At 40.1% G+C, this 288358-nt stretch overlaps 3 protein-coding genes and 4 long non-coding RNA genes across 19 annotated transcripts; 1 reads left to right on the top strand and 6 right to left on the bottom strand.

The window, feature by feature from the left end:
• Positions 1-2703: 2703 nt before the first annotated feature.
• GSC (goosecoid homeobox) lies at positions 2704-4239 on the bottom strand. Of its 2 annotated transcripts, none has more exons than XM_027459131.3 (3): positions 3842-4239; positions 3379-3638; positions 2704-3009 (listed from the first exon to the last, which is right to left on the bottom strand). In XM_027459131.3, exons 1-3 carry the CDS (start codon positions 4167-4169, stop codon positions 2857-2859), a joined length of 741 nt encoding a protein of 246 aa, XP_027314932.1. In that variant the 5' UTR covers positions 4170-4239; the 3' UTR covers positions 2704-2856. The 2 variants fall into 2 exon arrangements, with proteins under 2 accessions (XP_027314932.1, XP_027314933.1); XM_027459132.3 differs by having other exon boundaries at positions 2874-3009; positions 3300-3638.
• On the top strand, positions 3991-6074 carry LOC119717183 (uncharacterized). Of its 2 annotated transcripts, none has more exons than XR_005266323.2 (3): positions 3991-4123; positions 5214-5305; positions 5541-6074. It is a non-coding gene; the product is annotated as an uncharacterized lncRNA (long non-coding RNA). The 2 variants fall into 2 exon arrangements; XR_005266322.2 differs by lacking the exon at positions 3991-4123 and adding an exon at positions 4503-5064.
• An 8240-nt stretch (positions 6075-14314) lies between these two features.
• LOC106017691 (uncharacterized) lies at positions 14315-32593 on the bottom strand. 2 transcript variants are annotated; one of them, XR_011809521.1, is made up of 6 exons: positions 32470-32593; positions 31841-31978; positions 30371-30406; positions 17195-17258; positions 15170-15254; positions 14315-14902 (listed from the first exon to the last, which is right to left on the bottom strand). It is a non-coding gene; the product is annotated as an uncharacterized lncRNA (long non-coding RNA). The 2 variants fall into 2 exon arrangements; XR_001191303.5 differs by lacking the exons at positions 14315-14902; positions 15170-15254; positions 17195-17258 and having other exon boundaries at positions 29083-30406.
• Positions 32594-72830: 40237 nt separating this feature from the next.
• Positions 72831-79327, bottom strand: LOC106017692 (uncharacterized). 2 transcript variants are annotated; one of them, XR_011809520.1, is made up of 4 exons: positions 79176-79327; positions 78544-78650; positions 77679-77885; positions 72831-74182 (listed from the first exon to the last, which is right to left on the bottom strand). It is a non-coding gene; the product is annotated as an uncharacterized lncRNA (long non-coding RNA). The 2 variants fall into 2 exon arrangements; XR_001191306.5 differs by lacking the exon at positions 72831-74182 and adding an exon at positions 77419-77678 and having other exon boundaries at positions 77814-77885.
• Positions 79328-85741: 6414 nt separating this feature from the next.
• Positions 85742-89250, bottom strand: LOC119717217 (uncharacterized). Its single transcript, XR_005266411.2, has 2 exons — positions 88988-89250; positions 85742-88823 (listed from the first exon to the last, which is right to left on the bottom strand). It is a non-coding gene; the product is annotated as an uncharacterized lncRNA (long non-coding RNA).
• A 16656-nt stretch (positions 89251-105906) lies between these two features.
• DICER1 (dicer 1, ribonuclease III) lies at positions 105907-188259 on the bottom strand. 9 transcript variants are annotated; one of them, XM_072038339.1, is made up of 29 exons: positions 188148-188259; positions 170239-170304; positions 169263-169363; positions 161809-162001; positions 160774-160936; positions 160219-160349; positions 158422-158556; positions 157388-157548; positions 155945-156113; positions 153420-153892; positions 149241-149373; positions 147395-147637; positions 147143-147297; positions 145658-145790; positions 145075-145150; positions 143912-144051; positions 141377-141556; positions 138805-139018; positions 138264-138417; positions 136703-136885; positions 136285-136390; positions 136004-136179; positions 134950-135733; positions 133414-133569; positions 128718-129600; positions 126502-126770; positions 124109-124271; positions 123943-124018; positions 105907-106120 (listed from the first exon to the last, which is right to left on the bottom strand). In XM_072038339.1, the coding sequence occupies exons 4-29, from the start codon at positions 161950-161952 to the stop codon at positions 105922-105924; spliced, it is 5799 nt and encodes a 1932-aa protein (XP_071894440.1). In that variant the 5' UTR covers positions 161953-162001; positions 169263-169363; positions 170239-170304; positions 188148-188259; the 3' UTR covers positions 105907-105921. The 9 variants fall into 9 exon arrangements, with proteins under 9 accessions (XP_071894440.1, XP_071894439.1, XP_071894438.1 ...); XM_072038338.1 differs by lacking the exon at positions 188148-188259 and adding an exon at positions 188004-188141; XM_072038337.1 differs by lacking the exon at positions 188148-188259 and adding an exon at positions 187778-187949.
• A 9216-nt stretch (positions 188260-197475) lies between these two features.
• Positions 197476-273589, bottom strand: CLMN (calmin). The gene is made up of 13 exons (XM_027459404.3): positions 273287-273589; positions 220621-220682; positions 217941-218036; positions 216298-216381; positions 213350-213442; positions 211923-212113; positions 209981-210174; positions 208889-208971; positions 206159-207469; positions 204944-205128; positions 203937-203997; positions 202803-202864; positions 197476-201694 (listed from the first exon to the last, which is right to left on the bottom strand). Exons 1-13 carry the CDS (start codon positions 273366-273368, stop codon positions 201541-201543), a joined length of 2658 nt encoding a protein of 885 aa, XP_027315205.1. The 5' UTR covers positions 273369-273589; the 3' UTR covers positions 197476-201540.
• Positions 273590-288358: the final 14769 nt, after the last annotated feature.

The following is a 288358-nucleotide window of genomic DNA, read 5'->3' as shown; positions in this document are numbered from 1 at the left end:
TTACATTTTAAGGGAATATTATCAACTCTAGTAGATTTACATCTACATGTAATATTAAGAACAGACACCAGAGACCGCAACATCAGGTTTTGGTAATCAAGATTTCATACGAAACTCAGATATTAACTCAGATTAAGGTACAGTATGATTTTAAAGCAATCACTGATGATTTCATCACAGCCTCATGCATAGAAAACTAGTTTTGGTACTTAAGATTTTTGTTCTAATGTAACATAATTTGCTTCCACAGAACAAAAAGTTGAAAATAAGTCCACAAATGGGCAAGTTCTGTGACCTGGAACTCCCACAGCTCTTGAGCACCTTGATCCCCTGGAAAAATCTAAACATCTCTGAAGATATGAACTACAATTTTAAATAACTCATACTAGTTATCAGAAATGTATTTAAATACCATCCCTTACAAGTCCAGATCCAGTTTAACTCTCACATTGAACTAAGTAGGCTGAAGTCCTTAACAGTGACTTCCAAAATTACCATCCTCCTGTATTTGCACAGAAAAAAAGCAAAACAAAACTCTGCCAAGCTCTCAGTGTGGCAGTGAGGCTATTTATACATGGGAAATAAAGGAAATATTTAAGCATTTGCAAAATCCTGGTGAATGCTCTCCTTAGACTTGGCTTTTTGTTGGCCAATTCACCACTTTAAAAATCTAACAATGACTAAATACATAGGAAATGGTGGATTAAAAACCCTCTCAAGTGAGACTTCTTGCATATAACATAACAAAACACTTGTTTTGAAAACTGTTTTTAGTAAATTGGACTAATTTTCAGTGCTGATTGACTGCAGTTCAATACAGTTTATGGAGATCAGATATGCATCTGATGCATGTATGCAATAGGGTAGCATCTCCAAAATGCAACAGTTCTGTAGAACCAGACTTTGATATGTATCAAAGCAGAAGAATCCATTGAGAAGTTTGCTCTTCACCTTCCTTCTCTGCTGTGCTAAGCAACAAAAGAGGCTAAAGTTCTTCTTTTCTTCAAGAGACTAGTAGCTATGAAACTGTAAGCCCCCTAAAGGACTGACTTGTACAAAACCAGAGTTAATTTCTTCCACACAAATATACCTACATCTCGGTACACTGAGAGCTTGCTCAGAGTTACTACATTTGTGGAGAAACACAAGTATGCTAGGAAATGTTACCTGAGCAGATAGCCACTGAGATCCTCCCCATTGCACTAGCACCTACTCTACATACTGTGATACAGTACCCATGAAAAAAAAAAAAAAAGAGAGAGAGAGAGAGAGAGAGAAAATTAAAATATATATATATATCATGCAAGGGGGAAAATGCATGAGGACAAGCAACACAGCTGTATAGAACATTTCTGGTGCCACCAGAAGCAGTGATGAGAGCATTTGTATAAACCAATATCTTGGCTAACCCGGACAAGCAGAATGGATACAGGTGAGGCGTTGGCTGTAGTTAAAGAAAATCATCTCACTTATTGCTAAGTAATCTTAACTTCTGAAGGAAAGACACAACATGCAGATTTCTAGCTGGAAGTTATCTGCATTGGCTTCACATTGAATTGTTTTCAATTTATAGTCTTCATTGACAAGGAGAGGGAAAGGCCTTTCTCAACAAAACAATCTAGGGAAACGGCTGTCTTGGAGAGGTAGCTCAGCTCTGGGGGAACGAGTGCTCAGAGTTTGAGAATCATAGGAAAAAATGCATAAAACAAACAGACATGAATTTTACAAGGACAATAGGTGTCTCTACTACAAGGGCCTCCCAAAGGGAAGAGTAAAGCGAGACCTGCTTTCCTAATATTAAAGGTGCTGTCTCAAAGGGGACAAAACTTCTGATTGAACATCCCTGAGAGCAACATGCAAGTGCTCATACCGTCCTTCTGAAATTTATTAACAGCAGATCTGAACACCGCCATGTGCTCGTGTGATAGCTTTTCAGGATGGACATCGGAGACAAACTCTTCAGAAACTCAGCAGGGCATAGGTCCAGAAAGCAGGAAAGAGGGAGAGAAAAGTGCAAGGAAATACAACAGAGTAACAAGTGGGAGGCTGGTTTGCTTTGCCTGCAAATAATTTTGAAGAGCATCGCTTCCAGCTTGACTCAGGTTTGCGAGCTGGGAGCACAAAGGAGGTGAGGGAGCAGCAACGGGGGCGGGGGATTACCCACCAGGGCTGTTAGGGGGAGAAAAGAAGAAAATAAAACTAGAAGAGAGCCAGGCGTGCTGCCGCGGGCCCAACAAATCCCCAGATCGATATGATTACAGGCGGATGGAGCGAAGAAGGACGAGAGAAGGAGCAAAGTTTGCAGCCGCCCGCGGCCCACGGCCCGCAGCCTCGGCCCCCAAGGGTCCCTGCGAGAAACCGGGGCGGACCGGGCCGGGCCGAACCGAGCTGGGCCAAGCAGGGCCGAGCCGTGCCAAGCCGGGCCAAGCCTCAGCGCTCCGCCGGAGCCCTCCAGGCGGCACCTGCCAGCCTCCTCGCCGGGGGCGACCGCTCTCTCGGGCCCTGGCAGGGGACAGGCGGCCGGCCCCAGCCCCGGCCCCCCGCCCCGGCTCCCCCCGGCTCCCCGGGGTCCCGTTGGGCCCCGTTGGGCCCCATTGCGCCGGCTTCCACGGCGCGAACCCGCCTGCAGCAGCCGCCCCTCGCCCCTGTCCGCCGCGCTCGCCGCCGGCCCGCAGACGCGCCGCCGTCTACCTGTGCAACACCTCCGCACCACATTTTATTTACACGCAATCAACTCGGGGTATTGTACATTATATACAGATAGTTTCCCCCTCCGACAAGGCAGAGCCTGTGCAAGATAGTAGCATCCTCCGGAGCGTATCCTACAGTCCACGGGAAGCGGCCCCCCGCGAGGCATCAGCTGTCGGAGTCCAAGTCGCTTTTGCCGTCTTCTTGCCTCTTCTCCGGAGACGTTTTGGACACTTTATTCCATTTTTGCGCGTTTTCCGACTCCTCCGAAGACGACCTCTTTTGCCTCCTCCATTTCGCCCGGCGGTTTTTGAACCAAACCTGTCGGGCGAGGAAGCCGGGTGGTTACGTTAGGGGGACAGTTAGGGGACAGGCAGATGGTTAGGGGACACGCAGCCCCCGCCTCCCCCCTTCTTCCCCCCTCGGGCCCTGCCCTGTCCCACCCGCAGCCCCTCGCAGGCGGCGGCCGTGCTCCGACGGGCGCTCTCCCGCCGGGGTTCCATGGGAGAACGGCTGCCGCCGGCCGCCCCCACAAGGACACCCTGGGAAAATGGGAAAAAATAAAATAAAATGCCCCCCAACCTATCTCAACCCCTTTCCCCTCGGCAAACCTGTTGCTCTGGAGGAGCCGTAGAGAGGCGCCTCCGCCCCGCGCGTTTAAAGGCAAAGGGAGAGGGCGGCCCGAAATACCTCCACTTTTTCCTCTCTTAAATGCACCCTCCTGGCCAGCTGTTCCCTGGTGCCCACGTCTGGGTATTTGGTTTCCTGGAAGAGGTTTTCCAGCGCTTCTAGCTGCTCGTCAGTGAAGATAGTCCGGTGCCGTCTTTTTCGCCTGCAGTGCAGCTGGTTGAGTAACTGCAGCTCCGTCCGGGACAAAGTGCCCACGTTCATGTAGGGCAACATCTGATGGGGAACAGGGGACATCAGCACTGAGCCAGTGCCCTCGTAACCTACGGACAGACAGACGAGACGACGACAGGCTTTCGCATGAGACTGCTGCTCCCCCCGGAGAAACCCCCGCTCCCCGCCACCCCCTCCTAACCCCGCGGCTCCGGGAACAAAGAAAGCCCGTCCGGTCCTGTCCGGTCCCGTCCCAGCCCATCCCGTCCCGATCCCGTCCCAAACCCGTCCACATCCCCGCCGTGCCCCTTACCTGCGGGGGGGACGCAGGAGCACTGCTGAGCTCCCAGGGCCGGCACGGCCCCACAACACGAGGGGCCCACGGGGGACGCGGGCACATGCAGCTGCCCGTAGTAGTAGTTGTTGTAGCCGAGCCGGGACCCGCCGACCGCCGGCAGCGCCGAGGCCGGTGCCACCGCCCGGGAGTAAAATCCGCCGTAGTCGGAGGCGCTGCCGTAGAGCGAGTCCCCGTGGAGGCTGGGGAAGACGACGGGCGCGGCGCTCGGGGGCAGCAGCACCGAGTCCTTGCAGCGAGGTCTGGCCGCCAGGATGTTGTCGATGCTGAACATGCTCACAGGCATGCCCCAAACCGTGCCGGGGCAGGGCAGCGGGGACCGGCCGCGGGGGGGAGGGAGGGTGGTTGCGGTGGAGGGCGGGGGAGGCCGGAGGAGACGGGGAATCGAAACTTTTCGGAGGAATTTTGGAAAGAAGAAAAAAAAAAAAAAAAAAGAGGGGGCTCGGAGAGAAAAGAGCGGAGCTTTTTCCGAGGGCAGCTGGCGGGCAGAGTGTGCGTGTGTGTCTGCGCGCCGCTGTGCGTGTGAACGCGCGTGTGTGTGTGCGCTGGATCCACCCCTGGAACTTTCCCCCCTCAACTCTCGCCTGTTTACTGATCTCAACCCAGAGGGCTGCACGGAGTATAATCCATCTGAACCTCTTCCCTTTTTTATACCCAGGCGACGTCATCCTGGATTTAGTTCCTGGTAATATGCAGATGACAAACAAAACCAGATTTGATTTTGCACCCCCCCCCTTCCTTTCGGTGGGGAAGAGGTGGGGGGTTACACAAAGGAGTGAAAGGAGCCTGGGTCTGTGTATTGAGAATTAATGAAATTAACGTAATCCTTTCCATTAGTGGGCTTTTTTGAAAGGCCCCAGATTTAGGCTTGATCTCTGCTGCACCGGCTAATTGCCCAGGTTAATCTTATTAATGCCATTGTGCAGAAGTGGTTAGCAGCTCCTAGCCTCGTCTATTATGCACCTACTTTGCTCGTGTTAGTTCACATTAGTGGGTGCGATTTCCTCCGTCTGAAGCTCAGATTCGTTATTTATGCTTCGAATTGGTTAAGAAGCAAGTTTAAAAAAAAAATAATAAACTTCGGTATAAGCATGCAATCCCCCCTCCCCCCAAGTGTTTCTGTTAGCTGGGTTTGAGTCCTGCGTCCCCCGGCTCGGAGAACTGAAGCGGCATTGAGGAGTGTACGTTGCTCTGATTTAAGCTTTATGCACTGATGTAACAACGTCTTCTGCTGAGTAAACGAACTATTTTTTTCCTCTTTTCATAGATCACCTGGCGGAACTGAGACACGTGAATGTTGTAAACAATTTTATTGTGTTCTATTCTGCAGATTCAGATCCAGACAGCTATCACTTTCTATTTTTAAACAAGCCAGAAGGTGGAAATGTTAATGACCACTGCCATCTCAAATCCCCGGGTCTGGTAGGTGTTCCGATTCGCTTTTGATCTCCATTCCGGTGCTTCTTTCTTTTCTTTTTCTAAGGAAAAATAAATTCTTTCCTAGCTTAGAAAACGAAGCTTATAGAGTTGCGGTGTTACGGCGAACTTTATATTTTGCATGCTCTGAGAATTTAAAATGGAGCAGTTTAAAAAGTCCCTAAAACTCTTCCTGTTAAGACGTTTGGCTCTCTTGGTAGCTGGCTCTTGTGATTTGCAGAATACTTCGTCTGTCACGACTGTCACTGGGAATCCACAGGAGGTGAACTGAATAAGATTAGACTATTTACCCCATCAGCCCTCCATCAAAGAAGGTAGGAAATTGTACGCATGAAATGAAAATAACCCATTAAGGTCCGTTTACGAGGAACACATTATTTTGCCTCAACAAAAAAAAATATCTTCGTTAGCGCTTACTCGCACTTTTATCCTTCCTTTCCTCGAAATTCTGGGATTTATAACTGCATCTGAGAACGATCTCAACCAAAAACCTATTTCTAGTAAAAGACTCGTATGAACGTGGAGGAAAAAGAACCCCAGGACTTAATTCTCACTTTATTAATACACCGCGATGAGACAAATTATTAGCGTCGTTTGCTTTGCTTCATTTATTTCCTGATCAATTTCTTTCCGCCTTCGGTATTTAGGAGCTGACCTTCGTGCGGATTTTGCAAATTTGATGTAAAGTGAAACTATTTGACGTGGAGTTTTCTTTTTTTTATTTTTTTTTTCCTTTTTGTTAGTTTGGTGTGAATTCAAGGTTGTTGTTTTTTTTTTTTTTTTTTTTTTTTTTTTTTTTTTTTTGTGATCTTGTTTTGGGTTGTAGGTGGTTGTGTTTTTTTTTTTTGTGGGGGGGGTTGGGGGTAAGTAATATTCGGGGTCTGTCTCGGCCACGCCGCACACAGAGCAACGCAGGGCTTAATTCTTCCATCGGGATGCTCGTCCACGTCCCCAGCGGCCCTGCTGCAGCGCTCGGTAGCATCTCCTCGGCGGCCCCTGCAGCTCCCGGCGGAGACGGGGGCTTCGGGCGAGCCGTGACCCCAGCCCGAGGAGAGCCGCAGGGGCACCGGCGGCTTCCCTGGACTCTGCCTCCTCCGCGGGTGCCCTGGGGGCCTCCTCGGAGCCACCCCACTGGGCCGGGCCGGGCCGGGCCGGGCCAAGCCCCAGGCGGCGGGGACACCGCGCTGTCGGGGACCCCCCCGGCGCCCCGAATTGTTGCCCCTCCCGGTGACCCCAGGCCCGCGGTGGGGTTCCCTGGGTGCTGCGCTCCCCTCCCATCGGGGCGTCCCCGTCGCTCCCGTCCTGCTTCGCCCTGGTGGAAGCAGCTCCGCGGGGCCGGGTCGGGCATCGCGGGACCTCTCCACCTCCCCCCCGAGGGGCAGCCGGGGGTTGGCAGGGCACACACCGCCTGTGCTGCGAGAGAACTCAGCTTCTGAGCTTCCCGAGCAGTTTTTCGATCTATGAGGCTCTACTGAACGATGGTCTGCCACGCTGCAATGCTCACCTTTCTTCCCAATTTACATTTTTTTTTTTTTTTCAAAGACCTTGTCACCCCCGTTGGGAAAGTTCTCGTTTTGTTTTGTTTTAATCTGGGAAGTCTTGCCGTGCAAACCCCGGTTTTGCTACCCACTTCGCAAAACCTGCTCTAGGAGTTTCTCATTTCACATCCGCTCCTCGCTAACTTTGCAAACGTAAAATTGCGTTAAACAAACAATCAGTTGTCACACAATGTCGGGATGAAATTGTAATAACAAATGAAACGCAAGCAAATTGTGCTGCATAGTGTTGCTAAGCAATTGTTTGTTACCGGAGGACAGTCACAGCATGGGCTGAAAGGGAGATCTAAAGAGGAGGATAGCACCGCGCAGAACAAGCTGTTAGGTATGAAATAAAGTAAACACTGCACTGATTTTCAATATTATTACCTCAACACGATTTCATACAAAGCAATCACCATGCACAAGTCTATGAAAATGCGCTCGTTCAGAAATCGACCGGCTTTTTTTATTTTAAGGCATTAAGGACTAAATGCTGGGGATGCGAAGCGCACCGCCTGCCCGGCGCGGCTGCCGCGGGCACGGGGGCTCCGCAGCCGCGCATCCCCAGCGGGGCCCCGCGCAGCCGCGGCGGCACAGACCGGGGCCTCGCGGAGAAAGAGACCGGGGAGCCTCAGCCGCTGCTGCACGGGGGGATGCTAAGACCGAGTGGAGGGTTTGGAGCATCGTCCTCCCCGAAAAACCTCTCGGAAAGAGCGCTTCGCAGCACCTCTCTCACGTGCAGATGCCATCGCCCTTCGGCGTTCCCCAAGTTTGTTTCAAATTGATTGCATCATTACTTCACCGAAAAGAAAAAAAAAATCATACAATGCGAAATTACGGTAATTTGTTCCCAGAATAAACTTATCTTGAACTGATTAGGAAAGTCAGTCATTTGAAAACGAGGCAGAAACGCGTTTTTTTCTAAAGCTTCCCTCTAACAATATCAGCTTCTAAAGTTTTCATTCATATAAACTTTATTAATGAAGATCTTTTATTTAAACGTCAAGGGGATTTGAAATTTAGAGTAAATTATGAAGCATGCATGTCTTGCCAAGTCATGGGTCAAATGCATTTGTGAAAAACTGCTAAAAGAGCATATGGTTTTGAATTTTTCTACAATGACTAGTGTTTAAATAAATTGCTTGTACTGCTTAACTTCATGTATAATTTTGACAGAAATTGGCCTATAGCCTTTTGATATGTAAACATTTCAGGCTTTTATGCGGTATAAAGAGACACTTGCTTTTCGGGATCAGCTAAAGCAGTCACCCTGTAATTCAGAAAACTGGCACCTAACATTACATTCTTGCTACATTTCAACTTTCAAGTGGCAGCATAAGGGGGGAAAAGCGAAGGGACATTTCAAAAGCAATGTCCAATTGGAATTAAAAACTGCAAATGAGGTGAGAATGTGCCACTCACTATCTGATTGAATTGGTTGAACTATAGCATTAAAGTGAATTCTCTGTCTTGTTTTCCAAAAAACAACAGCCGAATCAGTGAAAACAGCCTTCGATGCAGCACAGACCTGACATGCAATTCAAATGCATGCCTTAGAAAAAAATCTGCCTGTAGTACAAATAGGTGTGAGAAAGGAAACCCAAACATCCCTTTTGAATGTATTTCTATGATTTTTTTCTCTTTTACAAACTATCTGGGTCTGTAAAAATCAAAACGGACCCTTAGGTATGGAACATTGCCTACAATGGATACTAATACACCATAATCCTTGGATTCGCCATTTAGCAAACTGCATGCCCGCTTGCATTTCACCAGTTCCCAAGTCTTTTGCAGGTATTCCTCCAGCAAACATCCCACTGACTTTTTTTTTTTTTTTTTTTTTTCCTTGGTGAGGAGCAGGGTAGACCTTCTATAAGGGCTTCAGCCTGCAGTGCATACAAATAGTGGGTCACTCAGTTTTAAGTCTCCCTAAACTTAAATGATTTTGTACATGTATAAATCCAGCAAGCTACTGAATAAATCCATTTATTACTAATATATCTGCCTCACATAAATAAACTTCCTAATGTTGATTGGATGGATAAGCCTAGCCCAGTGCTAGACAGCACAGGACCTGGATAGTTGCCTGGTGCTAGACAGCTCAACATGTTTATTTCCTGTGTGCTTTAGCTGGGACTAAGCTGAAGTTGGAAAAAGGTTCAAATGAACTATATAATTTCAATCTGTTTCTGTAGTAAAATTCGTATTTATTGTATATGTCAGTTTGTCATACACAGAGTTCTCAAGATACACTGCCCCTTTTGTTAGTGTACAGAGGTGATTTTTTTCAGAATTGTAATGAGTCAACAATCTGTTGTAGACAATGCGGATGCCATAGCAGTTTAAAAACTGAGATGGATTCAATCTGATGTGAGGTAATCTAGTGAAGAAAGTAGAATCTCTTAAAAGGTGTCCATGAATGTGCACAAAGGCAAAAGACTTTTTTCTATTTTTTTTCCTTTTTTTTTTTTCTTCCCAGCATACAACAAACTTAGCAAATGAAGATGTGTAACACCACTGATATAACAGGAAAAAAATATATAGTTTTTCCCCCTCTAAACAAAGGAAATATGCTACATATAATCTGTGCAGATCATTGCAAAGAAGACTCAAAGTATTTTTTCAAGGGGACAGTGGTAAAATATTTCTGGTCCTTGACTGCACCCACAGGAGTCAATGAGCAGATGTCCTGATATTTCGTAATTTTGCTTTTTTTTTTTTTTTTTCCTTTCAATTTTGCTTTCCATTAGATGCAGTTTGGGTCAAATACTTTACTCATTGATATTGTGATCAAATGTGTATAAGATCAGTAAAGTGGGATGATGTGGACAACAACGTTATGAAAGTTTCATGCCTAGGCATGTGCTGTAGAGGCTAACACAGCACAAGTCTCCTGCAGAGACATCACTGACCCACAATTAGGAAGAGGCTCTCTATCATAGTACAGCCAACAGCCAAGATTTCTACTGAAAATTGAACTGTACTCTAACAGTACAGTTACAAGCTTCAAAGAAAAGGTGGCTTCACTCTAACATTTTAGTATTTAGTACCTCGGTTTTCTCTGCAAGGATAATTCTAATTTTACCTGTGTTGTACATACAGTCACATATAGCCATGCATAGGTAGATATTTATTCATGTATCTAATCCCTACATATAATGTGCCTAAACTGTGATCATTTTAAGCATCATTATGTTATTTAATCTCTTTCTATGCTAGGGTTTATACTAGTATAAATATAGCGTTTGAAAAAAAAATACACAAAAAAAATAAGCCAAAAGACTTATTTTCTGATTGACAAACATGAACCAAACTAAGACCTCTGTTGTTGATTTGCCTTTTTCCAGTGACTGAACTAAGTTTTTGGATCATCATGTAGCACACTGGATTTTAAACCACAAGAGATCCTGAGCACACACAGCTACAAATCAAGTCAACAGAAATTGTGTGTGGTCAGCACTTATCATTCTGCACAAGCATTATTAGATTGGCTAAAGCTCTTCTTTGTAGTATAAACTGTACATACTTAATGTCTCCTCTCTCCAAAAAGGCCCTGGGAGATTACACCCAAAGTAGTCATTTATTTGTAATGCAAAGAGACTCAAAAGGCTTTTATAGGGAGTTAGAGAAACAAAGTCAGCTTTAAAAATAAATAAGTGAACCATGCAAAAGACAGCTATTGCATTGTTTTCTTTAATGTATACATGATGTCTTTTTGAAACTTCTACTTTTTTAGGAGCTTCAGAGTTTATGAGTATCACTCTAGCATAATCTAACAGTTTTTACTCTAGTAGGACTAAAACTGGAGCCCAATCTCACATCTACGGAAGTCTGCTTGTTAATTGTCATGGATTTTGAACCACAACTTAAAGAGAGATTGATCTTCCAACTAAATGTTGTATTATCATTGCCAAACACCATGTAACTAAAACTAAATAGACTTCCATGACTGCTTTGTTTCTTTCTTTCTTCTTCTTTTTTTTTTTTTGACTGAATCGTGCCAGATATATATCATGAAGGTTTACAATATTTAAAGAACACAGGAAATTATATTAAAAATGAATGCTTGCAGAGGTCAAAAGTAAAAAAAACTGGATAATTATAGTAGAGAAATATATAATGAAGGATAATGGATTTAAGGCAAGTAATGCAAATATTCCAAAAGGAATTACAAAATTGTTACCTTGGTTAGAATTATTTTGAATTAATGAAATAAATAATACCTCTATAATTGTTTTCAGTGACCACTGGTTACACTAGACAGATAAAATAGGATCATCCAGTGAAACAACTCAGGTAGAAGAACTATTGTACTTACATTCTAATGCTCCCAACCTTAATCCATGTCTCTAGATTAAATCACACGACTGTCAGTCAACTATTTGAGTTCTAATTTATGCACTATGGGGAAAAACAGTCTGTTTACAGCAAAGGTCATTTGTGGAATTGAATACAAGACTCAAACCACTAGAGGACAGAAGTAAAAAGCTATGTTTATATGACATTATGAAGCTTGGGTTTGTTCCGTACTATTTCTAAATCTGTTTGAATTTGTAATAGTAGTACATATAAGAGTTTTGATACCTTTCTGAAAGTTAACAGAAAAATTTAAAATTAAATAGGATTATCTTGAAGTCTAGATTAATTGATGGCTTTCCTCTTCCTACTCAACCATCCCCAGTCCAGGACTAGAGTTTAGAATTCCTGCAGTATATATTTAAATACTTGCAGCTAACACTTATACTTCCAATCTGATCAAATGAGATAAGACATTTTATAATTTGGAATAATATCATGATCAGGGGCAACAACTGTGTCAGCTACTCCCATGGATCAAGAATGTTATACCAGTATCTACACATTTGTAGCTGTCTTCAGGACAAGACAATTTGTCCTTTGATTTCATCTTTCTTTCTTTCTAATTCTTATGCATAGCTTCCATGCAGTCTGGTCTTCAACCTTTTGGTTTGGAAGGAAAGTCTGTTCTTTTATCATAACTCTGAGTTTTCTTGATGGATTTGTTCCAAAGTTACAGTAAGATATGCAAGAACATGGTTTGGGCCTGTTGCCTGTTTTAGGAGGTTGGTGTGGTGTGTAGCTAGATATAATTCTGGACCATGAACTTAGCTGAGAACTTGGTACAGCAGCCAAAAGTCAAGAATAGTTCATATTTCAGAAGTTTTATCAAGGACATCTTCTTTGTTTATGTCCCAACATGATATAACATATGTTTTTGAGAGTAAAGATGAATGGTTACATGATTTTTGCCATTGGTAAAGTATTTTCAGAGAGGGAATACCGACTCCTTCCCACTCTGATTCTTGCAGAGGATACATCAGCAACTCATTTGAGAATTAAATATGCTCAAAACCCTGGCAGTTTGATATCAACATTTCTTAGGCTACTTCTTTAATAAGCTTTAACCTCAGGGTAGTATATATGCACTAGCCACCACGTTGAGAAAATCCAAGGGGCACAAAGCATGCAGGGGCAGATCTAATCAAGAAAGTTAGTGTACATAGAATGTGAATTTATAGAGCTCTCTCAGTCTACACTATATATGCACATGGAAAAGTTTTTTCCTACTGAGAATACCTTGAACCTTTCAGCCATCACATTTCATGTGTGCCAGGAGCACCTGCAGAGCCAGCATGAAGAAGACAATGAGCTGCAAACTTATACCCAAATCTTACTGTGTGCTCCTAAAGGAAGTCCACAGTTCCATTGAAGGTGGGAAGACCTACATTAAGGTAAAGCTGTGGCCTTCTGGATTACTTGACTATCAGAAATCACCTGAAGATAAGGAAAGGCATTTCAGTAGCAGTGATCTTACTGAGGTGACCCTTCAGAATTCAGTGACGGCTGTCACAGTCTCTGTCTGTGCCTTCATTTTGTTGCTCCAGACCTTGAAACTTGATGTTGGTTACAAAATTTGCTGTTTTGAACAGGGCATGAAGATGGATTTGAAACAGCAGTTGGTAGCAGCAATGTCTGTTTGTTTTCATTGCTATTTTGTATATCTATCTGAAATCTTATCTGTCTGAGTATCTTAAAGCATTGCAAAACCTATGTTGGATGTGATGTGAAGTTCCAGAATGTATATATTTTGTAATATACATTGGAAAAAATGATAAAAAGGAAAACTTTCAGAATATTTGCAGAATGGTAGGGAAACTTTCAGAATATTTGCAACCCCTAAAGTTTCCCCATTAAATATATGCTCCATTCATCCAAAGCAGGTAGCAAAGTATTCTGGTTTCTTTCGATTGTAAAATATTTTCTTTACAAAGACTTCTAAAGTCATTGGTCACCAGATAACTAATGCTGTAGTCTAGCAATCAGAGTTTAAATCCCACTAATTTTAGGTTCTCTTAACCTCAGCCTGCCCTAATTCAGCAAAAGATGTCTGGCCTGTGTTGAAACATTAGCAGAATCTAGGGAAACCAGAGCATAACTCCAAATATTTTTCTACAAATATTCCCCAGCCTATACTCTGGCCCCAACAACTGGATTCTAAATACAAAGACAATTTCAACATGACCATCAGGCTCTTTAAAGAGCTATGTTAAAAGAAATTGACTATCCTGTGCACAGAGTATCTCGACTTCAAAACTGACTATGGTTAATGTAAATGTTGGCTTAGCATGACATTTGCTTGCTCTATACTCAAAGAGAGAGTGATATATAGACAGCCTTTGGATTGTGTCTTAAAAGTTTCTGGACTGTAAAACAAACTTTGCTGTGTTGTGTATTCTGAGGTCCCAAAGAAGAAAACTGAAACATTCACTCTTCCAAGGTAACCCAGGAGTCAGTCTACACACAGCAATTCTACTGAGTAACGTATTCCTTGATTGAACTGGTGATATTTCTCTGTGAAAATCCAGAAGAGAAACTCTAGCAATTACAAATTTAACACCAGTAATTCTGAATCTGCAGTTGGGTTTTCTGCTTATTTATAGAATACAGAAGGATTCTGTGCTGAGTGTTCATGAACTGTGGGATAGAATAGTCCGTTTTTTTCAATGACCAAAGTTACAGCAAACCACACTATTGTGCTCTGAGGGTTTCTGCAATATTAAAGATGCTAGTCATTATTTAAATACTATGTCCAATTATGGCATAAAGTCACATAATTTTGGCATTTGTTCAAGTCATATTAACCCCCCTCAGCCTACACAACACCCCGCTTACCCTACTGCTGCTCTTCCAGCCTGGATGCTATCTGCCAGTCATTTGAAACTGAGGGCTGATTTCAAACATTCTCAGGCCTGACTGGTAAAACCTGTGCTTTTCTCTGATGTGTTATTTGCAGTGTTCATTCAGTGTGATTTAAATGGAACCTTGATCTTTCAGCTTGAAGGAAAATAAAAATAGAGGGAAAGCTTATTGTTTTGGCAATTGGCTATGCATTGTATAGCAATGCATAAATGGAAAAGAAAAAATACTTACTACCAGAAACAACTCCGAGGTTTTTCTATTAAAAGCACTCTTTGCTATGTAGCACTATATAAATAGGGTAGAGTAAGGGTCAGTAAAAGTTGTTCAGGTTGGAGAAAGAAAAAAAAAAAAATCACATTTAACATTCATGCCTCCAAGACAAGGCTGTAATACATGAACATGTACAAATATACATACAGAAGAGATCATTACATTTCAGGCAAGACGCAAGTGTCAGTGCATTCGAATTTATAGCACTAAAAATCAGCTCAAACAGCCATTGCCACAGATTTTTTCCCTCGGATGATTTGGACTTTGTGTAAGCATGCTGTGTCCATAATGCACCCCTTGAATTAAGTAATTCAGAATGCCAACCAGAGGAACTTTCAGCTGCAGTCAGTAATCCTCAAGGGCTACAACGAGCGACGTGTCTCCAGCTAAGATCACTTTCATATTGTTGGTCTATAAATTCCACATGCTTTGCCAGATTAAGATATGATTCAGTGTTCCCAGAGGCAGCTGGGAAAGTCTGTGCCATTGTCTAGCAAAGGTGAGAGCTGAGCTCGTCCCTTCTCAGTTTGCTGTCACTTTGTTTTCTGGGACTGCTCTGGAACAGGACAGACAAGCCCACTGTGACAGGTCAGCTGTGCATGGGAGAAGCTCAAGCCCCCAAAAAAGCTATGCTGGCACCGAACTGACAGCAAGAGAATTTCAACAAATCTTCAGAACCTTTGATTTTAACAGGTGTTGGTTCAGGTTTTAATTCAGATTACATTACAAATACCTTCCCGCGTGATAACAGGTTAATTGCAGGAATAGATGAAAACCACAGGACCTCTGGGGGAATTAGAACTCTCAAGAAATCCATACTTACTCTTAGGCAAATTATCTTGTTGTTGACACTGGGGGTAAACCACAGGTCCTCCTATTCCTCCTTGTTCAACAGGGCAGTAAATAGGCTGGCAAACATAAAAAGAGCCAAACACTTTAATACCATTACAGAAAGCTCTGCTAGACATCCTGCTGTGCAGGGTCCAAAGAGTCACTTTTGTTACTGAATCCTTGTTCTGTATTGACCCTTTACACTACAGTTGAAGCTGTGGCAGTTGAACACATTTTCAAGTACTGTGTTCTACCTCAAGCAAATTGCAGATTATCAATATAAAGTCAGCATGATTTATTTTAAAATGTTATTTTGAGATAGCTTTTACACTAGTTGAGCACTATGAAACACTGATGGCTGTTTTAACATTTTAGCTGAGTTCAACCCGTTTAAGAAAGATTCAAATTAAATGAAAACAAGATATTCTAGAACAGAGAAAAAGGTTTTGGTCTATATAATGATTTGCATTAAAAATCAATCAATTTTATTGATTCAAATTAGAGAAAAACTAAGAACATTTTAGCTGTCAGGCAGATTGAAAAAAAAAAAAAAAGGTATTTCTGAAACATTTTAGAGAAAAGCTTTTGGGGATTACTTTCTGCTAATGTATCAGAGGATTATTTCTAAATGTTGAAAGTATCAGAGCTACCTTTTATGAGAAGTGGGCCAAAATTGCAAGAACAGATCTGAACTCTTGAATTTGTGGGTTGGAATGTAATTCTCACACCTATTTATCCAGCCTTGCCAGACTTATTACCACTATTTGAGCCCTAGGAGTGAACCTACTTTTACAACTTAGTTTCCTGATCAGATGCAAAATTGCAATACGTGTATTTTATGGTTTGGGAGTAGGCAGAGCCAAAACCGTGTTCAGCATCATTCCACTCAAAACCAAGTATTCTCATCAAGATCACCTAATAGCTGAGGTCTTCCATTTGGAACTTGATTTTGTTGAAGACACTTGTGGGAATTTAACATGATGTAAGTGAAGCACGGCTTAATGCAGATCCAACACCAGCGTCTTCAAACTCTGTCTCTGCCTATTCCTCCCAGTAGCTACAACTAGTCTGGAAAACCAGTTGATCTCATGCCAGTTGTTCAGACAAACAAGTGGTGTTAGCAGAATTGGGTTTCTGAGCAATCTTTTAAAGCAAGCTATTCATCCCTTACATATTCTAGGAGGCTAATTTCTAAGGCCACCAAATATTTCTTTCTAAAGTATATGCACATAAACAAAAGTAATCCTTACAGTATTAAAAACATGGAAATTACAGAATTTCAGACTTCAAACTGTTCCTACTTGAGACACATTTGGGAAAACAGAATACACATTCACTATGAATAAAAGCCAGTTGTTAACCAGTACAAACAACTGTAATCTAATTTGTTTTTCTTTTCAAGAACACTGGCATCCTATTGAACACCTTTGCCTCCTATTATATAATTCTGCTGTAGCAATAAAATCAACTGTCTGCAACAGTTCTAGTTCGTTGTATGGTTAATACCAATAATGTACTCAAAATTGATGTTTAACAGAGTGAACTGATTTGTTAGAGTGTTAACAGCCACAGACTTTAACTAATAAACAGATCATTAACTGCTGGTAATAAACAACTTGCCAGGATCATTTATTATTTAAGAACATACTTTGTCTTAAGAAAAGATGGCCCCATTTACATCTATGTATGACACCTTTCTGGCTACCATTCAAAGTGTGAGGCAAAGGCAAAGCTACAGAGAAACCATTCCACACACACTAGATCAAAATACTTTAAAAAACATTTTTTCATCAGAGAGTAATCAGAGAGAAAAATACTACTTTTTTTCCCAATGTTCAATATTATTGTCAGCATATTTTCAAAGCTCTTCCTAATAATACCTCTAACTGCAATGTGAAAAATCTAATTTCCATCTCTGATTAAACATCATAACTTCTTCATCCTTCTTATTATATGGGATGCAACTACTACAAACATTTCCTTCTGGAATTAGTTCTATGTGGGAGATACTACTTACATGTGAAGAGCTTTCATAAAGGAGAGGAAGGGATGTTGAGTAGAAAAGCCACATGGATTTTGTTCTGGGAGAGACAAGAAAAAAGTAGCTTGAAATGGTTCTTTCTCAATAAACGGGAACAAAAAAACCAATAACAAACAAAAATTAGAAAGAGATTTTTCTTGTAAGGAGAACTTCTTGCCCAGAGAGGTTGTGGAGTCTCCTTTTCTGTAAATATTCAAAAGCCATGGTTCTGAACAGCCTGCTTAAGTTGGCCCTCCTTGTGCTAGGAGAGGGTGGAAAAGATGACCTCCAGAGGTCCCTTCCAACCTCAGCCATTCTGTGATTCTAAGCTAAGAATTTCCAAATATGTAATTATTTTATATGGTGACTGGAGATTTGCAAGGGACAAAAGCAAGCCCTTGTCTTCCTATCGTCTCGAAGCATTTGTAATGAAATGAAGTCTTTCATGAATAAGATGGACTTTGTATGTTGGAATATTCTAATTTTGTCAGTTTTTCAAGCTGAATGAAACAGTACCGTTCCAGATTCCTTTTGGCCCTCACCCATGAAAGGGGTAATGTGGCACTATTCTGCAGAATACCACAATACTTTGCTGAAAAGCAAAGATGCCTTCTAAGACTTACTGTTGCCATTAAATTTAAGCTACCAAAACAATCAGATGAAGGTGCCCTAACCTGTTCTCTTCATTACACCAAAGACCCCATTACTCAGCCCCATAAATATTCAACCTCATGTTCTGAATAAAAGTGACAAGTAAGAGCATCTCAATAAGTTTACTGATACCCATATCTTAGATTAAGAATTATATAGTATTAATTTATTTTCCAGTATCTCCTTAGAGACATTGGAAAAAAAAATGTGGTTGTCTTGCAAGAAGCTGTGTAAATAAACTGCAGAGATGCCCCAAAGAAGTTACAGGCTGACTGCAAACAGTCTCAAGGCTAGAATAGCAACCCTTAACAATTAACTCTAGATTCCTGCTGAGACTTACATATAACACTTTAATCGCAGACAGCCTATACAGTTGAAGGATGCCTTCTTTATGCCAGATCCTTTAAAAGTGAAGAAATGTCCTTTCAAGAAAACTTTTCGCTTTTTTTTTTTTTTTAATCATCCCCACGCAAGCTGGGGAGAAGGTATTTTAATATCATCATTAAAATAATTCTGACCTTAAACTAATATCACAAATTGGCTATTACTTGCAGTAAGAAACAAAAACTGTATTTGCATGCTGGTTGGAAAAATGCTTCAATTTAATTGCTTGTGGAAGAAGCACTTTATTTATAGACATACTGTGCAGGAGGAAATTTGGCTCTCCTACTATATAATAAGATGCATGGCTCCCTGCCAGGATGCTGGCTATCCCAGGACATTTGGTGTTCCATATACCAAGAATGTGGAACTGTGCTGCCTATAAACAGAAGAGGCTTTTTTTTTTTTTTTTTTTTTTTCTCCAAGGATACTTTGACATGCTTTTTCTTGGATGCAAAAGTGAAGAATTAGTGCAGCAGTTATGTGGTTGCAAGAGAAGGAATGTTATTTAATATATTTATCACCAGATGCTTTAATTAGCTAAGGAATTACTAAAATATTACTTGCCACTCTTCCTTTTACCATTTATGGAAACTGCTGAAAAAAATCCTCCTGGATTTTATGGGTTTTGAATATAATTCTCAAAAACCAGGGTTTTATTTACACAAGTATTTCCACTCAGCAGGATGACTCACATAAATAAGGATTGCAAGACTGGGATTTGCTAATCTGTGAGAGACAGAGCATCCAATTAATTAATCTGTTTATTTAGGTAGGAGTTTCTTGCTCTTTATTATCTTCAGTGTCTCTGACCACAGCAGAGAGAAGGCAGGGCGGGAGGGGGTAGGGGAGTTAAAGACGGATTTTTGAAGGGGAGCCATAATTAGCTCAATCCTTGGATTGAACTCAGGAATGTTGTTGCTGCTAAATAGTTCCTTAAATGGAATATTTATAAACTAGAGGCAAAGCTGTAATATTAGAAGGGAAGAAAAACCCAAAATAAAATAAATTTAGATGCAAAAAACTCAGAGGTTAATGCCCTGGCACAATGACATAATCCAACCCAGAGGACAGGGAAGGAAGAAACGTGTGACTGACAGTAAATCAGTGCGTAGTGCACAGCCCTGTTGGAGGCCAGAGGGGATCGTGAGATTTCAGAATTTGGATCACCCCTGAAGATCCCCAAAACAGTGCCTGGCTCCCACACGTGGGCCACACAGCCTTGATGCTTCTCACCTCCCCCTGTCCTGCCCTGAAGCCAAGGTGCCTTAGGGTTTTCACTTGGTCACCCCTCTCCTCCCTCCTGCCCTCCCCAGCAGCCACCCCATGCGGGATTCCTGCCCAAACAGATGGAAACAAGAAGCTTTGCCTGGGAGCTGCCAGGCTGTTTTTTGCCTGGTCTTGCAGCCCTCCCACAGCAGGCATGGGGCTGGGGTCTACCTCAAGGCATGTTGCAGCTGCTCTGAAAATAAAAATATATTTTACATCCATGCCTGCCCAGCCATGCCCAACCATGTCCTGGACCCAGCATAGTTTATTCAAAGCAGATTTCATTTTTTAATCACACAATCTATAAGGCCTAATCCAGCTACCATGGAAGTCATTTGGACTTAAACAGGGACAAGTTCAGGACCACAGTTACTTTCCAAGCAAAATAAATCAGTAAGTTATGATGCAAAGGATTTGTGCCAGGCCTCCACACAAGACTGAATTTAATCATTGCAGATCAGGGTATTTGGGGACAACATCTATTTTGTAACTTCATAAAAAAAAAAAAAAATCAAATAAGTGAACCACAGCTTGTCCAAAATTTAAAATTATTTTCCACATTTAAGATTTTTTCATAGACGAACTTTACTTGCACTGTAATATCCCAAGGAAGCTTGTTAAATGGCTTTCCAAGGCTATATGATCTTTATTAAAAAATTATAGCATTGTCTCCTAGACACAAGGAGAAAAAGGAATAATCTATTTTTCAGATCAAGCTCTTGAAGGCTGCAGTAGTGGAAAATAAATCTTACAAATTCTCTCTCAATTTCCATTTAACATTTCCTGTTCCAAATGCAGAGACAGTTGTCTCCTAAATGCACTGCAGTGCATTCATAAATTGCAGCAATACTCTTTCCTTGACAAATCCATTTCAAATCCAATAAAAAAAAAATGGGATTAACTACTTGGAAATTTAGTCAAATAGTTTATTTTAATACAGCAAACCCTAGTATGTTAATATATTAAGAGCACAAAACAAAGTTAGTAAGGGGAAATGGAAAGCAGAGTAGAGAAGCAATGGGATTTTCTTGCACCTGGGTGTAAGTGGTTGTGTAGAAATTTGATCCTGAAATGTGATTTCCCCTGAGTGGTAACTGCAAGTGATGCTTCACACAGAGCCCAGAGGTAACCCCATGAGGGAGAGAAAGGAGGGAGTATGAGGCTGTATGGTCAAATCACAGCATGGGGAAGAGCTTCCTCCTGGTTGCACCATACAGAAAATATTATAAGCTTTTTGTCTGCTGTCACTACAGATGTTTGACCTAACCAGTGTACAAAGAGCTGTGGTGGCAGCCCATCATCTTCATCAGCACCAGTGAGCAACGGTGCTGGGAGAACTCTGCCACATCTGACAATGCCTTTCTGTACAGGAGAGAGTAGTTACACAGAAGTGTAACATAACTTCTCTGAAATACATGTACACATACATATACACACATGCACACACACACATATATATGCATGCATATATAAGAAAGTTTTCTTCTACATTTTTTCCCTTGACCACTTATTTAAGATGCAAAACTCACGAGGGGAAGAGGTAAAGAGGTAGCAGGGAGTGAAGGTCTGCTTCTTAATTGATGTTTGTGAAACAAAATGAGTTACATGGTGAACACAACATTTCTGACCAGCCCTGGGGAGCTCTTGTAATAAATACAGTAGATAGGCTTTTGTGTGGGCCAGAGAAAATGATCAAAACACTGTAGCCAGCTCTGTTTGGTTTGGCATTGCCTAAACTACAAGTCCATTTTTAAAAACAAGCTATGGTTATATTGGTAGAAAAAACCTAGAAAAGATGAAATGCATTTTATTTGGAGCCAATTCTATTGAGATATTTGAATGTGTCATTTTCTAGCAAGAAATTATTTTTAAACTTTTTTCTGTTCATCTGTTTCAGTTCCTTGGTTCTTCAAGGAAATCACACACACACACCAATAAATAAATAAACAAACAAACAAACAAACTGCATGACTAGAATTTAGCACATAGCTCTAAAAGCTTTATCTGATTCAGATACATAAGTATAAATAAAATGTGGTGGGAGCGTAAGCTGAGTTAAATATTGATTGGTAAACTATAAACATGGATGGATGAGTAAATGATAAAATGTTAAAATAGTAACACACTGTTGTAACTTATGAATTTTCTGATCAAAGTTACTTCCAAAGTATTTTTATATTTGAAGACAAATACACTCCTAAGTGTTTATCATTTGCAAGCTGTTTGTTCTGTATTTCTTGCTGGTTGCTGTTCATGCCTCATAACAAAACACCTCAGGCACATGGAACTGGTTTTGTTCTCTTCTTGGAGGCCAAAAAACGAGTCCTTCAGGAACTGAGCATCATATTTGTGATGTTTTTTGTTTGTTTGTTTGTTTTTTGTAAGCCCTCTAATTAGCACAAAGTATTCCAATCACTTTTCACAGAAAAGGAATTGAAACATTTCAAAATATCTTGCAAATAGATCTGTTATGCTTATCACTCTCTTTATCACTCTCTCCCCACCCATTCCTTTGCTATTCCTATGCAGCTGTGAATACATGGCCAAAATTAAAGGATTCTCCTATCATAACATATGACACCAGAAAGTGCTACAAACACATACTATGTTCAAAATAAGCTTATGAAATATCCTGGTAATGTTTTCATATGTTATATTCATAGATAGAGAAATACTCCAGGGCAGAAATCTCTACTGGTCACATGAATACCCTACTTACCCAGCTCATCCATGGTTGCATCGTGAAGGCTCAGCACCTTTCAAGTCAGTCTTACAAGCCTTCGATCTTGAATAGCAAGCATAAAGATTATAAAATCTGTCTTTTATAGTTACAAATAGGTATGAAATTTATTTAAAAAATAATAACCCATGAACTTAATAGATCTACTGCCAGCCTCAAAAACCCAGAATTCCTGTGTCAGACCCAAAGACTGTAACATTAATTTAAAAACTGGAATTTTAAGAATTTTTGTCCTTTGCCTTCTATTTTTTAAGTCTTTGGGGCTCAGACTTGCATGTTTTTCTCTGTAACCACAAGAGCTAAAAGCATCCCTTTTCAATGAAAGCTGAGAATCACAGGTAATGAGATGTCTCTAGGAGCCGGCGTTCGAAGGAAAAACACCAAACGTCATGAGACTTGTAATAATATCAGAAGTGTTGGAAGCACTGTTATAGTCTTGCTTTCAGAATACAACAATTCTCGTAAAGTACAAAATAGTGCATGCAAAACCATTTTGTTTTCATATTAATACCTCTACGTTTTGTACTTACAATGGTAGGCTGAGGGTCATATGGCTGCTTTTTTCATACCACAACAATTTACGGGGCCATGACAACAAACTTCAGTTGCTAAAAAACAATATAATTCAAAGACCAAGGAAAGGAAACAGACTACTAAATCAAATATGATTCTCGTTCCTACTTACTATGGACATGATCTGACTTTTTGTCTCAAAGCTTTACCTTACATGACCCTCTCATGGGAGGGACCACAGAACTTCTTCTAAATGGAGAAAAGTGCTTTGTGGGTGGCAATATTTTCCCAGAAAGGGAAAAAGTTGCAAGAATCATGTCAGGAAAGTGAAGGAAAAGACATCACACATTTGGAGTGCTGCAAGCAATAAATTTATTGTCAATAGTCATCTTTAAATAACATCATCTGGGGAAAAAATCCCTATAGAAGCACAGTGTGGATGAGAAGAAAATTTTGATCACTTGAGTTCTGACATTTTTATGAATTTAATTTAAGGTGGCAAGAAGTGGCCTAGTAAAAATGGTTGAACGGCTACCAAAGGGGGAAATAAATAAATAAATAACCCTAAAGAAAATGAAACACTTTTTTTTTTTTTTTTTTTCAGAAGAAAGTCTTTCATAGCTGTTGATGTGTTTTTAGGTTTCAAGCTAAAAGTATTTGGAGCAATGTTTCAGAAGTGGGACAATAAGAAAAAACAGTTGCAGAAACATTTCAAATACTCCGATCTCAATTGCTTTTAAATGAAGGGTGACTTTGTAGCATAAAATGAAAACTGAAGCAGGTAATTGGGGCTCTTGATTTGATTAATTTCTTTTGTGACTTCGGGCAAGTCAAGAGATTTAGTATTCACTGGTTTTTAATGCCCATATTTACAAACAGAGATGCCATATTTCTGTGAAGAAAAGAGATCCAGTGCTTTCAGAGGTCCACCCAGCACAGCCTTTTTGACCTTTAGAGGAAACCATATTTTAAAAAAATCTTGTATTTCCCTGTCCCTCCTTCTTCTGCCCCCTCCCACTCACACATATTTAATGGCACGTTACAGAAAGGAAAAGATTTAAAGTGATGATGCTTTTGATATAAAGAGCACTCTTTGGGCAGTGAATGATAACTGTATGCGCTTCCTAGATGTGCACAGAAAAGGACAAGAGGCAACAAACACAAGTTGCAGTAAAGGAAACTTCAGTTAGATACAAGAAAAAAAAATCACAAAACACTGAAATGTATTGACCAGAAAGATAATAGCTTCTCCATACCTGTTGATCTTCAGAACTTGACAAAGAAGTGAAAATAGGTCCCACTTTGAGAGGGAAGTTAGATCAGCTGGGATTGTGGTGAGTCAAGTCTCCTTTTCACACCAAAGATAGAAGTTTGTGAGGTCTCTGAGTTGATGAGGCTTTTGTCTTAATTCTGTGCCATTAGAGCAATCTAATTTCTACATTTTTTCTACTTTACAAGCATGATGGTTTTCATTCTAAGTGCTACTGCTGAATTTAATTTAAAAAAAAAATGAATTAAAAAAAATAAAAATAGGAACAATAAGCAAGCTTTGACTACCATCTTCAAGACCTGATAGCTGAACAGTTGTAACAGCATGGAACTATTTACAAATTTCTTGAAATATTTGATATCATTTTTGATGCAAGATTTTGAAAATGTTTTGCATTGCACACTACCACAACCAAGTGTAATATCTAAGTTGTTTTGGATATACATCCATAAGCTGTAATCATGTGTCTGACTGAAAGGTGCTAATAAAATTGGTACTAGCCTGAATAAAGACGTCTTATGTAGAGTACCTAGTAGATGAGGTCCCCATGTCTTTATCCAGAAGCAGACCCTTAAAAACTAGGAACAAGTATATTAGTGCTATTTTTGTAAAGTGTCTTTCCATGTAGCCTTCAGTTTTGCTTGTTATTTGCAGTGGCATCTTGGGTATTTATCTAATAGTTGCTGTCTTGTTGCTCTGCTGTTCTGCCTTCTCTGAGTTATAAAAGGAATCAAAAAAAAATAAACAATAATAAAAAAGAATCAAAAAAGCTATGAAAAGCTTTAGGAAGCCCAGGAGCTGTGGGTGAAGACTCAATATCCACTGAGGAACATTCTGCTGTTGAGTTTTTGACATGACAATCAGGGAGCACATCTTTAAAAATAAAAAGAAATAAATAAAAAAAAATATGGGGAACTTGAGATATACTCACTAAGCACCTGAGATCATTTCAGGAAGGTTTTGGGGACCTTGTTCTTTACTAGATAACCTAACAAATTGCTATTATTGTTATTGAAATAATACATAGCCTCTAGATACGCCAGACCTTGGATTTCCACTGGATGGAGCATTGGATTTACATTGGGACAACAACTGAAGCAAGTGAAGTCTGCACTGTTTTTGAGATCCTGTGTAAGCAATCATGTCATCACATGTATGAGGATGTTGACCTTCCTGTGCTTTCCACACCATTTTGTGAGGGACTGCACCATAAAATGTGACAGCACTGCTCCAGTTGCAACACAACCATTATCAAATGATGTGCAGCTCCCCAGCTAGAAAGAGGCTCTTGTCATCCCTATGAACAAACCCACAAGTCATGCTGTTATGTCAAAGGCACTTGTATATCTAAATTAATTGCTACAGATGCCAAATAGAATTCCCATTTACCTATTTCATGCACGAAAATAACTATCAGAAATCTTGAGCTATTGCAGAGTTGGGTTCAGAAAATTGTCAGACAAACCAAATAAAAATGTCTGTTGTATGGGAAATACTTGCATCACTAGATGCTATTGTGATCCCAGATGAACTGAAGTTGGATCTGTGAGGAGTTACTAGCTCCATGGAAGACCACATTCCAGCTTGCATAATTTCACACTAGTCTTACCAAATGTGGTTGTGAATTCATGTATTCAGCTGGGGGCCAGTTTTGGGCAAGGACTTGAAATGTATTATAAGTTTATGAAACAGACCAAGCTGTGGTTAGGGCACCAAGTTTGTTCAAGTTGTAGGCAAAACCTGAGTTACTCTTGATCAGACCAGATTTTTTTTTTATTTTTATTTTTTCTGACTAGCTGTCTAGAATTTCCTGAGTGAATGAATAGACAGCCCTTTTCTCAAGTGAATAAGTCAAAGAAAATTCTAAGATGCTCCACTTTAGAAATTACTATGATCACTGGATATAAAAAACACTTTCCTTGGTAAATAGTGGCTTTTCTTAAAGGCATAATTCTGAGTATCATTTTACTCTTGGTGATGATTAAATTTTCAGATTGCGACACCTTAACAATTGACCTTGATCAAGGTTTTGAATTGCCCGTCATATGAAAAGAGCTTTAGACACCAAGCAATTATTTAGCGATAGCCATCAGGATAAATATTCACCGAAAAGAAAAATAGAATGAGTGCACATCTCAAATAGCAAGTGCAAAAAAATATAATCAAAGTCAAAACTTAATTTGCATGTGTCCACAACTCGGCACTATAACTTTTCCCTCCTCAATTTCCATCTATTGGAACATACCAAAGGTAAAATTTAAGTCTTCAAAATAAAATTACATCTTTTCAATAGCTATCATAAAAGATGAAGAGCAGAAATCTAATGTCAAATCAAATTAAAGCACATTATGGTGCAAATTCTATTTGCATTTTTCACATTTTAATATCTTGACTACTTGCAAGTTAGAGACATTTTATGTAGACACAGCTACTTCTGAAATCAGAGAAAAAGCACAAACAACTTGCTTTGTTTCAAAGCAACTATGATGCATTCAATTAGAATCAAGCTACTTGCTAAATTTATTACATTAGAAGAGTGTTTATTACAAACAGATTCCCTATCCATTCTTTTATAAGGAAAGGAGTATCATATTCCAAGGAGAAACTATTCAAGGTGAATCAAAAATTTTGAAAAAAAAAAAAAAAAAAAAAAAAAAAAAACTTGGAAAGAATTCATACACTGAAGTCCTGCCCACATGTTAGAGTGTTTTATTTATTTCTCATGACTACAGGGGGAAAAAAAGCAAATATTGCTTACTGGACACCAAAAATCAGCACAATATCTCTCTATAGACAAGTGAAGAGTATCACCCTCTTTCCAGCAAGAATATATGGAGTTAGTCGGGATCTTTGCTACGTCCTCTACATATGCTTTATTCTAAAATATAAGAAAGGCTGTCCTCATATGCCTTGTTGCATTTCAGTTTAGAAGAGCTAAATCTCTGCGTAGTTGTTTCATTGAGCAGAAAATTTGAGTCTGTCCCCATATGAGTTGTCATTTGCAAGGTGAAAAATTAAATACCACTTAGTTAAACATTTATAATTCTTGTGGCTGTGAGGAAAAGATCAAGGGCATAAATAAAATAGTTGGTATGGGGACACATTAACATAAACTGACACGTCCAAGGAACAGACTGGGACACTGTCAACCAACAGGAGTTTTTGTGCATTGTGAGTGGAGGGCACGAGGTTGCCTTAATCCCACTTCACCTGCAAGAGATCACAGGCATGCAACAAAAGAGCAGTTATATAATTTTATGCTATGGAGTTATCTATATTGACATAACAGTATGCAGTTTCCCTTAAAGTCCAACCTTGAAAGTCAGAAAAGTGCAGAACTGGAAAACATACCCATCGTGTGTGTGTGTGTGTGTAAGTACACACTGAAGACTTCTGAGAACTCAGGATAGGCCTCTGGGAGAACACGAGGCCTGAGCTCAGAACTGAGGTATTGGCCACTTGGATTCAAGGAGCATCCATGATCAAGCCACTGAGTGCTCCTGGCAGTGCCAAGGACATCTGTCCCTCTCAGCCCACCAACCCTGAACCATTAGCAGACAGTATATGAAATCTCACAGCTATCAAGGCCTTTGGCACCTCACTTCAGACCACAAAGCCAGACCTGTGTAAGAAGAGGGCTTTCTGTGGAGATGCAGACACATCATCTTAAAAAGTCTCGTATCAACATCATCCCCCCTTTCTTACCACCCTCCACCTAAGATTTAAGTACCTGTACAGATTTGGGCCTAACTGCTTCATTTGGGAAACCTGCTGTAAACCAGCATGGCCATGAAAGTCCATTATTTTAACTTCCATTTTCTTGAAGATCTCTCTCTATGTGTTGTGACAACAATAAAACACTCCTTCAAAGGCTTACCTCCATTTCAAATTTTTACATTAAACCTTTTTGATTTGACATTAATTTTAGTTAATCTAAGGCATTTCACAAAAATACATAGACCCACCATTTGTCAGGGACTCTCAAAATGCCTTTTCAAGTTTTCTAATTATTTTTTTTTTTTTTTAAATCATCTCCTTGTCTAAAGACCAGGTCAGGGTGCCCATATCCCTTTGTGAAATTGCAATACCTTTACTACAGCCTATCATCTTAGCATTGCTGTGTCCCAGAGTTGAGCTGTTCAGCAAATATATTTGTAAGTACTACATGAACTAATGCTTTGCTGAGTTACTCTTTCTCCTCACAGCAGAGATGGACTACTACTGTACTTTTCTAATCCTGAAAAAATGTCTTACTGTTCCAAACTGCTAAGAACTTTTTCAAGCATTTCTGTGGTAATTTGTAATAATTTTGGCTGGAGTTTTGGCTAGAGTTAATTTTCTTCATAGTGGTTTACACAATGTTGTGTTTGGGATTTTTGATGAAAATAAATTGTTTTTAGTTGTTGCAGAGCAATGCTTACACAGAACCAAGGACTTTATTTTTCTTCTCATGCTGCCCTGCCAGCAAGGAGGCTGAGGGTACCAAAGAAGCTGGGAGGGAACACAGCCTGGACAGGTGACCTAAACTGGCCAGAGAGATATTCTATACCACATGGTGTCATGCTCAGCAATAAAAACTGGCATAAAGAAGAAGGAAGAGATGGACATTCAGAGTGATGGTGTTTGTCTTTCCAAGACACCATTATGCAGATGAGCCATGCTTTCCTGGATGCATCTACCAATGGGAAATAGCAAAGGAATTCCTTGGTTTGGTTTGCTTGTGTGCACAGCTTTTGCTTTACCTAACAAATTGTTCTTATCTCAGCACGAGTTCTCTCACTTTTACGTTTCCAGTTCTTTCCCCCAGAAAGGGTTAGGCTTTGAAATTTCAAAGCAGTCCCAAGATGTATGGATAGCCATCAGTAAAGGATACAGCAGTGGACATGGCCAGGCCTGCTGTGTTAGGAATAGTGAGGTGCAGGGTCAGGAGCTCTGAGGCACGGCACTGATACTCTAAGGGAGAGAGAGAATTCCACCAAGGTGAAAAATCCACAAATATTTTTCCCCTTCTTCTCCCCTGGTGTTCAAATGATCTGACAAAGAAAAAGTCTTATTTTGAAATGAAGGATGAGAAGGCTTGACATCAATATTTATTTTTTTCTGAAGTCTCAACCATAATGGGCCACGTAATAAACATAACTCATGGTTGTTAGATCCCACCCAAGTTCTCCTCTTTAATAATGTTTCACTTGTTGTCAACTGAACTGTCCTTTGCAACAGGCCATCTCACTTACAGGTTCCAAGCAAAGAATAAAAATTTAGCAAAGGCTGTGTGTAGGACAGTATACAGACACAAAATATACAAACTGGTATTTATACTCTGCATACTATTAAGACTTCTCATCCAGCTATCCTTAATCTTATTTTTCCCTTTTGATTAGTTGGATTGATAGGTTTATTCCACTTAATCTCCATCCACCTCGGTTTGTGACTATAAAATAAGATAATGGGGGAAGTATAACATATACAGTCTATAATACTTATAGCCAGTTCTTAATATTAGTGGGAATTTTGCCACAGAAAGAAAATGGCAAGATCTACTTACAATGTTTAGCTAGATCATCCACTCAGGTAGAACTCTGTAAAATTACACCATTGCAGGAAACACTCAAGAATTTGTCCTCCTAAACTGATTTGTTAGGGGTTGTTTTTGTTCATTTTCACCAGTCATAAGAATTGTTTCTAAACATTAAGAAGTATATAAAACAACATTTAATTTAAAACACTCCTGCAGAAAAAGTGCACAGAGAAAACAGCTGTTCTATGCACAATAGTGACACAGTGACTTACAATGACTAATTAATGAGAACACCTGGAGTATCTTTCAGAGCTAAACTGGAAACAAAATACTGGAGATTAGGTTTTCAAGCTACTGGTGGTCCCCACTAATCTCTTTCAGGTGTAAACCGCAGTGTACGTGGAAAGCAAAATCTGACTCATTCCTGCGAGACAGGAGGTCTTCGGGCTAATAATTGCAGCATGTAGTTTCCATAAAATTTACAAGGTTGGCTTTAAATTTTAGTAGTGGCAGGCCTGCAATAAATGCCAATGAGGTCCATCAAAATGAGTATTTGTGTGTGTCCTCATAAAAATAGATCAATCTTTTTAACAGACTCCATGCAGAGGAATTTGTATAATTACAACACATATCTACAGCTTTAGAGTCCTTTCCACACCAAAAACAACATGCAAAGTCATAAATACAGCAGAAAAATAAACACAGGAACATAATAAAAGAGATTTGGTTGGGTTAAGTTGTTCTCTCTCAGCTGCCATGTTGTAGCTAGCAGAGTTTCCACTAGGGGTGGGCAAAGGGATTATTTTCCTTGTTTGTCAGCTTTCCTCTCACCTTTGCCTCTTGCACTCTTGGGGATGGCGAACGAGTCTGTTCACATAAAGGAAAGGAAAGGGAGAATCAGAAGGGAGGAAGGGTTCCACCACATTCATTCCCAGACCTTGCATTAACTCTTACCATGCTGGTCTTGATGGAGACACTCAACAAGGAATGAAAGACACAAAGCAGCCCAAAAGAAAGGACAACTTAAGTTCACATCTTCTGTGTTATGCCTATAACTTGCCAGTAACACAGTCACAGCTGAATTGTCAACTCCAAGTAATAAAATATGGTTTATGTACAAGATTCTCTACCATGCCAAGTTTCCACACAGTTCAGCTGAAGAGGAGGGGAGGTTATGATTCACTGATTCTCTCCCCAGCCCTGCCACAGCTCTCATCCTCATGAATTATCCACCAGCAGGGGAGAGCTGGAGTGTTATGTGTCACATATGCTCCTCATCCAAGCTTACCTCTGCTGCCAGGGGCAAGAGCTGTGGAGCATGGAAGCAGGAGCAGCCAGGGGCACAGAAACAGGGGAATATGGCATTTGGAGACTTGTATATATTTTAGTATAGTGCTCTCCCTAATAATACTAGAGACAGGGTTTTTATAGGTTTTAAGGTGTTTTATAGGTTTATATACTTCAAACACAGATAGGCATTTAGTGAGATCTTCAATCATTTATCTCCTAATTCCTATAGGTCATAGGAGTTTTAAAATCTTAGGAGGCATCTTTCTACACCTTTAGACTCCTAAGTGTCTTTAAAAGGTCTGGTCTAAAAATTATTCAGTCCTTTCTAGATTGGGATTGGTCTTATTTTTATCCCCTCCCCACCCCCCACCCCTTTATTTTTGGGGGGTAATTTGAATAACTACATCGTATTGCATTGTTTTAATGGATTTAATGGATTCCCTTTTTTGTGTTACAGCCAGAAAATAGAGAGTAAGTGTGAGATTCAATATGACTTATTTTATGCATCAGAAAATAAGGTGTATGAATCTCAGCTAGTTGCCTGATCTTCCTGTAATCACTGGATAGAGCAGACACTTCTGAAAGGGATGAATCATCTCCTGGAGTTGCCTGTCTCCCTCCATTGACCACAGAGGGAGCATAGACAAACTCAGATTATATGCCTAATTCATAACAGCTGAATCCAGATGAGATGAATTCCTCCTCCTTCAGTGATTTAGCCAAAGGCATATAGAAAACAATGGGAGAGCAAAACACTAGATTCAGTCTCCCAGATCTCCAGCTAGTGTTTAACCACTGAAGTGAACTTCCCACTTGAGAGGAGGTGTCAAAGGCTCTTGCCAAAACAATTCCAATTTGTACATGACATAAAACAATGAAAGTTGTGCTGACTAATAAGTACAGAGTTGGAAACTTGTGGGAAGCAAAGGGGTACATTCAAACTTGAAGCCTTTTCCCAAAAACTAACTAGTTCATAAGAGAAGTGGTAATGTATGTAAAGTCTATACCCACCCAAAAGAAGAGTGTTGCTAATGGAGGAGCAGGATGCTGCCCAGCCATAGGTCCCAACAACAAGAATGACACATCCAAAGGCAAAACCAGTTCCAGGTGACCATCTCTGCTATCTTGCCCCATAATGCACCTATCACACTACCCCATCAAGGTTAAAAAGCACACATTTTTACCTTAAAAATATAACCATAATTAATATTGTAAGTAATAATTGTTTTCAACTACTTCAAAACCCTAATTCTGAAGTCCTGCAACAATGCACAATGCTAGCTCACTGAGACACAAGAATGAAGAGCTCTTATAAAAGAGTGAGGTCAAATATGATTTGCATTAAAACTTCCTATTTCATCTGAAGTTTCTTTCTTTTTATCATTTTTCATGACATCTTATGTTTGTTTCTCATTCTGATCAGCAAATTGTTCTACCACCAATGAATCCTGTGGGAAAAGGGTTTCAAACAAACTTAAGAGGCAAGTCTCCTTTCTTAATTTTTTTTCCTCCTTACATTGTCTATGAGATTTTAAGTAACAAAAAGCACAAAAAAAATTGGTACCAAAAATTACAACTTTTCATTACAAACCCAATTGATTCAAAAAGCAATTGCTTCAAAAGTTAAAACAGAAAGGTACCTGTAATGGTTGCTAAAGGCAAAAGAAACCTTTCAAAATAAGTCCCCTAACTGTTCACTGTCTCCTGTCCTCAGCACACTGCAGAACTTCTTACTGTAACACTCCTCATTCCCCCTCTTCTCTTCCCTTATGGCTTTTAAATGATGTTCAAGAATGCAAAACACCTGAGCATATACAGTGGATGGGCAACTCACTAGCAAACCCTTTGTTGTTGTCAGTCAGGGCAGGCTTTCTCTCCAGCCGTGTCTTGCAAGGCACTGGGCAGAGCACAGGCACAAATGGACCACAGACTTGTCTTTCAGCACTGGGGTCTGGCAGCAGCTAGTCGACATAGCCAATAAACTTTTTATCATCTTCTAAACACTTATTGTGGTCACACTATGATCTCAGAAGTTCAGTACGACATGCAATTACTCTTATTGCAATCAGAAAAACATCAACCAGTAATTTTGTGTTATTCACATTTTACTTGTGTTTCTGCATGACTTTGAGCTTCTTAACACTGTCAGTCACTGCAGTGCCTGAACAACTCTCATTCAAGGTGCACTTGTAACCCACCATCTCCAGCCCATCCTGTCAAACAACTGGAAGATGTATTCACCTTTAAATTTTCTGTTGGAGAGTTTGCTACATAAAAAAATCAAGCAGAAGTTTTGCTAACTATGGTCAATACATAGAGAAACAGGCAACACCCCAGAGGGTTTACCAAAAATAATAATAATAATAATAATAATAATAATAATAATAATAATAATAATAATAATAATAATAATAATAATAATAATAATAATAAGCATCCTCCCTCCTCCACAGGGTCTTTGTCCAAGCCTTGTTTTGGTATCTTTCATCCATAGTTAGGGGGAAGTTCTTGCTACTCCAACCATTCATTTCCAAAGGGAGTTTAGCTTAGTTCATCAAAGAACAGGATTTTAACCTCAGTGTCTGTTACTCACAAGACAATACTCTGACACTTGCCTTTAGCCTGGCAGATTGGTATGGGAGAGTGATTTCTCACTAATTTTACTCTCTTTTCTTTTCCTACCATTTCATGTTTTACAGCAGAAATAACAATGGGTCAGTGGGGCATGTCTTAGGTGTGAGTAAAGAATGAATTTTTTTTAATGGCTTTGGACTGGAGCAGATTTGACTTAATTAAATATCTGTATTTAAACTTTCATTTAGCTGTACCAGTCTACCCATTTGCAAGCTGCACTGATTGCTGTACATGCAAAATCATCATGCTCCAGCACAGTTGCATCTTTGAGGTAAATGAGGTTCGCTTTCCAACACATTCTGACGCTTCTTTATAGTCCAATAAAACAGCTCCTTCTCTACCCACACTCTAAACTTTTTATGTTAGATATGGAAGCTTTTGAAAGGTGTCTATGACATGTTTGATAAACAAGTGATTTCTCTCCGGAGAGCAATGCAGTGAGGGACACCCATCAGAAGTATGGGACAAGGCAGGGTGAGAAGACGACTGCCCACACCCCAGTAGTGGATTTCCCCTACAACTGCCAATGCAATACCTAGAGGTATGGTCCTTTTTAGTCACACAGGCTTTGAACATGAAATGTTGTAATGGAGGAAGGAGGAGACCCGGTGTCATGTCAAACAAGTTGTACACACAAAGCCATCAGCATTGATCTCTCGCAGCCTGGGCTGCATTTTAACAAGTGAGCTGAAGATGAAAGGATTTCAGTTTCCATTGTAAATCCTCAGAGCCATCCATTCACCCTATCATATGTTCACTATCAGAAACTGTTCTTCAAAGCTGAACAAAAACTACTGTGCTGCATAAAATTGACAAAGTTAATCGTATGCAGCATGTTTCCTCTACCATAAATATTCCCAAACACCATTTGTTTCTGGATTTCACTGTTCTCTTAACTAAAGAACAGCTACATTATTGTTTCATCTGTAGCCCAACTGTTTTCTTTACATTTTTACCACTAAATTGAATCTACTGCCAGTAATCTAATTTACATTTAAAATGCACAATATGCCAACATGACCAGACTTCAATAAAATTTTTACTAAAACTCATAAATGCCTTGATTCTGGTGTTTATAGAAATTTTAGACTGTTCATTCCCTGAATGTTATGTCGCTAGCATCCTGAAATCATTCCCATATGAAATAAGAAACATTCTTAGATTCATGCTGCGTCAGGAAATAAAAAATATATTGTCACTAGCCATCGCTCTCAAAATCAAAGATTTGTCAGCTCTCAACAAAATAATTTGGATGGTGTGTCCAGACTGCAGTAGCATGGGATATTCGTTTTACTCACCTGCTATGGTTACTGCCTGCTAGGCATCTCGACTCCTGCATTTCAGATTACAAATGTTTCTTACCACCTTTGCTTCATTTACTTTTATTCCTGTGCACACAACTGCTTGGTTTCAAAATATTACAGAATTCTTTAGGACCCTTGTGAGCACTCCCTGTCACGACAGGATCTACACAAAGATATCTTTCCTGCAGAGCTACTTGACAATACTAGGAAAATCATTCACTAGATGTTTGGATTACATTTGTCCGCTGGATACTGATTACCAAATTTGTAATTTTGGTGAAACAAAAACTAAAACTTTCAGGTAAAATTGGGAATGAGGTTTCATGTCTTTTTTTTTTTTTCTTTTTTTCTTTTTTTCCCCTTTCTTTCTTTCTTACTTTTTTTTCTTTACTTTTTTTTAAAAGTGGAAATGGATTACTTTGTAGACATGTTATTGTAGATAAAAAGATTGTAGATAAAGATTTTGACTTAATTTTTAAAAACAATGTTTTCAGAGAGTATTAGCTAAATAGAGGGGTATTTTTTTTAATTAAAAAGGATACGTTTGCCCCCTATTAAATTACTTTTTATCTTACTTTGAAATAAAGTTGATAGGATGTGTGCAGAGACCCTGAGAATTAAAAAAGGGTTGGTCTCTCTGAGTCAAACCCTCGATTACTTTGATTACTTTTCTGTTTGTTTGTTTATACTCCTGACATACTCATAGATATTATTATACTCTCTATATCCTCATATCCTCCAAATACTCTTTGATTGTGAAGAAACTTTTTTTTTTTTCCCCTACTCATATCAGAATGCACACAAACTGTATCAGTAGCAGGATTGATAACCAACTTGTCAGCATAGTCACCGTTGCAGTTAGTATCCACATGCTGTTCTACAGTGTGAATACTTTGATTCAATAAATAGCTACTGATCCAAAGATACTTGCTTATCTACCGCTATTTATGCAAAGGTTTGGTTTGCAATTAGGATCAAAAAGTGATATGTGCCTCTTGATCCAAGTGGATGAGAGAGAATACTGGGCCATATTTTACTTTACATCACATTTTAAAAACTAAAGCTTTATATGCTGACATTGCTCTACGGATGGGAAAAATATTAATCTAGATTTTGTTGTAAGTTTTTTTCTTTAGAGTTGCAAAATGCTGGAAAGATGAATTAAGACAGAGGTTCCTTCTTGCCTACATATTTGATCACAATTTCTTTAGGTAGAAGACTAGGTTGCAGCTGTTTCTTTCAAAGATGAACAAAATACCTTTGGGTATATTTTTTATGTCACCTCTAAATAATCAGCCTCCAAAAAATGCAGAAGTGCATTATATTGCTTTGAAATATTAGCAGTTCAATTACAAAAGTGCTTTCTTATACTGGAGCCTAGGACTGAATTCTAAGGGATCAGTGCTGTTTTTGGGTGTACGCATCTAAAGACATGATTTGGCTCTGAATGAAGAAAGGAGTGAGAAGTTCTGGTTTCATGCATAACAGACCATTGCTCAAACCAGGAAAGTTCTTCTCTCAGGAAATTTTAATAGGATTTTTGTGTACAATAGGATTGTTGTACTCCAGGGTGCAACTATTTATGTAAATATAATCATGCTATTTATGTAAGAAATTGAAAGGTTTACAATAAGAATCAAGAACAATTTCATCCTGAAGGAGTAATCATTTAATTGAGAATGCAGAGTTAAGGTTTAACATTTCCTTTTTTCCTTTTCCAAGTGGTTTTTGCTAGCATTCTTATTACACTCAAAGCTACATAAAGTAAATATACATCTTAGCCAAGCCAAAATTGCTGTGCCAACAGAAAGCAATACCCTGCACCTGCTGAGAAAATCTTCCTTCCCAGGGCCTGATTTCTGCAAAAGTCCTTGCTGGGACATGGAAGCTCTAAGCTCTCTGGCCTGATCAGCAACCACCACAACCCTGCTGAAACCAAAGCACGCTGCATGCTGCTGGGAGAGCAGCACCAGATACTTGAAATCATGTACAGAACTACCCAGGAGATAATGAGTTGGGTTTTTTTTTGGTCACTTATTTAAATGTCAAGAGTCTGCTCCTATACATTTAGTCTATGTGACATGATAAACCAGACCTGTATCAACATGCAGTGTCAATGTGAACATGACTCCAAGTGTGTGGTTCATTCACTCAAAACTCCTCCATTCACCTATGAGGGTCCAAGCTGCTCTGGTGCAGCTTTTATCCTCCCTGCAGGGAATGTCAACAGAGATTTTGTGGTGTCTTGAAGTGGTAACCTGAAGAGCAGAGTGATAATGTGGCACAGTTAGCTATAATACTGGACACCCTCTGGTGCCTGGGGAGAATAATCAAGGAAAAAAAACTTAGAGAGTGTTAAGCCTAATAAAAAGTTCCTTCCTACCCATCTGGAGATTTCAGTCTTGGTGTAAGTTTTCCAAACAGGGTATTAAGGAAAAGTTACATTAAAAGTTTTAAGAAGAAATGTGATAACCCCACCAAGGCACAGAATGAGTCAGCTCCTGGAAATAGAGAATTAAACTTACAGCAGAGCTCTCTGGATGTCCAGTTACAAAGGGGGCATGGGGGGGGAGGAGGGGGTGGTGCTGAACAGTAGTAGATACTTAATGCATTTATGCATTTATATAATACTGAACCAATATTTCTGGACTTTCACTGATTACTTGGGAGACCAGGAAACCTTTTTTTTTTTTCCCTCCACTTTTCAGTTGAACAAGTTGTTTCTGGGTTGTGGTTTTCCCTACCCTTGAAGCACTGAATAAACTGATGGCGAGGAACAAGATATAGTCAAAGAGTCTTAGTGTTCACACTAGCATTAGACCAACAGACCATTATTTCCTGGGACCAATATTGTAGGAAAAGTGGAAAATTGATTTTGCTCAATAGCAAAAGCTACTGAAGCTTGAAACATCGGTCCACCCAGCTGAAGCTTAGACTACTTCCCAGGAGCATCCAGGAGCTTCAGTTCTGTTACGACATTCTTTGTTGTCATAGGGACCAAAGCTATTGGAGGTGGTCTTTTCTTTAGCTATGATTTCCATTCCTCCTGTATTATAGATCTCCAGTTTTTCACACAGTGATGAAGTTTGCTGCTTTGAGGATCACATGGAGCAGAAGCTTGGTAGACCAGGGAGCTGGCTGTAGTTGAGGGTTTTAACTCAATGACCCAAAGAGTGCTGTGCATGTCTCTAGACCAAAGACACTGGATTAACATGCTAATAGAAGAGAACTCTCTTTTGAATAGGATCTCCACTCCTGCTTGGAATTAGCATCAGTAACTCAGGATGACTCCAGCCATAATAAACTATTGGTTGAAGGACAGCATGTGACAAAAATGTACAAAAAGATTGTTTTGGAACTCCTTGCTCAGGCTGTAAAATCTAAGACAAACATATCTTAAAAGAACATAGATCAGCAGTCTAAATTTCTTGTTAAATTTAGCCTAAATGACACGTTTCGGTGCAATCAACTTTAAAAGTCAGACATCTAAGCACAAAATACGTAGGTTTCATTTATGAGTCTGGGAAATGGTATCTCTGAAGGGACTTGGGGATCTTTGTGGATATTCAGATGAACATCAGCTCCACCACTGTCTCTGAAGTGCTAGTCCTTCTCTGGAATGGGCACTGATGGGACAACTGAATGAGAGGTTGTAAAATCCTACGTCTGGGCACTCAGACAGCTACACAGCTGTCCAAGCTGCTTCACATCAAGTACCCATACAGGCCACACACATATGATGACTGGCTTTGTCAGTTTTGGAGAGAAAAAATGTACAAGATACAGTGGATGAAAGAGGAATCTGGGTATTTAAATCTTCAAATGAGACTCATCTGCCATGTGAGGGGATGTAAACTGTACAAGGGGACTCTGGCATGAGAATGTCACCGTGCTGTGGGAGGCCTTCTGACACTGGAAACTGGAAACCAAGATTAGAAGGTTGGGTTTGTTTGTTTTTCCTAAAATATATGCTCTAGTTCAACTAGTGTTGTTACTGGTCTTGGAACTGCAGTCAAGCATTCAAAGTGCATTGTCACAGCGGTCTCTTTTGGTTATCAAAAACCTACAAAAAGAAACAAAGCACAAACAACACTTCAGAGGTTTATATTGTTAAAAAAAAAAAAAAAATCCAGCAAACAAACAAAACACACAATTTTCAAAATGTAAATTCAATAATTAATTAGACTTCTTATGCAGTACACCTCCTTGCCCTGCTCTCAGCCTACCTTAGGGCCAGGGGCATGGAGACTGGGACTTATTTGACCCAAGGACTTTATATTGTTGTGAGTTTCTGTGACTCCTGATTAACCTGAAGACTGAAAAATTCACCATGAGTGTCAGAAGAAGATTCAGACTTAACTCTGCCCTGAAAATCCAGTTTCTCCATTATCAAGGTGGTGGTAGACTATGGTGGCTGTTAATGAGACTGACACAAAGCTAAGCACTACTGGCTCTATCCAGCAGAGGGAAGCAGCAAAAAAGAGAGCTATATTTGTTGGTTTATCATTTTAACAATTACTAAACAGAATAACTAGTTACTGCCTAAAGAAATATATTCATAAACGGCAGCCAAAGTCATACTCCTGACAGGCAGACTTTCATTTCTACCCATTTACATTTACCCATGTAAACAGTGGGACATTTTATTACACATAGATGTTTCCTCAAATCCCTGCAAGTAAAAAAATAATCACCACAGATGATCCTAAACCTACACTTTTACCTGCCCCTGTAAAATTAAATCAAAAAGTAACAGTACTACTATTGTGATTCACACATAATTGAGTGTGCCAACTAATAATCTTTAATATCCACTGCTGACAGAATGGAATTAACTGCATTTTTCCCTGTCCAACTTTCATTTTTTTCCTGTGGTGTAAGCCAGTATCTAATCCCACCCTTATATCATTTTGGCTATATTAACTCAATTGAGGAGAAAGTACTTAGCCTAAAGCAGGTTAGGGTGAGACCTTCAAACAACAATGTTTACACAAGCTAAAGATGTCTTTTGTTGAAGCTCTCGGATGATGCTTGCCAATAAAAGCTTTTCATGCACAAAAGAGTCAATACTGAATTATAGTTAAGCCATGTAATAATTATCCTCATTAGATGTAACCAGAGCATGGATAGGATGAATTCAGATACAAACTCTGCTAATACTCAGGAAGCATATTCTATATGTAATTTAATAATCTTGGAAATAAATACACAATTCTTTCTGTCTTTTAGCACAAAGTCTACTAATGCAGACAAGCAGTTCACTCCACACAAGAACATGGATGTTTTTATTGTTTGTTTTTAACTTATTTAGGTGAGATCTTTTGAATACTGTATTTAGGCGAGGGCTTTCTGAGAGGAAGAGAGCTGAGACCCACTGACCACCCCACCTTAGGCTTATCATTTTGGTATGGAGATGGACATAGGTAGGAACTTCTGGGAGCAGGGAATGTAGACAAGGGTATACTTTCTCCAAAACTGGTGCAAAGGGAGATTGCTACCTGTAGAAACATCCCCTGGGCTGACCAAGGTTTCCAGTTCTTCTTTCCCTGGCTCATGATCTCTGCACTCCCTGATCCACCTCCTATCAATTTTTTGGAGATCTTTTGGCTGTTTTTAACATCTGAAGTGGTGTTATCATGAGGAACTACCATTCGGATCCTGGCTAGAGGCTGTCAAACCACTCCCCAGAAAAATCCTGCTTGGTACGTCAGAGGCAGGTTATAGGACAACATGGGAGTGTTGCTGGCAATGCTGGCATAAATATCTCCTTGCATCCTGCATCAGAAGTAACGTGACCAGCAGGACTAGGGAAATGATTGTTTCCCTGTGCTTGGTTCTCTTGAAGCTGCACCTTGAATACTGTGTTCAGTTTTGGGCCCAACACTACATTGAGTTGCTCAAAACTGTGCAGAGAAGAGCACCAAAGATGGTGAAGAGACTAGAAAACAGGAATTATGAGGAGTGGTTGTGGAAACTTGGGCTGTTGAGTCGGGAGAAAAGGAGTCTGAAGGAAAATCTCATCACTCTACATGAAAGGAAGTTGAAGTGAGGAGGGTGTCTGTCTCTTTTCTCAAGTGAGAAGTGGTAGGACATGAGGAAATGATCTCAAGATGCACCAGGAGAGGTTTAGATTGGATATTAGGATGATTTTTTTCATGGAGTTTTTGGCCAAGCATTAGAAAGAGCTGCCAAGGTAAGTGGCGGAGTCTCCATTCCTGGAGGTATTTAAGAGATGTGTGGACATAGCACTTAGGGACATGGCTTAGTGAGGGGACTCTGTAAGTAAGGTTGATGGTTGGACTCAGTGATCTTGAAGGTCTTTTCCAACCTAAATGGTTGTATGATTCTATCCCAGTTCTAAACCAGTTGCTCTCCCTTGCTTTTTCCAATTTTTGACTGCATGTTTTTCAGGTGGTACTGTAGGTATGTCATCTTAAAAACCTCATTGAAAAAAAAATATAAGGGAAGAGGATGGTGGAGGAGAAGGTTAAAAAAACAATAGCCTTTTCCTTGATCACGTTTACATCATCTGTTCACAACAATGGACGGTACTGTTTCAAATATGCACATATTGACGAATGGTGGCAACTCTGGACATCTCACAGCATTGCATACCCTGTGTATGCACAGGTAACATGACTGCTCTTTTCCCTGAACTTCTCTTCCCCTAGGGGAGGATGCCTGTCTCGGCCGCCTGAATACAGCATCAAACCCCTAGATGGTCTGGAGTCTCAGAGTCATCTGGGGCTGTTTGTCACTGAGCATCTCATGTGTAACTCCTCTGACTTTGCTTCTTCTTCCAATGCAGGGGATAATGTTACCTCCTATCACAGAATTAACCAGCTGTGTCAAAGTGCTCTGAAAGCATGAAAATGTAATGTTTTTCCTGTTCACCATTTAAACCTGATGCCAGTTTGTGAATGAAATTTTCCAGAAAATTAGCTCTTGGAGTTTAAGAAACTACAAGTGACAGGAGACCATTTCAATGTTGCTCTGGTTAAACCTCAAGAGATTCTAGCAGACAAGGAAAGCAGAGTGAATTTTGTCATTTCCCATCCTTACCTGCTTGCTCCAGCATTGAAATTGCTGAGCACAGGGCAATGGGTATGTCAGTAAGATCTCAGTGGCAATGATTGTGAGACTATACATGAGCAAATATCTTTAAATAAATCAAAGAAAAACAGTGCTCATGCACCACATCACTAACAGCTACAGTATTCATCTCAGAGATGGCATGGCCTGTGGGTCAAGACCTGCTGTTTTTTATAAGTGCATCCACTTCATCCGAAGTTAGTGGCATAAATCCCATAATTATAATGGGATAAAACTCTGTCCTTTCTAGTGGTGTAACTCTGACGTAGTTATCAAAGTTGGTGGTAGTAATCTGGTGTGGCAATAATACAATTCTGAGACTACTGAGGTTAGGAAAGCAAACTGAATGTGGAAAAATCACTTAATAGATGTATTTTTTTTCCCATTGTTATTTATTTACTTTTGGCAAAGTGCAAAGTTATTCACAGAAGACTGATTTTTCAAGTATTTTCATGTTTTTAGTCTTCACATGCTTTACAGTGATAAAGTGATCAGCAGTTCTCAGATTGTCGTGAAAAAAGCCCATGTTTCATGGAAAAATCATCTGCAAAATAACTGGTGTAAGTATGTGTTTGTGTAGTCTGAACATTTTTAAGCAGTGAGGCCAGGGCACTAAATTAAATATCCCATATTTTAAGTTTTCATTGCAGAAATATTTTGTAGTTACATTTAAAGTTATCAACATTTGAAGAATGATATAAATAAGATCTAGCCTCCATGCTATTAAATTAAGCTGCTGCCAGCATTATTATTGGCAGTAAAATTACTTTGATTGCTATCAGCTATAATCAAATATAGGAAAGGCCTGGAATGCTGATATCTTCCACAGTAGTATATTCTTCAACAGTCATGTAAAAAAAAATAAAAACAATAAAAAGGCTCTGACATGACATATCCATTTAAAATTCTGTTCTACAGTAGCAGATAACATAATAAATTCTTGAGTTGCTGCAGCCTACATGTTTAAGCTCAAGTTATTATTTTATTTCCATTTGTCTGTTTCAACAGTTTAATGTTGTAAGCAAGCCATGGCTCTGTATACTGAATTATTCACAAGCCTGTTGCGTGCAGATGCCTAATGCCACAGCTCTGGAGAAACCTCTCCTAGTGCTCACCAGGATGTGCATGCAGAAACAGAGAGGGCATTTCTCCAGCACTGAGATCCCCGGCCCCTCAGAGCCCTTCCCAGGGACAAGCTGAACCTCTGCTTCACCAGCACTGAAGTGCAGGAGCATTTCAGAATGCAGCGAAATGATGTATAGCCCGAAGAGGGGCAACTGCACTTGAGCAGACCTCTGAGGCAGCTTCTCAATCAGTCCACAGCTAGGACCGATGCAAAAAAAAGCACACAGTTCCTGGGCTGAGCCTGGAGGTTTTCTCCACTTGTGGTTTTCATAGAAGCCAAGGGAACATAGGACAAGGCTGTAAACACAGCTGGATACCAGGCATTTGTCCTTCTCCAGCTAGAGCACCACAGCGTTAGTCTTCCCTCAGCCCCAAGATACCCTCCTCCTCTCCTTACAGGGACATTTCCCCCAAAGACATCTAAATGTAGACAGCAGAGGGCAGGACATGCTGGGCGATGTCTCCACAGGTCCCCTTGGGGTCCTGGGGATGTTCATGTTCATCCTGGACTCACTCTGAAAAAATCAGAAATCTCAGAAACTGGGCAACTTCCAAACTCCATGAAGCCACACCACCAGGGGAAAAAAAAAATTCTTCACAAAACAAATAGTACAGGATTTCCTTGCAGTAATCCTCTGCCCAGGGTACCTGCATTGGTTTAGCCACCTGCTGCTATGAGGAGTGTAACTGCTGGAAAAGTAGCTCTTTCCTGCCTGCTCAGCTCTTTTTCCCCCACACATTCTGAAAAAAAAAAAAAAAAACCAAAAAAAAAAAAACCAAAAAAAACAGAGAGAGAGAGAAAGAGAAAGAAGGAAAGTGCCTCCAGATGCCCTGCCTCAGGACAAGGACAGCTATATTTCTCACTGAGGTTCATCACTTGTTGCTGAATTCCACAAAGAACTGGAGTTACTGATGACTGCATTTGGTCTACGCCACACAGAGCTTCTTGCCTCCATAAAAGTGGTTGAACTGACAGCTGGGATTTTCAGAGGGTCTGCACAAGATAGTGTGACTGAGTGCCTTTGAAAATCTCAGTCAAAATGCAAACCAAAACAGCATCCTTCCAACTAATTTAACATTCTGCTTGTGACCCTGCTATGGATACTAATTCAGGAACAAACAAAGCTCTCCTTTACAAGATATGCTTGTGCCAATTATGCAATGCACCTCCAGAGGTAAACTAACTTTCCTCTCCTATCTGATGTTCAGTGTGTGCCACACAAAAAAGACACCAGATATCCAATATCCTATGAGACAACAGACACCAGAGAGGCCAAATTCAGCCCACAATAGTGCTACAGTGGTTGTTAGAATTAATCTTAGAATGAGAAAGGGCAGGTATTTTTAATAGTTTATTATTTTTATTAGGTGCAATTAGCAGTGTTGAAAGAACAAGTGCTATTCTATATAAGTGGCAGGGGAAGTGCCAGATACCATATTACTACCAAATGAATTATAACAGCTGATTCTTTTCTTTGAAACTCTGCAAGGCTGAAACACAAAGTCACACTTTACAAAAACCCAGAGGGTTGCAGGTACAAGGTGCAGAGGAGCAGCACCTGCAGCACTCATGCCCATGCATCCTGGGCACCTCCACAGGCAGTGCAAGCTAAGAGAGGGCTCCAAAAGGGGCTGCTCAGTCAGCTACAGCCAGGCACATACTTCTGCCCCTGCCCATCCCAGCTGGGCCCAGCTGATCATCTCATGCTTTATGTAAAACCAGCACCCAGGCATCCCTTCCTGCCACTCTTCAAAGTGGGCAGGCATGGTGAAGAGGTCAATAGCAGCACGCTCTCGGCACTGATTCACGCTAAAAGTTTTACATTTTGAAAAGGATGTTTATATCTGATCTCATTGCACGAAAGATAAAATTTGCTGCTCTCAGTTATGTCACTGCATGCTACGTAGGAAAGCATGGACATTAGTAAAGAGCCACAGCAAGGCATCGAGTGCATCTGAATTCCTTGTCTGCAGCCCAGGCTTTTCCTGCCTCACAGTGACAGGATCAGGGAAGAATTTTCTGTGACTAATTAGGTTTTAACTTGCCAGGGAGAACATGGACATTGGCAGTCTATTGTATAATAGTGAAGCAAAGTTTGAACTAGATTGAACTTAATTTCCTTTTCACTGAAAGGAAAGAAAGATTAATGAAATATCCCCAAATCCATCCTGTTAGCTTTTATTAAATCAGCAAATGAAATTTAACCTCCAATTCTGTTATAAAATCTTTTCCTGTAGATTAAGTTTCTACAAACATAAATGAAATAGACATACTCTCTTCTGCAACATTTTAGATATGAAAATTACATTACTTCAATCAACATCAATGTTACTTTAGGCAAATGCCATATTAAGAAACAATTATTTTTTTTCACAATGTTACTTAGATTTTATTAAATGCCAGAACTTCACTAGTAATTTCTGAAGACCATTTGCTGATATTCCAACATCTCCTTGCTCCTGTTGCCAACAGTACAGAGTGAACCCTCAAGGAATACAGGGCTCTCTTTTATTAATGTTATACCTTTCATCTGACAGAATCTAAGTATTGTTTCAACTTCGCTATTGCTCCTCAGTTCTAGTTATTGCATTAACACCCTGCCTTTCTCCTCTTCTAAGCAACTCCCTGAAGTCAACACAGTTACATCAGGGAAAAAATAAATAAATAAATAAATAAAAACCAGCCTCAGTAGATGAAGACAGGTACTCCCATTGGGTGAATACAGTTCTGAAGCATCCTTTATGAAGAATCATTCTGTCAAGCTTGGTGCCTTAACTTGTTTCCAGACATAACACTGATGAATCAATAGAGGTTAGATCTGACTGGAACATCCATAACTGTATGGTGACATCTACACCTTAGGAGTTATTTATCTGCAAATGTTGAAACAAAGAGGTTGGGGAGGGGGGTTCACTCTTTCTCACCTGGTGAGTAAAGCAGAGCTGCAAACAAAAATGTAATGAGCACATCCTGCATGGGGACTGCTCCAGCCCTACTGCCCACAGACAAGGCCTTCATCCTGCTGGGAGGTGAGAATGAGGGGCTCTGAGGGCTTGGTGGAGTCACACAGTGCCTGGTCTCTGAGGAGGGGCCCCTGCTGCTCCTTGCAGGTGAGCACTCCTACCATGCTCAGTGTGCCTCTTCACCTCCCAGCCTTCACAAAGCTCAGGGCATGAAGGGAGAATAGCATTGCTGCCACAGAAGTTAAAACATTAACACTGTTTACATCAAACTGCCAATGCTCAGTGCTTCACCAGACAGTATGAAACTGTATAAAATATTTGGAATGATTGCCAAGAAAGTAGACGCTGCCAGTACTCCAGAGCACATCCTCTGGAACTGATTACTTCTAATCCTTTCGAAAATGTATAAATAAAATGATGCCAAGACTGATGGACAAGCCAGGGCACCTACTCATGTTTCTAATATATTGCTTTTCCTCCACCCCCTTCCCTTCTCCATAGAAAATACTCTCCTTTTTTAGTAACTTAAGTTGACAATCATCAAAAGAAATCAAACTGTATATAAATGAACATTCTGAAGCATGTCACAGTATGTCAGAAGCTATTGAAATCTACTACAAGTCTCCAAAACAAGTATTTAAATCTTTTAGTAATGCTTTAGTAGAGTGATTATTTAACTTACTAGCAAGAATGCATTTAACAGGAACACCAGAGGCGTTTACCCTTAGTATTAGCTACTCAATCACAGCCTAATCCCAGAAGCCTAATCTGCGTGCTAGTGGGAACACAGCAATTACCTACATTCATTAGAAATTAGAAAGGGGTAAGGTGGAGGAGAAAGACTCAATGGATAGATAATTAGTTTCACATACTCCCATTGTTTGCACAGGGCCAAATCCTTCAGTCGGCATCCCTGAATCCGTATTGCTATTGAAGTCAAAGGAGCTTTGATGAGACTGTCCTGCCCTTTCTTGCCATCCAGACCACCAGCTATGATCCTCAGGCTGCTAGTCTTAGCTGAGGAGACACAACCTTGTTCTAGCCTTAAATGTGTTAGAATGGTCTTTCTTTCCCATAAGTGTCTAGTAAGCTAGAGCAAGTAGATTTCAATAGCCTGCTTGTTGGTACTGCAGCTGGTGCCTGCTTTGGGTTCTTTATTTTGTGCTTAACACAATACTGCTTTAGAACAGATGGATTTAGAAAAGTCTTCTAAGATACTAAATAGGAATAGGGTGTTCTAAAAGCAGCTGGACACAAATTGGGTAAGCATATAATGGAAGACCGTTTCTCTCATTCTCCATTTCCTAATAAACATGTAATGATTTATCATATAGCCAAAGAACTGACATTCCTCTCCATGAAAAGATAGTGTTATGCCTCTGTGTGAGTCCTCTTATACCCCAGCATGACCTCTCTCAACTATTTTTCAACGGTCTTGGGAATCTGGAGAGGTCCCAGTTGACTGGAAGCTGGTAAACATTGTTCCAATTTTCAGGAAGAGCAAGGAAGAAGACCCTGGTAATTACAGACCTGTCAGTCTCACTTGGGTGCCTGGTAAAAATATAGAGAAGCTTATTCTGAGAGTCACTGAAAAACACCTGAAAGACAGTGCAGTCATTGGTCACAGCCAACATGTGTTCACGGGAGGAAAGTCCTGTTTAATGAACTTAATTTCCTTTTACAACTATATTACCCACCTATTTGTCCAAGGGAAACCAATTGATGTAATCTTCTTGACTTTCAACAAGGATTTTGATACTGTTCCTCACAGTATCCTTCTGGACAAAACGTCCAGAACACAACTAGACAAAAACAAAATGTGATGGGTGAACAGTCATCTGACTGCTTAGGCTCAAAGGACTATAGTAAATGGGGTTATATCAGGCTGGCAGCCAGACACTAGTGAATTTTCTCAGGGCTCCATTTTAGGGCCAGTTCTCTTCAATACTTTCATAAATGACTTGATGCAGGACTTGAAGGTGTACTGAGTAAGTTTGTGGATGATTAAATTGGGAGGAGCTGTTGACTCCATCAAAGGTAGACAGGCATTTACAGGGAGATCTTGACAAATCAGACAGCTAGGCAGTCACCAACCCTATGAAATTTAACAAGAGCAAGTGCCATATTCTGCACCTGGGGAGGGGCACCCCTGGATATTTGTAAAGACTGAGGGACAAGAAACTGGACAGCAGCCCCACAGGAAGGGATCTGGGAGGTTTGGTTGACAGCAAAATGAGTATGGGTCAGCAGTGTACCCTTGGCAGCTGGGAGGGCAAGCCATACCCTGGGGTGCATCAAGCATGGTATTGCTAGCTGGTTAAGGGAAGAGATTGTCCTGCTCTGCTCTGCTCTGGTGCAGCCTCACCTTGAGTACCATGTGCAGTTTTTGGCTCCACAATATAAGAAGGACATAAAAGTATTAGAGAGCGTCCAAAGGAAGGCAACTGAGACGGTGAAGGGCCTAGAGAGGAAGATATATGGGGAAGGCTGAGGTCCCTTGATTTGCTTAGCCCAGAGCAGAGTGGGCTGACAGGAGGCCTCATGGCGGCCTGCAGCTCCCTCACGAGGGGAGCGGAGGGGCAGCTGCTGAGCTCTGCTCTCTGGGGATAGCGACAGGACCCGAGGGAACGGCATGGAGCTGGGACAGGGGAGGGTCAGGGTGGGGGTTAGGGGCAGGTTCTGTACCCAGAGGGTGGTCGGGCACTGGGACAGGCTGCCCAGGGCGGTGGTCACAGCACTGAGCTCAAGAAGCATTTGGATAATGGTCTCAGACAAATCATCTGATTTTTGGGTGGTCCAGTCAGGAAGCAGAAGCTGGACCCCATGATCCTTGTGGGTCCCTTCCAACTCAGGGTACTCTATGATTCTATGACTAATTCCAGGCAGAAGATGAGAACATGCTACTGTTGCAGCATTATTTCTATAAACTCGTTATAATTACAGCTGTTTTCAAGCTGAACAATTCAGACATATTCCATGTCTCCAATTTTTACTGTGGCTCTTTTTAGCAGCAGATCCATGTTCATTTTCAGTCAATGCCGTGGTAGTAATAAGATGTTCTGCAGTATACTGTACGATTATATACAGATTTTTTTTTTTTTCCTTACTGAAAGAAATTGCTGAAATTAATGTTACTAAATGTGTTTGAATTCTTTTCTTGAGTGACCAGGAATCTGTGCAACATCCTTTCACAAATACCTATCCAAAGCTAAGTGTTCTTAATGTTCCAGAGACTGTTATTTAGAGATGTCCTGTCTTCAGCGTTAACACACCATAAATTTAAATATTAGATACTTTCTAGTATGAAGAACTTTTGAAATGTTAGTAATTCCTTTTCCTCAGAGAACATGTGCTGAAGTAAGTCTTCCTCCTAGGTCAACTGATAAAATCTACATTTAAACAGCAAAATGCGTGAACCTATCTTGAGCGCAACTGCTCGCTGAGATATAAAACATGGATTGCTCCACATATGTGATTTACATTCTTTTCTCAGCAAAATTCTGATCTTTGCAAGGGCTCTGCTAAGGAAAAGTGCAGGGATGAGAGCAGTTTAGGACCAAGCAGGATGTGATTGATCTACCCAACATTATATTCAAGGAAATGTTTGATGCCAGCTGCATAGTGACTGCAGAAATGACTTGAAAATTTCTCTAGACACAGTAAGGGATTTTTGTGACAGTGAAAGGTCTTCAGTTTGTGAATCCAACAACAAAAGAGTTCTCAGCTGTGGCAAAGATCATTTACTTCAATTTTGCTGTAAGTGAGAGTAGAGAGAAGTGGAAGGAAATAATGCTCACAGAATGTTAGAGTGCTGCACAGATGCTAATGGACCACATCTACTTGCACACCCAGATACTATAATGCCCAGCATGGCCCTCTGCAATGTGAAACTTTGGCTGGCATTTCATCTGCAAATGTTCAATGAAGAAAAATATCAAATGAAAACTAGAAAAAAATATAGCCTTTAATTCATTTTCAGCAAGAGGGAAGGGAGAATTTTTTTCAAATTCATGTAGGATCATAGAATAATTCAGGCTGGAAGAGACCTCAGGAGACATCTAACCCAGCCTCCAAGGAACATCCATACTACACAGACATATATATCCTCTTCTACCCAAAGAAACCCCTTGTAATGGGGAAACATGGTAAAAATACAGTGTTGCTCAAGTATTACCTTTTGCTAGAGTGTTTTTTCTACAGTTAAAACAGGCAGTGAAAGACAGTCTATTGTGACAAAAAGTTGCAATGGTGCTAGAGTCAAGTACTGAAACAAGAATTTAGTGGTGTGAATGATTAATTAATTTATGATGAAAACTATGACTGATGTTACCTCAGAAACTCTGTACAATTAAGTTAAAAGAAACAGGTTCCAAAAGCAAGAAGACAGACACCTTCCATGCTGCCCAAAAGCAGATAACCTTTGCAGAGCAGAAAACAGAACTTGAAGATGCTTTCAAAAAAAATGTGAAGTGCTCACTGAGAGTTTCTTTCCAAGATGTGTGTTGTTGTTTCCCTGCTTTCTGGGTGGTGGTGGTGGTTCTGCTTTCTCATGTATCAACTCAGCCTCAGACACAAACTCATTATTATGTAAAGTACAACATGCAAAGTCAGAATCTAAAACCCTATAATCTTAAAATCCAGCATATGGAAAATGTAAATAAGTGGTATGAAGCGAGAAGCTTTTTTCATCTACTTCTGCCAGCAGCTGATGCCCAGAAGAAAAAGAAACACTTTGTTTATGTGCCATCCTTACACCAAAACAATTTTCAAAGAGTCATCATCTGTCCCAAATGAAGCCACTGATTGTTTCATTCACAAACATCTGAAAGTACAACTTCAGCTGTGTGAATAAATGAATTTAAAGAATTTTACTGAAATAATTTTTTTTTTTCTTTCTGTGGGCATGGAAACAAAACCACAGACACTCGTCTTGTGACTACCACTTACTCAGTACGTAAGGCAGAAGTGACAGAGGGGTGGTCTCCGTTCCTGCTCCTGGTGGAAGCATGTCTTTGGGCAAAGGCAGCAGGGGAGGAGATGGCAACACTGAATTTCATAAAACCACAGATCTGGACAGGACATGGAGGTCACTGCCCAAAGAGCTATGGAGATTCAGCTAAACAGTGGCTGGGGAGCTGTTCTACATGTGGTGCAGGTGGTTCTGCTCTGTGGACACACTATGGCCAGATGGCACAGAGGGACAGCAGCCTGTGGCAGCCAGCAGTGGGGTGGAGAGGAGCAGCTGGTGGGGCCAGGGACTGGCAGCTCGGGCAGGAGGAAGGGATTTTGCAGTACAACTGCAGGGAGAACTCAGTCGAGAGACAACAAAGGTTTTCAAAGTTAAGGTACAAGCCAGGCCTCTCTACACCAGGAACCTCAGTCTCTGTTTTACAAAGCTGCCCTAAACAGTAATGCTGCAGGACAAGTATTGTTTTGAGAGGTTTTAAAATGCAGCTGCTCAACACATCTACCCAAATTCAGTTGTAAGCACGCAAAGCAATGTACTCCAGACCTTATATATTTCCACCAATAGCCTGGGCCCAAGCAGTAAAGGCATCTTTATAAGAACCAGTTAAAAGTATCCTGCAAAATAACAACTGTACAGGCCTCCAGAGTTATGTCAAAAGACCGATACAGTAAAAAAGGACACAGCCCAAGATTACAAATAGCATTGCAACAGCTATGACCACATTTGATAAACAATCTCATTTTGTCTTTAAAAATCTCTCATAGGTTTTTAATTAAATTTTAGAGGATCCAAGTGATGGTTTTGCTGTTGCACAGTATATGTTTACCATGAGATTAGTTCCGGTTGATTGATGTGCATGCACTCGAGACAGTTCGGAATATTCTGATTACCAGGCACGCAAAGTCTCCTTGTGCTGCAGCATACCTCAACCACAATTAGCTGCCATGCATTTATTTCCAGGGAAGGACTACTTATTTTAATTATCTTTATGTTAAATGCCAGGTGAGCTGGTTTAGCAATTATTATATTTCACTCAAATCTTTGTTCATTTTTTAGAAATGAACTAAGGCAGATATTAGACTTCTTACCTAAGAAAATCAGACTTTTGCAGTCAGTCAGGTTGTTTCCATGTGTATCTCTGCCTACTCATCCACGTGTCCTGGCCTTGGACCATTTGAACTCCTTAACAAAGTTCAACTGAATTTGACAGAAGGGGAAGTTCTCTAAGACACTGTTTCCAAGTGTTTAAAGAAAACAGGCAATCTTTTGGAGAATTGAAACTCTGTGAGAAAATCTGCATTATTAGATTAGCATTACTAGCATTATCAGCATTATAATTAGCATTATTTTCTATCTGCATCATTATAAAAGAGTCTTCCCACACTGCTGAGAAGAGCCTGGCCCCATCTTCTCCATACCTCTTTTTGGGTACTGGGGGGCTGCTGTGTGGTCCCCCTGAAGCTGTCTCTTCTCAGCCAAACCATCCCTGGTCCTACAGCCCCTCCTCAGTGGGTCTTTGCTCTGCCTTCCTGGAGCAACACTTCAAATATGCCCTTGAAATTACAGAAAGCTTATGAAAAGCAACCTACTGGCCACCCAGCTGCTAGTGTCAGAGCCTGGCCCTCAGGGATAGTCCAGCTGTGCTAAGTGGCAGCCATAGCTGAGTGGCTTTCCAGCACACCAAGAGTGATACAGGACATCTGCTCCCAGACAGCATGCTAACCAGGCTGGCTCTCATCTCTGTGGTCAGAGATACAGCATAAGTCTATTTTAATGCTTACTTATTTTAAACATATTTTGAAGGAAAAATTTTGCCCTCAGCACTTGGCAATGGTGAGGAAAGTGACTGTCACATACTGACCTGCCATCCTGCAGGACTGGACACACACTGAGATGCTGTCCATCTGGAGCAGCACCCATTTCCCAGAGGTGTAGATCTGGGGGACCAGGAAAGGAGACAAGTGGGTTCCAGGTCCAGAGCAAAACAAAGCAAATAACCTTCTTATAACCTATGGGTAAGGAGTTGCAAAATGCTGATTCAAGTTCAAAGAGCATTTGGATAAAAAAAAAAAAATCTGCAGCTAGGGTTAAAGCACCTTTCCCATCCATACAGTGAAGATCCCAGAAATTGCCAATTTCAAACTGGACCAGAAGCCTGTCTGTACAGTGGGGCTATTTCTCACTCTATCAATGCTTTCTTAAAGTACACGTAGTAATGACTTGCTGAAAAACTAGGCTATTTGACATTGTTTTGAAGTTCAGGCTGTCTTCAAGGTCCTTACCTTCAATTCACATGTTGTAAGCCTTTCGAGTCTGGTATTAATAATAAATATTATTGCCATGCATCCTTATTTTTTGCTTAATTTAATTACAGAAAATGTAATAGCCTTATGAAAACAATATATGAGTTTTCAAACCTAATTAACATGATACAAGTGCACAGGTCACTAAAACAGTTGTTTTATCTGGAAGCCTTCCATGCAAACAGATAAAAACAAAACTACATTTAATACAGCAACTTCAGTTGAAAGTTAAATCAAAGATGACTAGTTCTAGCCTAGGGGTGCAGCCGTCCTGGTAATAAATACTTTCCTCTTGTCATGATTTTAGAAAAAGAGAAAGAGATATGAGAACCCTATCAAAGAGTTTAAAGTATGTCCAAGTCAGCCATGACCAAGGCTTAGCTGTTAGACCAACTCTCTATCACCAAGGAGAAAATCAACCCAGATGTATCATATCGATTTATTAGCCTAACAGCAAGTTTTATTTTTAAGGTAAACTCATTTCCCCCTAACCCTGCCCTAGTATACCTACATTACCACCCTTTAATACTCACAATCTGATCCCACAATTGTTTTAGGGATATAATGTGAGTCAGCGGGGGTTCTGTGTCTGGTCCAATAAAAACTGAGACTTATGCTTTCACTCTCATTTTACATTTTCTTTAATGTTCTTCAAGTGTTGTCCTAAAGGAAAAAAAGAAAAAAGAAAAAAAAAAAAAAGAAAAAAAAAAGAAAAAAAAAAAAAAAGAAAAAGCTTGATAGTGGTAGAAGAGTCACTTGTAATTCAGGCCTGGAGACCTGCATTCTGCAAGTGGTTTATTGCTCCCAGTACAAAGAGAGGCAATTCCCTCATTTCTTGGAAGAGGGGAAAAAATGGGTCTGGTATCCAGGATGTCACATGTCTGCCTGCCCACAGGCATTTGTCTGTCCATCCGCCAAGGAGAAAAACTGCCCGCTGATGAAAAGACAACACTGTTTGACAGGCACTAAGGCTGATTCATCAGAGGGCTAAAGCAGATAATTTTGCTCTCTATGGCAATTGAAGGAGCTCCTGCCTTTTGCAACCTTGGCTGCTGTTCCTGCTCCTGTACAGCTGCTCGGTGACCCTGCAGTGTCCTCCCCATGTCTGCATGCACAGCCACCCTGCCCCCTGCACTGTGGGAGAAGCCTCACACCCAGAAGGCATCCCCTTGGGTTCTCCATGGGCTGTGTCAGAACACAGGGGTGAGAGTAGGGGCAGGGGAAAAACCACTCAAAGACCCTTGGGTGCAATTTGGGAATCCAACCAGTACTGCTCAGAATGACACACCAGCTGCTGGGTGTCTTGGGGCTTGAAGAAACCTTCATCCTCACCACAGTTCTCAGGAAAACAAAGCTCTCCAATAAGCCCAGATGCACATCTACTGGGGCTAAGTGGAATTTTAGCACCTGTATTTTCTTTGGAGAGGCAAACCCACTTGGGATTAAGAACTTAGATGTTCCCTCACTGAGAGATGCCTCCGGTCAGCAGGTTGAGCACACACTGGCAGCACTGACACAAGTGCACAGCAGCTGTTGGCTACTCTCAGTCCAAAACAGCTGGGACCAGGTTTCCCAAAATGCCTCCGTGGCTACAAAATCCACTCATGAAATGGGAGACCTGCTCTGTAGTCCCTCTCGAGCTGAAGGATTTAATCCTTCTCTCCTCTAACAACACAGCACTTTGGAATGAGCCCCAGTGAGACAGGAGACCTGGCTTCTAGCACCCACCTGCGTATTTGTTCGTTTCCAAATACAATTGAAAAAGCTGCACAGGTAGAGCAACAGGAGATGCAGAACTGCAGGTGTTTTCCCACCCCTGCCAGTGCCATCCTCCTGCTCATGGTGCCTGCAGCTCCCCAGCTCCCCAAAATGCAGCAGAGCTGTAAATGATGAGAGCATGCAGCTTCCCCCACTTCTCCAGGAGCTTCAGAAGATACCAAAGAGGTGCATGAAGACATAAAAATGCCCATATCTCCATATTCTCTGTATTTCCATAACACCCATATTCCAGTAACAGTCTGTGTAACAATCCCTTAGGAAATTCTTAGAAATGGGCCCAAAACTTTGTGATTACAGAGCTAAAGTCACATCCCAAAGCCTGTATTTCTCTTTACACTAAAACATATCCCATTTTCACTGGGGTTCAAAGTTTAATGCTGTTTTTTTTTTTTGATTAGCTCAAACTCTTAAAGTACTGAAAGATGCTACCCACTAAAACCATTACCTCTACAATCTAGTCCGTAAAAAACAGATTTTTTTAATTTTTTTTTAAGATCTTGATGTCAGGACCTTCTTTATTTTTAAACTTCTCTACAACATCTACACCTAATTCATAACAAAAATGTCCATTTTACAAGAGACCATAACAGCAGAAGGGCAGGCTTTGGATGAGTGCAGATTTACACAGTGAAACCAAACAGGGTTTCCCCAAAGAACGGCTGGTCATATGGCCAGCAGCTGTGACTGAGTAGTATCCTTATGTAATGTGAAAAGTAGTAATAATTACCATTTCTAGTGCTCCCCATTTCAACAACGAGTAAATGATAGCTTAGAAGAAGAAAAAAAAAAAAAAAAAAAGAGGTAATGTTTCTTCGTAAAGTTTTTTTGTTTTGTTTTGTTTTGTTTTGTTTTAAGTGAAGATTGTAAAGGGGGTGGAGGAAAGAGAGATGAAGAATGAATGAAAGGAAAAATTCTTCAGATAGAAAAAGGAAGCTTTTGTACATGCTTTCCCAGACACATAGGGCAGATTTCAGTCTAGAATTACTGGGGACAATAAAAATGAAATAATAACAAATGTGCAATCCAAGGGAGAGGCGATCCCCTTTCTTCCCATGGTCCCTCTCAGCCTGCATCTGATGCAGAGGGGACATGGAGGTTTGTCCCCTGCAGGCAGCTAAAGTCACAAAGCACAGGAGAGAAAGGTATCATATGGTGACACCAAAATGTATATCAGTGCAGTTTTCCCAGCGAGCCCAGCAGGGATCCTGTGGTCAAAGCCAACATTACCACATACAGGTATTTCTTCTATCTCCCCTCTTGCGATACTCTCCTCTTCAGATATCAGAGAAAAAGTAGCAACCCATCCAGGTCACACATAGGAGGAAGGGTAGAAGCTGTGAGGACTGATCAAATAATTAGAAGCACGAAGGAATAGCTACGAACACCCAGAAATTCTTCTGGAACAAGCAAAGAAAGACGTGACAAGAGCTACCATCTGGGAGAGGAGAGAGAGTGAGTGATGACAGGACCTAAAATGGCTTACAGTTGCTTCTGGGCTGCAGCAGCTACTTTTTGCTATATTTAAAGAGCCAATGGCCAGAACAGCATTTTGGGAAAACACTCCTTTTGCCAACGTGCTCCTGTGTTAGAGAATGTCACTATTCATCAGGGGAAGGAGACCTTGGGAATCTATTTGGAGAGAGAGGGCTGATGCTATATAATAATGATGAACCCCAGCAGATTTAGCTTGTCAAACTTTTTGAAAAACCTCCTCCAAGCAACACAGTCTGAAGGAACAGCTCCTAAATTCTGGATGCAGAGAGCTGCAGAGATTATCCTGTCATATATCGCCATGGCACTCTCTCTCTCTCCCCTCCCTCATCCTGTGCCAGCCCCAGGAGGTTAATACCATAGTTCGGCACCTTTCTGTGCTCCACAAATACTCTGGCAAGATCCTGGTTTCCACCCAGGACCCCAGACTGCTACCACTGCTCCAGGGGTGCTCCATAAAGTTTTGTGCTCTGGAGACCCTGAATCAGTCCCTCCCAACAGGTGCTATCACATAGACACCAAGCAGGACTTCCCAACAGTGGCTGAGGTTGTTTGCCTGTTTACCATTATAAACAAAACCCAAATATGCCATGGAAGCATGCATTCTGCAGCCTAGGCCACATCCCTGTTTCTGTGGGGGAGATGTGGGGCAAAAAATATGAACGTAATAGGGCTACAACTTCTCTTCTCTTGTCCCATTTTGGTTAGGATATGCCTCAGCGCAGCTTGCTTTTGTCAGTTTCCTATTCCCTCCAGTCATTTTGATGGCATTTCTATTTCTCTTTCTAATCAAGATCTCCAAGGCCAGAACAGCAGGAAGAAATGAGAACTGCAGCAGTCTCGGATCTCAAATAGTGATGAGGAAGTGATGTGCAGGGAGAACGCTGTTTGATATAATCCTGGCTTGCCCCAAATCCACAGAAGTTCAAAGATTCAGGCTGTGATCTCTTACACTTAGATTTTAACCTGGGATGTCATGCTGAAGCAGCGTGAAGGGCTTCAATTTGACAGCAACAACATTTCAGGAGCATTTATTATGAAACTTGTGATCAAGATGGCAGAAACCTCAATATTTTGGCTCTGTTCCTAAGAGGAACTGGATAAATTAAGGCCTGTTTCAGTTGTGGATATAACCCTTAACCAAAACCACAGGGATCTGACTCAAAACCTGCCTGCCTGAAACTTAGGCAGCTGGAATTCAAAGATGGAATTCAAAGACTTTCAAAGGGAAGGTCCGGGAGGCTCACAAAGGAAACGCTAAATTTGTCAAACCCAAACAAACACACCTCAGCAACAAGCTCTGAGCCCAACCTTTACTGTCGAAAAGCCCTGTGCTGCTCACTTCCCTCTGAAAATGGGGTGGTATCCCATTATCCAAGCAGCTGCTTTCATGGAGCCTCAGCAGGGTGGAAAGAAGTGGTAGAAGTGACTGTGGGCATCATTTTGCTTTTCAGAGCCAGCACTGCCCAGGCTGCAGTGACAGGAGGAGTGTGCACTGCAATGGGGATGCACCTACTCGTCGTGCTCAGGCACCATCAGTGACCAGCCACTGCTCAGAGATCTTCATGGTGGAGCTCAGCTACTAAGCTACTCCCTGAAGCCCAGAGTCTGTAGCATAGACAAGACATATCCTCATTACCCTGAACTCCATAAATCAGCTGTGAGTTTGACCTGGTTTTCTCAGAGGCTTATTCATCAGGCATAGCAGGACTGAAAAAAAAAAAAAAGGAAAAAAGGAAAAAAAAAAAAAAAAAAAAAAAAAAAGCTCTCTGCAGCTTTGTTAAAAATGTACTTTGGAAGCAGTTTAGAAGAGGGCATGTGGCTGCCCTTACAGCCCTCTCGGGATCTTGTGCTTGTGGGAAGTGCAGCAATGCTGGAAGACGTCTGCACAGCTCTAAACCTGCTGCAAACACCCTGCTGGTTCATGGCCATGTGAGAGCAAGGACTGAGGTACAGAGCTGGAGGCTGCCTCTGTATGTCCGTGCAGCAGGGCATGGAGTCCTCTCTCATTTAATCTCAAACAGATGGCCTTGCCATCAAGTGCACTGCACTCTTCTGATGACAACGCCTAAACCAAGTGGCTCAGATCCTGGAAGGCTGGAAGCATGGATCTCAGCTGCAAGTCATAATTTTGCCCTGTGGGGGCCATTGCTAGCTGCACCAAGAGATGTGCCTGCCCCAGACCTAGTGCGTGCATTTCAAACACACCCCATGCTTTCTTTTCAGAGCTGCAGATGTAAGCAGGGTGAAAATATGGGTCCAGCCTGCATATTTTGACTTGGACTCATTCTGCCTATTTCCACTTGGATCTATTTCTAGTTTTAACTACATCCATAATAATGCTTAGGGTTTGTTTTCCTTTTTTAAAATAGCAGGGCTCTGAGCTCCACAGACACCCTCAGCTGTGTTTGAGTTAATGTGCAAGCGCACAAGTGTATTTATGTCTTGGCAGACATGGGTGAAAAGGCCAAATGCAACTGGCTGAAATTTTCACCCAAAGTGAAAACATTTTGTGACGTTTCAGTGACACAGTGACACAGGGCTGGCAGTCAAACAGCCCATTGCTTTTTTTTTTTTAAGGCTGTCATCCTGCCAAAGTTTGATCAGAGAGGAGTACCCAGGGCTGCAGCAATTCCTTAAGGGAACAACAAAATTTGAGTAAGCTGAGATCTGTGTGGCCAACTGACAGTATCACTAAACACACAAGCATGAGAGAACATCCCTTCTGGGGACAGGATTATGATAGCTCTCCCACACAAAACCCCGAAGGCTACAGGCTTGGACCTACAGTGACTGGCTGGTTATGAAGCCTGTCTCTTTGGCCTGGTCTAAATACAAACCTGGAAGAGAAGCTCTTCACATTACTGTACACATGCACAAGAAGGTACAAGGAAATCCAAGTTCCTCTTATTGGCCTGTGCAGACTTACAGAGCCTTTGTTAGGACAAATCCCAGCAATTTTATTTATAAATGAGCTAAAATATTTGTAAAAAAATATATCCCAATCCTCAATAAGAAACTTGATCCATTTCTATGCAGACCAGCATTAACTAAATGTAGAGTGAATTTACTAATGTACTGTCCAACCACCACACAGACTAATTTGGCCTGTCTGATCTCCTAAATTTTCCCACATCTGTCATCTCTTGTCTTCTAGGATCCATGTCTTTAGGGCATGGAATGTGTCTTCACTCAGCATTTTTGCAGCACCCTGTAGTTCATGTCCACACCTGTGATACCTAAGTGCCGCAGTACTGCTATTGCACAATTTTGAACTGTTGAACTACAAAATTGTTGCTGAACCACACAAACACAAATAGTTACCTAGCTCGAAAAGCATGCATCAGCACCACCCAGCCTGAAAACGATTCTAACTCTGCCCCAACTGAAATCCTGAAAGTGGCCTCAGTTTCCTGTAAGACTGCCCTGTTGTCTCTCTGCAACCTGGCCAGTTTGAAGTTCTCATGTTTTAAACCTACATGTTTTGCCCACAGTGAATGGCTTCCCCTTTACTCCCAGGGGTTTCAGGTCTCACATAGGATAACTACTGAGTCAGGAAATTAGTTTTCTTGCCAAGTTTATAATATTCTAGACAAACTGAGAGTGGTCATGGGTTAAGATCTGGTGCACTTCCACACTTGGAAAATTCAGTCTTGTGTCTTGAGATGTGGTACTTCCATATTTACACGTTGTGTAGTATTTACACTTAAGATTAAGGCTACATCAAATTCTCTAGGTGCTATATGAGCTCCTGCTAATGTTTGACACAAACTATGCACTGATCTCAGTCCGAGCCAACAGGCACTATCCGTCATATAGACTGGCCTGTAGCTCATCTAGAGCTTATATTCCTTAGCCAAAAAAACAAATGTTGTACATAACAAATGGTATATATATAACAATCTATATATATATTTAAAGGAAATGATAGGAACACAATCAGTGTTTTAAATGAGACCTTCCTCTCTAATATGCCTATCAGAGAGCTAGTTGTAGATGTCATTGTTTTCCTTGTTTCATTAGAGGACATCATGAGGCCATGGTAAGCGATCCACGGCTGGACTGCATTAAGCAGGGGATTTAATCATGTTTCAGATTAAAGTTTTACTGGAATTATGGGCTGTGAGCAGTGTTGACGATTGATAGGGTCTGCTGATCCAAAAGTTTTGGAAAGGAAGTGGGCCAAGACCAATCTAATGTAAAGAGCAACCATGCCTTAAGCTAGAGCTCTAACTTCTGGTGGGACTGGGGCCACCTTTCCATTTTACGTCTCTGTTGTGCCCAGCACCACAGAGCCAATTGATGGCTGCTTCTTCAGTGCAAATTAACAGCAATAACAGCTAGCTGATCTGTGTGAGTGCATTCAGCACAAAATCTTCACAGAAGCATTTACCATGCAGTCAACAGGACCATGACGTTGTATCCTCTTCATTCATCTGTGGAATATATAACTGCATCATATAAGGGAGTTTCCAAGCCATTCCCAGAAGTTAAATATGCATTCAAGTTCTTTTATGTTCCAGAAAAAATAACTGTCATGGGAACAAAGTCTTATCCCAGGAAAAAGATAGAAGCACCGCATTTAAAGGGATGGATTTCTTCTTTACAAACCTGGACAATGACGTTGCACCCTTCCTGAAGGGGAATTACAAAACCTCCACAGTGGCTTTTACACTACACTGCCGCTTTTAGGCTGCACCTACTGCTAACACAGGAAGGTGGAGGAGATCAGAAACCAACTACATCAACATTTAAATTAGCATTATAAAAGGTTTCCAAACTGGAAGTTTGGTATTTTGGGAGATAGACTCTGATCTTATTTACATGGGTATTAATCACAATAAGCAACAGAGGCTGCCTAGAGGATAATAATGTTACTGCAGGATTTAAACTGCTGTAATAGGGATCCAAGTTTGAACTACTGGAGTTACTCCAGTTTCATACCAGTGGAACTAAGCAAATAATCTGGGTCTTCCATATCCTACCATAGAGACTAGGAGTGTAATGCTGAGCCTAAGGATTCCTATGAATTCTGTAATCCAGGAGATCGCCAAGTAACTACACTAACACTTTTGTTTCTTACTCCAGCCACTTCTGTTTTCATGGTTATTTGGTTTATATGCTGATCCTGTCTTATATGAAACAAAGGTTAACAAGAAATACATTTATAAATGTGAATTAATAAAAATAAATACAACCAAAATATTCTCTCTTAAAAAAAAAAAAAAAAATAGAAAAACGATAATTTCTTAATCTGGGAACTATTTTCACCACAATGTCAAAATACTTAAACACATTTCCAATACCCCCACTTATACTGTCTCCTTTCCCCACTGAATAAACTAAGGCTTTGTGAACAAGTGAGAAGTTACTAGACTCTAGTAAAACAACAGAAATTAGCCTAAAGGAAGCAAGCATTTTCAGGTGGAAGTAGGTTTCAGACCTATTAGAGGCCCCAGTTCTGTGATCAGCAGATAGAGGATTTACTTCTGGGGGCTGCTGAAAAGAAGAAATGGGCACAGTGAGGCCACTGACCCTACGGGTAAGGAGGCACCCACTGGTGATGTACATGTGGTCTCAGGGGTGCTCAGGTTGCTGTGGCTGCATATTGGGCCTAGGCAGTGAGCAGAGCGCTGAAAACCCAACTGCGGGGCATGGAGCCGCCCCCATGCCACCTGGCCAAGCACCTCCTTGTCTGCTGCAGAGCTCCACTTCAGAAGATGGAAGAATGCAAACTAGGAAAAAGTTTCCTAGTAGCGGCAAATGGTCAGAAAGGGAATAAATCCAGCAGCCTGTCTTCTGCTTGTGACACAGGCCCTGGTTCAGCAGAGTCCCGTGGCACTTGTTAAAGCCCGTGGCTGAACAGAGACTGTAGGTAGGTTTCAAGCTAATCTTGTTCCCTCTGAAACAGATGGATAAAAACCTTACTGAATTTCAAGAGGTGAAGGATCAATGCATTAAACCCTTTGCCCTGTAGTGGTTCTGCTTTACAAAAGACAAGAAAGTATCAATGCTTGCCCAAAGCATGGGCAAATCAGCTTGTGCAAGCTGTAGCTAATTTTCTTGGGTACGTAGAAGTACTTCATGTCACTCTCCCCATTTGCCTTCTAGCTCCCCCTTAAAATCTTAAAGTGAATTCACTCCACTGTGCCAAGTTTTTGCAGGAAACAGTACAGCTAGTAAAAAATAAATAATTTGCACTGTTCCCAGCTTCCCATTAGAGCAGGCTTCTCCTTTCCTCCTCCCTGTGAAGACAGCCTGGTCCAGTGGGGATCTCAGAGCTGATGCCTTGGTAAAATCAACCCTCTCAGCTTCCCTTGGGTTGTCCCCATTTCGCAGGGCCAAAGAGGAAAGCTGGGACAAAACAGGTTCCAATTTTTTCAGGCCATGCTGTTCATCAGTATGAAAATGGGGCAGAAGCCAAAACTATCATCTCACTGTTTTCTATCCCACCAATGTAAACACCAGGTCACCCAATAATTTTTTTTTTTTTTTTTTTTCACTATTAATAGAGTCTTTTTTTTTGAAGAATATTGGAAATACTTGCTAGATAATCCATTTCCATTAGAAGGTAGTGGAATTTTGTAATACTCCATGCATCGGTTGGTATCTTTAACCCAAGGATTTTCTGGCTTTGGCATCACTAGCACTCTTATTTTTGAGACCTTATTTTTGAGACCTTATTTCATGATATTTGGGAAAGCTTATTTATGAGACTTTCCTTGAACATATTGTCTTAAGTCTCTATTTGGTTACAGTCCCAGTGGATAGCATTTTCCAGGGGCTACCAAAGCATACAGAAGGGGCCAAAATGACAGTTAATTCGATAAGCTTAAAAAAACACATATATTCCACTGAAGAGTAAAATCCCATAAATTATGTTTGTATTTTCAATGTATTCTGAAATATATATCTCTATATATATCTTTTTTATTTTATATTTAAAAGTTCTGGGTTGATCGAATTGTTACATATTTCTTTCTGGGTAAGTGGTAGTGAGTAGAGATTTCTGACAGTTGTATATTAAATGCAGGTGGCTCTGGGAATGCTATTCCTGTCTGATACACTACATTAACCATAACCTGCAATTTCTTCCAAAAGAACTGGAATGAATTAAATTGTTTAATAAAATGTTACTTACCTGGATAAACTCATTTCTAGTTTGCATTTAGGTTCCCCTAATGCATCTTTCCAGACTGTTATTTGTAACATAAAAACTAGAAGTGTTTACTTAGAAAACCAAACATCTAGTGTAATCCTGGTAATTGTCCAAAATTTTCCTTTTTAATACCGAACTTTCTTATATATCTTGCCTTGCCATATTCTGAATTGCTAAATATTTCATTTAACATGAACTGATAACTCCAGTCCCACTCCACAGCTAAATTCAAAGCTCAGACCAGACACATATCCTTCTGCATAATTTACAGTTCAATAACTTCTTTTGAGCCTGCCTATATACATGGAATCAAACACTAAAGATGTGAAGACATTTGGGGGTGGGTGTATTTGGATTTGAGTTTTTTGCTTACTGCTGTCGTTCAGTTTAATCTGCAGGGTAGAGTAAAATGCAGTATCAAGGATCTATATCTTAACAAGATCGTTTCTCATTGAAAGAAAGATTTTTAACACAGAAGCAACACAAAGCAGTTAAATTTTATTAGCAGAACAAATAAAAATATTATTTCACTTTGTGTGTGTTGAATACAATGAACTTTAAAAAGTTTGCTGTTTTAAAACTTGTTTTAAATGCCAGAAGAAAGCACGCTGGGGAGAAGATAACAGCTTTATCTCATTTTCATGGTTAAAGCAAGCCATAAAGTTCTTCATAACTGAGAGTGGCTGAGATACAGAATGCAGCTCTGCAATTCTGAGTGCAGCATCATTTATATCCGTAAGCAGATTAAATTTTAAAAGTTCTCTCAGTACCACTGACCAGAGGAGCAATGTCATTGTTAGAAAACACACGCACTGGTTACCTTATAATCAAATTTTCACTGCCCTTTCTGACAGGTTTTTAAGTTACTTAAGGGATCTATTTATATGTGGAAGCATCAACATCATGCAGTAAATCCAACCACAACTCAGTCACATATTTTATTAAGTTTAAGTTCAGTGAAAGTGCAGAGTAAACTAGGGCCCTATGTCTCTCAGTTACATCTGATTTGCGGTTGCTATAAAAAGGCCCACATGCCGCTCTTTCAGATGTGTTTTGGATTGAAAATAGGATTAATGTGCTAAAGTGTGATTAGAATGGTTAAACACGATTAATTGGAACAGACTTGTATTGCCAAGGGAGCTCCGCTGTTACTGGCCGGCCTCCAGTTTACCAAGTGAACAAAGCAGGCCAACTGTCCAAGTTTTTCCATGTCTTTGCTTATGTGCCTTTTCCTTTGCATTTTCTCATAGCCAGCTTGTCTCAGAGCAGATTAAATACAGCTGAGAATGTTGGTCTAGGTCTGCAGCGAGCATCCTCGGGGAATAAGCAGGAACCTCAGGCCCAGACTTGGCTTCTCCAGCGCTGGTTGAAAACTGCCATGCACCTAGGGCAAGGGTCCAGGTGGATCGACTGGGGAGTGGGAGTAATTTGGGGTTTTTAAAATGATCTATTAAACCCCTGAACTTTAATCAAGCTGCTACCACACTGACAGCTGTGATTTACTCACGCATGGCTGCGAGGGGTAAAAGGGGCAAGGACTAAGGAGGGCAGGCACTTGTCCTGAGTTTTATCCATCACGCACACACCACACGTGCATGTATCCACCAAATTTGCATGCTGATATGTTTTTGCGGTGGGCAACTTTGCATGCATCTGTGCTGCAAAAAAAATCTATTGTTTTTGTTATTAGATATTCACCGCTCTCCACTAGCTGCCCTCCCCCTCCTGTTCCAAGCACAGATTAAGGATTTAAAGCTTAGGTAATCAAAGCTTTAAACTGATCCTGCCTGGAGAAGTCAGAATAGTTTAGTATATTGTTCTAAAAACAGAAATACCTCAGTGGTTTGTTGCATGCAGATATTAAAGTTTGCACAAATTAAACTCAGGAGTGCAGACATTTTGAGCTAAATTCCTGGCTATAAGCAACTCAAACCTTCATAGCAATTAAAACCATGTTTGATATTTTTTTTTAATAACGCCAGGCGCAATTCAAATCACAATGGAATTGTCTTTCCCAATAACTAAGTCATTGAAGGGCTTGCAGAGTAATGCTTTTCTCTCTGGGAACAGGCTTGGAAAATGCACAAGCATACACATCTCCAAGACTGCATGCACATGTGTACACAGCAATCTTTCAATATTTAGTAGCCTTCTTTAAAAACTGTCTAACCACTGGGGACAAAAGGGTAATCACACATTTATCTGTTGGAGCTTGAGATCCTGAAGCAATTATTACTGTTAGAGAAGAAATGGAAGATAAATTCGGGAACATTTCTTGCTGCACTCTAGTTCATTTACGTGACTGTACATAAATTCCTCTGAACAATGGGGAGACAAGCAGCATGCACTATCCTTGCTCATAATTTACAAACTTGCCTTGGAGTCAGTTCAGTGTCGCTTCCCCTCAGGGAGGCAGTGACAACCCTTTCACTTGTTTCTGCTGACTTTCCCTGCTCTGCCTTCCCATCTCCCACACTCTCTGTCTCACATACAGCTTCCCAAAACAGCCATGTAGCTCTGCTGTTTTCAGTCAAGGAACAGCTCAGCTCAGGCAGCTCGGTTTCCAGTCACTCTTTGCTATGAAGTCCATTGCATCGGGTAGATGATACTGCTTTGGGTGCACAATGATTGTCCTCCCACTCTCCTTCAGGAAAGGTGTTTAGCACACCATGGTACACCAGAATGAAGAGGGAGAATATTCACAAGCCTCTTCAGGAACTCTCTACCCACCCTTAGATATATGCAGCAACCTCCATCAGTGGTATGCAGTAAGCGCCATTGGCAGCAACCACTTGCAGAGATGCATCCCATCAAAACTGCCTCTTGAAAGTGAGTTTCCAATGCTTCACATATGGGTAGTCCTTTGGAGTACTCTGGTTTCTCACAAAAACAATGAAGTAACCATCCAGATGCTTGGAAAACCTCTCATAAGGACTTCCCTTAACACAAGCACGCTCAGTACGCGACACTGCTCTCTTTGAAACAAAGTTTTAAAATGCACTTGCAGACACTCAGAGGCCATTTCTCCAACCAGTGCACCCATGTCAATGAGATATGGTTCCACTGGAGGAGCAATCTGTGGTTCACAGCTTGGGATGGATAGAGAAGTTTCTGCTCCCCACCTGGCCAGACCATCTACCCAGGTTATGGCACCTGCATGAAGATGAGATAACCAGGCTGTCTACCTGCTCAGAAGCCTTTAAAGTTCTCAGCCTGGCATACAAACAAACCCATACATACCTATTTCAATTTACACTGCTGTGCAGGTCTGTAGACTAATTCAAAGTCTCCATTAGGTGCAGGTGGTCTGGCTGAGAAAGTGTCACCAACTAACTTCTTCAGTCAACACAGCTTGACCCAACAGTGTTTGTGAATGAGAGCCCTGGAAGGGAATTTTGTCAAACCTGTTTAAGTTTTAAGGGAGCAAACCCCATTGTCAGATAGGTCAGATAGTCCCTCATCATGGTCATGTGTTTAATGTGACAATTACGAAGTCATCAGACCATAAAAGTATCTGTACCGTGTCCAAAGGTCCAAGACGACCCATGTATGTTTTCATCAGCAGACAGTTACTTTTTTCATACCCAAAAATGTTGAATAGTCACTTTTTAATTGAAAACTGATTTTTCAGTTTGTTGTGGAGCACACTAAGAAAGCGTGAGGTACAACCCACCTCGCCTACACCAGCACCACATATTGGAAGCCGTCAGTGCTGAGAAGGAGAAAACTGCATGTGTGTCCCACAGCACCGGGTGTATGCAATGCAACCATCCGCACACTCAGCGCCTTAATTATGCATTGGGGATCCTGCCTTAGGGGAGGTTTCCATTTTGCTTTTTTGTCAGATATGATCAGTGCATAATGCATATGCAGACAAATATGAGACCACTTCCAGATCTGAGTAAAACACAACTGTAAACCTATGCGAGAGGGCTGTTTACTTTGGTATACCTAACTGAGCTCTAGCCATCCAATCTATCATCTCCTTATCACATGTGAGGTATGGCAGCAGAGAACTTGAAGCTGAAGAGTAAGCTTTCCTACAGGAGACATACAGCAGTGACAAGTACACGGGTCACAGCTACAGCAGCATGGGTGAGTGAGAGCAGAATGGGACCCAGGCTTTATTTATTTATTTATTTATGTTTCTATTTATTTATAGCTCAGCAGCATGGTGTGAAGGCAATTCAGATGGTGCAGCATGAGTAGAGAACCTGAGTCTTTGCATGGCCATGGATTTTTTGTGACCTGTGGAAGTCACGTAGCTTCCCTTAGCTGTATATCGATGAATCAGGGGATATTAGTGTGACCTTGCATGGGGCAGTAAGAATAAATGCACAGAAGATGTAGTATTGTGATAAATGCTATTGTTCAGATAAACTGAATATGTCACATTTTTTCCTACATTTCCCTAAAATAATACACTGACATTTAATAACCTACCTTCCTTTTTCTTTGACATAAACATAACCAAACAAAATCTTTGCAAGCTGAGCATCATTACTAGAGTTTTTACAGACAGTGAGGGAAACTGAGAGTTTCAACAGCCTCATCAAGGACTGGATCTGATGAGGTACCAAGTGCTTCATTCCTCTTCCAGAAAAGCACAAGCAGCGGTTGCACTGAAGCCAGTGATTCCCTCCTCTGATTTACTTAGCATGCTCACATGCTGCTTGGAAGGGCTGCTCGCAGGGCTGTGCACTGCCTGCACTGCCCAAAGCCACATGGTGAGGCAGCAGCAGAGCTGCTGTGTCATGGGAATATTACCCCTGAGCAGGACAGCTGAGAAATTAAAGGGTAAGAGTCTGCTCCACGTTTTACACAAAGCCCTGGGCATGCTGGGGGAAGAATTTGGAGAGCTTAGTGACTGCTGCCTAAATACATATTCCGAGCAAAATTCTTTTTCTGCATGCACCTGGTTTGCATGAATGCCACGCTTGTGCGTGCAAGGGAGACATGTGCGGGTCTGAAAGGAGGCGTCTGAATAAAAATGACCCCTAATTATATATGGCACAGTGGGGGGAAAAGTCCAGCTTTACACATACAGGTGTATATAACTTTCTGTAGCTCCAAAGTCTGCCAGATGTAGGACAACGATGTCTGAATACAATCCCCCCGTTAACTGGAGCGAACATTTATGAGGCCTTTCAACTTGAGAGCAACGCTCATCCCTTTAAGCAGTGCAGAAGAAATATATTATATTAATCCATTAATGTTCCTGCATGGTCCTGCTAAATCCTCCCACTTTGGCTGCATCACACCTGGTGGGAGGGGGAGGCCTGTCGTTACGTGTGTGGAAAGCACACAGCAGAGCTGGGGAGGAGACGCATTGACCCCGTGCTGGCACAGAGCAGGATTGGGCCCTTGAGCAGGGGCCGAACGTAATATGCAGGCGCTCAGCAGCTCTTATACATCTTTATCTCTTCTGCCGTGAGCTGCAGGATTGTGCACAGATTTATGGGAATTCTTTCCATGTTCACAACTTATAAGTATTAATAGCCAGTCCAAGTTGGAAAATAATACACCATTCCTAACTCTATTAACTGCAGAAAATCTGGCTTTGGTTAAAATAAAATCCCCTTTAGCAATGCCCAATATACTATAAATATTATATATAAAATAAACCAGGCCGCATCTTATCTGAGGTACAGTAACAGTAATGTTTTTGCCTGAGGCACCGCAAACTTCAGGCTTAAGAAGTCAGAATGACAGGGTGCAGATGATCATTGGAAAGTTATCGTTTTTAGCCTAAGTAGTTCTTTTAAAGTCTTCTTTATCTCGTAATGATTATGGACAGGCAAATTCAGCATGCCCACAAATCTACACAGAGATATTAAAGTTGCAGAGAGCCTTTTCAAAAAAAAAAAAAACAAAAAAAAACAACAAAAAAAACTTTTTTATACTTGTCACTGGTTTGCAAGAAAAAAAAAAGGCATTAGAATTTCTGCTTCTGTCATACAAAAGCTGCTGTGAGTTTCTTAAACAGGCAGTCTCTTCCTGTTACCAGTAGTTTTAAAACTGCTTGCCTTCTAATTGGAAAACTAAACCCTGCACTCTCCACGCTGATAAGCCTCCTGTTGCATTCAGTGGAAGGTCTTTGGTTGAATTAAGACTTCAAGACTCAGACTAAGATCTTCTAAGATATCTAAGTGCCAAATGTGCAAGTTTTCAGCAGAGATTTGGTAACTGAATACCTAGGTCTGGGCCATATTGGTACTCAAAAAACTACTTCAATGTGTTATGGTATCTCAGTATCTTTCAGGGTTGAATAAAGACAGATGTCCTCTGGGTTACTCAGTGAATCTTTGGGTTGGAAATGCTTTGGATCAGTCCAGCCTCACTGGAGCTGTAATAGTGTGACTGTCAGTCACCCTGCCTTGAGCTGGCAGAAGTGGCTTGCTGCATATTCTGCCCTAACAGGGGTCGCTTACAGAGTCAGCTGCCAAATCTGTGCCACTGCAACCCACTGGAGAACGTAAATCCATCAAATCATTTACTGATAGCAGCTTCTGGCCTCAGTTAACCTGATATCCACTTAATCAAAGCTTAAAATGAGCCATCGTCTCAGGGGCTGCTCAGATCTCCTCAACCAATGCCTGTGCCTTTAGCACATTTTGCCCTTTCCTCTTCCCCATTGCTCTCCCAGAGACCCATAAACCCACCCAGTATGGTCCCTGAGGGCAGAATTGGGATGGTGGTTGGCCAGGAGCCATGCCACAGACCACATATACAATCCAGCTCTCTAGAGCAGCATTAGCCTACCTTGCTGAGTGCTGGGGCAGCGCTGAGCATGGACATCTATGGCATGAACCAGCACAGGGTCACAAGGCCACCTGGGGGAACAGATGGATGTGGCCTATGCCCACAGAACGTGGCAGAGGGACACATCATGGGCCACCTGGGGCTTTTTGTTATTTGTTATTTCTAGTGATCACCCTGAATACAAGTCTCCATCAGTGTCCAAACCTCATCATCTGTGAAATGGGGATGAGGAAATTTAGGTATTAGATGTCATATGAGAGCCACAGGTGAAAAAAATCTAGTTAAAACCACTGCAGCAGTACCCGGTGGGAAAATCTGTAAAGTTAGTAATTATTCCATCTTTAGCTATGATTGCCATTTGCTCCATTTGCTCCTTGGAAATTCATGGTTATCTTTCATTAAAATCCCCACTTTCTTGAATTATCTCTGGCTTAGTGTTATCCTATAGGCTACATGCCCATTTGAAGAGTTCAGAACCCAAACTACCCAGAATTTGCTTTTATTTGAAGGTGTGGATGAAACATTCAAAGAAAGCAAGTTAATGATGCGATTGACAGCAGCTCGTGAACCCTCCTGCACCTACAGAAGATAAATCCAGAGTTTTAATTTGGTTACATTTTTGTTAAATGCATTGTCATACAGGCTGGCTCAGTATTGCTTTTTTCTAACAGTTTTTGTTTGAGCAGAGATAGTCTGAAAATTATCTCTTTGGCAAACAAGCACTTTTATTCATTTATTTACTTACTTAACATCTTTGTCTGAGTTACCAGTCCAACAAGCTTAGAACAACTGAAAATTACAGTCAATGGAGAAATTGAAAGGTTTCACATGCATACCAGAAAGCAAGCTCATGTTCAGAATGAGATTTGGACACAGTTATCTCACTCTGAACATGACCTCATGAATCTGGCAGCTCTGTTGGCTTCCACCCTTCAGTGGAGTTTGAACTCTTCGGTGGATCAGTGGCTTAATCCCTGACTTGTTCTTTATTGTAGCAGAGGGGAAAACCTCAATAATTTTGCAGGATTTTGCAAGTAAGTGTCAAATCACTTATTCATCAGACTTATGAAGAGTCTGCAACTGCTGTTTTTTTTTTTTTTTTTTTCCAGAGAGGGTCTGTTCTTTATCTAGTGAGCTTCTGATCTTTATATATATATGTGTATATATATATATATATATATATATATATATATATTCTTTTTTTTCCTCTCTCTCTTTTGATTGTGAATGGGGTGAAGGATTGCCTAGTATCCCTGTGGATTCTGTAAAAATGGCACTTTCACCCCAGAAGTGTAATTTCAACCAGATTTCAAGAGCACTGACATCCGCAGAGCCAGCACTTTCAGCTGAATGATGCCCATTTTAAACACAACTCATGTCACTGGCTCTGGAAGGAAGAATTCAGATTTCCACAGGTTTGGACAGGGAAGTAGGCATTCGAAGTTCCTACACACACCACTCCTCCGGAGATGCCAGGCTTTGATGTTGGTCAAAACCTTCCAGACTTAACCAGAAGCAAGCATGACACTTCCTAGAGTGCATTAAGATACACTTTGCTTTTCTGATGTGAAGTCTGGTAAAGAGAAAGTCCTCACGATGCTTGATTTCCTTCCTATTATTGCATTTGATTTGTATGTTAGGGCAAAATAAATTTGAGCTGAAGCTCAAGCTCTGGTGGGGGAAGTTTCCTTAGCATGTTACATGGCCCCAGTTCCTTTGTCCTTCTCTCCAAGACCCCTTCCTCTTGCTCTCATTCTGTCCCTTTCAGCCGTGGCTGCCAAAAATAGTGGCTTGGAAAACATAGCATTTTTCTGGAAGATGAATGCCAGCTTTCTGGTGAACATCCTAAAATTTTGATTGGTGTTGCTTCTTGGGCACATGCCAGTCAGGAAAGCCAAGCTAGCCTTTCCCAGCACTGGTGCTGCATGGGGACAGTGCGATCCCCCCTGTTGCCGCACCACACCAGCCCCTTATACCCTTGAGGGGCTTCAGGGCATCACAGATGCACAGCCTGCCCTCCACAATCAGCATTTTAACCAAGCCAGAATGGAGATCTCATGTAAAGATGCTTCCACCACAAATTAGATGTTCAGTGGTGTCTTGGGAAACAACCCGATGCTGAGTTGCAGAAAGTGCCTGTGCAGGCTGGTCTGGATACAGGCCCTTCTGCTTTTAAAGTATTTTGAGAAAGAAACAAAGGGCTAAATAATGGGAATCCATCTGGGTGTGGGAAGCTCTTAGTTTTATTACCCATTACAGTTTTCATCTATTAAAGAGGTTTGGCCAAACTCACTGCTTTCTGAGCAACAGCAGTCATATTTAGCGGAAAGATATTGTGAAAACTCTGGGAAAAAAAATGAAAAATACATTCTTTCATAACAAAATATGAACTAAATGGTTTGCCTGAGTTTCAGTATAATTGACAGAAATTTGTGAAACACATGAAAAACAGAAAAGGAGGGAATTTGCTTTGATCATCTGCATGGGAGAAAAGAGGTCTTCAGAAGTTTGAATTTCTGAGTTATCCTAGACAGTTACAGCAGGTTTTGAAAACCATTAAAGACTCTTTGCACAAAAAGGGTTTGGATTGGCATTTCCTCCAAACAGCAAAAGCTTCCTTTCTCAACCAAATTAAGTTTTAAAGAGTGTCTTTAATTATGAGCTATTGTTGTTATGGAGGCCTGACGCATTTCCCGTTAAAAATTGCAGGAAAGCTTTGATTGATTTCAGTCTGGGCCCAATGGCTGTATCTGCAGAGTGTTTAGGAGGGGATCAGACCTAGGGCTAAGTCCAGGGCCTGCCTGGAGGGAGGCAGCAGAGAGAGATCCTCCAGCACAGCCGTGCCCAGGGCTCTGTGCTCAGGGAACATCACCTGCTCAGAGGAAGATACATTTTGTAGACAACGTGAGTTAAAGATGACTTCCTTCAGCCTTGCTCAGTCTGGTTTTTCCCTTGGCAGCACAGATGTTCACTGGCTGCAATAACTGTTACATTAATTTTAGGGTCTGAACTAATAACACCTATCCCACATACTAGTGCTGCTGCAGTGAACTGGAATTATTCATTTGAACAGAGATTAAATCTCTTGAGGAACTGTTGAAAAAAAGTCATGCTCTAAATAAATAGTAGAAACATCCAATCTCCTTAAGCGCAGCTGGTTTTAGTAATTAATTCACCATAGATGTAGTTAGCTGATTTAAAGAGTCAGATTTACTCTGATTAAAGCATTTACTTCAGTATCAGCAGAAGGAAAATTTACTGCCTCAGGAAAGCATAAATGTCAAACGTGTACTTGGATATACAGAGTATGGTAGATATAAAGAAGATGATGTTTTCACAGGCCATGTGCTTAAAGGTCAGGCAGGTTAAAGAGGACTTCGTTGGTATTTTAAACCTGCCATACTTAGAGAAGGAGCAGTGCAGCTGAAGGGAAAACAGAAAGAGGGAATGTGCTCCCGTGTCTGTGGGAAGAACACCAGCCACTGAATGCAGCGCATGCATGTAAACAATAGCTGAATTTGGCACAAGACCCACAGAGAAGAATTTTATATAATAATGTTTTAGTGCCAGAACTACTGCTCTTTTGCCATGCACGTTGTCTAAAAACAAAACTGCCAATGACAATAAGCATGGGTGCTCTTTTCTTCATTGAGTTGCAGTCTTCGTGACCCATTAGGCTTGTGTTAAAAGTTGCTGTATATCACTATGTACAAACCAGCTCTCATCCAGGGAGGGTTCCAGCTCCAGGGCTCTAAGCCAGCAACATTTCACCTGCATAAATGCAGTGGAGACATTGGAGAGGAATCATTAAAACAAAATAAAATAAAACCTACCTCATCCATCCAGATATCCCTATTGGAACAAAGGGAGCAGTGGTGGTGCCTAGCCACAGACATTTAGTGCCATCTGGACCTCTGAGGACACCTATGACATCTGTACAAGGGCAGCAGAGGTGACTGGGGTCCCCTACAAGCAATTCATGCCCTTATGGAGTGGCAGCTGGAAGCCACCTGACATAAGCACCTGAATGCATCCCTAAGTAACTGTAAGAATGGGAGCTTTTAATGCAGAAATTCGTAATGAAGCCCATGAAGCTCAAGCTGTGCTGGACAGAAACTTGAAGGGGCTGACGACTCCTGGAGTTGTGTGTCCCAAAGACCAGATCCTATGCTTTTTTTGTTGTTGTTGTTCCCAGGAAGGTCAGGTCTCATCCCCAAAAAAGTCTAGGCTTCTTCTGGCTGCTGTCAGTGTTGAGGCTGGTCACTCAGCACCTCTGAAGAGGTGTTGCAGGATGAGGCCATTAGCCTGTATTTACATTGCCTGGTAATGCCATCAAATGTACTACTTGTAGTCATTAGCAATCCATCCCTCCTGCTTTTCCTCTCCCTGAGGAAGTGCTCTACGAAACCTGTCTCATGAATTTCTGTTTTTTCATTATTGTCGTAGTCTCCCCAGTTTATCTTGCTCTTTCATTAAACAGCAAACCACAGATACAGTTTCAATCTAACAGCCTGTTTGCAAGAAACTAACCATTCAGGAACATATCCCCTGCACGTTCTTTAAAAATTCATTTAACATGATTCATTGCTTTATTCTTTGCTTGAAGCATGTTTCACTTACATTAATAATATTTTACCTTTCACTTATAAATTCAAACACAAAAGCAGTTGCAGCTCTCCAAATGTTTATATTCATAAAATATTACATTATCACTTTCCAAAGGTCGTCTTTTCTTCTTCCCCTTAATTAGGATTCAAGATTTCCAACAATAACTTGTTGCAGCAGATGTATAGCTCTTATATGTTTACTAATTCACATCTCTGTTTTTTCACTTTGCAAAGAGGAAAAAGGAAATGGTTTTAAGTGGGATAAGTACTTTTTTTTTTTTTTTTCTAAACAAAATAAAAAGAGGAAGTTCCAAATATGGAGGAAGCAGAAGTAATTTGTGGTCTGATTCAGAAAGAATTTATACACAAGCTTAAGTCCATTACCTTACTACAGGTTTATTGGTCAGTTCCTGGATGAGCATCCATGCACTGTATCTTGTGTGCCTGGATATGAATGTCTGAGTTCCTTATTAATGGAGCTCCAGTTGTGAAACAGGTTTTCTCACACGTAAAATGACAACATAATGTCAATATCTTGACCTTTAAGTCATTTATGTGTGTGTGTGTGTGTGTGTTCTTGCAGGAGTAAATTTCATTTTCCAACTGATTAAAATAAGGAATATGATTTTAATAAGGAAATATATCCTGATTTGTCAGGATATTATTTCCTGAATGGAAATAATTCATGCTTGAAGGGAAACAGTTCTGTTAGATCAACCAACCTGTCCAAAAATAAACACAGTATGTGATTTTGCCTCCTGTGCAGTATTTTGGTTTGGATATGTCCCTGGACCTCAAGGCCTGGCTGGATCCATGGCTCTGTCAGACGCTGTCTGTGTGACCATGAGTACATAACACCTCACCTGCATCTCGCTGAGACATTTGCAGGGCAGTTGTACTTCCTCCTGCTGTTGCTTCACCACGGCCTCAATTTGCCTCCTTAAGCAAGCTGCAGAGGGGACCAGTGCTGATGCAAGTCAAAGCCCTGAGTCACCTCTTCCTTAGACATGGGTTTAGGTGTTTTAATCCTTCCTCATAACACAGTTCCACTGGATTTCCCATCACTTCAAAGCCTCCTCCTTGAAGCCCTACCAGTTTGTCTAGATACTTTTCAGTAATTGAGTGCCCAGCAGTGAATGTAATTTTGTTTCCCTATATATTTTCTAAATCCTAGCTCTTAAAGCATTATGGTTTTATGTATTATGTATTATAGTCTTATCATATATAATGTGAAGATTTTGCCTTCGTATCAGTGATAGCAATTTTATTGGGAGAGAAATATTAGCAGGATTTGTTTTTGAGTCACCAGCTGTTTTTTCTTTAAGGATATTTCTTTCTTACTGGTGTACCAGTGAGCGACTAAAATGTAAACTAAGTTAAGACTTAACAAAACACTGAGATGATTTATGCGAGCATAAAATTATATTGGTATAAATTTTTCTGAAGCATCTCCAGAATGGTTTGAATTTACTGGACACATTTCAGAGTGCTATCACAAAAATCCAAAATGGGACTAAACTTTCTCAAGGCTCAGATATCAGCCATCTCAGAGCAGCCAGTGTCTGTTGTTTCTATCAAAATCCACTTGCTGCTGAGTTTGGGCAGAGGACATACAGCAGCAATGGTCATTGAACAGCCTAAATTATCTCATGCCCACTCAAATACTTTCACTCCAGATCTCAGGCAAAGCCCAGTGCTATTATTAAGAGACTTTTAATCTATTTCAGTGAGCATTGTCCCTTTTATATATCATAAAAATTATATATCATATAATTATATATCAGCAGATGTTCATCTACATCCAACACACATCAGCCCAGTGGTGGAAAGGCTAGATTAAAAAAAAAAAAAAAAAAAAAAAAAGAAGCGAGTTATGAACTTTTAGTTCAATTCTGAACTGTACCACAGACGCCTTGGTGATGCTTCCTGACTTCTGACTTCTTCCAAGGGGAACAGCCATAGGGCCCAGTCCTTGCCTACTACAACCATCCTGATGGCAGAAATTGACATCAGTTACTTGGTTTCTGGTATTATTTCTTAGCTTTTTGTACTTGTTTGGACAGAAAACTTTACAGGAACCAGACTGCCTTTTACCAGGTGAGATGACAATAAGGTCATCCTCTCTCAGAGGCTACCACCACATGGAAGACAGGGGTTCTGCACCTCCTGCCATGGGCAAAAACCAGCAGGCAAGGCCCTACAGGGCATTTTGTTTGCTGAGGAGTGGCTGAAAAAGAAATACTGTCCCTGGGCTCTGTTTGGAGACAGGGTCAAGTCAAGAACCTAAACTGGTCTCAGGCCACTCTCACTCAGGCCATCATGCACCTGGGGACCTGGAGCTGTTATTACCATGTGTTGGGGGCACCCTGCAGCAAAAAATTAATCCAAACCATTCACCACTGAGTAGATCCACACTTTAGTTGGGTTGTCCAACACAAGAGCAACTTGCTATAAACTGGTTATATGAACCTGGAAAATGACTTTGGAAACTTAATGATGTGTTTTATTTCATTTTCCAATTAGCTGGGGGAAAAAAAAAAATAAATTTTGCTATCCTGCATCTTGTGAAACAGCCCAGCTAAAGGCTGGGAGGTAGCAGTTGATGCTGATTTTGCACTGGTGGAAACGGCATCAGAGAGTAATAGAAAATCACAATGTACCTGTAAAATAGACAAAATTCCACTAAGGCATTAAACAGCCATGACTGTAGAAGGGGATTCACATCACCTCCCCAGCCGAATCAAGTGCTGCATGGAGTAAGTACTGTGATTTAGGCTGAAAATCTTCATCTTTACCAGAGACAACAGATGCTGCTGATAACTTCCAGGAGATGAATCAGTGCTGGGTATGTTTTTTGAATGTAGGCTCTGAAAGATTTAAGTAATTACATTTTTATAAAAACTGCCTCTTTCCTTTGTAAGCTACACAGGTACATACTGTTGCAACCCACTCTGAAACTATTAAGCTAAAGGCAAGAAATAGGAAAACATGAGGGCTTTTGAATAGTGAGAATTTGCACAGGGAATCAAAGAGGTTTCAAGTTCACTTAGTGCAGATGTTTCTATAATTGAGACACACTAGAAAAATGCAGTAATGCACAAATCAGTCTTGCCTACAGTTATCTGAACCATAAAAAAATGTCCATAGTCAGGATATAATTCCCTACTAAATCCTACAGGATAGCTAAAATATAAAATAAAAGGTTCTTTTTTCGTATTAAACTCTCTAAGACTTTTTTCAGTAGGGGAGTCCACAGGGACCACAAACAAACCTCAAATCTGCTGACCAATTCACCCCATAACCCTCTTTCATACACTCACCCACAGATATTAAGGACCTAAACTTTAACAAGGCCAGCTAAATGCAGCTGGTGACCTGAAAGACTTATTCTGGTCCTAATCTCACTCCTATTTAAACCAGTAAGACTTCCTCTGGAACGGCTCGAGCTCCCTTTACTACATGTGCCCAGTTAACCACCCAACCCAAGTGCAAACTCCTGCATGCAAGGGTAGGAATTGCACCTACTTATTACAGTGCCGATCCAAAATTCACGGCTTCCACAGACAGAAGGAAAACAAGACATCCCCTTGGCTTTTCCCTTCTCAAAGCTGTAACATTTGAAGCATGGATACCTTTCAAAGGAAAGAAAAAGTCTTGAGCAAGCGCGAGGCAACCTGAAAAGAATAATTGAGTCCTCATCTTTCTAAATGCGACATAATTCCCCACTTTTATAGTCCCATATATAAAAAGAGAATTGGCATGTTCTTCTCAGCTATAGAGTGTTAACTCCCTGCCTACAACCAGCAGAGCCCAGCTGTGTCCTGCTGTAACATTCTTCAAGAAAGATGCCTCTGCTGGAAGCCCAAAGCACCCAGCAGTCCCTCCTACCCACAAGTGGTGCATCTTTTGGCTTCCCAAAAATCCCTCAGGCACACAGCCTCCTGCTGCTACACAAAATTTTAACAAGGATCTCCCAACACCATATCCAGAGATCACTTAAGACTATCAGGTGCTAGTTCCCAAATATATCCATTTACCCTGCATTGCTCCTCTAAAAGAGCAACAAACACTACTATTTTTTTTCTCCCTAAGTCCATGATTGCCTTGATAGGTCAAAATAATTACACAAACAAGAAGGAAATTACATCTCTCCATACCTTTATCTCAGCCCAGCAGGAGGTGAATGGATAAGTATGAATAACAAATTATCTTGCAGTGGATTCCACTAATCAGCCCCAGGGCTGGGCTAGTTCAGCATGAAGCAATTCTTAGCTCTTTGCATTGCTGGTTTAGAACTTGGGCAGAGGACCCTACCCCCTAATTAAGAACCTGAAACAAATTGAAAACAGCTGTGAATAATTAGACAATTTAAGTGCTGTTAAGAAGGAATAATTTTTGTAGCCATCGTAATAAATCTTATGCTGTCTGAACCCATACGCTTTATGTGAACTTTTTTCTGCTGGTAGGTTAGTACATTACTCATAAAAGAAACAGTATCCCTTTTGTTTTGATTGGGCCTGTTTAATAACAAAAGAGCATATCGCTATAAGTGGAAGTGTGATGACAAAGAGAATAGCCTTTACTTTTCTTAATTTTCAATCGTTGCGGTTCAGATCTTATGTCAGATTCCTGGCATGTGGATTTGGTGGAAGAAAAAGAAAAAAAAAATCTTGATTTGCACTGTAAATAATACCTGAGTCCAAGCTACTTAACATTTTTCAGATTTCTCTGGAAAAATACATGTCAGGAAAATACTTAAAAATTTAACAACTGACCCTTTAGCCTTATGTAACAGATAAGTTCTTGACATATTAACTAAGACTTCAGGAAATCTATTTTTCTCTGAAAATTTCCACCTTTTTTTAATCTTCCCACTTGTCTGGAACTCAGTTAAAGTGTTTCACAGAAAGTAATTTACAGAAGGAAAGCTTTCATCATGCACTACCACACTATTCAGGGCCTGAGTCTGTGAGCCATAACTGGCTTTGTTAGAAATTAGTTCTGCAAGCACCTAAAAATATATTTAATTTGTACATTATATATGACTTTTTTTTTTTGAAGGCAATGTATCTGCTCACACACTTAATGGTAATGACATTTTCACATCCTTGTAGGATACAGACTTTGCTTGGATAATGGCATTACCTGAAAACAGGATATTCAATGAAGTTGATTGTTTATAAGCATGGTTTGGCTTTACCACTCTCTTTGAACAAACACTACAGCCCTCTGTCATTTTGCTGGTATTATGCCACATTATTCAAATCTGGACACAGATTCTGAATACCCAGGTTTTAGAGGATTCACGAGATGATGTTTCATTTTGCTTCCATTCCCAGAGAAAACAGACCTCATCATGCCAGCCTTGTGTTGGCAGTATTTGCAGATAAGCCTGCAGAAATGCAGCTGCAAGGAAATACCTGAAGATGCAAAATACCCGGTTCTGCACTCCAGTGGTTGAGATTAAAAAAAAAAAAAAAAAAAAAAAGAAAAGAAAATGAGCCTTATCTGCTGTAGGCCTTATGACACCACTCACTTTTCTGCATCCGCCTGCAGATGAGATCTATGCCAGTTACTCCTGTACCTGAAGCTTTCCCCATTCTTGACAACATTTAGCCAATGCCTTGTGGCCCATTTCAAGTCTGAATTACCCTTTCTAAGACTTATCCCCAAGGCACCTAATGTATGTGACCACATCTAGACACTGCTATGTGGTGGCTTCTCTTCTTTTATTTCCAAGCACTCTGTATAACTCTACTTCTGTCCTCACATGGACATTTGGGTTTTGTTCATGTGGAACCGGCGGCCCATTTGGGACCAAGAGGAGATAAGATTTATGTTTCACATGTTGTAGCACCTAGGAGCCTGAAGACTATGTTCACTAATTAAGAGTCTACTTTCTACTAAAATATATTTCAGTTGTAGCAAAGGATGACACACAAGCAAAAAACTCAGTTCTTTGCTACACTTACTGCACAGAACAGAGGCAAACATCACTGAAGTTATTTACAATGCTCAAATTCATTTAGAGATATAAATAAATAAGTAAAAAACAATGATTTGGGTCCCATTTATACTTTAAAAAGCAGTGGCAATATAAATACGCTATCCCTACTTTTTCACCCTTCATTTTTCATTGATGTGCATGAATGAATTTGTTTTCCTGAGAACAAAGATTAAATGTCATCTCCAGAAAAGAAATGAACTCCAGTTATGCAGGATTCATGAACAATTCTACTAGGGCAAGTTTATGGGCATGTGATTTGAGAAATGCTGTTCAGCAGAGAAACTGATCCCAGTTTCCAATTTTTTGAGGAGTAGGACAAGGAAAAGGGGCAGGAGAGAAAGACTCTGAATATTACAAGGATGCCTTTGCAGCTTCTATTAAAATAAATAAAAATAGAATTAATAATAATCTAATATTATTGAGACTTTGTCACAATCCCTCTGTCACATAAAATTTAGTAGGCAAGTGTGGGGACAAGTCACAGCACTAGTGACTTCAGACCCCGAGAGCCAGGAGGGAATTGTTATATCATTTCTTCAGCAGGCAGGAACAGAGGAAATGTCAACAGAGACATATCAGTCTGCTCATACACAGTTCTCTTTTCTCTCTCTCCGCTCCAGAGGTTTTTTAATTGGGTCTAGAACACAGCTGGAAGTTACAGTGGCAAAAAGACAGTTCAATGTTATAATCATACATCTTTTGGCAACCAGCTTAGGAACAAGCCATGAGTTTTGTTTGCATCCATGCCCAGGGCTTGCTATCAACCCAAGGAACAAGTTCTGGGTGAGTTAATGCAAGCTCTTAGGATCCAAGGGGTATATAAAAGAGAGAGCAGATCCAAATCAGCACCGGCTCCTTTGGCTCAGCCTTGATGGAGTTGTGTTAGGGGAAGGAGTGGGTTTGGCCACCAAAGGAAATGCCCAAGTGTATGCTCACCAGTAGCCACCACTGGCCCTCAGCTTCTCTTTCCATTAAATGGGTTAATGGTTCCTTCCCCTGTATTTGGCTGCAAGGCTTAATTGATGAAGGTTTATAAGGCACCTTAGGAGCCTTGACTGCAAGTTGCTACAGACTTGCTAACTACATTATTCCAAAATAAAATAAACACGTTTTATACAAGTGAAAGGAAAAAAAAAAAAAAAAAAAGGAAAAAATCACTGCCCCCTTCTACCCTAGAAGTTAGCTTCTCAGGGCTTCTCCAGCATGCATTACACCGTGCTCCATGCATGAGGTTTCACAAATAGACATAGCTGGTTGGCCATGAGCTTTTTTTACTCTGGTGTTTATAATTCCAATTGGTGTAAAATTTCCTGATGGTTAACACATCCCGTTACAGACACTTTTGAATGAATGACTCATTCCCAAATAATTGACTAGCTTTGTAATTTGGGAAGTAAAAATCACATTTATGAGTCCCCAGGGAGAGGGCCTATAATGTTGTGCATAAAAAGTAGATAAATCATAAAACCTTATTTTTTTTTTCTTTTGTAAAAGCTTCCATTAGCCTTTGTGCGCACATTAAAGCAATGGCCTCTAAATGTGTGCAGCTGCTTTAAATCACTGGTGCACTTTAAAATCAAGTCTTTTTATATCTTGATGTTAAAATTACATGTTGGTTACTGTAATTCTGTCTTGTTTTTTGTGGGACATCCTTGGATCAGATCTGCTTCTGGAGAGACCTCTCCCTTTGCACTAAGTTTTCTAATCCATGTAAGCAGAACCATAGAATCACAGAATGGTTTGGGTTGGAAAGAACCTTAAAGCCCACCCAGTTCCAACCCCCTGCCATGGGCAGAGACATTTCCACCACACCAGGTTGCCCAAAGCCCCATCCAGCCTAGCCTTGGACACCGCCAAGGATGGGGCATCCACAGCTTCTCTGGGCAACCTGTGCCAGTGCCCTGGCAGAAGAAGCCAAGGCATTTTGCAGCCAGGCTGAGTGGTGTTTAGTATATAAACAAGACAGACAAACAAAAAGGACCAGTCACTGCCGGTGCAATTAGGACCCCATCCTCACTTAGCAAATGGGTGCATTTCAGATTGAGGTTTCAAACAAGCGTGCAACGTGATTCTAATGGGATTTGACAAGAGTATTTGATGGCTTCAAGGCAAATCTATTATTATCTAGAAAATATCTAGTTACAAATCTACCCCCCCCCAAAAAAAAAAAAAAAAAAAAAAAAAAGAAAGAAAAGGTGGTACTGAAACTGCATAATACTGAAACTCTTGAGTGAAATGGCCTTGTCACTTGCCTTGCCTTTGCAGTCTGAAAGTCCCATATACCTTTTAGGCTAGCAAGGCCTTTTCCCACATTTTCAGAGTACTGTAAATTAGTTTAGTATGCTTGAAAGAACCTGTAATTGTAACTGCTCTTGTTGACACATCAGCTTGATGCCACACAGAGCACGACTGGGACCATATCCCTTGGTTTTGCAGCTACAGTGCATTTCAAGTGCTTGACAGGTCCAGCGCTAAGATGTTCTGAATTAGATTTGAATTACAACCGCTAAATGCCCTTGTCAAAGCTTGTTATCCCTGAAACTAGCCATATACATTTAACTGACTATTCCTATGGAAGGTATACTGCTTAAACAAAGACATACTCCAAAGTTTCATACAGAATTGTCAAAATATAATTGAGTTAAAAAAACAACTAAAGCATAAGAAGAGCAATCTTTACTGCCTTTTCCCCCTTCTCCTTCTTTGAAATAAATCCAAGGGACAATTTAGTGGAATCTTAGTATAAAATAAAAAGAGCATATGCAGTTCCCACAGAGACATTGAAATCTATACGAATACCAGATTCAGCTATACAAGTTGATCCTAGTGTCATGAAAGGGCATAGCAAATCTTCAGGATCTTGCCCTGTGAAAAAGGTTTAGTATCACATTGCTCACATTGGAGAGTATCTGTTGCCGCAGGAATACAGTGCACTAAAGCTAATGCATACAGAAGAATCAGGATCAGGCCTGGAATTTTAGAGGAGTCCAAATTTTTGCTTCGTCAAATAAGGAAAGCATAATATTTATACACACACACACACATATACCTCTATGCCCATGTGTGATATATAAGGCATGTATGCAATGTTTACACAGTTTAGCCACACATAACAGAAACTTCTTGCTAACTTGCAGATTTCTTCACTTTCACATACTGGTTGTGCAAGGCCATAATCATACATTTTTAAGCCAGAAAATAGTAACAAAAGAGAACTAAACAGATTTAGACAGTGTCTATCAAGCCTTGGTGGGGAGATCTCAGTAGCTCACTGGGGTGCATTGGGCTAACATTTGGGGTCTCGTTGCTGAACCCTGGGCTGCTGACACTGCTGCAGAGCTGCTGGAGCAGTCTGCTGATGCTGTCTTGGCTCAAAAAGAAAATGTTGGCTGTAAGCACTGTTTTGTGCAAAGAAACTAGCACAAAGCAGAATGATAAGAGAAAGAAAAAAAAAAAGAAAAAGAAAAACTGAGGATATGCAAACTAGCTAGCTATCTTAAAATATCTTTGAACAAACAAGGGACATTTCCTTAATGAAAACCCACAAAAGCTCCCACGGTGCAGAAGAGGAGAAGCAGGCTACTGTACCCCTTGAAAACAAGACAAACTTGAGCATATTTGTGTATATGGTACTGCATCATGGGCTTCCCCTCCCACCCCTACTTTGTGCATGAGTGAAACTAAACATCTCAGGCAAAGAAGTTGCTTCACTACAGATTTCCCAGTTGAGTTCAAACATTAACATAATGTTGGAAGTTGCCTAGACTGAAGGGCAGGTATATGCTATGATGCTATCCTAGATTTGCATTCCTCTGCTGAATTAAGGGGGCTATGGCCCTTGGTTTCTTCCTTTCCTGCCCCTCCCTCCTTTATGATGGGAATGGTGGGCACAGGAGGTTTTAGGGGGCATTAGAGACCTTCCTTGGTAGGGAGCCAAACATGGCAGAAGGGTGCCATATCTACCCATCTGGAAGTAGCCTTAATATCAGCCCTCACTTTCCAAAATAAGGATAATGATGCTTCCTCTTTTTGCCTTGGCTTGTGCGTGTAGATTGGAGTTTCTTTGGGGAAAAGACCTTCCCTCCTTTGGAGGGGCATGCAACACTCAGTACAGTGGCACACTGCCTCATCTGGGGCCTCTAGAAGGTACCGTAAGACAAACAGAGAACAGCCCTACTCTACAGAAGGACAAATGCTAGACAAAGACCAGGGCAGCTGCAGCAAGGCTATGTTCCTATCTCCAGTGGTGTGACGGTATAAACAGATTGGAAGTGTGCAAGTAAGATTTCTCCCATCTGAAGCTGTCCTAGGCATTACCTCAAAAGATTAATTCTCCAACAAAAACAACAACAAAAAAACACATTTCTAACCCCATTCCAAGAGCGAAATGTGGCCTGAACTGGTCAAAACCTGCTGACAGCCTTAAACAGCATGAGAAACCTGTTTCATGATGGCAGTTGGTTATTTTAAAACTGAGCTGAAAGATTAATGGTGAGATTTTCAAAAAATGTAGGCTCCCAATGACAGGAACCGACAATTTGCTCATGCAATTTCCCATCGCTGTGTGTGCAATAGGGAGAAACGGGTGGGCAAAATGACACACGGCTATTCTGTGCCTTTACTTTTTCTGGAAACCTTAGCCCTAAAAAGTCAATAAGCAAATAAGCAGAACATTTAAATGAAAGGCAGAAATACTGAGGCTGAGAGATACATTGATAGTCTTTGTTAATTTTTTTATTCAATTAAGAGACACATGATGATTATTTTTAGCAGTGTCCCCCTGATACAATTCAGATGTAAATCACATTTCTGTAGTCAGCTGCTGCTGTTTAAGCAGAAATATTTTGACACAATAATTATAGGGTTGAAACTATGCTTTACATTAGTGTATAAAACACTCATTAAATTAAAATTCTTCCATGAAATCATGAAAATAAACAGTCTGTCTGAACTAGCATCAACAAATTCACAGGATGCTTCTGCGTTTTCTCAGGGCTGGCCTTCAAGTGACTGTATTACAAGGTCCTTATTTAACTGTGAAGTGTTAAAGGTTCACATTCTTTTGAAGGTCCCATTCTGCTTATTTTTAAAATTATTGCTTTAATTGTTTTTACAACTTGTAAGATTTTAAAGCTATTAAGCCTCAAAGTTGTGGGAAAAATTAAAATGGTGATTATTATAACTTGCATAAGTCTGTGAGATGGCGGTGGCACTGCATTTTTTTTTTTTTTCCAAGGGTGGGTTAAATAAAAGAGGTCCATGGCACCATATGTGGCATGTCACATTGCTCTATTATGGCTGAGAAGCAGGATACACAATGTATACACAGTGCCTTTGGGGACAGAAAAGAAACCAAAAGCTCAAGGTAGTAATGGTGTTCGGGGATCACTCTTGTGCTCTCTGCCACGTTCCTGCATTTCCACCCAGCTCCCATCCATCACAGTGCTGACAGTCCCATAGACGACAGGGCAGACTGTCTGTGCCCCAGTGCTAGCACAAGTTTTCAGCAGGAGAACAAGAGCATCCCAGTGAGGTCTATCCGTTTTGCAGAAGAGGGAGAGAGAGCACAGGTCCTAGAGCTGCCCTGCTAACACAAGGTCTCATTTCTCCAGTCTCTTCTCATTTACTGCATTCCCCAGCTATAAGAAGTCACTTCTGGCAAATCTTTCAGGCGACCCACACGAAGGTCTCCACCACTAGCAGCCCCAGTGAGGTGTTTATAGACTGTCCATATAAGAGGCAGTCTCCTCTGGCCCTATATTTTCATCAGAGGGACACAGAGATGGGCAGTGGTTCCTCCACCACCCACCCTTGGCCTGAACAAAGCCTGTGAGGTGGGATCACAGCCAAGACCCCCAGGCCTCACCCTCTGCTCTCCAGGCACGCAAGCAAACCTGTGTATGTTGGCACACTAATCCCTATAAGCCCTAATTGGGGTTTGTTTGTTTTTTCTTCATCTGTACAGTATCACTGATCTTTACAGCATACCGAGAGAGCTGTGGCTGTGCTGGGCTCAGGAGTGAACAGCACAGGATCTTCAAGATGCAGATGATGTAATCACAGTGGTCTGAAACATTTTTGCTACATCTATATTCCATTGAAATCCACAATTATGGTTGACTTTTCTTAGACTGAAGACATTCCAAAGATGGACTGCGATGGTAATTGCACTGTTTTATCTTAAGATACGAATCTGAGACTGATCCCTCTGGTCTTATGAAATTACAGTCAACATGTTATTTTCTCCATTTGTGCATGAAACGTATATACAACGGTGGTTGCAGCAATGTATATTTAGTCTTAACTTGTCAGAACCATCAGCTAAAAAATATTCAAACCTTCCAACCATTTTATTAACCAGGATTATGCACAAGAAAGTCTGTTTCAGAGTGTAAGTCCTAGTACACATTGTAATTTAATAGTAAAGATTTTTTAATGCCACAGTTGTCTTCCTTCAGCAGCCACATAGACGGTTTTTTGTCAAGAATTACTGGTATTATGGTTATCCCTCCTCTCCCACAGGATGAGATTTTCCACACTGGATAGCAATAACCTTCTTTTCAGAGCCTAGAATCTATAGTCCAGTGAATTCAATTAAAGTTTTCCTTGAGATCAAAATCAATAAGAATATTATATCATTGAATTATTTTTTTTTTTAATTAATTCACATTAATATGCAAACCTGTGGGGAACACTGAGTGTGCTTTTGACAAATCCCACTAATTACTGAACAGAAGTTACCCTTTTATTTTTGTTCCAGATCATTCCACAACATACTTTTAGTTCTGAAATTAGATAATTGGCAGATGATTTTTTTTCACTTAATATGCTTAATCAGATTAATTATCATAATTCTTGATGAATAGTTTTTCAGATTCTACTCAGAATCTCATGAGAATTCATTCAGATTTTTAAGCGCTTTACACAAAAAGTTTGGTTGTTGAAATAGCAACAAAAGGCCAGGAACGAGAAGCATTTTTTGGTCAATATACATGTAGGCTTCTTCAGGAGAAGAAAAATTAAAAGCACAATAAATGTATTTTCTCTAGGAAAAAATGTGTTGTTTTTTTTTGTTGTTGTTGTTTTTTTCCCCAATCACAGAAGTGATTCCAATGAACAATTACAAATATCCGGTATTAAATTTATTGAACACATTACAGATTATCTTCTGCTTGTATTAACGCAAGGTAAGTGTTACGGCACACTCTTACTTCATTATAATTTATGTTCCATGCATAGTCTCTAGTATCTGCTTGGCAGTCATTTTTCCTGAAGACATCACTGTTAGCAAAGTTGCTCTCTTCAGCATTCAGAGATTACAAACACAGCTGAAGTGAACTCAGGATTTAGCTTAAAAAATATATTTTGCTAGAAACTATTTGCTGGGCCCATCTCTTATTAAAGAGGTTATACATTTAAAATGTAATTTAGTGACAAGTAAGTGGTGACACATTAGTGGAAGAGTGAATGTGAACTCTGAGGACAGAGCAACTTCAAATGGTGGCAACATAAATAGCCATTATTAAACACTTTCAGTGACCAATGCCCAAGTAAACAAGATGGCTCTAAAGTACAGTTGCTCACACAAATTAATGCTTTTGGTGAATTTGCTATATGACCTATATATGGAGCTATATGACCTCCCATCTTTGGTAGAGGATTTAACTGCCTGGTCCTACCTCTCCCGGTAGAGCTTCTGGAATAGTTCTGAAGTAAATGAAGGCCACAGATACTCTTCATTTTCCACCAGCCATTCTGCCTCCCAGTTTCCTCCTCTGTGTCTGGAGAATCTCTGAGACTACTCAGAAAACAAAGAGTTACTCAGGGTTAATGGAGACCAGTCATTGACAACCAGAAACAAATACCCAGCCCCATACATTTCAAGAAAGGCAGATCAACACCCTTCCTCATTCAGGTTCAGCTATCTCCATAAATACATTCCCCTCCTTCAGCAACTCCTACCTTGTGGTAGGCCAGTTCTTTTTTTTGGCCCCTTCAGTCATCAGTGATGAAAACAACTGAATTTCTCAGTGTTTAGAATCAACAGGTGACACCACCATCACCACAGACTTCATGTTTTTGTCCACATTTGCCTTATTTATGGAAGTTAAAGGCCTTGTGGCTCCCTCAGCTTCCCCAAAGCCAGGAGGTATTAAAGCTTCCCCTGCCTCTTGTACGTCCTTCCACAACCATCATTTCCTTTTCAGGAAGAAATTTTCTCTCCATTTTCTTCTCACCAAGAAGTTGAAAGAGTCAAAGGAGGACTATTTCATCCTCCTTGTTAACATCCTAACTTACTACAGCTGCTACAGAGAGGCTCAGGTGTGTGGGTCATCACCATTAGCTGCTTTGCAGCTAGCCCAAGAGACTCATAGCCAAGGTAGGCAGGATGAGGAACTATTTAGCAACCAGCTGCTCATCCTTTCAGCAAAGCAGCTTTCCACATTGAATGGAGTTCTGCATTTTGGGTCTTGAGGAAGCTGCAGCCTTGGACTTGCAGCAGTACAGCCTCCAGCACTGGGCCTAGTAGGACACACAAACAGAAGTGGCCAAGCAGACAACTGGTCTCTGGAAAGCACAAACCAATGGCAGTCACCACCATGGTGAAGAAGACTGCTAATGGATGATCAGATCATTGATTATCCCTATTACAAATGGTAGCAGACCTAAATGTAACTGATATTTTTCCTGAAAACAGAAGAGGTGCACATCTGGGGAGCACCCAGCCCCCCCAGCCAAAGTGGGATCTGGCCATTGCTAGGTCTCTTGGCAGCTATCCAGAGCCCCTTCTCTTCACCATCTCCATCTCACTCTCACACATCCCCAGGCACACTTGAAGCCTCTGATCACTTTATTGCTTCCAGGGGGAAAACGTTAGTTGGTTTTGCACAGCTCTCTCTGCTTTCCCTTACATCTCTCTTTCTTCTCATTCCCGACTTCTGAATACGTTAGGAGTACTAAGCAAGCAACACTTCAAACGTTTTTGAAGCTTCCTTTGGCAAAACCATAAAATCTGTACTGGTAAAATATATATATATTTCTGTCCCAGATTCCCAATCTGTTTCCTTTAAATCCAATAAAATTTATATCATAGGGCTTAAGGGCAGAGGGATTCATACAATTGAAAGTGATTCAGTAAATGCAAAACATAAAAATAAAGTATTGGTATTTGATATTCCTATATTTCAATATTGCTTTGATATTCCACTATGAAACCTAAACTGTTGGGGTTTTATGCATTCTTCCCCCTCCATCCCCCTCCCTCTTTGATTTCCCCCACTTCTTCCTTTGAATTTGGTCTCTTTAATCACTGGACCATGGATCAGAAATTCTTGCAACTTGTTTGTGGAAGGCCAGAGTCTAAAGCAGCAGCTTGTTTAGAGAGTTATTTCACCATCTGTTCTCTCTTTTTCCATTAGATGACTGGTTTTAAATAGAGATCCATTTTATCGAGCTGTCATGCTCTCTGTAGTGCATCATCTTGTTTCATTCTCATGCTCACTCAAAAGCTCACCTGTCTTTCTCTTTGTGCACTATACCTATTTGTACAACAACATACTGAGAGTACACGTACCTCTACAGGCAGCATTCTCCACTGAATTTCACTCATACCATATGTAACTCATTGGAGCCAGGGTAGGATTTTTCTAAAATTGTATAATAGCTCCAAAGACCTGACAGCTGAAAGGAGCTGTTATGATCATCTAGTCTGACTTTTGACATAACAACAGCTGTGAAATAACAAAGGCCATGAAGTGATTCCTGAACTGAACTGATACCTTCTGGCTGCCCTGGAAGTTAACAGAGATCTCCAGTTTGGGCAATCCATTACAGCTTTGGAGAAATTGTTCCAGCAATCAGAGATGACTGATCTTTTTTTTTTTGAGGGAAACATCACTGCCGTGTAAAGGTTACCTTTCCAACTGCTGATTTTTATACCCTTTGTACTGATAAAATTGAGAGCTATCTGATATCCAAAATCTCCTCCCAGTGAGGGATTTTGAATATGTAGGTGGCCCTTGGAGACTATAGCATGAAGCTGGGCCATCCCTTTTTGCAGCAGTGAGCTGTTAGAGTGGCTCCTACGTCACCTGGAACCATGGTCCCAGTTTCTGTGTGACAAAATAAATAGGTTACATTTCTTTCAATTTTTTACTCTAAAAAGGTTTTGAAGCTCTTATCAGCCCACACTTAATTTCTAGCCATGGTATTCCAACGGAGTGATAAGAAATGATGTAAAACACTCTCCACGCTGTGTTGAGGCAGCTCCAGCCTATATGATGCTAATAACACAAGTTCTGCTGTCTGAAAGCAATGCAGATGGCTATCTGCACGGATCTCTCACTTCTGATCATGTAAAATGCCTCACCTAGCTCAGAAGATGTAGATTATACCCCATACAATAGATAAGTTGATCCCTCCTCAGTGGAGACTAGTTAACTTCTAGAATTTCTTTCCAGCCCAATTTTCCTTGAGCAAAGAAGGCATAAAATTAACAAAGCTGTGCAATTAATGCTTATTTATGCTTATTAATGCTTATATAATGCTTACCATCACCTGCATTCAGTGAGTTAGACATCTTCTTACTGATTTCCCAATTTCTAAATAACTTCAAATAGCCATTTTTAATACATATACACCTACACCTACTATATGAGAAAAAAATCCTTTCTTTCTTTCCTCCAAAATCTGGAATTCTACACCAATGTCATTTCTTGACATCTAATCCTGTCAACTTTTAATGTGAGTTAGTGACAACGTTTCTATATGTAAAACTGCCATTACCTGAAAGCCTGACAGCTCATAGGCCTGTAGGGGAAGATGTTGGAGCTGCATACTGCTGGAAGGATCGATGGAGCTGGAGCATGCCAGGATGAGCTAGTACTTGTCCCAGCCCTGGAACCATCCAAGGGATTAGACCTTAGAGTTAATGGTTTTAGCTTTAGAAAAGCTAATTTTGTTAGAGATGTTTGTTGTATTTATTACTTAGCATAATTTTCCACACAAAAAGCATTATTTGTCATTTTTCAGAACATCCATCTTTAGCTTCTCAAGGAGCTATTCATAATGGGAAGATATGTATACTGTCCACTGCTAAAAGAGGGAAAAAGAAAAAAGAAAAAAAAAATAAAAAAGAGAGAGAGAAAAAAAAATCAGGAAACATTCTTCTCCAGGCTTTTTCTGTGTTTTGTTTTGTTTTGTTTTGTTTTCTGTTGTTGTTTTGTGTGTGTGTATGTGTTTTTCTTTTTGACTAATTCTTATTTCAGGATAATCCCCTTACATCCCTGGTTTGTTTAATGTTACTGATTATTGTTAATGTTACTAAGAATACCACTTGTACTATGATTTCCTCTTCTGTGAAGGTGAAAGGATGTGTGTCACCCTCCTTATTCTGCTTGGTGGCTGTCAGAATCTTTAAGGGTTTTATCTGATATACAGTTAATCTCAGAAAATCATTTTTCATGTATACACAGACATTGCACTATGGGGGTTTGAAAGGGACAGAACTCATTTAAAGTATCATGAATTCTGAAACATCCTTTTAACAGCCAAATAGCTGACATCTGATTATTGGGAAGATGCTCTAGATAATTCGGCCCGTTCAGTGGTCCCACTGTCATTTTTAAGTCATATCATGCCTGTTTCTTAGCACAAATTGCTTAACATATCCACCCATTTTAAGACAGCAAAAAAAAATCAGCTTGACAAGCATTCATTATTCTGAAATCACATATTAAGCAGAGCAATATTTTCAAAAGTACCACAACTATTAAGGGAGAAGAAGAACTTACAGGAGGTATAACCTCACTGTGCAGTGGGTAACAGGAGCATTAATAGGCAAAACCTAAGTGGAAACAGTTGACAAAATAAATTAAAGCACAGTTCTCCCCTGAAAAGTGACTAAAAATGGCATCCTAGGGTCCCATGTTTATTATGTGTTACCGACTCCAGATCAGATTTGTTCAGTATACAAATAAGGGGTGAAATTCTAGATGGGTTGAATTCAACTGGAGCTTTGCAGATGACTTTAGTGGGGCCAGGATTTCATTTTAAGAGGCTCTTTCTTCCTTTTTGAGCAGCCTTTGGAGATTTGACTTGGAGGATCACAAGGCTGGTTGAAATGCAAAACAGAAAAATCCTAAAAAATTTCAAAATTGTTTCCACTTTGTGGAATTGAAAATAGGCCAGTTTTTCACTTCTGTGTTTTATCACTAAAAGTTTTGTATATGATGTTTCTAATCACTGTTCTTATCAAGGATATCACTGACATGTTTATTAGCATTCTTTTCTGCCAAAAACACAGCATTTGGAAAAATGGAAAATAGAAGCGAATCATATTGGCATTGATCTTGATAACACTTGTCAATAAAAATGTCAACAGAACAAAAGAAGCCAAATCAGGAAATGTGAAAAAGTCCAGTTTTCTCTAACAATCTTCACCCTAAGAAGAAGTTGGCTTTTCGAAGAGAGGAGGAGAGAAAGGTTCTCCCTGGTGCTTTGCTCACCTGGACCGGCTTTACGGGTGCCCCGGGCAACTTCTTGCCTTAATGCTGGAGGGGGCAATGGCTGCAGCTCGAGGTGTTTCCAGCGGGGAAGGGCAATGTGCCGTGCTTCCCTCCTCCTCTGCACTGATGGGGTTTGGGAGCAGGGCTGGGGAAGGAAGTTTGTTTTGCCATTTCCCGTGCTGTACTCTTTCTGCGGTTAAAAAGAGACTCCAGACTCCAGAGCTGTCAATCTGGCACTTTTCACTAGCACTTAAAAACAATTTCAAAATCTATTAAAAAAATTAGATCCCAACCCTGCTATATGTGAACAGACAACAGCAAAGACGTATCAAGGGCTTTGATTGTAGGCAAGGCTGGCTGGAGAGAGTCACTGCAGTGCGGATATTACATTTTATTTTTGATAGCGCAGGACCTCTGTGCTTCTGTCATGTCTAAGCTGTCTGTTTCCATCAGGAAAAGGTCTTATGAGCACAAAACACATGGGCAGCCTTTCGGCCCTGTTTCAAATTTCTGCAACACAATAAATCCGTTTGTTTTTATTTCTTCTTTCTGTAAACATTTCTCCATCTAACATAGTAACTGCTGTTTATACAGCGCAGTAAAAACACAGGTCAGAGCACAATAAGATTATAGTCTTACTTCAATATGTCCAATCCATAATAAAATAAAACCTTACAAAATATCCAGAGGAACAGTTTGGGGTTCTCTTCATATTAATGTATGTCGTATGGGAGGGTTGTATTGGGGCATAATATTTTCCACAGCTGTCAGGACTTATTTAAAAGGCAATATCCTTTTTCTGGGATTTTATTTAGGTTCTGTTTATACCATGTGTAGGATTGTTAATCCCATGATGTATGACTCAGTGGTGTATGATTACTTGAAGGCAATATGTACAAAATGAGCTAAATATTTGGGGACAGATCCTGGGGATCTGACACGCTGGGCTCACCACAACAAAGAGGGGTGTGATAGGGAGGAAACAGAAAGGTGCCTGCAGACCATTTTTCTGTGGTGTGCTTAACCCAAAGGCAAACCACATCCATGGCTCGTATGCTCCCTTCCACAGGGAGGCAATGGACAGAAGGCCAGATGCTTTGGTCCTGAATCCTCTTTCACATCTCTCCATGTTACAACCCTTCATGCAGGGGCAGGAAGGGGGCATTTATCCCTCTGCCCTGGTTCTACTCCACTGGGGAATCCCTAAAGATGCAAAAATCCCTGAAAGGACAGTTATTTTCACTTCCTTGTGCAGATTGCATCACAAAGGACTTAAGCAGGCTGAAATAGTTTTCCAAGGGTTATGTGATGTGAAATATGACACACAGCACATCTTCAGATTTAAAAGACATGAAACATGGGTTCTTTTCATGGACTGTGGGAATGTGCCAAGGTATGCTTCCTATCAGCTGTGAGTCCTTTCACATGGAAAACAGAGACATACCTAAATCCACTGAGCTGAATTTGTCCCAAGAGCAACCCCACTGGCCAATCATCAGGAAAGCATTTGGCCCGGTGACTCTATATGTATTCATTTTTGCCATTTAGTAGGGTTCTTTCCAAGTGAATAGAAATCACACAGAATCACACAGAATTTCACAGTTGGAAGAGACCTCAAGATCATCGAGTCTAACCTCTGACCTAACACTAACATGTCCTCCACTAAACCATATCCCTAAGCTCTACATCTAAACGTCTTTTAAAGACCTCCAGGGATGGTGACTCCACCACCTCCCTGGGCAGCCCGTTCCAGTGTCTAACAACCCTTTCAGTAAAGAAGTTCTTCCTAACATCCAACCTAAAATAAAATAAAAGGAAACCATTAAGAAGCTGTAAAGAAGCCATACTATTATTGTTAACTTTCTCTTAATTATTCATTATGTTTGGTAACTAGTTTATCTGATTAGAGAATCTGCAGGGATACCACCTACTTCTCTGCTTGTCAGCTCTGGGTGCTCCTGGAAACAGATCAAGTATGGAGAGATGAAACTTGCTAAGGTGCCAACAGGCCAGAGCTTCATAAGCATTTACATTTCTGGAGAAACAGACAATCTCCTAAGGGGATTTTTAAATGTGCCCAGGTTCCTGACTCTCCCAAGTCATGGCAGTTCAAGTGAGGAGGGGAGGAAGAGGAGTAAGATGCCAAGCCAGGAAGATTTAACAGCTGAGATCCATTTAATGAGGTGCCATTTTAATGTATAATATAGCCAGTTTTTGAAGGATATGAAGGAGGGTAAGTGTGTCTTGAAGCACAGGACCTGAAAAAGTCTTATTGCTGGGTGCATCACCAGGAGGCAACAAAAGTGAAACCCTGAAACCTCTGAAACCTGGGCTTATCTAGGCCTGCAGCTACCTCAAAACACTTTTTTCAGCCCTGGATGTGCTGCTTTTCTTACACAGTTTACAATGGCATGAAACTGTTAGGAAAAAAAATGCATTGCCATACAGTGTTCAAGTTCTCCTATGAACAACCATGTGGCAAGAGATGCCCCACCAACACCAGGAAGCAGACAGGCATCCCTCACCCCTTGCTCAGGCAGGCGTGGGACAAAGAAACAACAGTAAAGAGGGAGAGAATGGGAGAAAGAACAGATGAGAAGAACCCATGAACCTTGTGAAGTACTGGTGAGGTGTCTTTGTGGGATGGTGTAGGACCAGGCTGTCTTACCTCAGCGTGGAGAAGCTGGGAGGAATATATCGTGTTTCAGAGCCAATAGATGGCATGGAAGCACCTTAGTCACCCAGAGTCAGATTCGGAAATATTTACATCTCCCTAGGTAGAGATGTGAGACATGACCAGAAGGGAAGATTGGAAGATGCCCAACTTTGCACAGATGGGGTAGGCTGTATGTATTTGTACACACACTGGATGAAAATTAATGTTCAAACTTTGATCTTATGCACACCAGCTAAACCTGCTGAAGCCTGAAGCAGCACCTACAGCCTTGGCAGCATACTTGAGGGCAGAAACTGTGTGACATGGGAGAGATGAAGAAAATACTTCCTAGGCTGAATTTTAGTGACATGGACAGCCGTTCTGCTGCAACATAACTGCATACATTTACAGTGAATGCTTCACCAGCAATGCAAGCAGCAGCTTCAGTTACATACTAAGCATTGATGGTTTGGATGGAAAATGGTTCTTAATGGGGTGAATTGGATAACTGCAATTTTCCTGGACACTCCAAGTATGAAACTTACTCAGCAGGCAAATAGCTCTTTAGGAGAGCAGTAGATCATTTCTCACACATGATGTTTACCACTCCAGTATGCTACACAGGATGGTGTTGACCCCTCTGCAGGTGAGAACCCACCCAGACTGCATGGCACTGGCCATTGGCCACCCAGGGGGCATCTGCTGGCTGCAGGCTCAAGCTGCCTTCTTCCCTTTCTCACAGTTGTTATGTTGCATTAAAAGAAATAAACAAAAAGCAAAACATCACTTTTCTCACATCAAAGTGTTTGATGGAAAACCACAGGGAGGCAATGTGATTCCAGAAAGAGGGCAACAGGCAATGGGATTCATCCTCTCTGCACAAGATCAGCAGTGCAGCCCCTCTAAATCAGGAGAACGACTTAAAAATTACCCGTAAGATTGATTTACTTAAAAGTGCAGGGCAACTGCTGCCTGTTCTCCTGCTCTTCAATCCTGAATAGTGAGCTTGCTTCCAGTTTTTAAGCTTTCTTTGTCACCATGACAGCTAAAAATGTACGTTTCTTGATTCGGAGAAGAAGGAATATTGTTTGTTTAGCTTTACTTTTTTTTTTTCTTCCTGCCCACAAAGTGGGGTATTATGCAATGTAGTGAATATCACGATACTGGGTAATTTTTGGCACAGTGTCTCCACTAATGTGCAGCCACAGTTAGAAAAAAAAATTGAGAAATCGTAGGTACACCTCATAATCTGACAGACCTATCCCATTTATCATTTCTATGGGCCAAATCTTGAAGATATTTATTAGCTATGGATACAATCCTTGTTTATTTTTCAGCGCAGATAAAAGACCTTGTCACAGAGCAGGACATTCTGCTGGATGCTGTACAAACCTCCCTTTTAATTCAGGGGAAAGAACATTTACACAGTGTTCTCCAGGCAAACTCCAGCTCACTCTGCACATGCTTAGAGCAGGCTAAAACCAATGGGGTTGTATTAGCACGGTATTGTATCTGTGCTAATCTACTTCCAATAATTATTAGAGTTGCGCTAACCATAACTTCAGGTCAAGACAGGCCAAAGCAGAGAAAGCCTGCATTTGTTCACAGCAAAGTTAAATACTTCAGAGAACAAGTAGACCAGGCTGAAGTTAGGAAAGTCTCTGGTGAAATCCATAGAAGTCTGTAGAAGTTTTGGCTAAGCTTTCTGTAATTGCTCTTTGACAATGAAGGGAATGCCACAATACTGTCTAGTGTGGATTTTAACATGAGTCCTTACAACTCCTGGGAGTTCCTCCCAGCCCCCAAACTCCATGGTTTCTACAAAAAAAAAAAAAAATCATCATAATTAAAAAAAAAAAAAAATATCTCATATTCCCCTTCCCACTTTTCTCTTGAGCTGATTTACCTCTGAAAAGGAACTTGCTTGGAGAGCTGGTAGTTGGAGACTGACACTATGACCATGCTTTAGGCCCAGCCAGAAGTCTTAGTTTTTGATTTTCTGCACTGTGTGACACAGAAAGTAGATTAAACTCCCATGCTTGCATTTTTGAGGCCAAGAGGATCCATGGTGAGTGTAGCGTGCAGGGCCAGGGGCTTTCCTCTAATTCTCATTATTTGTGACAAGCTCTGGTTGCATGTAAATAACTCCTGCACACCATAACGCTATTATCCAGTAGTGTCTTTTTCTTGCCTTTCTATATCGTTGTCAAGTTTAGTTACACGCTCCCTTGCTCCTCAGTTAACACCCTTCCAGACATACTATTTTCCTGCTCTATAATTATCAAGCCATTGTAAAGCTAAATTGGCAGACACTATATTGTAATTCTGGCACTTTTAGCCTAATTGGGGATAACCACATCAAGAGAAGATGGTCAGTGACAAATGAACATTATTTTTTTTCTCTGAAAGATAATAGGTAGCTGCTTCAATCACTTTTTTGGCAGCTCAACATTTCTCTATCTTTTTGAATATACATTTCTACAAGGAGAAAGCTATTATGAATACACCACACAAGCATCCCCTATCCATAAATCTGTCTTTATTATGAGCAAGCTTTACAACTCAAGACACTGCAGGCATCTTTGATATCAGTAGCACATCAGGCAGGGCCTGAAGCCTCTGCACCCCGTGAAGCAGGACTGAGCCCTCCTAGACAGCCTGTGGGATGCTAATGGGCTCACCAAAGAGCGTAATGGACAAACCAGAGAAACTAAAGATGACTCCTGGGATCAGGAGGAACATTTGATAGAAGCAGTGTAAAAATCCAGAGCTGCTGTGCCTACCTTTAAATGGCTTTTTCACACTTTGAAAGATATTTCCTCTCACTCATAACTTGCTAGTCTTGAAAGTCATACAAGGCTAGTGAGGTACTAAATGTGTGTGAATGCCCCACACCAGGACTGCCCTGACACTGTGTGATCTGGGTGGTGTCCCAGGAGGGGCTGTCCCCATACAGCCTGCCCTCACCACACTGCCCCACCAACAGTGGGGCTTCCTGGGAGTGCTGGGAGATGCTGATGCACACGCAATGTGACCTATGCAGCAGCCAAGCCACCAGAGATACCCACAGGCCTGTCAGGAGAGAATTCAGATCTTCCAGAAACTGCCCCTGACACCACAATGGCCAACAGCAACTATGGGATCATCTGCTCCTCCCAGGCTTCCCTTTTTCCTCAGGCCAGCTTAGAAACCTTTCTTCACTGTGAGAAGTTTCTCCAGGAGCCCAAAGTGCTCTTGATGAGCTCTTTTTTTATTTCACTGTTGTGTTGGTATCTAGGGCAGGACAGCAATGAAAGGGCTCAAATCTTTCATAAACTTTTAAACCAAGGGCTTCAATCTACAAATTTGTACCTCTCTTAAATATATTGCTTACTCCACCTCCAAATTTCTGCATAATCCATCTGTCCATTACACCCAATACCAAATGTTTTGCCTTGTCATCTCCTTGTAAATAGAGGGTGTCAAATACATGGCTAGCTCACTGGATACAGCTAGGGAAATAGTTTAATCTTCCCAGTGGAATAATTAAAGAAATCATCCCAACTAGCCAGTTGACTCTAGCCACACACCTAATCAGCACGGCTGGAAGCAGGACCCTCATGATACACGTGCACTGGGAAGGGAAAGGACATGCAGGACACGTGGTCTTACGTGGAGAATTCATGTCTGTAGCAGCTGTGTTCCCAAGGATCCAACTGTGGACTTGGTCTGAGAAAAGTGGTCCTAAATACTGGAAAGATGAAAAAAAGCTTGTGATGGGCTCTCCTAGTAAGTGCCTCAGGAAAAGAAAATCCTTGAGTTCAGCTGGGGTTGTGTTCCTTTTGTCCTCAGCTGACAGAACTGCAAGTGTTTTTGGGGCAGTAATCCTACAGCTACCATCACAAGCAAGGAGCCTTGCCTACCTAAATGAAACAAAACACAACAAAACATGAAAGCATGAACTACATTTTTATATATTTGTTTTTCTAGTATTGTTCAAGAAATACAATACTTCACTATATCCTACCATGTGCCTGTTACAAACACTAAACAAAAGGGATCCAATAACCCAGAGACAGGATTCTTCTTTTCCCGACTTTCTTGAAGAAGTCTCTTTTTGGTCTAATTAGTTTTGTGGTGTATATTATCACTTTAATCATTCCTAAAGTAAAGTATCTCCAAAGCAAAATTGTCTGTTGTGACGATACACTAACTAGATAACAAGTCTGGAATTTAATTAAAAACTCTGTTCTAGTCCTTCAGTGCAATCCTTGAACTTTTCATGAACTAAAAGCTTTTTTTTGAGAAGCCTGGTAATTTGGTAGTGGAAAGAATGGAGATCAGTAAAGCTGAGAAGTGCACTGGTATTGCAATTCTTGTTGCTGTCTTCAGTCCTTTAAGGGGAGACAGAAAAATGAATTTTACCAAAGTTAGAGACAATATAATTTTTTCCTGTGTCCCTGATGACAAAGCAGGAATTGTTTATTTTCTGGTCTTTTTTTTTTTTTTAGTCCTAGGATTTTAATGGCCTTCCCTATTTTTCTTGTTCATCTCCATAGGGAGGAGTATTTCTTTTCCTTACTGTTTTATTTCCACTTGCCTCACAAAAGCAACCCTTCTTAGAAATGGAAACTACAAACAAAACTGTTCTTCGAGCATGGTTCCAGATATACAGATGAGACTTTACGGTGTTTCTGTTCTGTGCTTTATTTAAGCCAAAACGCAAAGCCCCACCATATCCAATAGACAACTTTGGCTTGGAAGCATGACAGAAGCCATCAAGGGAAACAAGGAATTCAGCACAACTGGGCACTTATTTCACTAATTAGTGTCCAACAGCTCAAGGAACAGCATCAAGGGTTCAAAAGGTTAATGAGCATGCAGCTGAAATTACATGAGATGTGTCTTCCTTCATCAGACACGTGTACCTGTGTTCACAGTGGTACTTGAGAGGCTGAGGTCAATTGGACGAGGGAGTTGATCTGGCTGACAACTAATCCTAAGGGAAGGCCAGAAAAATCCAACACAAGGAGCAGGTCTCTGCAATGATGATGAGTAGCTGGCTGGTTGTAAAACTACACCTAGGTATATGGAAAATAACATTTAATACATTTGATCTATGATTATTTAATGCCATGCATCAGCAGAATATCCTGTTAGCAGAGAATAAATTCACTCCAGAGTTCTTCTGTCTCAGTCCACCAGAAATTTTGTATTTTTAAGTTCCCGAAGACCTAACATAAATGTGTTTCTTCGAAGGGTGAAGTCTGCCTGGAATTCATAATACATGTTCTTGTATTCTGTGTTCTGATATTTATTTTAACTTTCTGGAGCACCGGAAGAAAAAGGTTCATTTATCAAATGATTTGGTGCATTTCAGCAGGAGAAAGCTGCTTCCATAGGCGTGTCTGTCTGCTGCTGTTAGGAGGAGAAGGGCAACAGGTCTCAAAACCCAGGGAGTTTTGTCTGTTTATATTAGAGGTCTCAATTAGGTCAGTGTACCTCATTTGCCAAAACAGGCTGCAATGAGATTTCCAAGCTGACATTACTAAAATGCTGTAACAGAAAGAAAAATTATCTGACTTGTGAACTGAAATGAGGCTTTTGATAGCTGCAGAACTAGAATACATCCTATTCATCAGTGACGTTCAGATAGGCCACGTGATGGGCCACTGTGTAAAACACATGTCAACATCACTGATTAGACATCTGCCAGAGAAAGGCCAGCAAACCTCATAGGAGAAGACATTCTTCAATCAGCAGGGCTCATAACACTCCCCATGGAAGCTGCTCCATTACAAACAGCACTGTTTCCTATACCAAAGGTGTGGTAGAAACATCTCATTTCTATTTAGCTAATCAGACAACCATTTCTTTGCGAACTGGAGTGTCGTATAAAATATTCAGAATAAGGTCTCTAAGAAGTTATAAGTTTTCTTGGACAGTTTTTAATTTTAGACCTCTGAGTCTTGTTACTGTCCAGCCAGAGCTTACTAGCACTTTGGGAGTGCCAGTTTTCTTAGTGTTTGAAGTGACAGCTACATGAACTGTGACATTTTAAAAGCATGATGTCTGCTAGACATGTCTCAAAAGTTGTGTGTGTTTGTTAAGCCCATAAATCCTGCATGTTCACTTGTTGCATTACAGTTTTAAATTCAGATTCCAACTTTTGCTTCTTTTCGCCAAAAAAATTGTATACGCCAGTGTTTAATATTTCACTGTAAATTTATTATAACTGGAAGAACTCATGTGGCGTAACACCCTCAGACAGAGGGGGTGTCTATACTGCAGCCTGAAGGTGTGACTGCAACTTGAGCAGACAGCTGAACTAGCTTTCATCTGGCTTGCTGGTTACTGATAACAGTGCAGCCATGGCAGCAGAAGGCTGAATAACCCCAACAAGAGCCGTGCACCTTGCCATGGTCTCCAGGTGCTCTGAGGCAGCTAGCTTCAAACCAGGTTGGAGGGCTTTCAAAAGCTGCAGTACTCTTGGGATTCTGACATGGACAGACAAATGGAGAAGGAGAGCATATAAGAAAAAGATATTTTTCAGTGAAATCATGCCAATAGCTATCTTGACTATCATATGAATGAGTCAGAATTTTCCACCAAGGGTCATAAACCAGGAGCTCCAGACCTAGGCTCTTCCAGGATAACAGTACGTTCCTCTCATAGGTTAATAAATGGCTGAAAAAAAGGGCATTCAAAATTTCATGAGAAAATGAGGAGAGGAAAGGTCCCTCAAGGACCGAAAATAGAGATGCAGCTTCCTGGACAAGAAATTTCCAAGCCACAGGTTGGCATAATCTTGAAAGTGTATACAGAAAATATCACAGTGTATAACCTGGTTCCTTCCATTAGCATCCAAGACAAGCCGCTCTCAGAGAGACTTGAATTTGGGCAAGATACAATTCTGGTCTGGTTCAATGTGGCCTTAGTTTCATTCTTGTGAAAACAATAGAACCATTTTTCATTTCTCAATTGGAAAGAAAGTGCCCACAATGAGTTGTCCTGGAGCTGTTTCCTTTTCCTAAACAAAAACTATTTAGGAAAGAGATTCTGGTCTCATTGCAGTTTGTTCTCTGAAAGTATCAGTTCTGGGATTCACAGTGGTCCAAGAGACATGGTTTTAGAGTTACAAGAACACCACCACAGCACTTGCTGCACTACTGTGTAAAAGCATGGTGACCCCTCCTTGTGAATCCCTGTGCTGTTCTTGCTGCCCAGTTTCTACCACGATGTGGCAGAACTACAGAAAGGAAAGACAATGAGGGTATTGGAGGAAAGTCCACAGAGAGCAATAAAAAACAAGGATGTATTGAACTCTCGTATGTGGAAGCAGTTAGTGGGAAAGGTGCCTTGACTGAAAAGAAATGACAAGGTGTACTAGGTATGAAGACAGCAAGGAAATGTGGTAGAAGTGTTTAAAATTACAAATGCTGCAGAGAAAGTAAAGAGTAAAAGCTCAGATCTTTAACAAGGCCAAGGAGAAAAGGGAGTCAAACCTACTGCTTTGGAGGACAGGGTGCAAAGCAGAGAGAAATATTCCCCAGCACAAATGTCTCTAGCTGAGCCCATGGGGGACGAGGTGCCTCTTCTTTGGAAAGGAGCACCCTAAGGCTCTGAGATGTCCCAGGATCTGCTGGGTATTAAGCTGGGAGGAGGCAGAAGATATACGTGAGAAGCCCCTGTCCATAGCAGCTTGTAGGAATGGCCATTCACTCTTGCCCATCCCATGGCAGCTGAGAGAGCAGACAGACCATGCTCAGGAAACCAAAAGGAGACACCTTCCCACTCAGGGAGCAAATACAACGCGGGAAGTCACTGCCACGGCACACGGTGGAGGCCAAAATGTAAAAAGGGATCAAAAAGGAATTAAACTCTTCAGTGACTATTAAGTCCTGTGTTTGGGATGCAGCCTAAAGCTCCAGGAGTCCACAGACTAGCAAGTGCCAGAATCAGATGGTTTACAAAGGATAACTCCATGCTTACTCCATTGCTTATACTCCTACCTCAGACTTCTTCAGACCACGTAAATATGCAGTTTGGCTTTCAGTCTGACCTGTTCTGACAGTTTAATGTCACACCTGTACATAGTTCACTCCTAGCTGACTGGCTACCTTCATACAAACTTCTTCATTTCTAACGAACAACTTCCCACTGAGATGAAGCGACAGTGAATCAGTCAAACAATGACAATCTACAAGAGTGACAGATCTGGGATCAAATAAGATCTTTTGTTTAATCAGTTGAACAAGCAATTATTTCCTGGAACACAGTAGGAACCAGGGTGAGCACAGCTCTATTAGCTTTAGAGCACATCTGCAAGACTGAATATTTAATAGGAAACACGTTTGCCAGAGCGGATCAGACCAGTGCTCTATCCCTGCCTAGTATCCTGTCTTCATCAGTAGCTATTCCCAGAGGCTTCAGCGGAAGGCGCAAGATATCCCGTAATAGACCACTAGGAAATAATTTATCCATAAGAAAACCATCTCCTTAACTCATTTTGGTTAATGATGTCCACCCTACTTTGAAGGCTGATACCTTTTCCACTTTGGACCTCTTATTATTCATATAAATTCCTAACCCTGCAGAGCGGTTGGCCTCGGTAATACTTCCTGGCAGAAAGTTCCACAGGTTAATTATGTGTTAATTATTTCCCAAGTTCCCCTTAAAAAAACCTGCATCCAAGTAAAAGAAAATCCTTGCCTCCCTTTGGTTTCAGTAGACTCAGGGGCTCTCCGACCTTGGCAGTTGGGGGTGGCATTGACAAGGTGGTAAAGAATCCAGCTACGCATGTAGTTTGTGTTAAATGGAGCATACTCCAGCTGCCCCCGTGTTCGATAGAGATCTGAGAGCTGCAGAGATTTAAAGTTCCCCGCAGTGATCCATCACGATTCGAGACGCAAACAGAGCTGCTTTCTGGGATGTGCAGCTCCCCGTGGAGCATTTTTCCACGGCAACAAAGAAGTCATTGTGCCTGTGGGTGGGTGGGTGGGTGTAATGGATGGGGAATGAGGTGAGCAGGAGCGAACCGCAGCACAGGGTTATATTCTCCAGAAATATTAAGTAAACTTCTATCTCACCACCAAAGTAAATTGCTAAATGCTTTCTGTATCTGACGTGAACACTCTGAGACAGTGCTTTGATCCGTGCCTCTGCACGGGCTAGGTTTCACACCACACTTAGGCTGATCCAGCCACCAACTGCTCCTGAGATCTGTGGCTGGCTCTCTGTCTCCGGCCCATCGCCATCCCTTTCTGCCATTTTCATTGTGCTGGGACCACGTGGCTGCACACAGGCACATCAGCTCATTAAGCAATCAGAGCATCAGGACAGGAGCTGACCCTGTCTCACACAGCTGACACGACGGGAGACATGGGGTGTGAGCACAGGAGTGATGCTCTTGCAGCCAGGGGAAGCAGAGACCAGGGTCAGCCTGTGCTTGCCCTGTCTCCAGCAGCCCTGCTTTCCCCAACGGGCTGATGCTGGTGCTCCTGAAGCTATGCAGCAGGTCAGAGCGACCTGATCCAGCAGAAATCTAACGTGACCACAAAACAGAAAACAAAACAAAAAAATACACTCTGATGGGAATGGTTCTCTCACTGGTCTCAGTATGCAGTCTGCAAACACCACTGCTGGTGCCAGGGAACATGCAGGAACACAGTGCTGGAGAAGCAAAGGGGAGAGCAGGAAAGCAAAGTATGGTGTCAGATTTTATCCTATAGGGATTGAAAAATCAACATTTTTTTTCAACTTTTGGTCCTTACATTTGGAAAACTGTAAACATCCTTCCAGCATAGCCAGCAGCCTTGGGTTTGCACAGCACACTGCTCACAGATGCCGGTCCATAGGCAAAGCTCAGCGCTCCCCTGAGTTGCTCCCACAGGCGCTCTCCGGCTGGATGTGAGGGGGAAAGTGAGTTCCAGCAGCAGTCCAGATAAAGGGAGCCTTACAAAGAAAATGAAAACAGCACAAGGGGTTTCAGAGACATGAAATCATAAGAGTGTAAGACAAAGTAGAAGCAGGTCTGCCTTCCAGGGTACACAGGCTTTATCTCAAGAGCTCTGAAACATCACAGGTTTGCTGGGTACCTCTCTCAGGGGGCAGTAGTCTCAAGTACGTGGGGGGAGGTGGCACTTTAAGGACTAGAGTCTCTCACATGGGTCTGAGAGACCAGACAGACATATTGTCCCTGCTAGACAGGATGGACATTGTTTTGCAGAACGCCAAAGCTATTAGCAGTGCTTAATGTCACCAGCATTTCAGTCTTATCTTAATGGATAGGAGGGCTCTATTTTTAGAAGGAATCAAGAATCTCGGAAGATCAGCTCATACAACAGTCTCCTGTAACATTCAGATTACGTTGTTCTGGTTTTGAGGAAAGAGAATAAATCCAGTGAACATCCAGATTTCTATTTCAAAATAGAAACAAACAAAGAGGGATGTTTTAGGATATAATTTTCACAGGTCATGGCATGTTTGATGGATGTGGCTGAACAAGTGCTAGCATCAGAACCACTGGTTCCTGACCCAGTAGTCATTTCCTTCCATAGTTCCAGATGCAGAATCTTTTTTCCATAGTCTTAGTGCTAAAGTAAGGAGAGCAGCATCCAAAGGAAAGAAGCAAAGACCAATTCACCCATTCCAGCTTCAAAGACAATGGGACAAAGTCTGAAAGCCTGTCTTTTGTTCTTGCTCTCTGTACATGTGGAAATGTGGGAGAGAATAGTCATGAAATATATTGTAATCACTTCTCTTACACCTTGGTATTAGTGGTGACCGCATTTCTATCTTCAGAAACTTCTGAGTGACAGAAAAATTGATATAAAAATGAAGAAATAGCCAGAAATTGTATTCAAGCAGACTGTAATAAAATTAAATACCATTTTAAAGCCCCTAAACTACTTTAAAACAACAAAAAAGGGACTGATTTACAACCTGCTTCACAGTTGAAGGGTGGAGTCCAGTAGGAGTATTTGCCTTTGGATATGCTAGTGAAATAACAAACCTATATTAATCCAGCCTTTAACATAACTGCCAACATTTTGAGTGTATCTGTCTGTTAACAGTATAGCAAAGCAGTCAAAACAGACTTTGTTTTAAAAAGGAATAAAAAGATGAAGGCACCACTGTGACAGAAGTCAGTTACTCATTGTAATGCTTTTTGCAGCAGTACATTGCATCAGAAGCTGAGGAGCTGGTTGTTTTCTGTGCTTTGTCATCAGATGGCTCGACGTGTAAATCATAGATGGACAGCCACACTTATGATTAAATCAGTAAACCCTTTTACTTTGAGAGAGGAGAATGAGGTATAGATGCATATTCCAATCCACAGAAAAATATATTTTGGTCGCAATTCATGGGCACATTGGTAGAAAAAGGTAAATTCAAAACTGTATTTGAACAGCTTGCACCCACATCATTAGCTAATGTGTATTAAGCAGGGAAGCAACTATCTTCGAAGTCATTAAAATTAGTAAGCCTGTTTGAATTGAAATACCACATGCTGGAGCACAATTGTCACTGGGCAGCAAGATGAAAAGGGTGAAGAGTTACCTCATGTCAGCAGCTCCCGAGTTTTGCTGCCCCGCAGGAAGACGTGAAGTGCAAGAGCAATGCAGCTGTGAGCGACAGAGCAGCTCAGTGAAGTCTCTCTGCAAAACTCAGATGATCAGACCATGGTGCTAACAGGCTTGCTCAAAATTGCTAACAGCTTGGCAGACTATTCACACCCAACAGACTATTATAGGGGCTGAGCTGAGATATCTCTTATGGAAACCATTATAGAGTAAACTGTTGGGTTCAACAGACAGCAGAGGTTCCCCTTTTTACAAGAGTGAAGAATATGCCCCTCTTTGAACCCTTAAACCGTGCCAAAACTGTCACCTTTGAGGGCTGAATATTCAAGGCTTAGTCTTTGCATCCAGAATGACTCTTTCTGCAAGTCCTTGAGTACAGGTAAGTTAAAATATAATAATGGAAACAATCCAATCCATACTTAAAGGAAAAATAAATAAGAATAATAAAACAAAAAGACAGACTTAAGGCAAGAAAAAGGATTGCACTTGATTCTTGGTGCCAAAATCTTCCTCAATGAGAAGTTCAACTTTTTCTGGTTTGACACATTAGCTGCAGTCAGTGTGGTTGAGACTTAGGTCTGCCCCAACACCAACCCATTCCAGCTCACACAAGACATGAGATAGGAGGGAAACAGCCCTCCACCACAGCACCATTCTTCCACTCACATTTCAGCTGGTACATCCACATGCAAACCAGTGTGATGTGGGCACCCCCCCTAACTAGCTCAGACAGCAGTGACAAAAGTCTCAGCGTGGGGGCTTCAAGAAAGTCTGTGAGCTGCATGCTTGACTTTTTTGTCCTTGCCTCCATGGGTTTTTAGAGACCCAGACCAGGTTTAGACTCAGCATCACTGCTCCCTCCTTGGGAGGGAGGGTATTTTTACAGAGCACAATAGGTCCCACAGAACTCAGACGGATTATAAGATAGCTCCTGTATCCAAAGCTCAGATATATGCCCCTAGACATGTTAGTTTCCTCCCTGTTTGCCATGGTTTTTAATGATCTCTTTGGTTTCCTGAAATGTTACAAGAGTTTCTATTGCAAAGCCTCCCTCAGTTCTGAATGTCCCAGAATGGGACCCACATGCTGGTGAGCAAGGACATCACACTCCAGCCAAATCCTACATCAGCAGAGCCAGTCCACAAAGTGTGCTAAAGCTCTGAACTTTTTTGAGAAAAAGTGTGCTTTGGTAGATGCTTACACCATTTTCTGAATGAGGGCTTGGATAAGCTCCAAATTCTCTCATCTTAATGAGGAAATCTTACAATTATGTGGTAACTCATCTGTGACTTGGCTGCTGAGTCACGTAAAGCAAAAAACATGCCAGTGAGCTCCCAACAAGTTTGAAGCCCATGGAAATCTCACCATCAGCATGAAAGAATCACGATTTCAGTCATGCTCATAGAACAGTCTATATCCCTGTCTAGGCAAAACATTTAATGATCATTTAACACGGCATCATTTAACACCTTACTGTTCTTGGTATAGGTTCTTCTCTCTCTCTGCCTTTGTTTTCTCCTTTGACAGGGGTAACAATTAGAGCTTGATAGCATAATTAGCAAGTTTCAAAATTATTTGAGATCCTGAGATAACAGCACACAGCAGGTGCACAGGGTATTATTTATTTTTAATACTTTGGGCCAGGGGTCCCTGACCTAGGCACTGTGAAACCAAACCTTACAGAGATGGGTTGTGAGTCGAGAGGAAATGCAAATGGCAAATTAGTGCCCACAAGTAGAAACCATGACACGAGCCCAGCAGCGTTACTGGAAGTGAGGTCATGAACCTGGTAGTGAAACCAGAAGACAGGTCCATCAGCATTTCTAGTTCCAGAATGGTTTGAAAAGCACATTTTATACTGATAAATATGTTTCCACTCAAGGCTAAAATGCAGTCTTCCAGACCTGCTTTTCTTTTGAGGTCTCCCTCAAGAACAACAACAGAAAGTTCCGCCTACGCCAGCAATCTACTCAATTAGGTTTTACTTCAAGATGTGTTAAGAGATTGGAACATGATTTTAAACAAATGTTTACCCGCCAAAAAAAGCCTTAACAGACACAAACCTATATTCAAGATAGGTATACATAATCTGAATAATAATAATAATAAACTTCTGGGACATACTGCGAACATCAGATTGGCTACAAACTTTGCTGAGTGGAAAACTTCCCAGCAGGTGGTTGTAATCTTTCCAGAAAGGATCAGGGCTGGATCAGAAGTGCCTTGGGAAGTTGGGTGCCCATCACTTATTGGATTTACACTGTGATAATCTAAACACAAAACTGTTGCTTTTTGGGTCACTTCATTAAAAAGACAGACTTTTGGTTTGGGACACTTTGTCTACCTAAGTACTTTTCCTGCAGTCCATTTATTTTCTGGTTTTATCAATAGTAAAAACTATTGCCTTCAACGTTTGTAAAACTTACTATTTCTTCCTGGGCACAGGACCCTTTCTTTGCCTGAAGAAGTGTATTTAATTTTTCAGGAACATTATGTGTTCTGGAAAATGTTTTTCATAGTACTGTATCAAAAAAAAAAAAAAAGAAAAAAAAAAGAAAAAAAAGAAATCCACCCCCAGAAGGGTTTTTTATTTGTCAAATATAATTTATGCCCACATAAGATTCATTCCTTAAAATAAATACTGAAACTTCAGAGAAAGCCCCTGTGTAGGATTCGTGAGGGGAAAAAGTGCCCCGTGAATGGGAGCGGTGGTTTGCTTCAGCCCCGGCCCCGCCGGTATCCTCGGCGAGTAGAGGAACAGACCAGGGTTTTTACTGGCCTCTATTGTGTCTGTTGAACTGTTGCTCTGTCTTTAGCAAAATCTCAAGCAACAGAAATCTTCTATTAAAACCACCTGCGCGGCTTTGTCAGCTGAGCGCCGTGCTGTCAAGCGGCTGAGCTTCTTAAGCCAATACAAGTCATTAAGGAGAAGGTGAATTAGAGATTTAGACGTTGCCGATAGTAACTAACCATGATCAATTGATATCTTCCTCCGATAAAGCGGCGCTCGGCGGCCGCCCCCTCCTCTGCCTCGTCCGCCCAGACCGCGACCACTGGATCTAATTACGGGTGAGGAACACCAGGCCCTCGTCAGCGCTGAAAGGCCATCAGTAGGCCTATCCATTAATAACTCTCCTGTGCGCTGTACATTGTAATTGTCAGACTGCAATTTACAGTAATCCTCCAATGCAAAAACTTAAATAGCTGCAGCTGATTTGAAATTCATACAACCAGTTGAAAGAGAGAAAAACAAGATGCACGGGTTAAAAGGCCAAATTGTGCAAGTGTGTGCGCTGAGTGACAGACATTTTAGTACTAGCCTGGGACCATATTTTAAAAGGTCACTGAAAACTTTTGGCTTGGGCCCTCTGACAAACAATGAACTTTCCATATATTTATTTGCCATCTCTTTGTTTTTACAGCAAGCAGAATAAATGAGTTAAATGACGTTGTGCGGGTCTGCACATTGTCAGCACAGGTTATAAGTCATTATTAAACTCCATCAAATCAGACCAAACCCGGTCTAGGCAATGAGACTAAAAGTTATTTGCATTCCTTCTGTCATAAAAAATCATATCCCCTTACCCAAGACTTTCGTTTCTTTATTAAATGCAGCCACAAGAGTATTTCAGGTCTGGCAATGTGAGCTCAGGAAAACCTACTCTGTATAACTCAGTGTAACAGCTTAGAACCGATTCCACTAAAATGTCCCAGTTGAGTGTATCTGGGCACTCAATCAAGACACACATATTACTTTTAAATAAGATTAGCCTTTATATTTTGCTGCTTAAGTTAAAACTTTTCATGTCATTCTCTCATTTTATGTAAACTCCAACATAATTCTGTTTTAGAGAATACTTCAAACAAATTAAAACCCTCGACTCGAACGTGTCTAGCAAAACTTGCCTAATGGCATAGCAAGCTGTTTGGTGACACTAAAACACTTTTAAATAAGATGAATTTTCCCTGCGTTGCCCTGGCTTTGTAATTACTGCTGCCGAATAGCATACGCCTTTGGTTACAATGGCAAAAGCAGCGGCTTGCGCTCTGAAACTTATTTGACAAATAACTTACAAGTGACCTGCAACATCTGTTTAAAAAATCGTCCTTCGGTATCTGCCTTGAGTCGAGTTCAGCATTAATTATGAAATGCAAACATATCATCTGGGGCCAAGGGCGGCTTTTGCACATATGCAAGTCACGGTGCAGGGACTGTGAGTGTGCCCCTTGCACGAGCCAGCAGGGAACAGAACGCGCCGGTGAGCCCCCAGCCCAGCTACCAGCTCGGCAGAGAGGGGCGGTGATGCCCAGTGACTCCAGACACCCCAAGGACATCTGCAGCAGCGGTGGGACTGCAGCGCCTCCAAAACGCAGCCCTGAGCCTCATTCATCTGGAAGGTGACAGCAGCAGGCAGGGATGTCTGTAAGTGACCCCAGGAGCTGTGAGCACCTATGCTAGTGTGAGAAGGTCTCCCCCCCTGCCCCCCCAAGAAAACCCAGCGATGAGCATTAATAAATCTAGTTGTGACCGAACTCACGCCCAAAAAATCCTATAATGATTGAGAAGACATGTTCTTCACCCACTAGGCTTTAAAACCTCCACCCGGCCGTACCTCTAGTTAGTTTAGTGCAGTAAAGTCTGCTTGGTGTGAAGTCAGCTCAGGATGAGATTCAGGTTGTAGCACAAAAGCAGATGGAATGGTGAATTGGAGCGCTTCTCTCTTCCGCAGAAAAGGGGAATATTTTTTCAAGGTCTTGTAAGTCTTTTTTATGTGCAAGTCAGTAAAAAATAAAAATAAGAAATTCCGACCCTATGTAATCCTGAATTACATTATTTTGGATCTGATTTAAAAGCTATCCAGGAAGGTTTGATTCAAATAACATGTGCAGTACAGATATCCCTTCACATCGATAAATATTAATAGTATAACTATTGAACATAAACTTTTAGAGAACTATTCCATTATTGCAACTGCTTTTAACCAATATGGAAGCACATGTAAAATGCAGTTGGATGAAACTGAAACTATTGATTTCTTCAGCTCTAAAAGATATTTGCTCATAAGAGATCAAAGTCAGATCTAAAAGTTTACTTCTGCAGATCTCCATTCTCTGCACTGCTTTTTCATTTACCTTGTTATATATGGACTTAATCAGCAACCAAGCTAGGGCATTCAGTGATAACATTTCTGCAGCTAATTGTAGCATATTGGAATCCAGCAAGGAATATTATTAAACTGTCCTATAATTCACATTTTGTGTGAAAACCTGGGACTTGAAAAACACCTGCCCAAACAATTCATAAACACACTGCACAGCAAATGCCTATGGTAATTCACTGGATTTACAACCGTCATATTATATTAAACATACAGTATCAAAATTTATCACCCATTACGCAGATTCCTGTTTTAATAATATCTTGTACTCGTACAATAGCACCTTCTCTCCCCCAGGATCCTGAAGCACTTTAAAACCCTGCGTACAGGAATTGCTTCATGCACTGTGGAAATACAGCTGCCTCTGGGGTGGAGCAGGGCTTAGCAGAGGAGAGACCTTGTACACAGCAGTTATAAACACTGACAGCCTAGAGGGATGGTTGGGGACGGGGAGTGGAGAAAATTATACCTAGGTCTCAGGAGCCTAATATAAAAAGCCAAAGCAGGTGAGGGAGGTGCGTAGGCAGCTGTGCAGGGATGTATGCTGAAGCAGGGCATCCTTGCCATGGCCATGCAAGGCCCATGCTCCAGCCTTTGTCTCAAAGACAGCTTCAGCTCTCACACTGCCTTTGCCCCCAGGTCTCTCGTACCCATCCTAGCTCATGGGCTACTCACCTCCAGCATCATCATGTTGAATCCCCTTATTCCCAAAAGATAACCCCAGACTCACTTCCAGGAAAGGAAGGAGTCCTCTGTGGTGGACAGCTGAGTGAAACTGTCCAAAAGTAATGCAACCTTAGAGAAAAATCAGGCAGATGCATGTATGTATGGCTAGGCCATTTGCACTGTTAGAATACAGCCATCAAAGACTGTGTTATCTGTACTGCTGAAAAATGTTTGTGTTCTTCAGTTGATTATATTTGCAGCTTCATCTCCTTCTTCACATTTGCTATCATTGCCAAAGTAATCTCTTGTGGTTTCAAGTCAGCCCCAGATCCCTCTGGCCTGATCTCACTCAAGATCTCCTCAGAATCTCTTTGATCACAGTGAGGAATCAACTTCTGAGCATTAGCTTAGGTTTAGCTTTACAAGACAATCGGTCACCAATTAAAATGCTTAAAGCTGTCCCCTGAAAGCCACCACCGAAGGACATAGTCATAGCTGCAGGACTTTAGCCAGACAACTAAAACCCTAAGCTCCAATTGCTTCTCTCTAGTTTGAGACATATTATCTTGGGGAAGGCTCAGGGCAGAGGTTCTCCTTCAAAAAATGCAGATTGTGCCAAAGCAGGGGATCAGGAAATGAAGCTCCCCATGTGAGCAGTCACAAGGTGAAGAACAGCAGGGGATTTTATGCTGAGTGGTGCCAGAAGGCTGCAACCAGACTGCCTCTAACAGCAAAAATAGTTTCCCACCCTTCAAACACATACCTGCTGACCATGCCGGGGCTGGCACTTCTCAGATGTAGAAACAGCCACTCAAACTGTCCCTCTGCTCCTGACACAGCAGATTGACCACAATTCTTCTCACCCCAAGGCTGTTTTGGCTGCAGGGTATTTTCACTCCTCTAGTTAAGGCACGGGGTCTGCACAGGGGTGAGGTGCAAACCAGCACAAACTCTGAATTGCTTCAGGAAGGGGCAACATTCATGGCAAGATGGCCCCTGGCCCCAGGACTTCTCTTGTACCCCGGAGGACTAAGTTCAGGGATACTTGAGACTTAAAAATGTTAGAAGTGGCCAAAACTAAGTGACTTCTAGAGTTCCTGGTGGCTGAGCCACTGCGTTTTGCAAGGCTCTACTTCACTCAGCCTATTTTATTCGGCCTACTTCTACTTCACTCCTTTCCCAGTCCCTCCTGTGTGTCCTGCTCTCACCTGAAAACTTAATCCTGGAATAAGCAAACTCTGCCCATTTCCACCACTCTCCAGTCCCCTTCCGCTATGCTTACCCCTTTCTGGGGAGCTGATTTATGAGCTAAGTTACCCAGGCCCGTCCCCTTTCCTCTGTGTATGTAAGCTCTCTCTGAATTGTGGCATTTCTTCCATATCATCTCTAGCCCTAAGCTTTCTCCATTTGCTGAAACAACTCAGGCTTTTCTGCAGGTCCTCACCACTCCTTGTCTCGGTTATTGCAGTTTCTGGGATTCCCTGATGTGCATCAACATGCCATATCCTACACAAAATGCAGCTGTTATATATATAGCACAGATTACACACTAACATTTAGTTCCCGCAGCCATGTGCCATGTATTTAGCTGCTGCTTTAAATAAGGCCTTTGGCCCAGGAAAGAAGGGTTACTGCATCTTCCAAGTGTCACAGATTCCTCTCCGTCTCCAGTACTAGCAACTTCCACACTGCTGTTGAGGCAGAGTCCTGAGAACTTCTGCCCTTGTTTTCAGGGAGTTTTTTTGGAGGCCCTGCCTTGCAGCAGCCAGTTGTACAGGCAGTGAACGCAGCTGCCTGTGCCACACTCATCTGTCTAATGAGGTCCCTCTTGCCTGGAGCACATGCACTATGGAAAGCTGGGAGGAAGGTGACGAGTGTTGCTGGCAGGAACGTAATTCCCTGCTATTCCAGTTAGAATCACACTGAAAACAAAAACTGCAAAACAGAATTTGTTCTGCAAAATATTATCAATTACCGTAAGCGTGTGAAAGCACGGCAGATCTCAGCTATCAAGATCCTGAGGCTCTACTGAATTCAGGGAGAGTTTTGTTCTGAAATCAGGATCTTGGCTTAATTTAGATGACTGGACAATGCACAGCATGGAAGCAAAAATGACTGGTGTAGGTAGTTGTGGTATGAGAATGTGAAAGTAGATGTCTGTACTTATTGATGTCTTCGCTAATGCTTGTGCTAATGCTGGTAGTTGTGAAACAGGCAACTCATACAGGTAGAGATGCTCCTTTGTCTATGTTTAGACCTTCATTTGTAAAACAAAGTTGAAAATGTTAAAGTTGATGTCAAAGCATCACTGAAACACTTCTCTGAAAACTGCTTTCTGAGAAGAATAGTTGAGGACCGGACTGATGATCCCACAGTCCCCTCATGTAGCTCAGTGCTTCAGTTCAGTAAGCGAAGCATGTGGACATTGCATCCCGCCATTACAAATGCTGAAACAGCCACAACGGCTCATGCTCACCCCAAGTAAATAAGGGGATCATCCTCAGCTTGGCAAGAGATGAGGGTGAACCTGGAGTTACTAGTGACTCACAGGACATGCTACACTAGAAGAAATCTCTTCTTCCCGTTGCCTGTCATTTTCCCCTAAGGGAACACTTCCAGCTATTAGCTACAGCACGGGATCCATCTATATCACAGCTGAGCGCTAGCCCTGGGTAGGGAGGAAGGGGCTTTTCTCTCATTCAAGTCACCTCATTTTGACAGGGCCACCTCAGGGCAGAACTGAACGTTGCCCCATGGTTGTGGGCATGCCGTCGCTGACAGGGGAAGCTGGTCACAGGCAGCCCAAATGTCGCTGTCTACAGAGAAAGTGCCTGAAGTAAGCTGACGAGTCCTGGCAAAAGAATAATGGAACAAGAGGTTGGATATTCACAAGAGGTGGGTTATCTCACAGGTAGCTGGCTGTCCTGACACCCTTTTTACTTCAGAGCCTGAAAAAAATAAAAAAAGCAAACCAGAAGAGGTTGACTTTTTATATTGCTGCATTTCTCAACTCTTTATTTTATCTGAAAGACGTCTGTGTTAAGTTCAAATGCACGCCAATTACAGAGCCCAGGTGGTTGTCTTCCCTATGACTTCAGTTGGAGCTGGACAGGAACCCCAAACTACAGGAAATTTTCAAGTTAACAGAAGAAAATTACTTCAATTTAAGAGTTAGCATGGGGCTTCCAATAAAATATATAAAAAAAGTAAAGTAATATTAAAAGAAGAGTATAAGCCAGGTAAGTGGAAGATGATTAAGCTGCAAATTAAATGATACTGTTTTCATAACATATGGAAGGTCCTTGGTTATTTTACTCAGCAAAATGAAAGCATTGTTCACATTCTACAATAAGGAAGGACATAATGATAGTTATGAGAAAAATAAAACACACTTACATGTCAGTACTGGCTCCATCCGCTGACATGGAGATTTCCTCTAAGGAGCAGATTCTGCACCTGGACTCCAGTAGAAGTGTTAGGGGAAGCCCAGCCAAGCACCAGATCTGCTCCTCCATGTTTCTGGACTCAAAGCCATGATTAGCTTTGTTACTACTTCTTTTCAGGGCAAGCATATTCAAAAACTTATTCCCCTCAGTTTTCACTCAAATTCCTTTCCTGTATGGTTTTACTTAGGAAGAACAGCAGCTAACCAAATACATCTTAGCCTCATTGATGTTATTATGAAACATTTATTCCTGTAATACACAGTATGAGAAATCAGTACTTGTAAATACTTCTTTGGGTAGATGCAGAGACATTCTTTTTGCAGTTCCTCTAGACTGGTCACTGAGTTTTGTCAGGATGGCAAAGGATAAATATCCCAAAAATCATAGAATGGTTTGGGTTGGAAGGGACCTTAAAATGACCCAGTTCCAGCCCCCTGCCATGGGCAGGGACACCTCCCACCAGACCAGGCTGCCCAAAGCCCCATCCAGCCTGGCCTCGAACACCTCCGGGGATGGGGCATCCACAGCTTCTCTGGGCAACCTGTGCCAGTGCCTCATCACCCTCTGAGTGAAGAATTTTTTCCTTGCGTCTAACCTAAACCTCCCCACTTTTAGTTTAAAACAATACTCCCTTGTCCTATGATTATATGACAAAGTAAAATAAAATGTGAAGCTTGATGTTAGCTTTACTGAAATTATTAGTTTTTTTCATTACTTTTATTGTTGCTTTGCAGATCAAGAAAACAGGCTTATCACTAAGTCAGGTGTGGGTATGTGGGAAGAACCCAGTCACTGCTGCTTTCTGCGTAGCTTAAATTTAATTTCATCAGCCATCAGCAGCAGGAATACTTTATTGATTTCAGCCTTTGACTTTCTGGACAACTCCAGATGCTTCACATTACTAACCGGCATGGGATGGATCACTTCCTCTAAGACAAGTTTAGATGGCCACCCCACATCTTATTCCTCCACAATGAAAAAGGTGACAACTTTTTTCTTTTTATTTTTATTTTCTTTCTTTCAATTTATTTTCAGGCCCATTTTCCTGTTGAAAAAAATTGGGGAAAGAAAGTGTTCTGATTTGAGTTGCTTGCTAGAACTTGGGGGCAAGGGCTGTGCTTATGTAGCCAACATATTTGAGCTTAAAGGACTTATAACTATCAGTGCCAGGTGAGGACGAGAAGCTGGAAAGCCGTAAAAGAAAGGTGCACGTTACCCACTGCAGGTGCCAAGAAACTGATTGCACTGGGAAACTTTCAAAAAGGAAAAGCCCTGGTCTTATATTGGTAGGTCTACCTCATCTCTGTGATACACTGACATACAACACTGGTGCACCCACCACATTACTACAAAAATGTTTTCAATATTCAGGATATGTGAAATATTTAACGGAAAACAAATGGGAAAAAGCAATTAAAACCAATTTGATTAATTTGGGGACTATTAGCACAGATTAACATGGTACTCTTAAACATGCTGAACTGTGCAAAGCTGTGTTTCTGAACCCTTGTACTCTGGGGCCTCCCAGCTCCAGCAGGAATTTTGGAGGTATAATGGTCAACACAGATCAAATTGTAGCATGTACCCCATCATTTTTAACCTGAGCGTCCCTTAAGAGTCGTCACATAACTATGAAGACAGTTCATTCATCAGAGGAAGAAGACATGCAGACTTGTATTTAAACTAGGTCAAGAAATAATGTTTTCACTTTTTTAGTTGTTTTTTTTTTTTTTTTTTCAGATTGAGAGTGAGTTTTTGTAAACTCTAGAAGATTTATAAAAATATTAATAGGAACTAAAAACAAAAGCAAAAAGACAATACAAGGTGAACAGACCATAACTTTATTGGAGATATACTCAGCTACAATTATTACAAAAAACTATTAAAGGTAATTGTGATCCATAAGGTGCAGATTGCAAACTTCTGCAGCATGATTACAGTATGAATGAATTACATTTTATGTCCCTTAAAGACAGCTGCAGCATGTGATGGTAAATATTTTATTGTCCATCAAATTATATTTGTTATTCACTCTACTTGATTTCAACCATCTTTTCAGTCAAACTATTTACAATAAAAATGCCTGCAATTTCCAATTCTTGTTTTCAAACATTTTTCTCTCTAACTTGCTGCTGCAGTAAATTCTGAGTGCATCTACAAAGCAATTAAAGTAGTCTGTGGTTGCCATTCAAATAAATGAGGGAAATAAAAACAAGGAGTTTATTGGATAAAATTTATTTTTAAGAAATGTAGTTAGCTTTGACAGAAGTTAATTTTAACTGCTAGTGGAGTATACTACAATGACCTCTAGATATTTGCTAGCATAATTCAGATTGAATTACAATTGATATTTAGATTACATTTCATGGTCATGAACTGTAGTGTTTTAAGTTTTAAACCTAATATGAAAGTAAAGAAATTAACTTCTTGAAAATTAGAGCAGTTGGGAAAAGATCAATGTCAGTAATTAAGTACCAAAAAATCAAAATCCTTCTTGTTTTACTCATATAAAAAATACAGAGATTTCCAGGAGAATGTTTTTGTAGGGATCCCCACCAAAGGCATACAAACCCAGAATACTGTCAGACAGAAGCAAGTGTAGCATCACAGCAGATCTCAACACTATTTGTCATTGTCAGATTATGTGTAATGCTGTGACTGGGATACAACAATTTCATTTTCTATACAAATAAATGCATGTAGCATAGTTATCTCATACGCAGCAACATAAAACCCCCATTTTCCAGTTTATAGTTCTGTATTTACTTACAAGGAGAAGAATCCAAACTATATATATAAAAGCACAGGATCTTCAGGTTGTAAAAGAACGCAGTTCCATTAATTAAAATACTACTACATCAATTTGCACTAGCTGAGGATCTGGCATCTCATCCCTGGGCCAACACTGTGTTTCTCCCCAGCACTGAAACTAGTCTGAATTCTTCCCTAAATTCTGTACTCTGCAGTCACAACATACTATTGTGTAACAAGGCTAAAAAATAATAGGCTTTTTCTGTATGGACTTTAGCAGCATCAAGCTGAACAAACACTTCAGAAGTCACTACTGGACACTCGATATTCAGACAGAGCAGAGATCTAGTTGTGGCTGACCAAATTCTAGGGACTGTCATCTTGCAGAAACTACATTATACATATATGTCGGTTTGTTCAGAGATAATTACTGGAGTGTCAGAGGTCATTCTAATTTTAATTACTTCACATAACAGTAAAATGATGTAGTAAAAAAAAAAACAATAGCTTTAAAATACAACCAAGAGTTGTTACACACGTTCGTTGTATTTTTCCACATACAGTAAAAATGCCACAGACATTGCAAATGACCTATTTAAGTTGTGCAAGTAAATGACACATTGCAGGCATTATAATTATCTTTTTCAAATTCAGTAAATCAGAACAGCAGCAAGGCCAAACCACATTTTTCCTCTCTGTTAAGCATTTTTTCCTTGAAATGAGGTAAAGCATGGTACCAAGTGCAATGCTTATTTGTGCTACATGAACAGAACAGCGCAAAAAAAAAAGCCATAAAAATAAAAACGCAGCATAGTTAGGAGGACTGTTTAAAGTACAGTATAACAGGACTTAGATTAAAAAAACAACAAGGTTCATGCCAACTAACCCCCACACTATTTATGATGAGCCTGTGTGGTTGCTTTTGAAGATGGGTTGCAACAGTCTGCTTACACTTGTGCTCACAGCATGGCAAGTGATCTCTATCCCAACCTTCAAATGATCAGATTTAGGTCTTTAATAGCATACACTGTCCAATATCAAAACCATATCAACTGAAGGGTAAAACACACAGATGTACAACATGGAAACTAATATGATTTTTCTATCTCAAAGGATACAAAATATTTCAATGAGGTCACACTGGAAAAAATTACGGCATTTAAAACGCATTTAAAAACGCATCAGCAGCAGAAACTACTTTAATAGTCAGCCACTACACCTTTCAGATTTCCAATTCATAGGCTTTATCTAGTAACAAAGTGATCATTAAACTGTTCTGAAATACAGAGCAAATTCAGTTAATTTTCTTTGCATCGAAAACACTCTGTACCACTTTACTGCTAACAATCACATGAAACCCCTGAGAATCTATAACCTTATAACAATCAGTAAGAAACTGTAGGCGTTCAAAGACTAACTTAAATTTTAGTTGTCTGTAATGCAGTTAAAACTACTTAAGACTTTCTGGATGGTCTGATTTTATCTGCTGATCGATGTCTGGTGAGAAACACGTAATTGCTAACTTTACTGACCATGTATTTTCTCTAAGAAACTTCACTCCGACTCTCTAGGAGTGAGCTACAGGAGGAAGAAAGAGCTATAACTTAAAGAAAAAGCTAACTCATAGCAATTTACTTTTGAAAATTTAGACTGCATGTTTTCACTGTTCCATCTCATTCACATTTTTATACACATCAAGACTGGCAGGTCTTACACTTTGCTGTTACAATTTCATGACTGAAGTACCAAAGAAATGCTAGAATTTGTTAACAAGCTAGTAACAATGCTCTTTTCAAATACAGGAATGGTCCTTTTTGCAGAATGAAAAATGACTGAGATAGAAAATACACAAACATTTGAAAACTGTATTTCAGAAAAGCTTAATGCCTATCCCTTGCCACTAAGGCTTTTTTTTGTCTTTTTCTTTTTTTTAACTTAAGAAAGCAAGAGCTGACAGTTTTTGTTTTGTTTTAGTGTGGATTTTGTGAGGAAAGGAATAGGGTTTAAAAGCAGGAAGTACAGTATTTATCTGTAATTTAATACATAAGACACAGCATCAAGTTCATACTATTGTGCTGGAAAACGTTAAAACACCTTGCTCTGCTTTCTCAAACTTCAAGCATAATTAAACAGGGCAAAATTGCAGCAAACCTCTACTGATATTGGTGGGAGTACAAGACCCACAGCTTTTTAAAAAGGTAAATTAAGAGGTATTACAGTTACAGTGCAAAAATTAAAATTTCAAGCATAATATATAAACATAGCACCAAAACAGAAAAAAAAACAACAATGCATGCAAAAAAAAAAAAAATAGAAGAAAAAGAAAAGAAAAAAGAACTGAGGTATTTAAGTGAAGAGTGCCTACATAAATCTAATTAAAGAAGTATAGGCAAAGCCTAAAAAATAAAAGTATGATTTCCCCCCACCCCCAGTAGACCAAAACATCAATGAGCTAGTTTCTCTAAATTAAGGACCTAAATCACAGATGTATCAAAAGTACGGCAGTTATCTCAAACATCAACTTTCATGTTATTTAACAGCACAGCTTTGGTAGGTGAAATATGCATGCAACTCTGAAAAGTACAGTAAGAAATTTACGTGGAAATATCTCTAAGTGTAAAGGTGCTCCGTTCATTAAATATGTAACCAATTGACTAAAAAATCTGCAGCATATTTTAGGTGTGATATGTCTAAGGTTATTTAGTTAGAGTGACAACTTGCACTGTGCAATTATTCATTACTGTTTCCAGTATTGGAACTATCTAGCTTGCAGGTTTGTGTAAAATTGGAATTTTAGCCAAAGACCATATTTTGTTTATGGTATAAAAAAATCTGTAGACTAACCACCTCCTCTGAATTGTTAAAAATAACCTAATTACATATATATGAATACAATTTCTATTATAATCCTGTAATAACTCACAGCTATAGTAATGAGTTGTACTGTAAATATAGAGCTGTATCATTGTAAAATGCATAACAAAATGACGGGAATGTAAAACAGCTTGTTCCAAAAAAGATCAAAAATTAAAGATTATTAATGAGGGTTTATTTATTTTTAAGGCAAGAACCTTTTTTATGCAAGACTATGTGGCATAAGGAAATTGAAGTCTCGATCTACCAGTATGCCAGCCATTTCAATTAAAATCTGTCCCTAACAAATAAGTGCAATAATGATTGGGAATGTCATCTTAATGTAAAAAGATGACATGGAGGAAAAAAAAAAAAAAAGGAGAATACTGGCACACTTATTCTTTCTTATACCCAATCATCCAGTACAGTTTATTAACTGCTTTATGACTGGCACTAGTGCACAGATTGAAGAGTTTCAAGATTACTATATATAAATCTAGCAACTGCATTAGGCATAAGCTCCCTGGCCTTCTAACACTAAGCAAAGCTGTACTGACAATAAAAGTAAACCAAAAAGACCTGACAACAATTATTCTGAACACTTGCTAAATGTCATCATTAAAGCACTCTTGTGATTAAACAAAGCAGAAGTGAGGAAAGAAGACAAGATTGTGTTTGCGCAAAAAACTAACTACAATTAGTTCCAAAATTTTATACATGTTAAATGTTTTGTTAACTATTCTGTTATCAAACAAACTTTAGATTCTGTCTTCCAATTTGTTCCTCTCAATATCAACATTTTTAAAAATTTGCTTTTTTTTTAAATGTGTTTTTTCCCCATTTTATTTATTTTTTAAGAGGAGTCTCAGCTGTTTGGGACCTGAGGTTGATTTGCTTTGAGGCTTCGTAGTGCTCTTCTTGCAGCTGCAGATTTGGCAATCCTGTAGCTTCTGCCAACACCTTTAAACTTTCCCTTTCCTACAACTTCCACTGTTACTCTGACCTTTCCATCGTAAGTTCTTTCTGCAGGACTGCAAAAATATACACAAGAATTACTTACTGTCTAGGCAAGTTAATGTGAAACACAAGACCTACTTTCTCTTTTCTACAGAAGTAAAAGGAGCATAGTTAAACAGAAATCATTACTTTTCTCAGAAAGTTATACATGGGGAAAAAATGAACACAAAGACCATCTTAGCTGCTTAGTGCAAATAAGATTAAAAGTCACTCATGACATTTAAAACTATTCAGTAGTTTACGAAGCACAGCTTAAAAACATTTTAGGGCAGTTTATACCAAAGAAAGTGTATTCTTACCTAAATTTGGCCGTCTCTGGCTCCATTTCCAGCAGCTCTCGCACTGGGGAACGAGGCACATTAGCAGAAAATTTTTCTGTTAAAAAATAAATAATAAAAATGATGCTTGTTCTTTTCATGACAGATGGCGCTTAATAATTTTTTATTTTCTGAAAGCTGACATTACCTATTAATGGCCTCATCATTGGATAGTACACTTGCCAAACCATTTCCAAAGACATTCCACTATCCATATAAATGGCACCAGCAAGGGACTCAAATATATCCCCCATGGCCTTTGGTACTTCAATGTCTTCCTCTTTTTCTTCATCTTCTTCAGATCTTCTGAGCTGTTTGCAATTACAAAAAGGGGGAGGGGGGAGGGAAAGGGGGAGAAAAGAGAAAGACATTTGCTTCTTTTAAAATAAAACAAAGATCTTCAGAAATGTAACCTCTCTTACATCCTATCCTGAGCTGCTTCCTTTAAGTTTTTCATTGACAACTTTCCACAGTGAAATTGTTCTTTTATTCCCCAATGAAACCATGAAACCAAGTTGCTGGATATATCATTTTTCAAATGTGGAAGAAAAAATCCCAAACACCATTGTGTACAGAGGACTTATATGCTTTGTGAATTCCTCCTTTAATAATTCTGTAGGATTTCACCATGGGTCTGTTTTTTACCCCAATAAGAAACAGACTTGGCTCTATCAGTGAATACTAGCAAGATACTCATAACAAAAGAAGACTTCATACATTAAAGACCTCCTTGAAGGAGTCTTTAAAATCTCTAAGTCAAATCCATAGATGAAAGTTGAATGCACCTTTCCTTACCTCATCCACCTCAGAAGACCTGTGTAAAATAAACATTACCAAAATAAGCCATGGATAACTGATAACCCACCCAGCATTTCTACCTAAAATCAATTAGCAAGTCAAACCTGATGTGTATACCTTCCAAATAGGGGTTTCAGATTGAAATGAAATGGTTTGTGTTTTGAATACTGTATTTCATACCAAGTGCAAACTGAAGCACTTTAGAATTACGCAGAACTTAAAAAATAGAAGAGAGAAATTAAGAGCTATAAGGCAAGGAGCAACAGATGTTTCAGGAGTGAGATCTGAAAAAAGAAAAGCAGATGACGTGGAGACACACATGGAAACCAGTCTAGCTGGCATGAACTGCAGAAACAAAGACTCTTGCATTAACTGTGATGAAATAAGAGTTTCAGTAATTCAGTGCCAGACCAAGATAGGGAGCAGGCGTAGGGAGAGTGAAACAAGAATTTTATTTGAAACAGCTATCTCACAATTTGGTCGCAACTTCGGTGGAAGTTTCTAGGCAATCTTTTTGCATACCAGCAAAAACTGAACAAAGCTAAAAATCACTGTTATGAGCTTGTAAGATGAGTTTCTAACCTTTTTACTTACATTGCGATGAACACAGGTAACAGTTTGATCTCTGATGTGAAATAATCTGTATTATCTAAGTTTCAATGAAAATTTTTCTTAGTCAGTACTTTTTCAACCTTCCCCTAAAACATATGGATTTCGCTCTCTAACAGATGCAAGGGCAGTAAACACATAAGGAACTGAAGCCTTGTGATTCCCAAGCTTTAAATTGTGTATCAGAAAGTAGAAGTTACTAAAGTCAGGGAAAAAGTGTTTATCTAGTGCTAGTGTATTCTCAGAATATTTTCTAAAGATTAGTCATAGTTTTTCAGAAGACAAACTATTAGGAATATCTATTTGATAATATTTTTAAAAAAAGAATGATATCCTTCTCTTCCAAAACCCTCGTTAGAATTTGACCCTGAAGGCCCTTGCTCTCAAACATTTTCTGAGCAGCTTATCTAAAGGAGTTGGTTTTAGTCCATTCTTTATTAAATTTTCATTATCATTATTTTCCCACTCGGATACAGATATGATCTGTGCTCGCGAGTCTTCAGTTAAACTCTTTATCAAGTGGTTTATTTGAATGATGCTTATGCTTCCCTGTCTAGCAGATACAAGGCTTTTCGTTTTACATTTCAAACACACTGGAGTGCAATGCGATGACACCTGCCCCAGCAAAAATCATCCAGAAAAAGGAGTGAGAATTTCTTATACAGTGTGCTAAACTAAATAATGCCAACCATTGTGCCAAGATGGTATTGTTCATAGCGTTACATAAATATCCTACCCTGAGTTAGCACTAGGTGACTTAGTGCTTCTTCATTACAATTTTATGGTATAGTAGGCTTCCAATCAATCAGAGAAGAAAGCAAGCTAAGAACAACACAGGGAAAACACTCTAATAACAATGACACAAAGGTGAAAATTAAATTGAAATTAATTGTCACAGAAAAATCTATAGGCAAAACTGGTCTCAAATTTTTTTCTGAATGTTTTTATGTATGTTATACCTTCTGAAGATTGTATTTTACTCTGCATATTGAATGCTTTATTACTGGGAGCCACCTGCTTTTTTGGCTGCTTTGTGCTTAGAAGCGAAACATTACAAAAATGCACATCATGCTAAAATATCCAATAGCATGCTACAAATCAGATATTCAAAACATTTTTTCTACTACCACTAACCTCAGAATCCATTCCTTGCATTTCATTCTTTTCCATTTGAAACTGCACAAAGTCATCAATAACATGAAACAGTTCAGGAGAGACAGCTTTGAAGTACTTGTGGTAGTCGTACTTTACAGCTAGTGATGCAAAAATGGTATTATTGACTAGAGCAGATCGCAGGTCAGTAAGAACTCCTGGAGAATGTTGCCGTGGGTCTTCGTAAAGGTGCTTGGTTATGAGGTAGTCCAAAATTGCATCTCCCAGGAATTCTAAGCGCTGGTAACAATCTTGAAAGCATTGGAAATAGAAGAATGTAACAACACAATTAAGTTTAGTACCCACATTCTTTCCAGGCCTTTCTGGAAAGGAGGTTTGGTACGCTGCCCTGTGAATTCCACAAACAATCCAATGCTCACGGAAGACAATGTGTATTTTAAAACAGGTATCATCATTATCTTTAAAAAGGTTGTTAGTGAATTATAAAAATAAGGAAAAAACACAAGTTTTATTTAAAAATAAAGCTACTTTTAAACCAAATGTTAATTTGTCAGGCTAGCAAAATACTTTTGTTTATAAACAATTCAATGCTTATGCCCTATTGTGCTGAGAAACATGCACAAATAAAAAATCAAGAGACTCTACTAGGAAATTAATTTGAAAAGGATGACAATTAATCTTCTGAAAATGAATAAAAAAATCACTACATTAAAAGCAGGGGGACATACAATGAGATTTTTTGATGCAATTGGCCACACATTTAGAATTCTCTGAATGCACTGAACCAAGATTCCCATTCAGAAGGTGCTCTTTTAAGCTGACAAATAAAATTGGCAAGCTTTCGCTGTTTGGAAAATTGACAAGGGAGAGGGGGAACGGAGTGCTACGGAGGTCTATTTTTAGAAAATAAATAAAACCACCACCACCAACTAAACCTCTTGAAAGCAAACAGGGATAGGTGGGAAGAGAAGGAAGGAATACAAAACTACTACTTGAGAGTGAAATGGCAGTATGAAGCTGCTTTTACAGCAACTGAATCTAAGATGCTGTCACATCACAACTAATGCTTCTTAAGAAAAGAAGCTTTGCCTGTTGCAGCAACTCCGAATTATCTTATTTGGTAAATAGAAAAGGGAGTAGGATCAAAAGTTTTGGCTATGAGCAATGTAATTTCATCTAGACACTATGTCCCAATGTTTCTGTTAGCATGTAAAAAAAAAAAGGAATTATCTACCTTCTATACGTTTTGTGAAGCTTCTGTAAAAAGTAAATGTACATGTAAGCAATACTACTTCAAATGAAAAACCAAAGGAGCATTTCAGTGTTTCGTTAGGACCATTTCTCAATGTACTATGTTTTCAAAATGACTTATTTCTTTAATTAAAGCAGAGACTTCTCACTCCTTGGAATAAGGAACCAATTCACTATAGGGAAAAATTCAGACTGGTGACTACACAGGCATTTGCCATTCAAATAGGGTTACATGTTATAATAGCAAAATATTTATAATTTTAGAAAGAACAAATAATTAATTAATTAGTATATGCAAAAGTAATTGAAGAAGATTACAGACATACAAATTTGGATTGCTGTTAAATCTTTTACGAGATCACGTACAGAAACATTAAGCAGTCTACCTGAAATTAATATTTAGTCTGATTTAGTAAACTGCTTCAGTATTTACTCAATAAAATACCTAAACTTAATTAAACCTTCCAATCCACAACCTCAGATTAAAATCTCTGTATTTCACTATTTTAGAGACTATTAAGCTAATAAGTGTTGTAGAGTCTACACTTAGTCTTTAGAAGTACAGTCGAAGTGTAATATTTGGGGGATTCAATTATGGGACAAAACTGGTAAATGTAGTTGCAAAACATGATCTGCTTCTAGAAGAATTGTGATTTTCTGGATTTATATAGGAAATTATCACAGCTAAATAAAAATCTAACATAAATTCTATGCAACTGATACAGTGATACAGTGTCAGAGATGAAATTTGTATCTGTATGAAGTCAAAATATGAATAATCCTTGAGATACAGCTTCAACAAGTACCCCCCTTCTAAATCAAGGCAAGATACTGTTTTCTAAGATTTTCTGTTAAGAGATTGTTGACTTCCTAAAGTAGCATGTCAGATATTAAAAAAAGACTACATAGAGGAACAAACACAACATAAACTACTTCTCTTACATTTGTCATATAAGAAAAAAACAGTTTTCTTAAAGATAACTTACCAGTAATGGTATTATAATGGTATGAGGCATGAGTAAATGCCTGAAGAAGATAAGCCTTGTTCTTAAAACTGTAGTTTATTTTCTTCTCAAAGTTTTCAAAACCAGAAATAAGGTGATTCAGGGTTTTCTCAGCATCTGGGTGATCAAACATACACCTTGGTGGAATCTTCAAACAGCCATACTCCAGGTCTTTATAAAGAGAAGGCTCTGAATTAGCTACAGAAGCAGAAACAGAGTTTGGTGAAAGATTCTTCTGCTCACTGTTACAGTTCTCTCCGGTGGCACACAAAGTGCTTTCCCAATCAGTCTTTTTAATTACAGGGAGCACCTTCAGCCCCAATGAACACAGGAAAAGCTGAGCAGCTCTTTCACCACAGCTGGTCAGATAGCAGCCCAACAGGGCTTCCACACAGTCTGCAATGCTTTTGTCAGCAATACACTGCTCTGTATGCAAGTCATATGAGATAGATTGTTTTCCTGCATCAACACCACAGTTTTCTTCTGATGGATTCCAGAAGCCCACTACAAAATCATCTTCTTCAACAGCCTTACTAGGATCTAGATAGCACATAGCATCCCAAGAGCTATAGTCAAAATCATCAAAATCTGATGAAAACTGAACGTTACCCAGGGATGACTTTTTGGGTGCTTTCCATTCATAGTTCGAATCAGTGGTTGAAAAGTGAGAGAGAGAAATTTTCTTCACAAAAGCCCCTGATCCCATTAACATATTATCGATGAATTTGATATGCTCCTGATCATACTCCAAAAAATCATCTTCAAAGTCTGGTTCTTCCTTGGGTAACCTCCACATTAGGTCTTCATCCTCTTCATCATCATCATAATCCTCAAGTTTACCATTGGCCAACAAATTCTCCTTTGTCTGTGAAAGAACACAAAAAATATGCTACTGAGGAGGAAAATGAGAAGCTCTTATTCCAGAAGTGTCATAAGAATATGACTTGAGTAGTATCTGCTAATAATAAGCCTGACTTTTTTTTTTGGTTAATGTTCCTAATGACATTGTATTGTATTGTGTATCTGATTAGACAATCTCAATACTAGCATTCTAAGACTGGAGCAATTGTCTTGGAACACACCATTACAGGTTACGTTACAAAGGTTTTGTATGTTTTATGTACAACACATATACTATGTTTCATAGGAACTTATGCTTATACCTATATCCAATGCACACACAACTACTCAAAAACTACTAAACCATGCCTACATGCATGCCAAAGAAAACTAAAAAAAGAATTTTAGTAAATTAACAAGTTTAGAGACTTAAAGGAACAGATTTGGGCATATCCTTCTTTCTGGCTACTAAGAAAGGCTACTGCAAACGTTTCATCAATGTAATTTTGAAGATTCTTTCTACATCCTTCTATGCCAAGTAGAAAGGGGCTCATAGGGTTCACTACAGTCATAATCACCATAATCTCAGCTTGGGGACAAATAAGCTGAAAACACATTCAATGAAACACTGTAAGAACCAACTTGACCCTTGTACTTCAATAATCATCACCTGAAGTAGTAAAATATATTTATCCATACTCTCACATACAGTTAGTTGCAAATGATCTGCAGTGTACTCAGCAAGCTAATAGAAAGTAAGATTAGTGCATCAGTGTAGGTGATTTATATATTACAGATCAAAAATAGGAGCCTAATACCAGTTGGCAAGAATTAAATGCTTGTGTGGGAGACTGTCTTGATTGCATGCATCAGGGATTGAGTAAGTGATCTTACTGCTTACAGAACCAAAATACAAGTTAATAATTTATGATTTTAACAAATATGAAAACTCTCCAGTTTGTCATATGTTTTATATTACCAGGATTTCAGCAGAGAACCTCTGGAAAAGCAGATAAATGGCACACGTATACAATATAAGTTTTTGTTTTGTACTGAAATCAACATAAACATTAAATCATGAAGTAAGATTACAATGCAACGTAAAGGCAACAAGGCAACTAGTATTAATCCTAACCTTTAAACAACTACTTTTTTTTTTTTCAAGGCTATGCTTTCAGCCTTACCTACTTAAAAGAAAGTTACATTTGTCACCAATTTTTTAATACATAAATTCATATCCACAACAGTAGAAGTATGATATCTCATATCTCTCCTCATATGGAGTGAATTGGTATGGACTGAAGTAAATGATAAATTGAACACAGATATGCCCAAGCTATACAATGCTGTACAATTTGCTATGGCCCCAATCCAGAAAAGCACTTAAACATATCAGCTAAATGCACAAGTAGTCTTCCTTACATCAAAAGGACTATTCACAGGCTCAACCCAGCATCACTGATGTCAATGGGAATTCTGCCACTGAATTTGATAGGAGCAAGATCAGATTCAAAGTGCTTTTCTGGATTGGGTCCTGAAAGCCAACACCATTTTGAATCAAGTGAAACAGCCTCTATCTGCCCTCAATCTATGTATGCTATACCAAAATCTCAGCTATCTAATCTTGTGAATCTGTGAACCAGATGGGGACACCTCCCTTTGGGCCAAACACACCATTCCTTAGAGGGGTGGATGGGTAGCAGCCGTAAGGTGCACTAGCAGCACTTGAACCCACACGTTGATCAAATGGATGGTGACCTTCATCGCAACGGAGCAGGTTGTCAGGTTTAGTAAAGACCGAGAGGAAAAACGTTTCCTGTAGAAATTGATAGTTCAGATACATTTGCCAAAAAATTCTGCTGCTGTAACTACCCGTTTCACACACACAAAGCAGGGATTTCAGTAACTTTAATTGTTCGGTACCAAACTACAAAGTTTGATTCAAGTAGTTATTTTGGACACCAGTAGCAGCAAAACATTCAAGACAAGTTTATTTAACCAGTCCCAACTTGAGCTAGTGCTGAGTTTTTTTCTTATTACCCACCACCTGTCCCATCTGTCACTAAAATAAAAATACATTCCCTGAATGAGATGTGCTAATTTGGAAGACTCCACTGACTGTTTTTGCAAAGATTTAAAAATTGATAAATTACTACATTTTCATTCACAAGTTAATTACAATTCATTTTTAAGAAAAGGGACATCTAAGTAACCCACTCTAACATGGTCTGTACATTGTTTCTAGTATTAAAAAGATATGAAAATGAAATGGTGAGAATGCTCAGTAGCTAAACGAGCCTGGAAACAATTCTGAGAGTTGAGTTTTTTCATAATTAAACAGCATTTCAAGTAATAATCCAAAATTAACTCCAGAGGAGATGAGTTTTTCTTAAAGATCATCTGTTTAATTTTGAAGAAGTTATGTTTACTTGCAAGCTGAAGATAATTACATCATGTGTTTTTTCATACTTTTTGGAAATGAGGTATTTGATAAAATGAATAGACCAATCTAGGACAGGGAAGATCTTAATGCTTGATAACACAAAAATACTAACATTTGACTAGGATGTTTTAGTAATAATCTATTATAATGATAGGATATTTCTAGCTCCAGTCATAGACCACGACTCCATGGATAAAGAATGAAATTTAAATCTGAGGTTGCAAAATATCTAGTTGCCACTTGGCACAGAAAAAAAACCAACAAGCTATTGCTTAGTTGCATCACCAAATTTTGGTCTGAAATTGCATATTTTATTTACAAATAAACAGTGACTAACTAGCAAAGAGGAAAATGCCACTAAAAAGTTACGGAGAAGTGAAAGGTTTTAAAAATAATGATTAGCGCCTGTCCCACATGTACTATTTTATTTTGAGAAAGGTAGAACAGTAAGTCTCTTTGAAATGAAATCTTGGCACAATACTGAACCACAATAATCAGGTTGTTTTATTCTGCAATAAACATTTATTTGCACAGCACAACTACCTATCAGCCCTCTCATGTGCCCTCTGGTGGTTCTACAATCTGAGCGTGGTTTTCAAATAGGAGAAAGGAGCAAATCCTCCCACTTCCCCTAACCTACAAACTATTCTCAAACATTTAATACTTACTCACTGCTGTAATCAGTAATATTTCTTAAACACCCACTTTTAATCTCAGCATACAGAGATTGTAGTCAGAAAATAACTGTCATAATTCCTGATTAAGATTTGCCATTCCAAAGCTTTTGGTGATGGACAGTAAGGGTGTCTACCTCGGCATTTTATTTTGGAGAAGTAGCTCTCGATCATCCCTGTTTTGTAGCTAACAGCAACCAGTATTTTTTCAAGCCAGCTGCAAACTTTATTCTGCCAAAGCACTACGAAAAATGCCAACTCCTTTCTCCTTTTCATAGATTCTGTAAAGGTAAACTCGTTATTCATCAAAAAGCAGACAGACATAAAAGGTCTTCTATATAAATAATACAGCAAAAACAATAACGATAATTCAATTTAAAATTTCCAAGAGAAATTACAGACCTGGCAAACTCATGACAGCATGTTACATGGAAAAAAGTTTCTTTCCCGCTTTTCTGTTAATACACACATTCGTTATTGCATGACGTTCAACCAATTTCCTTAGTTTTGGTTCTAATTGGGATCAGTCCGTTCCTCATTTTCCTTAAGTTATGAAGTTTTTGACAGAAATGAAACAAAGGTACTGATTTTATTTATTTGAAAATGTAGCAAAATATCTGACGGACTGGAAGATGTAGGAGCGAAAGAATATATACCAGTCATTACATTATTCTGATGCATAAAGATGGTTATTTTTCAACGTAGTTAAAGAAAGTCTTACCACATCATCTTTCTCCCATTTATCAGTGTTGCTCTTGTCCTGATTCACTATGTAACCAGGAGGAAGCCAATTGACAGGGGGATCAAATATCGACACCACCATACGACTAGGCAGTCCTTTCTTTTTTCCAAGGCGATACAAGTTACAGTTGCTGACCTTCAGGAAAAATATTCTGATAAATCTCTGGACATGCATTTATAAGAGAAAATGGTAAAATATAAAAGAAAAACAATTTTACGTGGTCAAGCCAGATTTTGTATCATTAGGCACTTCCTCTAGTTCTCTAAAGGGTGTTCAGCTTTCTTAACCAATTTACAGCACAGCAAATATTATTCAGTTAAGGACAAATATATTAGGTGCAACTATTTCAGTTAAAGAAATCTGACAGTTTAAATTCTCTTTACTGCTAATTTTAAAATAATAGTAAATATGACACAGACAACTACCATTAATTACCAGTATTAAAAATCAGCATTTAAACTAGATTTGGAATGAAAAATGATTACTATTGTGAATAGATTGACTTAAACCTTGGCAATAGAAAGTGTTAACATGGTTCTGTAAAACAAATCTTATTAAGTCATACTCCAGATGTTATTTTTGAAAGATTCAGATTCTTTTAAATAATATAAATAGAAGGGAAAAAGCCCACTCACATACACAAATATCTTTTCCTTTTGAACTACCAACTTCTGGTCTTCATTTCTCATTTTAAACACACTTTCCATATTTCTTTTTAAAGTCTTGAAATTTGAACATGAATATTCAATCACTTTTATTTGAACTGTGCAAATTATTTAGCCTTCTATACTTTCCAAGACTAAACTACATTTAAACATTTAATCCTCTGTGAAGCCTTTTATTAGTAGACAATCAAATACTTAGCATTTAATTCAAATTATCATGTTACGAGGGAAAAAAAGCATTTTTACAATCTATTATTCCAAAATTCTAAAACAGCAATAGTAGAAGTGAAGACTGCTCACTACTGTTTACATTTACGTTAGAATACTGCTATAAGTTTTGATTTAACAGTTCTGTAAGATTTGTTTTTGTTTAATTTTACATATTCTTGTAAGATTATACAGAAAGCTTTCTTGGAAAGTAACTTAATGAAGAAACAAAGAGAAAAAGGTCAATAAAGCTACAACCAGATGCTCTGTGCTGCTAACTCTTGATTCTTCTTAATTCAAGTACTCCCATTAAGAGTTTCTACTCAAAGCAACTCTAATGTTTGGTCCACCAAATGTGTTCTAACTAACCCAGAACTTTTGGTTTGATTCAGTCCTTTCTTAGGCTGGTAACCAGCTGGTTTAGATTTAGAATTGAACCATAAAAAACAGTTTCAATCAATTACAGCTATGGTAACATTAATTCCTTCATCCTGCATTCATACACACAAATATAGATACACATGCACAGAAACACACACATATATACTTTATATATATATATATAAATTTAATATTATATATACTGTATATAATATAAATATACATGCCTTCTATGTAATATCATTAGATTGTTACTACTTACTTTTTTGCTTCTCATGTATGACAGCCGTCCCTCATGTGCATCAGGGTAAGTGCAAAACAAGTATGTAGTGATGGCATGCTTTAAAAATGAATCACCAAGCATTTCTAGCCGCTCCAGATTAAATCCATCACTAGCATTCGAAAGAGTCAAAGCTTGAAGAATGAGACCAGGATTAGGACCAAGAGTTTTTGAGGAGTACCCACTAGAAGGGTTCTTTTCAGAATCCACTCTGTCTTTTGAAAGATGAAGAGCTGTTGAAGTACTGGTGGTCACTGCCATTTTGGGGCATCCATCTGAGGTAGATCTGTTAGCATTTCCATCAAGGTATTTATTACTCAGTAGAGTACATTCATTGCTGGGCTTGGGCTGGTTCTCACTGCTGTATAAATTCTGAATGGGATATGAGGTAGTTGGTTGTACAGGAATTTCCTGCCTGCAGTAATTCAGCTGATTTCCTTGGCAAAAGTCTCTGTTAACTAAATCACAATTGCCATTGGCAAGGTTTTTATTATAAGAAACACCATTAATTGCTGCAAGTTCTGCCGAGACATCAATTTGGAGTTTACTGGGTGACTCATCGAGCAGTGTTCTGTAATTCACAGACATTTGGTCATGTTTTTCTGCAGAAGAGGTTCTATTAGCACCTTGATGTGCAGCATTTTCAGGGACTACAATTGTGCTGTGCTTACAGTAATTTTCATTCTCTACCAAAGAGGAGCTAGGTATAGAGATGAAGGATTTGCTGTCAATAGATTTTTTCCATCCGAAGTCCAAGTTAGGGTATCTGTAAAAATAACATGCTAGCTTTATTAAGAAAAAAATATTATGACAAGATGACTATATGCACGTTTTTAAGAAAGCAATGTTTTTTTGCAAAAAAGTGCCTGCAGCATTTAACTTCACCATTTGCAACCAAGTCATTTTTTAACTATCATTTTGACTGAAAAGTGACATGAATAAAACAAAGGGTATCAGTTCTAAATTCTCATAGTAACCAAGTTTTGACCTTGTTTTCTGTGAGGTCAAATATTAAATGTATTGAAAAAATACATACCTGAAATCTGCAGGAAGTGATTTAACCCCTACACCAGCATCAGTGGCTGTTTGAGCTCTTAGTTCCTCTGCTGTCAAAAGGCAGTGCAGGCGATAAAGTATGCTGGGGAGGCAAACTGCTTTTCTCCACAGTGATGCTGGAATAGGATGTATAGCACAGAGCTCTGGAACCAGTATCTGGGGAAGCAAGAAGAAAATAATTTTACTTGTAAAATTAGGTATCAAACTACTGTTTGATACCTAATTTTGAGAGGCAACTTTAATTAAATATTTGTATTTTACCTGCTTATTCTGCAGACTTTCCCATTTTGCTTTCCTCTTCTCAGCACTGCTCAGTGGAAGTGCTTTTCCCTTCTGATTCAAATGGCGAGGAGTCAAAAGATTAAGTCTAAAATACATGTGAAAACAGTTTAATACAAGCATATAATTAATGAATAGAACTTACTAGCCTAAACTTTCCAAAGTGATAACTTATTCAGTATGCATCATTATTGCACTGTGAAGTGACAGCACAAGCACTTCTGGAAAAAAGAAATGGATTCAAGTTACAGTTGGTATAACATAAGCTAGTTACCCCTCAGGAAAAAAAAAAAAATTACTTTGGAAAACACAAGCCCTTAGCAATATCACATGGAGAGGAAAAAAAATGGTACTTTGTTCTCAAACTACAAACATCAAACAGAAATATGGCTGTTGTTACCTTGAAGATGTGTGGTCCACATCCAGCAGCGGCTGGTTAAGATTGGTCAGGTCAAGATTATATTTTGTTTTATAATATTCAGCAAAAGTTTCATATTCAGGGGAAGGGAATTTACTGAGTGGAGTAAGATCAGTGTATACATCAGCTACATAGAATCGATGAGGCTGATCAAAATTTCGATACCTGAAAGAAAAATTCAATACATATTATAGATAAACTATTAAATAACTCACTTGAAAGCCTCCCCACCCCTAAAAAAAAAACAAACAAACACTAGTTTAGCTCAATCAAATACTAAATAAGAAGAATAAATAAAGATATTATAGATTTGCTTTATTCTTAATTTCCTCTGCATAAATGTTTAAATTAAATGAGGAATTTACGTCTTCAAAACCCAATATATAGATAACAATCTCAAAAGTAATACTACAAATTGTAATTTCTTAATTCCAAATACCTACTAATTAAACTTGATAATTTGGCTTTTTAAATCTGATCTCCCATTTGTGCTAAGATCAGTAGAAATGGATTTCTACCTCATACAAATATTGTACTACCTCACACCTATACCGGTATTTTAACTAAGTCATCCTCCAACTAAAATTAAAATGCAAAAATTCAAATACTTAATATGGTAAATTCACAAGCCTTCCAAGTACAGTGTGGCTCTTTTAACAGAAGTAAGATATTAGAAAACTAAAGCCAGAATTCTGCAACACCTTTGTTAGATTTAGTGATGCTATGGATACTATGTGATAAACACATACAAGAAAATAGTAATTAAAGGTTTAAAAAACAGCAAATCTAATTAAATCCTGACATCAGAAATTCAGAGTTTTTAAAGGAGCCTTTACATATCGGGTTTCCTAGGTATCCTCACAAGGACCTGACTGCAGTTTACTTACTATGCTTACCTACAAATCTATACTGCCTTAAGTCTATGGATAAAGGCTTCTCTTAACCCTGAGGCTCTGACGAAATATCACTTCTCTATCCTTTGAAACATGGCTGGGTCAGTTTAAGCTGTTGCTTAAACTAGTAACCCATAACTGTTCTTTTAAAGTACTGGAACAGTCCTAAGCAGAGACTATACAGGGCAGTGCCTAGTTAGTATGTGTAATGATAACAAAATGTCTCTTTAACTTTGTAATTTGTTGACTGGTACAGCAGTTGATCTGTGTTCAAGAAGAAATTTTCTCCAAATGAAAATCAGTAAGGGACCAAATAACATAGAACACTTTGAAATAACCGTACAAGATACATTGGATGTTTAGGTTTGCTTATTAGCTTTTTTTGTGCTTTGATCTACTTCATCTATCACTAAGCTTCTATTCATATACCTAGATTGTCATCTCTAATTAAAATTAATATACTATAAATGAGTCTTTTTTAGCTTTCTTCCAAACAGAAATTCAATAAAACCTTATCCCCAGGCTTTCTGAAATTCTTCAGTGAAGAAAGTGCTGGTTAAGGAAGCCTTTAGGAAATCTTTTTTCCTTATCCTATTTACAATCATGCCTATTTTAAGAATGTCCAAATAAGAGAAATACTTAATACTCACCGTGGAATGATAACTGCATCCTGGTAATCTTCTAACTTGAAAATGAAAGGCATTTCTTTTGTATATTGTGTACTGGGAATGCCTGTACGTGCTTCAGACTTTTCAATGTCTTCCATAAACTTAAAGTCAATGTCCAAAGTGCTGGAGTCATCAACTTCAAAAAGGAAAATGCATAACTCAGTTATTCAGGGGAGAGTTTTCCAATTTGTCTGGCAAGTTGTGAATTACAACACCTTTTTTTCTTACTCTGTACACATATTTGATTATTTTTCATTTTATTTATCTATCCCCAAGAGATTTCAAAGGAGACATATATATGATTTTAGACCCTTACAGACTCAGCTGAAATCTTCTATAAATTAAGTCACATCATTAAGTTAAAACTAATTTGAATTGTGAAATAATAAAAATTATAACTTAATAAAATTCCACACTACCACGTATGGTATTATTTCTACAGCTGACCCCTGAAATTTAACAAACATTAACAAGTGTGTTAAAGAATTAAAAATGAATATTAAAAAAAACATTCAATTCTTACCAACATTAAGAGGTAGAACACAATAGGCTGAATCAGCTTCTGTGGGTTTGAACTCTAGTGCAGGTTTCTCAAGACGAAGAATATGTGAAAAAATGTACTGGTGGAGTCGTGTTATCAGCTCAAGCATTTGCAGAGACAGAGTAAAACCAGATTTCTTAAGCTCAATAGATATTGTAACCTCTCCAGAGCGAGTATACACAGGAAAGTGAGGAATCTAAATATGAAACAAGAAAAAAACAAAAGACAGAAAAATTCAGAATAGGATTCCTCTACAGAGTACCAGTTCTTTACTTAGATAATGGTAATTATGCAAAGAATGGTACTAACATCTTGCTAATAAAAATAATACTGAAATCCATTTAAGTGTTTAAAAAAATAAAGCCTCTCAGCTGTTTGAAACAAGTCATGTTTCAAACACTTGTGCTAACTCATGCCCCTTTCAAGGCTGGGGGCAGACTACACACTAAATCTACTCATGTCCTAGGCTTCTCAAAGAGTAGGAATTTACTCCAGAGGTTCTCTATAAGCTGGCATTCTCCTGCCAGTTTCCTACCTTAACATTTGTGTAAGAAGTAGTACTTGCAACAAACTGACCCTGCTGTAGGAAAAAAAAACAAAACACAAAAACCACCAATCAGCAGGTTCTACAATGAACCACGCTTCTTTTGTAGCTGAAACTGATCACCATTCTCCATATCTGACAAAAACCATGCAGGATCTCTGTATTAGGTAATTTAGACTTGGATGTTGATTAGCCAAGGAAGCCCTCACAGATCTGCTAATCCAGCAGAACTGTGCAAGACTGGGAGAGTGAAACAAAGTACTTCAGCTATCACACGAACCACCCTGACAGTCTAAATACTTTAAAATACCTCGCAGTTTGGAGCCACGTATAACATTATTCTTTAGTCGCAACTCAACTGCCAAACAGAAGCAGCAGGACAAATCTTCAAAGGAGCACCATTGCTGAATCTTATTATGAAGTAGCTAGTATAGATCAAACAGCAGGACATCTGACATGACTACATTCCATGATTACTACGTTTCTGAGGACTGTATGTTTTTCTTTAACATATGCCTCAAAGCAGTTGAAGTAAAGTGAAAGTAGGTGTAAAAGGAAATACTGGAAATCTATGGTATTTCAAAGTAAGAACCCAATGTGAAAAACAAGTCTTCTTTTGGTATGCTGTTGTTTGTTTGTTTGTTTTAATTTATTTTGTATATGATATCCAGGCAAATGTGCAAAAATCACCTAATTATGCACTGAAGTATGTTGTTTCCATCTCCTTAGGAAGTTTCACACAATGATATCACAGGTCTGTATGAGTCTTTAAGTGAATACTACTTATTTTTGATCAACAGATGAATGATTCTCTGGCTTAAAAAAAAAAAAAAAAAACACACACTTTTTACTTCCAAAAAGCCAATTGATACAAAATGTTTTCATTGTCTGCCAGAATATGAAAGCTACCAATTCCTTCATCTCAATTTTGATTAAAATATAAATTACAAAGTTACTGTGTGTGTGTTAAATATTATCATATTTCTTAGAATTCAGGTGAAGATGTGATCAGAAGGCACTTTTGATGTGGATTTGTATCATCACGTAGTCCCTCCATGCTGAACATTTTTAGAACTACAATCTTTTAAGGCCTCTTTTCAAAACTTTGCTCCTAGGCTTTCCAATCCATAAGACCAATAGTACTTTTCCTGCAGAACTTTGATGATTGGAACCGCTAATGGAGCATGCTGGTTTTAGCAGTGATAGTTAAGTAAACTTCAGTACTCACCTCTATTATGTTTCCTTTAAAAGATTCTCATATTTAATCACAGGAATCCCATTCATGTGCTTGGATTAAAACCTCTGTAGAAAGGTCTACAACATGGTTTTCCTGTGACTAATCTGCTAGGAGTTAGTTACCCTTTTCACAAAAGATATTTTTAAGCTAAGATGGAAAGTGAGAGTATTCATTTTAGGCAAGGGCACAGTCACTGAATTATTTCATTTGCATTTTCACCACACAATTCCTCCCAGATGTAACTATCATTTAGGGCTTTGTGCCAATTCCTATTAACACAGCCTACTTTTTCTGCTGTAGCAGACTATGAATGCTGAAAGGACTTGTTATCATAGCTTTCCTCTAGATAAGTTAGTGCTGCAGGCCATCTCTCTAGCTGAAACTCCATTCCTATCATACTTCATACAAAAAAGGAGGAACATTTTGAATTTGCTACTGGCAAATAATAAAAACTAAAATTGTAAAATGAAAGTGGCTGCAATAGAATAGCTTGTTCTATTAATAAAGTGGTGACTGGACTAGATATATTACTGCTTATTTTCCAGAGGTTGCTTGATACAAGCAGCAGTTATAAAACAGAACAGTTGGAAGGGACCCACACAGATCATCAAGTCCAAGTGCCTAACCACTTTAGGGCTAACCAAAAGTTAAAGCATATTATTAATGGCATTATCCAGATGCCTCTTGCCTCTCATGGTCATTTCCAACTCTTCAGTCTGGAAAATTAGAGGTTGTGAAGCATGTAGTTGAAGGAAAGGAGCTAGACTCATTACCTGAGGTATAGGTTTGGCTGTCAATATGCCAAAACATCTTGTCGTATCCTCAGGAGGATATAGCTTTCGTCTCCTGAAGTTGAGCTCATCAGGCAATGGAGTAGTTAACACCATTCCTATCACATACAGGTAACAGGGCTGATCGGGCTTGGGATAACTATCTCTCAAACATTCTGGAATCTAAAAATCAAAAAAGAAAACAATATTAACATTATTAAGTTAGGAAAATTCACCTAAACATTACTCTTTGAACAAGCCTTGTGCATGTAATTGGAAAAAGTATTGCTAAAAATGAGTAATAAGAAAATTAATTAAGACTTTTGCTTTGTTAAGCAACGACATTTGGTCACCAGATTGACCTGGGAGTCACGAACTCCTGCAGTGTTCCACCAGTTCTTCCTGTTTGGTAAGGCAAATTCTATTACATACCTAACTTTTCACTGTATCCACCCTGCGTTAGAAACACAAGTTTAATTTTAGAACACAGTCTTAACTTCACTATTAATAAAATTGATGTTTTGATGCCAATTACCATGTTTAGACAGTATCTCTTTATGTTTAGGACACCCTTTATGTCCTAGATCTTTGGACAAATAAAACAAATGAAAAACTCTACACTCCAGTAATTCAGTTTTGATACAAGCTTGGCTGACTTTACAGTTTTATAACAGATTATTTTCCCCAGAAAAACAGTTTCAAAATGTCATTTTTCCCCCACTAGGGATAAACACAAACAAAATTATATACATTGCCCCTGTTGCCCAGGCAGGCATTACATTATAGAAGTTTTCCAGTACCAATTCTAGCTTGTAGATTTGAATACTTTCTACAGCCAGAAGCATTTTTAACTCTGCTGTTCATATTTCTCATAGACCCTAAGAAACCATGCTTTATGTTTGGTAGGAGTTCACTACTTTATAGGTCTCAGAAAGTGATCCTTCTGTTTATCTAAAAATAAACTGCAATACATGTAGTTGTGAATTTTAAAGTTATACTGCAGCAAAACTACAGCTTTGGCTTAATGGAAAATTACTCATAAGTTTAATAACTATATTAAGCCCAGAGGACCTTGTAGACCTTAAACATTTGCCAAAGCTTCTTTTCCAGATGTGAAAAGCTGGGACAAAAGCAAGGGAAAATATTCTTGGATTTTGTATTAAAAAATAACTGAGAAAGAATGATGCATCACTTGACAAATCAACTCCTCCAAACGAATGACAGTATCATGCATTTTACAAGTAGCTCCAATTCAAAAAATGAAGGTAAGAGGACTTGAAAGTGGCACAAGAAGCACCACAAAACACATCACAAAGATCCAAGCTGGTAAATTTGACGAGTCGTGCAAGAAAGTTTTTCTCATCCTCCATGACACTTTCCCTCCATGACACTCTTTATGATGCCGCAGTATCCTTTCCTTGGTCTTCCTAATAACTAATTATTTAAGCTACTAATAAATTGGAGCATGTGGAGGATGCCAAGAATGGAATTCCTTAAGGGATATCACCATAACTGAGGCTGTACATGAACACAGCACTGTACCTTACCACTCTGAGTATACATACAGATATCCCCAGATGTGACCAAAAGCTACAGGCTTCTTCATGAAATGCAAAGATTATCAACAATCTATTCTCAATGTTTTCTTCTGAACAAGTTACAAGTTAATTCAAAGGACCTTAGACAGAACCCATAACAACTGCAGGGGAAGAAGGAAAGTTCCTGAGCAGTCACAAAACTTCTTTCTTATATCTCCTCTTATTATTACAAAAATAAATAAATAAATCTCCACAAATAACATCTAATAAGTCCAACTTTACAACCTTATATGGCTGAAACTTGTTGTAAAAGATCTAAGGATAAACTACTTAATGAAACAATTTTCAGTTATCTTAGGTAACCCTTTCATTATAGTAAGTTTAATATGTAAAGCTTCTGTTTTTTAAATTAAAATATTAGAAGCATATTATTTGACACTTTAAGTTAAACAAAAAATTATCGAATTTCTTGCTCAACCACAAAAGTCACCAAACCAAGCATCTAAAAAAACAGAGTGTGTAAAGGAGCAATTTCTGCATTTAATTAGTGCCTTGCAGATAACTTCCAATGCCTAGCAAATGGCCTCCTGGACATCTCCATCCATCTTAAATTATCTTTTCCAGAAAGGCAATAATTATTCCATTGCTCTAACACAGTTACCAAAGAATTTAAATTTTTACAATTTATCAATGCAAGGTAATTCTATAATTTTATCTCCCGGTTATCACTATGCTAGGAAAATACAGTCAACTAACTTTACAGAAAATGTACATTCTTTCAGTTACAGGCATGCTTCCATAACATACTCTCCCATAAGTTCTTTTGTAATAATAAGGTATTAGTGCAAGTTTCCATACAGTTAAAGCTCCAAAATGTTTCAAGATTAAATTGAATTGTAAAAGATTCCTATCAGGTAAGCATTGTGAGTTAGCAATTTTGTCTTCTTATCAGTACATAACATATTAGATTGGAGATGTGGACAGCACTGAGCGTACTAACAGCTTTAGGGTAGCATTGTCTTCTTTTTGTAGAGCCTGGCCTTCCTGGAACACTGGTTTCTTCTTCATCATGTAAATCAAGCTCTTCCTCATATTTAACCGTTTCTTTCCCAACTGGCATCAAATGATCATCCAGTTCACCTAAGTATTGTGAAAGATTACAAAGAAATAGCATTAAGAACAATCAAGCCTTGGTCTCTTCAAGTACTATGCAAATGTGGTTGCTCAGGAAAACACCTCAACTAAATTTTTTAAATACACGAATGCAAGGCTCCAAAAGTCTATCTCTGGGGAAGGAGTGAAAAACATTAAATTAATAAGTATTTATTTATAGTAACATTTTATGAATTTAAAATACTTGCAGTTATCAGAAATTTTAATTCACATGGAGTTATGCTAAGAAAGAGAGAACATTTATGTCCCTGTATCATTCTAAAAAGGGAAATACTACTGTTGACGGCATGCCCTCAATACTGAGTTTAGCCATCAAAATGTCATTCTTGGACAAATTTATTGCTTTGAATTCAGTGATCAAAAGGTGTAACTCATCAGATGGACAACATACAAAAGCCAAACTTGTTTAAATGAAATATAAATATTTCTGTATTGCATTCAAAGCACTAATAACATGGAATTCTCTTTGAAAAATTCTATAAGAATATGCTTCATTGCCAGAGACAAGACAACTAAAATAATCCTGCAATGTCTTATTTCTGGACAATGACTTACAATACAGTAAATACAATAAATTTTGGGCTCTGTATTTTAAACATTTCTTTGTTAAGATTCACTTTAAAAAACATGAAATTATTTTTTGGCCGTGGTATGTAGTTCCTGATCTATAACCAACACCTTCTAGGGAATAAGATTATTTTCCCCTTTACGTTAAGTATATTCAATGTAAAAATTTGTTTGTCTCTTATTAATATTGCATTTGCAATAGAATATGTTAAATAAGAAAATTTCCCTGGAAAATGACTTAGGCTTAAAAGGTGTATGCTAAATTATTAACTACATGATGACATCACGAAGCAAGGCAAGAGAAAGGAAGTTACAGTAGATGTATACATCAGAAATCCATATATATGCATAAGTCACACCTTCTTCAATCTTTAATTATGAAAAAACTCTTTACCAATGAGACACTGCTTTTCAAATTCTTACCAATTTTGTGCAGTTTTTCACAGCAAATAAGAGCTACAACTCTCTCAGCCAATCTTGCACAACTCATTGGAGGACCCTAGTAACATATAAATATTTCTTAAATACTTCAGTTGATTAGCATGTTATTTATTAAATGTTATTTATTATATGTTAGAAACAATTAGTTTAATTTAACATAAAAATATCAGGCAAGCAAAACTTAATAAAATATTGCAGCAATGAAAGTTTCATGAAGATACTTACACTCGTTTTCCATGGAAACCAAAATTACAAGCTTTCAAACTGAAAACTATTATTGATCAAAAACAATAAAGCACATGTTCCTTTGACCAATATTTAAACATGAAAAAAAAAAAGCATTGGAAAGGATATCTAAGTATTTTTGCCCATGGAAAAAACAGCAACTGTTCAAAAACAGGTAACACAAATAGACACATTTAAATGCAGTTACAGAGCACAATACAGGAAGAGAGAAATCATGTGATTTTCATTTACAACATTTAATATAATCTCAAAGAGGTGCGCACACACCTACACCAACATATTCACTTATTTCCATGCTTTTCCTTCCCCAGATACCTACAACAATTGAAGCTCGAAGAGGTGAGTTGATTGGCAGGTAGAGAGTAGAGTAAAATGTATGATCAGGTAGTTCTCGGGTTTTACACTTGGGAGCTAGGTGTGTAAATGGATCGCTTGGTAATCTAGCGCAGTACCTAAATTGACAAGAGATTTTTCAAATCATCAGAACTTGCAAATTAAAACCTAAAGACATTGCAATGGACTCTTGCCTTACTGGCATAAACACTACATAAGATCATTTCATGATATACTGAGCACTGCAAGGGGACATGCACAATTAATGTTCAACTAACTGCCAAATAGGAGACCACCTAGGGTTGGTCTCTAGGGTTCACTGGTGTCCTATGTCTCCAATTTGTCAAGTTTCCCCTCCAAATGGTAGCCCTTCCTCTACAGGTGTCGAAGGCAAATGTATTGAGGACACACTCTATACTACTAGGTCAATGAATTAAACTGCATCGGATCTGCTAATGGCCCATGAATAATGACACACACAACCAGACACAAGCTAGCCTTTGAGTCATCTACCACTAACTACACTCTGTGAACCTGACTGCTTTGGCACATTTTATTTGCCAGGCCGTCCCACCCAAATGGTCTACGTTTCACAAATATGGCTACTGGTGTGCTATGGCAATTGCATCAAAAGCTTTACTTAAGTGAAGTAAATTACATTTGCTGCTTTTCCCTTGTTCACAGAGTGAAACATTTCAACACACAGAAGACAACAGGGGCAGTTCAAGGGCAAAGACTGCCCTTGATGCCACTGTGGGCCAACCACAAAGGCAAACCACTTTTTCTTTACACATCTAGGAACACATTCTATAAGGACTTGATCCATATGACTATGGGAAAGTTGAGCAGTCTGTACCTCTCTGGCTCGTCGTCTTTGCCTTTTTGGAAGAGGGTCACAACATTCACCTTTTCCTGTCTCTGAGGACCTTCTCTAACTGCCATGACTTTACAAAGATGGAATCAGCTCGTTCCCTTGGAAGCATATTATCCTGTCTTGTGGAATGGTATTATGTTCAGCTTACTATGTTTTTGTTTTTGAATACAACAACAAAAACAACAGCAACACATTGATCTGGCAAATGTGAATATCAGAACTGGAAGATTTTACTACAGTTTTAATGTGCTACTTACCTATTTTTAAACCTAGCTTGGTAAGAGGGGGGAAAAAAGGACCTTACTATCTAGTTTGAAATTAAGTTTTCAGGACAGCTTTAAATTACAGAATGGTTTTAATTACAAAGGAATTTATTATTACATTTATTATATCAGAGCTAGAACCTCTGTATGATAAAGAGACAGAAGCGAACTATACCTTCAAACCAGCGCAATCACTTTCTCTCGATGAGAAGACCCTGTTCAAGACTCCCAAGATGAAATATGCACCATGCCCCAGTCTATGCTCCCATGTTCCAAGACAAACTTACAAGCTTTTTATTCACAGAGAAAAAGTAGAAGGGAACATGCCTCCTACCTATTTATGTGTCCAATTGCAGTGTTAATAGTAACTCTTGGACTGTTCTCATCTGGCCTCAACACATAGGGTGGAAATACATCATCATCATCAACAATGGGTTCAGTTTCAGTTTCACCAGCATCAACAGATTTTGAGCATTTGTTTCTCAGGATCTTAACATTTCAAGAACAGAATATGATGAGAGATGTTTCATTTAAAACATACTATGATAAATTTAACAAAAACAGGCACATTCCTCTGACCACATACCTTCTCAATTGCTTTATATGTCTTAAGATCTTCTTCAAAACTTTTAATTTTGTCTGTATCAGCTAACATTATGTAATTGGAAATTGGTGCTCTAGCTCTTCCTTTTGACTGAACATAAGAACGGTATTCTGTGGGCAAATCAAAACGCACCACCAAGTTGCATTTTGGTATGTCAACACCCTCTTCTACAATACTAGTAGCAATAAGTAGGTTGGTCTCATGTGCTCGAAATTTTCTAAGAACCTGCAGAAGGAATGAAGATGAATTTGAGATTAATCTGACACTTGACTGTGTCACCCACTTCCTCAAAAGCTAGTACAATCAAAGAGAATTGATCAGACATTCAAAAAATTTGTCTAAGTATGCAAATACAAAGCCACTATAAGAAGTATTTTCAGAACCACAGCAAGACCATTTTGTCATAATAGTCAGATTTCTAGGAATCATATCTGATATTTACCTGAAATTACGCAAGTCTAATGAGATACTGCAGACACTAGCAACAGAGAAGAAACCACCTTTTTTTTTGTTGTTGTTTTTTTAATTAGAGCATAACAAAATGCTGCTTTCAGGAGAGCATTTTTTTTCAATCAATTATTTCTGAGGTTGAAACATCCACTTCGGAGGCAAAAAAAACACATTCTAGAGTTGTTACTTCTCATATTTACATTGTTTAGTAAACATTAAGGATTTTTGTTTTGAGGTGGAAAAAAGGAGGGTCAGAAAAAGCATAAAAAATATTTTCCACAACACTACCAGTTGTGTTGTTACATTAGAAATTCTAGAAAGGAAACATATTTTAAGAAAACTAAAGAGCAAAATATATGGTTGTACCATGTTAATAAAGATTCCCAAAAATGAAAAGTTTATGTTTTAAATTTGTTATTGAATAGGTGCCAAGAATATTCACTGATTTTAAAGTTTTGTACATGTGGCATATGATCAGCTAACCTTCATTAGTGGATTAAACCCATACATTATGACATTTTTAAAGGCTTTATGTTCTGGGTGACAGATGTGTCTTTTTGCACCCCTTTCATGCATGTAAGTTTACTTATATATATATATGTATGTGTGTTTGTTTTTAATCAGATCTATTAGGCATGATTAGCTTCATTACTTATATGACACATTTTTTTCTTTTAAATACATTCACTATTCAACTCCTGATCTACTACACTTCAGGAGTTTTACTACATTAAGTTTTTTTTTGTTTTTTTTTCTTTTTTTAAACTGTGCATTTAAGTTAACGTTCTTTATTTAACAGTATTCTCTCCTCACCATATAAAAGGGCAAATTTATACAAGTACACAATGATTTCAGAAGGCTACTAGATGACAGTATCATCACAAAAGCTAGAAAGTTGACAAGCCAGCTGGGGTATGAGGGAAGAATGTACTTGTCTTCGAAATACTTTACATGCATGTCAGGTCAAAATCATGGAGTTCTACATTTATGTAATTTAGAGATTTACAAAACTCACTTTTAGCAAAAATAAACATAAAAGCAACTTAATAATTGTTAAAAATGCCAGGAACCTTGACTTTCTGTACAGTATTACTGTACCACTATTAACCCAATGGAGAACAATTAGATGACTGATGATCTCACAAGACAGGAGCATAATTTTACATGAAGTTTTAATTTGTTTGTACTATGTGACACAGCAATTTATCTAAACATCTGTTATTTTTATGAAAAACATCTGTATTTCAAATTAGTATGCATATTTGTTACACCATGGGTATTCCCTGAACTTCCAGTGACTGTGCCCAGACTCTGTCTGTTAAAAAAAAAAAAAAGTTCTGAAGGTACTGCTAGTTTCAATTATTTTTCTTGAAGTTACCTCTTCCTGTTTTCTGAATTCTACTTCCATCTGCTTGTTACGAGGCTGATTCTTGCCAATGCCATGTCCAGTTATAAAATTGCTACTGATGTAAGCCAGTTCTGGATCTTGTTTACCAGCTTCTTTTATCAACCTAAAAATATTACATGTGTTTTTAGAAGTCACAAACCAAAAAATGGAAGACAATCTTTTGTTTACAATAACTATGTTAAAAAAAAAGAAGTGGAAACATGAAAAGTATGCATCTTGCTAGCACATAAACTAGCCTTAGATTTCTTTAAAAAGACTAATTTCTAGTGAAAACCTCTACAATAATAGTAAGACAGACCACGTACAAAGCATGCAACTGCATGCATCACATACATTTTAGACTTATCATGGTAAAACCTGTTGTTAAAAACTGGTATTTTTAAACCAAGCTACTACTCTAAAGCTTCCTGTTGTTACTAAACCCTATTCATTACATTTTAGTGAATTTCATTCTCTGTAAATGACTAACTGTAGCAGAAAGACCTTTAACTGCTCCCTCAAAAAGTGTGTTTCCTCAACATAAGGTGTTCATTCAGCTTATTCCCCTGCATCTTTCTTTAGCTTATAAAAGCAGGAAAAGCTGACCAAGGCAATGCTTTGATTTCACAGACAAGCTAGAAGATTGTTTGTATAAATAAAGTTCTGAATCTAGAATGAGGCATTTGTGGATTTAAGAGCATAATTACCTTGTGCAATCAAAGTAATTGCTTATGCTGTAGCATCCTTAGTTGATCTGTTTTCAGCATGGACAGAATCTGGGATTTCTCAACCATAGCAGACTTATGAGCAGCAGAGCCAATAGAATCAAGGGGTCATATACAAAAAATTACACCTCTTGCATGTTTCACTAGAGCCATCCCAGTACCAGTTTTCTCATATCACAGCCATCTGTCCATCACCTGGTCCTCCTCACGTGTAAGGACAACCTGCCTTCATACACCTCCAACAGCAATCCAACTTCCTCACACTTACACCTTGAGCAGCTCTCACAGAAGAGGCTGGGTGTTGTGCTAGGCCCCTGCTACTTACCTAGCCCAGCTAGCTGCTGTCAAACCAGACAGAAAATAGCAAAGTTCTCCTGCTCTCTCTCCCACTGGAATACTGCTCAAGTCACCAATTTTAATGAAGTTTATATGAACATAAAGCATTTTGGAGGCTTCCTTCCTTTGTACTCTGTTCAAACTAGAATGGTCAGGGAGAATAAGCAAAAAAAATGGAAAAGCAGCAAACAGTTTGCTATCCTTATAGAAACAGACAGCACAAGGACATTGGTGTATTAGACTGAGTCCAGAGGAGGGCCACAAAGATGAGCAACAGGTTGGAGCATCTCTCCAACAGGCTGAGGGAGTTGGGGTTATTCAGCCTGGAGAAGAGAAGGCTCTGGGGAGACCTTACAGCATTCTCCCAGTAATGTAGAGCGCCCTTTAGGGGGCTGCAGGAGAGCTGAGGAAGTACTAATTGTCAGGTAGTGCAGTAATAGGACAAGGTAGAATGGCTTTAAACTAAAAGAGGGAAGATTTAGATTAGCTATTAGGAAGAAATTCTTCACTCAGAAGGTGGTGAGGTAATAGCACAGGTTGCCTAGAGAAGCTGTGGATGCCCCATCCCTGCAGGTGTTCGAGGCCAGGCTGGATGGGGCGTGGGGTACAGCAGGGGATTGGAATGAGATGATCTTTAAGGTCCCTTCCAACCCAAACTATTCTGTGATTCTCTTGTACTAGACTAAATGCTCTTTTAGCTGAACAGATTCCCATTTCTATATACAGCCTAGGCTCTAGAGAGAGACATTCTAAGAAATTAAGAGTAATAATGGGAACAAAGCCTTATTTTTGTTTTATTTCTCTATGTGGCATTTCTGCCAAGCTGTATAGCTTCAATTTGAGCATCTATCTAGTAAGCATTCCAAACATTCCTACTGTGTCTCACTCATTACAGAAATGGACAAAAATTAAAAGCAACTGAATAAACATGTCACTGTGCACAGCTTTGGAAAGTTCTTGAGAAACATTTAATACTTTAACATTGTGGTCAAAAAGAAAATTAAGTAGTGATAGCTAGTAGATATTGTTTTCCAAACAGACCTAAATTTCTGCTTTCAGACCCTTCTCTAGGGAAGTTGTGAGCCACTGCAATGAAAACAGACGGACATGGGGCCTCAAAAAATGATTTCAGCTTCCTCTAAGCTCCATTTCAGATCAGGAATGAACTGTATAGACCAAACAAAACAGTAAATGAGCCACTTCATCAGTTGTGTATAGTAATAACAACAAAAAAAAAGTTGTTTGGGGGCAGGACATGGGTTGGTTTTGTTTGCTTTTGTTTTTCCCGTCTCTAGTCTGTAGCATTTACAATGTAAGCAGTGGCTGCTGCTAAAGATCTCTAAAGAAAGATTAGCCCTAATTACTGTGTCAGAGGAAAACCCTACCCCTTTCTTCCACAAAGTCCAACACAGGCTACAAGTGTTGCCTTTCCCCATTCATCATGAACTACGGACTTCATAAACCAGGATTATAGTCTTGAAGTTTTACTGTAGAGATTTAAAAAAAATAATGATACTACTACTTTAAGTTTTTTCTGATCCACAGTGGATTATTGGAAGCTTGAGTGACTTTAATATACTAATTCAAAAGTTTGTGACTTCCTTATTCAGGAAACAGTATTTCTACCTCTATGTACAGTATCAACATAGCTGCAATAAGCTCAAGGGTGCTGATCTTCCAGGAATTTTTGAGACCAGGTGTACATGAGGTACAGGAGCATTTTGAAGTTATGTTAGCTAACTTTCTGGATAAAAATAACTGGATAAAAAGATGCATACAGTTTGATTTTTTGCTGCCCATAGCCTATACTAAAAGAGGCTTAAAGATGGCAGAAATTGGTTACCTATTGGGTCTAGATATCATTCTCTGTTGGTTTCAATAGTAGTTAGCATATATTATAGTACATAAGTCACAGTCTACAAGAACAGACAGCAGAAAAAAAGTATTTCGACCTCATTCATAATTTAAAAGAAAAATACAATTTCACATTTCCATTCACTCCCTGTAGGGTAGTGAAATACTCATTCCAACTCAACAAAAAAAGTTATCAGGATCTATTAAAGTTATTTGTTCAAGAGTTAATAAGAGAACACTGTCATTTCTCTGAATGGCTTAATTTGCATTATATAGCATATTTATGTAAACATAGTTAAGAGTGCAGAAAAGCAAACAAAAAAGATGAAGTTCACAAAAAACACATAGGCAGGTCTGCAGATCAATGACTATATTATATAATACAAACTATTCAGTCAGGCAAAAGGTAACAACAGAAGGGTCAGATTCAGAGGTATCCAGAACTTAATAAACAGATTGCACAGGACATTTAGCACTCTATTAAAACCCTCCCTCCCCTCCCCACTAAAATCAAGATGCAAATAAATCACATGTCACTCAGTTTGTGGCAAAAGGCATTTAAGAATTTTAAATGTTATGTGTAACTATCATGGATCACATTCAGGAATAAGAACTGATAAGGAACGAGAGTACTGCAAAGTGTATCTTGGCAAATATTCCACGGTTCATATTTTTCTTATTGCATACTGTAAGAAAGTACTTAGTGTTTTACTGAATAGGCGTTTTTATAAACACCAACTGTTAAAGTAGTACTGGTAAATCTTAAGATATATTTGTGTAAGGGCAAATTTGATTTCTGCAGACTGGATCATATAATAATGTGATTTAGTAAGGTAATGGTAAAATTTCCAGAACTATTGCACTCGGTAGGCTAAAGGAATTTCCAGCATCCATTGCAAATATAAATTAGAAGTCCTATTAGTGCAAGTCAATATATGTCTATTTTGCAGTTAAGGTACAGTGTTTCACCTTCTAAACAAATCAAATTACAAACCCAGATCCAAAATGAGCCCTTGGGTATAATTTTCAAAAACATTTGGCCCTTCCCATCCACCCCATATACACAACCTGTTTTTTTTTTGTTGTTGTTATTCTTTCTTTACATAGATCCAGTATTGTCTCCTAAACCAACTGTAAATGAAATTCTAAAAATACAAGATATACAATATCCTACATATTCACAATACTAACATCCATGTGCTGGCAGCTGAGTGTGTTTTTTTAATTATTTTTTTTTTAAATAAAGAAGATTTACCTATTTAGAACAACTGCTGTGTATCTTCTTTCCACAAAAATAATTCCACATAAAATATTAGTAAAAGGAGATGGGAAATTAGTCTCTGGCTTCTCTTTCTCCTCAATTTCTTCATCCTCATCATCATCTTCAGAATCACTCCAAGACACATAATTATCCTGATTCCTATTGTTATACCATTCAACGCTTTCAAACTGCTGCCGTTCATATGGTTTGTATTTGCGCAAGATTTCAAGCAGCTTTATTACTTTTGGGGTTACAAATTTCAGGTCAAGTGAGGCAGGTGAGAAGTGCTCTTCACAGAGTGCATGTATTTTCCTTAGGAAAGTGTCTGTAAACAATAAAAATTTCCTGTGCAGCTCCTCTTGTTCATGTTTGATATACTTCTGTAGCTCTCTCACCATCATCCCAGCTACCTTATCTGCACACCAGGGTCCCAGAACAACCAACACAGCTCGACAGTCTGACAATATCTACAACAAATGAATTCAAATATCAGTTTAAAGAATACATTCATGAATTATTGATGTAAGACTGGGATCTTGTTTCTCATATAGCACAATCTTTGTAAGGATTATTATACCTATTCTATCACAAAAATATTTAAAATTGGCTTCTGTCATTTAGACAACCTTGGGAACTTTGGTTCTAAGTCACAACTAAACTTTCAAATTCTGACATTTCTGAATCCCAAAAATAATTTAAATAATATTTTGCAGTTTGGTGAAATTGTTATTTGAAATTTACCTTAAGATAATTATGTTAAAAAGGAGAATACTTCTTGAGGCACCTCAATAAACAAAGCAGAAAGAATTATCCCTTATGTTAAACATGGAACTAATAACAAACTAAATGTTTTAGTAGGCTTTTTTTTTTTTTTCATTAGTGATACACTTCCTAAGCTTTCAAAAGTATCTGAGCAGGAAGTTGCATTAGGTTAATCTTACTAAGTCTCACCTCTCAAAGGAAAAAAATTAGGGGTATGTACGTGGGGGCCCAATAGGAAAAACAGAGGGAACTCTACACTACTCAGAGAAAAAAGCATAGACTCTTAAGTACCATCAACATCTTATGTGATGGCAAGGTTATTCCTCCCACAGTCAAGTGATCAAACACTAAACAAGGAAATACAGAAATGAGTTACAAACAATACTAATGATATACACGTCCTGTTACAACAGAAACATCTCAAAATAGTCACGATAGTAGTTTTCAGTTGTTCTTTCTTAATCCCTCTTCCTTAATTCTGTGGAGAAATATAGAGCAAGATTTCTTTACACTATCTTCCCTAACATTTGTTAGCTGTGGGACTTGAAGGCATTTTTTTTTCTGAACAAATTGCAACTGCATACAGAGACTTGATTCTCCCCACAACCAAGACAAAAGGACATCACAGGTGAAAAACATTTCTTTTTCTTAATATGGGTGCCTCCATCTTCTTGTAGAGATGCTGGATCAGCAAACAAGCACAGAGGGCTACATGCACCAGAAGCATAGTTAATCCACTCCTCTGGACTACGTAAATCCTTGGGATCACACCCAGCTGCCAGTATTCCTTATGCATTTTACCCCATTGCATTTTAAGTTTAGCACAAAAGCAACCAGGACTTCCTCATGCAATTGTGAGGGACTGAAAAGTAGAAATATAGACTGCCTTACTTATCATCCTTCTCTCTGGTGCAAATAATCTTTTTTATCTGGACACTGCCAGAGTGTTGGTTCTCTAGAAATGTTTAAGGAAACTCTCTTCATCCCAAAGTATTTCAGAAATACAATTGTCAACTTCCTCATAGATTGATATAAAAATACAACTCACTTCTAACTTCTTGTCATATAGACTTAAGTACTTACACAGTTCTACCTCAGGAGGCAATTTCAAAGCCAAAGGAAAAAAAGGGTGCTTCAACCTCAGACAGGAACCTCAGACAGATCCCTGCTCAACAAATGCTCACCATGCCTTCTGTATTCTACTCTGCCATCCTGCATGACCACACATGGGCAAACACGTAGAAAGGTAGGAGCAAGTTTCAGGTTGAAATTCCATTCCACTAATTCAACACTGTTCTAAAATAAATTGTGGAAATTGTAGGGCTATGGTTGGAATTTTTGCCTCTACTCTTACTTTATTATCTTGTAATACAACTACACACAGCTTTTCCTAATGTTCCCTGAGGCATTACTTCCTCTTCTGTACTGAATTATTCAAAGGTTATTGGAGATCATAAAGATGTCAAATTCTTGACTTCAGAAATAGGGGTGCAGAATATTTTTCTGCCTTAAGCTAATTCGCATACAAGGTTCTCAAACTAGATGAAGTTCTGATCTAGGAATTGATAATTGACATTTAAGCCCCAATCATTACCTGCACTGGAATACAAAAATAACAAGTCTTTTTGCTTAGATACACTAGGCTGACTTAGAAAGTTTCAGTTAGCTTAGAAAGTTTCAGTAACATAACATATACTGCAAAGAAAAACAGTAGTATGATTTCCATTCCCAGTTTACCACGCAAGTTATGTCCTTACCTGTTTTGAAATTAATGTAGAATCTCTTTCCTTTGAATGTACAGATATGTTGCAGTCATTTAGAAAATGAAGCGCTTCATCCAATTCCTTTAATAATCTTCCATACAACCCACTTTTGTCAGTATATGGTCCACAGTCTACAACAATCTCACATGGCTGAGAAGTATATCTTAATTGAGGGCAAAGATCAAGTTATTTCAGCCTGTTAAGGTTACATGGCAAATAGCAAGGGCAATATATAGTATAGTCAAGACTATACTACAATGACTAGAGTCAATGACTCAATGACTAGAGTTGCACAGTTAAATATATATAAAAAAGTATAATTATAAAAAGTAAAAAAAACCACCACTACAAATACTAAACTACTTTGTTCTGAAATAGTATTCTTTCTCACATACTTCCTTAAAAAAAAAAAAGAAAAAAAAAAAGGATGATATCACTATCTACACTTCAAATATCTGAAAATTTATGGCAAAGCAAATTGAATCTACTTGACCACCATCTTCACTTCTAGTATTCCAAAGCGTACTCTTTTGATATACCAAACAAATAAAATACAGATAGCATAGATTTAGGTCTGTATGCAGTTACACAAGTAAAGTATTTACTCTTCTTGAATGTCACAAAAACAAGTGAGAAATTCATAAAAGCAAATGGTTCACACAGGTTCAGAAAAATACATTCAAGAAAAACAAAGAACACAAAGCAACTGTTCCAGAACATCTTTTTGATATTATCTGAAACTTAGTTTATACAAAACAGTACAGCTGCTGCAAGAAAATGTATAATTTATTAATTGTTTCACATTAACTTTCCTCCACAGCAAACAATCACATTATCACTATCTTTATTTAAAAAAAGAAAATTCACAGCATTTTATAGTCTGTAAAAAACACAGCGGAAAACACTCACTTGCTTTACTATTCCAGTAGTGTTTTTACTGTTTTCCTCTTATCTCCCTCTGGCTTTCATTACCATCTAAACCCAGAGTAGTCATTTAAAACAACAAAAAAATCCACGCAACTTCTCTGGCATCTTGTATTGTGGATGTTGCAACGTTTTTCTCAATGAAATAGCAACATTACAGCATATGCTGAACATAAACCAGCTACTCCAAACATAAGACGGCGAGTTTTACAACAAAAAGTGTTATGGAATGATTTTTATTTTTGTCTTTTTTTTTCCCCAACATAATATGTCGGAACATTAAATCAAAGTACTCTTTGTACTTAACCTTAAAGAAAGATGTACTTCAACACTGGTTACTCAAAAAGCCATTTTACATGTTTATCTTCTTGTCCATATCCCATACGGACGTAATGGCACCAGATACACACACCTTTCTTAAGGTTTTAACTAGAAAATAACTCTACTGATTTATTCCTTATTAAACGAAAATGCAGTTGTGAATTAAACAGCTATAATTGTACAGCAACATACCTGTCTAAGACCACCAAATCAGTTGCAGTTTCAGCATTGCTCTTTAGTATTTTCTCCAGTTTCTGGATCTTCTCCTCTAACTCAGCAGGATCACATTTCCCATTTAAAATGGAAGCTGTTAATCCCAGGATTCGAGGACATGATGGGTAATTCTCACAGATCTGTAAATTAAACCAGAATGAAATACCTTTGGACAGTTGTTTCCACCATCCTGCAAGCCTGCTATCAAACTACCAGTCAAGAAGCTTAATAGGAAATTAGTATTTGAATAACAAGTATTGGACAGGGAAACAAACACCCAACAGGTATTTTCTACTCTATTGCCTGGAATTTAACCTAAAGAACTAAAGAATATTTAACAGCTATCAAGTTTAAAGATAAATATTTACTGGGTGGAAATATACAGAGAAATAGACTGTTAGCATTGCACAGGATATCCCTGCCGCATTTACAACAGACATGCACATCATAATACTTACACACCATGAAAAAAATAAAGTATTATCTAAGAAATAAAGTACACATGGTTTGTGGTCAAACTTGAAGAAAGATCTGGAAAGACATCTGTTATAAAGGTTAACCATATTATATAAACCAAATACCACACAGAGACAGCAATATTCCAAAAAAGCTCTACAAACATATTCAGAAATCACTATTTTAAAAATAAACTTATTAGTACAGCCCATTTCCAAACACTCCCCCTCAAATATTTTAACCAATTAATTTAGAAAATGTATTTAATTCCATACTTTTTTTTTTATGTTAATGCCAGGTTTTTCTTTAATCACCGCTATAAAATATCATAAACACACTATTTTTCTGTCTCATAACATCAGTGAAGTGTTAATTCATTACAGTAAATTTACAATTCCACAACATGCTAAAATATGGTTCCATTGATAAAATGGAACTATAAAATACGTTTCCTTAAATAGCAAAAGCTGGCTTAAATATTTCCCACTTCTCCAACTCTTCCACCACACTCATTCTCCTCAACAAAACATTAGAATGTTCATGCAGGGGAAACCGACCTTCATAATTTCACGGTATGGGTGGTCCTGGATTGCAAGATGGCACTCATCAAACACCAGAAGATTAATATTTGACAGGGATAAATATTCATTTCTCAGAACAGTCAAAGCAACATGACATGTCATAACCAGAACCTAGATAAAAGGGGGAAAAAGTGTTAGTAAAAAAAAAAAAGTAGTAGTAAAAAAAAGACTCTGAGGTCAAAGTGAAATGGAAAAGCTCTTCTGCAGGTCTTACTATACAGTATTACCAAATGTGAATGCCATTTATTCATCTACCTATATCCCCTTAGTGCATGGGAGAACAAAACATTACGTAGTTGAGAAAGTAATCTATCTAAAGGTTTTATACACATCTCCAGTCACATGCCTAGAAAAAAACAATTACAATAAATAAATAATATTAACACCAGCAAGACTACACAGAACAAATGTCACTGAATTCAGTGTCCCTAATCTGCCAGAACCTCATGTCCACAGCAAGAAAAATACTTCTCCCTAAACTGATAACCACATGCTCATGCAGCAAAAATTAACAAAATTGTCACGGAAGTGGTAAAGACTGCAGTGGGATTAATGACAGCAACAGAAGATCTTTAGAAGGCCAACCTTAAATTCAAAATTATCATTCAAAAGTAAATCTAAACACTTTAAAAATTGCATCCTGCCCTCTAGCACGAAAACTTCTGTAGAAAGTTAGAAAGATTATTTGCAATTTAAAGAGGGCATCATTTAGGCATCACAATTAAGTAAGTTTTAACAGTACAGAGGGCTGTGTTAGGTCAAAAAACAGAGGCAGGGCATATATATAGGTTGCATACAAATTAAGACTAATTAATCTTTTTTCTCATACTCTGGAGTTCTGAACTCATTATTTGACAATGTCTCTGCCAATACAAGTACTACAATTAGGCCCTAATAACAAATCCTATTATTGAGTACTGGAGTAATTGATAAGAAAATTTACCAAATGAGCTAACAGAATAATTTTAGCTCTTCTGAAGAACTTCAAGTTTATTTTAGATTTCTTAAAAAAACTCTTAACTAAAACTGTTGGAGTTAGAAAATAATAAGAGTTCTTCCAAGTAGTGTAGAACACTACTGAATAATTCATTGCTGCTACATTTTCATGCTATAATCAGCAAGAACTGTCCAGTAGAGTATCTCAAATTTCTCAGTTTAGGCTTCATGGATTTTATTAGCAGTAAACACATATTAAGACCATCTCTTAGTTTCAAGACTTAGGTTACAGAAATCAGCATACAATTATAGCAAATAATATTTGAGTTTCTTGATAAAATTATGTACTATTTTTATGCTAACATTGAACCACCTACAAAAATATTACTATATTACTACTAAACGCAATGATTTTCCATCTAAAAAGAGAACTATACAGAAACCCAAAAAGAAAAGAAGTAAAAAGCATAACAAAAAGATAAATGCTCCGATCCCTGATGACCATTTAATTTTAATATCTTTATTTATTACTTAATATTTATACATATTTTAATGGCATTTAAAGTACAACCTGCACATTAAAAATTTCTTCTGCAATCATCATCATGAACCACCAGGTAGGGAGACTGGAAACAAAGGATTAAGAGGACAGGTTTTTAAAACAACCTGACTACCTTCTTTATATGTTTTGCTTTAAAATTGATATACAAATCTCACCAACGTGTTAAATTTCTTTTAGAACCATTAATGTATAATTGGAAAGAAACCATCAATTCTCATCAAGCCTAACTTATTGTAGACTCTGCTTATATTTGTAGTTTATACTTAATACATTACCTGATGCTTAGAGAATTCCTGACTCCATTTCTCTTTTGTCCATGATTCAGTTACCTCTAAACTTGAATACTCTCCCACTTTAAGATCTGAATGTGTCCTGACAGCTGACACTTGTTGAGCAACTTGATTTGCTTAAAAGAAAGAGACAAAAAACCCTCAGTCACACAAAAATTAATGTATGAAAAAACCTTTAAGATGTTTGCTCTATTACTAGCACCATATTTCATAATGTGATCTTTGTTAGGCTAGCTGCATGGCAACTACCTCCATGTAAAACTACAGTAAAGAAACAAATTGCTAATTAAACTGCACTCCAGATTTTATGCCTTGATTTTAAAGCAGAAAACAGGAGACGTAAAAGATAAAGAGTTGGTATCAAGAGTATGATAGGCAACAAGTGAAAGGTATCAATCACATTCTTTAGTCAGTATCCTTACTGCTAAGGACTTCATGCAAAAGTTTCTCCCAACACTGCTTTCACACAGCTTCCCTTAAGGAGTATCCCCTGACAGTAACATTAGCACATTTGGGAACTTTGTATACTTCTCTTCTTACCTGAGTTGACCAAGAACACAGTTCTTCTTCCGTTTTTGTTGAAATCTCCCCTGATCTGATAGGACAGCTCTTTAGTGAGTAGTACTGCAATAAAAGTCTTCCCTGAGCCAGTGTTTAAACAGACTATTGTATTATGATCCAAAGCTGCTTCAAGCAGTTCAACCTAAATTAAAAAATAATATTATTTGCAGCAATGCAGTGAAAAGGCTGACAAAAAACAACACAAGAGGTAAATAAACTACAGACAGGCCAATGTTACCTCTTAGAGCCCTTCCTCCCAGTGCCACAGAATTAAGAGTGTCCTCATTAGTGACATAGTCCTGCTTCTAAAACTAAATTCCTCTAGTATCATTATTTATTCATGTTCTAAATACCTTTCTAACTATAGCTTTTTAAGAGATGACTATGTTACTAGACATACTGTCTAAAACAACAAGCTAGTGCTTTTAAATCTAATTATATACATCGATTAAGTCAAATATGCAAGTATGTTAGCTCACTGTGATATAACCTTTTCAGTAATACCAGCCAAATGCTAGCTTTCAGGCACCTCTGCAGGGCACAAAGAGAACTGAAATTCCAGAAATCAGAAATAGCTTTCTGTAGCAAACTGAAAATCAGAGTGCCCTGACAGCATTTCTGACATTACTGAAGTGTTTTGACACATATGTGAATCAAAATCTGTATTTACTATGGAGAAGACAGAAGGAGACATGACTTTATGCATATAATCACAGTGTACAATCTTGTGCATCTTGCAGAGAGCAGAGCAGGAGAATATTCAGCTTAAAAGTCTGGTTTATTAGAGCAAACTAGTAAGAGGAAACAGGATTATTACAAAAGCAGAATGCAGCCAAGGTAAGGAAACAGAGACACAATTAGCTCCCGATAGGTGGAGCTGTAAGAGACATACGCCTAGGCTGTGTCCAACACTACTTTCTCCAGCTGCTCTAGTTCCTTCTCTATTGAACTGATGGATTTAATTTTACTAATATATTAATGTCAGGAAAAAAAAAAAAGTATTATCACTAGTACCTGATATTTTCTTGGCGTGTAAATGTTATCATGAATTGCTTCTTGTTGCCATGGTAGTCCAAAAAAAGGACCCATTGGGGAGGAAGCAGGGGTCATGAGCTGCAGTCCCGCCATGCTGAGGGATTGCAAAGCAGGGCTTTTCATTCATTCATCCAGTGTTTCTTTCATTGCATTTTTGTTCCAGCACAGCCTACTATGAGAAGAAAGAGAAACAATATTAGATAGTCACAATATAAAGCAAAACCAAAACAAAATCTAAAAAATAATATAAAACTTTATTCTTATTTCACTTCCAGTAAGCAGTAAGTCTCGTTATTTTCAGCAGAACATTTCAATTTCAAACTTGGAGACTTTCTTCATTTAAAGATGTGTATTTATCAAATAAATTCAAAAGGAGCTGCACTTCATGGGTCAAAGTTCGTTCTAGCCACTTGGATTTGTACCTTTCTGAATGAAGTTCTATTTGTGTTCTGACACCCGCCCCCCTTTTAAAATTTATTGATTAACAAAGAAATAAAGCTGTTCTAGCTTTGCGTCATGAAAGAAAATAAATAGATTTTCGATACCATAGGTACTAAGTAAGTCTACCGCATTTTCCATTTTTCTTTCTGTGCAAGAAGTCCTATGACCAGTCAAAACTTTACATACACATACATGCACGCAACATGGACTTTAATCAAAGGAAAATGAACAGAAGCTTCAAAAGAGCCTGTTTTCAAACAGTTAACCTAACCAGAATCTGTTGAAGAGCTGATGGCAATTTAACAAATGATTGCTGATGATGCTGATAAGAACTAATGGATAATTGCTCCCTTATCAGGTTAACCATAAGTTTCCAGAAAGATACTCTAATTAATAGACAATCCATTCACAACTACACACCAGAAAATACTACCCCTACTAAAGGGAAACCCTTCATTACTGAAGGCTTTTAGGAATGTTTGTTTTAGGAATGTTTGATAACTGTCAGGAAAATCAAGGTATAAATCAATTCTATCTTTCCCAGGGAGACTGAATAGACAAGGCATGAAGGTGTACCATAGAGCTATTTACTATAATACATACATACTGCATCAACTCTGATGAACTTTTTGAACTCCTCCCCCCACCTTCAAAGCAGATACATATCCTATTCTGAATTCATTTTATGCCCCCCCCCCCCTTTTTTTTGGGGGGGGGGGGGGGGGGGACGGGGACGGGGACGGGGACGGGGACGACACAGGACTGATGCTAAAACTACCCCAGCTTCAAATTTAATACTTAAAAACATATGAGAAAAAGCTAATTAACACCCTATTGTATAGAAATGTCCTTGCTATTCTGTACAACAGGAAAAATAATTTTTGCAACTGTTGTACTAGGAAAGAATATTTGCAATTCTGAGACAAGTGTGTAACAGAAAACACTGACCTCTGAAGGTTATGAGAAATAATTACTTTGAAAGACTATAAATAAAGCAGTCCAAGTAAGAAGAAAAGTATTCATTTCTCTTTGTATTAAGACAAAGTTTTCTTTTATTTACAACAGAGTGTAAGCTCTTCATTGTATATGCATATTTCCAAGTTAAATATTACAATTTAGACCATGTCTAGACACTGACTTGTACATGTATTCTAATGTAACTAACATTAAGTAACTATGAGAAGCTCTGATGAGATCAGACTGATTCAGTCTAGGTTCCATCTCCCGTATATCTTGTAAGACAAAAAGAAGGCATTACATTGAATTATATGATTACTCCTCTTGGACATTTATGCAGAAGTAATGCCACTTTACAAAAAATAGTCAGAGACAAAGCTTTGTTTCAATTTATTTTTATTTTTTTTTCCCCAAAGGGGCAGGAGAAGCCTGAAGGACAGTGTGGTTAAGTTGAAGTAACACTGCTGTACTCCATTATAAAGAACTATTTCTGTTTTAAAGGCAGTCAGAAAGAAATGCTTAGTGAAAGACAGAGTGAACTTAACTTTAGTCTTTGGCTCAGGAATCAATGCACTTCCCTCTCTATCAAAAAAGTATTTATTTCTTTAGAGCATTCTCTAACTGATTTTTCCAGTTGCTTTTGAATGAATCTCCAAACTCAATCAAATCTTGTGATTACTTCTCATTTACTTTTTCAGTCCTGTAACCTAAGTTATGTTTTCAGCCTGGGTCTTTCAGATTCTCTAAATGGAAAAGAACAGATCAATACAACATTGCTTTATTTGGGTGCAAATAAAAAACCAACATAGGTTACACACATCATAAATTCAGAAATACATTATTATTCATTTCAGTTGTAATACAAGAAGAGTCCTGGAGATTTTAAAGTTGTTTTTATAGATTTCGGGCTGTATACGAGAACGTGCAGGTTCAGTTCTAATTACTGGAGTAGTCACCTCATACAGTCTGCAAATCCATTAAGACCAAAAGAGTGTTTGGTTCACTCCCTTTGGAGCCAGTGGCTTCATGGATGGCCGCTCCTTCACTGAAGTTTCCACAGCTCTGTGCCATATAAGTCAAGTAGCAGGAGATGTGTGTATGTGCTACAGTTGCATGTAGTTAAAGATGATCATCCTTGACATTCTGATGTCCTAAGCATTTACACATCAAATGTACTGATGTTAATCAATATGGAATTAATCAGATCATATCAGTCAGGTGGCAAGGACTCTTGTGCAATACACAATCTTCCCCAGCTACTGGTAGAAAGCACCTGGAAACTCCGGGCACTGCTAACATAGAAGCAGTTTCTGTATGAAGTAACAGCTAATGCGCATGAGTTGGGGGGGACTAGTGGAAAGTTCTCCCCCTCTCAAGGTAATAAATGAGCTTATCCTTTAATGTATCTGGCTTATCTTTTTTATATTCAAATGAATAACATGTTATTTGGTAACAGAAAAAAAATCCTTTGAAGAATGCAGAGGTCTTTCTGATGACAACATTTCATTGAAATGGCCTCAGGCACTTTTCTCTACTTCCACAAAGTAACTCATGTAGAAACATAATTTCTATTTGCTTTTCAGTTTTAAAACAAGACCTGGTAACAGTCATAATTGTTCAAGGCTGGAATGGACCAGGATTTTATTTTTTTTTTTTTTTAATTTTTGCTAAGGTGACTTGCCCATCATTTTCATACCTAAGCTCAGCCACTTTGGTCTTATACAGCATTTAGGATCAGCTATGTCTCCTTTTTGTTTGCTATTCCACCTATTTTGTATTTCTTTTCCAAACCATAAATACAACCTCGGGAACAAACAAATTAAACATTAAAAGATTAAAAATTAAATATGTTTGAGAAGTCTTTTAGTAAAACAAACTTAGGATCTTTAGGATCTAATATTCACAAAGAAGCTTATCTCCTTTTCAACATACTACTCCATGACAATGATAGCAGGATAGCTATCCCACTGCAAGGAGCAGAGATTCATACTTAAATGCAGCTCCAGATTGATCCTGCAAACCATTGCCTTGCTCCTGGGAAATATTGTACACTGTAAACTAGTTTTGTTTCCTACATAGCTTCATGAAAGACCTGCCCTAAAATACAATCATCTCATAGAGATCAAAAAGCATTCTCATTAAAAATCATGCAATTTTTTAAAGTGCAAAGGAAGAAGTATGTATGCATTAGTAACTTAAAACAGTGTTTTCTTCTGCAGTTAATCATACTATTACTACCCTATAATCTGACCCCTCAAAAAGCAGGATTTAGCTATCATGAACTTTGTTATTAATTAGCAAAATAATAGAGTGAAGCTCTCATGAGGTAGAGCACACTCGAAACAGCTTTGATTCCCACCCACTGTATGGTTACTCAGGTAAGAAGAAAGAAGTCCACCTCCATAAACCACCAATGCTACTTCCTGGTGTGTTGAACAGTTTCCTAGTTCTGGCCTTCATTTTTATTATTTGTATTGGAAGTATATAAGATCTGACAAGACCAATGTCAATGTTATTATGGGAATAGGCCATAATAATGAAGTAATTATATCATTATAAGTCTCTATTTCAATAGCAAGGAAAAATATCAAGTTCTTCAATAAAAGAAAAGCAGTGCAAGACCATCTAGAAATAAGAAGGGGAAAAACACATCTACTTGAAGAACAGGTTTTAAATTGGAAACAGTTGAGATATAAGTACATATGTTCAGAATTTGTGGACAGAAGTTAACCGAGCCCTGAAACTAGCTAAAAGGGAAGCAGGAAAATAAAATAGTCCTGCTCTGCCAGTATAAGTAACAAAGATATCCACAAAGATGTTCTATCTTTACCAACTGTGTTATTTGGATATTGATACAGCAAGAAACTAAGAACTTGCTGAAGTCAAATTTAAAGGGAAAAATACAGGAAACAGAAGTTCTGCTTCATGAGGCTCTAGACTAGGCTATAAAAACTGGACAAAAGCAGCATAGTGTCCAGCCTTATCTGTTCTTAGAAAATAAATACTGAAAGGTCCAATTTTTTGACCACAAGTCTTGGTAGTTTAACAGCAAAACCCACAACTTGATATCCTCACTTTCATGTGTGTTTACGTGAACACACAATGAGCTGTAAACTTCAAATAAGATTAGCCCAGTGTTCTACCTTTTAAAGAAATGTATTTCAAAAAGGCACAAGGTTGGGAATGAACATTTAATAGCAGCTTCTTCCAGGCTAGGATGATCCTGGAACACAGGTATAGGTTTTTCAGTCACAGGACCATACCCAAGTTGAAGCAGTCCTTTGGTGCACAAGAAAACTTCCAGTTTTACTGCACTAAGGAATACAAGCCAAACCAAGAAGGGCGCTTACCTGAAATAGGACATACTGGATCTAGCCCTGCTCCAAGGACTGTTTAGAACATTTATAGAATAACACCGAAGTAAACAGGGAAGAGACCGGAGCCACTGGGATTCATCTTTCAGGGTTTTAACCACAAGTTGCATGCCTATTACATGTTAGATTTATAACAACTTAATACAAAACTACACCTCCCTCATATTCACAAAAAATTATTACTGCCAAATACAGCATATTTCCTCTGCCTTCAAGACCTCTAGCCTTGATGTCTGAATTTCTACCTGACACAGTCTTAACAATAAAATAAATATTTCTGATGCCGTAGGTTTTCATCTTTGCCTACAAGTTTTTGATTTATTATCTAAAAACACTGTCAGCATTGGAAGAAAAAACAGATTAACCTCTGATAGGAAGAGATGAAATAACACTTACTTGAGAGTAAATAAACCATAACCCATACAACAAATAGGAACAGAAACTTGCTGCTTGTATATTCTCTCCCATGAACACTTAGAGTGCGATGTTAAGACTCTTTTTTCAACACATTACACATCTGAGTGCTACATGAAACATGAATTTGTTAAAAGATCTACAGAAAATTCTTTCCTGGTAATGGATGAATAAAAAGAAATGTGTAAAATATTAAGAATACAAAATACAGAGTCAAAGATCAATGTAAATGTTAATTTTAAAATATGGAAAATATTCAGTTAACACTAAAAAGTTTGTTATAGTGACTTCTTTTTTATACTGTAAGCTCTCTCCAGTAAGAATTATTTTGCTCAAGTGGAGGTGAACATACGAGATTCTTCTGTTATTTCGTTTCTAAATCAGGATCAGAAACTTTCCTAAGTTTCTGAAGGTTTCTGAAGGACATCGTTTGGCCCAGATGTTTAAGTACGGAAACACTGTCAAACAGTATAATTAAAGAGCATGAATCAGAAATCCCTGTTATTGCTTGTTATCTTTAACATATTTCAACACATACAGGGAAGCTGCACAAAACATTCCTTATCAATTATCCTTCAGAGACCTTCACCAGATGCACTAACAGTTTTTGTGGTCCTACAATATTTTTAAAAATAAAAATTTGGATCTATTCACTTTCAAGACATACAAACAGAATGCATAAATGCTTACAAAGCTTAAGTATACCTCCAAAAGCCAACTTCCCTGGTTTCCCTAGTACAATCAGTATTCACTGTGAACATTCATCTTGAACTAGATTTTATTTGTTATATTTTTATGATATAAAATCAGCCTTACACTACAACCAGAACATTGGTCATTAACAGCAAGGCAAGGGAGCCAAAGGCTGCTTTTTGTTGTTCAGAAAACTTTAATTGGAGAACCTAGGAAAATGAAAATTACACTGAGGCTCCACATTTGAATGAGCTGCTTCTGAAGCACTTCTACATGCAACACGATATAGTTAGCAGCTGGAATGCCTGCCAGACTCCTACTGAACTTCTGACAAAAGAAGAGAAATGGAGTATAACATGACACTTAGCAGATTCAGATAAATGCACAACCCCTGAAGTCCTTCAAGTGTTCAGTCACTGGTACGTGCAAACCTGGATTTGAGGCAAATGTGTAATAAACGCTTTCTGTTGCAATTAGCCCAGCTCTATCAACAAAGCCAACAGGACACAGTTCACACCAACAAACTTATGCTGCTGTACACTGTAACAGACCCTAAAGCAATAGGATTATACCTTGATATATCAGCATAGCATACATGGGCTGCAAGGTATTTGCCAGTACAGAAATAAAATGAGAAAATGAAAATGTATCTGTTTTCTAGCATATTGCTACTGACACAAGTATACAAGGCATTCAGAATAACAGTTTAAAAAGGAGACAGTTCTCCTGTAACACATACAGACATGCAGCCAGATACTAGGACAAACTATTTCATCTTTTAAAAAGATGCATACAAATCCCAGTGCAACCGGCCTATCTATGCAGTTCATTAATCAGGGGTGCAGAACTGCTGAGATGCAGATTTCTCGTTTCACCCCCTTAACACAGAGGGCAAGAGATAAAACTTGAAGCACACAGCATTTAAATACAAGGCAAAGGGAGGTGAGGACAGGTGAAATTAGGTACATGTATGCCCTCTCTATGACATCAAACCACATATCTTTTTTTTCATATACACAACTTTAATAAGATAGTCTCTCCCCTGTTTTTGCTCAACTATAACCCAATCTGAAGCATACTGTTGAGAGTAAGACCAGAACTAGTTACCTGCCATCTACTTTCCTCAGTAAGTTTTTATCTCCTAAAACATATAAACTTAATTCTAATTCCAACACTTTGCCTCTTCCCCCTGCCTCTTCCCCCTATTTCCTCTCTATTTCATCTACACAACCATATTTCAGTGTAAAACCCACAACTGAATGTTAAACAATAACCACTTTAAAAATACATTTCCAATCATATCTGGTTTTACAGAAAATATCAAGGCACGTGTTGCGTAGCAAACACCTTTCTTTATGCCATTGCTTTACCTAACCATCCACAGATAACATAATGTAGGTATTTTCATCATTCTTTCCAAAGAAAGTCAATGTAAGTTTCTATATCCACACGCACAGCAGTCACTTAATGGTCCTGAAGGAGCTTTAAATATAAACCAGGAGAATATACCTAAGCGGTGCACAAAAATCTGTTTCTCCCATACCACAAACTTACCGTTTTAATTTCTGCAGCCTCTGTGCTTATGCTTTCCAAACTGCATTTTGACATCATGATATCAGCTTGTAGGTTAATCACATAATTTGCAAACTTCGGCTCTTAAAAAGAAGAACAAAAAATCCCTCTGAAGTATAAAAATGATTTGAAAAGGGAACTACAATACCAGGGTTAATTGTGGAAATTCATTTGCTTATAAATATTATAAATGTGTCAGTGCTACACTAAAATAGTTCATTTCTCTTGGCCAGTTAAAGTCCATCTTGTGCATGATTTTATTTTAGTAGTAGAAACACAAAATTAAAGTGATTTAAATGCTAATTTCTGATAGTTTAAATACGCAAGGAAAGCATAATTCCCTAATCCTACTTAACAGGTTACTATGATTAATATTAATAATTGTTTCATATGAAAAATATAGAAGTATGTTTTAAACTATTTTTTCAAATGTAATGTGTTTTCCATACACAAATACTTTCATTTCACTTAAGTTAAACATAAAAAACGGAATTCAGATTTTTTTAGTTTCAATTTGAAGCCACAATACAGTAAATTAATAAAAAAGCAGCAACAATTTCTAAGAATTAGAACATGTATATTTAAATAAAAGTAGTATTTTGCAATTAATAAATTTCAAATTGTATAAGAACACATTTAGCTATACACATAAAATCAGCAGTAATTCATGACAACTTCATAGATACATTAGCAACTTTATAAAACTTAAAACACAAAACATAGTATATCTAAACAGATTTACAATATTCTCAAAGCTCTAAAGCACAAAATTTATATGAGATATTCACCTAAAGTATTAGTTTTCCCAGACCTAGAGAGACGCTGAAGTCAAATTTTTTTAATCAATACTGAAAACTTAAATGCAAAATGAATCTTGATGAAAATTTCTACTCCAATCAGTTCCATATAGTTAACGAGAAGGACACTCCCAAGATTACTTCAGTATGTTCATTTTTACCTCAAATGCTGATGCTGAGCTTTTCCAGAGTTTCCAAGCCTGTAATTTTGTTTCACCCTAGGTAACCTAAAAGGCAATATAAAAAGAGAGCATTTTAACATGAACTGCCATAAAAATCAATTGTGCCATGTGGTAGTCTGCTTTCTTGCATTTTAATATTTAGCTCTGTAGCAACAGCACATGGTCCTTCAAAATCTAATTATCATATGTCCTTTTTTGGCTAGGGATACAGACAGTCAGCATCTGAAAGCCATAAGTGCTCAGGAGATATTTGCATATATTCTGTTTTATCTGCTAAAGTAATTGCTAGCTGAGTACTAGATTTACAATTTTCTTCCCCTGTGCTCCCTCCACAGGAGTTTCACCTAATACTGTGATGAGGTCTTAAAGCAATTTATCAGCTGACAGTTTTGAAAAAGCTTAAAGAATATGCACTCCTTTTGAGAAAGCCAAATAAACAATTTTTGCTTTATTTTAGAACAAGAATGTGTAGGGAGTGCAAAGAAGAAAATCTGGTGAGTACTGTGTTAATGTATAAAATAGACCAATACAAATCTCAGTGCCAGGGATACTTTTCAAGTTCACGTTTGCATCACACACACATCTTTTTCTGCACAAAATACAGAAAATTATTGGTAGGAAGTCGTGAGTAGAACTTAAATTGATTGTAATATGTTCCTGTTATGTCTAGATTATTCATCTATTCACCGCCGCCAAAACATGAACCAGAATACGTATTGCACTGAACCAGAAAATAGCCTAACAACAGAAAACTGTCACTTCTGCAAGAAAAATACAGAAATAAACCACAGTTTATATTGTTTCTTCCTGCTTCTCTTGCAACTACAGCATTTAGTTACCCTTCCACATAACAAACACGAAGTCTCAATTATTTGTCAGCAGAGCTAATGCCATGTATTGCTTCACACAAACACACTTTATTCTGTAATCACAGATGGCAAGCAAAAAGCAAACAAATTGGTAGGTAAGATTTGGGAGAACCAAAGAAGTGTGTAATTCTCCACCAAGCCCAACAATTTCCTTTGGCACATCAGAGCTGTAAACCAGAAGACTGCAGCCTTAATCGATTGGCAGGCAGGAATTACAGTAGGCCCTTTTAATGCTGAAGCTAACATACAAGCAGACAGGCCACATTCCTGAGATGCAGTCAAGTTCTCCTACAAAACAGCAAACTTCTATGCCATTAGCATCTAAATGGTGGTGGTGCACCCGCCCAGACAAAAGCCTGGTGCAGCAGCCAGCCGGGCCTGCAGGCCCAAGGCCTGTGCAGCTTGCCAGTGATCCCAGCCCAACAAGGGACGCAGACAGGGCTTACCCCAGTAAATAACAAAACAGCCAGCTTTGATTGCCTACAAAAAAATCAGAGCCCAATCCGATGTAACTTCTTCAACCACAGAATACATGTATGCAATATAATTTATATAATTTTACTCTACACTGGCTGTAAGTCTTGTTAAAAAAGCAGAGGAGAAAAAGGCAAAGTGACTTTTTAAATAACACTGATACCACTAAAAACAGAAGACATTCTAGAAAACTCGAACAGTAACAATTTTTGAGAGCTCAATATTCACATATTTTATCTAAAGGTAGAAGGTAAGCATTCCATAACACCTGGTTATTTTGTCTAATTAGGCACACTGCAAACACACCAAATAATCAAAGTATAAAGCAGCAACATGGAAAAAAATCAGGTCCTATAAAGATGTCAAGAAAAGCATCCAAGTGACACAAGTTACTCCTGCAGATCTCCGATGCCCTGGCAATCTGCAAGCGACCACAAGTCTCTGCCAAACTCAGCCAAGACCTTCAAGTATGTAGGCTATTTGCTACTCCAGAAAAGACAAGTAAACAAATGTATCATGGAGTACATAGAGGAATATATCAACAGGTTTGGTTTTTGTTTTTTTTTCATACTGTGGTTTTATAATTCAGTATTTGTAAATTATCTTGATGTGATACCTAACTGTTGCTATTTAAAAAAAAAAAAATTAGAGGGTGGAAGAATGAAATATTATAAACAAAAAAACAGGTGACATACAACAAACAGGCAATGGACTGAATTTGAAACACAGATTATCAGTATTCTCCCTCCATCACCATCTACAGTTTGAAGTTAAACTATTACTTCTATCCAAATTACGATGTTAATGCTTAATTAAACTATTATTCATGAACTGTTAACAGCTTGAAAATTATTTTCTTGCAGGATCTATGCAATCAGACTGAAGCTCACAAGAGAGCTATGGGGTGAACCACCTTCATGCAAACACAAACGCATTGTAGCATGATTCAAAGCCCTGCAGCATAGGAGGGTAAAAACCACTACTAGGGTTAAGAGAAAGTCCTCTGGGCTGGCATCCTGTGTGTGTACATGTTATGACGTGGAGTCAGTACCAAGAGGGAGTCAGCCTTCTCTGCAATGCATTATCCCAGCAACCTTATATTTCAAATATATTTCTTTTCTTTTTCTTACTGCAAACACAGCTAGTCAGGAAGCCCAGTACAAACTGCATACTATCTCAGATTGACTCCAAAACAAAATACTTTTAGCATCTGTGCAACTAAGCCTTCTCCATGGAAGTCTGGGGAAAAAAAGAATACTCAGAACACCTCTTTAAATGAGAAGCCAACTGTAAGAACACTGAAACATTTAATAGATTTCACAATTAAAGTCAAATTACTCCATGTAATACTTGCCTTTTTTTTTCACGCTACTATTTGAAAACTTACCCATTTAAAAATCACAGTTAACTACATAAAGTAGGATCTGTGAACTTAAGTATATTATTACATCAATATCACAAGAAAATATAGTCAAACATATCGATGAATTTATCTATCATGTGGTCCTTTACTTGGGTAGCAAATTATTTACTGGTAATTATTTAATTTAGCTAAAGGTTACATTTAAGCCTCTCAGGCAAGTGTGTGTTTTGACAGGAAGGCAATTAAGCAGACCTTAGGGCAGGGATTTCTCTTTTCCCCAGCCCAGGGGCAAGCTGTGAGGCAAGTACAGTTCCAAAGCACCAATTATTCTTGCTTATGGTAAGTAAAAGCAGCAGCTGCCCCCTGAATATAACCCCACGTGGGGATTTCAAGCCCGTTATTTGCGTAAACAAAAACATAAATCCTTCCTCCCCATGTGGCAAAAAGTCAAGCTCCCCAAAACACAGGTGTTTGACAGTTTTCTGTTCTTTCTCTGCCAGAACATCCAAAGTTACTAACAGAGTTCTACAATACAAGAGGTCTCTGAAATTACTAGCGTCACAATGCAAAAAAATCTATGGATATCTGGGTTTTTAAGCCATCTTCTACAATTTTCACCAACAGTCTAAATGAAAGTTCAGATCTCATAGCACTGATTATAATATTAATTCATCTATCACCTGAAATTCAATATGGAAATAGTAGGCTTAATAATATGCAAATTAATTTGGGGAAATTAATAGTGCAAATTAACTCATCCTAACGAAACACACAAAATATTGAAGTATTACATACTGATTAGTACATTATTTAATTACATTTTGGGCTTTGTGTTTTTTCATCTGTTTTCCTGAAAAAGAAAAGCTTCTCACTGATCACACTACACGTCTGCATACACTCTTTCCTGGCCAACTACCTGTGGGCACAGTGCTGGAATTTTCTTTTATATGAAGCTGGGATAAAATCAACATTAAGTTCATAAAAACATAGTATAAAGACAGCCAACTAACACTCCCCAAATTAAGAGACCTTTGATGTCTTTTTGCAGTAACATCTTAATGTTTTCTTGCCTCGAAAACAAAAAACACCCCACCATACCTTCTCAGATGCCAGGGAATCCAATCTCCAGACAGGTATCTTCAGATAGGAGGAAGAAAAGGGGGGACAGGGAGGGTAGGGGAAAGACTTCATTCATTTTAATTTATTTTACTGAAGAAAAAAACAGCATAATCTGTAAGACACTTCTATATGCCTGCCAATTTTTATGTATTTGTTTTAAACAGACTATATAATAATGTCTAAAGGTGTAGGTGAAAACACTCTCTGGAATCTTAAGTGTTTCAAGTGCTCTCACATAAAATATGAGGAACAGAATTCCCCACTGCCGAACAAGAATACACGTGCAAAGCTGAATAATATTTTTTATCTGAATTACTTTATCTGAACAAATTACCAAATGGAAAAGATCATTAGAAAAGGAAGTAATTTACACATCTGGCTAACCAACTTCCTGTGCAAAGCACAAGAAAAATAATTTTTTTTATAAAGCCATTTCTTGCATTAAGAGCTAAGAATCAACGAGGCTAACAATTACCTGGATGATAATCTCAAGTCACCAAGTTTAGTGCAAAATCACCATCAAAAAACTTTGCAAACCATGAAGCACTTCACATGGATTCCAGATATTTTGAATTTTCTAAGAACTGAAATAACCTTTCATTTAACAGTAGTTATTACTGCTTTCTATTTGAGTCACACTGAAAACATTGCAACTCTTGTGAAGGCAATGGCTTTTATATCCTACAGAAGGACTGGGTCTCAGCCCTTAAGCAGCTACATACCTGGAATACAACAAACATTGCACTAAAAGCTACAGCATTTTATAGATAATGCTATTCCCTCTGTATAAATATATGCATAAAAATCAGAACTTAATAACTTTTACATTATTTACAGTTAAAAAAATTAAGAGTAAGACTTCAACAAGTTATAATGAATTAGTGAGTTTTAGTTATTTTAATGCATTGATCACTTTTCAACATTGTCCAAAAAGGCACATATATTTGCTTACTGCCTGGCATTCAAAGAAGCCTTTAAAATTACATTTTAACATTATGAAGCTAGAAGTTTCATACAGTATTTTTGCATCACAGGTTGTTCGTAGTACTGTTGGTAAAAATAACCAGCAACAAGAAACCAATTTAGATAATTTATAAAAAATTACTTGATGAAAAGATGGCAATAGGACAGCTCAAGTCCTTAGCAAAGGTAAAGTGGCAAAAAATAGCAGCGCAGGACAAGACATGTTTGTTTTGTTTTAGTCCTGAATCTGAGGTAAGAAAAACTGGAATGGTTTGTAAATATTATCTTGTGCTCTATAACTTCAGGTTTTCAATAAAGAAGAAAAAAGATGCCTTTATTCATCACTTGTCTCAAATAGAATTCTTAGGAGAGTAAATATTGTCTTACCACTGACTTTGAAAAATAAAAATATTTAAGATGCACAAAACACAACTAGGAACACTTTCTTGTGCACTATGCATGGGATCATAGATGCCTAACAGTAACAAGCTTAAAATTTAAAGCCCCCCTCCTCCTCTAAATGCCTTTCACTCTCTCATTAACTATGAAAGACAGAAGAAGGTCAAACAGATATAAAACCAAACACATCAGTGAAGTTTGGAAGTGCCCTGTTCATCGTGAGTGTTCCCTAACTGCAGTGCTGATGCTGCAAAGCAGCAGTAGCACTCTGAGCCCACGCACACAAATCAGAGAACAGACCTGGTCTGGGGTCAGCCATCTGTGAATCTTCCACAGGAAGAGAATGAATACAAAGTGACAAAGAATTATGCAGATAAAATAGGTATCTGTGAGAGATTTCTTTGTTCATGTGCATGTTAGCAAGTATTTCTGCCTAATGCAAAGTCTATATTATAGGGAAGAATCTTTCTAATCCAATGCAGCATTAGTCCAATTTTTCATGTTAGCTTTGTACATCACAAATATAGTAATGTGTACTTACACTATGCAGTTTACCAAAAAAAGTAACTAAGCTGTTCCTCCTGCTGAATAATAAAAGAGCTTCAAAAACTGAAATAAGCTGTTTTGCTACTACCTACACAAGTCATTAAAAAAAAATAGGGAAGATAAGCATATATTTACCTTTTACTTCTCAAAACTGGAGTGGAAGCAATCCCTACCGATAAACAAAAGCATTACCCAACTATAAACATAACAGAGAGGTTCCAGATATCAAAGCTATTACTGAATAATGCATCAACTCATTTAGTGATTGAGGCATGTTAGAAAGCAAAATTAAAGGACTTTTGCTAAACAATTCCACTTTTTCTATATTCTTACATAAAGCCATTCAGGGCTGAGAAATAGTGTTTTAAAGCAGTTAAATCCCAGTAAATGGTGCAATTGAGTTTCCGATGTTAGTTTGGGTTCTGGAAGCAATATAACACTGTAATACTCCACCTGGCAATTAACCCTTCTGCCCAGGGGAGCTCAGAATTAATATATTCATCGAGTTCTTTCAGTTCCAGATCTAGCCTGAATAACAGATACAATATTGCACTGGAAAGACAGACATACCTACAGGATCTTGGTCCACATTCATCAGTTAAATGGAATTTCTCTCCTCTGTAGCACTAAAGCATAGTCCTACAATTCAGTCAGCTGAGAATTGTATTTTCAGGGCAGAACATAAAGATACAAATTCAGAAGAGTTTTTATAAATATAGATAGCTAGATATAAAATTGTAGATTTTGCTCTATTCTCAGTTCTACCTTGCACTGAAGTTGTCAAACCACCTACAATTATGCCTAGTATCATCTGATTGTTAGGGGATAAAGCAAGCATTTTACAGGTTGCTTGATTTCAGCACAATTAAGCAGCTAACAGCAGGTAGTCATCAATAAAAAACTTCAGATTTTTTGTGATTTTGTCAGTTCAGAGGTCTTAGAAAAAGAAAGATCCAAATTCTGTGATGTCCACCCGGCAGCTGCATGAGCAGAGCCTGGACTATCTCCCCTTTCCACTGGTGTCCTAAGCTTCTACTCTGTATATATTAGGACCTACCAAAAAAAAAAAAAAAAAAATGCAGCTTAGCAGGTATATTCACTACAGAAATAAATCTTGGAAGCATGGGAGGAAAGACAAGAGAAAAGGTAAGGAGTGGAACGTATCTCCACCATGTTGACTCTGGAGAAAGAAAAAGAGATTCACACATGAATCTCTAATTTGCACTTATCACCATATCATTCTTCCAACTTGGGTTGAAAAAAATCAGTGTTTGACATTTATGACTCATTTTAGGGCAGCACATTGTGGAAACATTCCTCGACACCTTTTGTTATCTGACCCTTGGGCAGCTCTACAAATGCTTCAACACTTTCACTTAACAATGAGTACTGGATGAGGAATATTTTCTTGCCCTTGCTTATCCTCCCCGTGCCCTGCAGATGACCAATTCCATAGGTCAGACTGAGCACACAACTCTCCAGAGGACAATCCAATCCAGACTAAAGAGATCCATGAAGCAGCATGCAAGGGGGTGGAAGGTACAGCAGCTGGAACAAACACAACCTTTTAGGCAGTATCTGAAGAAATGCTGCCAGCATTTAAGTGACAAAGAACAATGAAAGCTCAATCTAGGTATGAAGGAATTAAAGGAAAGAAACAAGTTTCCAGAATAAAAGTAGAAAAACATGAATGCAAACAAAACTTTCAGGAAGATATATTCCTTCTCAAATTAAAAAAATACTGAAAGTCAAAAGACACCAAATAAAAGACATTTAAAAGCAAGGGAATAATACACATTAAGGCAGAATAATTATTCCACCACAACATCCCAATACAGCAGGTCTGATTAAATCCACAGCATTAACACCCCTTAATTCAATATCGACTTTTACTAGGAAACTTTAAATAATCAGTTAAAAAATCATTTAGATTTTGAAGTTTCCTTTGAAAGGATTACTCCTTTATTTGATATTAATTACCTGGGTCTACAACTGATGAATATGAACCTCCAATAAGTTAGGAGGGTACTGTTAGCACTATTATTAACATTTACTTCATTTACCTTGTTAATTGGTCTATTCCATTATGCAGAACAGCTTGTTTGTCTGCCTATTACACATATTGTGGTGTATTTAGAAAGAACTTAGAACTCACTTATATACAAATTATTTTAAAGCATTATTAAACACAACTTTATGTAAATATTTACATATAACTGGCTTTTAATTTCACTGAATAATAATTTGATTTTATCACCTATAGCTAATGAGCTGACTGATTTGAGTGGGCATGAAGAGATGCACCAACATGCTGCAAGAAGAAAACTGAGTGGTATGACTTTCAGAATGATTTACGCAGATGTAATGCCTAACTTTCAGTGGAGATTTCAAATGTTTTCCACTTCTTCCTCTGAATTGCTTTCTTAACTCTAAAGGAGACAAAGCTGAGGAAATGTGACTTCTCTTTAGCAAACAGATTAATTACAATACCTTTCTTGCATAAGAAAAATCAAAAGTACTGTTATTTAGAACAAATGCAGAGATTAGTTTTACTACTTTAAATACTTAGACCAACATCTGCTGAACGTGGAATACAATACTGACGCTCAAGCTCTTTTTTTTCTAACTACATATAATGTATACAAAAGATGGCCATTTTCAAAATTTACAATTTGAGCTATTTCAGCACCTTCCAAACATACACTAAAACTGAGGAAAAAAACAACCTGTAGATTTCAGCCTTTACTATCTGTATTAAGGAGTTTTGAAATGAAATTGTTACAGTTACTAGAACTGTGACACTGCTGTGCAGATAAGACCTTAGAGAAAGTGATTCTAATCAATCAAGGCAATGAAGTTAATTTGGAAAGTATAAGTGAATTAAACCCTTACAGGCAAGCTGTCACTGAGGAGAGCAACCCTACTACTTTTCTTCAATTAGGATTAAACACAGAACATATGCAGGTTTAACACATCTTACTTTCACCAGTGGTATTTCATTTTAGCTCTCAAATACTCTCATGCAAGTCCGTGTCTGGTCGTACAGTCAAAGTTTTCTAGAATACATACAAAGGAAACGTGATATCCCTGGTATGGAAATATGAAGTGTCTCCTGTATTTTTGTCATCACTTCTCTTCCATTTTCACTCAGTAGTGAGACAAAACACTATCCTCTTGTCAGCTTAACACACATTGAACAGGGACTGTCATACATACAAGAAAATCCCTCTTGTATTCACTCTTCAACCCACATGCTGCCTCCAACTCTGTCTAATGCCAGCATAACCATTTCCAGGTAATTTGTGACCAGATCTAGAACATAACAGTAATAAAATCACACAGAAGAAAGCTGTTTCTTAGATGAAGCAGTTTCCCTAATACATCACACAGCTTCAGAAATGCTTGCACTCAAAGCCTCATAGCAAGTTCCATTGAGACACACACATTTCCTTCCTAGGCAGAAATGGCAAATCAAATGCATATCAAACTACGTACAGCCTGGCATACATGAGGAGCCTATGCACCTCAGATGCTTAACTGGAAAAAGGATTTACTGTTTTGAGTATTACCTCCATGGTCATGCAACACCTAGTTAGAATAAAAAGTATAAAATATTTATTTTCTTTAAAAGTTAAGTTTTCGACTTTTGTCTTTTTAGTTAACCTTCTAGACAGTATTGTTACACCAACTGCAAATACTCCTATATTAATTATTGTCTACAATTTCAAATGAAAATTATACATAGTGTAATGATATTCTGAGTAGCATGTCTGTTAATTGAAACTGATAAATACTCTTTACCCCATAAACCTAGTAGGATAGAAAAGTTTAGCACCTACTTTAAGTGTGGAAAACCAAAGAGTGAAAGTCACTCTTTGTTTTTCTGGACATTCTTGCTTAGAGTTTTGATGCATCTTATCTGTACTATCGCCAGTAAATTTCATGCGTTTTTTTAAAAACTGCAGTCAGTGTTCACTCCTAAACCAAGAGTAACTCAGAAAAACACAGCCTGGATAACTTGTATAGCCTAATCTCTACCTTCCATCTAGTTTTACAGATCATTACTCAAATTGAGGGAAAAAGAGAAAAATCAGAAAGTTTTCCTGGCTTACAGAAGTGACTTGCCTTTTCCAACTTCTTCAACCTGTTAATTATGTGAGAAGTTCAGAAGTATTTAAAGATTTATGTCGTAGATAGTGTGGGGTCCTAAAGCTTTGATTTCAGACTAAGGATTACAAATCTCTATCATGCTGACAGTAAACAGGCTAGATTTTTGTATCAATAAATAGATAGATAAAGTCAAGACAATGTTTTGCCCGTCCCTTGCTGAAACCTAACCACTCTGTTTCTAAAAGCTCCTAAGGCTAACAAGACAAAGATTAAAAAAAAAAAAAATCAAAGTTTCAGAAGAATGTGAAACAGCGTAAAGGAAAACACTCATCTTCAAGTTATTAGACTTTGACTTATATTTAATTTTACTACTATCCTGGAATACACAATCACTGTTTGATGAAAACAGGAAGAGATGTTCTAAAACTTAAGCCACTTTCTTTAATAGCTCCTGAATTACGGAATCATCACTCTATACTACCACTAGATAGAAGTGACAGGTTTTATACAAGCCATAAGTTTGGACTTGAGTTTTCCAAAGCTAATAAGCTACAGCACAGGTGTTCCATCTTGCTACCATTTTCTGGTGGTATTATCTTTGTTTAAAAGCTGCTGAAACCTCAGAATATTATTCAGTAAAGAAATGTCATTAAGTGGAGGTTTGAATCCATTAGACTTTCCACACCATAAGCTTTCACACCCCACGCTCCCCCTCCACCTTGGCTCATATCCTATATTCACCCCAGCTGATTTTCTACACAAAACCCACACAATAGCTATAATAATGCATCCAATTATAACAGTTAAGAAAAGTGAGAAAGTGGAATGTTGAAAAAAATATGAAACAACTTTTAATTAACATGTGAGAAATCAATATTCACACAGAATGGAAGTATTCACTGATTCAGTAGGGAAGACAATGAAGTGGAGGGTAGTATTTTCAGATGAGACCTCATGAGATCACCAATCTAATCCCATGGCAACCTAGTGCTAGATGGAAGAACTCCACTCTTCTCACTGCTCCTTCCCTTCTTTGAACAGCTGTGGCATTTCTCTAACTTGGAAAAAACAGTTCAGCTCCCTAACCATGTCATTTTTCTCCTTTACCTAGGCAAGCTTGTGCTTGCTGAACCAGCAGAAATCAAGTGTGTGGGGGTGTCAGATGAGTATTAGAGCTGGCATGAGGAGACAGTTGTCATCCGTTTTGACAGCCATCATATGGTCTATGTGACAGAAAACAAGCAAATTGGGTTCAAGAGGTTTTTGACTGTCACTCAAAAAAGAGAGACCAACTTCTTTATTGCCAACTGTTGCTGACCTGTGCTACACTAAATGACAAGAAACCTAAAATTCCAGCAACAAAACTTCTTGCTCTGCAGTTCAAAAACACTTAATTGAATGCAACAAAAGAAAACATCAAGTGGCAGCAAACAGCAGTAACAGAATGACCAGATATAAGACTTCTAACAACTGTTAATAGCTGGCAGTCAATGTATACATTAGTAGCATTATTGGCACATTACTCCAAATGCTTGCCAGAAATCACCACCTGCTTCATCATTATGCCAGTCACTACATGCCCTGAAATCATCCAGCAGTTTGTTGCATGCCCTCACCCACAGAGATAAAACACAGTTCGTGGACAATTTCACGGATTTTGTTACTGAAAACTCATCTTCTATTCTATGTAAGTAACACAGGCTTAAGAAGACCACTTTCCAGAAAGTTCAGTATTAATCAAGGCAGGTTTCACATCTCAATCTCTACACAGCAGAGCATTAACTAGGCAAAGATTACCATAGGGAAAATTACTCATCTCCTAGAAGTTGATTGTATGTCTTTCAAAGACCCAGGGAGCTCATAAATGTTTTTGGCATTCTCCCAGTCTTTTTTCAATGAACAACTTCAAGGTAAAAATGCAGGCCTAGGTTGTACATTACCTTCATAAAACCTACACCTCCTCCTCCGGAGCTCTGTCTGTGTCAGCTCAAGCTCTTTCCTCTCAAATCCCAGGACAGGAATTGTGTAGCGCACATTCTAGTCACACTTCTTCAGAGAAAGATTTCACTAAACTGTAGTCTTTCTGATTACACAGTAAACAAATCAACTGATGTATTCAGCATATAATCATATGGACTTGAGTAGCTGAGTATACATTTCTTAATTATTTATAATCCTTGAAAGCATACAAATATGCAACTTTCTCTTGCAGTGCCAATTACAGCTTTCTATGTTTCTTCAGTGTCAAAATAAGTCAATTCAGGAGGCTCACATTGACAGAGTTCATTATTATTTAGAGCAATGAAGAAAGGAAAAAATTCATTACAAGTAGTAAAAAATTAAAATGAGGTCCCTGGGATCCTGCTGAATTTTCCCAAGCGAATAGAAAACACAGGCCTTGCTTAGAATAACTGTAGAAATAATGAGAAAGAGAAAAATAACCCCCAGGCTCTTAGTAACATGCTCGTGTCACTGTCGTCTTACAGTCTCTGCCATTCAGGTTGACTCCAGGTTGAAACTATTCATTTCCTCAGGTCAATTCTCTCCTTGTTTAGCACCACAGAAACAGGAAAGCATTAGTAGTAAGAACAATAAATAAGTACGAAATACACACAGATCCTCCCAGGGACTCATACAGCACGTGGCAGAAACAAGGTTTCTAATCAAGTTATGTTTTTCAAGTGGTGTACTTTTTCATGCCCATTATTCACCTTCACTAGTCAGCTTCTAAGGCCTTGGAGATCATTTTGACAGTACTAAGTCAGACAGCAATAGTAACTAAAAGTGATCTTCAGTAATGGGAGGGGCATGTGCTGTCCGCCCCAAGTCTTTCCAAGAGATCATATCACTTCCTGATTAATAACTTCACAGAGCAGATCAGCAATACGGGCATTTAACTTCAGTGCCATGGTGGCAAAAGGTTGTAGGTAACCAGAGGGAAAAAAAAAAAAACAAAAAACACCGAGGCTAAAACTCAGTTGTATTGAATACATTTGCTTTCCCTTATGTCCTCTTCCACAAAGAAAAACCTACTAGCTAGTGACCATGAAGCTGGCAAGGCAGACAAATTTGGCCACTCAGAAATACAAAACTTAAGTGAGGAACTAAGAGTCTCACTTGAGAATAATTATACTTGGTCATCTTTAACAATAAGGATGTTAGCGCAGAGATGATTGAACTTCTATAAAGCCAGAACAAGTCAGCTTAAATGTATCTAATTCTCCTAATGTACAAAGGAGGAATACAAACATCTAGTAACTGTCCTTGATTTAAGCACTTGAAAGTTAAACTCTGAGGATGGGCCAAAAAGAGAGAGATACCTGAATCTAGACCACTGCAGATCACCTCTAGAAGTTTCTAAGCATCAACTATGAAGCAGACTTGGATTGTTCACTTCTTCTTGAAGAAAGTACACAGCCAAAAGAGCCCGCAACAGTTACAAGAAAGCTGTAAGAAACTTGATCTAGAATACAGGTGAGGGAGGGAGGCTGTTGCAAATGAAAGAGAAACATGAATTGCAAAGTTAGCCAGCCCACACACGTTTGCATAGCCTAATCAGCTCAATGGAGTCAAACAAGTTAACTTCAGAAAACAACCTGTATTTGCCTCTCTTCCTATGGGGAACAGACATTTATGTTATCAGCAAGTAGGTCTAAAACTCCAGCCAGCTTTCATAAAGATTATTTTTTTTAATCATTAATTCTTGAATTTTCAAGGAGACAATGTTTACTGCTACCCAGTCAGGTTTTAGTATCTCTGCTGAGCAAACTCTACATGGGTTGACATTTTATCAGGAATAAGAGACTCCAAAAGAGAGACAGGCAATGGAAACCAGGTCTTAATTTTTAACAGTAAACGTTGGGGATTTTCTTGTGTACACAAATGGTAAAGAAAAAATAGAAAAGAAACAAGGACACTTGGTGATTCACAAAAATATTCTAAAAACCCACAATGCCGACTGAAATAGTCCCAACCTGTCCACCTCTATTCCCAGCAGCCATCCCACTGCATCTCAGACACAAACACATACTTATTTGGTGAACTCAGTTAAGGAACTGATCCTTTATGAATGACACAAAAAGATGCAAAACATGGGCAGGAACTGATTATTACACCTTACATGGCAGCGTTTGCAGTGCTACGTGATGGACATGAACAGAAAAAAGCAGAGCAAAGTTTTTCTACAAGACTCTTGAATTTGCAAGGATGAAGAGAATGATTTTGGTTCTATTGCCTTGGTCAGAAGGGACTAACCTGTCCCACTGGTCAGTCAAAAAAAAAAAAAAAAACAAAAAACTGCAGATTCATGTATATGCAGCTACATAAAATCCACAACAACAGGTACAAAAGACCCCAGGCTTCAGTAGTTGCAAGGAAAAAATGCAAGGAAAAGTTGGAGAATATTGCTCTTCCTTCTTTTCCCACCAGAGAAGGACATTTCAACGTCTCCAACATTCCTGCACAAAAGCTGTGTAACTGTGCAAATAAAATCACTAATGTTAGCTTCAGTTCTCCACTTCACAAGTCCAGACACCGCAGCAATTTAAAGGTAAGAAATATCAGGGAAAAATTCTTTAACTAACCCAGCCTGCAGTAAAGAGCAGAAATAACAACAGAGTTTGAGATACACTGTTTAAGTTCAAAGTTGAGTATCTGTGACATCAGAAGGTAAGGCATGGAAGAACTATCAAAACCAAGAGTTCACCTCACCTAACAGGGTATCAAAGCATACTTTAATAAAGTTGCATGCTGCTGTGTCCCATAGATTCCATCTGTTAGGTTATTTAATGGCATTCCTACACCTGCCCTTCCCCTCAAATGTTCAGCACAGCTTGAACACCAAAGCTTTGAATTCAAACCAAAGATTGCAGTAACTTCAGCTAAAAAGTGAAGTTTTAGTTTTTACTCTGTATCAGGATTCTCTTCTGACTTATCACAATCCATACAGAAGGCATGAAAGGCCGAAGGATGAAGAAAGAAGTCTGGATGGAGTGAAGAAAGCATCATTTTCCTTTACTTATTATTTGCCTTCAAGATAGCATGTTCAAAAAGCACATCACACACAATTATACAGAGGTCACTGCTCTGTACAGTACTACAATTACCCTTTTACTTAACTTAAAGGGAGCCACTTCTGAGGAAGGAAAGCTGGGAGTCAGAGGGTGTAAAATAATTTCTGTGCTATCAGTATGAAGAAATTACTACTGAAATACAAAGGTGATGGGACACAGATGGTCAGTAGCTACACAGTGAGCCATTACGACAGGAGGGAAGTGGAGCACAGCAGCCACCTCATTGCTCTGCCAGCAACCTATCAAGCTCCATATCCGCAGTTTGTACCACACCAACTGCACAAAAAAAAAAAAGAAAACTAGATTTTTCTCTCCAGTAATTATGAAATAATGGTATAACCCATGTCCAAATATGTTTTGATGCTTGATAGATTAGATTAGGCCATAAATAAAAGTAGTCTGTAGTCTTAGCACTACAATGCTCATCACTCTATAATGCTCGTCCCTAAGGGTACAATCCTTTCTAAAAATCTTCTTGAACTCTTGCTCTCACTCACATTCTACAGCTTACCCAAAGAGAAAATAAGTCAACTCCACGTTCACCATATCCATTTTACTAGGTTGCTCCTTGCTTTACTAAAAAGGATAAATATGCTTTTTTTTCCCCAGTAATTTGCATTCAGTTACAGATCAATGCACATACAGAAAGTGTACATGGGCAAAGCACCAGTACTCAAACTCTGTAATAAGGTGCACCTGAAGCAACTTTGTGTCAAGGAAAAAGGACCTCACAATTTTTTGAAACAGGAATTGTATAGAATACACAAAAGTGATGTTTTTTGTTTGTTTTTTTAAACTGTAGATTCTGCTTTTTTTCTTCCCCTAATCTAAAGGGCATTAAGATAGATCTCAGAAGCAAAGTATAACTCCTATAAAAAGGTTTGTATGCTATGTCAGATAAAGTATCTTTCCAGCTTGTTGGCCTCCTTCTGCCAGTATCCAATGGAGGACATATACAAAGGTGTATAATAGTAAGGGAAGCCTTGAATTTAACTTCACTGACCAGTCACCTTGATGTTTGCTGAGTCTGAGAAGATATTTCTGTGTTTGATAGTTTCTCCCTCTCCCCTACAACTTAACTGTTTCATTTTTCAAGTAAACTTTTGGCATTCCTAATATGATGCACCAGGTATTTTAGTTACCCATGATATAAAGCAGTGATTCCTTCCATTTGTTTTAAATCTGTAAACTACAGTAACCTTTCAAAAACTTTTTTTTTTTTTTCAAAAAGTTACTGCACAATGCCCCTTACCCCTCCTCTGGGGACTCTTTCCCCAGGTGAAAAGTCCTAGTCAACTTTACTGCTACCTTTTTTTTTTTTTTTTTTAGCCTAACACTGCCTTTTTGATGTAGAAGAGAGAGACAGGAAAGATCCCCAAACTGCATTTAGCATTAAATATATGGCCAAACAAGGAATTAAACTGTCATAATGATGCCAGTTTATTTTCATTTAATTCTTAATTCCAACTTTTAATAAACTTTTTGATTGGTGAGTACTGGGCTGACACTTGCACAGAACTGAAGTATCACCAAGACACTTTCATAAACAGCAGTAGCTAATTCACAGCTTGGCACTTCTGAATACAGAGGCATATACTTTTTAACCCAATGCATTAATAAATAATGAAGTAGCAGTCCAATGATTATATACACATAATCACCTTCCAGTTGCAAACTTCCAGGAATATCTCCAAACCTTTTGTAGTTATGAAGACTACAACATATCCTGGAGACACAGACAAGGGGAAGGTTGCTCTTCATTGCAAGATTTAGAACAACTGTGGCATATTAGAAATCATTCCAGTTTGTGTCTATGTCAACTGGTTACAAAAAAAAACCACCACACACTCAACTTACCAAAGATATACATGCAGCTTGCACTTCAACACAGCACCCAGAATGGTTTGTACAGCAAAACAAAAAGCATAAGGTAAGATAAAGAAAAGAGTGTCTAGAAAGTTATTCTGTTTTGATTTTCCTTTTTCTCTTGTTCCTTTAAAAGTGGTCATCACCATCAAACCTACAACTTGCAGCGCTTTAGCTCACAGCATAACTTGATGTCCAGTATCTTAATGTAAAGATTGCTGATATCTTGTGACCTGAAGTGCCAAACACGACTGCTGGTACCTCACAACGTAGAGTGCCAAACAACCTCCAGACTCTCAGTATTTGAAGTTTGCTGAACTGGTGATTTAGTTTTTGGAAATAACGATTTATGAGGGACGATAACACACCAAGAACCCCCCCAGATGTCAGTACCACCGCGCATTTCCTACTCCTTCACCCCTTTTTCCAGTTTTACCCCCGGCACCAACCAACCCCGGCGCAGAACTACGCCTTTTTCCCCTCCTGGCCTTTCTCAGCCCCACACCACGCGGCACCAGGCACGCCTTCGCCGCCCTGCCGCTACATTTTCCTCCTACAAGCGCTCGGGGAGGAGAGGAGCGGCGCGGGGCCGTGCTGCGGGCACAGCGCCTCACGCAGCGCCCCGGAGCGGCGCCCCCTGCCCCCCGTCCCCCTCACGCAGACAAAGCCGCGAGGGGCCGGAGCGCGGCCCCCGCCTCACGCACCCGCGGGGCCGGGCCGCGGCCGCCATCTCCTACCTGCCGTGACGGGAGGCGGCCCGGCGCGTCCCCCCGCTACAGGCCGCGTCTCATTGTGCCGCCGCCGCCGCCATTTGCCCGCCGCCGCCGCGCTGCCCCCGGCTGTCAGGTTCCTCCATTCACCTGGGCCCCCGCGCGGCCGCCTCCCCCTGCCTGCCCCCCCCCCCTTCCTTACGCCGCCGGCCCTACGCAAACGGAGCACCTCCCCCGGCCCTCCCGCCCATACCAACGGGGGCCGCCCAACGCCCGCGACGCAAGCCCGCTCCGAGAATTCCGCCCTGCGCAGCTCGCACGCTCCCCATCGCCGCGCTGTGAAAGGAGCCGCGCGATTGGCGGCGGGAGGCGGGTAAAAGGTGAAAGGTTCACCGACCGGCCAATCCGCTCGCGGGACACGGCAGCTGCCGGGGAGCCGCCGGGTGGTCCCGGCGCTCACGTGTGTGTGCCCTCCCCTCCCCCCGCCGGAGCGCCGCGAGGCTCTCGGACCCGGCTGCTCCGCCCCCCCCTCCCCGCTCCTGCCTTGCGCATGCGCGCGGGCGGGGCTCGCGCGCGCGGGAGGCGGTGGCGCAGCGCTGAGGCGAAGGGCGGCAGCCGCCATTTTGGCGGGGTTGGAGGCGGCTGGGGTCGCGCTGTGGTGTTGGGGTTGTAGGGTAGGGAGGTGGTGAGGCCGCCTGCAGGGCACTGCTCTTTCCTCTGGGGCAGGAGTGGTCTTGAAGAGTTGAATGTCACTCAACAGGAGGCAAAAAGCAGTCCTTGATGACTTCGATCAGTCTCAGGGCACAGCAGCGCTTCACCTCCAGTGCTTCTGTGTAGTGAAATTCCACTTATCCATACACACAGGTGGTCAGAGTGTCCTTTCTGCTCATCAGGGAGCTGGCACCGACAGCCCTTGCTGGTGCTAGGCCAGAATGGAGAAGAAGAGAAAGGGCCACTGGAGGCAATTGGGTCCATCTGTGCTCCCTCAGCAGCATCTCCTTTTGCCATTGCTTGGGACAGTGTTGACTAGCTGTACCATTGGTCTCCAGTCTCTTGTCAGCACTCACTTGAGTGACATTACAAGCTACAACTATATTTAAAAAAAAAAAAAAAAAATCTTTTGGATGAAACAGCTGATCTAGGGTAAATGGGGTAAATAGGGTAAATGAAAAATTAATAATGCTTGGTGCACAGACAGGAATGCAATTTCTCTTGCACCTCATGCTGCTGTTTTCCAGCTTTTATTTCTTTGTCACAATTGACGTCAATAGCTTCAAGTCCTTGGAAAACTGAGAGGGAAATTGCAAGATAATACAAAGCCTTGAATCTACCTAACTTACCTAAACAGGGCTGCAGTGCAACAAGACTGCCAAATATTACCTGATGTAGCGAAATGTTTGGTTGTAAGTGTGAGGAACTGGTCAGTAAGGTAGGGCACAGGATTGAAATGTATTGCTTGAGCGGAACTAGCTCATTGGAGTTTCCTTACTGTTCATTGTAATTTCAAATACCATGATTATTTTAATTTCCTAGTGCCCACCTCCCATGGCATCATCTGCCAACACCATTCTCTTGGTGACTGGTGAGAAGACTGAACCTTCTTCACAGAGATGAAGCTAATAATCAAGCCTCCAGGCTTGATTACGGCATGACTTAGATCCATAGCTGCAGCCCAGGCCAGAGAGATGCATCGGACAAATAATCATAGAATCACAGAATCATTAAGGGTGGAAGAGACCTCCAAGATCACCTGGTCCAACCATCATCCTACCACCAATGTCACCCACTAACCCATGTCCCTAGGCACCACGTCCAACCTTTCCTTGAACACCCCCAGGGATGGTGATTCCACCACCCCCCTGAGCAACCTGTTCCAATGCCTGACAGCTCTTTCTGAGGAGAAATGTCTCCTCATTTCCAACCTGAACCTCCCCTGGCGCAACTGGAAGCCATTCCTTCTAGTCCTATCACCAGTTACCTGTGAGAAGAAGCTGACCCCCAGCTCCCCATACCTTCCTTTCAGGTAGCCATAGAGAGGATAACTCTTGTACATTCAAATGTGGAGTTTGAAAGTTCCTCGGCCTAATGTAAATTGAAGTAGATAACAGAGAGCTGAAATGCAGTAATCACATCCCATTTTTGTCTGATCTTATCCCCACATAAATGGCAGTCATCAGTTACTGTAGGGTTGGAGCACAAAATTGCAGCTTCACTCTTGAACAGCTGTGTCTGAAAGTGACCTTGAAAAAGCTGTATCTGGCTCACTGACAAGCCTCTACCTGCTCAACACGTTGTGCTCACCCTTTGCAGTTCCAGTCAATGTTTTCAATGTCAACACCAGCTGTTAAGATTGTCCTGGTGCTGTCCATGGATTTAATAGCTCAACTTTTTTACCTTGGTGCCCTCTTCTCGGGGTTCATTTACATTATCAACAAATGAATTGTTGACCAACAAGAGAGGTTTTGGTGGTTGCTGTTTTATCTTCTGAGCATGGTAAAAAGAACCGTGCCAAAGATGGAAGTAAACAGTGCAAATCTTTACTGACAACAGCAACAGTTTGAGACTTGGTCACATTTTGTCTGCTAAATGCAAAATTCAGCTTTCCTGTTTAACTTTTCTTCCCTGTCCTTCCCTCACAAGTGTCCAAAAACCCTTAATTTTCCACAGTTTTCCTACTCTTTGTGCAATAAAAAGATGTGTATTTACCATACCTTATCACAGTGATGGGATACACACATTTAAAGCTCTGAACAGGCCTACCTACAGCACTGATGGTGAGTGGCCAGATCTATAGACTGCCCATACAAATCACCACACCAGTGATGTAAAGATATAGCCGCATCTGGACAATGTGGTCATTTTTGTGGCAGGAAACCTTTAAATAACGTAAATATACACAGCTGGCCCCATTCTGCCCACTCCTGGCACCTCCTTTCCACAGTGGATGGGTTTAGTTTCGTGCTGTGTTTCACTGATCCTGTCTGCCCTACAAGACACTGCAATGCAGTTACACTTGTGTTAGTCCAGCCAGGAAAGTCAGGACTATCCTAAGATCACACTTTCTGACAGATGGACTGGAGATCATCCTTGTTGCCTAACGAAGATGGTAAATGCAGTAGAAAGCCGCTTCCCCCTTTTTAGTTGGGCTGAATGCAATGGGTATACAGCAAAGGGTCTGTCACCAGAGATCCAGCTTTCCTCATCCATCTACACTCTGCCGGGGACTTACCGCTTCCTTAGTATGACTGTTTGTGCCCACTAAATCAGTATGAGGAGATAAAGGTAACCGGAACATGTTGAGGTTCATTTAAACCTCTGTGAAATGATTTCAGATGAAAACTGACAGAGAGGCCTATGGTTTTACCACATTGTTTCCTTTACCTAGCTCAAACCTCAGTTGTTCTTTAGAGCATGTCTTTTGTAATGCCCATATTATTAAATGTCACAATATTAAGCATTTTTATACCATTGAAGGGGCACCCTTCTGTTTTTTATGGATGGAAGAATAATTATATCCCATGACAAAACCTTAGGAAGAGGAGCAGCTGTTCAGCCTTATCCAGTGGGAGCTGTCAGAACATATGGGTCTATTTTTCCAATTTTAACTGAAGTACTGAAGGAAATTGGCATTCTTGATTATTTCTAACATAAAATAAAGCAGAAAGAAACCCTCCTTAATCCTCTGCAGGCCATGATTAAATAATGAATTTTATCCAATTCAAGGAGGTTCAAAGAGAAGGCAAGCAGAATACTTAAAACACAGAAAACAAAACACAAATGCCAGGAGAATTCTGGAAGTTATTTTCTTATAAAGAAAAGGGTGTCTTTCTCCATAGCTACTTCCTCTCTGAGCATGCCAGCTGACAGGAGTTTTTGATTTAAAAGCACAGTTAGGATAAAACCTGTGCTATCCTTTATTGTTCTATCACCGCTATCCCCTCCTTTGAAGGGATGGATATTTTTTTGCTATATGCATGTGTTATGACAGCTATTCTTCAGAGCTTAAGGCCAAATCAAAAATTAACCTTTACCTTCACAAATTTCTTACAAAAAAAAAAAAAAAGTCATCCATGTGATAAAAACCTCTAAAAAATTGCACTAAGTTCTTGGCATTCAAATTTTGAATTAAAAAAAAAAAAAAAAGAAAAAAGAAAAAACACACACACAATACATGCAACTATAAAAACAAAGCAAAGAGGCCATTGGATGAAAGGAATAGAATAGCCCAACTAATTAAAATCCCGAACAGAAAAAGTGATAATGCTCTAAATTACAGCTTTCAAAATATCTTTAGTGCTGGAATTATAGATGGGATAACTCTATGATATGATAACTCTATGGGATAACTGCCAGAAGACAAAACCAACAACAAGAAGAGACATTTATTTCTCCCTTTTTAAAAGTCATATCATGAAATGATGCTGGTTTTGTTTCTTTTTTTTTTTTTTCTTTTTTTTTTTTCTGTTGGGTAAGTGTGACAAAATCTGTACAGGTTAGAACGGAGGTAAATTCAATTAAAAAAAAACCCTCACTGTGTGACAAGTAATTGTCTTTTTTTCATGCTACAGAACTTTGAAATTATGCCAGTGGAAACCACGCTTTGTGCTTTTTGGCTCTACACATCTCGTCATGTTCCAAAATGGATTCTGAAGAGATTCCTTCCCGCGAGTCAATGGTGACCTCTGTTGTTCCCTTCTGTTGATACCAGCCACGATGCTGTTTTGTCATTGCATCACACACTATTTCAATAATATGCTTCGAAACAAGCTGGCACTTATCAAGAAAATATGGGCCAGAGTGTTGCAAGCAAGTTTCTGGCCGGGAAAGGATGTGTCTATTCTGCACCCCACTTGAAAAAAAATAAATTGAGACTTTCTTCTCAAATGGCCCCCAGCCTGGCTACCAGGTTTTTTAGTTAAGAATTGTGAATCACTGCAGAAAAGAGCAGTTACAAACACTTTAAACCACAGCGTTAATAATAACATCTGCAATGTATTATGAGAAAAAGCTGCAGGTATGATTATGGAGGAGGAAGTTGGAAGAAAGAAAGAACCTCTATTCAAGCAGAGTCCATTCTTAAAACTTTAAAGAAGGTGTTAGGTTGCACAAGCTTTTGGTTCCCTCCCTAGGATGCAATTTAAAAAAAAAATGTCTCAGAGTGCTTTCACACTTCAGTGGCTCGGAGTTTGTAACTCTAAATGTTTCCCCCAGAGCAAGCAAAACTTTAATATTTTCAACTGCTGTTGTGTCTTTTCTGACCTTTTTAAACAGCTGGTTTACTTTTCAAATCCATATTAAAAATGGGATATCAACTCATTCACTCTCCCTACGCAAAGAGTCAGCATTGATGACTATTTCCTAAAAAAAAATAAAATAATAATAAGTAATAATAATAATAAATGTGCCTATTCCTGAATGTGGAAAGCTATTGCTTAGCGGGAGCATGACTGGGAATTTCCTCTCATCTGTCACTGACTTAAAGTTAGTTTAAGCAAGCCAGGTAATTTCTGGATTTTACAAGCAGCTTCAGTACAAAAGATCAATCATACCTAACAAGCAAAGGTTCCTAATATGCTTGAAATATACACTTTTTGTGCTCCTTTTTATCTGAGAATCAAGAACTAACAATTTGCAATTTAAAACATGCTTAGCTACTATGTTTATGATGCTTCTCGCGAACGTGCAGAAAATATGTATCAGCAAAGTGATCGATCAGTTCCCCAGGGTGCAGATCAGCCATAAAAGTAATGCAAAAATAATCAGTTCAAAGTATTTACAGCAGATGGAGCTATACATTTTGCTTTGATCATACGTTACCTCACATTCCAAGGTAAAGTGTGCAGTTTGGCAAGGACAGAGATCTACCAACAGTACAGTCTAACCAAGGAACAGACCTAGTCACCAGAAGGCATTTCATGAATCATTGTAATGAACTCTCCTGGAAATAAGCCTTGTAACATCAATACAAATAGCAACTCAAGAAAAGATTATTGCTGTATACTACCTGGCTATTGGTGTTTTAAGAGAAGGGCTCTCAGATTTTGTTGTATTTGCCCAGCAAGTGGAAGAAATTCATGCTCTTGCTAGGTTTTGTTTCTCTGTCAGGTACAATAAGCACTGAAGAGAGATCAGAGGTTTCAATATACAGTACCAACCAGAATATATGCCTAATGCCCACAGGTTATCCTTAGGAGGTTTGGGTTTTCTTACAACCACAATATGCATACTGGTTCCTTACATGAAATGAACCCTGTGCTAGTTTTATCGCTGTCATGATCCAGACAGATTGTTATATTTCCTATGCTGCATTTCCATCTTCTTTAAGCTACAAAAACTGTGTTTACACAGCAAGGATAAGGGAGACTGGCTTTGTAGTTGCTACCACAATGACTTTTCTCCAGTTCACTGAAAAAAATCAAATCCAACAATTCCTGTTCTCACTGTGTTAGAGTTTGAACAAAAGCTTGGATCCCATACTCTTGCAAAAACTTATTCTTCTCCCACTGGACCCAAATATCCCAAATTCCCAATAGCATTACGAATATTCTCTTACCGTCTACAAGCATTAGGTGTAGGGGAGGATGGTCCACAAAATAGGTACCAGCAACCGCAGGGGTGGTGAGAAAAACACTGAAAGTATGTGAGGTGATTTCATTTTGTAGTAAGGAATGGGTGAACATTTCCAAAAAGCCCAACAGCCCTTAAGTTTAGTTAGAGAACTCCTACGCCATTCCCCATATATTGTTTATCCATTATAGTTCTGTCTGTCAGGAGGAAGATCATAGGTCTGATTCTGAACTGTGTTGCATCTCTATTGTACTTTATTTCCCTTTGCTCATATACTGCCAAGGGAATTAAGGTGTAGAGGAGAAGAGCATAGTAAATATGAATCAGTTTTGCACCTAGTAATTTACTAAGCCATTGGTCTAAACATTTAGACTCTTGCATAGAAACAGGCCAGATAAGCTGAATTGTAAGAAGAGTATATAATTCAGCACAGCTGTTTTTGTAAGCTTGCCTTTTTAATACCAATTTCTATGCATTAACAAATTTAGTAATATATAATCACCTTCATAAAAACTTGGGAGTTCATTCTGTTTGTTGACTGGGATTATAATTTAGCTTTTTCCTCCAAAATTAAGAGTCACTTGTTGGGTAGATGGGGAAACAATACAGTTTATGAATTTACCCTGTTTACTGAGATCTTCTCTGCTAAAAAGTGAATAGCTTCTGGGCACTAAAATGCATAATAAGAACAAAATGGTGATTTGTACTGAAATCAAGAGGAAAAGGACAAACCCACAGATGACAGATTATATACAGGAAGCCTGTCCATTTATTTCAAAATCAGATATTTTATAAAATAAAGTATAACTATTCACTAGTAAATACTAATCTTATTACAGAGTAGCAGTTTCTAAAAACATTCCCTTTGCTATTTTACCAACTATACACAAGAATACATTTCTTCCTCACAAAAATTAGCTTTGAGCAACAAGTGCAAATGTTCAATACATACCACTGATTGAAAGCATTTAGAAGAAATGTATTTGAAATTACACAAAAATTCATCTCCATCAGTATGTCTTTTGAAGCCACTCAAATCCACCTAGCAGATTCTCATTTAAATAACCATCATTCCTTGCCACTTGCCAAAGAGAAACATGTATTGTACATATTACATCCCTTACTTATAAATGTTTTCTTCAGCAAAAATGTCCCTCATTAACTCTTTAGCAAACTAGCATTTTACAAATTAAATTTTGAACTAGAGAACTTTAGCAATGGTAAAACTGTTTGTTTGTTTTTTCTTCAGCTTTTTCACAGAAGAATAAAATAGCATGAAATGGTATGCCAAACTAAAACTTGATTTGTTGAGGAAAAAAGCAGAGACTGTTTTTTTTTTTTTTTTTATTGTAACAAAAAGACATATTTGACTTGTGTTATTTGGCATTAAAAAAAAAAAAAAAAAAAAAAAAAAAAGAATGCAGTATTTCTCTACCCCCTGCAAAAAAATCACCAGCACATAATTTGAAAGTTAATTTATTTAAATTGGGCCGTCATTTCTAACTAAACACCAGTGATTATCTGTGATAGCCTTGTGACAGCTGTGGATCAGGTCAGTGCTCCACGAATGGTTCCTTGGACACAGAGCAAACATACTCCGTGAATCAAAGAGATTCCAGGAAGGCCCACTGAAAGCAATGAAGCTACTCTGGGAAAAAAATATTACCTGACTTGAACACAACAGCTAAGGCCACGATCTAGCCTTTCTTGGAATGTTATGTTTTACTATTTCTCACTGAGGTAAAATTAATTATTTTTATTGCCCCTTCTAACCTTTTCATGAGGAAAGAATTGTAGTAGTCACCCAGGGGCCAATTTTATGTTCCAGAGACGTAGACTTAGAAATTCCCCTCACGGTGAGAAAATAACACGCTTCTCATTTTCCATTATCAGCAGTAGCAGCTGCCTGGAAAGGAGTCACTGAAAGTGCCACTGAGATGGAAGGAAGCTTCCCATTTTTCATATTCAGAGGAAGAAAGAAACACTCTGATATTCCACAATTTCTATTAAGATAACCTTGAAATAGACATGGCACTTGAGAATAAAAGGTTAATTTTTCACTCTTTATGAGCTCTAGAGTTGTGTGTAAAGAGGTGGACAGAGTAAGTGAGTGATCCCATTCAGAATATGTCTTCACCAGTGTTCTTTACATGGGCATATAAATCCCAACCTCTGGCAAGAACAACTTCACCTGCATGGGGTAGGAGCTAGCCCTAGCACAAGTCCTGGAATGTGAAATTGTAAGTAAGGCAGCTGTAAATTAGTATCATCATTAGTTTGCAGAGGGGAAGAATTTGATGTTATCTACCTAACAAAAAGTCTGCACAACATGAAAATACAGAAATTTAGTGTTTTTTTCCCTCCTTTCAGATTCACCATCTGTTAGCCCAGTGGAAAATGGGGTGACCAATTGTTGGGGTAGGTACAGGTTTCATCTGTAGAGGTTTGGGAATTTTCACAGGCACATTCCAACCAGCAATCGTACCATTGTGTTCCAGCCATTCATCCCCCACCGCTGTTCCCTTAATAAAAACTGGCAGTGCATGGTAACTTCCTAGAAAGAATAGGGTATTGATCCTACAGAATTTATGTGAACAACTTCTTACGCGTGCAAAGGGGTCAACTGAAGTCTGTGGCATTGTTTTTGTGCATCAGATTTGAGGGGTTCCAGCCCTAAGGTAATGCATAGGGTTTGTGGCTACTTCCCGTCCTATGTGATTAAAGCTGACTTTAGTCCCTTCAGGGCCAGATCCTGTAGTGTGTGCTTAGCACACAGATGTGTCACACTGACTTCCACAGAAGTCAAGAATCTGAACACATCGCTGGATGCATTCACATTTGCGCTCGGTAAGAAGGGACTCTAAGTACTTAAAGCTAGCATAAGTGATAATGCACTATTATACCTATTGTCCCAGTAGATTCCTGAATATGAGAACACATACAGTGACCAAATTTGTCTTCTGAAAGCTCTGATTATGTAAGGGTCAGTACAAAAAGCCCTTAAAAAGAAATGAAAACCAAAATCACACAACCTGGGTACCCCAGGAAACTCAATGGCACACTACTTGGATAAAGAAGTTAGAGTCATACTGAGCTGGAGCAAGATGACCATCACCAGAAGATGTAGAGGATTTAAAAGTGCGTTTAGACACCAAATATCAAGATGTTGAAATTTCAGCCTCAGGAAGTGTTTTAATGGAAGAAAGTAGCTTAATCATTCAGTATATTTTGCAACTTTAGCTGAAAGTTAACATCACAAAATAATATATTGCTATGCGGCTTGAAGAATCACACAATTGTACTCAAACAATTTCCCATGTTTTTCAAGTCTGCTGTTCATTAAGAGCTCTTCCTCTCTTTGCAGTTTCCAGTTTTCAAATGGATGATGCAACCTATGCATAGCTCGATGTTCATTCTCATGAGTCATAATCAATAAATAATCATATCACATACACAGAATTTTACAGGTATTCTTAAAATGGTTTTACAGTTCTATTAAATATATAGATAAAATAATCACTGCTATATAAAAAAATCTTTTTAAAACAGCTGAACTCTGAAGCTTTGCATAAAATTCTGTAGACACATTCATTACAATCTAGAAACTCAATAAAAATACATTTTAGAGCTCAATCTATCAAAAATATTCATGGCATTGAAAAGTGATTGTCATTTTTTTACTGCAATCTGTACTTGCCCCGTCTTTGCACTGATAATGTCCTACCATTTGGCAAAGGCTCTGTTCATTTCATTTTGTGACTGTTTAACCCATTTCTTCAGCTCTAAGACACTTGCCCCATAAATGTCTAGCGATGTTCTGTCTTTAATCCTATACCTCTTCTTGCACTTTCTATAAAATTCACTGCAATGAAACACTTTGCAGTGAAGTTACCCAACTACAATAACATTGAACCATCCCCTTATAGCTGTCTCACAGTCCGTAATGGTGCTTTTGTGAACACCACACACCCTTATCCAGTAATCCTCAGACACTTCCCAACACTTGCACTTTCCAATACTCTGCTATCCATACGTTTGCTCAACAAGAACCGGTCTTATCACAGAATCACAGAATCCTTTAGGTTGGCAAAGACCTCCGTCATCAACTGTTAACCTAGCACTGCCAAGTCCAACACTAAACCCTGACCCCAAGCACCTCATCTACACGTCTTCTGAATACCTCCAAGGATGGTGACTCAGCCGCTTCCCTGGGCAGCCTGTTCCAATGCCTCACAACCGTCTCCGTGAAGAAATGTCTCCTAATATCCAACCTAAACCTCCTCTGGTGCAACTTGAGGCCATTTCCTCTTGTCCTATCACTTGTTACTTGGGAGAGAAGACTGACCCTCACCCCACTACAACCTGCTTTGAGGCAGTTGTAGAGCATGATAAGGTCTCCCCTGAGTCTCCTGTTCTCCAGGCTAAACAATCCTGGTTTCCTCAGATGCTCCTCATAAGACTTGTTCTCTAGACCCTTCAGCAGCTCTTCTCTGGATACGCTGCAGCCCCTCGATGTCCTTCTTGCAGTGAGGGGCCCAAAGCTGAGCACAGTACTCAAGGTGCGGTCTCACCAGAGCAAAGTACAGAGGGACAATCACTTCCCCCATCCTGCTGGCCACACTATTCCTGATACAAGCCAGGATGCTGTTGGCCTTCTTGGCCACCTGAGCACACCGACATGGACTTAACAGATCAGTACCCATATATGTCTGAATTCTGCTACCAAGCCAAAGTATCACATGAGATCAGTTCAACTTTAGTAGTCTTCAAAACCCCAGGCCTTTCAGGAAAAACTTCCTTATTCAGACAGTGCACAGATCTGTCAGAAAAAATGGATAGATAAAAGATCGCCCACCAGCCTTTAAAAACTCAGATGCCTCAAGACGGTCTTCTAGCCAGCATATTAAAATGGGTTTTGCTGCAGTGAGTGCTTCACAGTCAGGCTTTTAGACTGTAAGCTAGACACCCAGTCCAAAAAGGAGCAACAGTTTCAGAACAGGGTACTTGCAGTGAGAGATGGATCTTGCACTGTGGAAGAATGATGCAGGCTCACAAGTCCTTGTAAGTGGGAGAAGCTGCTGCTCATGCAGGTGTCTTTTCTTGCAGGTCCAGATAATGTCAGAACTCCCGGAGAGTTCAGTCTCTTTTCATGCACAGCTGACCATACCAGCATAATCACTCATAACTCTATTCTGGATCTTCTTACACATGCAATGGCTGACTAAGGTAGACTGCTTCTGTTATATCTGTATTATATCATATACAAAGCAGCCAAATACCAAGTATCATGTACTTATTATTTTCATTGATTTTACATGGAAGACACAATCTCCAACTTTTCATGGGCTAGGCTGGCTGGCAAGCACACTTCAGTTTAAACATTGGGTGAAATTATCAAGACAATCGCTGCATGCTGTTTCAGCCGTTAATCATCAGTAGGAGGGAAGAAAGAAAACCCTTGTTTTTGTCTTTCTTAAAAGAAAATATTGTGTAATGAAATTGCCAGCATCAGTGCATGCCATTCACTTCTCTATTTGTTACGGATATGAGTGGTTTATAAGAGACATCCAAAGATCTTCTCATTAATTTTCTTGGGAGGAGGGAGAGAAGACAGAAGGAAACTTATTTTCCTTGATTGAACTTTGACAACTGCAAAGTTCAATGAAGAGGCTGTAATCCAACTCCAGATGATCTCTGTTGAAGAATAAGAATCATGGAAGAAACAAAGGAAGAGATGCAAAAATACAAAGAAAGAGTTGTCATAAACCAAGGGAGCCTCTGAAGACTGGCACATAGTGAAGAGCTCTCTACACTGTTGCTCCAATATACTGTACGTTGCTAGTTCCTGCTATTAAATAGGTGCCATGGTATTCAGGATAAGAATTTTGTATTAAGATTATTTATTTTCAGAGAAAAAGCACTATTCCTAAAATTTCAATGTTATATTTTAGAAAAAATCTTTAAAAATTCTAAAATAGATTTTATTTTGGAAGAAAGTATTACTGTCTTCATCAACAAAATCAGAAGACTCAAAATGTTGAAAATTTTCACTGGAAAGATAAAAGACTTTTTTTTTTTTTTTTTTTTACTTATGTTGGTTTACACTAAATTAAGTTTCGAAGTTTGGATCTGTTGCTCACCAAGCACAAAGGATCTACTTTTTATGTTCAAGGGGTGAATCCAGCTCTAATCAGGACAGAACAGAAAAGACTTCAATTTTCTATTGAATGAAAGAGATTCCGAATTCCTGTCTGTGCTTAGGATATCCTACCATGCACTATTGCTATCACATGCTAATTTCTCCTCTTAAAAAAAAAAAAAAAAAAAGCTTACAAAGAAGAATGAAGTGTGATGGGCAGTTAGGATTTCACCAGCAGATGACCTGACTACAAGAAGGTTTTTAAATACCTGCAAATAAAGTTTCTTGACTAGCTTTTCAAAGATGGCCATCATCAGTAACATACAAAAAGCAAACTTCTTCAGGTATTCTCTACAGAAATCTCTAGATGAAGACTTCCGTTACATTCCCTCCTAAGCAGCCACTAGCCTGTATATTCTTCACACTTCTCCACACCCAATTTTTTCCTGCAAACTAAACATAACAGATGCAGTATAAAAGTAAATTCCTATCCCCCCTCCACAAATAAACCATCCACCTGACTTTGTTGCTCCACTGGCTTGCCATTAGCACTACAGTCAGTTCCTCTGGTGAGCAAGTTTCACCATCTCCAAGTCTGCTCTACCTCCATCTCTCCCAAAGAACTCTGTGGAAAATGTGAAAATGCATCTCAAGCATCTCAATCATCCCTTGCAGGTGGGCCAGATTCATGGGCAAGCCAACAACACATCTTCAGAGCTGTTGGGCCCTACCTAAGTGAATGAAGCCAGAAGAATTATTTTTGAAGACTAGAGCTCTGAATTGTTCATATTTCTACTGATAATTATCCATTTTTATTTAGCATCTTATAAAGCAAGGCACAAATGTACAAAATCGCAGCTACTAAATAAGGTCATTTTTATATATATTTACACAGTTGTCGTAATATAAAATGTGCTTCGACACTGTCATAGCACAACAGCAGGGGAACTGAGGAGAACCTGATAGTGAACACAAATACCAGGTCCTACGTTTCTGTTTGTGCTTCACCTGAAGGTACATACTCATATGCAGATACACTAAGCAATCAGGCCACTGTCTTTTATTTTTCCACACCTCATGGAGATCAAACCTTGCTGCTAAGAAGCTGTGGAACGACTAAAAAGCAGTAGATCAGCAACCAGAGGAAAATGATGAAATAGAACATCTCTGACTGATCAACACTCGGAGCCTGGTGAGGAGATGCTGGAGTCTCACTTGCTTCCATGTCTTTTTTATTCCTGAATATAGGAGAGAATTTGATAAGAGACAGGAAAAATAAGAAAAAACTCCCACTGTTAACATTTTCTCTAAAGATCACAGGGTCACTAACAGTCAGCAGTTTAATAAACCACTTCCATCTAATCAGCTGGAGCCCAAGCTAACTCTGAGATGCATAATGGGTTTTAGCAGTGCATTTCCTTAGGAGTCAAAACATAGGAATTAATCCCCTGAAAACTCGGGACAAGTTCTCAGGTATCTTAAACACATGTAGTACATTCCTTTGACATAAGCTGACTTCGAACAGCCAAAAAGATACCTCTTTATTTTCAGAAAGTAAACACAGCTTTGGGCAACACTTGTATCACACTTCTATTTATACAATGTAATCTGGATATACTTTCCACAAATCAGCTACTTTTAGAGTTTCTCATGTGAGATACAAAAAAATTAAACAGAAGAAGCTCAAGACTTCCAGAAACAAATTAGCAACTGAGGGGTTGGAGAACAACCCCAGAAGTCCAACTGCAGGTCTTAGCGGCAAAACCTGATGGACTCTGCCAGCACCACTAAGCTCTCACAAAACCAAGAAAAAGTCTTTAAAATGGTGCAAGATGGTAATATTATAAAATGAATGTACATGTATCATGCTCTTGTACACATTTTTTTTTAAATCTTTTTTTCAGGAAAACTTTTTTGGCCTCTTTTAACGAGTCTGTTTTTCTACCTTGGGCATCCTGCTCACTCAGATATGGTACTGGATATATATCTGAGTATTACACAGAAATTTCTCTATATCAGCTATATGAGGGCCTCATGTATGAAGTCCTTTCACCCTTTACCTGGTCTGAAATACCCACCATGTTGAAAAAGAGCTGACAATCCTGCTAAGACAGCTGAACCTTTCCTCTCAAGCAAAAGACATTTTAATGGAGGGGAAGATCTAGCAACAAAGAAGTTTTGTATCTTATACCTATGGGAAATACAGACTCTAAACCAGTATACAAGATGTCCAGCCAGTCTACCATTATAATTATTTTTTTTTTCCTTTGTAACATTATTAGAAGCTATAACTAAATAGAAGTTATAGATTCCTTGCAGAAGATTGTTTCTGAATAAGAAACTCACCTGATGATTGGTAGATTTTCACTTACATCTGTCATCGTCTGGTTGTTTTCACCAAAGATTTCCTTAAACAAAAAAGTGACCAGCAATGGGACAGAAGAGGGAAAAAAAAATAGAAAAGAAAAGAGGGGAGGGGAGGGAAGGGGAGAACAAGTTCAGTGTCTCACAAAGATGGTAGTTTTGTGTGCAGTCTATGTAGAACATGTCTAATGTTTACTCAAAATGAAAGTGTGCTTCTAAATTTATTCTGCACCCGTAGATCTACCACTGCAGTCTAGTATAAACACACTAAAAAAGGGAAAAAACTCTCCTCCTTCGTATACCTTTCTTTTACAACATTGCAAAATCAGAGCACCTGTGTGAAACATCAGTTTCATTGAATGTTGGTGGCAGAATTTCTTTATAATTCCAAGAAGGTCCAAATTTTATTTTGTGCTGAAAAGAGACATATTTCTATCCTTGCTCAGCATGCCCAGACTGCTGTTGCTATCCTTTCTGAGTTAAAAATCCAGAGCTCAGTCATGGAGTATGTTTTCAAGAAATCAATATGAATTACATCTGCCATTAAGGATGCAGTTTCACATTACAACTAAATTTCTTTGACAGTTAGCTGATTCTATTGATATATATATATATATATATATATACACACACACAGTATAAGATAATATAGTATACTACAAAGGAGAGGCAAAAGGCTCAATCTGTGGCAAAAAGTGCATTTCAAGAGACACTCAACATTTTTGTGGGGCCGTGACAAGGATGCCTACGTGTATACAGTGAGTGAACAAACTAAAAGAAATAGAAGCTGCAAGTAAAGCAAGCTTCAAAGAACTGAAACATTTCAACTATAGTTATAACAAAGTAAACCTCAAAATTAGAATATATTTAATTTGAATTTTAAGTAGTCCTTTGTGGTTTGATCAAGGTTCAATAAGGCTCAATTACCTTTATTTTGAAGAGTTCAATAAAGCTTTTAAGTTATTTATTCCTGGTTTTAGCATTAAAATTCTTCGAAGTCTTAGGGCTTTTGTGTTATCATAGTACATATAGGCAGTAGACTCTTTAACAGTCTTCCAACTTTTGGAGTTTAAGAGAAATAGTGAAATAGCAAGAGAAAGGTAAATTTCCACTTACCTTCTCAGAAGTATTAGGAAGCCTTTGTCGGAGATAAATGTTGGAATCATTGTCACTAGTTCTGAAATGTACATAAAAGCAAAGTGTTTTAATTTATAAAGCTAATCTTTGCTTCAACTTCAAAGGGAGCTACTGCAATTGCACGTGCTAGTTTTAGGTTATGTGAAACCACAAATATTCATTGTTGCATGTTTTAGAATATGGATTTGAATTTATCAGTAATATTAAACAACAGCTTTGGGAAAATGTTAAAATTTTTGATAAAAAAAAATAATAATCCCAATCCTCAAATTTAAATCTCTTCTGGAAAATAGTATATGATACGTTTTTTGCAGCTTTGACATCATCTAGATTTAAGTGAAACTTATAGCTAAGTGAGCTTCTACGGTTGTGTACTTATAATATAATTGACAGATTGCAGGGAACAGAAAGCCTGACAAAGGAGATGTTTTTTTTTCTAAGCAAATACTTTTAAATGCATTAGCATGCGATAGTGACAAGCACTGACAAATGACAGTTCATGTCCCACTCAAATGCATTACCTAAGAACTAAATTAGAATGTAAGAGGGAAGAGAAGTGAATGGATTAAAATTAGCAGTGTTTCATTCACTTCTTCAGGCAGAAAAAGGCCAACCAATATCTATTGGAACGATGCAGTGTTGTGCTCGCACATGGTGTTACAGTGCATGTGCATTATTTCATCTACATTGCTAAACATTCCCTTGGAAAAAAAGTTTACAACACAGCCATGCTCAAAATGCACTGGTATTCTAGTTGGCTTTGTGTAGCTAAGATTGTACAGCAAAGTCAAATCAAGTCCCACGGGCACTAAATTGCTTGATATGTTTAAGCAAAACACAGGAGGAAGCCAATGACCCAACACAATGCTTCTAAAGGAAGTCTACAAGAAACATCCAGTTTCAACATTGAAACATTAGGGCATACTGTAGAAGCCCAGGCATTTATATCAGTTAGATGTATTTAAGAGAAAATCAATGTGAAATACCTGTAAAATTCATGACAATTAGCAATTTCTTCCAGTTCATCTTGTAACAGAGTAGTAGTCCCAGCTTTTGAGATCTGTAAGTCTTCTGCTTTTATCATATTTTTGTTTTTTTCCTCCCTGTTACTACTTTCTTTCAGTATCTTTCCCATTGTTGCTAAATCATCTAGATGGTTGAAATCTACAGCCTGTTGAAATTAAGAAACATCTTGTGTTAGACAACAAGACTGATTCCCCACCCTTCCAAATATCTTAGTGATACAGCTTACTCAGATGCTAGATTATGTGTCATACAAGATTGAAGGTGTCTCTAAAGAGAGAAAAACTTTTTAAAATTATCTTGAAAAGCATTTTGAATACACTGAGCTATAAAGTATCACAAGTTAAACTTACATGCAATTAATTGACAGTTCTTTTTACATAAGAAATCATGACATGACATGACTCTGAAATAATCTGTTAAGACTTTTTTGTTTTTAATCTATCTCAAAATAGCCTATTGGAGATAACAGAAATTTGACTTCATTACCCTAATAATTGCCAGGATCAAAACAAGCCTAAGCAACAACTAGAGAGACATTCAAACACTTAAATGGACAATCCTTCCAGAAAAACTCTGCATAAAATTACTATGCTGGAAAATGTGCAAGACAATTCAAAATCAGTGCCTGCAAGGATAAATACAACACCGCACTTTGCCTAAATCTAAAACACAAATAAATTGCCCCAAATCACCTCTCTTCCTCCTTCTGCAGTGTAGATAAATCTTGATTGTATCCACATAACTTAACCTACTCAAATTGGTTTGTTTACATAGACAAACTTATTTAGATTCAGACTAAATATACCTTTACTTGTATACTTTCTATATCAACAATGCTGCTTCCAGTTCTTCTCATTACAAATTATTTAAAATAAAAATACTGTGATAATCTTTTATACCCAGTAGTTTCAAAATATTTTAAAACATCAGTAAAAATAACATTTCTGCAAATTGTGCTTATTCGTTCTTTTGCTAATTTCACATCTCAGGAAGCTGCAATTCCATTGATTCCAGTAGAGGGCTGTGGCAAACAGTGTTATGGGACAGGAGACCAAGTACATTTTACATATTTCTCCAAAGAGCATGCAAAATGAAAAGAAATGGCAGCCACTCAGTACAGATACTAGTCCCCCCATATTTTCACAAAGAAATACAGTTAATAAAAAATGAAATACCTCAGAATGTTGTAGAACTGTGGTATCTTCATCGCTGGTGGCCTTTTGGCCATCTTTTTCATTTTCTAATTCTTCTACTAGTAATAGTACTTCTTCTTCATAGGAAGAATTCCCATGACCATTAATATCTATTGTTTCCTCCTCTCCATTCTCAGTATCCATTTCTGGTGCAGGAACTCCTAGGTTATTCCCTAAGCCTGGCTCTGGAGCATCTTCCAAGTAGTCCTGTGCTGGTATCCCCTCCTCATGTAAAACATCTGTTACTGTTTCACAAGAGTTTTCATTTTCAGTATCATAACCTTCGAGACAAGGCTCAACATAAGCATCCAGAACTGCTGATATGGGAACGTTATAATGTGGATAATAGAAGAGATCATGGGGTATTACTGATACTTTTGAAGAACTGGGTAGCACTTCCGCTGAAGACTCATCTTCATCATAGCTGTCAAGGTCCTCTGCGTTTTTGGGCACATCTGAGAGAGAGTCATCGGATGTTTCTAGCAGTGTAGATAGTTCTTGGCTTTCAAGATTAGAACCATTCACTGAACAGTGGTTAGATTCTGTTGTCTCAAAGACAGGCGATTGCTTTGCATGTTCATTTTCTGGCAGTTTCAGTACTTCCTCATTTAGAAGATGGAGAACATACTTATGTGTATCTTCTTGTTTCGAGCTATCTTCTGGTAAAAGAATTGGAATTTGGGGCTTGCTCTCTTCTACTTTATTTATAGATTCATCTGTAAGTATACCTGAAGTCCAGGACAGTGGGCTTAAAGAAGAAGTATTGGCTGAAAGGCTCTTAGTTTCATTGTCGTATTCAGTATAGGTTTCTTTAGTTAATTCTTCAGAGTAGTCTTCAAAAGAGTCAACAGAATTTTTCTGGTCTGTCAGAACAGCTGGAGAAAAGTCATCATTCTGTTTCAGTGGGTCATCAGACATGTCCCCTTCACCTGGCATCAATTTATCACTAAGCATTTGCTGGGATGAATTGGATTCAAAGCGGATAGATCCTGTAATGTTCAGCGAGGTAGGCCTTTGAGGCTCCTCTTCTGAGGTTTCCTGTGAATCATCTAACACTTGACTCAATTTGCCATTACATTCTTCAGGAGCGGTTTCTGACAGGATTCTCTCAGGGGTGTCATGAATATGAACCTTTGGAGGAGCAGGGTGACTCCTTTCATGACTAACAGTATACATGTTTTCTTCACTTTCACTTAAAATCAAGATTTTGCTTTCCTTTTCTGAAGGTGTGTCTTTGATGTGAACATATGTGGACTCAATTGGAAGCTCCTTGTCAGGATCTGCAAAGTCTTCCTATAAGTGATGATACACCATTAAAGAACAAATCATACCTCACATATCATTTTACTTCTCCCAAATGCTACAGTAACTAGCCCATCACCCACCCCATTACCTTTTGAATGGCCAATTAATGACTTGTTTATTTTGAAAGTAGGGAAATAAATTTGGCAAGCCAAGAGAGTTGAACAAAGCTCAACATGAAGAAGCCGCTTGTACAGGAAGATTAGAATGCAGACAAGCCTACTCCTCAGTTGTTAATGTATTCATCTCTCCCTGCTGCACCTGTGGAGACAACTGACTTGGCTTTTTTTGGGACACAATCCCAAAATCAACTACATCTACTGTGAAATATATTCATCTACTAGATTAGTCAGTTCCAACAGACTGTATTGAAAATAAATAAATAGGCTTTTTCTTTCTCCATTATAATGTCCGTAAGTCTTAATGCCAACCAATCTTCATGCTCATCTAATGTAATAATCATGGTCATATTATTTTAATAATTTTAATTCCAGTGACTTTAGTAATGTCCACCAATTCTATAAGCTATGAAATATATACTAAGTGAAACCTTCAGTCAATAAATGCGAGGAAATACCTTTAATGTAGGAACTATGATGTATGTACATGTACTCAAGCACAAAAGAATAAATAAATACTTAAGGGACACTGGGTCTCCTGGGGACCCTTTCATAACAAAAAGACTATGCTGAACTAGGTTTGCGTAGAAGTACGAGCAGCCTCCATCTCAGTTTTTCAACGTATGCAGGTCTTTTCTCAAGTTCCTGGGACTTCTAATTTTTCCTCCAGTTTTCTGTGTCCTATTCTTTAATTACTCTTTAAGTTGATCTTCTGTTTCTCAAAAAGCCATTTGTCAGGCCTTGTTGAGGCCTGCTCCTCAAACCTTAATTTTTGATAAATCTGCCTTCAGGCCCTGGTCCTTGAAGCTGTAAATTATTTCATGCTTACAACGAGTGCTTTTGACTGCTGTATTGATGAGATGCAGTCTCTGGTACCTTGTGTCTGATACAATATCTGCTAAATTCAGATTGATTGTGGCCCTCAGACTTGAGATGACTGAAGACAAAAGCAAATTTAAAGTCTAACAAATCATCATAGATGAAGGGATAAACCTCAGCTTTATTCTGAAACTAATATACCAAAGTAGCAGAGCCTATGTAACCATTTCTATCCTCTGAAAGCTATACTTAGATGTAAAGGTTTAAAAGCAGAGTTCTTCCTGAATCTGTTTATCAAACTGCAGTGAAAGCCCACCTGACTGGATTTAACAGAAAATGTGAACAATTAAAACTGAGCTTGTGGTTTATTTTAAATAGCTCAGAAAGAAACCTAGAAGATAAATGCAATATCTGACTTTATTAAGTACGCCCAAGCAAATAGAAGTGACATGACGTAAGAGTAAACACTTACGCCTTCCAGCTCAGGGAAGTGTTCCAGAAACTGCGCCACATAGGTCACAATAGAGTGCTCATCGGGGGATTCCACCATTATATCTGTGGAGACAGATGCAAGGTACATCAGCACGCTTGGCCTTAAAGCCTTCTTGCAGAGGAAAAGACCAACAGACATTAGTCTGCCTTTATGATGAGAGGAATAGTGGCTACAGACACTATTCTTTTGCTGACAGATCAGAGCAGGTAGTTTTCTTTTCACTGTTAACTGTACTCTTTAGAGTTCTCACCGTCTTATTCACATTATTTTTTTTCCTGTTTCCAAACACACACTGAACCCAGAACAGGGTCATTTTTCATCTACTTGAATAATGTCATTTACAGTATGTATGTCACTATCACTAGACAGTCATCTTGCTGAGTGACAGAATAGAGACTTGTTTGTAGCAGAACCCATTCTTCTGAAAGGTGACCCAAGAAAGCACAAATAACCAAACTGTGCATTCAGTTATAAAGTCAAGGCCTAACACCAGTGTAGCAGTGTTCAATAAAAAACAGTGCAAGAAGCTGCTCCACTTATATACATAAACTTATTTGCACACTTATATATGCTTATGTACACATATTTATATATGCAAGTATATATATGAATTGTAGAAAAGTAACTGGGAAATGCAAATACATCTGAATAGGTATCTACCCATTTTCCTAGTGTGGCAGCTCACACACTTTGTCCTGGAGTGACATTTAGTCTTTGTAAACTGTAGGCATTATGAAATGCTGCTACTGCACTGAGACACCTCTCAGCTCAGCAGGCTGGCGATTAATGCCCATTAGTAATACCAATGTCACACAGCATCTAATCATTAACCAGGACCAGTGTACGTAGCTAAACCTACGGTAAGATCTCTGCCCCCATGAGCTTACAAGTATGAGTGGAAGCATAGGACTACTAGCCAGGGACCACTTCATTTTTCTTATCATTCAGCCCCACACAATGATCACATAAACAATCTAATCACTGGGAGGTTTTAATAGGTGTGATGATGCAATATTCATTAATTCATTATTGCTTGAATGTTACCCAACAACATTGATGTAAACATTTTACCTTCCGGCTCTAGGAGCCTAGGAACACCCAGCTTATTTTGTGCAATGCTGAAAGCATCCTCCAAGTTTTCTCGAGCTGATTTCTCCAGTGCTTGCTTCATATCTACCAAAGTGGAGTCTATGGCTTTTATGACAGCCAGGAAAGCCAGGCCACTCCTCCAACTGCTGGCAAAGTCCTGAACTGCAACACCATACCTAAACAGAAGTACATACAATTTACATGGCAGCCATGTTACAAAATCCAAAATAAAGGCATCATCATTTTGAAAGGCAAAAGTAAGGTTGTTGAGTCACACTAGTCATGTTTGAGATCTTTTGGATTTCAAAACACACAAAATAGTTTCATAAAACACAAGGATTCATAGGCTGGATCACTGTGGCCAACAACTGACATCAACCTGCTCGTAGGAAGCAGCTGGTGAAAACAAAACCCTCAAGTACTCAGCAACCAGATTTAACATTCACAAAAACAAATGCCTGTGTGATTCCTGTTTCTGTTGTGTTCCAGCATTTTAGTGCCATAGCTTGGGATGACTGCCAACACTTAAGTACTTAAAAAACATAAGCATAAATGATTTGCTTTCCTATGTCCTTGGCCTTCTGTAGCAGAAAATCATGCTTTGCCAGGTGCAAAGAGTGCCAGTATATGTACAGATCACAAGTACATTAGATGTCCAAAGTTTTGCAGGAAAATACAATCACTGAACTTGTAATGAAGTCACTACAGGCTCAGAATAGAATTCTGCACAGGTCATTGGTTAAGGTGGTTATAATGATGCAATTATGTTTTAATAACCCAGTTGCAAGAACAATTTTCTCCTATTAAATGCTTTGATTTGTACACCTTCACTAGAATGAAGACTATGGCCTTTATTTCTCTCATTCTAACTCTTCTTGTGCCACCTCCCTGTTAATTACCAGCACTATTTTTGGAGTAAAACTGCACTTCCTCTATGGTCTACATTGTCAGCAATTAACTGTGGTTATCAATAGGACAAGTTTATCTGCACAACAAGCACCATTAGCTTCACTGGAGATAACCAAGGGATGTGGCCCACAGGACCAAGTATTTAAGAAGCAAATTTGTATCTTCAACACCATACACAGAACGTCTGTGTTCACAGGCAGATCTGGACATATAAATCTATCAACAGACAAAAATGGCAAATATACAGCTATTGAATCTGCATAAGCAAGCTTGTCCCATGCCCTCTGTAAAAATCTTTGGCAGTCACCCCTTCAAGATAATAATACATGTAAAATACATGCCAAGCATTTATGCATGCATTAGACATGTTACACTAAAGTATTTTAACTCAGCAGTGCTGCATGGCATTACTAAATGAAACACTTTGGTGAAAGAACTTTTTTTTTTTTTTTTGTTAAAGGTGAGAGAGATGTGCTGATCAATGAAAATGGACCCAAAATGTAATACATTCACAAGAAACAATCTAAGATTTGACCCCTTCTCCTCCTTAATTTTGAAGAAATGAAGCTTCTAATACAAACTCTATCCTTCAAGGCAACTCTGCAGAGAAAATCCCTCAGGGCTGCTGCTTAATTTAAAAGGCTGTTGTTAAAGTCTTTCAACATGTGGTTGTTGTTTTATTTCTTCATTTAATAAAAGGCACCTAGCAGACTACACAGAAGTTGGGGGAGGAGAGGGAAGACGGAATCATTCTGTTTTAAATGGTGCCAAGCAGATTAGTGCAAGTTAACGTTTAACACTCAAGTCACGAAGCCAGCAACAGAATGCTTCAAGGTCAGATGGTTGCTTTAGACACAGGTATGCAGTGATACACTCAGCTGCAGATCCCTCGTGCCTGCAGACTTCAAAAGCAAAAGAGCCCTGGGCCGTGGTAATACACACGTTAGGCAAGGGATGAGATCTGGCTTCAACAAGACAGGTGGATGCGGTTTTCTAGGGCACTTTGCTCACTTACTTTCTGGTTTTCCTCTGGACCCAGATTAAAAGGGCTCTGATGGCTTTCCGCTGGTCTTTCACCGTGACAGACATGTTCCTCTCCACGTTGGGAGTGCTGGGGTGAGACGTGTCTGACTCTGGCCCGCTGGGCCCGGACGAGAGGCTGGATGAGGAGGAGTTCCTGTTGAGGTTGCCTGTCAGCTCCTTAATCTGTAACAAAAGGTGAAATGCACGGCGCTCCGATTTAATGTCGGGTGAATGGAAAAATGAATGTTTGTTTTCAGGCAAATTCACATGCTTCTAAGATAACGGGGCCATAACTGAATTTTAAGAGGTAATTATAGGCCTGTCCATTACAACTCGCAACGTGACAGCAGCAGCAGCCCAGCTGGCAACCCCAGGAAACAGAAAGGGCATGGGATCAGTTAAGACTGAACTGAAAATATTCATAGCAAACAAAAAGCACAGAAACGTGTCCTTTCAGTTAGTTTAACTGAAATCATTCTTTCTATCTGCAGGACTCACTCGCGTGAAACATTTTTAGTCAAGAAATGGTGACCGGCAACAGACTCCCATCCTTGGTCTGCACTGATAGTTGAGTCCAGGTTTTTCACCATGCTGCTTTCAGGTCCCCTGTGCTTCTCTTGCCAAGTCTGCCTGGCCAAACTGCTGTTGTACGGCATTGCTCAGCTTGAAGTACTCAGCCACAGAGAGAAACCTCAGTACCCACTTCAAGACAGGGCTTATTTTTTAAACCCACAGCCACTTTAGAAATGAGCCCAAGAGAATGAAAGAACATTTGCGCCTCACAGTCTTACAAAAGTTGCAGAGACCCTCCCTCCATCTCTCTCTTTTCATTAACATTTGGTACTGTTCAGAAGGTTATCAAAATAGATGTAGGTTAGTAAGCAGTTTTAATCTGACTAAACCTGTGACTAGATCAAATTTCATGTTTAGATCAGTTCTGTCAGTTCCAAAACTTCAGGCCCTTCTGCATCTTTCATTTGGCCCTCTACATCAGTTGTGAAGTTTGGCCGTGGTAAGTAGGTCTCCAGGGATCAGTGATTCTGCATGGAATTTGCCACCACGTTGGACCAGTTCCAGATAAGGTTATTGAAAATAAACTGTGAGCTGAAACCAAATCTGAGACATTGGTGCAGATCCAGGGAACCTGGAGCAGAATCCTGAGAAGGCACAGCAGAGAAGGGAAAGGAGTAATCTGAAGCTCTAATTCTGGTCCAAGTCAAACCAGGGTTTAAACTGCCTCCGATTCACACCAAAATAGGTCTAATGAAATAAAATGAAAACAGCTGCAGGTATTAAATTTACCTATATCACGAGGAAAAAAGCTCAGGTTTAGCATGCTTAATTATGTTTTTTAGGATTAAAAATCAATTTAAAAAAATTGATTGTTCACTTATGATTAATGTATTCAAGTTTTATTACCTGAAAAAACAAGATTATGTTCCATATTAGCCCAAGTACCAGAGAGGAATTTCCATCTGCTATTTCTGCTGCATCAATGCTAACAAGTTTTACCTGTAGAAGAGATCATAAATGCACAGACAAATTAAAAAAAAAAAAAAATGTAAATGCAAAAAAACACACTGGCTTGAAATGAGACTGCTGGATATGTCCAGAACACCTGTCACTGACCAGCCAGTCAAAACGCAAGACTGAAATTTTGCATTAACAATAATTTGCCTTGAACACATCCACCACGCTCCCTGAAGTCTTATCTCAAGCCTCCCAAGCCTGTAGCATAGTCTGAAGCACAGGGATGAGCCCAGTTGTACGTCTTAAGACCACAAATGCATTTCCTCCACACAACCATGGAACAAGAATGGTGTCCCCTCTAGTAGATCCTATTCTTAAAAAGCAGAGGGCAGGTACACGTATGTACCTCCTGTCTTCCTCTGGCTAGGTTTCAACAGATTGGCTGGAATGCACATAAGCCCCAGGGAAGAGGGCAGGATTGAAGCCACTTCCCATAAGAAATAAATAAATAAATAACTTAAAACTGTAGTAGGATCTGCCCCCTTCTGTTTTGCTATGCATTGCCAATCTCTTTGCTTATCTCACCTTACACTGCTTGTCACAGAGCTCTGAGGAAATCAGTTAGCAAAGGATAAGTTTGCCTAATCCAAGCAAACTCTAAGGTTTCCCACATTGAAGTCTCTTCCACGTGATAACACCAGAATGTTATTCTCTTAGACAACACAGACTTGTTTTTGGCAAAGGTCACAGAGAAGGGAGGAAGCAAGGAAGTTGTCAGCACTGCACATGACACTCAGAGTGAGTTAAAGCCCAGCATACAGCCCATTTATCATTTATTTATAAATTCTGTACATGATGAATCACTTAGCAGAGCTTTACCCTGCTGCCCCAGTTCCACAGAAGCGTTTGCTGATGGGTTCCACCCATTGTGGTTTAATATCTAACCTCGAAGCTCTTGGCAGCCAAGGCATGTTGCCAGCACTTTCATCACTACCCTTCACTAACTGGCTTGGTTAAACTGAAAAACAGAGAGCAGAATAACTTTTTATCTAGTGGTTTGTGCAACAGTTTTCAGTCCTAGTGAGAAGACACCTCTAAGCTGTCATACTTCAAGGCTCAGATTTTCTTACTAGCTCCAAAGTATTTGGCATGGGAAAACCTTTACAGCCTAGTGTGTTTTAATAGCAGTTTGTCCAAAATGGGTTGTAAGTGGCATTTATCATGTTCTCAGTGTCAGCTCTGCCCTCTTACTGCTGCTTATGTTTGTCACCTGTCCCAGCAGAGCTACCTGCAATAAGATACCAGCTGCTTATTCTCAAGGAAACAAGAAATCCATGGAAAAGTAGTTGTTTTGGCACAAGTAATTAAGAGGCTGACGGTGTCTAAGGCTCCTCCTGCCTGGCCTTGCTCAGTGAATTTCCTGACTGTCACCTGGCAAGGTCATGGCAACCAGACATGCTTCAGCAGCAACTCCACAATGTTGATATCAACAGAGAGAAAAAATCTCATCTGCCAGCTGGCTTTGCGGGGAAAGCATGGTCTGAGAAACTGTTAAGAAAGCTAAGAACTTGTAAGGTACTTCTTAGCAGTTCTAGGTCAGGCCAGGTAGACCTATACATTTAGGGCCACATCAGCCCCTGACTGCAACACTTGGAAGACAGTGCACAAATTCTTGGCTTTTCACATCCTCTTCTGGGGAACAGAATGAAGAAAGTTAAACCTCCCAAATCTATTGGGTCATAAGAGATCCACTAATGCCTCACATCGTGCTCATTCCTGCACTGGGGTTCTCGCGACTGTAACTAGCACTTCTGCAGGATCTCTGAAGCAAAGCCTAAGCTCATTAAAAGAAAACAGCAAAATGCCAGTAGTCACAGTAGATATGGAATCCCCTGCTAGGCATGGCTTTGCTCCTCCACACACACACACACACAAGATCTTTCTTTACCTATAAAGCTTAATCCGCTAGAGTATTCATGCCCTGGAGTTAATAGGATCATGAGTTATATTTTATCCTAAACACTATCATGGAGAAGCTGTAAAAGTTTATTTCAGATAAAAAGATCTTCCAGTACAGCAAGAATGCTGTAATCCTTTGTAGGGCATAGTCCACTGCTTGCTTTCTCATTCTGAAAGATCTGGGCATGCCATGTAAATAAGTTGTCATGTGGCTGGGGAACTTCTCTTGACACCATTACTTTTCATCACTTTTCAAGAGAAGAGAGCTCTCAACACACAGACCACACCAATATTGCTTTGGAAGAAAGCTTGAATGGGAGAAATCAAAAAGGATTGAATTATTTCAAGCTACAGGGCTGATCTTACTGGGTCACTTTACAGCTGTGTCAGTTTTTAGGAAGTGATGTTGCAGTGGTGCCACACTGACTATGAGGAACATTATATCCTTATAAGGTTTTGATTCCTGGAATTATGCATTTATGTCATGTTCCCAGATTTAATTTTCTCTTGCCTTTGACTCATGATCAGCTGCTGCAGCAGTTTACCAGATAAATACATGATCTGTAATACCAAAAGTATTTCTGATGAAAGAAAGCCATCTACCTTCAAAGTAACTGAAGTAATGCCACTAATACCCAGTTCATAAAGATTACTTGCATTTCTTTTTATTTTCTTTTAATATTGGGTTCCTGATCCTTTAATCCTATTGAACTTTTACATTATAAAATGAACAAATAATCCTTGTTTTAGACTCTGTAGGTGTTCCCTTTGTGGATTTTTATGTGGCTTTTCAGCCTTGCTGTTAAGGTAAGTCACGATGCCTAAGCAGTATATTCCTCATATATATGCCTCGCATCAGACTAGTTACAATTACAACTATTACAATTTGCAACATAAATCAAGAGAAGAGATTAAGACCAGCCTTTGGAAATACTCACATTGCTGTCCTCCAAGAACTTAAGTGCTTTGGCTATGTTGTTCAAACGAAAAATGCGATGGGTTGAAGACTTATACTCGTGCATCTAGAAAAAACAAGAGCCGGATCAGTTTAAAAATGCAAATGCTGGAATTACTTGGCCTTTCACACAAAGCTTAAGAAAACCCTACAAAATAAAGATAAGGAAATCAATCTATATAAAAGTATTAGCATTTCTTCTGATCAGTAAAGAGTTTCAACTACTGGATCAGCCCAAGCTGTAGCAACACAGGGTTAGCAACCAGTTTTCCTACTCTGCAGATGTTACCTCTCTCCTGGACCTTCCATGTTGATTATTTATATAATCAATCCCCAACAACATTCAGTCACAGGCACAAATTTACCTGAAAATTCATAATAAGTTTTTTGTTTGTTTGTTTGTTTGTTTGTTTGTTTGTTTTTGTCTTGAATTAAATCAAATGATCCTAATTGGGAAGCATGAGCAGTTTAGCTACCAGGCATAGGCAGGTGGGAAGCAGCAACTTTTGCTTTGGCAGAGATGAAACAGATTTTTTGCATGCCCATCTCCTGGAAATTCCACTTCAGCACACCATTTGTACCACCTGTGTGCAGGAATGCCTAACTGCCAGCACACGTTGGCCAGCTGAACTCATCTCCTTCGTTGCCCTCCTCCTGACGTCCCAGTGCACAGCCTGGGGCTTGCTGTTATGTGTTTCCCCCTTCAATTCCTTTCCAGCCTGGCTCTGCTAGCTGCATGAATACTGACAGAAACACTGCTGCTTCTGCTACAGCCCAAACTGCATGATTATTAGAAAATAGGTTGTTCTGAATCTGTGCCCACAGTGAGCACTCATGTTGTAGGATGCATATGGCTCGGTCACTATGGAGCATCACCATTCAATCACAAGCTCAGTTGCAGCAGTGAGATGGCTGAAGAGCAAATCTCTCCTCATATCTAAAAGCAAGTGTGGTACCCACACAGAAAAGAGTACTTGCTGACAAGGCTGAAGTAGAAAGAAAATACTAAAGCCAACCGATGAAGCACTGGGTATTTCCATTTCTGGTATGTGGAACTTTATACAGGTCTAACAGAAAAAAGAGAGAAAGAGATGCTGGTAAGTGAAACTTTGCCAATCTGATTTAGATCCTACCAGTAAGACTAAAGGAATCGTAGCCAAGATACCAGAGCTCAACTCACTACTACACCACATCAAAGCATCCAGCATCGGCAGGCCTATTAAGTATCATAATGTCTTAAGACAAAATAAAAACTGAATTTATGGATTAAAAAATAATACTATTGTCCCATGAATGTATCTTTCCTTGATAACATGACTTGTGTGAGCTCCAAATGAAGTAGGTGAGCATTAATATATTCAAGTATTAAAAACATGTGGGGAGGAACATCTACGCTAATCACACACCTTTCATACCTTATGGTTAGATATTTCCTCAAGATCTAAGTTACAGCTCAGGACGCCAGCCAGGACACATGAGAAAATCACAGCAAAGCTGCTGAAATGCCTCTCACTGTACCCAAGACATGGGACCAAATTCTTCCTTACTGCTTGAGTATCAGTACATTGATACTTGGAACATGCAGAGCTCCACAGCGAGGCAGGTTCCCTCCCCTTGTACACCTACCAGCTTTTGTCCTGACAGGACTTCCAGCAGCGCCATCAAGATTTTGCCATCTTGTATATCCATAAACAAATCTTTCACTTTCAGAGGCGGCTTGCACTGTGGAGTAAAGAAAGCAGGCAGATTTTAAAACAGATTTTTGCTTGGTGAGTCACCATTATTGCAGGGAACAGGAAGGAGAGTTTTACAAGACAGAGATACTAGAAATAAATCTCAGCCTGCAGGAAGAAAGGACCAACTTTTCTTCACATCAGTGGCAATTCTGCCCTAGGGATGTCTAAGCTAAAACTGAGATATAGTGATCATGTAGCTGAGATCTGAAAGGATTTATTCCAGATCTCCCATACCAGAATCTCATCCTAAAGCTTCTGCCTGGGAAGCAAGCACCCAAGGGCTGATGCTGATCCCTCCAACTAAGACAGCTCCAGCAGAAGTGAATCCCACTTCATACTGCATTAAACAAGCCGCAGATCTAGCCAACCACAATGTCCTGTCTCCTCTGTAATGTTTCTGGTGGTGCCATTCAGTTTCCCAGCACTTTCTCAGTACTTTAACTAGCAACGTGTTATATTTTGTCTCTTTCTTCTCACCAAACTCCTCCAAGGGGAGCCACCTCCCCACTTCACAGAGGTGCCTGATGCTGTGAGCCCTGTGAGGCACACGCCAAGGCAGCACAGCCCTTAGGGGTAGTCTTAGCTGCAGCAATTAGACTCCATTCAGGTGTCACTCACGCATGTGTCCCTAAGGAGCCAGGCCTTTTTATCTTTGGTTCAGCAATGCACTGCTGTTTGGTTAAGTACAGCTTCTGGCAAGCCAGAACTGTACATTTTTGTTCCTAGTCTTTAATCTATCTGAGACTACTAAACAATGCTCTGTATTGAAAGGAAGAAAAGCACTGTTCATTTCAAGATTAAATAAGCTACCTGAAAGCCACAAATCCAAAGCTTTTTCATTCTCTCCTAACAAGATAAGAACCACCAGAAGTCACAGAAATGTGGACTGCCCCCAACCATCCCACGACCATCAGAGGTATCTCCTCTCAAAAGGTGATCCACATGGGATGGTCTGCTCCAAAATGGGACATGTCACACCACAAGTTTCCCAAAAAAGTACAGGAGGGAGACTTCACTGCTGCCTTTATAAGAAGCCCCTCCACAAGAAATGCTTCTCTGAGGATAAAGGCAGAAGCCACCTCCCTCAGTGGGTGTCTTTGGGGAATCACCTGTAATTAGAGAGCTTTAGCAATGCTCTCATTATTTACAGGGATGTGTTTGTTATGCCACTTCCAGGAAACAAATAAAAAATGAATTAATGTAGCAGTAGACTTTCTCCCTTTCTTCAGAAAAGCATTTTTCTATACTGAATCAGAGAGGGAAAATTGTATGCACTCCAGAGAAAGCAGTTCACCTGCCCAAAAAGTTTCTAAGACTTCATATGTTTGGCACAACAGAATTAACAGCACCCTACAACCTTTTTCATGATCCAATTCCTTTTGTAAATTAAAGACCTTTTCCACAGTCAAATATTCAACAAACCTTCTTGACAACCTTCAAATTGTGTTAGTTTAAAGCTCTAGAGCCTGATTCATGAAGGAATCGCATAACACCGTCTTCATTCTGAGAAACCTTTGGGAGCAATTGATAGTTAAAACATTACCAGCTGGCCTTATTCTGATTTCCAATGAGTTTTAAGAGGGTCAATTTATTCCTTCAGGAACATTCACTGCAGAGTTGTGGACTTAAGCAACTATATATGTGATGCCTTTCTTCTTAAATCCATTTGTTTTACCATGTCAGCCCCTTTCCAAGAGCTACATGAGCGAGTCTGGAGATGACTTGTAGCCCAGACTTAGTCCTGGTCTGCGCTTCATGTAATTTAACCACAGACACTACCAGCACTGTGAACCCAAGCTCCAGTCCAAGTTAGGACAGTTGGTCCAGGTCAGGGAGCTGCACTAAGCATTGCTGCTGTCTCAGTAATACAAAGTTTTTGTTTGTTTGTTTGTTTGTTTTTGTTTTTTTCTTCTCATCCTCAACAACAGGAAAATCCTCATCTGGATGGCAAACTGCTCATGAGAGTTACTACTTATCTATTATCAACAGGAACAATAAGATAGCTTCAATAGCCATATTATGGTGTGTTTAAGAAACAACTGTATTTTAAAAATATGATGGGATGTCCAAAAATTAGTTCCCTAACATAAGTGGATATATAAAGATCCCATTATACAGGCCCTCTAAAAATGAATGACAAATAATTAATGTTTCCCATTTGGAGATCTGTGATGAAGCCAGGTTCTGAAGAACCATCTGACTTTGGCTGTGGTATCTCAGATACTTGAACTTCCAGTCCAGGGAAGCACACAGTTATCATCCCTACAGAGCACCACAATTTGATTTTATGTGGGTATGTGGCATTCTGTGGGAAAATTCTAGCCTTGCAGTAGCAGTCAGTAGCATTAAAGACAGAAAGGTACCCGAGATTACTTAAAGCCAGCAAAGCGTTAATTGCACCTGAAAAGCAATATTCATTTACCTAGAAATGTACTTCCAGCTTCCACTCACTCTCCTACAAACCTTCTCATACACACAGAAGTTATCCTTGATTCCAAATTCTAACTATTTTTAAAGGAAATAACAGTCTGTCTACTGTTGTGTTCTTGTACTTCAATATCAAGTCTTACCTTTCCCAAATGCAGGTTTATCCATCTGGTAAAGGTCCTCTTCTGTACATTTTCCCGTTCCACTAGAAATATCAGAAACAAAACATAGTACTTAAGTTTCCAGAAGAGGAAATGCTTATAGGAAATCTCAAAATCTTATGCACAAAAAGGTCAAAATTCATGAGGGGCCTGTGAATAAAACAATTATATTCCAAATCAGGAGACATAAGGTTGAGCTATGGTATTTCGTTCCATTTCTTCGCCCAGATATGAGCTATGTGCTTGTAGATGCATTCTAAATTACGCAGGAAAAAGTCTCTGTTGGCTTTGCCATCTTCAATGTAGCTTTTGAGAGATGAACTTTTACATGTTGTGCACAGCTCTCCAGTGGTGTTAGACGCTGAGCAGGCAGCTTGACACTTCTGCATCAATTTATAGGATTCTTGTCCTGACACCGTCACGCAAATTGGGCTGCTGTGGATTCCAATGTACTTACTTGCATGCACAAGGAAACAGGATCACATTAGTCAACATAATTTTGTCTTCATTCTCATGAATGGAAAAACTTCCTCAAATCTCATCTTCCCAATCTCCCAACCAGTGCATTTCAAATCAAAATTCCAAGTCTCTACATTGATGAATCATTTTATTTATATTGCAGTAAGACGAGAAGCGCTTGTTCCTTGCCAGAAGTGCTGTATGCTAGGAGCTGTACAAATAGCTCCTGTGCCAGCTGAAGAGTTTTTAATCACATATGCCATTTCCCGAATCCATTTCCATAGTGAACTACAGAAAAAGTGTAAGGGGAATCATATTTCTGACCAACTTTAATTTAGCTTCTTATATAAAAGAGAAAAGTTTATATTTAAAATAAATCAAGTAGACTGACAAAGTAATATTTCATTTTAGAGACAATTATTCTCAAGTGGTTCTCCAATTTCACTTGAATTAAGGAAATCCGGCAATTTATGAACAAAAAACATTAAAACTAGTTATATGATGTATTTCAACCTACTCATAGAGCATATCAAATATATTTTAAGACCATTTTGTGTTTCCTTAGCCCTGCACAAATAGCTAACCTATCTACTGGGAAATCGCATTCTGTAAAAGTCTGGTTTGTTTTTATTGGTCAGGCTAATTATAGGCTAAGTAGTAGCTTCTGTAAATCAAATTTTAATATTGTTCTTTTTGATCATTTTAAGTGAAGGGCCAGCAGCCTCTAATCATATATATAATTGCTTTCCGTATTTTGATGTATTGGAATAGAGCTTTCAGCATGAATTACGTCTGTCACTGACAGCCATTCAGGCCTTCTCAGTTCTCTTATTCCTCTAAAACATGATTTTATGTAAGATCGGTTAAAAAAGTCATTACCCCTTAAGAGTTTCACAAAATATGTAAAATGCCAAACTAATTATTGCTGTTGTCTTTTCTTTTAAAATATCCTAGAAGAACCCGCACAGATTTGAAACAGCTCTCTACATATGAAATTGTAGATTATATTAGGGTCTAGAATATCTGTAAAAAAAAATGCAGCATTTACTTTGTACAGATCTCAAAGTACCATAAGCTACAAGATGTGTTACATCTTTCTTGGGCTTCTCTTCCTTCAGCACCTCAACCCCAGAATTGGCTCTTGATGCACTCGCACATCCACATCTCTGCAGCACTCAGAGGCAGGTGAATAACTTCAACAACTGATCTCTTGAAATTCACTTTGGAGGGCTGGTGGACATTAATGTTAAGCCAGATCTGTTCCCAGGTACATGGCTTTTTGTTTAAATGCATAGGTTGGTGCAAAGGGGGAGGCAGAACAGCAGGAAATAGGGCCACCTCTTTCTCAAGCTGGTCTGAAATGCTCAGGAGCGCTGGAGTGGGCAGTGCCAAGTCTCAGGGAGGATAGGAGGCCTTCCAAATGGGCTGGCTAGGTGGACTTCCAATGGCCACCAAAAACAAGACACACAGAAGGGTGCACAGAAGTGAAATTTATGTTTTCTAATTTCATCACAGGCTTGGTTTCAGTCAGGTCCTATTTTTCACCAATCAATTTGGCATTCTTCATTTTCAGGGTAAATAAGGATGCAAAAGGGAGCTATGTTTATGTACAGTTCACCCGTATTACTGAGCTCACTGTGGCTCCTATTTTACTGTCAAAATTCTGCCATCGATGTAAATTAGAGTTACATATATGACTGAAAAGATGGGCGAGCCAAGCTGGTATTACTGCTTCAGGAAGCTCACATACCAGGAAAAAAAAAAAAAAAAAAGCAGGCACACACAGGAGAGCACTTGCAGATAGAGAGAAATTCCTGACACTACTCAGTGAACTTTTCTACAGCAGACTCCTTGCAGTAAGAGCGATGACCCCAGAACACACAGTCTGATTCTGTACTGGTCTAAAGCAAGAGTAACTGAATGGGGAGGAGGAAAGGGGAGGAAATGTATTTATAAAATCCCTGAGGCAGACAAACCCCTAATGCAGGCCATATGCTTGCCTGTAGAGCTAATAGGAAAAGTTCAGCCCAGGTATCTACTGATGTGTGCATTTAATGGTTATTTTTCTCTAGCTCTGTAGACCTCCCAGTTTTGGTACAGCCCCTCCTCTCCATGGCCTTTTCATTTGCAAGGACTGTAGAAACTCTATAAACTTTATACAGTTTCTATAAATTAAATAGAATCTTTTTTTCTCCTTCACACCTACTATTGTATAAAAGTGAAGAAAATCATTCAAGTCTAAAGTTCATATGCTGATGTATACAGTTTACTGAAACTGCACTGGGTTTACTGGGCAGCTAGAGAGCAATAACACCATTATAAAATAATAATTACACACACCATATGGCTGGCCTGCACACAAATCCAATGCATTATACTGGGAAAGGAGGATGCCTGCTGTGAGGGTTGAATTCGAAGATGTAATGCTGGAAGGCAGTAAAAAGTTAAGAACTGCTGTTTTGGTTAAGCTCAGCTCAGGCCTTGATATAAGAGACAAAAATATAAAGAGGAATTTTGGCCACCCCACATGAGCCAGGTCCTCCATGCTCTTCCAATAAGTTCAAACGCAGCAGACTCACAGACATGTCTACAGTTTTGCAGAGGCACAGTATTTATAGCAAAGCACACAGGCTCTGATACAGACTCAATAACTTGCCAAGCAAATCATCCCACATTCATCAGTAGGCAATGGCCACCACAGAATCAGCTCATGTCCTTTATGGCTCTGGAGGCATCAGGGTAGCAGTACAGTATGTACACCCCAGTCATATTGTCAATAAATATTCACAGAGATATGTATTTTGGTTTGTCAGATCTAATGGCAAAGGCAACTCATTTGTCACAGAATAAAACCAAGCTAATTCAAAGACCGCTCGGGCAAATTCAAGGCTAAGTTGATACGAACAAGAGAGTTCACCTGGCTCCCTTGTTGCACCATTTCCGTCCCCACCAGCCTAGAAATTCCTCAGGCATGTGCTGCTAATGCCATTTCTTCCTGCTTCACGTCTCTTCAAAGTCCACTGCTGTTGCAATGCATACAAGAAGCCAATCCCCAGCCTCTACTTTCAACAGCAAATTGGAGATAGCAAATATTGATTTGCTTTTAAATACTATTTATTCTGTTGTTGTAGAACCAGTTATGAATAATCCTCTGAGGTACACCACCATGGGGCTGGGCACATGAAGGAAGTACGATACGTGGAAACTGATTTGAGTGGAACACTTGGCAGTGTGTAATTACACAGCTTCAGAAAATTGCTTGATTTGCATGTACGGATACTACTCCCAAAGCAAAGCAAAAGGCCACTTAAATTTGTTTCTAAAGCTATTAGCATTTCACCCAGGATATCATCAGCAGATGACATTAAAACCTCACAACAGGCCAAGCTAGCTTTTAGATTCGCTTGTTACTTACCTTCAAGACATCTCGTTAACTACTAGTGTTATACCATGCACAAAAGCCAGCTTCCTCATTTCTACCAGAGGTCATAACCTCTACAGATACAAGATCTACGCAAGTTATTAACAACAGGCAAGTTTTCAAGAGGGAAATGGTGGTGTTGGCCACCTAACTGTTTAGGGGGATGCTTTGACCGCCATTGGCTTCAGATGCAATAACTTGCCAATGGCCCACAGATCCAGCTCTTATCCTTTCTGGCTCTGAAGGTATCAGAGTATCTGCCAAAGCCTACCCAGTGTGATGTCTGGCTGAGATCTGCCTCAGTAAATTTCTGTATGCAGAGCATCTGGGACACATGAATCCTTCCATGCCATTCCACCTTTCTTGCTTATATGGATGTGAGTAATTGCGTATGTCATGTTGGCAAATAAGGGACACGACATTAGTTACAATATGCAGCCAGATATTGATATAGGATGTTGATGTTGGATACAGGATGTCGACAGAGCTGGAGAGAGCACAGCTCCTTGTCCAGGAGAGCTTTTACTGTTTGAAGACGACGTGGGACAAAGCTCAGGCAGAAAGAGAGAAGGAGGAAGGCAGACAAAAGACAGTGCACTTGCAAGAAGCAACAAATACTTCATGGAAAGGGTGATTGGAAGTGAGCTGTAACAAAAAAAAACAAAACAAAACAAAACAAAACAAAACAAAACAAAACAAAAACAAAGCAAAATAAAATAAAATAAAAAGTAAAATAAAGTAAAATAAAGTAAAAAGTAAAATAAAGTAAAAAGGGGGGTGAGAAAGGGCAGCTGCTGGGGGACAGCAACTGACAGCAAAACAAATGGAAAGTTGAAAATGAAATGTGTAAAGTAGGGCAGGGAAGAGTGTAATTAAATTTTCTAGTGTTGGCTGGTTCATCCAAACACAGAGGTACTTTAAACACATTGAACTATAAACTTTCCGAGACTCAATCTCCATTATATATTTTTACAAGAGGCTGAAAAAATAGCTTACAAGACAATGTAAGACAACACGTAGGAAACATACTCCTCTCAAGTTTGTATAGTACAGCACAGCTACACTGCCCAGTACATACCCGTTACTTACATGAAAATCTCCATATTTGTAGGAGTGTGAATTTTAATGGCATAATCAAAGTATAAGGAATAATTTTATCCAAATTGCCCACAAAATTCGTTTTATAAGCTTCTGAATTCCTGGGAATTGTATATTTTCCTTGTGCTTAAGGACCCCCCAAACAGCTTAGAGGATTAATATAATTTTTCTTTTTGATCTATATACGGGATGAAGGCTTTGTTGTGTACCATATGCCAATTTGATGTAATTTGGAGCACATGAAATATTAAATCCTAAAAACTCTGGTTTTCTAAAGGAAACATTAACTACACTATATAACATGAGACTGCTCTCAAGTTACCTCCTATGAAATAGGGCCTCTAAGCCTTCCAGATGAAGTTGTTAAGTTAATTGTTTGTTGAAACTGACCCATTTATTAGGGTCCTTATTAAATTTCTATGGCAGGTGTTGAAAGCTTGAGGCTTTTTCATTCCATCAAAGTTGCAAAGTCTTAGTCTTACTGGCTCAAAATTCCTTAAAACTCAGGTTGGTAGTGCAGAATACAAACCTGGCAAGATCACAGGCATGACATTTTCATTAGCTGCAGTTAAACAGGTTTCTCTTGGAGTTCAATTTCTGGCTACAGCAAAATATTTAGTGCTGCAATTGGTGTATTAGGATTACATACACCAAACAAATATTGTGGGATGAATAGGAGATTTCTAAAAAACTCTTAGTATTTCAATCCTCCCAATGTCTGAGACAGATGTTCCTCTTACCAAAGCATTAGATAGATGAATTTACTTGTAAATTCTACTAGGCTCTGGGAGAGAAATCCTACATAAAATATTACTATTAGAGCTGATCAAAATAGCTTCCAATGAGAGGGATTTATATTTCCCCCTTGAAAAGTAATTTGGTAGTGGCAGATGGTAAAGATTCCTCTCCCCGTACCCTTGGCTACAAAGTAAATATCTCTGTTTTAATGACTTTTTATATGCATTGAAAATGTTATTGAACAGATTAACATTTTTCATTTACATATCAGAAATGTTCTTATAAAAAAAATTGTAATTTTTCAAAAAAAGAGATACAATTATTTTCTGAGCACTCTGAAAGAAACAAACGTCAGTGTTTACTGGGAATGTTAGTGGACTCCACTAGGTAGTAATAAGGTTAAATTCAACGGCTTTGGAATTGATGTAACAAGTGATTCAAGCATTGATCCGGTGGGGCATTTTCAGACTGTGTGCACCACCTCTTCTGGTATATTACATGCTGTACAAGGAGCTTAATACCTCCTGCTGTACATGAAAATAAACAAGATTTGCTATTACCAGCAGTAACCAGTAGGAGCAATTCACATTTACAACAGCTTGATTCAAGAGTTTCTCCTGGCCTGGGGTTCACTGTGTTCCAATGCTTTTTGCAATAGTAGTACCAGTTTCTGAAAGCGCTTCACCTCCTGAGGCTCCTGATGCTTCTTAGGGGTATTTAGGGGTATTTTGAGGTATTTTTTACCTCTTCTCACCAGCATGGTTCTGCCATCACTGGCACTGGCTTCCCCCCCACTGACACAGAGAAGGATGCCCAGTACCAATACCAACACCTACACCAACAATATTAATATCTATATAATACTCCTAATTGAAGGTCTTGTTGATCATCCCATATCACCTGAGAAGAAAACAACAGCAGCTTCCAGAAGCCATCCTACGTCAACCAAGTAAGGACAAGTCACAAAGTGCATACATCTCCACTGCTCTCCATTTACCCTTATTTGTTGTGGCAAACCTAGAAAGTCTAAACCATGAAACATTCCTTATTACTTATGTTTTTTTTTCCTTCCAGAGAGAAAATATATCCTTTTGGCTGGTTAATTTTGTTGAGACATCAAAAGCTGAAATGCGACAAGACACTCTGCTTTACATCAGTTCTGACAACAGTGCTAAAGCCTGAATAATTAGAGATGAGTAAAGAAGCCCAACAAAACCCACATGGTGTGTCAGGGTTACTTGTTGACACTCAGAGCTGGAGATATGCTGGAGTGTGCTCAGATTCCCACAGCTTCCCGTGCTCAGCAGGTAATGGTAATGGGTTGGTGATTAACTGTGCTTGTATGCACCTGAAAACATTGTAACTGCATCTGTGAGTAGCAGGAAGAAAATTCCGGCACAGGAGACAATCAATACATCTGCTTTCAAGCAAACATCCAGGACAGCTTCCTGAGGCCACAGTCAGTCTTTAACACAAAATCTGAACACTGGCAATTAATGGCCTGGGCCTTCAAAGAGCTATGAGATGGAACAGGAGGCCTGAGGAGACAGCTGCCAGAGACATGTAATCCTGTCTGGAATTTGCCTGTAACTGTGGGAAATCAGTACTTAGAAGACAGTAGTTTCATTTTCTAAAATCAGGTAAGGAAAGGCAACCACAAACATCGTGTGTCATGGAACTATTTCACAGATGCCATGAAATCACAAAGAAATGCCTGCTGGGATGTCTGTGACTTCTGCATTTCTCCTTTCTGCTTCCCCCATTGCTCTCAAACAAGTTGGGGACATCACCCTGCCAGCAAATAATCCAAACCAAGAAATGCTTCTGATGCCTTCTGAACAGGACACCACAGCACCAGAAGTTTAGAAGTAAAACTTAATCATACTTGTGAAGTACTGCAAGAACACTATCAAGAGCCAGAAGTAACCCACTGTATGGACCACCAAAACAGTGTATGCTCAGGAAAAGAAGGGGCCTCACACAGGTCTCCCTAGCAAAAAAGGTAACTACTGTAACACTGCATCCTGCCTTCCTTCCACTTTTTTAGCCCACCGATGTCTGTTATCAAAGCCACTAAGCAGCACTGCAGAAATAGAGTGAGGAACATGGTGGTCAGATGAATATTGGAAACATGCAGAAATAATGCAACTCTGAGATCAAAAGCTTGAAGAGATTTACGGAGATTAATATTAACTAGCACAAAATCCTGTGGCTTTAGAGGAATAAGCAGATGCTTTGTCCATTGTGGGGCAGACACATGATCTAAAGGAGAGGGTATGGGACCGTCCTTGGAGACATGGAGAGAAAAAAAAAACAGAAACAAAAACACACAGTAAGAGATGGGAGCTACACTGGAATGAGCTGTGCCGCAGAGCAAGGCAACTACCATTTAAAAATGGATGAAGGCAGAGTGTAAGCTGCTAAAATTAGATGAAAATGGCTAAGGAGATGAACTACAGCAGAGGTCCTTTTTGAGATTCATTGTAAAATGCAAGGGCCTAGCAGAGACAAGTAGATACTCCAGAGGAGTTGTCATTTGTCTTACATGACCTGCTAGGAGGAACGCTTCAAGAGTGGTACACCTGCTTATCTAAGACAAGGGTTGCTGCTGCAGAACTTGTAGGCAGATCAAAGCTGGCAAACTTCTCAGCGTTCAGCTGTGTTGACCACGTAGCCTTCCCCATGAGACCCCGACCCTAACTCTGGCCCCTCTCCAACCCTGACATGGGCAGCACAGCAGAAAGCCTGTGTCCCTTTGCACGTTGGTGAGCATTGCTTTAGGCAGCATGGGGAACCACGAGTTGGGAATCCTGGGCATTACTCTGGGTAATGCTATCCAGTTGCCAGCAGGTACCACAAAGACTATTCTTCCCTATAAAGAAAACAAAATGAAGTACAAGTGCCTTCTGCTCCCTGACTGCAAGAGATTGTGAAGAAAATTTCAAACTGAAGTCAGTAGCAGTCTTCGTTTTGTTCCAGCAGGCTTTGAAAGCTGAAATAACCAGAAATAACACCAGCACAGTTTACTAATTAATAGAAACCAGAAGGTGTCAGACAAAGCCCTGGACTTGGACTTGGATTGAGGCCTGTGTAGCATTCACAATCCCAGCCTTCCCAGTCCCCCAGAATGTGACAATGAACCCCTCAAGTGACTGAAGGTCTTTAAGGAATTACACATTTTTAGCTGCATGCCAGAAGCCAGGTTTCAGCAAAATCATCAATGAAAACCCAAGGAAAAGTGTATACAGTTTCTCTTGTTCTGAGGATCCAGCATAAAAATAGGGCCATTTTCTAGCATTAAGCCAATTTCTCCAAAAGACCAGAATGAGCTGTAGACATTTCACATGTCTTCCACACTGACACTGTCATACCTCCTGATTCCTTCATTAAATAGTTCATGATGATTTTTTAATTTTATTTTTTGTAAATGTTTTCCAAAATTGAAATGAGGACACTACAGAAACCATGAAAACACACACCTGTTCCTTCATGCCCCACAGGAAACATCCACAAAGAAAAAAAAAAGCAAACAAAAAGACTTTAAGACTTAATTTCCAAGTGTATGTTTATGTTACGTATGGACACTTCCAGATGTTTCCAGATGTAGAATTTAGCAGACAGGCATTCCGGACGTGCAGTATTACTCACTGCAAGACAGTCTTGTTTCAAGCAAAAACCTGTCCCTATATTCTGTTTGCACAGTATTTTAAATCTAATGAGCACTGTGATCCCCCTTATCAGTGTTTCATGTCACTGGTGACAAGACATAGCTTTATCTTCCATTACAGAAGAGAAAATGGGAGAACCAGGAAGTCTGGAAACAAGCATTTTCTCTCTAAGAAAAAATGTGAGCAACCCCCAAACGGCTGGCACTGTGTGCAGGTCTGATTTGATTTCACCATGCCGAACACTGAAAGGCACGGGTTCACAAAGGGCTGTGATGGGACAGGAGCAGGGACACCAGAGGAGTACCAACTGCTTATCCTGCAAGCATCAAGCCCTTCCTTTAATACACCTAGCCTTGCTCACATGGCATCACATCTTTCCAAGAGGCAACATTAAAAAGAAAAAAAAAAAAAAGAAGAAGCTTGTGGAAAAAACACGTGTTTTTTTGCTTTGAACTCTGTTCAACGTGCTAACACTCCCTCCTGAGATGGATTTAGGAGATATACTTCAAAATGTGAAGTAGGCCATCTTATTTGCTCAGACATTCCAAAGCAAGGCAGACCTTCAAATACATGCCACGCGACACAGCACAGGAGGAACAAAGACACCTTGAAAAGAGAGGGAGTTTCTCATCAGAGGGTCTACAGAGTTTCTGCAGCCCTTTGAATCACTTTTCCACTTTCATTTTTCCTTTAATGTCAATTGAAACGACTTATCAGCAGCTTCCTGGTGCTCTCGGCCACTCCCCGAGACTATCAGAGCAGGAGAAGGAGCGGTGCTTGGTGGCCCTGCAGCCACAGCTGTGCAGAAGCAGGGTTTCACATACCCTTTAACCCAGTGTAGATCAGCACTGCCACTAAGGAGCTTAGCAAACATTTCAGTCGGCACAAGGGAGGGCATCAAGCAGCTTCTTGGCAGCAGGGCTGGCCTGCTGTGTACATGAACCCTTGGCTTGAGAGCACTTGTACGTCTACACAGCAGCTGCAGATGAGCTCGCTCGCTCCCCTGACGCTGCTTTTGCACTGCCTTGCACATATTGCCTCCAGCCAGAATTACAGGATTCTGGTGGCTGTGTGCTCCTCGCACTTTTTATCCATGCGCCACATCAAACCATGAAGGTTGTGCAATGGGAATAACGCAGAGCATGAAGACTGACAGCATTCCTACTTCTGTAGGAGTCAGAAAAGCCCTAATCAGCCTCCTCCTGTCCTGCCTCTTCTTCTCACTGTGACAGGCACACCTGCCAATTTCAGCACAGAGGATGGCTGGTATGTGATAGATAGGGTTAATTTATAATATATCCACCTCTTTTCGGCCTGCAGATATTGACAGAGCTGGAAAAATCACTATTCAGTCTCCGTTTTTCTTTTCTTCATCCGTGGGATGGGATCTCTGGGATGAGCCTAGAAGGACAGCAAGGATGCTGCTGCTTTCAGCTTTACATCTTTGAGTTCCTCAAGGAAAAGCCAACTTAGGTGGACAACCCAGTAAAATATGAAAAGATGCTAAAAGCTGCCCTGCATGCAGCCTCTGGCAGAAGTGGGCAAGTCAGCAGCACCTTCTTATCAACCCTGAGGTCAGCTGAGCTAATACAGGCATGGACATTGGGTTTTGGGTGACAGAGGATGATGAGACGTTCTCTTCTCTAAGGCCATGTCTATGCTTAGACCTACAGACTTCAAGGGTGTTTAATTACTATGACCTATCTACCTGTACACTATTCTTACTCAAAATATACGTATGTATATATACTTCTGAATCTCACAGTGCTGTATTAGAGCCACACCAGAGTAATTCTGTCTTCATGTGGTGCTTTAAGTTGAGAAGTTTTTGCAGGTGGTAAAGGTTCCAGCATCACAGTCAGTGCCCTGCCTTGCTCACACCACTCAGCAACTGCTTAGTTTGGAGAGCCAGGTTTTATGGAGTGGAGCTTAACTCGTAGGAACACTGTCTACTCTTCACAGCTGTATGAAATGACCTAAGGCAAACCAAACATTTCAGGAATCTGAGACCTGACTCATGGGTTTAGAAAGCCTGAGTCTGTATATTCGCAGTGTCTGTCATTCCGGGGTCATGGAAAAGACATCATTAAGTGCTTGAAGGACTCTGCAGGCCTGAAGTGTGCATGGCAATGAGCTTCATCAAAGTACTCGCAGCACACAAGGTACAGGTGAAGTCAGACCAGAGAACCGAGTAATCATGACTAAAACATGATCATACAGTCATACACTTCCCCTCGGGATTAGAAACACAATGAAATCTTCATTGAGAAAGAAAAAAAAATAAATATCAGGAACCTGACTACCTGATTGCAGCCTCTTGCATGGCAAGAGGGAAACACGAAGTCTTTAAGCATAAGAAGCTACCTTGAAACAGAGCTATCATTAAAAGAAAGAAAGGAGTCTCAAGGCCAAACAGTATTTAGACTCTACTATGACATATAGCTGGGAAGGTCATACATATCACAGTGTGAGCTCAGGAAATTATATGTGGAACACAGAGAGAAGAGAAGTCAAAGTCTTAAGCTCAAAGTCTTAAATGGACGAATGACTTCCTTTCAGACCTTGGGCAAATTTCCATGCTCTCTGTGCTTGTCATCTTTAACAGGGGAATCATTCATGCTTCAAAAAGGTCTTGAAATTAAACCCACACACACCGACTGCAAAGGCATTCAGACACTTCAGCAACAACTACGCAGCCAGGCCCTGGTGTTCAGAAAATAACCTGTTCCTCGGGTGATTTTTGTGGTGCATCCATCCAACACTATCACAACTGCTGCTCAATAAGATCATTTACCTCGCCAAGAAAGGACTGTCAACAGGACTTGATAAAACCGTGTGCCACTCCCATCCTGGATTTTGTTGCAGTTGTATAATATTCAATCCCAATGCAGTAAAATTGTAAAGACAGCAACACCTTTTATCTGCTAGCCCTATGATACTGGAAGTAACTGAGGGGGAAAAACCATGGCTGAACTCCATCACAGCTGCCCACTCTTCCTCTGCTCACAAGCATTACTTTTACAAGCCAGTCTTCGGAAGAGATCAAGATGGGATTTTTGTTCCATGTAACTTCACTCGGAAGAAGAGACTGAAACTTTCCACGATTATATTTTAGTTTATTTTTTCCTTACTAATAATGGCTGCAATTTAGCTGTAAGAACGGCCTTGAAAATACACCACCTCTGTTTCAATTTATTTCTACAGCTGCAGAATTACATTGTTTAACTTTTCTCTCTTAAGTGGATTTCCTTTAGCTTTGGCTCCTATTTAATAAAGTGACGAGTTTACTGAAAACAGCCTTTGCAGTTTCAGTGGATTAGTACGGCAAAGCCTATCTTGATTGAAAAATAACTTCCCTCCATGTTGTTTTACTGCCACTCAGCTCAGGCTATTGACTACAGCTGTGCCTGGCCGCCAGACCAGTTGTTTCACTTTTTGGTTGTTTTCAAAGGGTCAGCAATAGCAATCTCAATAACACGGACGCTTTTCATTTTCTTGGTGTGTGCAGAGAAGGTAGAGACCATTTGCCTGGAGACAGGTTGTCAGAAAATGGCTTTTTCTGTTTATCTGGAGGTCAGTGAGCAGCACTGGTGATAAAGGAAAAGCAAAGAAAGCAACTCTGGACCAAAGAAAGCCCTGTAATTATTCACAAGGAGATATGCCAGATGAAACACGGGGGTGGAATTTAAGTAGGAAAAGCTTGTCAGAAATCCCTAAGCACATAGTTTAATCGGGATTTGATGCTATGACACCACAACATGCTGCACACCTCTTCTGGAGAGCCTTCATTGCCCACTCACCTCGCATCCCTCAGTGCCCCGGGCACCGCTGGGTCCCGCAGGGACTCCTCGTGTCAGTAGCACAGCGAGAGATAGGCACCAGGATTTAGCTTTTATTTGTCTGCTAAAACAAACAGACTTAATCTATAGGCAGCTTTATTACAACATAAATAATAGTTACTCTGTTCTTTTGACACTCGGAAGGTTTAAAGGTTTAAATTTAAGGCTGTTTTATGGACATCCACATTAAACTGCACACATGTAAGCAAACAAAGACTCAAACATTAGCAGAGAAGAAGCAAGGAACCTGGGCCTTTCAAATTCACAAGACAAACTTTATTTGCTGCTGACTTTCACAAATACCAGTATTGGCCCATATGTCTCTACTGGAAAAATAACCAGTTTATTTACTTTGGTGTGCACTGAACATAGAATATTAAAGCTTAATGATGTAATTTCTTCCATTTATATACTTTCAGACCACTCTTTCCATTAAAAAATAAAATAAAATGATAAAATCTATTATAGAAGTACAAGGGACATACTTCTGTCACTGACAATGTGCAAAGAAGAAAAAAAAATACTGAGTTTCTGAATAAATTAATTACAATTTACAAAATAGTGAAAGAAATGCAAGCACACAGTCTCTGATTTTGACAGAAACCTCTCTGGTAAAGAACACAGACCCTGCTCACTACCTGAGAGTGAACAGTTGTCAGGAGAATTTGTCTTGTAAGGAAGATATCAGCTGGTTAAGAGATGAAACTTTGCCTGGTTTCAGGAGGAAGAGCTACTCAAAGCAAACACTTCTGGCCAGTACAAACTGGCCCTCTTGATCCGGATTTCTAAAAGCTTTAATAATTGATCCTTGCAATTCTAGGAACAAAGGTAGGGAATTATCATTATACAGATTTTATAATATACTGTAGTTAATTGACTTGCCTGATGTCACGCACAAAGCTGAGATGCATCTTGAGCCTTGCTCTTTAGGTCCCATTTTATGGGATGTGCTTAGCAAGTGCACATTTGGCTGCAGTTGCTATGCAAGAGGCAGATCTTTAAGCTGCAGCCTGCGTGGGCCCTTTTCTCAATGAAATCCACTGAGATACTGGACTCCACAGTTAAAATAGGTTTTACCACACAGGTCTGAAACAGATAAATCTGGAGCAGAATGTACTTGCTATAAAAAGTAGGGGGGGAAATTTCTTCAAACTCACATTTGTCCCAAGAGTCACATAAAATTTCATGTCTCAGGGTTGTCTTCCAGAGAAACTAATGTTTCCCTGGAAACACGTTTCTAAATACAGTTGCTCTACTCATCTCTCATACTAACAGTTTGTTCTTCAAGTACAGAGACAGGCTAACCACTACTGAGTTTGTGTCCCTGAAACTTGCTTGCTGTGGTCAAATCTCATAATTTCTCAGGACCCGTCTATTTTTAAGAACTGAGACAGCAACGGAAGCAACCCATGGTCCAATATACTCCCAAAAGTTAATGAATGCAAGTCCCTAGTGCATGAGGAGGAGCCCTAATGCATTTTTTCTCCTCTGGAATGGGAAAGCAGATGCCCTACACTTAAACACTCCTCAACCTGAGCCAGCTGGTGCTTCAGCAGGCACTGATGGCACTCCAGGAAAGGGTCTGTATCCTGACTTTGTACCACGCCTGGCACACTGCAGCACTAATAACTTATAAAAGAAGGATCCAGAACTTCCAGCTGAGATGAGCTCTTGGGAGCAAATGTGTAAAATCACCATGGTACTTGGGTTCTGGAGATGGGTTCTCTTCTTGCTCAGGCACTAGCATAAGCATTTGTCTCTCTTGGTTTCTTCAAGAAAAAAAGAAAAAAAAAAAAGCATAAATGCTGATGAATACTTCACTATGAGAGCACAAGAAGAAGGATCTGCATATTTCCAGCACCCTTTCTGATTAGCCTGCATTGAACTTCTTGCCAATATCCACCTACAGCCACACGGCAGTGCTGGTCCTGGCATGCTTCCTAATATGAGCTCCAAGTTGCAGTGGGTTTGGCAGAGTGTTTGTATTTCATGTCTCTGCCTAGGAAGAGTCGGCTCTAGAGAAAAGTGGGTGGATGATACCAGCCTTTGCCTTGTCTCTATGCTTTACCAGAACAGAGGTGCTAGAAGGCATCATGCTGATCTCTGTGACTACCTACCTGGCAGATGTTTTTTTTTTTTCAGTGATAAACAATTATTTTTTCTCTTTGATACAAAAAGAAATGGCAAGAGAAAAATTACTTGATCTCAAGAAGAGAAGCCTTAAGATTTGACAGACAATTTTTTTTTCCTTTGTGTGAGGTCTGTAACATCTGAGTGGCACTGATAGAGACTAATTGGTTGTTGTCTCTTCCAGCAGAAGAACTATGGGACATCAAATGAAAACTTCAGGAGGCAAGTTTAAAAACAAAGTTAAGGAAGTCCCTCCTCTCACACAGTATAGTCAGTTCGTGGAAGACCTCACAGCCAGACACTGTGGTCTTAACACACTTAGTGAGGGCCTAGGTGGAGACAGGTTCACGGAAGAGAAACCTATCCTTGTTTACCAAGTGCAATGAACCCTGTTCTGGCTCTGGAATTCCCTGGACTGCAAATGGCTGCAGACTAGCTGAGGAATTTGTGAAAACTCTTGCCCAGTTCTTTTGACCACTACAAGAAAGAGACACTTGGCTAGATGGACCTTTGGTGTGACATACAGCCTCCAGCACATTCCTCCATCATGTGTTGTGGTGGATGGCTCTCAGCAGTGGGACAGGCCAGAGAGAGGCTGGCCTCGAGGCATTGTATTATATCCCTAGGCTGAAGCAAGAGATTACTTTGGATAAAAGGTGCTGGGAGATAGAAAAGAAATTAAAAACTTTTCTGGTTCCATCCCATGTTCATCCAGCAATCCGTGTACTGATGGGAAAATGAGAGGTTTGAGCTTGGTTTTCTTTTGGACCACTTCCTGCTCTGTCCAACCTAGAGTAGGACTTCCACCACTGCAGACGAGGAGATGACTGCTACCATATACTGACAGCAATTTACAGCTGATTTTGAATAATCTTGGACAATCTGACCCTTAGACAGATAGAAACATTTTAAAAGGGTAGAGGGGAGGAAGGGGGGACCTGGATGAGACAACCCCCTTGGGTACCTACTCCAAGAGCTTTTCACTCACTTTTGCAGGTAAAAAGTAACAGCCACTGTTAAAGCTAACTGCTTTAAAACATTACTTTATTAATTTAAAGTGTATTACCCTATTTATAAAACAGCCAGTCTTGTTAAACCAGCTGTCTGTTAACAAAACAGCCACAAAAACTTTCTGCAGTGTATATCTTACAGGGTGTAGCTATCACGGAGCCCATAGGTGGTATAGAAGCATTGGCATCCAGAGCTAGACACACAGCATAGAAAACCTGGCAGCAAGCATAAGAACTAAAGCAATCAAACAGGCCTGCTGTCACACCCTGAAGGTTGCCACCACCCAGCACTTGCCAGGGAAAGCACATTCAGGGCCCTTCCTTGCCGAAAAGGACTGCCACAATTACTCCCAGCAACAAGCCTTACCCATCAGACTGCAGATCTCTACGGGAAAGCAAAACCCAGAAATAAAGACAGGAAAGTGATACAAAATTGTTCTCAGATAGGTCACCACGGAGAATATTTTTAGACTAGAAACAGTCTGCTTGGTGTGGACTGAAATGAAAAGAGCGGTTCCTTTCTCCTACCCACAGAGCGGGTGCTTTTCACTGATGCCAACATCCTCGGGAGATTTATTTCCCCATTCCCTTGAAGATCTTTTTATATTTCACCCTGCTCCCGCTACTTGCATGTCAGATATCAGAAAATGCTGTATTTTCCCATTTTAGGGAAAATTCTCTGTTTTGCCTTGGGCCGAACAGAGGATATGTACACCCTTGTTTTTCCTGGTCCTTTATTGGGAAAGATTCCTGTACTATGGTGTAGGTTTGCTGAACACCCAGAGGTATGGACTATGCTTCCATTAGTTTTCTAACAATGTATTTCCTCCACAGGTAAGGCCACCATTATAGTTACTTGTTTTAAAAGGAAATATTATGATATCATCTGAGAGTATTTATAGGAACCTACAGCTTCCAGGAATGTTGGCACTTACTGTCCAGCATACTTGCCTTTGGCAAATAACAGCATCCTAGGACTTTGTACTCTGAGGTGAGAATTTATCAGTCAAATGCCAAAACAAGAATTCAATTCTGATAAATTCTGTCAGTGTGGTGCTATATGAGAATGCTCTTTTAATTCAGGGCATCTCACTGCTACCTGTGTTCTTCTCTGAAAAACAAAACCAAAAACAAACAAACAAACAAAACTATTTCTTAAGTGGTAGTTTTTCAGGAATTGCACCTGGAGCAAAAGAGGAGAACCCCCAAGTTCCTGAAAAGGATCTGGGTTCTTACTGAGTGAGCAATTCAGTCCAGGTGCTGCAGCTACCATCCTCATGACATACACCCAAGGTGCAGATCCCAGCATTTTGTTAACAAAGCCACCTGTGCTGCAGTCCCAAGGACACCTACCCTTTAGTGTATCTGCCACCACCTGCAGTTATCACAGAATCACACAGAATCACAGAATCTCTAGGTTGGAAGAGACCTCAAGATCATCGAGTCCAACCTCTGACCTAACACTAACAGTCCCCACTAAACCATATCCCTAAGTTCTACATCTAAACGTCTTTTGAAGACTTCCAGGGATGGTGACTCAACCACCTCCCTGGGCAGCCTGTTCCAATGTCTAACAACCCTTTCAGTAAAGAAATTCTTCCTAACATCTAACCTAAAACTCCCCTGGCGCAACTTTAGCCCATTCCCCCTCGTCCTGTCACCAGGCACATGGGAGAACAGGCCAACCCCCATCTCGCTAGAGCCTCCTTTAATATACTTATACAGAGTGATAAGGTCACCCCTGAGCCTCCTTTTCTCTAGGCTGAACAAGCCCAGCTCCTTCAGCCGCTCCTCATAGGACTTGCTCTCCAGGCCCCTCACCAGCTTCGTCGCCCTTCTCTGGACCCGCTCAAGCACCTCGATGTCCTTCTTGTAGCGAGGGGCCCAGAACTGAACACAGTACTCGAGGTGCGGCCTCACCAGAGCCGAGTACAGGGGGACGATCACCTCCCTAGCCCTGCTGGTCACAGTGTTTCTGATACAAGCCAGGATGCCGTTGGCCTTCTTGGCCACCTGAGCACACTGCTGGCTCATATTCAGCCGACTGTCCACCATCACTCCCAGGTCCTTCTCTGCCTGGCAGCTCTCCAGCCATTCCTCTCCCAGCCTGTAGCTCTTCTTGGGGTTATTGCGCCCCAGGTGCAGGACCCGGCACTTGGCCTTGTTAAACTTCATACAGTTGACCTCAGCCCATCGGTGCAGCCTATCCAGATCCTCCTGCAGAGCCTTCCTACCCTCAAGCAGATCGACACACGCACCTAGCTTGGTGTCATCTGCAAACTTACTGAGGGTGCACTCAATGCCTTCATCCAGATCATTGATGAAGATGTTAAAGAGGACCGGCCCCAGCACCGAGCCCTGGGGGACGCCACTAGTGACTGGCCTCCAACTGGACTTGGCTCCATTTACCACAACTCTCTGGGCCCGGCTATCCAGCCAGTTTCTAACCCAACGAAGCGTGCGCCAGTCCAAGCCAAGAGCAGCCAGTTTCTTGAGGAGAATGCTGTGGGAAACGGTGTCAAAAGCCTTGCTGAAGTCAAGGTAGACCACATCCACAGCCTTTCCCTCGTCCACCCAGCGCGTCACTTTGTCGTAGAAGGAGATCAGGTTCGTCAAGCAGGATCTGCCTTCCATAAACCCATGCTGACTGGGCCTGATCGCCTGCTTGCCCTTCAAGTGCCGCATGATGACTCCCAAGAGGATCTGCTCCATGAGCTTCCCTGGTACTGAGGTCAAACTGACCGGCCTGTAGTTCCCCGGGTCTGCCCTCCGGCCCTTCTTGTAGATGGGCGTCACGTTTGCTAGCCGCCAGTCAGCTGGGACCTCCCCCGATAGCCAGGACTGCTGATAAATGATGGATAGGGGCTTGGCCAGCTCCTCTGCCAGTTCTCTCAGTACTCTTGGGTGGATCCCATCCGGCCCCATCGACTTGTGCACATCCAAGTGCCGTAGCAGGTCACCAACCAGTTCTTCGTGGATGGTGAGGGCCACATCCTGCTCCCCGTCCCCTTCCACCAGTTCTGGGTACTGGGTATCCAGAGAGCAACCGGTTTTGGGCAGGAACCTCTCACCCCTCAGTTTGTGGGCAGGAACCTCTCACGCCTTAGTCTTTAAATGTCACATGATTTGCATCTGTAGAACATGCTCATCAGCAGTTTCCTAGGGCTTTGAGACTCCTTTTCCACTTCAGTCACAGAGGTGAGGCAGCAGAATTGTTCCACACCAAGGAACATAGTCAGCAACCCATATATTTTGGAGAAGACATTTTTTTAATAGCTTATCATTTTTCAGATTGTAACATGGATCAGTCAGAGTCAATGGCCAGTATGGCACACCTGAATTTCACTATCAGTTTGGCAGCATTCAGCAAAGGGCTTCACTCCAGATGCTTGGTCATGGGCTGCCCTCCTCACAGGGAGGGAGGCACTAGCTTTCTCTTCACTTCCTGGTGCTTGCTTCAAATTGTACCAAACATCCATGAAACCGTGTTAATGTCTGCAGCTTTCTATACTAGGAGGTTTGTACGTGATATCTGGCCGTTCAGCCAGCTCTGCAAACCACACACATGGTCCTGGTTTAAACTAGCAGAACCCTCTGTCCTGAGTAGAATTGGCATTATGAGTAATATCAGACCATAATAATGGACAATTTCTGTCTTCTACTTAGTAGTTTCAGGTGGAAAAAGAAGTTTCATCACAATGTTACAGATCCAGTGAGGCCTAATTCAAACATCCACTTGTCCCCTACATGCCCATTCGTAGATGTGTGACCTTGCGCTCCATTTTCCTTCCGTCAGTGTCCCAGATCACTGTCCCAGATTTGCACCCTCTTGCCAATTCTCCTCAAAACTGCAGCCAAACTCATTCCTGACCCAGGCCTGCCGAGATGATCCTTGCTTGCTGGGCCACCTGCACAGCCACAGGAGGTCCAACATGGACAGCAGGACAGCAGTGCATATCACCAGGAGCAGGGACACTGTGCATGGGCCCAGCTGGAGGCACCCACTGCTGCCCCATTGGGGGTTTCTGAGAGCCTGGGACCTGCATGGTGCTGTCCTCCTGTCCTCCCGTGCTCCCTTGCCACAGCATGCAAGGAGGAATTTTACTTTAAACCCTGTGCGTCACTGTCTAAAATATGCACTGTGGATAAGATGCTACATTTTCTCTTTGCTAATCTCTTTGAGCTCCTTTAATTGCAGCCTGGAAGCTTCTTCCACACTAGTAACTGGTATTATTTTACCCTTTCTCTTAAGAGTTCATCTGGCTTTGCTATTTACAGGCATTTCTCAAGGATTGAATCTGTTCCTCAATTTTTCATGGGATACAAAGTCACATGTACCACAGATTATCCCACCATCCATCCCTCTTCTGCTCTTTGAGTCAAGTCAGAAAAGAAAAAAACAACCTGCATACTTCTCCCTCAGAAGTACAGCCTATTAAAAATGAATAGAAAAAATACTTTAAATAGAAGAAAGAAATACTTTAGATTCACCATCTTGTCACCTCCACCATTCTACCAGTGGACAGCACAATTGAATAAGGCTTTTTAATTTATTTATTTATTTATTTATTTTTCCCATATGGTCCCCTCTGCACTCAGGATCCATTCTTGATTCCACATGCTCACAAGTATCTGTTGACAGGAAAACCATTTTTCCAGCTAGTTTATGCTGGATGTATACTCTTCTAAGTATTGCTACTTTTCTTTCTCTTTCTATTCTTTATTTGCTAGATTGACAACTTCCGCTCTATTACACATACCAAGTACTGGAAAATACCAAGTTTCAGAAAAGATGAGTAAAGGCCACTTTCAGAAAGATCCAGGCTAATTCCAAGATCAGAGTGAGGAAGCACTGCAAGTATTTCTTTTATCTTACCAGGGGCACACAGTCTCTCTTGGTCATACTCCGCCAAATTCCTCCCCTCTGTAACTTGGGTTTCTTCCTTGAAATTGAATGCAAGTTGCCCCAACTTGCTTTTCAGCAGTTCTCGTGCTTCTGCATAAACATGGCACTTCTCAGGCTTTCTCCAGCATTGGTAATTTGCCTTCCACTAGGAATGTCCCTTGACAACATTGTGACAAAAAAAATCATCTCCTTTTACTCAAGGAAAATGTAAATGCAAATCACAAGCATTTTATACTTCATTTTTTTTCTGCATACATATGAAAACTGGGTAAAAAAGCAAGCACGGCAGACCAGCACTGTAAATAATTCAGTGGCATGAGCAGCTTCCCTACAGAAGCAGCATTACATTTTAAACTTTAAAATATGTCAACAATTAGCAAACTGCTCTATCTGCCACTTCATTTAAAAAGCTGTCATCTGTGCATTAGTCAATTAAGTGCTTTTTATTGAGATTTCCAAGAGGAATTACGACTCCTGCTATATAATTTGGATACATCTCCTTATAGGATTAGTCAACAGCTCAGAGCTTCTGCCCCAAAATAAGTAAAACAGAACGCATCAGAAAGGGCCAAGCAATTGCTAAGTGACAGAAAGTAACACTTTTCCATGCCAAGAGGATTCTGGATGGGAAAGAATAAGAGAGAGAGAAGGGAGGATTTATGTGCATTATTAAAATGTATCAGTCTATAGATTTTCTCTTCTTATCAGTGTCAACATCTCATGTATTTTTGTAGCTCCAAAAAAAATATACAATCCAACTGCACTTTACTGAAATATTAAGTTTCTGTATGTTTTGGTTAAATTTATACTATGCTTAAGAACTATTTTCAAAAATGTGGAGTATACTGAGTTTTACTGAATTATAAGGAATGAAGAAATCTGTTGAATCTTTAACCATTTTATTCTACCTATCAGAAAGATCTTTTTAAATTAAAAAACAAACAACAAAAACTAATCCTGCTAGTAGCAAAATATCTTTAAACTGTGATTGGGATAAAAGCCCTGCAGCCATGTTTGCAGACGGAGCCCTCAGACTCTCCTCTCCCAGCACACAAACAGGAAGGGAAGGAGGTAAGAGGCTGCCACAGGGAGAGCTGTAGTGCTCGTGGGACAGGGCACATACCTGCTGCACCTCCTGGGCCCCAAGCGGTATTTGGAGATTCCAGATCACCTGGATGTTAGGAGCCCAAACAATATACCTCTTCTTTAACAAACTGTTGAGATGTCTTACTGGGTATTTCTTTAGTAATCTGCCAGAGTTTTCTGGCAGATTTTTTAATATGATTATTTCCATCATCTTTTATCCCCTTGCCAGCTAAAACAGCCACTCTGAAACAGCTGAAGTATTTGATTAATGTTTTCAAGAAAAAACACACCCCTACACTTATCAAAATCGTGCTATGTATTTTAACAATTATCGATGTTTCCAAGACACAAGACAAGAAAAGAAATTATGAACAGTGTGTTTTTTCCCCCATATGCATTCAATTTCTGCATTTCCCACAATAATTTGGGGCCAAGATGTAGGTTTTATTATTTTTTTCCTGAAAATACCTAAGAATAAATGTATTTTCTTCAAATACTTATTCTACCTAAGGGTTGAGTCTGTCTTCCGTAGAAAAGAGTGTGCCTCCTAAAAGCTTTGCAAAGGAAAATCAATTTTTAGTTCATTTTCATTATCTTCAGAGATAAACACAGTAACTTAATAGCATAAGCAGCAAAGAACAATGCTGTAGTTCAACAGTACACTAAATCCATCCTAAAGCTTGAAGAACCAGATTTTTTTAAAAAGCCACATCATACAAAATGCTAAACTAATACAAACCTATCCTACCTGCTTTATTATTTAAAACAAGCTGCAAGTTAACTTTGTACAACCAAGTTTTAGACCACATCAGTTATTTTCTGGTCTCTAGCAGCTGGCATATAAGGATAAAACCACCAAACTATTCATTTGCACATTCTGGTGAATTCATCAGAGCAGGAATAGTGAGCACACGTGTGATATGGCTCACCTCTGTGTTGCTTTATTGTACAGTATCAACACACATTCAGTATTAACAGCGATGAGCTGGGTAGGTAGTGTTAAAATCCCCCCAATTTTAACAAGCTGGGGCATTAAGAGATGCCTCCTGCATGAGGTGGGCTATCCCCCATTACTCAAAGTACCATGTCCTGGCATCAAGCAGGAGAGAAAAACCTAACACGAAGTTTGCTCTTGGTTCATCTTGTATTTTAGCACGAGGAGCTTCTATCCAACCCAGGACAGCCTGGGTTGCTGTCAGAGCCACCGCAGGTATCAGAAAGAGGAACAAGAAAAGCAGATTCTGTCCCACTTTGCCCACTGAAAAAGGTCTGGAAGCAAAGCTAAAGCCTTATGTCCGTACATATCTTGGCTGGGGAGAGCCTGGATCAGAGCTTATTCTCAAGGAAAGTAATATTCTCAGGAAAGGTAGCAAGAGAGAGTCTTTAAAAGCAAATAGGTTGGATCTACTACTTTTAATATGAATATCATATTTGAATAGGTTTATAACTCAATTACAAGCCATCCAGTATTACCTGGTCTTGTAAACAGCAGACAGTAACTAAAGCATTTAACCATCACTATGACTTAGAAGTGTTAATGTGGATAGATTCAAATCTTCATCCTGGGAAGTAATCAAAAGCAGAAACATAAATGGAGAACTAACTGCCTACACCGGGCTTCATCAGTCACATAACATTTATTTCACTCACAACTGCAAGTCTGCAAGAGCAATCAGTATCTCTTGAGGAAGAAGAGCCCTAGCAGAACAGCAGCTTGCTTTCTATTTTGTCCTGAACTCAACTCGACTGAACTCGATGTGTAGTGCCACATCTGTTCTTTCCTACCTTTATCACAGATTCACAGTTTACATACCCCATGAGGGCATGCAAATAGTCCTTTCACAGAGATTTGCTTAATGTTCTCCAGCAGTTCACAAACCCAAACAGCCTAAGCAAAGTGGGAGATAGGGAAGAGCGGACTAAACCTGTCTGTGACTCCATGGGAAACCAGATGCAGGATTTGATCCCAGCTAAAATTAACCTGGTGGACAAAAGGGTTTATTTTAACTCGGTCACTCGATCCAATTCACTGCACAGTCACACAAACACTTGTGCCTGTATGAGCCAAGGGGGAAAAGGGTGTGTTAGAGCTCTGCCTCTCTTGGCAGCAGCACTGGTTTATTTCTATTTAAACTGTATGTAAAACTATGTCTTAATAGCCCTTGAGCCATTTTATTTAGTCTCCTGAGTCACACATACATCACACAGATTTTTGCTGCTGTCCAGACTGGAGACACTCAATAAACAAAGCATGAGTCTTCACCCAGGACTGAAAACTATGATATGTTTAATTAAATACTCAGCGATCCGGTGGATGTCTCTAATAGCTGCATTTTTGGAAATATTTGCAGTTTGGTAGTTAGAGCAGAGGGTTGCCAAGATATCCTGCCAACAGGAGAGAAGCAAACAAGTTAATTAGTCTTTGTGCCCCACTGCCGCTACCTTTCAGAAGCACTTTGCAAGATCGCAGCATGAAAGCTAATATTTTGATTGCATGCCTGTGAAAGAACAACTGACAAAAACTTAAGATTCTTGAGACTCTTAAAAACATCTAAACATGTAACAGACAGCTGTGATATGAACCTAAGAAGTTCAATGGATGTGACTGTCCATTCTCTCCTGTGTATTCACAGAGCTGCTAAGAGACACTGTGCCTGCATTACGAGAGGTCCTCATTTCAAGAGTTTATTTTCTCTCTCCATTCTGTCCCTAATTCTTTTCCTCTGCCTATTCTGTTGTTAGCTACAGAATATAGTGTAGACACTGTTGGTTTATAACAGTTAAATTACACATTTTGTTGGCGGCTCATCCCAATTCTACCCCCAAAGATGTAAGAACTTGTTTTTCACAAGTGGCTGGATGCGTAAGGATCAAGAGCCACCTTCCTCCTTGCCTTCTTTGCATTTATCTTCCTTCCACTGTTTTCCTAATGCTTATTTCCCCATCCAGGCTTTGATCTTGCCTGTAATCTGGGTACACAGTTACCTGTACCTCTTCCTTTCCCTGTTCTTCCTCTCCTTCTCACAGGAGATAAACCATCACAGATCTGTAGAGGTAGTTCCCTTACCAGACAACAAGCTAGAGAGGCAGGACTATGCATAACACATCTGTGATGCTGCTCTGAGATAGCAGTGCTTAGCGGAGCGTTGCACATATCCAGTCACGCCAGCTATAATATTTCAGGTCAGGACAAAATGAACAAAACGCCCCTCAGGCATCCAGGCATTACACTGCCCAAAGGCAGCTGATGCACCATCTCAGGAGGCCTGATAGCAGGATTTATCCCAGCTCATGCATTAAATATTAGTATCACAAGGGGCTGCTGCCTTTTAAATCCAGCTAACCATAAAAGGATCCTCTATATTGGTTATTTCAAATCTGAGGGAATGAATAATTTAGAGGCACTATGCACTCTGTGCAAGAATTAAATCTTTAGTTAGGAGCAGGAAAACATCTAACAGGTCAAGATTTTCACGTACAAAAAAATAGAAGAGCAAAAGATCAATCACCCAGACATATGCAGAGCAGGCTGGCACTGGGGATCTGATGTGCAAAACGCACACCCACTGATCCCAAATCACCCCAGCTCCAAGCTGGGAAACACGTGCAGTGTGCAGGCACGTCCCCGCCTTGCACAGCTGGTCTCACAGCTGTCCTCACACCACGCCGGTGGCACAGCACGGGCAGAGGAGGATTCCCTCTCTCTCAGACTGATTTCGCAAGCAGCTCCAGGATGAAACACGCCACACACAGCCAAACGAGAGCGGCGCACAGGCTGTGGGATTTGACTTTCATTAGCTGCAAGATGCCACACCAGTGGAAAATAAACAATAAACTTATCTTGTTCCAGTGACTTAATGCTGCACAAACAGAAGCTGGCTAAAAATAGACCGTGCCTGCAAAATCTGCCTCCACAGGTGAAGCCAACTGAAAACCCTGCTTGTGCCAAAGCATGAGCAAGTTTGCTGCTGGTGGTGGTCCTGGGCAAGGGGGCTCACTGCTGCCAGCCCAGCCCACCACTGCTGGGTTCACTGAGACCAGATGGGCACACACCTACCAGGCAGGATGGCAGGTGGAACAAATGCTCCTTTGCTCCAGAAATCTGTTTCACAGCGCAGTGATGAAGAGGAGCTCTGCTGCCCACACATGTGTGGAGTCTGTAGCAGAGTAGGCAACTTTCATGTGCCAGTGGCACAATCATAAGTCCTCTTAACCTTAGGAGTGGGAAGAAAAGGTCTACGAATATACCTCAGAATAAGAGGTGGATCTATAATTTGAGGCAAGGACCTGAAAAAATTAGAGAAGAGCTTCCAAAGACAAAGCCTTTTTGAATGCTCAGTTCACTACATTGAACTATAACACCTGAAGACACCATGGAGGAGTCTCTGCCTCCACGTACCAATGAGTCCTCGCTGCCGTAGGATGCAGCATTTCAGCATCAGTCACAACCAATACTCTCCGAGGTGAACCTCCAAGGTCCCATCGCAGTTGGGATTTGCCAGGTATAGGAACACCAGCCCAAAGGTCAGCGTGTGGTGAGGGCATGGTGCTCAGGCGCAGTTCCTGGTCTTCGGGACAAAATCCTGAGCACTTGAGGCATTGCATTTCTCCAGAGCAGGGTGGGCAGAGCTGTCACAGCAGTAAATTAGGTGGCATAAAAATCACTTGCATTTCCTCCCTTAGTTCTTTTAAAAAGCTGGGCTATTTTAGACAAAGAAAAGCCATTGTTTTAACAAGTGGTAATTGCCCATTAACATTTTTTCTGCATTAGCACATCAATATTTTTTCAGGTCTCCTTTGGAACTGTGAGCAGGCAGAGTTAAGAGGAACACTGTGAAAATACAGGCCAAACGCACATTGCATCGCTCCTCATGCAGCCACAGGTATGCCAGATGGAAGGGACCTCTGGAAGTCTCTCTCCCAACCTCCTGCTCAGAGCAGGACTATTCCCAACATGAGATTACAGCTTGCCAAGCCTTCAAAACCTCCAGAGATGGAGATCATGTGGCCTCCAGCTTCCCAGTGAGGAAGCTCCTTCCAATGCCCAACCAAGCAACCAAATGAGGCTACTGCCCCTCGTTGCACTGTCTGGCACCACTAGGAAGAGTCTGGCCTTCTGTAACTGCCCTTCAGATAGTAACTGGACTCCTCCAATAGCTAAATTCTTCCCTTAGCCTGCACTTCTCCAGACTAAACAAGCTTATATCCCATAACGTATTTTCCTGGGACGTGCCCTGGTCACCTTACCATCTTTGCAGTCTTTCACTGGACCTTCTCCACATCCCTCTTGACCTCGGGGGCCCACAGTCAGTCACAGCATTCCTCACCAGTATCAAGCAAGCACAACATCTTACTGAGCAATGCAGCCCAGTCAAGGGTTCCTGTTATTTGCAGTCAGGGTGCACTGCTGGGTTGTTTCCTGATACCTTCTGGCATCCACTGTAATAGCCACATCCTTATCAGCAGGGCTACAAGTCATCCAGCCACTTCCCAGCCTCTACCAATGCAAGGTTTTATCCTGCCCCAGGTGCAAAACATTGTATCTTTTCTTACTGAACTCCGTGAGCTTCATGTTGGCCTACTCCCCAGGTTTATTCCTCTGGATTTGGGCTCTCCCACCTGGCAAGTCAGTTGCTCCCCCCTAATTAAGTGTCATCAACAGGTTTGTGGAAGGCACACTGTGACTTCAACAGCTTGATGATGGAAATGTGAAGCACTGTGGCTCCCCACACTAAGCCACAGAAACTGCTTACTACCTGGTGCCAGCTGGATGTCAACCCTTTGATCTCCTGCACTCCAGCCAAAGGTGGTCCCAGCAGTTTTCGGCCCACCTAACCATCTGTTCATCCAGGCTGTGTCTGCAGTATCGGAAAGGCCATTCTCCACTGGCAGATTTTGGCAGCTTTGAATCTTTCCTAGACTGGCAAGGCTGAAAACACACAGATGGGATAAGAAGCCATAATATCTCTGAATTAAATTTTTTAAGTCCCAAACAATCTGAGACTACAGAGTGCAGAGGCCAGTGTTGAACAGTACCATCAATTTATCAACCAAAAAACAGTGGTCTGTATGTTCTTTAGCTTACTGAAGACTGATGGTAGTGTTCACAGAAGAAATCAATGTCCAACAGAACTTCAGGTGCCTATCTAAGTGCATTTTCCAAGAATTAAGTTGAGCTATTTTCAAAGTCAATAGCTGCCATTAAAGTCTTACTTCTAAAACCAAAGAAGATTTTCTCTGTACTGTGACCTTGTTAGCAGTTAACAAGGTCACGCTTTCAAGACAATCACAGTACTTGGAGGAAAAGATTTAGTAGCTTTCAAAGAAGCCACTAAAAGAGTAACTAGCATGGGATCTAAACCTGAAGTAAAAAAATGATGGCAAAAGCACACTGACTGACGTCAGTGAGAACTGGGTATTCAGATAAAGAGATTACCAATTTGGGTGTACGTCCACAAATTAGCAATTAGGAAAAATTGCTTTCAGCTGCATTTTGCTGTTTTAAAAAATTAATGACATGTAATTAACACTAATTTAAGGACAGATGAAAGCCCTTGTTGGTGCTGAGAGGAGACACGCCTGACACAAAACAGCTACCTCAAACACAGCTCTGGTGGTGTCAGCTAGAATATTTCCACTGTGTTCCCAAACCAAAATTACAACAGCTTTAATCTCTCTGCCTTCTCAGGCACTTCCTGCCCATTAATCTTTCCTTTTGCCCATGGTCTGATCTTCAACAAAGGTACAAGAGGAGAAGAAATTCATTGTGCTTCTTATTACTGTACAGACTGCCAGCCATCAGCCAACCGCTGCTCCTCGGTACCTGCACACACCCTCACGTAATGGCACAGATCTGCTGCCCTGATATTTGTTACACACCTGAACTCGGAGCACGAGCCTGTGAAACACCACCCTGCAATGCATACACTGCTACGGCTACATGAAAACAGATAAAGGTATCCAGGCTCACCAGTAAAATGAGTTTGCTGGAAGATTTCCTGGCAATTTCACATAATCTACCCTGACAACACTTCCTGCCTTGAAATAAGAGCCGCTCGGCTCTGTGCAGCACTGTTGTGCCTGTCCCCTTGCAAGGTTAACCCCTGTGCAGGATGCACCACAGGCAGGGTATATGATTGCTGTCTATGTGAATCTCCAGTTGTTACAAGCAGGCAAACCAGTGAAGTACCAGGGTGATGCAAGGGAAAAGCTATTTGGCATTACGGAAGTGTGACTTCATGTTTATCATGGGGTCACGCAGGAGGTGCACAGGGTAAGCCCCCTGCCTGATCAGCACCTCAGCCAAAGGCAACTCCTCTCACAAGCACCCTTCCCACAAATTCCAGCTCACACCACAGTGCATTTGAAGTGATATCGTCAAAGTTAACCTCTTCCAATACCCCGCCCTGTAAAAGCACGTGCCTGTTACAGGCTTAAACGCAGCAGGCTTGCAGACTTATTCTAAAGAAATTTGCCCCCAGCATTTGGCCAACTAAACTGTAAAACCCTCATGCAGTGTGGTTTAACCGTGAATTTTTCTGGACAGTGATCAGACTGGATCTGACCTAAGTGTTGGTCAGACCCAGCACCTCATTTGCAACAGTGGCCAATAGCACATATTAGTCAATACACACAACAAAGGACAACAGGGACTGGTTCTCAGCTGAGTTTCAGATTGCCAAACACCTGGCACATCAAAATCCAAACCAGGTGTCAGTGGTGCATCCCTTCTGCATGGCCAAGGCATGCCCATTTCTGTTAACCATATCCCCTCCTGTTGACTACCATGGTATTCTTTGTAGATTCTCTCCTGCCCCCGAGTCTAACCAGCATTTATACCTGGTCAACACCAGTGGATTATGCCCATGGACCCACAGGAACATTTCTCAAGTTCTTCAACCCCACTTCATTGAACAAGCACTGAGGTTCCCCACTGAGGTTGCAGCCAAGACTCGGGTTAATTGCCCAGTTACTGCATGAAGCCAGCACACCTCTGGGTTCACCACACATCACTTTTACTAGTGGGGCTTAGCAGGTACTAGCCCCTGTAGTATAACTGCTTGTGTATAGCTCATGTGGCATCCATAAAGAAAGCTCTTTGTAAATCTAACAATTATTCTGGAGCCCCCAACCAGGCATCCCCATTCTTCAGGTAGGGGAGAAGCTCAGGGATCTCATTTGATTTCTATTTCCTCCAACTCTTATCTCTACAGTTCATTGATCTTTTATTAGTAGAAGGTTAGTTCTTATAGTCACTCTGAGAAGCTCAAACAGACTGAAACCAGAATTCAGTCATTTTATCACCAGCAGAACTTCACAGCAGAAGTTTTACTGCAGACAGGACTTGCATCCCCTTACCTGTTACACGCAGTGTGTGGCCACGCTGAACAAAGCTCCCTTTTTGTGCTTCCTCGCCCTCCCCCACGACATTTGGAAAAATACTGAAAAGCTTTAACCCTTCTCTGACTTGACTGCGGCAGTTTACCCTGTACCAGGACCTGGAGAAAGCAGAGAAGGCATCCTCTGCAGCAGCTGAGCAGAGGTGCAGGGAAACAGGAATTTCCCTTTAGGGACAGGCTGCAGAGAATTACCTGGTTGCTTAGAAACACACGATTAAAAACAGCTCAGTTTTCCCCTTCCTTCACACATGCACTTAGGGAGAGGCCATAAATTGGCTGCTTGGGAGACTCAGGACAGACCATCTGTGAGGTGAGACCCGGGGTCACTGCTCCAGTCAAACAGCAGGCAGGGGGGCAAGAAGACTCTGTGCTCCCCCTTCCCCATCTGTGTTAGCTGCCTTTGATTTCCAGCGAGAAGTTTCTCCTCACTGAGTTTTATCCATCAGAATGAGACTCAGTCGTGCAGCTCAGCAGCCGAGTCCTGTGTGCCAGGATTTTGGCTCCTATGGCAATCAGTTGAGGGAATGCAGTCAGGGCAAGGGAATCAAGAATGAGCAGCTGATATTTACAGCAGATTATATTTAAAGCACAAATTACATTAAATTCTGCGCCTCTTAGTAATGTTTCCTACGTGAGCTGCCAAAGCATCAGTGATCAGCGGCAGTACACAGCCTTGCTGCCTGTTTGTGTGTTACATACCTCAAGAAGTCTGGCAGAAAGACTGATTAAAAACATAGAAATACAACTGCTGCTTTGCCTACCCACCTTCACATAGCATGGAAGTCGGAAAAGCCATCTACATAAAACAGATCTGGACTTAATCTCACACAGTTTATGGTCAAACCAGTTTAACATGAAAAAGCACCATCACTAATGCAAACATTAGAGCAGAGCCCGCAATGTGTGCTCAAGAGCTTTAATGAAGTCTCTGCAAGAAGAAAGCTCTTCAGGGCTGGTGTAACAGATCAAAATACAGATGAACTGAGATCTGCCTATAAAGTAACAGAATTTGGAAAAAGATACTGGAAAGTGCCCAGATTTAGATGCTTTAACATTCATTCACATCTGCAGACATCAGCTCTCAGATTTAAGTGGACTAGATCTGCCGTGTAGTACCTAGTAACCTTATGGACAAGAGCCAGCGGTGTGGTTATCATTATGCTGGATAGTTATTACTAGCCGAGGGTTAATTATTAGCAGAGCTGAAAATCAGAAAGAGCTTGATCCAGACTGCATAGCTATGTACACACACACAAAGCCGCTACCCTGAAGCACTTCCAGTCTACTTCCAGACAAGTTCAACACAGTTGAGACATGTACAAGGTGGCACGTCATGTTAGGGTAGAAGTGACAGAGAGACCACAGCCATGCTGCTCTTGAAAAGAGTTAACACCTTCACGAGTAGGAGTTGTTGGGGATTTCCACTGTTCTTTTGGAATACCACTTCAATGGTTGTTTAAAAACAGTTAATATCATTAGAACAAAGTTACATTTTGAGCATTATTAAAGTAGTGCATAAGTAAAATATCCCTTTGACATGAGAAGGATTTTTTTCAGAGTAAGGACTAGAGCTGGTTCCAGTTCCACACTGAGTGGTTTGCTATGAAAGCAATGAGCTCTGCAGGGACAGGTTTGCAACCACCATATCTCTGATTTTGTCAGGCATTATTTAATGATTCTTGCTGGTGGGATGGGGAATAGGAAAAGAATGGAACAATATAAGAAAATGGGGAAAAAAAAACACAAACACACACCAAAAACTGAAATCACCTGACAACTTATTTTGAAATCAACAGAAACTCAGATTTGGTAGAGCCGTTTGTTCTTTTCCACAGCAAAATGCTTTCTGGGCTTTCTACACGAAGCATTAATGGATCTCATCCAAAGTCAGAGAATCTTGTCTTGTCCCAAGAATGAACATCCTGACCATATCCAGGACTTTTTTCATTCAATTGTCCTATTTCCCCTAGAGAGAAATTCAGCATTAACCCAAATGACTTAATTTTAATAAGTATAATTTTAACTGTTGATAAGCACTAGCTATTCAATCTGCATTAGGAAAGAAAACAAGGAACTCAAATCTGGGCAGGCAGAGATGGCTGAATTCAGAATACAGTGGCAGGTGGGAATCGGTGCTCCGAGTGCAGATGAGTAAATCTGGAGGTTTCCAAGGCAGATGCAGTGAGCAAGGAATGCAGGTGATTAATGGGACCACAATCTTCTGTAAACACCATGGGAGAAAAATGAAAGGAGTTTATGCTGGCAAAATGAAATAAAAACAAATAGCCAAGCCGCCTAAACAAGGCAGCATTTATACATGATGAAGGAGGCTCTGCGGAGAACACTGCCCTTTCACATGCTCTGGTAGTGTGCACGGTGCATAAGGGCAGGCTGACGGGACCATGGGCTCCTCGTGAGCAGGGCAGCTCTTGTTTGCCAGAAAAGGATGAGTGTTTGCAGAAAAGGATTAGTGTTTCCAAAAGGAAATCGGGGTGACCTCTGCATTCACCCCATCCCCGAGATTCAAGGAAATGAAAATGGGAATGGGGAAGTTCTCCTTGTTGTGTGCAAGTCAATTTGAAAAAAAAATGGAGGGCTCTGTTTTACAGTCAGCCTGCAGGCCGGATGGGCTCCCTGTGAACCAGCATGACAAGGAGAAACTTCCAGGTAGCTGGGCGAACAGCCAGCCACGGCAAGAGAGGACAAACACTCCTGTTATCTCCTACCCCCACTGAAAACAGTGACTCCCTCATGGCCTATATTGGTCCATTTCTAAAGGACTTGTGCTTGGTACCACGGCCAGGATAGTAGCAATTCATGTGTTTAAAGTACGGGTTTTACATATCTGCACAACTATTTTGTCAATAACTGCAGACAATGAAAAATCACAGCTCCAGAGGAAATCTATGTGCTTAGCCTAGGACATCCAACTCACAGACAGCTTAGGACTGAGAGGGAGAAATGCCAAAATGGTAAAGAGAGCCCTGGGGGCCTCATCAGCCAGGATGGCTAGGTGTAGAAATCACACACAGCCACTGGAAAGCACCACAGCTCAAGGTGTTTGCCATTAAAATTTGCAGCGATGAAAAAGACGACTTGAGTGGGGATGAAGGCAACACAAGGGACCTCCCAGGCATGTCATACAAGCAGTTACGGTGACAGCAGATACGAGCAGACTGAATTTTTATCAAGGCAACACTTGCCAACATGGTTTCCCAGTGAGCCTTCCAAACAACCCCCCTGCTATTTACACCGAAGATCTCCCAAATGTGACTCTCGTTAGTAAATTGCATCTTGCTCCAGTAAACACATTTCCACTTTGACTGCTCTCCTGGCCTCGGCAGGAGCAGGAAAGGTGAATTCAGTCCCACGGCTGCTCCTGTAGCTAGGCCGGCAGCCTGGCAAGGCCTTGGTAGGCCCTCACTTGTATCCTCCTGGAGCGTTCTCCAGGTATTTGCCCTGCATGAGTAAACCCAGGTAAACTGAACTTCAAATAGGCCTCACCCTACAGAGTCAAAAGAGCAAGGGAAAATGTTTGTGTGATTTGTAGTATTTACATTGCAAGCAATGGAACCTCTTGTTTTGACACATTATACATGCCTGAATCGCTAACAAGGCTACAGACTGCACAGGCACATTTTATGCATGTTTTTTTTTTTTGTCATGAAACAGTTCTGTGGGACTCTGCTCAGGGTCCAGCAGACTCGGGTTATGGTAGCGTAACTAGACAATGCCATCCTGCCTACGGTTCAATTTAATCCATCCATCTGCTACCTACCAAAGCCAAAATTTCACATTTTGCAACAGCATTGGCTTTAGTAGTCAGACCAGGCCTTGTCTGTGACTTTTGCTAAATTTTTATTCTTAGTCAGTCATGGCTGTAATCTTATTTATGTGTAGTCACGCTATCAAAGCCATGATATATTTTCAAGAGTATATAAATGAAAGACCTTTCTTTTCCCCTCTTCAATAGTAACAAATTAAAGAACAACATATGCAAGGCAACAAATAATCAGGATTTATTCAAACTAGCCTTGAATTTGTTTGTTTGTTTCATAGTTTGCGGTCAGCAAGGCACAGGGCTAACTTCATTGATTTCTATTACAAAGATAAGTGTGCCACAACAAAGAAGACTGAGGTGAGGTAGTAGCTTTTATTAGGCCAACAAACAGGAGCTGGAAAAACAACAGAGCAACTTATCAGCCAGCCTAATAAAAGACATTACCTCTCCCAGCAAACCTTACATAGCTTATACCATGGCAGCAACTTTACTGCTCAAATATTTATCATCCTAACAATTAAATTCTGCATTGACTGGGAGTCACAGAGCAGCCTCAGTTTATAATTTACTTTTGCAGCTAAACAAGGTTCTCAGTGCAGAAGGACAAAAAAAAACAGAGGAGCACCAGTACTGGAAACACAGATGATAGCATTTTGCTGGCGTGGGCATTGGATCTGCAAGTTCCTCCACCCACACACTGCAAAGCCAGCATCTGCAGAGAACCCCCAGCAGCAAAGCCACGGGCTCTGGGACCAAATTACCACCAAGATGACGCTGTTTAGAATTACTGTCACCAGCGTAGGCGGGCCTGTGCCCCACATAACTGATCTGGGAAGTGAGCTGCTCCCCGGTGGGCACGCAGGGCACCTTGGGGACCCCTGCAAGGCAGCAACAAGCTCCTTGGGCACTGAAAGCAATTTATCATTCCACATTCGCTGGCATGACATTGAATTAGGACAGCATTTTCTGAGAGGTTGGAGAAATAATTATATGGCATGGATTACCAGGCAAACAGGTAAGGTGTAGCCATGGGGTGGTATAGGGATACCCAGCAGAGTTTAGGGAAGAGGAGGTTTCCCTGGAGCATCCCCAAGTCTGGAAAAAGATTAATAAGCTGTTTTGAGGGAACTAGCACATTAAGGTATATCACTCTGCCTTGTCAACTGCACAGTAAACATACCCCTACACACAGATGTGGCCCTTGGTAAGCATCCTTGTCATTAAAAGCTCAGGCATCCCTCAGTGACTTTCTTGTTGAGGCAGAAATGCATGGAAATGCTCTGGAATTTCTTTCCTAGCCTGTTTGTGTTTAGAGGAGCCACATAGCAACTCCTCCTCACTGCCCCAAGGCAATGACAAAAGCAAGAGCCAGAATTACACATGAATTACGTCACTTCTACCACCAGGGCAGGACAGGGCTCTGTGCTCAGCCTTCCCAGCCAAACCTTTCCTCTGCCAGTGCCTCTGGGCACAGCCTCCAGCCACTGTCTCTGGGACTCAGCACAGCTCCAAAGGCATTCATCCTGCTGCAAAGCACACACTTGGCCCATTCCAGGTCCCTGCACGGTCCCCCACTTCCCTCAGCCCCTCTCTGGCTGGTGACATGTCCCTTGGTGTGCTGCTGGCCTCCAGGCAGGTGGACATCACAGCTTGCCTGGCATCCACCTCCTCTGCCATGGACTTTGGTTGGCTTCAAGTGGGCAGTGCTAGCAGCTGGGAGCTCGTCTCAAGGAAAACACCTACAGAGGTAATCTGCATCTAGAAAAAGCATCCTTAATTCATTTTACATTCAGCCATGAAAAGTTAAAGTAGAGCCACCTTAGTTCTGCAGAGGAATGTCATGCTGACATCCAGAGTGGTTTAGTTGTTCAACTTTCACGAAAGTTAATTTAGATTCACTTTGGAGTGTACTCATGTAAGACACATGCTTTGTTACTCCTTAACTACATCATATCACAGTGGCTGTAGCCAGGCTCACTGCTCTGTGGCACAGTAAATAAATGCTAAATCTGTGTTTTAATAGCATCAGGAAGGCAGCAGCTGTTACTGCTGAATGCCCAGCAGATTGCTATTGCTCTCAGGATTCTCATCAGTGAAGGTACTGAATAGCCTTAAGATATTATGGTCTGGAAACAAATGTTTCTTTCATAACCAGCACCTTAAAAAAAAAAAAAAAAAAAAAAAAAAAAGTATGTTGTTAAGAGATGACTAAAAGACTTTCCTATTCCCCTGCTATGGGCGCTAGGCTGTTGAATTTTTATCTAAAGAGGAAAATAAGACATTACGCAATTTTCTGAAAGAACATGTTATAGTAATGGGAGACAGGATACAGAATTAAATGTTTAATTCATGGCTTGTCAGAGCCTTGAGGCAAGACCTTTTGGACTTGTTAATTGCTCTTCTGAGTAGTCCAGAAGCTATAATAATGTCTCCTACAACTAGGCAAATACCCAAAGCTGTAGTAACATCCACTTAGGGGCTTCCACATCACTCCTGCTGCACAGATGTGCTGCTGCCCACCTGACCATATGCCAACCAAGGCCCAGTATACAGGCTGATCTACGTATCTGGATCTTGTTCTGGTATGTATTTCTGTATATTCAGGTTTTTGGGCTGCAGACAGATATATAAACTGACTGTAGCTGTATTGTGGCCCATGGAGGAGTCCCATTGTATGCCCTGCACCTTCGCATGTAATTGTTTTGCATGTAACCACTGTGCACTTGAGACCAGCAGAAATGAGTGGCTCCGCAGCTGCAGCAGCCTGATTTAGCCCAACTGAGCTCAATGGCAAAAAATTCAGTGGGTGCAAGATCAGATCCCAGTTGCAGGCAAGGATATTAATATGACAAAAAGGGAGGATGAAGGCATAACAGTTTCTATATATATGTTACAGGGGTTTGCATATGTACATTAATTCAGCAGATCTAAGCCATCAAAAATATTCATCAAAGTATTTTTTATTTTCCTATGCCATAACCAACTCTTTTTCCCTGTCCCCATTGAAAAACCTAGGATTTTTCATCCCAGCAGGCAAAATCATAGGCTTTTATCTAGCTACTCGTTCAAGTTTCTTCTATTCCCATACTCTAGTGCAGAATATGCTACTCCAGCCAATTCTCTGATAATAGTCTGGCAAGCACTCCTAGCCACTACTGCTTCTACTTTGTTAGACCCCACCAGAAGTTAACTTCAAGGACTTTAGAAAGGCTTCTCTATTGCTGTTTCCAATTTGTTATATTATCCAGCTAGAGTCATTCACTGAGTCGTCAGAGAGATGAACTTGCCTCTAAAGCAGAGGGATCAGTTGCCTTCCTGTTCTTTCAGCCTTTCCTGCTCCAGCCCTTTAGGAAACTCTGAAACTATCTTCTTCTTGTCCTGTTTTAATTGTCTTCTCCTGCAGCTCCCTTAGAAGTCTTGACTGATAACTCTGTGTCACTTTTTACATCACATCAGAAAGAATCTCTTTTTTTAAGCCCTTTCCTTCCCCTTTAGTATTATTTACGGATACATCAAAATTACCTAAAAAACTCATTAATAAAAGTGTAGATCAATATTTTTCATAAAGCAGCTCTTCTCCACAAGGCTGAGGTTTACTTCTGTAAAGCTAGTGGAAGAGCAAGAAAACAGATTTGTCCCTTAATTGTACTGTTCTAAGTTATACTCTGTTCATTAAGTTATTGAAGCAGATTGAATTTTTACTGTTAATGTTCTTTCTTAAAGATAATCCATTTATTTTTCAGGGTCAAGAATATGAAAAAGCAGGACTCAGGAGATGTGAATAAAAAAAAAGATGGTTAAAGATCCCTGGTTTAGACATGCTTTGTCTGGAAACCATCAGTATTGTCTCATGAAACTCGGTAGTATAAATGAAGCTATCAGTTACATGATAGTGGAATAAAGTTTCACAGCAAGTGAACCATCCTTTGAGTATTTCAAATCACATTACAGTGAAGAGACAAACTGTTTTGCAACATCATCTGTATAAAAATATCAACTATTAACAGGCCTCCCATTGAGGGCAGTTCAAGACAGCAGAAAAATGAAATGAAACTGAGGACCCCCAGACTTAGCCCAGACTCAAAATGCTAATTCCTTGTTCATAAAATAAATAATCTCTTAGCTACTTTAGAACTGAGAAAGAACATGACTCAAACCAAGATGTAAACCATTCAATGTGCAGCTCCCACCTCTGACATTTTAATTCTAGCAATGCTACCGTCCTTTACAAACTTATGAATTTAGGTTTTGAAATCTACAAGGGGCATACACAGAATTCACAGTTTCCCCAAGACCCAGGGTTTACAGCCCAAGTAAGCAAATTAAAGGCAAAGCATGAGAAATGGAAAGTGTGAGCAACAGTAAAATGTCACTTAATCTTGTGAGTTCCACTTTAATAAATTTTAACAGCTCTCCCATTGGAAGTAAGGTAAATAACCATTAGCAATAAGTACTGTTTGGTGTAGTTTTTTCTTCTGTGACCTACTCATTTGGTCCAAGAGAGACAAGTCCTTAAGAACAGTATGGGTCCACTGCAATTGCAACACAAAGGGTAGTCTTTAACTTCATGCAAATAATACTAGCACAGATGGTGAATCAACATTTTGCAGGAAAATCCATGTGCTTCCACATTAATGAGACATGGGTTGCAAGAACACAGTATTATACATTGTCGTCACTATGTCACAAGCAATTTGCTGTCCAAGCCTAGGTATCCAGATGGTATCAAAAATACTCCCAACTTTTTATATGCACAAAGCTTTCATTATAATTAAAGATGGTTTCAGAAAACATACTGTTTTTTCCAAGTATTCCCAGTTCACTTTTAACTGCTGAACACGTCCTGTATTTTGCTTGCAGTGGATTAATAGGGAGCATGTACACGTATTAGAAAACCTCAAAGGCAGCATTGGGAAGTGCTAGCACAGGAGAGAGGAACTGTGCAGAACCATCACATTCCCAAAATGCAGAGGAGAAGGAACTGGGAAGCAAAGAGCTGCATGGTGCTTCCCTGGTGGGTACACCAGCAGGGACTTCAGAGAAAATCTGGAAACCATGTCCATAGACCTTCATGTGGGATGGCACCAAAGCAGAACTTGGGAACTACACGATCCCCATTCACACAGATAAAAATAGCTCAAACTAGAAGCAGTGGCTGTTTCTGCTTCAGATCAGGTTTAACCTTCTCCACCCATGACAGGGTTTATCCGTTTTGGAGCCAAAGCAACTGGACTTGATGCCAGTTAACTAAGTGCAGTTATTAGCACACTTTCCTTTCTGACTGGAGCCTCAGAAATCTTTATAAAAAGGTCCCAGTGAAATAATTGCTTTCTTTTCACTTCACCCTAGCAGACTCCCACAGGTTTGACTATTTTCTCTCTTTTAAATAAATTGTGCAGCCTCTCTTAAAAAGCTCACTTTTTAAAAAAGCAGCCTTGAAAATACCAGTCTAAATTTGACATATCCTTCCCTATGTTTCAAAGCCAGAGAAGGGTTTTTCTAGAAGATGACACCTTTTCTACTCAAGTAGATTGAAAATCTGCTACAGGAAAAAAAAGAAAAGGAAAAAAAAAAAAAAGAGAGAGAGAGAGAGAGAAAGGAATTAACTGCTGGGAGAGTATGTGGGTGGCAGGATTTGGTCTTTAATCTGAAAGATGAAGTTATATGTCAGCACTTCTCCACAGACATACCTATAGGAGATCTAGTTGTTTTCCTCTTTGCATTGCTATAGGCTTGTATTGTTTTCTGATGATACCCCTTATTTTTAGGTTAGCTTCCTGCTGGTCTGTTTGCATTATGTCCAAAACACTAAGAGGTTAACAGAGCAAGAAAAGCTTCAGTCCTTTTGCATCAATGCATTTACCTTTCTAATTGCCTCAAACAAATTCCTCTTGAAATTAAAAATCGTTTTGTCAACCATGCAACAGACCACGTGGCTAAGAGACTTACACACTGGTAACCAGGGAGCAGGCAGAGGAGGTGGCTGCTCAGCTGATGGATATAAATAGCAAAATCCTAGTCAACAGGATATTATTGTTCTTTGGGGTTCCCAAAGAAGCCTTAAGCAATGGATCAGCCCCTACCCACATGCTGATCGCAAGTCAGCACTGGGGTGCAGTGGGAAGGCAGCACAGGAGCAGCCCTGCCCTGGGAAGACTCCGGGCTACTTCAGAAGTGGCCAGGTGTTGGTACTGCTCTCACTCACGTGGGAAGAACAATTGAAAAACCAGGTGGTAAAAGGCTCAGCAAACCACCAATGTTAATCCCTTTATATATTAATAACTCATCTTTAACAGTCATGAGACTAGAGAGCAGTGCTTTCCCCTGTTCATGCCATGAAGCCGAACCTAGATGGACATCATTAGATACATTCCAAAGAGCTTGAGAAACTGGGAAAAGAAAACAAAGAAGTCTTCCCAGAGAAGAGCAGAACGGCTTATTTATCAAGTTGCAACTCCACAAGACACCAGCTTCAAATGGCTCCCAGTCAGGGCAGCTTACACTCTCAGGTGTCACAGAGCTTCCATTATAATCCATATTGCAAGGTGAGGCAATTCATTGCTTCACCCCTCTATGATGTGATTTGGTTTTGAGCAATTTGATTGTTCTCCTACTTCTAATTTTCAGTTAACTCTCTCACTTCCTTCTCTTGCAGAACATACCCTTATAATATTCCAGGGCAGACAGACATCTTTAGACAGATCTCTCTCTACATTCCAGCAGGATTAATATCTCATGCATGCCCTAAGCAAGCTCTCTGTTGGTCTTTCTCTCTACCCACACCTGAGCTCTTCCAGACCCACAAACAAAGGAGACATGGTTTCATGACACTAGACACAGCACTGCTCTGTGTTAAATTAACATTTGGGTGATTCTGAGAACCAAACTTAAGAGTACAATTTGACAGCTTGGGATAAATTTGATCTGATTCATTTACACATGCAAACGGAAAGCTTTTAGTATACATTCCCCAAGAAAAAGAAATCACAGTTCCTGGAGATGTTCATGATGAAGGATATTCTTCTGGCTCCTAGTAGGAAGTTTACTTCCTTCCCCAGCTCCACTTTATCTTCTTTCTAGCAACACACACTCAAAGCAAAGCAAACAGAACTCCTGGAATAAACTCAGGGAACTGAAAGTACAGTAAGAAGAGGCCAAGAAAGCACAGCTGACTTGGCTCTTGCCTGAGATAATTCCAAAGCATTTGGAGCAAAAAAAAAATTTACCTGAAGATGATAAAATAGCAACTCATAAAGATGGTCAACATAAGACTTCAGAAAATACATCTTCCCAGGCAGGATGAAGTAGAATAAAGGAAGTTGTCTACATTCCATAAACATTTGGTTCTACTTGTACCATAAAAACCTAAGCCAAGCCAAAATGAAGTATGCTTTGACCAAGTGTGCTTGCACTCCATTAGTCTTGACCTACCAACTTGTCTGCATTGCAGAGAACACCAACAAATGTGAGTAAATCCAGAAGGAAACCGCCCGCAGCCAAACAAGGGAACAGCACACGCTGGGACGACAGGTGGGTTGATAGCATCATGTGAGTTAGCAAGTTGTAAAAGTTTATTATAGAAGATATACGTATTGCAGTGCATGTAAATTGTTAGGTGACATTAGGTATTGCTGTCAGCTGGCGAAGGAAAGAAAAAGAACGTGTAAAAGGAGGAAAGTGGTCATGTAGCTAGAGTGGTCACACTGGAAAGAGAAGACTGAGGTTCAAGGCCTGCTCCACCAAAACTTTCCGTGTTCACACACACAAGAGTATGTCATTAGGCTACCTGGATAAGTTTGAAATAATTCCTCTGGCTTTCATGTGCCTTTGTTCCCCAACCCTGAAACAGGGATGCATCTAGACAAATACATCAAAACTGTGAGACACTCAAATACTAGGAAAGAAAAATAGTTCTCTGTTAGTATGTATTAAGGACATACTTCAGTTTTCATCAAGACAAACAAAAAGCTGTGGGAAAAAAAATCCTGCAGGCATCAGCATTACCTGAGTACCAGAAGACAAGCTGGGACCCTCTCTGTAAAACCACAATTGCTAAATGCCACTTCCATGTCCCTAGCAGCCCCATCCTTCTCTAAGAATGCAGTGTGCAAGAAAGCACATGTGTAACAGGACTGCCAAGCCCAAATGAAGCGGGCAGCCTCTGTGAGCCTTTCTGTCACATGGACCTCACGTTAGCACATTATGCTGTTTTCCATGCAACTCCTGTGAGGCAGCCCATGTTTAGGCTCCAAAGCTGATCATTAATGTGATAAATGAAATGAGTGGAAACTCCTGCTCATAGAGCCCAAACTGCAGCAGCTCTCCCATCAGTCACTGCTCTAAGTTTTGTTTCATTAGTGAAACAAGAGTATGAGAGGTCAAGTGAGTGTTCGGCTCATAATTAAGTGCCTGAATGACAAAGCTGTCTACTGGTTTGAGTGACGCAACATTGGTGTCTCAGATCTGGGCTTGCTGTAGGCATCCAGACCACCTCTGCAAATGGCTTTCATCAGTATCAGCAGAAAAGTGACGGACTAAAAGATGAATGAAAAAAAAATTGCTCTAGAGCTAGTTGTGGGATAAGCAAAGAAGCAATGTTTAGACACCCCACCAAATTAAAGGAAGTCAAGGAGGACTTGAAAGGTACCCAAGATCTCAGTGGGCTGAAACTAAATCTGAATATAACTGGCTGTGTCAATTAGTTTCAAATCAGTCTTGAGAAACACGTGGGTATCAGCTTTCCAGACCTCAGCAGCTACACGGGGATCTCTCAGCACCTGAGGACAGCCCCCCTTGTTCACATCCAGGACCAGATGGGAAGCACGCCTGCCCTTCTCCTGACAACACAGGCTACCACCTCCAGGGTCATGGCCACTTCCTGACTTCAGAGCAGTCACATTGGTGTGACCTCCAAGTTCTTAAATAAACTCACAATGAGTGATACTGTCAACTGCAGCATTAAAGGCAAAGGGGTTTATGGCATTCTTTAACTGCATTAGCAACCAAAACATGGTGCTTCCTTTTGATACACGTGGTTTCTGAAGACAATTAAATCTCCTGTCCTTTCTGATTCTTCTGATAAACATGCAATGTTTTAAAGTTTTGAAAGACCGACGTTGAATAGATCAAAAAGACCTTCTACCTTCAAAAGAAATGCAGCTTAGCCAGCAAAAATTCATGCTCTGTCTTCTTTCAGCCAAGGTCAATAATTATATTAACTTCTGAAAGACAGCCGAGCACAAGTTCTTTTTAACCAGTATTACAGCCCCTTTAAAACTGTTTCTTTATAATGGGCAGAAATGAAAGAATTTATGCAAGAGTCCCTGTAACTTTAAATCATGCCTTGTCCTGTCTCCAGGGAGATCTTTAGAAGAAAGAAAAAAAAAAAAAAAAGAGAGAGCAACAGGAATTGAATGTTGTTCAGTGGCATTAATCATCAGGGATGGGAAGTCCCCAACCCAACCCAGTGTGGAATCTGGGAACAAGGATGGGGACCAAATGCTTCCCCAGTGACTCTAAGTGATAATGGCCAAAGTCACTCATAATTCATGACAGATACAGGCCTACTGAGTACTTGTCAGAAATGTAGATGGGGCAAAACATATCTCAACACATTGTTATAAATGTTACCTATCATGTGCAGGTGCTGACCGCAGTCCCTCCCGTGCTGTCGTTAGGCCTCCTGAGGACCACAATGCTGGGCCCAGTTGCTCCCCCTCCCTGTAGCTCTTCCCCATCTGCCCATTTTTGTTTGCTTTCTTACTCCCCCTGGGCAAAAAGCCCAAGCAGACTTATGTTTCATTCCTGACATATACCCCAGACAATACTTCTAAAGTGGACATTTCATATGCTATTTCTAAATGCTATGTCTTTATTAACTTATAACTGCAGCTCATGTTTACAATGACCATCAGTAAGAGCCAGAAAGCTTTAGCCACGTGTCCAGATGCAGTCATACACAGGATGAGTTTTTAACAAAGTAATTTTCATTGCCATTGCTTTCATGTGTCACGGTGCCAGGGGCCTCTCACCTTTCCCATTTCTCACTGAGCTGAGAAGCACAATCAGCCGTTAGTGGTGAACTACACTGGCTGCATCTGTAAACACCTATTGTTAAACCACCATTAGTTGGTGGTTTCTTTGCAAAGACTAAAACAAAATGGCAAAACATTTCTACCTGACCGCTAGAGTACAAGAGACGCTGTGCAGGTGAGCAGGGCCCATGGTCTGGCAGGAGTGCAGGACTTCGGCTTGAGCCCCCCGTGATGGGCAGCCCTGGCTGGGACAGGGGCTCTCACAACATGTGAGTAACGCATGGAGGACAATCCATCAAGGTGTTTGTTGTACTGTTATTTGGGTTTCTTGAAAAAAACAGAGAAAAACATGATGGGAGATTAAAAATGTAGCTTGTACTAAGCACTAGAGTTACAAGACAATAGCAAAATTTGCGCACATTGGGTTTCAGAGGGTTTAATAAGTGAATTATTCTGAGGGACAGGGCCAAGACGGTAGGACCTGCCATTTCACCATTACCAGTGATGGTAAGCTGGGTGGGGAGGGAAAAAATGCACGTAGGCAGTTTATTTGAAGTGCATTTTCTTTCGTGTAAATACTTTCTTCCTGGTGCAGCGTATTAAATGTTTTCTTTTAAGGGCTCTTTGTTAACCCAGAGACTGCAGCTGGCGTGCCGCGATGAACAACAGCCACCTGAGCCACTTCAGTCCCTCTGGGGGAGAATCCTGGGTATGAGACCTAAACCTGAGCTTCGGTGTAAGTCTGGCTGAAATGTGGTCACCCACCCTGGGGGTCCTGCTATAAGAACCGGAGCACCGTGGCACCCACCATGATGGAGGTTAATTAGACACCTGAGACTTGCTTCACAACCACTACAAGATAACTGAAAAGTCCGGTTGCCCAGAAAAAACAAAATTCCAGTCCAGATGAGTATGAGCAGGCGAGATTCATCCTTAACTTGTCTTTGCACTTAAAATACCTGTGCACATGGAGGCCCTGGTGCTGCAATTTAATCTAGCCGGACCATCTCCTGGTAGAACATCCCTGACTTCAGCAGGGTTCTGGGTGGACTCAGGGATATAGGGCGTTACCAGAGAGCGAGGCAGCACCACAGCCTGTGGGATCTGCATGGCAAGATTGGGGTCTGGCCGGTGTGTAAATCTGACCCACGGGGCACCGACCGTGTTCCCTGGTAATGGGCACTGCTCAAGAGCAGAGACTTCTTTGCCTGATTTGGGACTTAAACAAAATGCACTCAGCCCCAATGTTAATTAGGGGAGGGTGAAGATCCAACGGGATACATGAATTGAAGAAAACAAGGGCTGCAATATAAATATTTCTATTTGAAATTAATCCTGTGGTGCATATTTAGTGAGCATGTACTTTATAAACAACCGGAATTATACTTCCAAAACAGAAAAACATGAAAATAATTTGCTATAATAAAGTAAATCAACTACACTGATCAAGAAAGATCTCATTTCTGACTAAAAACAGTAAAAGATGATAACACAAAAGTTACAAGAAGCAAGGCAAATCCTTGTTCACAGACTCACTGGGTCTGAATTATACTGATGTACACCAGGAGTATCTTCCAAGATGCTGCAATACAAAATATGTTTTTTTCACATTTAAGTTAGTGGAAAATAGTTAACAGAATCCCTCTGAGTAATTTGTTATTTTAACTATTGTACCTTGAATCATGCCATGAGATTGAGTAATTGGTATAGAGATTAGAGTTAGCTTTTTAGTGTTTTTGATAACATATTTTCAAATTCAATGGGATTTCTGGATTTAGAAAGAAATCCTTCCTGTTGCAGGTTACATGTCCGCAGGCACTCATTCTGCAGACATGCAGGCTGTTGCTCTTATGATCCTCCTTAGAAGATGCAGATTTAAACTGTGTTTGTGGTTATGAAGCTTCAAACTACAGCTAAAACACCGCTCAGCTATTTGCACAGAAGTATGCAGCAATTATAATGAAGTAAAATCCATCCTGCAATCCTCCACCTACAGTCCCTGCACTTAACTGGGTGGGGAGAGATAAAAATAGAGTAGTAGGTAAAGAGACACGCAGGGAAAGACTGTTATTTCTTTAAAAGTGCTATGATGCCCTTCACCACACCAGTACTGACACAGATATGACTGTGTCAATACCTGGTGATTTCTTCTCGTGAATAGATAATTTTGAGTTTTTTTTTGACTTCTACATAGACAGATAAAATTTGACTCTTGCACTTTAGACATACGCCCTTAAGTATTCTGCAACAACACTAAGTTTAAACAACACAGTGCATAACCAAATAGTGCATAAATGGACAATGACAAGCCGAAATGCCCAAGGTTGCTTCTAGTCCAATAGAAAGCTGTCTTTAAAACGGAAGAAGGAAACAAAGTCATTGCTTTGTAATATTTTCAAAGTAAATGCTACAAATACTTCAGGATGCAAGTGACATAACCTTGAAATTGGCTTGGAGAAAGAAAATTGTTTGAATTTCTGTCCAAGCTTTGTGGACAAACCAAAAAAGAAGCAGGAGGAACTATGAGAAGTACATAATATTTTTTAACTGGCTTTAGTTTTAATACAGCGTTTTGAAGTCTGTCATTTTTAAACTAATGCCATTCAACCTCAGGCAAGCGATACCTTCTGAGATGTCACCAGCTCTCAGGAGCAATGCTGAGACTGGGCCCTGCCTGAGCAGGAGCTCCCCAAGGAAAGAAAGAGATGGTGATGCTGGTGAGTGACAGCATGTCTCCAGCCAGGTCCATGCATGGAGGCCAAACAAGAAAAGTGTCTCTTATGATGAAGTGCTAATACACGGGTGTTAAAGTTCATTTGACTGTGGAGCTACTGGGCATGATTTCAATTTGGTGTAATTTCATCCTTGCAATGGGACAGAGAACCCAGACTTCTAATTTGTTAGAGAAATTAGGCATTGACCTTGTTAAAACTGCATGCTGAAACATGCAATCTGTACTTTCTCTTACCTCTCACGGCTCCTTCATTTCACTGCCAGTGTTTCCTGCATTCAGAACAGGTAAGTCTTCCTGTCATTGCTGACAAACACTGTAAGCCATCCCCACCAGTAAAATTATCTTTCCAGCATCATCTTTAGTTTCTTTTACTTGGATTTGAATCTGTATTTTGGGGTTTTGAATTTAGAATTCCTATTTAACTTGTATATAGAATAACTTGTATATAGAGTAATATCTCTTTTTTTTGTGGTTCTACCTTCATCTAAGGCTCTCCAGGCAGTTTAATCTTTCCAAATGTCACCTTAATCCACAAGGAGCTCCACTGAAATTAGCATGCCTATGGGCAGAATGAAATGCCACTGAATATAGGGACAAGCTATGGAAGAGTTGAAGTAACTGTTACAACACCTTACTTTTGTCAGAATGAATGGCTATATTAAAAAGGTTTCCTTCCATTTATAACATTTCCATGTGTTTCAAAAGCATGTCAAACTACAGCAACCCGGTCAAATGCTGATGTATCTTGTAATTATAAAGTAAAAATAAAAATCACTCTCTGCAGTTAAGTGCAACAGTTGTAGTCATTATGCTTTATGCATAAATAGATAAACAAAATACAGAGAGAGAAACATTTTCAAGAGTTCCTGACTGTCTATGAACACCAGCCTTTGGCTGTCCATCAGAGATCCACAAGCCCCCAGATGTAAAGAGATGTAGACAGGCTCACAGAAAAAGAGTTAACTATCATGAGGTAAGCACCTGTATTGCCTCTGAAGACATGGGCTTTGGGACATCATATCTCAAAGGAAGCTGGGGTTCATGGGGTTCATACCATTAACAACCACAGTTATTGCTTACAACAAAAGCTTATAAAGCTATATTAAAAAAAATAAAAAAAATAAAAAGCTTATAACATTCTAGATCTAGAAGGCAACCAAAATCAGGGAGCATTGAGTTTATTACGAAGTGATGAAGCAACATTACAGACCAGGGCAAGGATGGAGAGCCTATGGAGCTGGTATGGCACATATTTCTTTCAGCCTGTGATCACTAGTTTGGAATTATTTCTGACAACACTACAATATGCTCCTGTCTAGCACTCAAAATGTGCTTGAAGACCATGCAACCGTCAGCAGAGAAAGCCTGAGACACAGGAAAATATTTAAATACAATATTTAAATACAGTGGAATCAAGGAATATACACCCATGGATTTCTTTGGATCTAGATCAAACCCTGAATACACAGCAAAATGACAAGTAGCAGGACTTTGGGCTCCTTGTCTTGTCCTGATAGAATAGCAGACTTCTACCATCCCAGACCATGTACACTATTATAAATACAAGGAATGAGCATTTATATCATAGTTATTTTTAAATGGTTGTAATAGCACTCATTTTCCAGAGATGGAAAAAACTTCTGGCTATACAAGAATTCACCTCTATATATTCCATTCCAAGGAATATAAGGAAAGGAACACGGTATTGAATATACATTTGGACTCTTGCAAAGTACTGAATTCAGGACAAAATATCATCTAAAAGAGAGTAATTCCTGCTGCTGAGGATGCTGCCTCATTCTAGCGAGTGCAATTCACCACGTAAGGAAGTATATTTTTGATGATCCTAAATCAAGCTTCCAGTAAGGAAGATTTTAAAATATTCTTATGTTGTAACAAAATGTTCCCGCTGGTGGTATAATGAAAGAAAGCAAAAAAAAATCTCCTGGCAGGAAATTAATTATTGAGCATTCCACTGCTTGATGATGTGCTCCTACGTTCTGTGCAGGCTTTCCATTTTTCTCTCTCAGTATGTGCAGAAATTCACTATGGAGAACATACAAATAGAACAAAGAGCAAAAGAATATTAGTTTATTAAACGCATTTAGAGACCAAAGAGAACTGGAGTGAGGAACTTGGTTTGTGTGTCACCACACCTGGTGCTCACTCCCTCTTATGTTTACCTCTTCTCCTCTCCATCAGATTGCCACTTTTGCTTCTGTTCCCTGAAAATACCTCTGTTGAAAATGGAAGAGATACTCCTGGATTTAGCATTGCTCACTTAAAACAGGTTAGAACCACTACTTCCTTCATTAAATTAAACAAATAAATAAATAATAATAAAGAATTGAAAATCTCAGTTCTTGATGCTAATTGGTAATAAAAGCTTATCAACATAAGCCCATATCTAAATAATCAGCTGTAACTCCATTTTCAAAAACATCTGTTTGTTTTTTTCCTCTATGTCCAGTCACTTTAGAAGATTTCACTACTGTCAATTTGGGTCTTCCTGAGAAACATCTGAAAAAAGTATGCTTATTATAATTTCACCAATTTGTTTTATACCAAAATATATAGGTTCTGGGGCTACTTCTGCACCCAGCACATGTACCTTGAACAGTACCTGACCTGAGTGGGATCACACTACTGCAAAAGCACCCCCATGAGAGCAGGCATTTCCCAGTAACTGGCATCCTGGATCCTTCAGCGGTGTTTTGTGGAGCTACCACATGGAGAAGGAACATGCGACAGACTGAAACCACATATGCCTTCTTCAAATAGCATTTTAAGCCAGCAGTGCACTACAGCTTAGCTAAGAAATGCTGGAGAACTTTTCAAGATAAATTAATACTTTCAGCTTTTAAAAAAGGAGGCAGAAAGAGTATGGAAAGCTGCTACAGCAGATGGTTGCATGATGCCTGCAGGAGCTTGAATACCAGGTAGGCTGCTGAGGAGCTGGTGATACCCTTCCTCACGGTCATCACCACTGTCTCCTTGGGCTCTTCCATCAGCTGCTGGACAGGATGGCTCAGACACAGCAGGACAGTAATGCCTCCATCTGTCTTCCAGACCTGACAGGACTCCCGTTTGACTAGCTGCCTGCATCAGCAGAAGACAGTCAGTCTCCACCTCTACATGCAGGAATGCCAGTGTTTTCATGTGTTGTTCATAATTGCAAATACCTAGCTGCTGCCTACTGAACTCTCTTTACAACACACTCTCTGTGCACCGCAGATACCTCTTGGGTCCCCAGAGACTAGGATATACTTTCACATGTTCAACATTCTCCATTGAAGGGACACATTTTGGAATAAGACAAACCACTGACTTTCTAACACCTACTCTGGTCTTGCAAGGGCGAGTGCAGTACTGCAGGAGCTGTGGCAGCAGATAGGGACCCGGCCACCTGAGCTCCTTCGTGTGGCCCAGAGCAGCAGGGCCCTGCAGGGGCTCTGCCAGGACTGCTGGAAACTGCATCAGCCCCAGCTACTTCTCATCCTAGAGTCCTGACTTTCTGGCACATCAGACCTGTTATTGATTCTGCAACCGATAGACAATGATACCAGAGATGATTCAGATTGTATTCTTTTGGGAGGATGCATTTTGAGTTATAAAGCAGGAGCAAGTTTAATTACTATGTATGAACATAAAGCATATGCTGCCATTTTGCAAGAAAGCATACTGAAGAAAAGCATCATGCTTTGCCACTGAGCTCCTGTGTGACAAAAATCACACTCTCCCAAGTATCAGACTTACCATCTGTAAAATGCTTTCCATTTCTAGAAGATAACGTGAGGGTTCTGTGTTACAAATCATATATGCTGTAAGTGGAAGATATTATCACTTGTTTTGGAGCAGCATCTTAGAACAATTGCCTTTTCTCTCCTGTTAGAGCCCACACCAAGCATAAAACTTCTTAAAATCTTACTTAGTAGCGCAAGCAAGGTGACAACTGCTAGATCTCTAAAAACTCCTCTTGTATGGCAAGGAGACAGGAGTTCTTTTCATGAACACAATGTTATTCAAAGGAATTCGCCCTGTAGGATGACATTCTCCTACAGGACTATAGGAATTTTAGAGAAGGCCGTGTGCGTCCATAAAAATGTATTTTAAGTTCCAGAGAGGGAAAGGAGTTTAACTTCTTATATAAACAATTGAGAGGGAAAGTGAAAAACATGTTGTTGTTATTGTTTAAGAAAATATTTATTTTCTATTCCTTCTCACAAAAGGGCATGAATTAAGGATTAAACCTATTTTAATCAGTAGGGCTTTGAGCAACAAGAGATCAGATGCAGGCCATCCATGCTAACACACAGAAACAAAAGAGACAGGGACGAGTCCGAAATGTAGAATTACATTGCAATGAAAGACTGGCAAAACCCATGGGGAGTTCAACCTGGAATTGCCTGCCCTGGCCAATCAGAATCTGGATTTCAGAGGTTATAAAGATGCAAGTCAAAATGTTGAAGAATGACCCCATCCACTGTTAAATAATGAGCTGAAAGAATGGCTAATTTGGGTCTCCTTTCTGATAAATTATACATGTTCTACCATCAAACCCAACCAAAAACTAATTTCCAGCAACTGCACGGTCTCTGTCAGCAGAACGAGCTTTAACACCATTATGCAGAAACAGAGAGATAATGACCTATAATTCAAGTCTATTATTTTTATGGGACGTGAAGATGCATCGCAGCATATTGCAAGCCGTTGATTAAGATTGGTATGCAGCATTAAACAAATTGCTCTGCCTTGCCTATAAACCAAGGATGCTTTTGATTCTTTCATCCGCTCGTGCTGCCCTTGCCCATCACGAAGAGTTTGCTGGCGAGGGGCAGCGATAACTTGGAGGAACTGAAGCACGGGCACCCAACTGCACTCAAACCTGGAGATTTGCATCCCGCCCGCCGGCAAAGCCCGTGGCAGAGCCTCCCGTGGATGATTTTCCCCAAATCCCTGCCCGTGTTTACTCAACAGCAGCCGCTCGGGAGGTGCGCTGGGTGGGCGCTGGGCTGGCCAGCAGCCTCCCTCCCTCCCTCCCTCCCTCCCTCCCCGCTGCTCGGCACCGCGAGCTGAGCATCTCCAGCCCGCGGCATCCCCGCATCCCGCCCGCTCCGAGCGGCGGGGGCGAGAGGCCGGAGCCCCGGTACGGGGCGAGCCCGGCACCTCCCCGACGGCAGCTCCGACGGGGCCGGGCTCGGGAAGCACCCCCGGACCCCCTGCGCTGGGCTCCGGGGAAACTTTGCCCCCCTGCTGGCCCCGGGGGAGAAGAAAGGGAGAGGAAAGGAGAAACAGGGGAAGGGGAGAGGGGAGGCGTGGGAGGGGTTTTGGGGGGGGGTGTTTACCTTGGAGGTTCTGCACTCGGATGTCGCTGATGTGCCCGATCAGCTCCTCGCGCTGGAACCAGTCCCACTCCTGCCCGGCCATGGGGCCGCGGGGGCGGCCCGTTCCGTGCCGCTCCGTGCCGTGCCGTGCCGGGAGGGGGGTGTGCCGGGACCCGGCGGCACGGCCACCGCCACCGCCACCGGCAGCAGCACCGTCGGCGGGCGCGGAGCGGAGCGCGGAGCGGAGCGGAGGGGGGGGGAGGCGGCCGCTCTCCGCTCCCCGCCCCGCCCCGCGGCCCTCCCTCCCCCTGCCCTGCCTCCCTGCCTCCCTCCCGGCCTCCCTCCTGGCCTCCCTCCCTGCCTCCCGCCTCCACCGGCCGGGCGGAGCGGAGCGGGGCAGGGTGCGGGGCCGTGCCCGCCGCCCCCGTCCTGCGCCCCCTCACCGGGAGCCGCCCCCGGCCCGGCCGCCCCCTCAGCCGCCCCCGGCCCGGCCCGTCCCTCGGTGCCCTCGCAGCCCCTGCCCCAAAGCGACCCGCCGCTCCCCACAGCCGCTGGTGGGGCTGAATTAAACGCCGCTGTAAACGGAGAGCCCTTCCAGGCTGCCTTCGTGCTCCCTCAGCCTGCTTTCAGCTGCCTACGCGGGCTGTCGGATTTCCTTTGAGGCTGTTCGCCCATCGGATGCTTCCCTTCACACCGCCCTTCACCTCAGCCGCGCGGTGCTTGTCAGCATCGCCACGGCCTGTCCCTAACACACAGGGCACTTTGTTACAGCCATTGGAGGTCGGTGCGGGTTTTGTTTGCTTCTCCAACCGTGAGGGCTGTATAATGTAAACAGGGAGAAATTGACACAATCCAGTCAGACTCGTCCAGTATCACTAGTTAGACTACCAAAACACTCCGGCTGAGATCTGCAGAGTTAACTATAAACAAACGAGGAGCCAGAGATTGTGGCTCTTTCAAGTGGGGAGCGTTTGTGCGATCCCAAGGGAACGCCTGCACCTCACAACCCGCTGTGGCACTCAGCAGTGCGCTTCCCACAGCCTGCTCAGGTGATTTTCTCTGCTACACGTCAAACAAAATAAGGTGGAGATGGTGGAAACGTGACATCATCTGTAGAGTATCTAATACGTGAACTATTTATTGTCGCTCCAACAAGCACCGGTCGATTATCCCGCAGCCCAGCCCACAGGAGCCCAGGGCTGCCCTCAGCTTTATGACCAGTTTCATCTCAAGGCTCCAGACTTTTGCCCAGAAGTAAAGGCAGGTGAATTGCACACCATAGTACTTATAAGCCTGGATGTGCGGAACAGAACAAACAGTTGTGAAAAGGAAAACACATCTGAACTCCAGCAGACTTGCCCAAGTGGCAGTGCCAGGCTCTGACTTCACCTAGCGCTGGGAAGTCCTGGTTTTTCCCAGGCTTCTGCTGTTGACAGCCACCAACACCAGATGGGGATGGTGGAGGCTTCATCTCACCATGTGTGGGCATCCTGCAGGAGCTGGTGTTCCCCGAGCTCACCAGACAACTGCTCCCAGTCTCCGCTAGCCCTCATGAGACCTCTGCTTGCTCAGGGCAGTACGGGCAGCTGCAGCAACACAGCTGGGATAAGGCACAAGTAAATGGGTGAGGAGAAACAGAAAGCTCTGCAACCTTCAGCAGTGAAAGGTGCACACAGGGGTGCAGCAGAAGGAGCAAAGGTGAAGAGGAAGCAATAAAGCCAGTCCTCGCTGCCAGCCCTGCCCACTGTGTGATGTTACAGCTGATTCATTGCTTCCCGCACCTTATGCTGGGGCTGCCTTATCTGCTCCTGCCTTCAGCCTGTGCCCTGCCTGGTACGAGAGGTGCCCAGATCCATCGCCAGGGTGCCTGAGGGAGCAGCCCCAGTGCTCCTGACATCCCTGACATCTCCAGGCCTGCTGGGCAGCCAGGTTGGACCTGCACAGTCTGGGTCTCAGGGTCAGGCTGGGTTGAAGATGTAAATGATTAACAGTGTGGGCACAAGGAAGTTTAAAATCCCATTTAGGGGGAGGAGAAAGCATATTAAACCTTTTTTTTTTTTTTTTTTTTTTTTCTAACCTAGGAAAACATTTGTTCTGTGTACCCTTTTCCCCTAAAGGAGGAAAACCATCAAAATGTCAACAGACGATGAGGACCAGCAGGTAATGCTGCCTGGACCTCCTGCTCATCCTGGATGATGGGAAGTGAGAGCAGCCACATGGAGACAGCCCTTCTCCGGGGGGGTCGGGCAGGACCTCAGTCTTGGCCGGGGATCCACGCCCATCTGGGAGGTTGGCCTCTCTGCTTTCTAGCCCAGCACATCAACATAAGCTGCACCAGCCTCATCTTCCATGAGGACACTGGTCTGTGAGATGCTGTAAGTGAACACGGGCAGCAGAGTGTGCAGCAGGTGTGTGGCCTGAGTTTATCCAGCCTTTCAGCCAGCCCCTCAGCACCTTCCCCAAACCAGCTCTGTGGTGAGCAGAAACCCTCCTGGGTACAGCCTCCACTGCGATGGCTGTAACAAAGTGCAATATGTGCAGAACCACATGCTCCAAAATGAAAAACTTAAGCCCCTAAAATTGTAAGGACAGTAAAATTTGTGAGATGAAAAAAGCCATCTTTTATAATCATTTTTCTTTATGTTTTTATTGTATTCAAGTTCTTCCCTGCTACCATGTGGTCTATGAATCAGCTCTAGAAGTATGAAATCTGAGATTCTCACATAAAGCTAGATCTCCAAACGTTATGTTACTTGTCATAAAATCTGTAAATGCTTGTGGGAAATTATCTGTGAAAATACTATATGCCTACTAAGAAGTAACTGATTATATACAGTGAGGAGTAAAGAACTTCTCTTAAACTAAAAGTGATTTCAGATTTTGTTATTGAAGTTTGTTTGCCTTTTGATGTTTAAGGACAATTCTCTAACTGAAAAAGCAGGTTACATTTAATTAAGTCCCTTGGCTCAGACTCGTTACTCAGGGCAACACTATAAACACTTGGCAGAGACTGTAAGCTATAATAACAGGTTTATTAAAAAAAGATTTTGGTCACATACGAGAAGACAAGGAGTCTAATAGGAAGTTCATGGGGAACTTACCATTCTTCATCACCTTTATCTTTTCACTTTCTAGTGTATGAAGAATAAAGATATTGAAAAGCTTTGTTTGCCATCTGCATTTGTTTCCTTTGCATATCTTACCTGTGAGTGATTTAATGAGTTGAGTACTCAGTTTGAGAAGAAAACTTATACTTGAAGATTGTCTGATAGTAGAAAAATAAATAATAATAATAAAAAACAATGGACCACACAAATCCTACAGCTAGGTTTTGTGCCTGTCCAGATCAAGGGTGCTTTGTGGCTCCTGCTAAAACATCAAGGAAAGGTGTCTGCCACAAAGGAAACTATACATGTAGATATATTTATGACATTGTAACTACATTGCTTTGGTTTACAAACAGAGTTCCCCATATGTACAATCATTCTAGGCACAGATTATTTTCTGTCTTTGTTTAAACCAGTTCCAGAGCAATGAAAACCAGAAAAAAATGACGTCTCTCTTGCAATAGGTACATCCACGCAAGGGCACTGTGAATATTCACCCCATACCTCACAGGAGTGTAACTTCCTATACAGGCATGCTGCTGGCTATCCCTGACTGCTCTGGTCAAAGAGCTACAAAAATATCTCCACAGCAAACCTTTCTAGACCTCTCTCCATCCACACTCCCAAAATGTCCCTGTTGCATTCTGTAGGGCTGCTCAAGACAAATACAGTGTTTCTGGAAAGGTCTCGGACATTTGGGTCTTGACCCTACACTACCAGCACAGCCCTCAAGTCTTCCCACACTTTCAGCTCCTCAATGGGGCTATAGAGAAGGTGAGCATCTCACTCAATTTTTAATACATGTAGGGTTGGTTTTTTTTGAAGTCTTCCTGGAGGAGTAAAAACAGAGGTTTTCTTACTTTACAGCTGAATGAGGAAAAGAGAGGAAGGTTGAAATCTGTAACCTTCAACTAAAAGCAATCCAAATTATCATTTAACTCTCACATTTTACAGTTACAGTACAACCTGACCTGGATGGTGACTCCATTTCGAGGCAATAAGTATGCCACCACAGGTCTCATCAACACTTCATTTTTCTTGTTTACCCCATATCTGAAACACCAAGGAGTGCCAACCATGAGAAAAGATTCATTAACTGTGCCAGATGAATAGCTAAGCGAAGATTTTGCTTTTATTACCCTGTCCGACAGCAGCCACCCTCCAGTCTGGCTCCTCCACCCACACACATGTAAACACTGGGAGGGGTACCATGTGAAGCTGACTTTCAAAGCAAAATGCAAGAAAAGTCAGGAGGAAAAAGAGAGTCTAGTTCAACAAAGTAAGCAGGAGACACTCAAGAAAAGGTGCAAAAGGAATGAGAGAAACTGTATTAAGAGGATTAAGCAATTGGAAGAAGCGAGGTAATGGAAAAAAAAAAGTATAAAATATAAGTAGTCTATGAGTTTTTCTTTGAAGGCAAGGAAGACCAGTAAAATGTGTATTCTACTTCTCCAACAAAGTTCAGTAACAAGCAATTAATTCATTTTTACAATTAATATAATCAATTAAATGACTCTCAGCTTTAAAAGCAGTGTGCTGTGCCTCACTAAACTAGTCCCAATCCTGATCCCTTTCAGCTGCTATCAGATGAAGAGGTGTGGTGCCTAATGGCCCTGCCTCCGTGTACTGCTGAGAGTATGAACAAACTCTGTTGAGCAGCCTCTCTTCTGCTCTGTTGTTTCTCTTCATTCCTCGACTCCTAGAAACCCTTAGGCCATCGACTGCCACAACTTAATGGCAAGAAATAGACTGCAGGATTTGCTAAAAGGTCTCGGTTTGCTATAAATAGTTTTTGCCATACACCACTAACTTGGATAGGTTGAGCTGGATTCGTATTATTTGCTTGGTGAAATTTGTATGTACCAACCTAGCAGCAAAATGCACTTTCCAGTGAGCAGTAGTATGTTCAAAACTGTGTCTTTCGGGGTGATGGTGTCCCACCAAGAAAAACTTCTGCATGAGAGTCATGTAAGTGAAGTCCTTGAGATTCTGCACCAGTGCAGGTGCTGTGGTGGAAGCAGGGTTGTGTGGGTCACTCCCTGTCCTTCCTCTGTTCTTGTTTTGTTGGGGTTTGTTTGTTTTCCTTTGGTGAGTGGTTTATTTTAATGTGTGATTTACTGAGAACTTGCATGCTTTATTTGTTAGAGTCAGTAGGATAGTCCCTTCCCTGGCCTGCAGGCTGGCTTTCTTACGTTCAGTTTGATTTTCTGTCATTCTTTCATGCAGTCTGAAGGCTGGAAGAAAAGGAGGGTTGTTATGTAAAACTCATTTGAATATTATGCACTTGTGGAGCTGATTTGTTTCTGTTGCCATGGCCCCTTTGTTCAAAATCTTCCCCTTCACTAGAGCAAAACTCTTTCTTAGATTCACAGAAAACTTGACAGTAAAAACTCTATAAAGTTTTTTGAAACTTGTTCATTATTTTTTCTTCTTCCCCTTCTTATTATTTTTCCTTTGTTTCTAGTGGATGCAGGATGCAGTTGATCTCATTCATTTGACAGTACTGTGTAATTCTTCTCCTTTGGGACTTACTTGCTCTCAGTTGTGTGTGACCAATTGATTTTATGACCTTCAAATTTCCTTCTGTATGTTCCAGCATGTTATGAAGATTTGTTGCCCCAGCAGATACTGAACAAAGGCTGCAATGTGTAGCTATAATGGGACCTGTTTTCCAGGTATAGATGGCCTAAAGGCCAGGAAAAAGACCCATGAAGCGAGGCTTTCATCTTTGGAACATCTGTGTGTGTCTCCTAAGAAGTTTCAGCTTTTCTACAATCTGTTCCCATAATATCAATTTCATCATTTCATCCTGCCTGATCTCAGTGCAAGGGTAGAGATGCCAGCCTGGTGCCAGCAGTGGCTTAAATAATGTCCCAAGAAATGGAAGAGCCAATGCCATGCAAGGGCTTCCCGTGATTTGGGATGGTGGGTGTTTCTGTAGATAGCAACAGCTGGTGAAGTTGTGCAGGTAGAAGCAATCCAAACCACATCCCAATGATGCTCTGGGCAGGATGACTCCCTTTGCTGCACAATGTTCAGCTCCAGTTGACCCTATCTGGCCAGGTGACCTGAATTATCTCAATTAGAGAAATTTGAGGTACTTTCACTGTATATATGATAAATACAAGTCAAGGGTTCTGGAATAATACTCACTGGCAAATACTATTTCTGGACATAACTACGAATATTTAACATGGTGTAAATGATAAATCAGCTGTCTCCTACGCCAACCAGAAATGAATACTTCAAGTGGAAAATGGAGATTGCATAGTCTATTTTTTACCCCTTGAACACTAGGATTGGAAGTAAGGCAGCAGGTAGTCATTACAGTGCTTAAGCGCTGTAGTTGAAGATGTTATAAAAATGATGATAACGTTGCTGGCTTTTATGCACAGCTTTCCATCTGTAGATCTCAAATCTTCTGTATATTGCAATTTTGTGTAATTTCCTGACTTAACATGCCTGAAACAAAATCTACTAGCTCTGAAATAATATTTTATATTATAGAAAACAACCTGCATATTCTTGCAATAAAATGTTTGTGGAGCAATGAATTAAGTGTGATCTGTCCTGCTTACTTCATCATAACAAAACAAATTAGTTTCTTATAAGCAAGCAAGCAAGAATGCTCCTTTTAAGCCGCCTGACCTCTTTTACAACACTGGAGATGTCAAATAGTCTCCAAATACAACATTCAGCTAAACTGCCTGTCAATGCAGCTCACTTCAGAAGTAATTCCACCTTCCTTCTATTTGTTTCTATTTGAAGAAATGGTTTCTATTTTACATCCAATGTCAAGTCAGCCTGACTGTGAAAGAGATGTGAGAAGAGATTCCATCCCTGCTGCCCCAAAAAATATCGGCTTGGCAATAGCAGAAATACATAAATATTTCAAATTGAGGGGCAGTTCCCTGTAGCTGATGAATAAGCTGATTTTTTTATTTTTTTTTTTGAAGTTAAGAGGTGCATGACCCTGCTGATTGCCTAACCTGCCAGGCTGAGGTTTTTGCAGAAAAAGATGCACTAATGTTTCCAAGCCCTTCAGGAGCAGGCATTTTCAAACCTTACTTGTATTTCACTGAATATTTAATGTAGCAGTTCTGCCAGAAGCCTCCGAAAATAGGGAGAATTAAAACCCAGCAGCCATTCCTTAGCAGAAGGAGGTTGGTGATTTTGAAAGTTTGTCCTTAACTTACATCAAAGCATGACCTTGAGGAGCCCTACCAATGTCAAACATGCCCCTGTGGTTGCAGCAGCTGGTAGTTTAGATGTCATGGCCATTGATACTCCACCTGGTCACAGTTAACTGTAAGCATCTAACAGGGTTTACCAACTTCTTTATCAACCTGGATTGTAGATGAGAGTTGAGGGGATAAGAGAACGATGGATTTGTCTGAAATTTTGCTTTCTTTTGCCTGTTTAATAACTGTAAAAATGATCAGCAGTTAAGGAGGAAGACAGGGATACAAAGCATTACTACTTGGCTATTGCTCTTAACTCAGCTTTTATGGGAATGTCTGTTACTTTGCTTCTGAGAAAGACTCCGGAATACATCTATTTATGTCAGCTCCATTGACTTCAACTAGCAGATGATGCCATAGTACAAAATTCAATTGATGTTAAATTCAGGGCATATTTGGGACTAGAAAACACCCTGTAACTCTCCCCTTAGAAGAACTGGTGAAAGTAAAGACATTTGGTGCGTCTGCTACCGGCCCAAACCAACACAGCAGAGACGGGTTTGAATGGAAGTCCTCCCCCAGCAGTAACTGTTTCCAAGACTGTAGAATTGCCAGTGTAAAAATCTGCCAAAGGAAAGCTCCCAGGTTTGGGAAGATCTGGCAAGCTTTCCAATCCATTCAAGGATTTTCTCTGTTACCTCCCACAGGTTTTTATAGAAGTCAATGGCTTATCGCATTTGATTGAAACAAACTTTTATAGGCGCTCTTTGAGATTCTGGAAAGAGGTAAAAGCCTGACCTCATGCCGTCACACTGGCGTGTTTTGCATTTTGACTTCAGTGCTTTTTATCTGCTTTTACACAACTCGCTGAGTTTTATTGCACAATTGATTACAAAAATATTTATCTGTCCAGGAGCTCTTTCTGATGATGACCACTGAAACACCATTGAAGTATTTAATGAAGAGGCAAAAGTGTTCAGGGCTCTTCATGCGTGTAGTTCATTTTCTTTTTGAGAAGAAAACACCAGCCATCAATGGGTTTTTAAATGCAGTTGGGACAAGAAAGACAAAAACCAATGGTTGCAAGCTGAAGCCAAGACAAATCCAAATGAGGAGATTTTAATAGTGAGTCAGTCATCCAGAGAAATGATGGTTTGCCAACTCTTAGTGTCTTTAGAGAGAGAGCAGGCCTTTCGAGATGTGCCACATCCAAACACAGTACAGTTTATTCAAAAGTGGGTTAATTGTGCAAAGTGTAATGGTCTGCAACGTAAAAGCCAGATCAAAGGGTCCATCTAATGGTCCCTTGCTTTTAGTTTTGTGAGGTTGATTTTAAAATGGTATTGTTTATCTTTGCATTTTCCTAGCTCTTGCACAGACCAGGTCCAAGAGTTTTAATGCCGCTCCTTACAGATTTCTACCTTGGGAAAAGAAGCCACTGAGTAAAGCAAAAGTAGTAACAGCAACTGCAAAGTGATAACAGGGTGCAGTTAGTGCTCAGCGGCTGGGAACTAATGTACTCATTCACCAAGCTGCAAAGCTGCCGTCAGGCGGCATTTTTTGTCGCTATCAAACAGCTTCTGCTTAGATCCACTGACAAAGGTGAATGGTGTGATGGTTATAACTTAATCCTCAGCTACCAATACAGTAAGACAGTTGCTAAAACATACAGCCCAGTCTTTCAAGGCTATCCTGCACTTAAAAATAAAGGCACTGGCATATTTGAAAACATGTGTTGCTAGATGTTTGTTGCAGTTCACACCTCTGTGTGTACAGAGCCCATATGTTCTCTCTGTCATGAGTGTGCATAAAATTATAAATGTGGGACATGAATGTGTGCACACATCTGCATGCGAACAGTGCCATCTCTAGCAGTCATACATATCCACAGACAAGGAGCCACTGCCTCATGTTGCTCTCATACAGCCTCACAAAGACTCATCTCTTTCACACAATAGCCAAAGAGAGAGGCTTGGAAACACAGACAGTGGGTGCCCTGCTACTGGGTGACACTTTTAGAAAGCTCCTTTCCCCCCTTTTAGATGTGTTCTGAGAGCAAAAACAAATAGCCACAGAGTTTCAAGGAATTATAGTTATTTGCTGAATTCAGAGCACCTGAATTTGGAAGATCTGGATATCAGCCTTTGGCTGTGGTTTCGGTTGTTACATGATCACATGTAAGTCACTTCTCTGAATTTATATTTCCTTGCCTACCGGACTGGATGCTGTTGTTTACCAAGCCCTACTTCACCCAGCTCTTGTGAGCTGTTATACTCACGTTATCTTCACACAGAGGAAGTTTCAGAAGAGCTATGTGGTTTTATTATCACCTGTGTAAACAGAAAGCAATGGCTGTATTTTGACTGATGAAAGCAAAGAGACAGCAATCAGGTTGCTTTTTATTTTCCTCCATATTTGCAGATAGGGTACCAGGTACATCCTTGTTCAACTCTTTCTTACATTCTTTCTCAGAGCAACCCAGTTGGTACCGCATGTGCCTAACCCCTCTACCCTCACCAGTAATGGTTCAAAAGGTGCTAACCTAAGGCCATCAGAGCAGGGAAATGGTGTTATCTCCCCAAATTATGGAAGGGGTTGCAAACCCCATACCAGAAATTCTCACTGTTTTCTTCTCATTGCTGTTGTAAATTATGTTCTCTTAAAAGTCCAGTTGCTGCCAGGAAGAGAACCCCAAATGTATTCAATGTTTTGGGGTTTAGGAAGGAAAGGGAAAAGGAAAGGGAAAGAGAAAAGGAAAGAGAAAGGGAGAGGAAGAGGAAGAGGAAGAGGAAGAGGAAGAGGAAGAGGGAGAGGGAGAGGGAGAGGGAGAGGGAGAGGGAGAGGGAGAGGGAAAAGCCACAGTGCTTAGTGTTAAAAAAAAAAAAAAAAAAAAAAAAAGCAATTTCTGTGCTGATTTCAATGAGTTTTGAGCAGCTGCAAGTGAATATATGCTCTGCACAGCTGAACCGAAGTCATTTCTCAGCTGATGGGGAAAGGATACAGTCTGTTTAACAGCAGACGTCCTTTCTGAAGGAAAACCTTTGGGTGCTCAGCCCACTGCCTGAAACCAGAGAAGAGATCCCTGCAGCCACCAGTTAGAAGGAGCATGATGCTGTGTGTGTAGATTACACCCACAGCAGCATCCAGGAGCGTGCCCCCACGCCTAGAGGGATACACTCCCACCTGCTCGTTTCACCTACAGCACAACCCTCAGCTTCACTCAAAGCCTGGCCCTCGGCTTCTGACAGCTCAGTCTCTTGCCAGCAGTCCAGCAGCAGCTAGCAATGCACAGCACGGCCTGGCTCACGCTGTCTGAACCCACAAAACAGCCATTGAGCACTGGTCAGGAGCCCTTAGCACCAGTGAAACGCGATGTAAATTCTCGCAGAATCCATTGTTTTGACAAAGATCACATGCAATTTGTTGCCAAGCAGCCTACGCAAATATTTAAAGCCTGCCTCTTTCTCCGACACAATTTTTTAAAAAACAAAACCAAAATAACAAGAGCTTTTAATTTGTGCCACGTAGGCTGAGAGAGAGTTAACCCCTTACAGACCCAGACCCAAGGATGATGGGATTACTGTGATGTGTTTCATGGGGATGATGCTAGGGAGGACTTGACTTGAAGGCTGGCAGGCGATTTCTTGGCTTGGGCTGAGGATGTCATACACTGTCAATGCCTTGTGAGTCTTTCCAATTCCCTCCCCTCTTTAGAGGTAGTCTTTTCTGGTTAACATTGATGTAATTATCTGATTTCTAATTGCCACCTCCTCGTCCCAAGACCCTTCCATGTTTCTGGCCCATTTAGGTAGAATTGCTACGTTTGACCTTGTTTTTCTTCCTCCCTCCCTCCCTGCCCTCATTCATATCTAAGCACATGCTTAGCTGACGTGCTGAATCTTCAGATGGGAACAATGTCCAGTCTGTTAAAACGAGGCAAGAGTGCCAGCTCTAGATGTTTTGTGTAGTAAATTTGAAGTAGATACCATTTTAAAAATACTTGTAATTATTTTTACTCCTACCAGACTTCAGTTTCACCAATACAAGCTATCATGCTAGGTTTTTCTGTCTCTGGAAACAATCTCCAGGCACAGGGCTGTCTGGTCAGCCAAGAATTATCATCAGCATCATACAAGATAGACCTCTTATGAAAAATAAACTAAGCATAAATATAAGCAATGGCGCAAATCCCAGCTGCATTTTTCTGCAGGAACAGGCCTTTAACCCATGTGCATCTCTGTGTGTGCAACGGCACTACAGGAGGAGTAATTTCCCAGCCAAATGATGCCCTGGACCAGTGGCCCCAGGGTCTGACTGTAAGGAGACATTTATGATCTGTGAGGATTATAAAGGTAATGAGGATGGCCCTGAGAACTGCTTTGAAAGTTCACCACTCATATCCCTTGCATATGTCAAGTAAACTATTAGAAAGACTGTTTTCAGGCCATTTTCTTACCACTTCTCTCTCATATTTGATTTATTAGGTTCAGGTATTATTCTGCTTTTTGAAACCAAAGTTTCATGTTTAGAGCAGAGTCACATAAGTATAATCTGAGCTCCCTGAGATTGTACTTCATATTCTACATCTCATGCCAGTTTTAAATCTATTCCCCCAAACTGATTTCAGAACTGCTCGGAATCAGACTGCAAATGCCATTTAGGGTGGCTTGACCTAAATTTGCCAAACAAAATTTAAAACTGGTTGAAAAGTATCCCCATTTTAGCAATGACCTTGTTATTTATAATCAGGTCTTGATTCTATAATATTTGTTAATTATGACCATTTCCATCAAAATGTCATTTATCCACACATTCATAAAGATGTTATATCCTACAACTTGCATAACTGAGGAAGAACTAAAATAGCTTATCTTATCTTCTGGTTCTGTAACTATGCAAATACCTACAGCAAATGTGCCATGATGGGATTATCATGGTGGTAAAGTTAATTATGTGCATAACTGTTTTCAGGATCAAGGTACTAATGTGTAAAAACATAAACAATTTTAGATATTTATCTTACTTTTAACCATATTTACCAGCTGTGATTTTCTGTTTCCTTCAGTAAGCACAGGAAGAGTAGGCTAATAGACAGGTTTTCTTTTGTTTCCAGTTTGTTTCACCTGTGGTTCTCATGCAATGCCAATGACATTCCTTGTTCCCCATGGACAATGGGAGCATGGGGATGGTCAGGCTGGGTGAGCCAGGAGGGGTGTCTTATCCAGTATCCTCTCCTGGAACCATGACTAGCACCAGGAGTGTCAAAAAGCATAAGAACCTCTTGCCAAGCAGATGAGGTCATCTGTCCCGTGTTGGAAGCCTCCTTCATTTGTTAAACAGAGATATTGGCATAAAAGCTGACACATTACATTGAACATTGTTTCTGATTTTTTTGGTCAATGCTGTTCCAGGTATTATTGTTACCGTTGCACAGCTCTGCTAACAGGCTAAATTGGACTACAGGGAGCTTTTTAATATGCCCTAGGAGCAGCTTTTGTGTTGCCTAATCATGTGAAAAGAATGGCTGGCTTGATCCTGCCACCTCCAGCTCCCATGCAGGGCCCGTTTCTCTGATATTGCAAGACGGAGAGAAGCAGAGCTCCTGCAGTGGCCCGCATCCATTGATACCTCGGTTAGATCCACCTCGCACCCCGCTGCCCGCCAGCCTGGTGGCTTTCCTGGGAAGGCAGCTGCTACATGGGCTAAAAGCCACCTTTGTTATCCTTCCCTCCTTCTGTCCTCCTTTTCCTGCTCCACGTTTGCCCCTGGAAGGGCCACGCCAAGCCGTGCAGCCCTGAGAACCAGAGGAGAGGTGAGGGCATCAGAGGACCCCTCATCCCCACCACACATCCACCAGTCATCTCCTTAAGAAACAGCTCCTGCTACAACCACTGACGGCAAGGCGTTTTTCCCCGTGCCTGATCGCTCTCTCAGACCGTCGAAAGGACCCTTCGGGGCCCGGCAAGCAGCCGGCCGGGGCCGAAACCCTCCCGTGGCACCGGCCGCCATTTGGAGCCCGGCCGGCAGCGCCGCCTGAGGCGTGGGCAGCGCTGCCCTCTGCTGGCGCCGCGGCGAACGGCCATGGCCCCGCGCCTCAGGGGGCTGCCCGCAGCCCGGCCCAGCCAAAACCACGACGGGTTGAAGGGCGAGGGCTTGGGTCGCTGTCACAAAGCAGCTTCTCGGTGCTTCCCGACGGGGGGACACCCCCCCGTGCCCCCTGCCCCAGGCACGCAGCCCGGACGTGCCGTGGAGCTGCCACCGGCCCGCTCTGAGGAGCGTGGTTAATGGGGGAGCTCTGTCATTAGGCAGAACCCCTAATTTGGGGCTGGCGTGAAGCGTTTTCCCATTCCTGCAGTTAACCCGAAACCCCTAACACGTGCACTGCCTGTCTCTGTGGAAAACAAGGCGTATGTGGAGAGCTGCAGTGCTCCACCGAGACCTTGGGGAGAATTTTTTCAGCACAGGGCCATGGACGTACACGGGGCCTGTTTCTTATTTCTGCCTCGAGCAGCCGTTTGTGGCAGTGTCAACAGAGCACAGAGCTCTGCTGCCCGCATTTTACAGCACTGGCACGTTTGTGTGTGCGAGGAACTTGCCGTCATTGACACCGATCCCCCCTTCTCTTCATCTTCTTACACAGGGCTTTGGCTTTAACCGCATCTCTCCCTGTCCTTGTCACTCTCTATTTGCAGGGGCTCCTGTAGGTGTGAGAATGCTGCACAGCTGCAAAAAGTCAGAAAACTTCTTCAGCCAAGTCCATCATCAAAGTTCCTGTCTTGCCCAGGGCACCTTTCCTTTCCTATGCAGAGAATAAAACAAGTAGAGGGAGGAAAATCCTTTTTGCCCATCTCCAGCCAGGGGTGTGACCGCAGGAGCAGCCAGCTCATTAAAAGGGAGATCAGAGAAGGGGAGAAGAGTCCTGTGTGTGGTACACAGCTCCTCGAGAGCATCCCACAGCCCTAACCTACGGAGTGGTGAAAGAAATGTTCACTATTCCCTGCATTTTTATTTTCCTTCTCAAGGAACTTCATATAACTGGAGGAGGAGAAGAAAAACAACCTTCCTAGGTATTATTTCTGTACCTTAATTTTTATTTCAAAGAATCCAATTTATTTAGCAGCAATACCTGAGATTACACTCACCAAGCAAACTCTCAAAGGAAGCCTCACCATCTAGGTGTATTTTTCATTATACAATAAACTCTGAACTCCACCGAAGGTGTTTTCTCGTAATGTTAAACTCAGTGCCTGACAATTATTGTCCAGCTCCATTTGGTGCCAGAAGTGCATTCAGAGGAGAAGTAATAAATCCTTTCATGCTGTTTAATAAAACAAGAAAATGTGTTGCTCACACTTGGATGCTAGACTTTATTACACAAACACAGCTAAAAAAATAAATGGAGTATTTCCTGTTTAGAAGTGCCTACAAGTCACATGATGTTGATTTTCTCCAGGTGTTGCAATTCTAAATGAAATTTTCACTTAAGTTTTTCTTAAAGAACTAAGCGAGTTATTTCAAAATGCAATAATCAACATGTTGTTAAAGGTGCAAAACCACTGTAAAAAAAAAAAAAAAAAAAAAAAAAGCACTAAATGTACTGCAGTGAAATTAGATGTGGAACGTGGTGGTTGCCAAACTATACAAGATATTTGTGAGATACTTTGCCATCCACTTGAGTGCTTCACTGAGTTTCCACCCAGGATAAAAATATATATCCTACAAGGTTTGAGAAACCCATTCAACTCATCAATTGATTTTGCCTCTTTGTAGTGAGGTGATTATTCTCCACTCTGGTGGCCTGGTAT

The sequence above is a fragment of the Anas platyrhynchos genome, chromosome 5 (assembly GCF_047663525.1).
Source record: "Anas platyrhynchos isolate ZD024472 breed Pekin duck chromosome 5, IASCAAS_PekinDuck_T2T, whole genome shotgun sequence".
NCBI classification, from domain to species: domain Eukaryota; kingdom Metazoa; phylum Chordata; class Aves; order Anseriformes; family Anatidae; genus Anas; species Anas platyrhynchos.
The sequence above is the reverse complement of the archived record's forward strand: the minus strand, read 5'-3'. Positions and strand labels throughout refer to the sequence as shown.

Coding starts and splice junctions, on each gene's coding strand:
- CLMN (XM_027459404.3), bottom strand. CDS start 273,368: ATGGCCGGGCAGGAGTGGGACTGGTTCCAGCGCGAGGAGCTGATCGGG. Junction 208,972..209,980: donor TAGGCTCCTAGAGCCGGAAG/GTAAAATGTTTA, acceptor CTGTCTCCACAG/ATATAATGGTGGAATCCCCC. Junction 202,865..203,936: donor TTCCTAATACTTCTGAGAAG/GTAAGTGGAAAT, acceptor TTTTTGTTTAAG/GAAATCTTTGGTGAAAACAA.
- DICER1 (XM_072038339.1), bottom strand. CDS start 161,952: ATGAAAAGCCCTGCTTTGCAATCCCTCAGCATGGCGGGACTGCAGCTC. Junction 156,114..157,387: donor GATTTGGTGGTCTTAGACAG/GTATGTTGCTGT, acceptor CCCTCAATTAAG/ATATACTTCTCAGCCATGTG. Junction 133,570..134,949: donor CATACATGAGAAGCAAAAAA/GTAAGTAGTAAC, acceptor TTTTTCCTGAAG/GTCAGCAACTGTAACTTGTA.
- GSC (XM_027459131.3), bottom strand. CDS start 4,169: ATGCCTGTGAGCATGTTCAGCATCGACAACATCCTGGCGGCCAGACCT. Junction 3,639..3,841: donor CTCCTGCGTCCCCCCCGCAG/GTAAGGGGCACG, acceptor GTCTGTCCGTAG/GTTACGAGGGCACTGGCTCA. Junction 3,010..3,378: donor TAAGAGAGGAAAAAGTGGAG/GTATTTCGGGCC, acceptor CTCGCCCGACAG/GTTTGGTTCAAAAACCGCCG.